Raw genomic sequence first — 288,358 nt, forward strand, 5'->3', positions numbered from 1 at the left:
TTTAAAAATAAAAAGAACCGAAACACTTGCCCTTCACCACAGATAGTTGGAGAAGCACTGGACTAGCGGGATTGTTAAAACTCAGATTCTTGATCTCCAGTCCTAGGGATTCTGATTCAGTGATTTGAGTGAGGTCCTGAATCTGCATTTCTAACAAGGTTCTACGTGGTGATGCTGCTGGTCAGGACCGCGCCTGACGTGGCAGGGATCTAGAGCAAACTAAATACAAGATGCTCCACGCTGTTTGTCACCAATGACTCACAAACCTGGACATTTTAATTTTGTGGTGCCAGAAGGTAACACCTTTTAGATATTTATATTTGGCACCTTCTGTGTTTTTTAGGAGAATGTGGGAGTTACCATTTGTCATGCTCAAAATGTTTCGCTCTTCAAGATTTTTCCATGTTATCCCCTTCTACCCTCTCAGAACTGGCATTATGGTGACATTCTCCTGAATTTTTAGAGCTTCCTCTTTTACTGTTTGAAAGCTTTGCCAATGTGTTAACAGCATACACATGCTGGGTCTCATAACCATAGCAGGCAATGCCTTCTGGAAATAGACAGGGATTATAACTGGCATCAGTACTGACCTGAATTTTAAGACATACTCGTAAAAGAAGGGAAAGGCTTGATCTCTGGTACTGGAAACTCACCGTGCCTACCATCCAAGCTGCTCAAGTAACCTTTGATGACTCACCTGAGTTTCTTTGTTGCAGCTTCTAGAACATCAGCCAATCCCAGTTCTCTTCAAAAATCAACCAAGCCTAGCACTTAGGAAATTAACTGCCTCTGAAGGCAGCAGTCACCTTCACTCCTGCTGTAAATATCTCGGACCAACAACCCCGAGCAGTTCCTGGGCCTCTTCAAGACTTCCATCAGCATCACTGCTATAGAAATGCAGGAGCTTTCTGCAAGGCAATTCCACTGCTAAGGCAATTATCACAGGGTGTGGCAGGCTTTTAGAGAGATTAAACTACCCTTTCTCCTGAAAGAAAACGATGAATTCTCAAATGGGACCCCTCTAATAATCCATTTGCTCAGCTACATTGTACTCCTACTGGCCAATTATCTAGTTCGATGCCCATTGTTTGAACAAATGTCTTAGAATTCTGGGAAAGATGTGCAAATTCGGAGAGCTGCTTGTACAGAAAAAGGGGTCAATGTCATCCTCAGAAGAAAATGTTCTCGAGAATCTGAGAGATTGAAAGCAAATCTGTAAAGAGAAAAGCTACTTAAAGTTCTGAAAGAGCATGCTTTAAATTCTGAGTATATCCCAGTTGTGGCAAATTTCTTTACTCTGATTTAGCTGCTAAGTGGCCATGTATGCACCTCTGTGCTTCCATCTCACCTGCAAAGTGGGGATAATGTTAGCACTACCCTAAAGGGTCGGGGTAAGGATTAAATGGATTAATAAATGTCAAGACTTAAAAAAAGTTCCTGGGACATAGGCAACGCCACATAACATTTCTCAGGGTCTCGCCGTTAGAAAGGGCTTTGGTGACTTGGTGCACTCTCACCCCAGCCCACCCCAGTCCACACCCGCTCCTGCTAACTCACATCCCCTAGCCTGAGTACCGATACTATATCCAGGGTGGTATACACTGGCAAAAGCATAGACCAGCTTCATCCAATAGAAATATAATGGGAGTCACACATGCAATGTTAATATTTTTTAATAGTAAAAAGGGGTAGAGCTAATTTTAATACTTAAAAATATAACCCAGCACACCCAAAATATTATTTTTTCAACATCGCATCAATATAAAAATGACTAATGAGATAGTTGATGTTCTTTTTTTCACAATAAGCCTCCAAAATGTGTCTACTTTTACACTTACAGCATATTCCAGTTTGAATGCTACATTCCCATTGAGAGTATTTGCTAAGTATTTAGGTTTCATAAAATTTACAGTTGAAAAAGTAGCTTTACTTCCCCGAGTTGTGACAAACATACTTGAAACTGTTCCAGTAACTGAAGGGAGTTTTCCAATCACTGAATTAAATATCAGTTTTTTAAATAAAATTATAAATTCAGTTCCTCGGTCACACCAGCCGTATTTCAAATGTTTAAGAGCTACATGTGGCCAGTGGGTACCCTTTCAGATAGCACAGGTGTGGCTTGAAAACACACAGGCCTGCCATGTCATGATACTGGCCCGGACAAGTTACATGACTTTTCTTAGCCCTAGCTTCCTAACTTAGTCATGAGTAAATTTACAGATTTACTCATTTACAATAGAAGAGAATATTTTCTCTTACAATAGAAAGAGAATTTATTCTCTTTAGTATTTTTTTAAATTTTATTTATTTATTCCTGAGAGACACAGAGAGAGAGGCAGAGACATAGGCAGAGGGAGAAGCAGGCTCCCTGCGAGGAGCCCGATGCAGGACTCGAAACCAGGACCCCGGGATCATGACCTGAGCCACAGGCAGATGCTCAACCACTGAGCCACCCAGGTGCCCCTCTCTTTAGTATTAAAGATAATATATTTAAAACACATAGCACAGTGGTGAATAGATTGTCATAGATCTCCAGTGAATAGGGACTATTTTTTCCTTGACATTTTATTAAGAAAAAACTGAAGCATCAGAGAAGCTGTAAATTATACTGTGAATCCCCACATACCCACTACCGAGATTCAATCATTGTTAACATTTGGTGATGTTGCTTTGTCACGTATCTATGAGAGAAGACATCCACTCTCTCCAGTTGACCTCAAACTTTCTAATTGATTAAGTTCCTTCCAGCTTATCTCTTAACTCAAGCAAAGGCCCCGCGGGCAAAGCATCCCAAGATGAGAACCGAAACTACCCCTTCAAGCAACAGGACTGCCAGATGCCCCCACGATGCCGCGTGATTGACCCCAAGGCAATGATCCACCTGACCTTCACTGCCCTGCTCCACTAATCACCAACCCCTGGCCCACGTTTTCCTTAATAACCCAGGAAGTATTTCCAGCACTTCGGAAGAACCACTAGTCTGCTATCTTCCTGGCCTTGGCCTCACTGAAACAAATCCCTCTCTTGCTTCACCACCGCTACTCTCTGCCTTTGGATTCCGTCAGCAGCAGGTGGTTGAACCTGGTCGGCCTAGGGCCCCCGAAGCCAGGTGCTCATGAGCCCAGTGCCGGGGCTCCACCTACATGTCCATTCATCAGTCCATCTGACTTTTGATGTATTTCAAAGTAAATGCAGACATCAGTATACTCCACCCCTACAAATACAGTGTGCGTATCATTAACTAAAATTCAATATTTGTCTCTCCTTTCTCCCTTCCATCCCTCCTTCCTGACTTCCTGTCTTCCTGTCTTATTTATTTCTAGGTAAAAATATACATAGTGAAATGCACAAATGTGAAACGAACCATAGGATGAATATTGACAATGCATATACCTGTGCAAACCAAACCTCTATCAAGATACAGAACATGTTTGGGGCGCCTGGGTGGCTCAGTAGGTTCAGCATCTGCCTTTGGCTCAGGTCATGATCTCAGGGTCCTGGGATCGAGCCCCACATTGGGCTCCCCGCTCAGCAGGGAGTCTGCTTCTCCCTCTCTCTCTGTCCCTGCTCATGTGTGCTCCCTCTAACTCTGTCTCTCAAATAAATAGTATTAAAAAAAAAAAGAAGAAGGAGATGTTCATTATCCCAGAAAGTCCCCTCACACCTCTTCCTCTCTGCTAATCCCAGCCCTGACTGTCCTGCTCCTCACCCCAGGCAGCCCTTGTTCTGGTCATCCTCAACAGATTAGTTTTGCCTAATCTAGAATTTCAGTCACATGCTATATAGTAGTTGTGTGTAAGGCTTCATTCATTTAGCATAATGTTTTTTTTTTTTAGCATAATGTTTTTGAGATTCATCCATGTTGTGTATTTACGCCTTTTTATTCTTGAGTACTAATTGTGGCTATTTTTAATCAAGAGAACTCTTTTTTTTTATTTTTATTTATTTATGATAGTCACAGAGAGAGAGGAGAGAGAGAGAGAGAGGCAGAGACACAGGCAGAGGGAAAAGCAGGCTCCATGCACTGGGAGCCCGACGTGGGATTCGATCCCGGGTCTCCAGGATCACGCCCTGGGCCAAAGGCAGGCGCCAAACCGCTGCACCACCCAGGGATCCCAATCAAAAGAACTCTTGACATGACCCCCTCCTCCAAGCAAACCATTCCATTCCTTTTTAACTCAAAAACAGGCTGCACCCTGTCAATCCAACATGGATCTCTCTAAGGCTTTCAGCTTTTGATGCTAGCTCAACCCCTTAGAATTAATGAAAGAAAGTCTTCTCATATGACATCCTTTAAAATTTATGGACACTTGGAAATTTCTTCTGAGCTTTCTATGGAGAAGGGAAAGCCATTCCAGGGGGAACCCCGGGTGGTGCAGCGGTTTGGCGCCTGCTTTTGGCCCAGGACACAATCCTGGAGACCCGGGATCGGATCCCACATCGGGCTCCCGGTGCATGGAGCCTGCTTCTCCCTCTGCCTATGTCTCTGCCTCTCTTTCTCTCTCTCTGTGACTATCATAATTAAATAAAAATTAAAAAAAAAAAAGAAAGAAAGCCATTCCAATTCCTTCAACTCCTCATACAATGGTGTTTGAGGTTCTTTTGACGTCCTGATCATTCTCCATGTTCACTGTCTTAGCACAATTTATATTTTAGGTGTATTGGTTTTCTTGTTTACTGAATCTCTCCTCTAATGAGCTGTAAGTTCCACTGGGCAGCATCATGCCTATTTTATGCACCTGGGTACACCCAGCACCTAGTTTAATGCCTGGTAATCAAAGGCCCTCAACAAATATTTTTGGAATGACTAAGTGAATACATAAAGAAAGAGCTCCCTTTTCAGCATGCTTAATTTTGTCTATGCATTAAGTATATACGGGACATAGGGCAGGTATCAGAGGGTGGTGTACACTGGAACTTGAGAAAAACACTAATTTCCAGAGACACACCTCAGAGAAGGTGACTGCCACGTGCACGGACTCCACTCCTGGCCAGAAGTATGACCTTGCGTGCCTGTCCCCAGCTCTTCTCCAGTGGGCTGACAGGAGAGCCTACACCAAAGTCTGAAACTTCCACTTGCAACCTAAAATCTGTCATTATTAGCCGGGCCCCTATTTTTATTTTCCCAGGGTCCTTAGGTCTCCAGAAATAAGCAGACACTGCACTCTTCCTCTCGCGGCCCCAGTCCAGATGTGTGAGATAATTTTTTTAAATATTGATTTGTTTGGCCATTCCAGTATTTTTCTTTCCCCCTTTCCAGCAGATAGACAGGACTTTGTGTTTAGTTCCTTGTTTTAGAGGAGTTTGTGATTCATAAAAGCAGAAATTTCCTTTAGACATCTTGACCCCTGGGCTGGGTTTTCCAGAAGCATTGGATTCCTGAAGGAATCATCCTGGGGGGTGGGAAGGAGGGGGAGTTGGAATGTTGCCAAGCGAAGCAGAGATAGTTTTCCCCAGACTGGAAAGGGTTGGGGTTGGTAGACCCCTTAAAGAGTGTGACCCACACCCAGCCCTCTCAGCACCCTGGAGGGAGGCAGCACCCGGAGGGAATGTACCCTGGAGAGCCTGCACTCCAACCATCTGGCTCCCAAGAGCAGTGCTGACACCAGATACCCAGCTTTGCAAGGAAGAAGCTGCAGAATTGCCCTCCTCGGGTGAGTCACCTAGCTTGGGACACCAGACGTCAGCGGTCAGTGTGATGTCTGAGTGAGAGAACCTTCTGACTGCTGTATAAACTTTCCGATTTGTTATAGGGCCCCAGAGAAAGAGAAGGAGGAAGAGAATTCCATCCTTACACCCTTCTCCACAATGACAAAGATTGGATTTCTTGCCATCGGGGAGCAATGGAGATTCAGGTACAGATTTGATTTGCTTTCGAAAAACAAAGAAAGACTGTACTTATTAAGCACTTGACATTGTGCATAAGATTTAGAAGGACAAAGGAGAGAGAAGAGAGGAATAAGAGGGAGAAATTATGCTACATCAAAGAGAAGAGAAAGGAAAAGAAGAGAGAAAATGAGGGGAAAGAAGGAAAAATACAGCAAGGGTTCACATGGTAGTCCGTATGCCATAGATCTCAATAATTATAAGATACAAAGCAAGTTAACGAACTGTTAAATAATACATATTTTATCCTCTTCCTTGACAAATAAATATTCACAAAGATAGAATGAAAACTCTGTTTAAAGCTATGGGGTTTTATATGACTGAAAGTCAACAAACACAAAGATGACTGGATTTAATTATATTGTGCATGTCTGAGTGTTTCTTTGATGGGCTAGCACTGTTTGATAAGTAATAAAATTACTCTCATTAAGTCACAAATATATTCCATAAAATTTGCTTTTCTTGCCTTTGTTTCAGCAAAACACTAATTATGTTATAATCAACACTTGCATATATTTGTATTCTATTGACAGCAATGCTAAAATAGACACATTTCTTGAAATATTATAGTTCTAAGGTAATTTTTTTATTATTAATTTCTATTTTGAAAAACATTCACTTTGCTAAAGCAGTAGTACCTGGAGTTGTTAACGGAATTCCCTTATACATCATGCTTAAGCATATTTGAACTGTGTATAATAGATTAATATTACTATGAAAATTACAAAATATTTCAATTTCAATATATAAATTGTCATGTCATGATTTTCACCATCTTTTAAAGCAATATCTAGAACCATGCAATAAGGTAAAGAAACACACTTCTCACATTGTGTCTACATCTACATCACGTCAGATTTAGTAGTAATTTGGATTATTTAATTTTAGAAAATGCTCCTCAGATTCCATGTGCTAGTGCTCTGAATATTGTGCTAATTTGTAAATACCTCTGGAACCACAAAGAGGAATGAGAAAGTGCATGTTCCGCTCTAATGGGAAATGATATTTGATCACATGAGACTCTATCACACTCATTCTATCAGAGAACAATGATTTGACAAGTTAATTAATTTGTCTTTTCTCTTACCCAAGTGCCTCTGCCATTCAAATCTTGTCACTAGCTCCAAAATAATGTTTCTGATGTATCAGGAGTACAGTATTTGGATGGAGTCACCTTTATTAATTTAGGGACAAAGGGCAAGGTTGGAGAAGTATTGCCCTGGAGCCTGAACAATGTTAGTTCTGAAGGTGGATGTGTAGGGTTATATCATCCCACCACTGAACATTGGATCCCAAGTGACAGAGGTCCCCACATGATCTTTAATTCATTTCTGTCTCTTTGTGACAAGGAGGGCTCTCTAAAGTGTGAGACCCCTCTTGTCTGGTGTAAGCACAGTACTGAGAAGGAGAAGGAGGAATGAAGAGAGGGAAGGAAACAAGAGAAAGAAAGGAAAAGAGGTGGGAAAGAATCTAAGGCTACCTCTCACATGCCCAAGAAATTAAAGCCTCTGACCCTTCACAGTCTCTTTCAAAAATACTCCTAAGTGCTAGAGCATCCAATGAAAAATCTTTGGCTCAACCTACATTCAAAGAACCTCTATAAACAAATGTATATAAATATGTAAATATGTACGCTATGTAATTTTTACAAATTACATGTAATTTAAATATTATATATTTTTCTTGTTTTTCTATAGCAAGAAAATTTTTTCTGCTTTCCACTGCTTTCCACTTCCTTCTAAGAATCTCTCCACTGGGCAGCCTGGTGGCTCAGCAATTTAGTACTGCCTTTAGCCCGGGGCATGATCCTGGAGACCTGGGATCGAGTACCGCATTGGGCTCCCTGCACGGAGCCTGCTTCTCCCTCTGCCTGTGTCTCTGCCTCTCTCTCTCTCTCTCTCTCTCTCTCTCTGTCTCTCATGAATAAATAAATAAAATCTTAAAAAAAAAAATCTCTCTGCTGATGGAGTTTGGGAGATGCAGATGTAGGATGATAGAGATAAAAAACATCATATATGGCATTATTGGTTGCCAGATTGAGGATTTCAGAGAACGGTAGGAATTTGTTTGGTAATTTTAGGGATTTATATGGAATTGACCATTTGCTGAAGAAGAAGGGTAAAATAGGCCATTGAAAATAAACATTGACCCTCTGTAATGTCCATTGATTCAAGAAAAAACCATTTTTAACACAGGTACACACAATCATGAACAGACACTTAGATAAAAGACTACTTATTTAAATTGGCTAGTTTTAAAAAAAAAAAACTTATTTATTGCATCTGTTTATTCATCTGTTTGTTCAAGATCTGGTGAAAGTGGGGCACCTGGGTGGCTCAGTTGGTTAAGCATCTGACTCTTGGCTTCGGCTCAGGTTATGATGTCCTAGATCATGGGATGGAGCCCTGCACTGGGCTCCTCACACAGCAGGGAGTCTGCTTGAAGATTCTCTCCCTCTGCCCCTCCCCCAATTCACGTACATGTTCTCTCTCTCCCTGCCCCCAAAAGTGAATACATCTTTAAAAATCTTAAAAAAAAAAAAAAAAAAAAAGGTCTGGTGAAAGTTTCTTCAAGAATCTGACCTGGTCCTCGGACCAACTTCTGGGATCCAGCACCCGCATGTGTCCTGCCACCTTGAGTGAGTGAAGCTTTTGCAAGATCTCCATGGAAAGGTGCTGCAGAGATATGACACCGCAGGACACATTGTGCACAGGCTGGTGACAGATGTATTACCAAACTGATAGAAGTGTGGAAATCACTGAATAGTATTCATTGCATCAGCTTCAAATCCTCCCTATGACAGGGGTCCTGAAACATCAAGGCATTAGGATGTTTGGGGCTTATTTAGACTTCAAGCATAAGAAAAACAGTAGTAAATCCATCTCAATTGAACCAGAGGCTAGGGAAGAAGAGAGACACACACACAGCGGCCGCTGTAAGAACTAGTGCCAGGTGGGCAGCACAAACTCTGGTGCTCTCAAGGGCCAAGGTGACAGCAGAATGACAACAATCCCAGGAGAATAAATAAGCACTTTTTGCTCACCCTGAAAATTGAAGGGCTCACACAGTGTTGACAAATGGCTTTAATCTCCTCTGTAAAGCAGGCCTGGTACCGAATTAGAGTATGTGGCTCTCAACAGAACTGCCAGGGAGTGGCTGGCCACTGAGTCCACTGCTCCTCTGTATGATGCAAAGACATAAGCTGGACCTCAGGCTACACGCCAAAGGCTCACTGGTCTCCTAGGATAATCAGGCTCTCAGTGCAACCCGCAGATGTGCTTTTCTCATGCGAGGAGAAGGTGAGGAAGCTGAACATGGGCTGTCAAGCTTGAGTTGTGTAGACTGATCACACCACTCTCTGGTTATAAACTATGGGCCTATCACTTCACTCCCCTGAAGCTCCATTTCCATTCGTTTAAGCTGGACTGATGCTGCCTATATAATTGTGTTACTAAGGAAAATTTTTAAAAATGTCAAAATACAGTAACCAATTGAGCAGATACTGTGACTTCTTTTCTTTTTTTTTAATTTAAATTCAATTTGCCAACATATAGTATAACACCCAATGCTCATCCCATCAAGTGCCCCCCTCAGTGCCTGTCACCCAGTCATCCCATCCCCCACCCTCCCTCCCCTTCTGCAACCTTTTGTTTCCCAGAGTTAGGAGCCTCTCATGGTTTGTCTCCCTCTCTGATTTTTCCCACTCAGTTCCCCTCTTTTCCTTATGGTCCCTTTCACTATTTCTTATATTCCCTGTATGAGTGACACCATATGATGATTGTCCTTCTCCGACTGACTTACTTCACTCAGCATAATACCCTCCAGTTCTATCCATGTCTAAGCAAATGATGGGTATTCGTCCTTTCTGATAGCTGAGTAATATTCCATTGTGTGTGTGTGTGTGTGTGTGTATATATATATATACCACATCTTCTTTATCTAGTCATCTGTCAAAGGACATCGTGGCTCTTTCCACAGTTTGGCTGTTGTAGACATTGCTGCTGAGAACATTGGGGTGCAGGTGTCCCAGCGTTTCACTACATCTGTATCTTTGTGACTGCTTTTCTAATGATATTATTTTCCTACCTGAATATGAGCATCCCATAATTCACCCCAAATTTCTGTAGGCCCATCATCTCACAAAATGGATACTGTCATGGAAAAATACGGAGGAGGAAGAGAATGCCTGTCCTCTGGGATGATGAATTGGTCGCCAAATAGCTAGTGGGGACAGCCCTGTGACACTCCAGAACTCCCAGGAACTCCCAGAACTCCCAACCCCAAAATCCTAACCCAAGGCTGAGAATTGTTGCTACAGGGAGCATCCCAAGTCTTCGATGAGCATTTTCAGAGAATGGCTATTTGCTGGGCCCCGATCCTCCTTCTGTCGCTAACATGCCAGCTCATGACAGCTGAGCTACCCCCTCAAATACACAGTAGCCGCCTTCACCCACATGCGAAAAATCAAATGGAAGCCCCCCCCCACCACAACCATGGCATGAACCAGATTCCTTCTATTTATAAGCAGCAGCCCAACAGGCAGGCTTCATTCTGTAACTTGCGGTTCTCAGCAAGCTGCACCAGAATAGAGATGTGTTCATACTTTCCAGTCACCCAGATTGCCACTTCAAAAAGAGAGTGATAGACAAATATGGTACAACCCGTTTATAACATTTTCCCATGTTTAACTTCCAAATCTGAGAGTCGTAAGCACAGTTGCCAAAAGCAATTTTTTCTAAATGCAATATTTTTTTTCTTGGTCTCTTAGTAAATGGTAAGTGAGGTTTTTTTTTTTTCCCCTACTGTTTCTTCTTAGAGGCCAAGAGTTTTTCACTCCCGGTCTGCAATACCCTGCCTGGGCTATCACCCAAATGGCTTTCACACTTAAAGTGAGAAAGAATTAAGTACTTCTGCAATTGAAAAAAATTGAAAATTGAAAAATGGTTCTGTCTGCCTTGGAGTCACAAAGCTCTCTTTACTGAACTATTGCTTTGAGGATCCAAAGCTAAGTGTTCCAGTGAGCCTACAATGGTGCCAAAAAAAGTACCTAGAGAATGAAGAAAATCCCATCATTGCTCCCTCCAGAGCACATCCAGGTGTATTCACCTCGTTTTACCCCCAGATGTTTGGGGAAGGGTATTTGCACAGCTCTTCTTTGGTTTTCCTACGAATGAGTCTAGTACAACCTCCAAAGCTCGCATCCTGGTATCATTTCCACACAGTAAGACCCCAAGCAGGCTGCTGACCACATTTTCAGTGAGTTGGGTATAAGGAGATCGCATCTGTGCTTCTAACATGAGGCTGAACTTAAAAAAAAAAAAAAAAAAAAAAGATTTTGTCTTATTTATTCATAAGAGACAGACAGGTAGAGACACAGACAGAGGGAGAAGCAGGCTCCCCCTGAGGAGCCTGAAGTAGGACTCGATCCCAGGACCCCGGGATCAGCCTCTGAACCACCCAGTTGCCCTGAGGCTGAACTTATTTTAACGACAGGAAAAAGCAGTTCCACGGATCTCCAACAAGGATCATTCCCTTTGGAGAGCTAAACAAGCCTCTTTGTATTTTAAAAGTATATATTATCCTGTAATCTGTGTGTATCTTTCACAAAGCAAGCTCGCCAAGGGGAACAAACATTTGAATTAATTGGCTTTAAACATCTTTAACTATTTCAGGATGCATTACTTATTGTAATGGTAACCTTATAAATTCTAGGCTTTATTTAGGGCCAACGGTAGGGCTGCAGAAGGTGGCCTACCAAATCTCCTGCCAGCTGGTAAGAAACTCCAGATTGCACTTTGTGACCGTGTTTTCTTTTCTAAAAAATTAACCGTAAATATTCAAGTCATCATTTCCTTTAAGTGTTTCCCCTTACGTAAGGTCTAAGCAAGCCTAATGGTGTTTTTCAAAAGCAATTTAAAAAATTCAACAGAGATCAATGAGGCCATTGAACGGTAAAAACAGTAGAGATCGGAGCTGTATTTGAAACTGAGAAAAGGACAGCCCTGAAAATCACAGAGTAGTTAGTTTAGTGTTCATACCCGGAAAATACTAGAACAAGCCATCAAAAAATCAATTTGCAAACAACCATACGATCACAGAATACTAGGTAATAATCAGCCTTGCTTTGTGAAGAACAGTCTTGTCAGGACCATCCAATTTCTGGGATCCCTGGGTGGCGCAGTGGTTTGGCGCCTGCCTTTGGCCCAGGGCGCGATCCTGGAGACCCGGGATCGAATCCCACGTGGGGCTCCCGGTGCATGGAGCCTGCTTCTCCCTCTGCCTGTGTCTCTGCCTCTCTCTCTCTCTCTGTGACTATCATAAATAAAAAAAATAAAAAATAAAAAAGGACCATCCAATTTCCTTCTAAAACAGTGACAGGCCCAGAAGATCGGAGGGATGAAATAGATGTAATAGAGCTTGAAGTTCACAAAGTTCTGGACTCCGGCTTCCATGATGCACCCATCGACAGCCGACTTCAGACCAGATGGGATGGGCTGTGCAGGTTGACTGAAGAGCACAGCTCTGAAGTGTTTCCACATTAAATGGGTGGTGGTGGCGTGGGGGGGGGGGGGGTGTTGGGCTGGGGATGCTTGACACGGGGTTGAGGGGCTCCGGACACTCCAGTAGGCTCGGCGGTCCCGAGCAGCCCTAGCACCTGTGCCATCGGCCCCTGCCTCCTGCGTGCGCCGGGGCAGGTCGGCTGCCGCTCGCGACTGGTCATGACTGTCTCAGGAGCCGGTGGTCAGAGGCCAGCCTAGTGGAGGAGAGTATCTCCCTCTCCTCTGAAGAGCCAGGTCCCCAAGGATGACATTAGGCAACAGACTGATACTGTTTGCAATTGATTCGGTTACAAATTACTTTGAAGATTTTATAAATACGCCAAAGTAATGGTAGACATTTTATTTAGGAGAAAATCAATCTACATAATAAACGCAAGCTTTAGGAAATGCAGAAAGGATGGTATATGCAATGCAGGGGTAAATGAAAAATGTACCATATCCTTAAAATATCTTTGGGGTAAAATTTTGAGGCCATATAAGGAGACTGCACATGGTTAATCAGGGTTTGAAAACTGTCCTGACTGTATACTAGTTCTACAACTTTGGGTAAATTACTTAACCTTTCTCAGACATTCATGTCCTTGGATATGAAACAGGCCCCCTAAGTCTTCCGGAGTTGAGATCAGAAATGAAATTTTTTTAAGCCCTTTAAAAAAAAAAAGATTATTTATTTATTTATTTATTTATTTATTTATTTGACAGAGTGAGCAGGAGTGCACAAGCAAGGGGAGCAGCAGAGGGAGAGGGAGAAGCAGATGCCCCGCTGAGCAGGGAGCATGACATGGGGCTTGATCCCAGGCCCCTAGGGGATCATGACCTGAGCTGAAGGGAGACCCTTAACAAACTGAGTCACCCAGATGCCTCCCAGAAATGAAATTTTATCGTATCATATATATTTGTGTGTGTGTGTGTGTGTGTGTGTGTGTGTATATATATATATGTCTTCATATGTACAATGTGTTTAGATACTCAGGTACATAGGTACTTTCTCCGGAGTTAGGCATACCGGACACATGTAATAGATATTAGTCCCTCACTTCCATTCACATGCTGGGAAGTCCACCTGAAGACAGTAACTTATAGTAGGACATTCGGTGATGCATGTATCAACTTCTTGTCTTCTACCATCAACCTGAAGTCACCAATGGCTCTCTGATGTTTACCTCATCCTCCACCCCCAGCTTCCATCCATTAGATACCACGCTTCATCTAATTTGTGCCTTATCACATGGAAGGACCCCAAATCCCCAGTGGATATCTATGGAGGTGCCTGCCTGGTCACTGTACCCCTCCCCTTTCTCCAAAGCTGCATGGCTATGACAGAAACTGCTGTGTGTTCTCATAATCTCACCATCTTGGCCATATCAACAATTGGGTACCTGCATCCATGCAGGCCAATCCTCAGGGCGCCTGGGTGGCTTAGTTGTTTAAGCACCCAACTCTTGATTTCAGCTCAGGTCATGATGTCAGGGTCGGGGGATGGAGCTCCAGGTCAAGCTCTACACTCAGCAGGGAGTCTGCTTGTGATTCTGTTTCCTCTCTCTGCCCCTCCCCCTGCGCGCTCTCTCTCTCTCTAAAATAAACAAATATTTGTTAGAAGCATATAGGCCAATCCTCATCACTTCAATTGATGATTCCATGGGTGAGCTTCTGAATGGACCCTCAGAGTCTTTCTGTAGAATTGGATTTGCCCTAGAACTCAGAGAATTCGAGATTAATGAACCTCTCCTTTGTTAGTAACATCCATTGGACCAATGAAGATGTTCCCCACCCCAGGAAAAATCCAGTCGTCCTAAAAATAAGAGAAGGCTCAGAGGAAAGGAAGGGATAGGACAAGACCTGTCAACATTCAAACTCTGATTTCAGGGCCATCTGGGTGGCTCAGTGGTTGAGCCTATGCCTTGGGCTCAGGGCATGATCCTGGGTCCTGGGATCCAGTCCCACATCAGGCTCCCAACAGGGAGCCTGCTTCTCCCTCTGCCTGTGTCTCTGCCTCTCTGTGTCTCTCATGAATAAATAAATAACATCTTTAAAAGAAAAAAAAAAAAAACTCAGATTCCAGTTGCTGCAGGCGCATCCCTGCCTTCTGTAACTCTCAGTTCTTCAAACTTGTGGATTCCCCTAGCCAATAGGTGCTCTGTTTTTGCTTATGCCTTTTCAAGTTGGGTTTCTGTCCCTTGTAACTAGATTTCAAAAAATACTGTAACTAAAATCCTTTTTAAAAAAAATCTTCTATTACACCCTCAGATGTTTACTTACACTGAAATCAGAGAAACTATATTTTTGAGTCAGGACTGATATACATTAGCAAGATGATGGAAGTACATTTCCAAAAAGTCTTTCAGTAAAGTTTTATATTAATTTCAACTCTCCTCCACAGTAGATGAGAATGTCTATTACTGACGCCTTCCTAACATTGGATTTAAAAAAAAAAATGTTTTGCCAGCTTGAAAGGTGAAAAAGGGTATCTTTCCTTTTTATTTGTTCAGTTATAAATTGTAATAATAACTATTTCTCATCTTTGCTGAAAATCCATTTGTGTCACTTGCCCAATTTTCTATTAGTACATTTTTTAAAAGATTTTTTTTAAGATTTTATTTATTTATTCGTGAGAGACACACAGAGAGAGGCAGAGACACAAGCAGAGGGAGAAGCAGGCTCTATGCAGGGAGCCAAATGTGGGACTCCATCCCAGGACCACACCCTGGGCTGAAGGCAGGTGCTAAACTGCTGAGCCACCCAGGGATCCCCCATTTTTTAAAAAATATTTTATTTATTTATTTGAAAGAGAGAGCATGACACACAAGCAGAGGGGGAGAGGCAGAGGAGAGGGAGAAGCAGACTCCCTGCTGAGCAGAGAGCTGGATGTGGGGCTGGATCCTGAGACCGAGATCATAACCTAAGCCAGAGGCAGATGCTTAACTGACTGAACCACCCAGGTGCCCCTATTAGTACATTTTCTAATTGATTTGTAAAAACATTATTTATATAGAAAAGTATTAAAACTTTGTCATATGTGTTGCAAATGTTTCATGCTATTTTGTTATTTGCATAGTTGCTTTTGCTCTTTTCTGTAAGAATGAGTTGAAAGTTAAATAAAGAACTATAATCCCCATTTCTTTGCTTTTTTATTTTAAAGATTTTATTTATTTATTCATGAGAGACAGAGCGAGAGAGAGAGAGACAGAGAGAGAGAGAGAGAAAGAGAGAGAGGCAGAGATACAGGCAGAGCGAGAAGCAGGCTCCATGCAGGGAGCCCGATGTGGGACTCGATCCCAATCCCGGGTTGCCAGGATCACACCCTGGGCTGAAGGCGGCACTAAACCGCTGAGCCACCCGGGCTGCCAATTCTGTTGGTTACAAACATCAAGTCCAGCCCCATGGGGGAGGGAGACTACACATGGGGGTGAAGACCAGGAGGCGGGATCATTGGCCATCATCCCTGAGGCTGTGAGGACAGCCCAGGTCAAACTTTTTTTACCTCTATTCCTCTACAAAGGGGTGCATATGTTCCCTTCTAGATCCGCCCAGGTTAATTCTGAAGATTCTGTCCAAGCCTCTCTTCCCCCCATACTACACACCATCCTTACACCCTTTCCTCCATTCCTATGGATCTTAGAACCACAAGTGTGGATATTGTTCTCTTGACTCCAGCCTCGTATTTTTGCTTTCCTGCAAGACCTCTTCGTATGTGTGTCCAATACTAAATGCCACTCTGCACTCCTCGCTTTGAACCTGCTCCTTTTCCCATCTCCAAGGATCATACCCGCACTCACCCAGCTGCCCAGGCTGGGAACCTGGGCCTAGAGTTTGACTGCTCTCCTGTCCTCCTCCATATCGTTGGGACTCCTGCTCTGTTTGGCTTTGCTCCTCCTCCTTCCAGGTCACTTGTAACAGAACATATACCAACCCTAGCTGCATGCGGTTGGGAGGTGGGGTCTAGGCTGGCCCCTTTAGATTTTCCCTCCTGAGACTTTGAATTCTGAGAGAATATACCTAATACATCAGAGACGACTGGACCCAATACATGTGATGGCAGCACTCTAGAAAAAAAATGGAAGACTGAAGAGTCAAAGCGCTGTTTCCTGGATCCCCAAGGAGCTTGCTCTTTGATTTTGTGATCCATCTTGATAGCTTTCTGAAAATTCCCATTTTTGCTCAAGTTGGTCAAAGACACTGTTTGTTACTTGCCCAGTATAACAGGAAAACAAACATGAAAACCTTCACCCAGCACACATGAAATCACCCAATCCTGGTCAAATCTATCAATGACATCTTCGAAGTCTCTAGAGCCCCTTCACATTGTCAGTCTCTCTGTTCAGGTCATGATTATCTCTCACTTTGGTAGCTCCTATATCTTCTGAGGTAGTCCCTGACTGCACTCCACTCTCTTTCTGGTCTGTTCTCTACGTGTGGTCCTTCCCAGATAAATACTTGGCAGTGCTACTCCTCTGCTGAAGATCTTTCATAGATCCTCATCACCTTGAGTACAAAGTGGTGAATGCTTACATGACTCAAAAGAGTCTTCATGATCTAACTGCCCTTGGTTTTTAAGCTAGGCCCACTGCACTCCAACCATCAGCCATGCCAAAGGGCTTCCAAGTTCCTTGAAATCTCCGTGTGTCACCCCTGGGCATTTCCACTTGTTTCTTCTGCATTGAGTGTTCATCCGTATGCATGACCAGTCCCTACATATCCCTCAGGTTTGGGCTTATCTGTCACTTCTTCTGGAATCCTGTGCTGATACTATCTTCTGGAATCCTACCCTGACCTTCCAAGTCTGGGCTGTGTTCCCTTCCATGTGGACCTAGAGGGTTCTGGACACCCCTAGCGTACTATCCATCCAACTATGTGGTAATCACATAGTGGCTTACATGAAGTCCTATTTCCTTCCTTTTTAAAAAAATTTTTTTTATTTATTTATGTATGATAGTCACAGAGAGAGAGAGAGAGGCAGAGACACAGGCAGAGGGAGAAGCAGGCTCCATGCACCGGGAGCCTGATGTGGGATTCGATCCCGGGTCTCCAGGATCGCACCCTGGGCCAAAGGCAGGTGCTAAACCGCTGCGCCACCCAGGGATCCCCTCCTATTTCCTTCCTAAGCTCCTTGAAGTCAGGGACCACCTCTCTTCTGTCCACTTCTGTATCTCCCATGCCCAGATCAGTGCCTTAAAACACAGAGGAGCTATGTAAGAAACATTTGTTGAATACATGAATGAATGAATATTTAAGTGTTCTCAAATTTGTTCCTAATCATCTACCAACTTATAGTAAAATCTAATCATCTTCCCAAGTCCCCATGATGGCAAATACATATGCAATGGGATTTTTATGACTCAGCTTCAGTAAGCTTTATGTTTTAAAGACGTTAATTTGAGCCACAAATGTACTGCTAAAAAACAGAAGCATCTCTTGTAAAAAGATACGTGGCAAAGAGAGTGGCCTCTGAATGAAAGAGGCAAAATTTCCCATCAATATCCCTTTAGTATTGGGAGCCGCACACATGTGATGGGGTGTGCATTTGCTTGGACATTAAGGTATGATCCTAGTGGAATAAAGCCCCAGTTTTCTTTTTAAAAAGTTTCCTCCAGGGGGATCCCCAGGTAGCTCAGTGGTTTGGCACCTGCCTTTGGCCCAGGGCATGATCTTGGAGTCCCAGGACTGAGTCCCACGTCAGGCTCCCTGCATGGAGCCTGCTTCTCCCTCTGCCTGTGTCTCTGCCTCTCTGTCTCTCTCTCTCTGTCTCTCATGAATAAATAAATAAAATCTTTTTAAAAAAAAGTTTCCTCCATCTGCATTATATAAAAAGTTGTACAAATATATTTTTTCAGCAGTTACCAAACCACTTGATTGATGCCATATTTTACACAGCAATTTTTAAAAAATATTTTATTTACTTATTCATGAGAGAGAGAGAGAGAGAGAAAGAGAGAGGCAGAGACACAGGCAGAGGGAGAAGCAGGCTCCACGCAGGGAGCCTGACGATGTGGGGACTCGATCCCGGGACTCCAGGATCATGCCCTGGGCTGAAGGTGGCGCTAAACCGCGGAGCCACCCAGGCTGCCCTCACAGCAATTTCTATATATATAAGTTAGTTAAATAATAGTCCTGACAGCAAATATCCCCTGGAAATGCTGTCTTATCTAACAGCATGAGGGAAGTTGGGTAAATGAGAGCGAGAGCTAACATATATCACTGCACCAGCCCCTGGCATTGTATATAATCATTATCTCCAAAGAGAGAAGTGAGTAGGGCATCCATGTCCAATTCCAGACATAGTGATACCTCCTTGGACTGTTGGACATTTCAGGAAAGATTTTTCAGGGACCGCAGATGAATAGGATTTGAGTTTTGCAACATCCCTAAAAGATGATCCTGAAAACACTTAAAACACTCCTAGCTGCCCCATTCTCCTCTAGGGAACCAATTATGCACTTGCCCAGATAGCTGTGCATCTCGCATGGACTCTCGCGGCCCTTGTTTTCACAGGAAAGTGATTCAGATAGTAACTTAACTGGTCCAGGTTCCGTGATGAGATCTTAATTAAAACTCTACAAAATCATCTCTTTGAATTCCCCAAGAATCCCTTTCTTGATGGTTGAGAGAATTGACCTTTTTACTACAGGTGTGTGATATGAAGCACTAAGAGAACGTAATCAAACTGTCTCCAAACTAGAACAATAGACCATAATGCCTATCTGGACCGAGAACAGCAGCTCCTAAGATTTCCAGCAACCCGTGTCCTTTGCCCCTCAGCTCAATCTATCCTGCAGCACAGCATCCCTGGTATCTCAGTATAATTGTAAAATGACTGTAAACAATTCTGCTTTAATCACCATTGTTGGGCCTTTATGGACTCAGGAATCAAAACACACACTGGTAATCAAAGAAAATCTTCCCACGTGGCCCATCCTTCAAACAAGACTATTGTGTCTACCATAAAGTGCTTTTCAAAAAGAAAAGAAACAAGGCAAAGAAAAAAAAAAGAAAGAAGAAAGAAAAGGAAAAACCCACAGTTTTATCAAGAGTAATACACAAGAGTAATATCAAAAGCAAAAAAAAAAGGTAACCACATTTAAAATTTGGAAGGGATTAGGACACTTCTGATCAGAAAATCTGACATATTTCTGATGCCACATGGTTTTTGCTGATGTTTTTGTTACTGCTAAAGTGTATTACTTTTAACCATGCCCTCATCTAAAAATCAGACTTTTAGTCACAAAGAAAATAGCATTGAACCAAGAAGCTACTTCTCAGAGCTAAGGTCAGTCAGTGTAGCAAGCCCAGCCTTATTTTTTGTTTGTTTTTTGTTGTTGTTTAAGAAAAAGTATGGGATTTTGCTTGGGCTTCATGAAAGTAATTAATTATCAGTAACTGATCTGAAGAAGGGATTCAGAGAGCACATAAGTGGCACCACCCACGGAACATTCTGGACAATCTTGATCCAGTCACTGACGTGCTGACAGTGGGCAGACATGAAGGACACTGGCTCTGGTGTCATTCAAGTCACTTAACCTCTGCGGACCTGATTTCTCATCCATAAAATGGGAATAACAGGTCCATAAATCTCTTATTTCCAATTCCAAGATGGAATATTTGAAGAATATACTAAATTTCGGTTTTTCTGTCTTTTTGTTTTTTTGTGATGTGTTTGGGGACAAAACTGTCCTGAACTGAGCTGTGGATGTTTTTGTTTTGTTTTTTAAATATTTTATTTATTTTTTCATGAGAAACAGAGAGAGGGGCAGAGACATAGACGGAGGGAGAAGCAGGCTCCTCACAGGGAGCCAGAGCAGGACTCAATCTCAGGACCGTGGGATCACGATCTGAGCCAAAGGCAGACGTTCAACCACTGAGCCACCCAGGCACCCCAAGAGCTGTGGATGTTTATACTCATGGAACTCCATGTATTATGGACACCCACATCTGGCCTAGAAATATGAACGTACTTGACTCCGGAGTGCTGCTGGGTGGGATGTTATATATGGTACATATAACATTTGACCTTATCAAAATCCAAAATCATGGGGATCCCTGGGTGGCTCAGTGGTTTAGCGCCTGCCTTTGGCCCAGGGCACGATCCTGGAGTCCCGGAATCCAGTCCCACATTGGGTTCCCGGCATGGAGCCTGCTTCTCTCTCCTCCTGTGTCTCTGCCTCTCTCCCTGTCTATCATAAATAAATAAATAAATAAATAAATAAATAAATAAATAAATAAATAAATAAATAAATAAACAAACAATCTTTTTAAAAAAAATCCAAAATCAATCTCTATTCTCAAATATATGCAAACCCAAGGATTTCAAATAAGTGTTAAGAATCTATCCCTTTACTTCATAGGGTTGTTATGCAGAGGAAAATGAGGTTATGGGACGCCAGGGTGGCTCAGCTGTTGAGCACCTGCCCCTGGCTCAGGGTGTGATCCACAGTCTCAGGATTGAGTCCCACATCAGGCTTCCTGCCTGGAGCCTGCTTCTCCCTCTGCCTACATCTCTGCCACTCTCTGTGTATCTTTCATGAATAAATAAAATCTTAAAAAAAAAAAGAAAAAAAAAAGAAAATGAGGTTATGTGAGGCCCTTGGCTGGCTGGTAGAGCATATAGCTTTTGATCTCAAGATTGTGAGTTTGAGTCACATGTTGGGTGTAGAGATTACTTAAATATAAAATATATTTAAAAAATAAATGTTTTAAAAAATGAGATTATGTGAGTAAACCATTTTGCATCATGGCTGGCATGTGGTAAGATACATCTCATTTCTTCTAGTTTTCAGTAATGAAAATACTAAAGAAAGCATTAGCTGTTATGCACAGCACAGCAAAATAATTGTTCTTTTGACTTCCTGCCATCAGGAAAGTTTATAGCATCTTTTGAAGGGAATTAAAGGCAACAGGGAGATTCAATATTTTTGGACATTTTTCTATCAGAAAGTTTCCTAAGTTTTGGCTCTTAAAGGAATAAACTTCAGTAATTTGGAAAATTAAACAACACGGACTTTTTTGTTTTCTGAAAACGCCGGCCGGCTGAGGTAAACCACGATACAATAAAATCATTCACGGCAAATGGGTGTTTTTTAAATTTTTAAAAAAATAAGCCTCGGTAGAGTGAGGTCAGTGAGGTGGAGGAAAAAGAAGTCTCTCGCTTGTATCCTACCGTCAATGACAATGGTGTCTATCCACGGACTGAAGTGCCTTTATGAGGGTTTGGGGGGCCAGGTAGGAGCCTGGGAAACCCCGGAGCAGCCCAAGGCTGAAGAGAGCCTTTCTGAGAAGGCAGGCTCCCACCCAGGGGACTGCCTGGCCCACGGGGGTCCTCGCAGCAGAATCAGAAGCAGCCCTGAACCCCCAGGAACTCAGCTATAGCCTATCTGGCTTTGGTTCTATCACAGAACCACACCACGTGCTACCTCTCCTCGCTGTGGCAATCCTTATCCATAAGCATGTGTCAAATCACCAAGTTGTAGATCTTCAACGTACACAATGTCATATGTCAATTATATCTCAATAAAGCAGGAGGGGGTAAGATAAACCTATATAAGCTCAAACACCAACTTGCCTTATCTTATTGGCCCCTGGAGCTCTGTGGTCAGGTTACAAGCTCACACATGAGTTCTACAAACCTAATAGTAGCCAGTATGGAGGACTCCATGAGGCTGCTCTCTGAAACTCATATGAAAACAACCCTGCAGCAAGCAAGCACATATTCAAGCAGACACAGAACGCCAGGAGGTGGAAATGCTGTCCGCCGACAGTCTGAAGGAGTTGTGCCCAAATTCATTTGGTACTCTTGGCTCCCAGGTGCCCACACAGGGGGATGTCAGCACAGCCACATGGGCCCAGACCACCCACCTCAGCCAAGCTCCTCCATGCAAAAGCACATTGGCCCCTGAGGGATTAGCACCACATCCTTCAACCTTTAGTCAGCTTGAGTCACCACTACAATTCTCAGTAGGGGCGCTTTATGCTTTATTTTTAAGGCCATAGCTCAAACAAGTGTCTGTGAACCAGAGCTTTTGTCCTCAGAGTAACCTACACAACCTGCTCATGCCCAGAAGGCTGTTATCGCTCCACAAGAACGTTGAGGCCTAAAGATGGATGTATGGTGCAGTTGACCGATCATCCGTGTAGAAACACTAATTTTGACTCCGCTATAAGACTCAAAATCACATTTCATTAAAAGTGATCATCTCCTCACAGAAAAACAAAAGGAGCTATCAATACCTGAAGGAGATTTAAGAACGAAGTTTAAACAATTGTTTCTTCAGCCACTCCAGATGCTTGTTTCTGTTCCCCTGGGAAAGACTAACAGGCTTCAGGGGAATGTGTTTTGTTCTCAGCAGCACCATGCTTTTCCGAGTTAGATGCATGATGCTGAAAGCGGACTTCATGGATGTTGAGGCAACTCTTGAGGCAAAGAGGCATCCGACTCAAGTTCTTCAAGTAACAGTAAGTTGTCCTCAGGACAACTCTGCTTGATGTATGGCGGTCCAGGGGTCTCACTCCATCCCTACAATGGTTCCTGCCAGTGCCTCTTTCCTGTCCCTGTGCTGCTGGCCCTAGGAGGAGGAAGGGCAAAGCTCGGCCTGATGGTTTCGAGCCCTCATGACCCCAAGGCCAGCAGCATTCTCTAAGATCCCACCACAACTCTTTCTCCTACTTTCCAGCCTCCTGGGAGAACAAAACGTCTAGCCTAACTCATACTTCCTGCCACATGACACAAGGTACAGCCTACCTAAATACTACCTCTGGTAGTATTTTTTTTGGAAGCAGCTGTGGAGGTAGCCAGTAGGTTGGGAAATGGCCTACTAGGCCTACCTATGAGGTCTCTGTGGAGAAATGCTGGACCACTAAATACTACTTGGGCATTAAACACCCAGAGTCTAAAAACGTACTGCCTAAATTCTCATAATCCAAATAGCTCGCAAATTCCTTCTGGTATGTGTTAACTTTGTGGGGCTCAAGTCAATTAAAGCATGACCTTTAGGTGATTTTAAGTTTTCTTCCAAAATAACATAAAGCTTGTTAGTTATGAATGTTCTCATCCAGTCAAGATGTCACTTTAATGGGGGAGGCAGTAAGATGCCCAGGATCACCAAGGTCATGGGGGCCATGCTTGGGGAAGCCTACTTAGCCACAAGCGGGCTCTCACCTTCTATGTACATTCCACAGTAGGTGCACATATTATAGGGACTCAAAAGATGATTCATGATTAAAGTCTCAAGAGGTTCTGTGATGCTGAAATCCTGAGCTAGCTAGCTTTTCAGAAACTGAGGGGCAGAGAGCAGCAAGGTGGATGTAACACCCCCAGATCTGCCACACTGGGCAGATGGCACAGAATCCCAACCCCCAAATCTGGAGCTTCGAGTTTCAGGTCAGTTTGTCCTCCTTGGGAGATCGATTGAGGACTTGGGTAAGGAATTTTCTTCTCTGATCTCATGTGTGCTTTTGTGCAAATTCAGTATTCTGGCACCTAGCCTGTCTGGACTGCTGTGAGACCAAACAGGACAATTCGTTGTAAAAACACTTTTACTCTTGATTTTCTTCTGGACTCAAGGCAACCCTGCAGGCACTCTCCTTCCCTGCAGGCCAAGCACCTAAGATCCCAGCACAGAATTTCCTTCCCTGGGAAGAGGTGAACCAGAGACCAGTTCCCCTGCTAATTCCTATCTGGGACCCAAAAGATTCTGTCACTTGCTGCCAAAAACCCAAACAAAACTAAAATAAGATGTTGACAGCAGTTTATGAATGAGAATTCCCACCATTATGATGATATCGTTGTTAAAAAAGTTAATGCTACATGAGAGCATGGTGCTCGTGTTACCAAAATAAGCCATTTCCACGATCAGTTCTGAATCAAAGTTGGAATTGAAAGGCAAATAAATACAATTAGCTCAGAAGAAGAGGATGGTTGTGAGCCGCTGCTGCTGCTGCTTCTACTGTCGAGGCGTGGCAGGACCCAAAGCTCACAGTTGAACGCCAGGCTCCAGGCTGCCCAGGAACTGGACAGCTACAGAAATGAGCCTCCAAGAATATCAAGGCATATCTCGGTATCTTTATAACTTTGTAACTTTTTAATGCTGGGCAAGGAATTCCAGTACAAATTTCCTTACAACTGCCAAAAATACCAAATGACAAATCCTTGAAGTCAGACATTTTGTTTCCGGGTTCTAGAGCTCTGCTGAGAGATCATCCAGATTGAGGATTCAGACTTCCCAGGGGACAGTTGAGGGGATCACTGCTGGTTTAGCCACTCGTGGGCACGATGTCTCTGCCCAGAACGCTGCCTTCTAACCGGGGGGCATCAATTTGCCCTGCTTTCAGCTGTAAGGTCCTAGAATTTTGTGGCTATGTGAGATGGTTTTATACTGAGTTTCTCAGTATCTCATGGCTACGAAATTCCTACCCCGTGTAAGTGTTACAGGGCTACAGTCAGTTTCAGCATACACCATCCAGGACAAGGCTAGACCTTTGGCAGCTGGTTGGACATGAAACCACCTTGCGAAGTAGTGGCCCAAGCGAGGTGTGTATCTGTAAAAACTTGAAAGATTTTGAGAGTCCGTTGCTCTATATTTTATCTGCCAATCTTAGGAAAGTCTTGACGGCTTCTTCAGTCTGAGTTTCTATTCCTTGTAGTTCCATGTGAGTCTGTCTTCCAGTCCCACACAACTATTCTTTCACTGGAGCCACGTTGTCTCTGGTGCCAGGTGATTCCTAGCTTTGTTGTTCTTCAGATTCTGAGAGACCATAGTTGGAGCAAAAGACTATGGTAAACCAAGTTATAATTCCAACATCAAGATTTTTGTGTAGATCTAGGTCTGAGATTATATCAAAGACATACAAATTTAATCTGATAAAACCTCAGCAATGAGCAGAAACTGATACCCATTAATTTAAAAAATCTAGGTCTATACACGCATTCATCTCAACTTTTAAACCCAGTGTAATGGCCAATGTTGGATCTCCCTTAAGAGACTTGACCACCAGGCACCAAAGGGGAATTCTACTTCCTGAAGGTAGGCACATTCTCCTTCTGGAGGTGAACACACGGGGCATGAGTGTCATATTCTTCGTACCAAAACAATTTTTTTTCTCTAAACCTCTATACTTTTAAAGACATTTCAGTAAGGATGCACAGAGTTAAGCATCCTTTAACATGGCACCTGATGTAGTAGCATTCACAGTACTCACATCTGAAGTGCTGCTTCCACCCCACTGACGCACAGGGATGAAACTTGGCCCGTAAATACTATTTCTTACAGCTGATCGCTGAGCACACTCCAGACCACTGTGGGACCCCCAACCCAACCCCACCCTTCTTTCTATCCAGTGGATCCTTAAAAATGACAGCTTTTCAAGTCTCAGGAACTTTAGTAAGCACCTCCTTATGCTCAATCTTCACACACCCTAGCAGCAGCAGCAGCCCGATAGGCTTCATGCTTTCAACGGCTCCACAGTATTACACTGGACATGTTTCCTAAACCCAAATGGCTAGAAATGGTTATGTGTGGGTTAATTCTAAAGCAGCACTGGTCCCATGGAACCTTCTGTGATGACGGAAGTGTTCTATAAATTTAAGTAGTCCAATACGGTAGCCATTAGCCACATGCAGCTACTGAGTTAGTGTGACCAATAAACTTCTTCGTGACAACTTTTTGATAAGACAGCACTTGTAAAAACCGAAGAGGCACTCAATAAATATTTGGTAGTAACCTATCCTCAAACCTCCATCTGCTCTCCCTTCTAGTTCTTGTCAAGTGAAAATAAAAACACAATGAAAGAGGCACTAATAATGAAGCCCATGTCATGACTTTAACACCAGTCTCCCTTGAATGAAACTAGTAGTTTTTAGTATATGGGAGCAGCACAGCCAAAGACAAAAAATAAACGAAAGCCAGCCAAAGAATTAGAAATAAGCTTACTAGAAGTTATTTATGTTTAATGCTTAAAAGTCTGAATGCACAAACAATCTACCATTATAGAAGTACGGTGGTCAATACGATGCATTAGAACTATGTACAATGCACAGTTTAGTATCAAAATCTTTCTACACTGTAGAGTTTTACGAAACTGTTAATGACATCAAACACTAAGCACTTAAGACACCATTTTTTTCTGCTACCACATTAGGAACGTCAATGGACAGTCCATTTCAACTTGCAGCATCCATCCGTTTCTAGTATGAAATTAAGTAATTTTCTACTTATACAATAAAGTTTATCTACACAGTTCTCTTGATTTTGATCCATAGCAGCAAAGGCACTGTACATCAGCAGATCCACAGACTTAAAAGATTTTTAAAGCATTCAAACAAAAATAATAATAATAAAAAAAAAAGGAGTCACATATCATAGTTGAACAGCAACAACAACAACATAAAAGATAACACAATGTTTCTGGCACAATGGCACAGCCTGTGTCCATTTTGGGGACATCCAACTAAGACAGGGAAAGAACCGGAGGTAAAGAAAGCAAGTTCTCATCTCAGGTGAGAGTCCATTCTTTCTGGTTTCAGAGGGAGGTCCTTGCAAATCTCCTCTGCTGTCCTTGTTTTGTAAAAGATTTGACTTGCACAGCAGGAGGAATCCTCCCCTGAATCTGTGCAGTTCCCAAAGAACATGCCAAAAAATAGCCCGTAATTTCTCGTAATGACAAAACTGCCCAAAGGTATACATCTCCCTTTGCAAAGAAACATGGCAAAAATATCCAGAAGGGATTAAGTTCTCTCTTTAGGCCAAATTTAATTTGTTCATCTGTCTATAATACAATAAAAAAAGGAATTAAAAACTTATTACAAAGACACTTGTCGACAAGTCAAAAAAGAAAAAAGAAAAAAGTCCAATTACTTTTATCAAATAGAATCTAAAGCTATAGATATATTGGTTAAAGTTGTCCAAATAGACTCAAATGAATATGACGTGGCCTGTCCTGTTCTAATTGTTCAAATCTTCAAACATTTAAAATAAGTAGAAAACAAAAAAATCTAACAACACAGCAACATATTGCTTCCATATGTAATTATACATTTCACATCTCTATACAGTCCTTAGTCTACATTTAATGACATTTTTCATCAATTATTTTAAACCTTCCTTTCCCCTCCTTTGCCAAAAAAAGGGGGGGAGGGGTATCAAATACAACGCATCTTCATTATCAATGCAGGAGCAGACAGCTTTATTCAGTCAAAGTTAGAAAGCCTTCTTTAAACAAAATAAATATATTACAGATATAATACATAATTAAAGAATTCGTCACTGTTAAGTATGGTTATTCCATGTTCTTCCAAGTAGAGAGCTGAAGATTTGGTATCACAGGTTCTTACCGAGTATTCACAATTCAACAGCAAGGAGGAAGTGGGGGTACTGAACTCTACAACTGTGATGAGCATTTGAAATCCTTGGTTTTAGATGCGGGGGGGTAAGAGAATGAGAGAACAAAGTGCTACAAGGAGAAGGGGTCCAGTTCACATGAAGATTTGTCCTTAATAAATAACTTCATAAACCGTGGCCTTCTTATCCCCAGAGCCAGTGACAATGTATTTGTCATCCACAGAGATGTCACAGCTAAGCACCGATGAGGATTCTTTGGACTAGGGAAGAAACAAACACAAATGTTAACTATGGCCAAGAAAACCCCATGAGGCGGGGCTGGAAGACACAGAGTGGAAACAAGCATTAATGAGTCCCGCTGTCCAAACAGGAGCAGCAAACTGGGCAAGATGGTCCAGGCACTTCCTGAAAATGGTGGGGCCACGGAAACTTCTAGGGACACCACACCACGCTGGGCCCTGGGCTCCTGCACTGGGGGCATCAGGAAGCAGGCAAGCCAGTTGCAAGCCAGTTGTATGAGCACCTGTGCTTTGAAGAAGCAAGGCCCAGTTTAGAATCCGATTCTTCAGACAGGTAAGAGCAGAGTGTCCTTAGCATGAAAAACCTTCAGCATTGGTCAGACAGCTTGGATGGAGGCAGAGCTGTGGAACACCAGACGAGTCACTTAACCTGCTGGAGCCTCCTGTGTTTCAAAGAGGCAAAGGCATCTTAGTTGCCTATCCCCTCAGAGAGCTGCCTCAGAGCTCAAGTGCAAAATGGCATCGAAAACACTCCATTTTTTGAAACTAGGAATGTAAAGAGATTTCTAATAGAAAGCCTAATTTCCTCCTGTGTGAAAAAAGAATGCAAATTTCCAAATGGGGAGGAATTCAAGGGTTAGAAAGAGAAATGTACCATACTTAATAGTTCTGGATTCCATATTCAACTATATTAACTCCAAGGGGTTCAATATCAACTTTGAACTAAACTGTGCCAAACAAACTCACCCCCACAGGCTGTTAACCAGAATTCTGAATGTTGAAAAAATAATAAATGACAACATGCAGATGCTAACCCACTACCAGTGTTTCTCAACCTGTTTTGACTGTAACCTGTAGTTAATCCATTCTACTTCACAACCCAGTATAAATGTGATATAACATGTATATTTACTATAAAAGATTCACTCTAAGATTTTTTTTTTTAAAGTCCTTGTTGGGACCATCTTGTGACCCATAATACAAAAAAACCCTCACAAAAAAACAAAAAATATTGTATTCAATTATAAACTTCATGACAGCAAGAATCAGCTATTTTTGTCCTATTATCTTGCACAGTATTTTCACTCAATATTAAATTTTTTTTTAAATAAATTTTTATTTATTTATGATAGTCACACAGAGAGAGAGAGAGGCAGAGACACAGGCAGAGGGAGAAGCAGGCTCCATGCACCGGGAGCCCGATGTGGGATTCGATCCTCGGTCTCCAGGATCGTGCCCTGGGCCAAAGGCAGGCGCCAAACCGCTGCGCCACCCAGGGATCCCTATTTTCACTCAATATATGTATTTTTGGATTCAAGGGCATTGATCTACTCCAGAACGGCATACTACTACTCTGTCAAGAAAACTGCAAATCTGTGGTTATTCCTTAAAAAATAAACCACACACCTAAAAAAAATAACTATCTTAAGTACAGGTTAAAAAAGAGGAGTCTTCTTTAACCTGCCTATGAAATTCTCACATTCCAGCCTGAGAGCACAGAGACTATGTGTGTGTGTTTATTGTATCTACATTTGGTCCTCCTACAATTTTACACACGACACAAAGTACCACTGAGTCAATAAGAATAAACAGTTCTGAAATTAATCAAGAGTTACTAAACTTTTCCACAACACTCTTTGGAAAAAACAATGAAATAACAATACTAAGAGTAATGAAGCAAAATGCTCAGATTTTTAAAATAAAAGCATTTTAAAGACATAAGACACATCACAGAAGACATAAAGTCTCTACCCTAACATATATATGGGACTGAGGCATGGAGAGCTGGCTCTTAGCTCTGGGCTCAAAGAGAAATGGAGCCCACCCCAGGCTCCATGGCTCCATGGCTCCACTGCTCGTGGCTGTGACACTAGCCTCCCTAAGGCAAGGTATTCTCTGTGTAACAGGTAGGACACCAGCCCCTACCTCCTAGGACACTCAGGAGCCTTACTCATTTGACAGAATGAACAGAGAATTTGGGCAAACCATCACCTCGCAGGGCACGCTATAAGTGATAGCTAAATAAGTGAAGTGTTACCTGGAATATACTGGCCCCATAAGGTGTTCTCCAGGCATTCAGAAGGTTGTCCTTTCCAGTGCTTACGAACCATTTGCCTACAGAAAGAGAGTTTTGAAAAAGGTTTTGTTTGTGTTACTTTGTCAGACACCTAAGATTTGCTTTACAGAGCACGAACTATTCACGGAAAACTCTTCTAGTTTGCAACAAAAGTTTCTTTTCACTGGAAAAATAAAGCTCCATCTCCTAGATTTAGTGAGTCATTTATACTTAACACTACAGTAAGTGGATTGGTACGTGGCATTAGAGGTGTAGGCATGGACATATGAGAACGAAATGTAATTCTGAAGAGGAACATATTACTAGACCAAAGGAGTGGAGTGAAAATGCATCAGCAGGAAGACTGAAGAAGCGATTCTAGCAGACAGGAAATGGACAGGAGGAGACTACTTACCACAATGGGCAAACTTGAGCGACAGTACACAGCTCTCATGGAGATGCAGCTGATATTTATCTGGCTTGGTGACATGTAGCACTTCCACGTTACTGTTCTCCATTCCCACTGCGAGCCACTCTCCCGTTGGGCAGTAGCCCAGAGAAAAGATCTAGGATGAAAACAGATGATAGTGTGCCTACAGAAGACATGCTTGCTTCCCTTAACTGGGAGGTACAATTTCTTCTGGGATACTACTCAAATTATGAAGGAAGTCAAAAGGATTTGAATTGTACAGGAAGAAATTACAGCCAAATAAGTGATCCCAAAGTAATGCAATATATCTCCACAATATAATTTAATCACTTACGTAAAATTCAAATATATACAGAGTAATGGTCTTTGGAATAAAACCCTAAACCCTAAAAGCTTGTAATAAAGGAGATTTTTTTAATCCTTTAAAAAGTATTACTGTAGTTTGACAGAAAAAAAATTCAATTTTCAGTTATCTAACCTAGAGTCAAAAGTGACTTGATCACACGGCAAATGAACTATCCCTTAAGTATACCATATATTCCACAAAACTGTGTCTTCTAAAACTTCCAGGCACAAGACCGTACCTGTGAGGTGAAGTCATGCTGCTGCAGCTGGCGCCCCTCACGCAGGTCCCAGGACCTGACCGTATTGTCCAGGCCGCCCGTCCAGAGCTTGGTGCCATCGTTAGAAATATCAATACAGCTGGCCCCATCTGTGTGGCCCTGGAATTGCCTAGAGATGTCAAATGGAGAGAAAGCCTTTGAAAAACTAGTTTTCCTATGAACTCAATTCAGAGTTCATTGGTGTGCCAATGTGGAAAAAAGTGTGGAACTTCCTTAAAAACTTAAAAAGTTGAATCATCACACAATCCAGTAATTCCACTACTGGTTTTCACCCAAAGAAAATGAAAACACTAACTTGAAAAGACGTATGCACCTTTATGTTCACTGTAGCATTATTTATAATAGCCAAGTGTCCATCGATAAATGGATAAAGAAGATATGGTGTATGTGTGTGTGTGTATACATATATGCACGTGCACGCATACACACACACACAGTGGAATATTACTCAGCCATTGAAAAGAATGAGTCCTTGTCATTCGTAACAACATAGATGGAGCTAGAGAGCATAACGCTAACGGAAATAAGTCAAAGAAAGATAAATACAATTTCACTCATCTGTAGAATTTAAGAAACAAATGAATAAACAAAGAAAAAAGACAAAAAACAGACTCCTACAGAGAACAAACTGATCACCAGAGGGGAAGCAGGTGGGAGATGGGTGAAACAGATGAAGGGGATTAAGAGCACACTTATGATAAGCACTGAGTAATGCATAGAATTGTTGAATCATTTTGCACACTTGAAACTAATATAACACTGAATGTTAATTATACCTCAATAAAAAAAATTTAGAATTCCTCAGGGATCAATTTCATCAAACATCTTATTCATAAATTTTACTTGGGTTTACTATGTTTTCTAATGATTCAAATAACAAAACACACATAATTCAGGTTTAACTGAGATGCCGAATTTCCTGCATTTTTTATTTTTGAACACTGAGGAAACACTTTTTGAACTACTCTTATACCAAAAAACGCCTGCTTTTAGCAATGGGAAAAAAAAAAATCTCCAATTGAAATAATAAAACTCACATAGCTACATGTATATGACATAATCAAAAACACATTTAAGATCTATTTTATCATTGTCATATGAAAGAAAGGGTTTAAGAGGATGTAAGGCATACTCTCCCTTCTACTAAAGCTATGGGGATGGACACGGGAACAGCAGAGCAAATTTTGCCAGTGCGCAACAATGCAACTGTAGCAGGCTGTGCAAGACCAAAAGGCCTGCTCTCAAGTAAGGCCTATGTATGTCTCAGCTGCCCCAGGAGCTGGTAGACAAAAGACATGGGCAGGGTGGTAGAGAAGAGATTAGAAGTAGTTCTTTATAAGGAGCCTTATCCAAGATGAAAAACAAAGTGATGTTTTTGGAATCATACATTGAGCTCAGTCCTGCAAAATATCTGACAGGTGGACAGCAGAGGCCTCTTCTCCTTATGTGTTCCCCTTGACTTGTGGCTAGGCTTGATTACAACCTTTTCACATCCTCCAGCAGGTCATACCTCTTGCTTCCTACTCTCTTGGGTGCTGACATCTGGAGACTCATTTTCAGGGCATTACCTATCAACACCAATTCCATACAATTTCACTTCTAAACAGACAACTTAGTGCATCCACCCATCCTTAAAGGTGGGATTACAGATAATATAGCCCATTTGAAAGTGAGCAGCTCAATTCCAGGGCCCATGGCAGGTGTTTAGTGATGAACGTGTGGGATACATGTGGCATGGAGGATGTTGCCCTGCACCATGAATCTTCTGAGTGTCTATCAACAATGATGGTTGGTTAGCAAGCACAGATGGCAAATTACAGATGTCTAATGAGCTCATGAGGTCATGGGAACATTATGTACATTAATTATGTAAAAATGACCTCATTTTTAAAAAACTTAAATTGGTGATGCTTAGGACAATATCCAAAAAAAGCAAAGAAAGAAAACAACTCCTCATTTGGTAAGTTCAAAAGTGCAGAAAAGATTTTACACTAGTAACTTGTTTCTAGCATCTTTAAAAGGAGCCTGTCCCCTAACCCTTTTTAGTAGGATAATTATTTTTCATCGTCTTAGACACACAGGGCTCTTTGGCCCAGAATGGTAAAATCTATTCCTCTCATGCCCTGATAAGGGATCTTGCTGACCCACCTCACCAGCGTCTGGTTATGCAGGTCCCAGACTGCGATGTTACCGTCACTGCAACACGAAAAGCAGACCTTGGAGTCAGGGCTGATGGCCAGGGCGTAGCAGGCAGGGGCCGAGGACGTCAGCTCTGCCTTGATGCGTGGGGTGGGAGCTGCCAGATCCCAGATGGACAGAGTACTGGCTTCCCCTCCCACTATGAGGGTGCGACCATCAGGGAGCAATCGGCAGGAACGGATGTAGTTATCCCTGTTCTGCAGAGACAAAAACCATCAAGAGATCACTCATGAGGAAAGGAAAACAGCATTAACATGAGAGCAGAAATCCATAAAAAGTATTGTGTTCCCTCCTGGTTTTAATGAGCCATTTTTACTTATGACAATGATAAAGTGGATTAATGCTAGAAAATTACATGAAATTAGGGAAGTACTTAAACTTGATCTACAAATTTAGTGCTGAGATATTTAATCTTAATTAGCATGAAAATGCAAAGATCTAGACCCAACTCCCACCACCACCAAATCACCCTGCTGCCTGAGTCATTTGCACACACAGAAATACACACACTAAGGCAGGAGCACATGCAGTCCTGGAGTAGCCATGCCTGGGAACCTGGATGGTGAAAGGTACTACTGCTGCCACCACGGTGCCAGAGGTTAGAGATCTGAAGTCTCTTTCTTTCTGCACAGAGGGCAGCAGCGGTTGGTCAAGCGGCATCAACTGGAGACAAAACTTGATCATGGACTGTTAGGGGTAGAGGGGGGAAAAACTGTCCTCCCAGCTTGCGCAGTTCTGGGAATGTTGTGTACATCAATTATGTTAAGCTGACCTAACATGGTGCTGCTGCAAAAATCCCACTGCTGGTCTAAGAAAGAATATCCAATGGAAGTTCCGTAAGCAGTGCAAGGACAACTGCCCAAGAGACAGCCAAGGGGGTATCCTAGTGTCTGCCCATGAAGCGTGACAGTACTCTGGTCTCATGATGTCACAGACTGAGTGTCAGGAGCACTCTCACGGAAAGCCTCCTGGGCTTTTGCTTTTCTTAAACTCCTTTATCAGACAGGCAAGTGAGCCTGTGCCCACATGCTGGGCAGGGTTTACAAAAGCTGCACGAGACACGCGGCACATGCCATCAAGAACTGGATAATGCTGCCTTGAGGAACTGAAAGATAGGCCTCCTCAGCGCTCGCTGTCTCCACATGAAAGGCCGCAAACCACCAAAGACAACTACCCAGTTGGGATCAACTCCATTTGCTGATTGTCCATCTAAGTCCCTCACTATCCCATCCTATTTTCTGGATGAAGGTGTAAACCCTGTTCATCCATGTTGACTCACCAGACAGTCAAGCTGAGAGACGGGGCTCTTGTTGCCGGGGTGGCTGATGTCCCAGACCTTGACGCAGCCCTTCCCGCCTGTGTACACGTGCCTCGTGGGGTTGCTGATGGTCACGGCGCACACCACCTCCCCGTGGTTCAGGGTGTTGATCTGGCGTGCGTGGCGGGGGATGCCGGGTCCGATGAGGGCGTCGGGGGGGAAGGGGACAGGCTGCATCTGACCGTCTGCGGTCACATGAAAGGAGTATGCTCTAAGGTAGTGGGGGAAGACAAAAAAATAGGTAAAGGGAAATGTAAAAAACGTCAGTTAACTGACCAGTGTAAGGACATAAAAAAAATAAAACATTTTTAGTGCTACACATGATTTGCAAATAAGTCAAATTTACCTGGTACAGTAGAAATAACATAATTTTCAGAGTCTCAGAGCCTCTCTGTACCTCAGTTCTCATCTTTAAAAGGGAGAGAAGGCTACCCATACTTCACAGAGAATTAAGTAAGATAGCCAACATTAGGTACCTACTCCTTCAGGGCACTCTGCAGACTTGCAATGCTTTCTACTTTGGGTGATTCAGAATCCTGTGATGAGATTTTTGCCTGTATATGAATTCACTCCAATCAAGTGATTTACTAATGGAGATCAAGAAGCCAAATTTAGCAGCTTTAAGAAGCTAAGAGTCTCTAGGTCTACAAGGTGAAATGACAGTTGTGCCCCTCCCTCAAAACACATTAAAAAACAAAGTCCTATCAGACTTGACAGTCACTAATTCAAGTCATTCCCAATAAAATTAGGACCTGAAAAGGCATACAGTGTGACTACCCCAAAGGCCCACCTATGAGTATTTAGCAGCTCCATCTCAAACTCATCTCCAGGAAAAACTCTATAGCTATGAAAACATTTGGTTCTAAAATGCAACTTAAGTTAGAACATTTCTTTCAACAGGTCTCTATTCTTAGGACACTGAAGTTAGGCTATGTGATGGGAGGGGGGGGCTGGGCCAGTCTTCTATCACAGGCAATAGCCCATTTTGCTGTGGCATGAAGCTTTGGAATGTACTCTGTTTATAGGAAAAAGTTTATACAAAGGGAAAGCATCTGTGGGTACACAACGGATTGGAGCTTGGACCTATCAGGGGAGTTTTAGAACCAATATAGTTTACGGTTCCTTAATGCAAAAATCTACAGGCTAGCCACGTTCATCAAAATTAAGCTCATTACTGAGGGGCCCTCATCATTCCCTCAGTGTCCCCAGAAAGGATGATGTAAGCATGCAGCAGTGGAAGATGTGCTGCCAGATAGTGGAAGGCTTTTTCTTTCTCTGCAAACAATGGAGAAAGGCACAGAACTGGGCTGTAGAAGAGAAGTAGTATGCCAGATTGCTGAGGGGGAAAGGAGGACGGGAAGCTAGGAAAACAAGACAGAAGACATTTTGGTTCAAACAACAGGACTGGAAACACACTGGATATGTGACCTGGGACAGAGGCACGGAGGAGGGCTTTAAGGCTTGGAACCCAGGTGCCTCAGGTAGACCATGATACATTACTGAAGTGAAAGGAAAGCATGACCGAAGGTACACATGCAAGAAAGTAAATGGTTTGGTTTTCTTCAATTTGAGGGCAGTTGGGAACCCAAACGACTCAACAGGAAGTTGAGTGCTGTGATTCAGGAAGAGAGGTTAGGTTAGAAAGGTAGTGTGCGCCTATCAACTAAGAAGTGACAGTTGAAGCTAAGGGAGCAGAAACGATGATCCTGTAGCAGATCATGCAGTGAGTACACTAGATGCAGGGGCCTGCTTCCATCTAAGGAACCTCCGGTGAGAGCAGTCAGAGACACAGACATTGAGAGAGACAATCAAGTGGAGAGATGGTGGAAGATAGTCTACCACCTGACAGCTTATTAACAGATTCAACCATTCAACACTTCTGGGATACTGCCTGTGTGCCAAGCACCATGCTAGCAGGACCAAGGTTACAATGGGAAGAAAAATCTCCTATCTCCTGAGGTTACAGCCTGTGGGAGTGGGGAGTGGGCAGCAGGTGAGTAGTGGGGCAGACTCATTAGTGAGATATTCACATAAATAAAAAGGTCAGATGGTCAATGCGATGGACAATGCACATGTCTGGTAGTGTGGGATTTGAGTGAGGACAATGGGGCTTCGATATAGAGAGGGAGATGGTGTGAGGGGGAGGGGTATAGCAAATATGGAGGCCAGAGCAAGACAAAATGTTTATTACCTATTTTTTCAGAAACTATTTACTAACTGCCTATTATGAGTCAGGTATTATCAGGTCCTGGACATTCAGGCGTGAACAAAGTAGACAAAGTCTCTATTCTCCTGAGCCAATATATAGAAGGGAAAGAAGATACCACATAAAAGTAGCTAAATAAGTATCCTCAGTTCCCCATCAGATTATCATGCGCGCGCACGCGCACACACACACACACACACACACACACACACACACGGTGTACAAGCCTGGGGGGGCATATGAGTGAAGACGGGAAGGAGGGATGCAGGCCCTTGCACACACTGAGGGGGGAATGTGGAATGTGCCAGGAGATGGAATGATGCAAAGTCCCTGAAGCAGAAGCAAATGAGAAGACTAGTGTGCACTCTGTGAATGGGGCAGGCTGAGGACAGAGGGAGGGCAGCAGTAAAAGGGACCTGGCAAGCTGTGAGGAGGAGCATGGATACTACCCTGGGTGGAATGGAAGTCACTGGAGACTTCTGGACAGAGAGTGATAGGATTCAGTTAAGTTTTAAAGTATCATTCTGACTGCTGGGTGAAGAATGGATTACAGGTGGCAGAATGGGAAAAGGAACACTAGACGGGAGGTCTGTGCAGTAACCTAGGGGAGAAGCCAGTGGCTGGGGATTGGGAGACAGTGAGACAGCTGGGAACAGATTTGCAGTTCAAAAGATCACTACTCGGGATCCCTGGGTGGCGCAGCGGTTTGGCGCCTGCCTTTGGCCCAGGGCGCGATCCTGGAGACCCGGGATCGAATCCCACGTCAGGCTCCCGGTGCATGGAGCCTGCTTCTCCCTCTGCTTATGTCTCTGCCTCTCTCTCTCTCTCTCTATGTGACTATCATAAATAAATAAAAATTAAAAAAAAAAATTAAAAAAAAAAAAAGATCACTACTCTGGTTGGCTGGAGGCAGAGAAGGCTGTGCTGAATGGACATGTGAATTCTGGAAGTGACACAGTGAGGGGCATTCATGAGATCTTTTTTGTGAGCCTGTTAAGTAGGTAAGTGAAGTCAAAAAGGACAGCTACAGTCGACATGGTCCAAACCCCAAGACAAGGTTACTGGGGGCCAACCTTATGAACACTGTAGTTGCATGGAATGATGGCAGGCTCTGAGGGGAGGAAGACCCTAAGCTAGTGTCAAATCTTTAATAAACTGGGGAAATCCCTCAACAAGGCAGAAGAGTAGGTAGACTCCAATGGTACAAGCCTCAAAGGGTCAGAGTTTTCACAAAAATATGAGAGTGTGGTTCTAGAAAAGACTGGGTAGGGTGTGTGTGTGTGTGTGACATAGCCTTTATGACCCCATCACTGCTCCTAAGGATTTCAGGATATGAAACAAATGAAGGGGCACCCCCTCATAGAGCCGCATGTGGAAGGGTCCCCCTTGGGAGAGTGCTAGGTGTCAATGAGGCAAAGCGGGGAAGGCAGTAATGCTTGCAGAGGAAGGCTGAGATTCTGAGGGATGATGATAGAGGAAAAGGCTAATTGATTTAGCAATTAAAGAGGTCATGAAGACTAAACCTTAAAGAGAAAAAAAAGGTTATTCCAAGTGTAGATGGTGTTATATATTCTTAATGGTAATTTACTTGAAGAAAAACCATCCCTTCTCTCTAGTATCACTAAATGGTTTCTAAGGAGCTTTGAGAATTTAAATAGTTAAGAAACCAGACACACGATTTCTCTCAAGGTTTTTGATAGGACATTCTTCAACTCAACCACAACCACTCTGTGAGCACCTACTATGTTCCTAGCACTCCTTTAACAAGAATGTCAAGAGCATTAAGGATATACGTGGCCCTGTTTGCTCTTATTACATGTCAGATACTCAAGACTGGAAAAAATAAAACTCCAGTACATTCTTATCAGATTTCAAGAAACTCTTTGATGAGTAGCTGGCAAAGTGTACTGGAATGTGTAATGAGAGCCAACCATTCTAGAAATCAGAGAAACCCAGGCTTGAACAATTATTCTTTTTCTATCCAATTAAATCCATTGATAAGGACCTCTTAGCCACATGCTTACACACAGACATCATGCTAAGAATACAAAATCGGGTAAGACATTGGCCTAGCAGCTTCCAATCTAGGAAGTGTGAGGAGTAAAGCACAGAAGTGCCCACAGTACCAGGTGAAAAACGTGAAGTATGAAGTTCTGCGGTGGTTCATAAAGAAGAGACAATGCTCATGTTTCAATAGGGACATGGTACTAGAGATGGGTTTTGCAGAATGGAGGGATCTTGCCAAAGAGGGAGGAGGATGGAAAAACAATTCCGGGGGGTGCAAATAGCAGAGAGCAAGGGCTCTAAAAGGATGGGGTGCAATGATGGAAATTCCTGGACTGGTTTTGATCCAAGGATTCATTTATTTAATAACGATCCCACGGTTAAGTGGTTGGAGAAGCTGGCCTGAGCACAGGCTGATCAGATCTATCAGGAATATATACATTCATACTCTACATACATACACACACACACACACACACACACACACACACACTGCTATCTATGTGCTAGAAAAGGGAGGGCCTGCAAGGCCAGCCTGAGAGCTCCACACACAGAATTCACAACAGGGTTTTTTGGAGGGAGAACAGGTAGGACATTATTGGGGCAACTGACAGAATACATGTTATCGCAAGGAATACAATGGGTAGGAGGAGTAAGAGACAATTATTTCAATAATCTAGATGCATGGTAATGGGGGACCTGAACTAGGCTAGGTCAAGGAAGACACACTAGAAATAATAGTGGATATAAAATTCTATAGGACTTAACGAAGGAGCTGTGAGGAAGGAGCCAATAATAAGAGAGTTTCTGAGCTTAGGAAACAAGAACCAGAATACCAATACTCCTGGTGGGCAATTTGCGAGGAAGACCTAGTCGGGGGACATTGTGATACGATAAATTTGAAGTGCAAGTAATACACACTCAAGTTGTCTGAGATGTCCAGCAAATAACTAGAAACGAAGGGCTGAAGGGGGAGGGTTCAGGGAACCAGAGAATACAGTGACCTGCGCTCTTCCAAAACACACGCACAAGCACCTATGTGCACAGCAGGAGAAAGCACTGAGTAGCTAAGAACAGCCCCCTAAGGAAGCTGGCAAAAAGAACAGAAGCAGCTTGGACTTCCCGAAAGGACAATACTTCAAACATCAAGGCATCTGCAAATCGCTCTTTTTAAAACATGTGCATTGAAGGTGCTATTTTATTTGAAGCCATCATGCTTCGATGAAAACTCAGCATATTTAGAGAAGGTCCTTGGCCGTCCCACCCTCATCACGTTTTCCATCTCTAAAAGGCCGAGTTCTGTAACGTGGCACTCATCTTTCCCATACTTTGCAACACCTCCAAAGTTTTCAATGTCTCACAAGATGGGACTAGACCTTGAATTCACAATAAAAGATCTGGCCAGGGTACTTTATAAAGTATGACAGAAAATCAGGTTCTAAGTCACATATGAACCCACTAGTAGGTCAGCCAGCCAATAAATAATTGTTAAGGGCTTACTGTGTATGTCTAACATCGTTCCTATTTTGAAAAATCCTGCTTTATAAAAACAGAACAGGGAAAAATTTCTGAATTGTGAGCAGCCTAAAATCAATAAACCTGAGATCTTCCTTCTGTCATGGCTGCATCCACATGCCATGTCTCATAATATAATTAGTACTATGGTTTAACTGAATAGTTTTGCACTATTTATAGATGTCTCATTTAAGTAGCAGGTGAGGATAAAAAGTCCATTTTGGGCTTATGTTGAAATTAAACTATATTGTCATTCTAATTACAAATTGAGTGGAACTCTTGCTAATTCACCAGAATAGACAAGAGGACCCAATGTGATTCATTCTGTAAAAATAATTACAACAGAGATGCACAACTGCTTTAAGTCTTTCTGGAGAAAGGTGGTACTTTGTGTGCGTGGTAGGGAAAGACTTTAGGTGATTTATTATATTTTACATTCTAGCACCAAAAAAAGAGTTTCTGTAGAAAAATACATACATGACAAAGTTTCACAATTCTGTATCTTAAGATTTCAAGAGCCACCTGTTATAATCATTTCTTCTGAGAAATCTAAAATAAAAATACAGTATCGCAAATGCATAAATGAATGTGAATTTACAGGTCTTGACACTTGTACAAAGACACACTAATGACAGGAACATGGAGTCTAATTTACTCAATCTAATTTTCTTGGGTCATTTCTACCCACTACAATATGTTCAATTATATAAGCAGCTGAAGAACTGATAATGTCCTGAGCCAACGCTAAACCAGAAATGATGCTCTGGTTGACTGAAAAGCCCCATGTATCAAACACGGTACCAAACATGTAACACATTACCTCGTCACCAGCTTGTCAGGGCGTGCCATCCCTGGTTTATAGATGAGCCAACTAAAGTTTACAAAGTTAAGAAACTGTTCAGTAGTTGTCAACTGGGAGAGTAAAAGTTCAAATTTAGATGTCACACTCTAGAACTCACTCTGTTGACCACACCATGCTCTCTTTGTGGGATTCCTAATGTCATTGGCCAACTGCATGAGATGTGGGTTCTATCAATCCCAGGAACAAAAATTTGCAACCATCTTCAAACCATCAATCTTCTCAAAAGGATCTCAATGATTCTATAATGCTAAGTATCAAGACTAGGAGAAGGAAGGGAATCTGGCTCGAGGCTCAGAAGAGCCTCCTGAATCAGACCAGCTCTAATTCAACAGTGGCTCAGACAGCCCAAACCTAAACCAAGACTGCCATTCTTCTTCATGGGCACCAAACACCCCTTCACTCCTTGTGGCCCCTGGGCAGTAGCTGAGATGAGAAGCACCAGCTCTTCTGTTCTAGTGGTTATACTACAGCTCTGGTACAACAGCTAGTTAACCAAGTGTTAACTATGCAGTACCTGAACACGGGATAATACCTTTTCCTTAAAAACAAAACAAGACAAAACAAAAAAGCCCTCTCCATCACCACAGGTTCTTATGGAACTCCTAGGTATTTGAGTTATTTGATCAATCCTATGACCTTGTTATTTAGTCACTGTTTGAAATAGACCAAACTTTCACCTTCAAATACATCAGAGTTCTTGGTCAACAAGACTAATAAGTCAGTCAACAACTATTTGCAGAACACACACAAGTACACAGAATTTTACGCTGAGGGGGATTTATACCTTCAATTCTCAGGGAACTCAAAGTCTGATTTGCCTTGCCTCCCTTATTATCAGTCAAATATTTACGAAGCAACTTGGCTATGGAGCCAGCATTGTGTTTGATACAACAGGGAAGCTTAGCATAGATCTGCACAGAAGTAAGCTACACAAGTTGTTACACATGGGAAACAACGCGGTGACAGCTAAGTGCCTGAGTGTATAGTAGTGAATAAACAAGCAATGGGAGATCAGAGAAGAGAGGGACTGGCTGGCTCACTTACGCACTCTCTCTCCCCACCTCTCTCACTCATTTAAAACATATATATTGTGAGCACCAATTATGAACCAGGTACCGTTCTAGGCACTGGAGCTACTTCTGCAACTGAAGAGCAAAGAGGTCTCTTCTGCTCTCATGGAGCTTACATTCAAGCAGGGAGAGGCAGATAATGGAACAGGTACAGACAAATACAAAAACATGCCGAAGGAAGAGAAGAACAATGATGGAGAGGGGTAGGGAGAGAAGGATGCTATTTTAGATAGGGCTGTCAGGGCAGAATGCTCTAGTAAGTGACATTGTAGTAGACACTTGAAGTGAGAAATAAGCCATAGAAGTACTACCACAGGAAGGTCCAGTAAAGAGCAAATGCCCCGAGGCAGGCCAGCCACCAAGGAGGTCTCTGGGAGAGGGGAATTAACTGCTAGGGAGGGTAAAGTGTTGGTAGCAGAGGGTGGGGAGAAAGCACCAGCCTGGGGAAGCAGCAGGTGTCTGGCATGTGTAGTGACAGGACACCAGTAGAAAGAGCCATGAGAATATATACGCATGACGAATAAGGCAGGGAGGGTCTGCAGGGATATTTCCCAAAGACAGGAGAGAGGAAGCAAGCCAGGATTTTAAGGGAAGAGCCGGTGTTATTTTACAGTCAAGTCTCTGCATCTGGGAAGATGAAGCCAGAGACAAGCGTGCATAGGTAATAAAAAGGTGCGCTGGACTGAAATGAAGGATGTGCAATGAGATACGGTGAGAGATTAGAATGTACAAGAAGAGACTGGAAAAACTGATGTGTGCGTTCTGCCTTCATAACTCAAGGGGGCTGTGAATACAGCCTCTCCAAATATCCAGCTCACAGGATGATAAGCCAAATGAGCAAGCCACCTTTTCCGCAAACACAATTGAACATAAGACCACACTTCTTTCTCTTCACAGCCTTTGAAGTTTGGCACGTCTTTTCCCAACATGCTCAAATTTTGAGCATCCAGGTTTGCACATAAAACGTTTCTTTCAAGGCAACAAAAGAATTCAGTAACAGACGTAGAGAAGACCTGACTGCTGGAGATGCCTCAGTAATTTGCATTTCCATATTAGAAGCTCAAGATTTTAAATTGAAAATACAAAACCCCACCTCATTACCTCTTTCCTTGTGCAAAGAGAAAATGGAAATTCTTTGCGAAGGAAAAAAGACAAAAACAAAATATGAGCCTGGGCAGCTTCCCCCCACTGCCTAGCAGTGCACAGCTGAAAGGGCCAGCAAGGGCTCAGGGCCTGGCACATGGTGAGCACGAGGTTCAGAGGTACTCACGGTTTTCCTCCCGGAATGCCTGTCAGGTTTGGAGGTATTGCTGGCACACGCATGTGATGGTGTGGATCAAATCCAACCTAAAATTTTCCCAAGCAAAATAACAGAAACAAACACCGTTACACTAACTTACCTCAGCCTACTCAATACCTCTCTAAATACTGGGAGAACACAGACTTTAAATTTAGAAATATACATACGAAAGTATCAACCGATGAAAAAATAGGATGTTTACAATTTTAGTGGTAACATCCTGGGGGGTGGAACATACATGAAAAAAATAACTTGTATAATTTTTTCAAGTTTATGATGGAAACAGGGTTCACTACATTCATTACTATTTGCTCTATTCTTGTAGGTTTAAAGTTAAAAGGAAACCTAAAATATCAAGGACATTTCCTCACCTTAGAAAAGGCAATGGATCTCACAGTATAACTGCATGTAGTTTAATTTGCAGATATGATGGGTCCCTACGTTCAAATACACGTCTGACCATCCCAGAAGCCATGGAATGGTTTGATTTCACGAAGACCCATGAACATACCACTGGTGATCTCCCGTAGGCGGCGGCAGCAGCAGCAGCGGCAGCGGCTGCACTCATCTGAGGGGAAATATTGTGCAGTCCTGCGTAGGCGGCGCCGGGGCTGGTCAGCTCGCCATTCATCCCAGCATGGGGCACGATCCCAAACGGGGTTGGATATGGACAAGGGACTGCCATCGGGGTCCTCAGGCTTGAGGCTACAGAGCAAAACAGAAGGAGAGAAGAGAAAAAACAAGAACACAGGAAATAATAAGGAAGTAAGACATTAAAATATACCTTTAAAAAACAGGATCCAGTGCTCAAATTCGCTTATTGTAATATGCTCAGGTTAAATAACTCTTAACAGACTTTTGATGTGGGTTATTACTACTCTTAAGGTATGGCACTATTTGCATTGCTTTACTTCTTTAAAAAAGTGCAGAAAACTCTTCTTACTAACCCAAAGGGTCGACTCCTGCTGGCTTTCCAGGCACAGGCCGCAATCCGGGGGTGGAGGTACTGCCTGGGGTGGGTGCATCAGTTCGCGGAGTAGGGGTATTGGACTTTGAAACAGGAGTAGTAGATTTTTCATTCTAATAAGAGATAGAAGAGAATACAGTGGCAATGAGAATACAGTTTTTACAATGATGTTAAACGTTTTTAAAAAGGCAAGTCAAAAGGAAAAGAGAAAGAAATGGAAAAGTTCCTCAGGTTGGGCCTTTAGTTTTAAAATTAAAAAGAACCAACCAACCAACCAACAAACAGATCCCTGAGAGCACAAAACCAACGTTCAGGTCAGGAGGGTATAAACTAAAGTAGAATCTACAGTAGAGAAGATGATTTCCAGGAAACTGGTATGAGTCAGACAGAGGCTGATAATCATGATGTCCTATGACCAAACACTTGCTGGTTGCTTTGATTTAAGGCTGCTTGAGCTGGGTTTCTGATGGACTGTTCATGTCACAAGAGGTTTCCTGGTTAACAGGTCCCATTAGAACAGATCCACGCCTAAATCATCACAGAGATCAGTAGAGAGGAGATGCCAATACAAGACCAGAAGGCCAAAAGAGAACAGAAAAAAAACCTAATGTACCTCTGTTCCAGACACATCCCCCTAATTTGCAGACAACCTAAGGAACTTTCTTTCCTTCAGTTGCAAATTCAGAAGACTATATGAAAACTGAATTTGTCTTTTTTTTTAATGTTATGTTACAAGGAAATAACTGGCGAAGAAAAAGGAAGACATACACACAAAAAATGCAATTAACTACACAGCCACAGAAGAAGGGGATATGGGGAGATTATCCTGACTTGCAAGCAGTTTCATTTTTGCATTTGTGATTTGTGGTGTGAGTCAAGGAAGACTTTTGTAAATGACAGATTACTTGTTAGACAGGAAGGGAAAATTATTGCAGTCATATATAGCTTGGTAATTCAAACAAAGCTAGCAACGAAATCACATCCCAGTCGAAAACTAAATTTACCATAAACCATAGGTGACAAAACCATCTCTGTAAGCCTGGTGTGTATTTCTTCATCTTTGCTGAGACACGTTTCGCTCAATTTCCCCATATCCCTCCCCTATCCTTGCAAAAAGACTCATAAAACAAACATCTATCACCAGTAAGTCAGTAAACCCATCCTGTTCCCAAAGTACTTTTGTCAATTAAGCTCGAATATTGAACATCTAAGTATATTTGGAATTAAGAGTCCTTGTAGAAAAATGTGAAAAATACCAAATTTACCAAATAATCAAAGCCAAGCATCTTGAAACAGGCCACGCTAAGAAAGAGGATGAAGAGCAGCTTACAAGGCTAAGTTCTTTGGATTTGGAGGAAGGGGTGCTGCTGGAGGACGCAATGGAGGCTGGGCTGATAGGGGCGTCTTTCTTGAGCAGGCGCGCCTTGTCCAGGCCGTTCTCTCTGGGGGAGTGTGCTGGACTCCCCCGAGGGGAAGATGGGTCCTACAGGGAAACAGCAAGGGCAGTAATGCAGCACAGCACACTCACAATGCTAGAATACTTGAGTGCGGAAAGCACAAAGAAGTGCAAAATGAATGCTCTGTAATCGATAATAAAAGATTCACCGAATTGCTAAAGAAAATATTTGGTAGAATGCAATATTTACAGCACAGCTAATCCTTGAAGGACATGGGTTAGATCTGTGCGGTTCCATTTATATGCAGATTTTTTTTATAAATATGCTACAGTACTGTAAATTGTATCTTCTCTGCCTTATGATCTTAGGAAGATCATGTTCTTTTCAACATGTTTTCTCTAGCTTTCTTTATTTTAAGAATACAGTAATACATATAACATACAAAATACCTGTTCCTGACTGTTAATGTTATCTGTAAGGCTTTAGGTCAAAAGTAGGCTGTTAGTAGTTAAGTTTTGGGGGAGTCGAAAGTTATATGTGGCAGCACAATGGGCATACTTGCTGAATCACTATGTTGTACACCTGAAACTAATGTAACATTGTGTGTCAATTATACTTAAAGAAGTGGGGGGGAGGGGGATTACATGAGGATTTTCAACTTTGTAGGAAGTTAGTGCCCTAAAACTGCCCTCCCTACCATTGTTCAAGGGTCAGCTGTACTTCTTCAAAAACAAAAATCAAAACCCTACAAATATACAGGTCACTTGTCAATGAGATCTGAAGGCTGACCACATATATCTGGTGTGCATTCATGGTGATAGCAAAACACACTTGTATTTTTATAGAAAAGAATAGCAATATAAAAAGGATCAATAATAAATACATAAATTTCAGGTAAATAAAAAGTGGGTCCCTTTGGAAACGGAGCGCACACATTCTGAATACTGTGTGGACACTAGTCATTGTTACAGTGGTAAGAGCAAGAAGCTGAACAAGCCATAAAACGTACCTCATTGGAAACGTCAACCACCAAATTGTCATCACTCTTCTCTCCATCGCTGTCCTGCATCAACAATTGACAAGCATTACCTCCTCCCCTAGCACATGCATGCATACACACGTACAAAGGCCAGATTTACCCCAGATAAATTCAGGTTAATTCCTCACCTCTTATAAAAATGAACTGCACCCAAGAGTGCTAAACACTTTACAATGTACTCTGTTCTTTAATCCTCATGATGATTTTTAAGGTAAGTAATATGATGATTCCACTTTACAGTTTAAAAAACTGAAGCTTATGGCTTGCTACTCCAAAGCTAGTGGAAGCTGGCACATCCAGGCTAAATCCAGCCTACTGTCAGGTGTGATGTGCGTTCTCTCAGTTTAAAAGACTGGGTAAGTAGCCAGCATTTTAAGATTGGGAGGTTTCACACGAAAATCCAAACTTTCAAAAAAAAAAAAAAGAAAATCCAAACTTTCTTTCTTTTTTTTTTTTTCTTGAGGCCTGCAGTCCTGCAGGGCACCACCACAGGGAGCAGAGCAGGCCCTGGCTGCATCCACCCCAGTCCCACCCAGCTGGCTTCCTTCACTCTATGACTTGAAGGGTCAGTCACTGAAGGGAAATAAGCTTCAACCCATGCTAGGGACACATCTGGATGCCTCTGCAAGTTATACTCTACTTGCTTTACCCCTCAGCGCAAATTCCTTTTAGACATTTTAACAGGCTAGGATTTTACATTTTCCTTAACATTTCTAGTTGACTGCAGGAAATTCAAGCACCTTGACATACAGAGAGGGAAGCAAATGCATCTCTAGAAACAGTACTATGAAAGCCCTACAATGTCTTCTATTGGCGGCCAGACAGAGCACTGTGCTCTGACTCATGTACACGTGCGTGCTGCCCTGCACACAGAGGCTGTAGCTAGCCAAGTGACACACAGTTCTACACACGGTCACTATTTTTTTTCTCCTCTGGTCTAATTCTAGTTGGTAATAGTCATAAAACGGCTGCTGATAAAAAGCAGAGTAAACTGGTTTCCCCCAAAGCAAAGATGAATGAACTTACGTAACGAGCTGCAATTTCCTTTTCTTCAGTTTTCTGCTTTTTGCTGTCAGAGGAGTAGTCTGTGGAGTTTCTGTGCTTCTCGGCACCTCGGAAACTGGCCGACGGGGATACCGAAGAGCTCTGTAATTCAAAAAGAAAGCAGGGTTGAGGAATGACCATCCACTTCACAGTGAGTTGTGCAGATCTAATGTCCCTTTTGTTCATTAGTGCGCACCTGTAAAATTGTTAGGAGGAGACAGGAGGGAACAGTGGAGGTGAAAGAAAGAGGCAAAGGAGGCTCAGCAGGAAACCAAGGGGAAACAGGGACAAGGGGATGAAGGGGGGAAAAAGGAACCAACAGGAAAGAAGAAATGAAGACAGGACGGAGGGAGCCAAGGAATAAAAAAGGAGGCAAAGAACAGCAAATTCAGAAGACAGAATGGGTCTGGTCCCAAGGAGATGTAGATTACACTGGGGCGGTAGCTTGAAAGCAGTGAGAAAGGAAGCAGATAGAAGAGAAAATGGAAGGAAAGAAAAGGTGAGCCCCTGCCCCCCTGGGGGCCCCAGTTTGCTGGGTGATGGGAAACCAGTAACTTAAGCCTGTACAAAGAATATATTAGAATCCATCTTGAGAAAAACTAGTAATTCTACAAAGAAAAAGGAAGAGAGGTACTCTTGAATTTAAACAACCCCAAAATGGTGATCATGTGACACAAAGGTCATATTTATGTAATTTTGCTAAGTCCCTTGTTTTAAGGTTATGAAAGTTGAAAGTCGCAAATAAAAATCACAAAAACAAAATGCCTGCAAAAATTCACTCTAGTCCTTTTCTGACTCCTACAGTTTTCATGAGCTGGCTCCTTTGTATCTCTGGAAACCCTAGAACTCCATTAGGGCCAGGCAACTGAGAAAGACAGTCACTCCTTCTTGGGATCACAGCTGGGAACGAACCATACAGGCAGGAGAGGTCTGTCATCTCTGCTCTTCCAGAGAGTTCCCAACTGGAGGAGGCCTACATGCTGAAAATAAACACTGAAGTACAGAAAAGGAGTCTGTCTACCACAGAAGCCAAGGTGATTACTACTGGGCACATTCAGACAGTACAAGAGCTTAAAATAACATGTAAAGAATCGTGAAGAAAGCATCAACGAAACCTGAAAGCAACCTTATGAACTGGCTAATGACTCCGTTCCAGACAGACCAAACAGGAGCCCACCTGCCAGTAAGGTGAGGTGTGGGGAGGTAGCAGGGCTGACCTGTGGAGGGTGGCTCATAAAGGCCAGAGAGGCCCAGTCCCTCTCAGCAGGGCACCAGCATGGGGCTCTGAGTGCTAAATTAACCCAGGCTGGGCAGTGGAAAGAACACCTGGGATATGGGAAAACAAGTTATAGGAAGAGCAAACAATCACCACCAGGATATCTTTGCCTTGCATCTAAATCAATTCAGGAAACTGTTCCGTAAAGCTCTTCCTCACTGATAACTGTACTCTTCTCATGGAAAATTAAGCCCTTGTACTTTTTTTCCTTTATCTTAGTCTGATGGTAATAATTAACATTTATGAAGATACACAACATTCACAACGGCTTTTAAATTAACTATGGGAGGCAGAGTGATAGCCAGAACTTTTGGCTCTCTATCCCCTTTCACTTCCACTGAACCTTAATGCCACATTTTCTTTTGTGGCTAAACTTTCGAAGCCCATTGTTAGAGGAAAACCAATAAACTTTTCTTTTTCCATGCTGGGTCTACATCGCTACCAAGACACCACCCCCTAGTGGTCACCTGTGGTGATGGCAACCCCACCACCAGCTCCAAAGGATGGAAGGAGGGGGTAGGAGTTTGGTGGCAGGGGAAGATGGGAAGGACAAAGGAGTTGGTTCCCATTGAAGGGCTGGGTACCTCCAAAGGCTTCCTTCCTGTACTATTCTCTCAGTCTTCAGTGAATACTCTAAGTCAGAGGCACCAAACCCTGTGGCTAACCCTACTCATTCGCCCTTAAGCTTAATGGCAGAAACGATGGCAGATGTCATTCAGTCAAGGCTAAAGACCGAAGCTGAACAATTTTTTAAATTGGACTGCTGCTTCATTTTCATGTATCCCAGTTGAGTTCCAATCCTCACTCCCAAGCCATCAGACATGGTTCAATGCTTCTGCTTTGCTTTCACACTGTGACCAGGTTTTTGTGACCATTACTGCATGGAAATCATCCTTGCAAACATCACCTGTGAGCCACTACCTACCATATTCGATGTCAGAACCCCATATCTAGTGTCCCCCTCTCCAGTCTCTCCTCCACATTTCTAGGGTTCGTATTTCCCAAAAGAGAGATTCGACCACTTCTCACTCTTCTTTAAAAACAACAAATGGTTTCTCACCGTCCTTAAGGAAAAAATGTCCAAATTTCTGAGCGTGGCCTTCTCTGCGAAGCCCTTCATCACTCCCCGCCCTCACCCACAGCCCTGGACTTAGAGCTCAGGGCTCTGTGCATTTTCCTTGCATCTGTAGCCTTTTTTTCCTGGCCTAGAAGAATTCCCATTTCCCCTCAGTATCTTTGTGTTGAAACCCATATTCTTAAGGACTGGATCTCATGTCACCTTTTAAAGCTCACGCAGATGCTGTCAAGCAGAATTAATCACTCAATTCCTCCTTGTTCCCTCAACACTTTGTTCACCCAGTGAGTAGAGCGCTCGCAATCGATATGTGGCTATTTGTTTACAAGGCCACTTCCCACTCCAGGCTGTGGGTTACCTGGGGTGGGGGCCCTCGGCACAGCGAGCAGCAGAGAACTGCCCAGTAATGTTTTTGAACATAAATGAGCAAACATCCCTTTGTACTCCTCAACCTTGACCAAAAATTCATATGATACACTCCCTTCCAGCAGACCACTAGGCTGAACAGCTACACAAGAAACCATTTGTTACAGTAATATCTGAGTAGTGCTGCCCTTCAGAAAGCACAGCCTAGGAGCTGTGCCTCTTTCTCACCTCTACTCCCTCACCTACTTCCACATGCCTTCATCCTACTCATTTGATATTTTACAAAAAGAAACCTGTATGTGTTTATCATTAACAACAATCTGAGCCCTGTGATTCTAAGATACTCTAATGAAAGTTATTTCCACTTTGTCCAAAAGGAAAAACTGATTTATGAACGACTGTAAGACACTTTCTCAAAAATTAACACTAAATGGTAACGCTTATTTATTTAAATCTTTATGCTTGCTTATTGATACACATGCACAAACAGCTTTACTTTTCTTAACTGGCTGTTTCTGGCTCTGTGGGCAGTATTTTATTTGTGAAATTTTATTGCAGACAGAGTTATATGTTGGAGTTTCCTGGGAGAATGATAAAGTAGTTAATTATCACTAGCATTTAAAGGTTAAGCTACACAATGGGCACTGGGGCAATCAGCAATGTTCTAATAACATAATTGCTCTGGAATCAAATTGGACTTGGCACAGACTCTCATCATGAATCTTACAAGTCCACCATTCTGCCACTGGAAGGCCACTTGGATTTTTTGCTGAGCATGTGAACAGGAGGAATTAAGTAAATCCTTTTAAAGACAAAGTCTGGTTTTACTAGAAAATATTTTTATTTCTGTCATTATTTTAAAAGCTTACCTACCTTAGGTATTTCCCTAGCTTACGCCACAGCAAACTTAACTGGACCTGCATCATGACTCTGTATAAATCTACAAACTTAGAAATATTTTCTCATTACAGTCTGACCATGTGACTATATCGGCAAAGTCATTAAGAATGGAGCGCCCTAACAATCAGAAGTGGTGACCAATCAAGAGAAGTCAAACGACCTCAAATGCAAATGTTTACTAAAAAGCTCTGTATCTTTAAAAATGAAACATATTATTGGGATAGTAGAAAGAACAAAGTAGATGTTTAATAAAAGAAAAGGATGAGGGCAAAAAAGGAAAGACTAGGGGACAGATAATAAAAATTTGAGTCTTATTATATGGAAATCCCAATTGCTTTGGAAGCAAAAGATAAGCTTTAAAGGAGTTACTCCTAACAATGCAAATCATATTTTATCTCCAAATGAGAAAATTCTAGATCCTAGTTTGAAATCCAACCAAGACTCTACTAAGGTTATTGACCAAGTCAGATGGAAAATGGACACCTCCGGCAATTGAAACAGATGGCTCTGCCCTTCACCTTCATTCCTCTGCCACCTCAAGATCAAAGATGACCATTATGACGAAGAGTTCTGTAAAGTATACCCCCGCCCCCTCAAAAAAACAAGAGGTAGTGTTGTTACAATTAGCTAATTTTAATAACAGGTAGCACAGATTTTACTAGCAGGCAACAGCATCTGTCTGGAGTCAGACTGCCTGTCTGGATTTGAGTCTAGTTTTCCACTTAATAGCTGTGTAGCCTTGGGGATATTGCTCAGTCTCAGTCTCTGTAGTCTGAGACAAGAACACCCCACCCACATCCTCCCTGAGCTGCTTTGAGGACCAGGTGAAAGAATCTCCATAAAGTAGAGTAAGGCACAGTCGCAGACAGGTAACTGAGCCCCTCTGCAACAGCACTCAGCACTGCACGCTATTTACTACAGAGCTAGTGTGGATTGTCTATTTTCAGCCTCACATAAGGACCATTCTCAGCATCTGTGTAGCACTACCCCTCAGCACCGATATACAGATGGTCCATAATGATAGGGTTTCAATAGGCTGCTATTAACCAAAACACATGTCCTTTCAACACAATAAGGTTTTGGTTCAATACTGCAGGCAGGACTATAAATACCACCTCTATATTGGACTTTTTAATTTGATTTCAAATGCACATCAAGCTAATTTTGCTTGCCATTCGTCTAAGTGCACTGTTCATATGTCCCCGCCCACTTAGGAGAGTCCAACGAGAAGGAAAGGTTGGACAACCATGATCAAAAACTCTAAAACTCATTTGTTATGGTCTGTTTGTTCATCAGCCTTCAAATACCCCATCTACTTGGTACCCAAGGGTAAATCCACTTTCAAACAGATAAAGGGGATAATGACAGGGCAAAAAGTACCACGAAAACTTGGCTAGGGTTTTGCCCCCACTTTACTACTGGTGTGCAGGCCTATTTTACTCTCAAAACCAGCCCCGTTTTAGAAGATAAATTATACTGCTAGTTGAACTGTAGTTCATTCAGTATAGGAATTAGTTTGGGTCAAGGACAATTCAAAGGGAGTCTGTTAATGGCATTGGGGGAAGGAAGGATGGAGAAGGCAGGCTCAAGGGGCCTGTTGACCCTTCACTGATGCCATAACTAAAGTCCTCAAGCATCATTTCCTCTGTAAGAACAACAACAGAGGACTAAAACAGAAATTAATACTTTTTGACTCTCTTGAAAGCAGAAAGGCCAAAGTACTGCGGGAACTCAGCAGGGACGCAGCCCCTCTCCTTCGTATGCAGAAGGACCTTCAGTAGGAGGAGCCCTACAATCATGAGTCACCCTAGGTCAGTATGTTCACTAACCCTCAAAGCATTTTAGAGTTATGAAACACTTTCAATAAGTTCTGAAGTAAAGTAACATCCTGAATAAACCTATATATGTCAAACATAGTACCATATCCCAGTGCATTTCTGATTGAAGTTTTATTGTACAGTATTACACAAAATGTTTGTATTTCCATACATACAGTTCTTCAGAGTTAATAAAACACTTTAACATTTGCTATTCCACCTATTTAAAAAACAACCAGCAGAGATGGGGAAAGTAATCCTCAATTGGGAAAAGTTAAAAAATAAAAATTATTTGGCTAAAATATACACATCTTACATACAGACTCATAACACATGCAAATTTAGGTAAATTAGTTTAAAAATTATAGCATGCCTATGGTGAAAAACCTGAATATGGTAGGGCTCTGAGCCAGTCACTGGTGTCAGTTTACTGCTCATTACAATAAGACTTTTTTAAAATAACCTGCTTGATTAAGGAAGTCATTAAAAACACAATCTGTATATAACCCTCACAGAACTTGCTTTTTCCAAATTAACATAAATCAAAATTCACCTTCAAAAATGACTGGGACTTTCTGAAGATCTGTCCTTGTTAAAATATAATCTCCATGTAAAGTAACAAGTCTGTTCTTAATAAATGTTTTACCTTCTACAGCATGTCATGAACAATACGTTCTTCAAAATGTTCTATTGTTGTTTTTGTCTTTTTGCTTTTCTCCTGGTAAGAGATACCTGGACCAAGATAAATTTCTCCGGCAGATAATCAAAACAAGAGGAACTAACAGAATAATGATGAAGTAGAGAGGCCATATCCACAACGGTGGACTGTGTGACCTTGGACAAGTTAATGAACTTCTCTAAGCTTCCAGTTCCCCAGTGGGCAAAATGAAGCTAACTGGAATACTTGCTGAGAAAGCTGCTACAAAGATGAAGGAGAGAGCTGTGACTCCTATGCTCATGTGAAACCACCACACAATCTCCGTCTACTCACAGGCCCTTTCAACAGGTTTTTACTGAATACCCACTGAAGTACAGTAATACAAAGATGAATGAAATCTACACCTTGCCCTCCAGAAGTCTCCATGAGTTAAAAATACTTAGAATACAAAAGTCCTACATATTTTTTTGCTTTGTGGAGTAAAATCTACAGCACTTCAATATTCAGCCATTCATGTTTTGTTTCCATGGCCTCAGCATTATGCATTACTTGGTCAGGATAAAATGCTATAATAATTTATAAAGTATCAATAAAATTGATTTTAAATTAGAACATTATCTTAATGTCCTCCTGGGGTTTCTTGACTGTTATTTCCTCTTCCTGGAATAAAAGCTGTTGGCTCCGCCCCAGAAATTTCATTAAATACAGTTACTTCAGCTGGCCAGCTGAGCTGCTGGAACACAATGCTTTGACATCAAAGATAACAGGTCTGATCCTTGTGCAGGCACCTTAGCTTCCCTCTCCTGATAGTCACTCTGCTTGTGGTCGGAACTGTGGGTCATGTGAGCAAGTAACTGGCAGAACAAGAAAGGACAGGTATATCCCCCCTTAGTACTGATGGAGAAGTGAGCCCTCAGAGAGTGTAGAGAAGTCCCATCTTTTAACCCAGCTAAGTACCCCAAAGCCACTGCATGCCCTTCAATCCAATGGACCTTCTCAAAGTTCACAAGACCTAACATCCCTACATGCATTTGTCCTCCACCAGGAATTCCCCTTCCCTCAGTAACAGAGACTCTATTAATCTTTTTTTTTTTTTTAAGATTTTATTTATTTATTCATGAGAGACACAGGCAGAGGGAGAAGCAGGCTCCATGCAGGGACCCCGATGTGGGACTCGATCCCGGGTCTCCAGGATCACAGCCTGGGCAGAAGGTAGCACCAAACCGCTGAGCCACCCAGGCTGCCCGAGACTCTATTAATCTTGTATGCACTTTGTAAAGTGAAGTCACATGCACCTGCCACCCTCTTCTGGGATTTTTTTTTTTTTTTTTTTTTTGGGTATAGCACCCATATAATAAATCCTACATCATTCATTCACCAACTACCTTATAATCAATGTTACTAAGTTTCACTAACAAGTAGGACATGTTTCCGGAGTTTGAACACCCTAAAAACAAAAGGGGGGAACTGGCAAAAATTTCCTTCACTAATTTTCTGGGAAGGTGAATTGACTTTTAGACTTATACTTGCACTGTGTTCTGTTGTTGAATCAAAATATCAACATACTTCTAACAGCTGCTTTGAAAGAAGCTGAAGTAGAGTAGCTGCTTGGAAGAAATAAGTGACTCAGCTTGAAGACTTGGCAAGCTCTATCTTAATGGACCAGATTCCTCATTTTAGTAACTATTAAAATTTATTGGTAAAGAAAGTCTTTTCATGTTGCTATTTTTTCCAGTAAACTGTTTTCATCTATTTGAAAGGCTAAACATTTTTTTCTTCCAAAGAATGTTAACTCCACAGAGCCTCATATATATTCTTACATATTATGTATGCAAATATAGTCTACAATATCGAGGGTAATTCAGCAGGAACACAGAAGGAAACAACAGTGTATCAATTTAAAGGTATGCTGCCTAACAGTTATGAGATGGCTAATGAGAAACTCCAGGTCTTCTTCATACCCCCTCAATATGGCAAAAACTGTTTTTCAGTGATCACTTGGCCGATTTGGTCTTAAAGTTCTTCATTATAACACAAAAGCTTGTGCTCTAGAACAGAACTAACAGAAATCTAACATGAGCCACATATGAATTTAAAATTTTTCTAGTTAGCCAGATTTTAAAATTGAAAAGAAACAGTACAATTAATTTTAGTCATATATTTATTTAAGCCACTGAATCTAAAAATATATCAACATACAATCAATATCAAAATTATTCGTGAGACATTTTACATGATTTTTTTTTTTTTTTAGTAGTTGGTCTTTAAAATCTGGCACGTATTTTGCATTTGCAGCACATCTAGATTTGGCCTGGCCACATTTCCAGGGCTTAATGGCCACATGTGGCTTGTGGCTACTACACTGGATGACACAGGCTTCAAAGAAGCTAAGGGCACAACAGGAATCACGCCCCTTAATACAAGCATCTGGCACTTTACAGAAGTACAGGCCTGACCTGGCTGCTGTCTACTTTCTCCAATCTGAGTTCAGAGTCTCTTTGTCAGGATGCTGGACACCGCGTACTCTCTTTCATCCCTCAGAGTAAGCCTCTGCCAAGAACTTGTCCCCAGCCTCTGAGTGGCTAGCAGTTTTCACCTTTTATGTCTGAGTTTAAATGCCACTTTCTCAGAAAGGTCTTGTCGGTGACATTATCCAAGAAGATCTCTCCTGGAAACACCTTATTTACTTCCTTCCTAGCATCTGTATCAAGGCCATTATTTTGATTATTTTCTTGTCTCTTCTACTTGACTAGAAGTTCCACAAAGGCAGAGACCATCCACTTGGTTTGGTGCTTCAATTACTGGCTGCTGAATATATGAGTGAATACAAAACTTGATCTGCTCACACATCAACACTTAAGCAAACATCTGACCTGCTCCCATGTTATTTTCATTATAGTGAGAGTAGAGGCTATGCAATCCTAAAAGGCGTGAGCTTGCCTTATTTCTTTGTATTCTCAGCACTCAGTATTAATGACTGCCAGAGTCAGAAGAACAGCTGCATTTGGGGAGTGTGGGTGGGGGCAGCAGCGAGTGCAGGCACACCAAAGGAAGAAGGCAGCCTTCAAAAGTCAAAAATTGTAATTTTGAAAGTGATACAGTGACAAGTCAATTTTCAGGACTATGCTGAAGAGACACTGAGCAGCAATAGTGCAAAAATTAAAACTGGAACATGGGTCAGAATGATGCCAGGTGGAAGCGAGGGTCAAAGGTGGTACCTTTGTTCTCCACTAGCAAAGGCACAGGCCCCCTCCCCCAAGGTCAGTGCCAGGATCTGACCTCTGGGTGGACACACAAGAAACATTTGTTGGTGCATAAATGTATCAAGGCCACCAATTTTTCTTATTCTAAAAGAGATAAATCTTCCACATAAGGGAGACATTTTTCAACTGGCTCTCCTTCATCTTTCATCATGTACTCATCACCTGTCTGTGACCAGGGAGAAACAAATCTTACTCAGGTCTGACCACTGGAAAGGCAGGATTTAAGTGAATGCTGCCTGACAGACCGACCACATGAAGAATGCAGGCATCAGCAGTTTTTCTGTGGCGGCTCATTTCGACAAGAATGATCCCTGGGGATCTCCTAGAAATGTTTATCTCCCAAGGAGGTATGTGGTAAAAAGGAGGAAAAAAATCCCTCATTACTCACATTTCTTTTTTTTCCCACCCTGGATAGTAAGTCACCACACACAGGTGAAGAAAGAAAAAGCCCAATGTAGAGCAGACAGAGATAATACCTGTTTGTTTTGGTTTTAAGAAAAGAGCTTTACAATGGCTGATTGTTAAGTCACAGAGGACAAATTTTTAGTATGTAAAGCAACATAAAGCATTAATATCAATCAATTTAACATAGTGACTTCAGTATACTGAGGAATGAAAACAAACAAGATGCAGATACTTAGAGACACAATTTTAAATCTTTCCAAAGAAATGATTTTGAACAGCAGCTTTCATTTGACAAGTAGTTGTAAAGATGTAGGGTTGACAAAATATAGAAAACACCGGAAGAACAAGTTGACTCACCAAGTGTGTGCCAAGCAAGATCAGTCTGGTCTAACCAAGAAAGAGCATTTCCACTAACCAGCAGTGAGATGTTAAAAGGGGAGTCAGTTCACTAATTCCCCGCCCCTGCCCTCCTCCGCCCCAGCCCTTCAATCATAGGTCAAAGAGCAAAATTATTAGGAACTACAGAACATGTCTCAGAGCTGTCTACTTGCCACCCCCAACAATTGTGAGTGCTGGTCTGTTGCTCTGCTTCTCTGGCCTTTCCTTTTTCTTTCTCTCACACCCCTTACCTGGCCCCTGTCCTGCCAACAACACCTCTGTCAATACTAAGCTTTGCTGGTGGCACTGTGGGCTAGAGAGGTTGCTGACCCTTATTCTAACATGTCCTTTCAGGTTAATTACTTTTGTATACTCAGTGTACCCAGTGACATTTAATCACTACAGTGCTACTCGGGTAAACAGGAATGAATGGAGCCAACTGCAATTTGGCATCCAGCTAAATGGGGCGGTAATAGCAGCATGCTGAAAATGGACTGGAAGAAAATACTCTCACTCACCACAGTGAGAAATGAGATGAATGCCAGTTGATCAATCACTCTTTTATTAAAAAGGAAGAACACTAGTCTGGTGGTATGTTTTTGCTATTTAATACTAAATATGGCTTGAAGGAATCCTGCACTTTGTAATGTTTGGGCAGTCTAGTAAGTGCTTGTTGATTGAATGGACGAAGATGAAAGTAATTCAATGTGTAGGTACAACTCTGTCTCTCTCTTCATATATGCACATGTGCATGTGCACACACACACACAGGCACATGCTTCCAGTCACAAGGCTGCCCTCTGCTAACAGCCAACAGTCTATCCTCTTGCTAGTCTTTTGGTTTCTAAGCATCCAGGGCACAGGAATTAGATGCAGAAGGTCCTACAACTTTGTATGTACACCAAAGCAACCAGTCCTGGATTAATCAAATGTCATGTCACAGACCTTGAGCCACTAAAAGTCTGCTAAAACATACAGCCAAGGACTTGCACTGGGAATGGAGAGTGGGTCAGAGAGGCCATTAGCAGCCCTGAGAGAGTCAGCCAGACCCAAGGGATACAGAGTGATTTTGTAGAAGTGCTTTCAATACTAGCTGGTGGATGAAAAAATGAGGCTTTACGACTCTTTCTAAAGAACAACAAAAGACTTTGCAAACACAGTCTCATGTAGTGATGCCAGTAAAATCCTACAACTTTTGCTGAATGCTACTTCTGTACTGGCGATGTTAGACACTGCAGACACAAAGCAAGTACAGCACCAGTTTTACAGCACCTCAGAGTTTGGAGGGAAGGGGATGGAATGAATAATCACAAGCTCTACAGTAAGAGTACTCTGGTTTCAAATCTCAGCTCCAGCACTTATTAGCTGTACAAGTTCGGCAAGTTAACCCCCTGTGGCCTCAATTTTCATACCTGTAAAATAAAGGTATCTGTCCTATGAGATTATCAGGAAGATTTAAATAAGATACCTACAGGAAGTGGCAGGCCCTTCTTTCATGCTTATTTCTGGAATATGCCCCAGAAGTCAAAGGCCAAGCCTTCGCCAGCAAGCCAATCAGGCAAGAGGACGCCCCAAGGGCTGCTGTACTGTCTCCTACTGGCCTGCCTTTGAAAGACGGTAATGGGCAGTTTCTCAGGTTCTGGGCAAAGGCTACTCTACTACATGTCCAGATTCAAATGTTTCAGACAGCAGATTCTCCAATTTGGGCATCTTCCTGCCCTGCTGGCTTAGTGCTCTCTTCAGAAGTTCTGCTCTTTCTCCTTATTTGCAGAATTCATGTCAAGCATATCTTCTGACCTGATGTTCAGTCGGGGTAACGGAATGAAGTCTAAACTTGTAACCCCAATTTCACTAGAGCTTGACAAATGACTCTAAAGTAAGTGAGGTATCAGGATTAATGGAGTGGGGGGGGGACACCCATGAATATCCTCATGAATATGGAATATTGTCAGTTACTGAACTAAATACCAACTCTGTGTCAGCCCCTCTGCTGGGCTGTAAGGCACTGGCTCAGTACACAGTATAAAGGGCAGATGAACACCCTGCCCTCAGAAAGCACAAAAATAAATTATTATTAATAAATTAATGAAAAACTAATCAGAGCAAGTGACAATCTGTTATAAAGGACATAAACAGGATGCTAAAACTGAGCCTACTGACAGCATGGCCAGGGACGACGGCCTCTTTAAAGCAATGACATTCAGGCTGACAGCAGCACCAAAGCTGGAGCCAACTATGTGAACAGCCAGGAGAAGAATGCTGCAGACAGAGGGAACAGCAAATGCACAGGCTCTGAAGGGGAGGAGCCCACAGTGACACTGGAGGTCCAGGAGGGCTAGGTGCATGGGTGGATAGTTTTAGGTGGAGGGAGGGGCCAGGCTGTGCAGGGCTCAGCAGGCCACAGTGAAGTCTGTTTTATTCTAAGCGCCACTGAAGGGAATGATGAGATGACACACGCTCTAAAAATCACTCAGGAGATCTTTGAAAAGTTGGGTTAGACGGGGCCACAGTTAGAGGTAAGACTTAAGTTAAGGCACTTAAAAACGGAAAAGACTATTCCTTAACTACCCTCCACCCTTGATAATTAAAAATAAAAACAAAAACCAAAAATAATAATCCTTTAATAAAAAAATAAAAAAATAAAAATAAAATAAAAATAAAAACAATACTCTTAAGTGCACAATATAAACTTTGCATTATGCTAAAATTAGAACAAAATTTTCCTTCAGATCATCAAAGCTGAGCTTGCATCACATCTGGTATCCCTACTTCTACTAACACAGTTAGCAGGGCTTAACTGGGCCTGCAGCTAAGACAGCTACAGAAGGGAAGCAAGAGTCCAGGGGAGACACTGGTGGCTCAGACTGGAGGGGATGCTGGAGAAGAGAAGGGGATGGATTTGAGAGAGATGGAGAGATAGAAGCTGGTGATTTACTTCATACAATGGAGTGTGTATTCATGTAATTAGAATGGAATCAAGTGTGTCAACATACTTCATTCTTCACTATGATATAGGTTTCTACTGGAAAAATAAAGGGCTCCTGTTCTTTCCTAGGTATCAACAAGAATGCTCTTAACCTTAAGGTGCTCGGCGACACATGTCTTTCCTAGGTATCAACAAGAATGCTCTTAACCTTAAGGTGCTCGGCGACACATGTGAATGGCATCCTCCTTCCAGATTTATGGGGAAGGGGGGAGGCGGGGAGTGCACACACACACACACAACTGATCTAATCAGCCAGAATTACATTTCCACAAAGTGGTATACTACATACTTGAGACAGATGCTAAAGCATAAATGCTGATCCTTACTCAAAGAAACTCAGAAAGAAGGAAGGTAAGACCTCTATCTGTGATGAATAGGAAACTCGGTTCTAAGAGCACAGGGGTACATTTCAGGGGAGATGGGATCTACCTACAGAGACTTCCTACAGGAGCGGGAGGCCAGGTACTGCATGGGAAGGACGAGTAAGCACTGCCTGGGGTCCAAACCTGGACAGAGGGGATACTGAGCATGGGGGAAGGCTACTCTAAGTCTGAGAGAAAGAGGAGGAGAGTAAAACACAGAGTAGCAAGGACCAAAAGGGGTCCTTTCTCTGGGAGAGGGTCACAGGATGAGATAAGCTGGTGGGGAACAAGTCAACAACTGGGCAGTGGTCCTCAACCCTGACTTCATGACAGACTCCCCCATGGAGCTTTAAACAATGATGATGATGATGATAGTAACAACACCAACACCATGCCACCTGTGCCCTGTCTTAGCCATGGAGTCAGGCTGAAGAGTGACCCTGGGCAATTTTATAAGTCCCCTAGTGACTCTAAAGTTGAGAACCTTGGACTTAAGGTATATTCAAATAATCAGCAGCCACTGTGACTGCTGTTAATTAGAACTCCTAATCAAATAAACCCCCTACCTATTCATACCAGGTCACCCCCAGCCCTTTCAGAAGGCACAATTTGCTCAAAGACAGCAATAGCATCCCAGACTTGATCTCCCTGTGGCTGTTCTCGCCAAGAGGACCCACATTTGACTGGTAAGAAATAACATATTTCAAAATCATAGTCTGGAGTTGGGAGAGAGAAAAAACTCCCATCACAATCATGTCATAAGGTGAGGATACATGCTCTTTACCCATTTCTGAACGCGTGAATGTGGTGTTCCTATGCATGACTCTACGATGCTGACAAAGTGATGTATTTTGAGTGCCATAATTAAAACAATAATCTCAATAAAGTGGGCATTATGAGATAATTGGCCAATCCTCAGGTATTAAGTAAACTGTGGTAAAAGCCAAGGATACTCATCACCAAGGTCAATTACAATAATTGCTTATCTGAATTACATTATGCATTGCAAACCCCGCTGAATTAAAAAAAAACAAAAAACAAAAAACAAAAACAAAAAGAATAAAAACTGATCTAACACATACAACAGAGAAATGACCTGAGGAGGAGTTCTTGTTCTCGTTGCTTGACTATTGGTCACTGAAGAATTCATACAATCAACTTTGTAGGGGCCCCACTTAACACCCTATCCCTTTAAACCATACCTGTTTCCTCAGTCTTGCAGTCTAAGTTCACTAAGGAAATATGTCTATCAGATGTTAGGTGGCTCAAAAGGGTAACATAGGAAAATGGAGTGGCTTTAAATTAATAATTAAAATTAGACAGTATAAGAGCAAAAAAAATTACTCCTTGAGTAATTTTCCCCCATCAGCATGTTACAAGAAGTCTTCACTGTCTTTTGCAGAGACTGAATCTCTCAGATACGCTGGGTTATAGCTTGTGGGATGGTATTTCACCCTCCACATGCCACTGCCAGCTTGCCTAGTAGATTAACACTCAGGCTCAAGTAACCAGTGATTAACCAGAAGAGTCAGGAAAAGCTTACAAGACCAGAAGAGAGAAAACAAAATGTTGACCTTCCTTCGGCTAATTGGAATGTGTTTGGCAATCTAAGAGTATAAAACTTTTTTAAGCTGTGATTAAACATCAAGACTTTGATGTTTTATACGGCATTCTTCCTCACTAATTAACTTCATTAGTGCAGTTAATTACTGGGGAAGAATATGGTATAAAACATCAAAGTCTTGATGTTTAGTGTCACCATCAGTTCAACTAAACAGTAATAAAGAAATAATTTCTTAAAGCGCATTTATGCATGCTCAGCACTTCTGTTTACAAGCTCAAATTGTATGATAGGAACATTTTTCAAAATATCCAAAGATGCTATCCACCATGCAATCCAACTGCACTGACAGCAACAACATACCATATAATGTAGTGTAATTAAGTGGCCAAGAACGCCACATAAAGCAAAAGAATTGAGACATTTAATCATAGTTATGAAGACGGTTATAAATCTACCATTACTGTAAGATGAAGGAATGGGGAAACCCAAGGCAAAAAGCCATACAAAGAACTATGTAACCTGAAGGCTGATGCTAATTATGCATTAGATAGTGGATTTAGCTTCAGTCTGAGAAAAGAAAATGGATCAAGCTATCAAACACAAAGTGCAGACAGTAGGTCCCCTCTAGCACTATCGGAGGGCACCGAGTATACTTTGCCCTTTCCGGTGGAACACATGAGCAGGAATGGTAAGAATACTGGAATGCCAAGACCAGCGTGGGCCTTCTCAACGTGAAGCGCACAACTACCAACCAGCTCTAACAAAGCTGGAAACTGATCATCTTTACCTGGGAGGGACCAGGGAGATTAACTGGTCCCTCGCTACTCCTGAGCACAGCCCACTGTCTAGCAGCGTTGAGACCGCCTCTAAGTGCTTGTTAGAAGTGCACCACCGAAGGCCCCACTCCATACCTACTGAATCCGAATCTGCAGTTAACCCATGTGTGCTTTTTTATGTTCATTAAATGTTTGACAAGCACCAGTCTACTTCAACCTCGTTCCTTTATATAGGAGAAACTCAAACCAACAGGGCAGCTATTGGAAGACTGGTCCTCTGATTTTAATAAGAGGCACAGGAAATGATGCCTGTGTGCTATCAAAAGAAACCAACCTGTATACAGAGCAACAAGGCATCATCGATAAAAGAGGACACAAAAGGAGTCAAGATAATGACAAAGGGGCCTACTTCATGAGGTCTGACAGATCTGGGTTCAAATCTACTTAGGCTAAGAAATCTGAAACATGTATGAAGTAGAAACTTATAAACTCTATAAATACATAAGATGAAAAGAATGTTAAAACATGTATTAAAAAAGAAACTCTCTAGAGAAGGAAAAGCTGTGAAGTCTCCACTTTGTTTTTTTGAAGGAAGATGGCAACACGAGAGAAAATGTGGCCTTGGTGGGGCCGCAGCCCAGGACTGCCAACTCTGAGCACTATGAATCGGGCTCCTGCACTGCTATACATAGCCAGACTCACTCACAAGGGAATGACAAGTAGGAGCAGCTCGTTACATCATCTGGGGCTACATCCAAAGGTCAATTAGGATTCTAGACAACAACAAAAAAAGGAACTTAGAACAAAAGGGCTACTTAGAAGCCACTAAGGCAATTTTGTCAGAACTCTTAGGTATGACGAATGTTTCTCTTTCCAGTGAAATGTGAGCTCCGTGAGGGCAGATATTTGTCTGTTTCACCACCATATCCCCATAGCCTAAGTAGAATGCTTGTATCTGGCTCACCGCTAAAGAGCAAAATTTTAAGAACATTTAACAAAGAACAGTTTTGTAGCTTATTATATGGAGATGCTCACCGTATTTAGCATCATCCAGCAATTGCAACGCTGCCTGATAGAACAAAACTGACAGTTAAACTGAACTCTTGGCAGTTACATTAGTTTCCTAGGGCTGTGGGACAAATTCCCACCAACCAGGAGGCTTAAAGCACAGAAACATATTCCCTCACGGCTTGGGAGGATAGAAGTCGTGGTCAAGATGTCAGCAGGGCCATGCTCCTGCTGAAGTCTCTAAGGAAGAATCCTTCTTTGCCTCTTCATCTTCTGGTGGTCGCTGGCAAACCTCAGCCTGCTTGGTTTGTAGCAGTATAACTCCAATCTCTGCTTGTGTTCACGTGGCCCTCTCCTCCCTTCTCCCGGTACATGTACTTCCCTGGAACACTGACCACATCGCTGAAATGTCTCGGGAACTATTCTATCTAGATGACTTTCTCACCATGTCCACATGGTCTCTGTGAAGGAAGAGGTGTTGGCTTTTTAAACAAATGTCGTCCCCCCCCCCGCCCCCTCCTTCCTTCTTTCAGGGTCTTGCTCATCTCTAACATCGAAAGTACTAAAGAATTCAACCTGTAGCACTCCTCTAAAGAACAATATTTATATTGTACAACGATGAACTTGACCCTCTAAAACATTCCCTTACTCAAGACCTTGAATGAGTGAGGGCAGCAACAGACAAGATGTGACAGACCCACAAAAACACTCTTCCTGCAAAGCATGGTCCTTTGAGATATAGCTACTAGGCTAAAGGTAAACTAAGAATATACAAGCTTTTTCCTTTAAAAAAAAAAACTTTTTAAAACATTAATGATATGCTTAAGTAATGTGACTGATATATAAACTTCCTCATGACTTGGAAGCCAGTATTTCAAATCAATAAATTCTCAATCTCTCAGACACTTTGGGCTTGAAAATACTTTTTGGGTAAGTAATAAGCAAACTCATTTTTAATTCAAGCCAAAAAAGCTACAAAACAGAAATCATGCTCTCTTACATTCTAACACTCTGCCAAGTAGTGTGATAACTGACATTCAGACATATGACCTTCTGTTCAATTCAAATGAGTTATCTTTAGATATTTTGTGACAACATTTCTTGTGATTTAAGTACCTCATAATAAAATCCATCTTTCATTTTGCTTTTGTTTAGGAAAGACTTGAATAATACCCCTACAACAGTGTTCTGGCAAACATTCTTAAATTATGTAATTCGCCAGGTTCAACTCTGCTGCTACAATCGCTTTCAAAGAAGATGGTTATAATACATTATCATTACAGCTATACAATCCAAGTTGAATTTTCCTTGGCTGAATTCCTAACATTTTAATGCTGAAATTGATCTGTTTTAAAAACATCATGTGAAGGGTTTTTAAATACCATACATGCCCAAGTTCTTTATTTTAAATGCTTTAGAAATGAGCTTGCATAAACAGAAAAAAAAATCTGTTCTCTAATCTAGCATTAAGCATATTTTAAAGAACAACAGGCATGTTTCCAAACAAACTACTGCAGTATACAAATTATCCAGCAGGGATGAGGATAACAATGCTTCTTATGTGGGTTTAGAACCTAGAGAAAGCTGACATTTCATCAAAGTTGTCTTGGAAACAATATTCTTTGTATTATTTAAAACACACAAGGTGCATATTTGGGCGTGGGCTATTTCTTATGAAGCAGTCAGATCGTGAGGCTGCCAAGGTTCTAGTACAGTGATGAGGAATGGGAGTGTGTAAGCACTGAAATTATGTAAGATGATCACAAGAACACAAGACTACCCTGACTCTCATGCCAGGCTATGCCCCAATTCCCACTTGGGAAGATATTCCTTTACCCCTAGACCATTGTGTAGACTGACACAGTAGTAGCCACAATTTTTCATACGTCCCTGTATCCACATTTGGTAGTGCTTTCTCATACTGATGCTCTGACCAAGAGGACAGTATTAAACTTGATGCAAAGAAAGACTCTCCTAAACTCTGCTGCTGCCAAAAAAAAAAAAAAAAGAAGAAGAAGAAGAACAACAACAACAACAACAACAACAAGCCTTGGCTAGCTTGCTGGATGGCTACAAGAGATACATGGGAGAAAGTCAGGTTATCTCAGCTGAAGATATTCTAGACCACCTACCTAACTTCCGACAAGATCAGCCCAGCGCAGGAAGACTTTTCTCAAAGCTAACACAGAGAGACTAAAGAGATATAACAAATAGTTTTCATTTTATACCACTAAGTTTTAGAAAAGATTATCACACAGCAATTGCTGATATAACCATTTAATTAAGTATAAGCACCATAAGAATATATGCCCCTTCCCCTCTTTAAGCTATAAAGAATAGATGAAAATAACAGAAGTTAAAAAGCAAGCCCATTCCTTTCTAATTCTCAGCCTTATCACTTCAAATATCTTAAGAAATGAATTAACATATGTATAAATGGTAAACTATTACAATCATTGCTTCACCAATACCAACTGACATTTGAAAATCAATATGTAATTTTCAAATCATTTCCACATATATCGTATTTGCCCTCTCCAAAACTTTGCTAGGATAGTATTATCACCACCATGTTAGTGATGAGCAAACAGAACTCTCAGGAGATTAAGGGACTGCTTGAGGTAGAGAGAAGTAAAGCTGGTATTGGAATATTAGGGCTTCTGACTCTAGACCTGAACTGATTTTCACTAATACTCTGACACAAAGTCAGAACACAACAAGGTCAGTGAGATTACTCACACTTGATCGATTCATGGAGTAAAAAGGCAAGATATAAAAAAAACTATATGTTGATGTATCTGAAATAATTTAGAAAAAATCAGAATGGCTCCCAGTATAAATCCTAAACTACACTGGTATTTCAGGATTACATAAGTTAAATATGTATTAAAACATCATTTCTTTAAAAAGCAATATTTTCCTAAGTTAATATTTTTAAAAATAATTTTCAGTATTCAAATTGTATATACAATTTTGTGAATCAAAGGAATTTTGAAGATAAAGGGACCAGAGTCATGATATCTCCATAAAACTAGTCAGGACAGGCACTGTCAAAGCTCTATAATTGGTTCTCTCTGTATCTGAATATTAAAACATTTCTCAATTTCATGTTTATGTTCATCTTAGTTCTACACCTCATCTTCATTTAAATTTCCTCCAGAGGAGATTTTAAAAAGGGAATAAAAAGCATCTTTTAGAGTTATCATTTCACACACACACACACACACACAATCACCTAAGCCCTCAGAAGAATGACCATGGAGTCAGGGGGTTCCTGAAAACAAAAAAATACAGGCAAAGAGAAGGAAAGGATTATCTGAAAGACAGGGAGTTAGGCTGGGAGTTAAATTAATGGTCAATATCAAAGATTGGTCAAGTTCTTCTGTAAAATGCTTGCTAGTAATCATTTTAGGCTTTGGGGACCATTTGAGGTCTCTGTCGCATATTCTTTATTTGGTCACAACCCTTTAAAAATATAAACTGATAAGGATGCCTGGGTGGCTCAGTAGGTTAAGCTTCTTTCTGCCTTTGGCTAGGGTCATGATCTCAGGGTCCTGGAATCAAGCCCCACATGGGGCTCCCTGCTCAGCAGGGAGTCTGTGTCTCTGTCTCTGCCCCTCCCCCCATCTGTGCATGCACACTCTCTATCAAATAAATAGTCTTTAAAAAATTTTTAAAAATAAAAATATAAATTTATAGCCTACATTCTTAGTTCATGGGTCACAAAAAAAGGAAAGGAAAAAGAAATATAAATTTGGCCATAGTTTGCCTACCTCTCATCTATACAATGCAAAAGAATATGATATATTCATATATTTTTTATAATCTAAAGAGTATCCACAATAAACATACCGAGTTTCCAGTATTCTCTCCTCAGGTTCCAAGAGAGGAGAGATGAGATCTGCATGGTAGGACCTGCTGCTCCTCTTGGGTCATCTCACCACTCTGAGATACCAGGCCCAAGCATTTTGATTTTCATTATTTTAAATGCAAGGGAAAGGTTGTAAGTTGTCATCTTAAGAACTTTAGTTATCACTCAACTCAGTCTGATGGCTTAACTTACTATGCCAGGGGCACTGGACAAGACATTGTGGGCTGACACATTTGAAGGAGAATGGGCTGAGTTGGCCAAACACTGTCTCTCCCCTCCGCTGGTTTATTCAAGAGTGTAATAAAGAAGGGACTGCTATGACAAAGGCACCCTGACAGCAATACAGGAATGTTCAAAGCCAGAAAGGACAAGGTCTTTGCCCTCAAAGCATTTTGTCCATGGAAAAGTTAGAGATAAGATAAGCATACAACTTCTGAGGCTGCACTTAGAGGCTGCATGTCAGGAAATCCTTTGGAGTAAGATGTGCTTTAAAATTCAGAATTTTGGGAGTATGATACACTAGGATTAACAGCCCAGAACCAAACATTAATATTTCTACAGACACTTCGGTTTTGTTACCAAATGAGATGTAAAAAAATACTTTGTTTTCAGAGAAATCTAGAGAAATACTAGATTTCAGGGTAGTGGATATGCAATTGCAGCAGATAAGGTAGTGGATAAAGATAAGATTAGGCCTGCCTAATCTCAGATGAGTCTGTAAACTTATCTTCCTCTTTCTTTGAAAATAAAGTTTTAATTTAAGAAAACCACAGAATATAGTCATTCCAGATCCAAACTCTAAACAATTGTCAACTTTCACTGCACAGAGTGGCCTTCTTTATGGTACCAGATCTTTACAAAGACAAAGGGTTACCAGAGATGCAAGTGAGGTGAGTTCAAGCTAATCAGGATTTTACTCTTAGTAACATTTTACGCATGCCCAAAAGTCATTAAAAAATCAGATTACAAAAATACATGAAATATTCCCTAGGAGATAGTTAAGGAAAGTATATAGCTTTCTCAATAAATTATCCATCTAATAACTAAATACCTGTGGCTATGTGGCTAGAAAAGTAATATGCTTTTAGAAGGGGTGTCACGGTAGCGTGGATATTTTATCTCCAATTCCCAAGAAACACACTCCCAACACCCAATAATATGAAAGCTAGAGATTTTACCCTCTTGGTATATGTGTCCCTGTCACTCTATGAGGAAAGAGCCCATGCCCAAATGACCTTTGCTTCTGCTATAGAACCCTGTAGGAAGCAAGCCCTTTGTCAAAACTTAAAAAAATCTATGAAAGTTATTTTCATTTGTAATTTGTACACCTAAACATGAAAAACAAACTACAGTGTTCATTGAACTGGCAGATGGCAGACTTCTGTTCACTGCACTGGACAGATTATATCCATGACTCTTTCTAATGCATCAATACATTATCTTCCCCAGACTGAATCTGATTTTTTAAACATAGACAACAAACTTAGAGAACTCCTGGTCCAACCACGTTGGTTTTAATACTTAAGTAAAAGCAGGTGGTGGGACTTGTCTGAGGTCCTATAACTATAGGAGCGGAAGCTAGAATAGAATGAGGTCTGCATGTGGTTTCTGAGTCAATGGAATGCTGCTGATAAACCAGGAGGTTTACCCCAGACGATGCATATAGATGAAAGCCTACACATTAGTTCTGGCTGTATTACATTAGGCTCATAAATTCAAGATTAAGAAACAAAGTTTCTAATTATCAAAGACACAGAACTGGATGAAGCTCATCCTCCCTGAACCCAAGCATCCTGTATCCTTGGTAATGCAGTGCACAATTTTTCTGCCTTATTTCATGTATTTCAGAATACAGTTAACATTTCTTGCTAATTTCTCTAACAAACCTAAGGACTTTATATAATATAAAATATTCTCTGAACTGGGGCATCAATTGCATCCTACTCACTACTACTTGCTTTGCTAACAAGTTTCTCTTCTGATACTCACTTTCGTATACAAACAGGCATTCAAAAGAAAAGAAAAGTTTTACTAAGATTACCTGATAAAGGTAATGTTTCATTAATCCTCCTCCCCAAGTTTCTGAGTTTGGTAAATGTATAGATCCTTTTACACTGTCCACTTCTGATTCTATAGGCAAGACAGTGCCCACCATTGGACTACATTAACACAGATGTGAAATTAATGACAATCTACAAAATTCAGAAAGTTTCATTGAGAGGATACCACATCTTAAAAGCTGGGGGACAGTACAGGCTCAGTGTAAGTTTATTTCCAGGAAAGAAAATAAGAAGTTAAATCTGGCACTGGTTATATATAAAATTCAAAATACACAAGTGTCTTACAAAAAGCTTAATGAAGAAATCAGGTTATCAGGACCTGTGATTATCAACTTAAAAATTGTTTTTGAAATTTCTACCGTGTCATTCTTGTTCCTGCTGTTATGATAGTCTAGTACTTACAGGTAATTAAAATTAACATCCTGATGGAAAAAGAATGGATGACCTAAAATGAGATAAGGCACAAAAAGCACATGTCCCACTAGTAAACTGGGGCTTTTGCACAATAAAGCACTGCTGTTAAATACTGAATAATCAAATTACTCCCAAATATTAAACAAAATTTATAATACCTCATTATATTTATAATATACCATAAATTCTAGGTTCTGAAGAACCCAAGCTGCCATGCAATCAGGTAGGAAAATAGGCTGAGAGAGAAAAGAGGGCACATCTAAGGTCAGGTAACAGGAGTCAATTCTCTGACTCCCAGTCCACTGCTTGCTCTACTATATCACCAGTTGGCTTTTTAAAATTTTTACATATTTTATTTAATTTTTTAAAAAGATTTTACTTATTTATTTGAGAGAGAGAGAGAGAGAGAGAGAGAGAGAGAACACGCACAGGCTCACAAGCACAAGTAGAAGAAGGGACAGAGAGGTAGAATCAGGCTCCCTGCTAAGCAGGGAGCTTGATACAAGGCTCTATACCAGAACCCTGAGGGAGCCTGATACAAGGCTCTATACCAGGACCCTAAGATCATGACCTGAGCTGAAGGCAGATGCTTAACTGACTGAGCCACCCGGGAGCCCTTCTACATATTTCATTTTAAGAAATAAAGTATTCTCAATGAGTTAGACTAAAATAGTTTCAGTAGTAACAAAAGTAGTCATTTATTTATCTGTTGTGCCCTTTGCTGGGAAAGACTTTTGGAAAGCAAAAACAGTAAGAATTCCATTAATTAGAGTCTCTAAAACAAACATCAGTGGCAATTAACAGGCCATCAAATATGGCAGTAGAATAAAATGAGCATAAAATAGCCTTTCTTTATTGCCACTTTACCAGGGCAACTCAGCTTTAAGCATCTTACTAGATGCCTGTGACCCAGTCAGATCAAAGTATCTGGTAGAGGATCCCAAGGCACATCTCTCTCTCCTCACTTCAGCTCCCTAATGTAAAGCTGAGAGCTGTGTTTAAAACAGAAATAGAATGACTAATCAGGGTGACATGGACAGTGCTTAGTGAATGAAAGAGGGATCCTAAAAATGATTAAATCTCCCCAGTCATAAATAGCTGTTAATGAGTATCCACTGTAGATTGACAGGATAACCTGATATCACACTTTACTTTCATTTTAAATAAATAAATGTAGAATGAATTGAGATTCCATTTCTATTTCTTAATTCTTTTCAAGTGGATTCACAAATTGGCACAAAAATGCTCCTGTTAAGCCACAGGCCCCAGTTTGGAATTCTGAAAGTACATCACATGTAGCCCTCAACATAATTCTTCATATTACACTAAAAAAACTGATACAGCACTGCAATTAAGCACTCATTCCCTTGTGACTCCTACCCAACTACTCCATTTGTTCTGTTTCAAGGTACCAAAGTCATCCGTTTTTTTTTTTGGAGATAGGAGAGGTAGCAACAGAAGGAAGGAATGGACTGGAAAGGAAAACTCCAAATAATCCAAAGGGACCTCTAAAGTTATGAAATACAAGTGGTCCCTCCTTAATCTGTGTCTTAAGTCTCCAAAAGTCAGCTGATAAAAACAAACAACAGCTAGAACACTGAAAATATGAGCATGTGTTCATCAATTAAGGAAAAAAAATAAGCATAAATGATTTTAAAATTACAAATTACTATAGACACTTACATTAGGATTTATTATCACTAAATGCAGCTAGTAGTTATATTTAAAAAAAGAAAAAAAAAGGCAAAACTACCTTTGCTTTTCCATGAAAGAAAAATGACAACAAACTACAAAACCCAAATTAGTGAATTCTATGACTATAAGACTATTCCTATTAACCTCCAACAAGTGGATGAGCCTAGAGTAAAACTCTATCAGATTTTTCATCTGCATAAATTTCAGTTAATCAGATAACAGATTTTGAGCTGTAAAAGGAGGAGGATACATCTGCTGGATATGAGACATTTATCAGAAAAATATACACAGGACTGTGTGATAACATTCCAAAATGCTGAGAAACAAAAATGGCCTCAAATCACCATTATTAAAAGCACATACCTTTCCCTAGTGAAGAATTTACACTCTTAAGGACCCATGATAGGTAAGCCGTGTAAAGTGAACACATTGCAACAGTATTACAGGTGCACAAAATCAGTATCTGTTTAGTTTGGATTTTTGCACACCTGACAGACAAGAAAGGAAGAAGCTCAGATACTATCATGGCTGTCTTCCTAAGTGGCAGGCACTTTGCTGGGTCTCCTCATATATGTCTCTAATCCTCACACATAAAATCCTATACCAATATGAGGTAGACCTAGATGAAATTTAAATTGACCCTTGTGTAGAGATGGAGACGATGGGCTCTGGACAGTAACCTGGTTCTCATCAGCTCATCAGACAGATTACATTCCAGGTGACCGTGGGCTAGTCTCTTAGTCTTTGTGTCGCACTTTCTTCAGCCTGTTAGGACTAAACCAAAGGCTGGCTGCAAGGTAAGGACCTAGCCAGCAAGAGTAGACACACCCTCAGTGCTGCTGCTGCTGCTGCTGATTATTATTATTATTATTATCATTATCATCTTCATCATCATCCAGGGTCACAAAGCTAGCAGGTGCAGAGCTGTCTCTAGAACCAATGAGAGTAGTTACAAAGCCTGTGCATTTCATCTATACTAAGCAGGCTTCTGGCAATTTTCATAAACATCGAGGAAAGCATCAGGCCACCTCCCACAACATGAAGGGAAGCCGGAGGCAGGAGTCATGTGAAGGGATGAGAGAAGATGTGGGCAATTAAGAGGAAGATTCCAGAGCAATGGGCCCAGGGACAGCCAGAGGCAAGAGCCACCAATCAGAACTGTCTGGTCTACAAAGCCATCTTTCTGAGGAAGGCATACACAGCCAGGTTGGAAGCAACTGCCATTGGGACTCAGAGGCAAAAACTGCTCACATGTGACAATGACCATTCACCATAACTGTATTTTGAGCCTATGTTTTGTTTCAGATTTACTACACTTGAGCGAGTTGTGACCTGTGGTTTTGGTGGCCGACAATGAGTAAAATAGGAATTATACTGCAACTTTTTTTTTTAGGAGAAGGTTGTAAAAAAAAAAAAAAAAAAAAAAAGGAGAAAGTTGTACATGAAAAATTTTCTAGAGACAAAAATAAATAACTAAAATATGCAAAGTAGGGCATCAGACAGAAACACTGCATTTGGGGTGAAATCCTCCCACAAAAGCAAATGCTTTGATGTAGACCTGCACGGAATTATTTGAAAGGAAAACTACACTTTAAAAACTCATACAGTATATTCTTAAGGTAAACAGACATTTTTGAAATCACTTATTACCAATTCACATATATGGATTCCAGGAGATATATCATGAAGGAAAAACCTCTAAGACGTAATCCACATTATTTTGCCTTAATGGAATTGGGTCATATTTGGTATTGTTTTAAGTAAGTGGACTATTGGTTGGGGTCTAGAAATTGTTTGGGTATAGGGATATTTTTGTTGTAATGATATTTGTTATAATCAGGATTTGATTTGTACATCTCCAGAAACAAATGTTGTGACAACCATAAAAAGAAAATTCAGGATCTCAGCCCAAAACAAAACTAGCTCTTTAAAAATTTCATTCCTCTTTGGATGCAAAGACTGTACAATTCTCTCTGATATTTATTCTGAATATTTCAGTGATGTATCCTGTGCATTTTTGAAAGCCAAAGGCATATAATTTATAGCAGGGTTTCTGAAACCGTGCCCTTTTCACTGGTTGCTGGCATTTAAAGCATGTTTTCACACATCTTGCAATGTTCTAAGACTATCCAAATTGATTGGAATTACATTTTTAAAGCATTTTTAATTGAGTCCCTGGGCTGAGAGTGTTCTACTCCCCACCTGCCCTCACTTGTCTGTAACAGAAGTCTAATTGTGGCTGTAGAAAGTTTCCACTTACTCGAGTCCTTCTTCACAGGGTTTTCTGAGCTAGAGTGTATTCCTTTTCCTTATCTTTTAAATAAAATAAATCTCTACAAAGAAACATAGTTGCGGGGTGCCTGGGTGGCTCAATCAGTTAAGCATCTGCCTTTGGCTCAGGTCATGATCTTCAGGGCCTGGGATTGGGCCCCACATCCCTGCATCGGGCTCCCTGTTCAGCAGGGAGCCTGCCTCTCTCTCCCTCTGTGCATGCTCTGTTTCTCAAATAAATAAATAAATCTCACCAAAAAAAGAAACATAACTGCTGTGCAGTTTTGATAACCACAGAAATGTGAAATCTTAATCAAATTTCAAACCTGAGCTAATAAGCACTCAAATGTGGCATTTCAGGTAGGAGAAAGTAAAAGGACAGACTCAAGAATTCTCAAGCACAGTTGATCCAATGGATTCTTGAGCCTTTGTGAAGAGAAGACTTCCCTAAAATCAAGGTTTGTTGATTGGTAAGAAGGGGACTGCCCCAAATATGGCCTAATGGTTCCCAGGTCCTCTGTTTCACAGAAAACAGATTACCCAGGAAGATGGCTCTAACCATCCAGATGAGATACTCTCTTCCCAAAGAATCATCTGAAAGACACCTTCTAAAGCTTTATGAGACTGGCTGTGCCCATGTGGGGAAGCTGAAATCCTATCTGCTCAGGTGCCCCTCACTGCCCATCAGCTTGCTGAGGGAGACCGGTCTATGCCAAAACTCCCCTATCTCTAAGGGCAAGTCTCCCCCCCCCCCCCCCCATGCCCAGGTGTTACACTGCTCTTCAGAATTCTGGCCCTTTTGTCATTCCTATTAAGTAAATATAGAATTTGGTTGAATCCTGGTATGACTCTTCGAGTACACTGAATTCACATTCTAGGTGCCTTCTCCCCACAGTGGGAAGGGTCTCTAATCTTTGTAAGCTCTGGAAGACAGCTATGTAGAGAGCACTCATCACTGAAAGGGTACACAACAAAAGATAAGCAAAAGAAGGTAAAATATTGTTTCTACGGTCTAAAAAGCACAGGCCACATGCAATCTTCTAGACGGACATTCTCAAGAAACTGAACTTGGTGAATCTAGTCTCTCTACTGAAGACACAGCAACCACATACACCACACTGAATCTTTCTCTTCTCGGCATTCACCTTTCGGAGAGCACTTCTCAAACAGTCCTGAGCCCCCCTGCTGCACCCAGGCCTGCCGTCATCCCCCAGCACCCCATCATCCCCCAGCACTCCGGATGCTGCAAAACTCCTGTTTCCCCCTCAGATGCACCCCCGCCAGGGCCCATACCAAGACTGACTCTCGTGGCCTCAGGAGATTGCTCTGTTAACTCAGCCTGAAGAACAGGAACTGCGAATAAATCAGTATTATAGTGCAGGGATGTGTGTTTCTTCCCCCAACAGCCAACCTTATTGACAGGGATTAGGTGTATGAGTAGTAAAATAATGAAAAGCAGCAAGAGTCTCTCCTGCTCGACAAGCATCTATTGGGTATACAGCCTCTCCCCACACAATTAGAGGAACGCAGGAATTGTTACAGTTTACAGCACTGGAGGGAGAAGTCCATTTCACAGATAATCTGACATGAAAATAAAAGAGGCTCTCTACAAACTGCCAGGTAAACTGCAGGACCAGGTCCTCAGGCCAGTCCTCCAAGGCCGGTGAAGCCAGCGGTCCCAGCAGCACACCGCCCTGCACAGCAGGCGGACAGCTTTTAAAAATGAGGATTCAAACTGACAGGAACCCACAAGGTTCTCCCCGTTCAGTCTCCAATTTCAGCTATTATGAGTGGCAAGTGGTTTTTGCTGGAAAATACATGAAAGTCACGCTCTCAGCTGAGGTTGAACTATCCCGAAACACGAAATCCCCTTTGGAATTAAATATGTGCTCAGATCAGCTAAAGTTAATTCTCAACCATCTGCACGTACGAGATCCATTTTGTAGATTTTTTGCAGCAAAATTTTAATCCCAGAATAATTTCCCCCACAGCCTAACACATTTCTAGCTTGCTGCTTTCTGCTGTCAGGCTGGTGTTTGCTTGTGGAATGCAAGTTGATTTAAATATTAAATCCCCAAAGAATAAATGAAACCAAGTTATTTTCAAATTATCCGTATTGTGCACTAAAAAAATATTAACAGTAAGATTCACTGGGCATTTACTAAGTGTTAGGCACCCCTGAAAATGTGCCTTTACTTCTCTGCCCCAACAACCCCCTCCTTGTCCCATTACAGTAACCAGAACAGAAAGAAGGAGGTTGCCCAAAGTCACAAGGTTGGTAAATGGAAGAAGGCAGTGTGTGAACCTAGGCCCTCTGACTCCAGACCTGAATGAAGTTTCTAACCAGTATCCCTAACATTGCTTTTCACCTGCAGGCTGGTTATAGAGTTCATGGTGTGTCACACGCACAGATGTGGTCAGTCCTAACACACACCCGCTTCCCAGCATGAAGAAATGTAGTTCAAAGAGTGTACAAAGAGCCACCTTGAGTCACCCTTTATGAGGATGTTAATTTTAGCTTTGAGAACACAGCAGACATTAATGAGGGGTGGGAAAGGAGGAGGAGGGAAGAAAGGCAGCGCTGTCTGTAAGACAGAGTCTCTTCCCAAATATGTTTTTGCCCCCGTAGCCCTGGCCACTGCCTGAGGGGTGCAGTGGACACATCTATTTGTCTTGGCCTAAGTCAATTTCTTTTGAACTCTGTCCTTTCACTGGTGAGCCTTTTATTGTCTTTTTGCCCAGGTCTCTTAAAATTCTGGAGTCATGCGGAGTCAAGTCTGTGGAGTCTAGGTCTCTTTTCTTCTTCCAGCTTGTTAAAGAGGACAAACTTCTTGCCTTATTGTCTTTTCGAGTTTTCTAACTTGCATGAAACCCCAGCACTCTCCCTTGAGGCCTAACCTCTGTGAACTAACCTGTGTCGGAGGCATCACCTGCTCCATCCCATGGATGCATTTATCCCCACTCAACACCAGTCCTTTCAGGGATTTGTTCCTTATGAATTTCACACGTAGGTCCCTGTGCTCAATCAGCTAGTATCGAAACCAGCAAAATATCACTTAGGAATTGCCACCTGGGGGGCATTCACTTTGCAGTTCTTTTTGGCAAACTGCAGAGCACTGTGACCGGATGCATACTATCAGTTCCCTTCACTCATAAAAGTTGCCTCCACTTCTCAAATGATTATTAGTCTCTAGGACCAGAGGTGCTGCAAAGATTAAATCTAACATTCCCACATTTAGCATAAACTTAGTTTGAACTCAAAACTCAGTAGAACTCAAATTTCTATTCTTTTTCACTCTAATTCCTTAGGAGCAGGTCATGTGAGGTCCTGGAACCAAAGAACAACCTAACGAAGGTCCAATCTATCCTTCTGGTCACTAGCTGGGGAAGGAAATCCAAAGGAGAACAGAACATGAAGAGGAAGCATCAGCCTCCTCGCCCCAACAGTGGGGGAAGCAGTACAACCAAAGATTTTAACTGAAGGTGCCCAAAGTGCTTTGGACCAAAATTAAAGACCAAACACACAAGGGCACGGCTTAATTTTTCTGACCAGTCACATACATTTCTAGTCAACGTTTCAATTAATCATATCACTGAATTGCACTGCTCCCAGGGCATCAGAACTTCCTAAACAGAGTTTCTATCTATCCTTGCTCATGTTTTATTTTATTTTTTCTTGCTCATGTTTTATAACATGAAGTGTTACTTCTCTGGCCACTTCTCTGGCCTTACTACGTATTTCAAATCCTTTACTCACCAGGGAAGGCAAATGCAGTGGCAGCCACCCACCAAACACATGGTGGTCAGGTCTGCTGGTTGGTGCTTTCAAACAACCCCCATACCCCTATTCAGGTGCAGTCTTTAGAAAAACCTTTCTCCCAAGCACACCACTACCTCCACTGGCTGACCTTCTGGGCACGGAAAAACACTCTGCAGCTTCTGAGGCCATACTCTGAGGGAACCTGCACTTCCAGATATTTTAAAGGGAGAAATATGCATACAATCCTCAGCCCGGAAGACTTTATATTTTGGTTTGGAAAATACACGCACAAATGAAGCCTGAGGAAGACCAAATGCAAGATGAAATCATCCAGCAGAAGGACAGTGGCTTCTCTAACACTCAATCATTCTCAGTCACACTATGTTGTCCAGTAACCTGCATTGATAATTCCTCATGAATAAAATGCCAGCATTATCATCGGCAGCTATGTTGTTGACATGCTTTTGCTATTTCACTCAAAATACCATTAATTTTCTGGCTTCACAACAGCTGAGCTACTCCCCATTTGAATATACAAAAGAGTATTTTGTTTAAAACAAATTAAAAGCGTTCCAGTAAATGACTTCCATTTTGCTAGCTATACTATTTTAGCATATACTGTTTGTCTTAATCCTCCCTACCTCATCGTCATGTCCGTCATCTCTGCAATCCAAAATACTTCCAGTATTAAAAATGCACCCCCCCCCCCCCCCCCCGCGCCAAGTTGGGAAGGGGGAAATCCAGAAACTGACAAACTGTGTTGCAGCATTCCTGACCAGCAAAACATCTGAAGGGCACAAGTCCAGTGTGGCTTTTTAAAGATTGTAAAACATGGTGGCCTCCTCAAATCTCTCACCCATGAGCCAAGGTACATAAACAGCAAACTATTTTCCAGTTTGGTATCTGGAAAGAAAACTATAAACGCGCGCACATGCGCACAATACACCTTCCATTTCACATCTAGATAAGTTCCCACAGCCCCGACATCCTCCATTTAAGTGGGAATGAAAACCTCTACTCCTGCCAAGCCCTCCTGGCATCTCACCACTTTATTTGTTCCCATTTGTATCTAATGCTTTTGTCAACAGTTCAACAAAAGTCAAAGCAAACAACCCACTGCAAACACTGGGGGTAACAGCAACAAGCATGAATCCTTCACAATTATCCAGCCCAGCTGCTCCAAAGCTCTTCCGGGCTGCTTTCATTTACAACAGTGTCAACAAAAGGCTGAAACCCAATAACTAGATGGGTCAATATGGCCACTGTATACCCTCTGGAGGAAGAAACGCCGTGCTCCTCCTTTGCTGCTTCAGCAAACATGTAGAATAATTCAGTTAGATGGACAAGTGCTTGTCTAATCATTTGTTATGTGAATTATTCAATGGCTTTCCACGCAAACTACTAAACAGGGCTCTTCAAACATTTCTGCGGCACTTCCAGCTGTCCGACTGCAGAAGCACAGAAAGGAACAAAAGCGGATGAGAACAGAAATCATGACCCGTGTTAGTTTCCAGTGATAATCTCTAGTCTAAGAAAGCCAAGTCTTTACAACTAATCCTTTTGGGTCTAACCTTGCCTGGCATTGTCACTCCAGGCCTAAGCTTTGCTTTGACCCAGACTGGGGGTGGGGCTGAGAGACAGCCACTTAACTCAGCCATTCAGGGCATCCTGCGACCTACCATGGCACTCCACCAGCTTTTACCTCATTCATCTTTCAAAGTCTCCCCCCTGCCTTTCATAACCACCGCCAACGGGTACAATATGCATTTATGATTTTTAATGGAGTATGTTAAAAGCATAATTAGAAAGGTATTAACAAGCTACAAAGCGTAGTTTATGAGTACCTGTTCCTAAAGACTGTATTTTAGAACATCAATGCTCTAACCTAATTTTGATAAAAATGTTGACGCTTATTTAACAAAGAATTACTCTGAGATGTAACCATCCCAAATCCCCACTTTCCTTTCTTTCCTCTTAAACACATGGCTTGTGAAATCCTACATAAATCCAACAGCCTGGCAAGAGGTAACTTTGGGGTCTGGGCCCTCATCCAGCTGAACCCCTTCCCTCCCTCAGGACTGAAAGGACATGGCCCCACATGCTCCCTGCCTCTAGGCCCTGAGCTGGGCACCAGATCCTGGCATTCTCAACCTTCATGCAGGGTTTACCAAAGTCTTCTTTCTGGAGCTCGCCAAAGGCAGACTAAGTCGTTGGTTTGAGCATACCTGGACCTGAGGCCAGCCAATGGGGTACAACAAAGCTTTGAAGTGAGAGCTAGGGAATCTACTATAAGAGCATGGGTGAGGGTCCACATGGTTCCAGCAATGAACTCCAAGGGGCCTGAGAATTTTAAATTCAATCCTGGTCTTTCAGATAATCATGACGGTTTATTTATTAACTGGATTTATAATGCTTAAATAATTAGATATATGGCATGAGGGCCTCCATTTGTACTCTTTACCAGGCCCCATGAATGTTAAGAGGTAGGCCCAACAGGAAGCTAGCATGTCGTTTTGGGAACCCCATCTTTTGAGGTCACTTCTACACCAAAACATTTGGTGTTTACAGATCCAGGTACAATCCACAACAGGATTGAAAGTATAGATTTCTATAAACACTTTTAAAACATAAAAAGTTAAACAGTTAAAAATAAAAGTCAAGGATCATGTTGTTTGCTGGGCTAGTCCATATAAGTAAGGATAAAATACCTGAATGCTAGAGAGATCTTTCCCCATCTAGATTATTTGTGTTCACTTTCCTTTTCCAGGCTTCAAATAGCCGGATTATAAAATTACTGTCTGCAACACACTTGGTCCAACACAGGTAAAGGAAATAGCAGATTCAAACTCATGTCTGCTCCCAATAGCCAGTGGGCTCACTGCCACTTATTACTTCACTGTAGAATTCTCACTTCTTACCAGTAAGAAATCTTTAGGTCTTGGCATAAAGAGGTGGGCTTCCAAAAAACAAATACTAGCCCAGGACATGAAAAACAACTCGAGAATTCTATTTCCTCCTTCAAGTCTTTAATAACCCCTGTAACTCTTATTTTCTGAGGCTAGCTTCCAGTATCAACAAGAAAGTTGGTAACTTTAAAAAATATTCCTGAAAAAAAGAAGAAAAGATCCTTGAAAGAAGACAATTTTGTCTGAACTGAAACGGGGCTATTTACTGGCAGAAGCAACAAAGAACATTTTTCTCTACAGAGAAACCACCTGAAAAGCAAGTTGAGGGGGTTCGAACACCCACAAGTGCAATGATAGGACATTTTAGCCTAGTCCAGTTGGTTTGCTGATGCCTACCAAACACTACCTGAATACGAGTAAAAAGACACACAGCACCATCAAGGCTGGGTGTCTGCAGAATGTAGCCACTGGCACGGCTGTCAGTGTTTGCTGAAGGTTCCAGGTTTGCACATCAGCCCTGGCAGCTTCCTGGGAAGACTGCCTCCAAAAAGCTGCCCTCCAATCATCAGAAACTAGTTTTCTATGCACATTTTAAAAGAATTTAGGACGACCTGGAAGCTCAGAGAAATGAAGAGGAACCATTCATTAATATATGTTATTCTACTATGTCATGAGTAGGCAGCAGATCTGTTTCATACTTTAATATGAAAACAATTTGAGGGAAAGGGTGATGTCTAATGTTTACCATGCACCCCCAAAGACCCAGTTCTGGCATATTTGTCCTCCAGCTGCTAAATCAATACCTACCAACTTTGAATATTTTATTTAGGGTGCATTGCTCAATTCTCAAACTCCTGTATCAACACCAACAGGTTTCAAAGTCAGGGACCATCAAAATAATAACCTGACATTAGCTGTCTAAAGAAAATCAGGAAAACTGCTCAGCCTCAGGGGTTGAGCTATGCCTTGTTAATTAATATCCAAAGGAAAACATACACATTGACTGTCCTTCCTACTTCAATAACCCTCAATATTAAAGACAACCAAGCAAATCATATATGGGCTAGCATGTTCCACGGACTCGGGTCTTAATACACTTATTAAAGCAATTCCTCACCCTATGTACTATATACACACAGACTACATCCAACATGGGACATCTCATGTGTAATATTCTTGCATTCCTCCCCATGGAGGAAAGAGGGTCGACCCATAAGGAAGAATGGAGGGAGACCAAAAAAGGGGAGAAGAAGAAAAAAGGAAGAGGAGAAGGGAATTGAAAATGACAAGGGTGAGCAAAACACTTCCCAAGTGAGCATCTGGCAGTGACAGGAGGAAGTGAGCAGAGTCTGCGGCATGGTGCTCCCATGGTCTGGAGGGAGGGCGTCAGCTTGAACACGGGAGGGACTGAAGACAATTCCGTCAGCAGTTGTGGAGTGACTTATCTAACCAAAGTATTCCTGGATGCCTCTTTTTTTTATTTTTCTATTAGAGGTCACTCGATTTTCCCAAGAGCAAAAATGTCAGCAGCTTAGTTTAAAATTTCCTAAGTAAGGACAGACTAGGTTACTGTCAGATTTTATTAGGAAAACAGATTCCTTCCAGCCTAAGGACCCAATTCAGGAACCTCCCTCTGACTAGCCCAAATATGGTTTGGTTATAATCCCCAGGCCAAACCTGGGCCTGAGCCTTGGGCTGGGGCAGGGTATGGGATAACTCGGAGACCTTTCAAGTCCTGATCACTGTGGTATAAACACAAGTGATTATTTTAATTTTCTCCAAAGATTATTTTTTCAGGGCAGCCCGATAAGCCCAATAATGCCCAGATTTACTAGAAAATTTTTTATTCATTTCCCCATGCACCAGAAAGTAAGCTAATAACATCCCACCGAGAGTGCTGTCAGGCCAAATCCCTCCACTGCCGAATGCACTACCAGGATAAATCTCCCTTCACTTGCCATTCCACCATCCACTTTAGGGCAAGACCCTGGGGACTGCTCCAGATTACCCCTCCACACACAGTGTCACAGGCACAAGCCCGAGTGGCCCAATCAGTGCCAAGAAAAGAACAAACTAAAAAAGATTAATTCACAGATGTTCATGCATTTCACATACACTGTGCCCCATGGTCCGTTGCTAGGGCAACGGGAGACCACCAGTGCGAGCTTTATTGGCTTTATGAAGTGCGTCTCGGGGACTATAGTCCGAGAAATGCTGCATAATAATAGTGTGGCTTTTCTGAAGCCTTGTTTTGTGCTGATCCACATTTAACCTTCCGAGTATTATAAAGAGGCATCATTATGCACGGCCTTCAAACCCTCCCACCACCACCACCAAACTGCCTCAACTTTCTATCTAGAGACATTAAAATGCATCTCCTGGGGGTCCGTCCATTTTAGGAAGATCCATGTTAAGCTCCTCCACCAGTTCCACTAGGGAAAAAAAAGACCTACAACCATTTAAAGATCACTGTATTAGTGCAGCTGACCACGTCAACAATTTGTGAGCAGTACAGAAGCTACTACAAAACCAAAACATACACATGCCCCGTATTTTCTATGCATGGAGAGGAACCTTGCTTTTGAATATCACAGTCAGTTTTAACCAGAAGGAACAGCAGAACCAGCAAGCCTTATCAGGTCAAAGTCTCTTCCTATCTAACAGAATTTCCTGTGATGATGGGAATGCTCCTTACCTGCACTGGTAGCGCAGCTATGGTGCCATACTAGGCCACTCAGCACATGAAGTGTGGCTAGTGCAACGGAGAAACTAGTTTTTAAATTTTTATTTCATCTTAACAAATTCAAATTTAAAATGTTTTACATGGCCAGCGGCTACTATATTCATGCAGTTTTAGAGGCTGACTACACCAAGGCAACTAGGTAGGTTTTAAAAAGTTCACAAAACGCTGTCTCTTCATGCTTCTGGTCTCTGTTTAATTAACACAAATATAACTCCAAGGAAATATACACAGAACCAGTATTCAGGGCTGGCTGTCTCTCACTGTGCTGGCTCCCAACAGTCCCTGGCCTCGGCCTAATCAGCCTGGTTCTTTGTCCAACAGGCCCAGGGATGAAGACTGACTCCCCCCTTCCCCTGACTTTCCCCTTCCCCCCTCCCCCTAACCTAACCCAGGGTGGGAGGTTAAAATCACAAATGTCACAACTCTCAGAGCAGTAGCACAGATCAAGTGTTAATCTAAAGGGAAGGGGTGGGTGAGGGGGAGAATACAGGCTGGCTGGGCGAGGGAGGATCTGGAATGAAGAGGAGAAAAATAAAGCCAGTGAATAGATCAATAGAAGCAACAGCTTACATTCAGATTCACAGGAGAAAGAACACACCGAGACAATCATTTCCTGGGAAAAGCTCGAGCCTAATGAGAATTTACTCTGCTCCTTTATGTGACAACCAGCCCTTTTGTGGCATGGGCTTCCTGACTGACAGGAACCCAGGGCCCCTTAATAGGATTTCCATATTATTTCCAACACCTGCCCAGAAGTTATTTGTTTACATTGAAGGAGGCAAGATTCTCAAATCAGACATCTGCTTCTAGTTCAGGCATATCTTAGGAAACCATCTAGAAAGCAGCTTTGTTACCATGGTGACATTTTTATTTTCCGCCTTTAGTTGGCTCAAAACATTAGCATTTCCAATTTTATTTTGTTGTTCAAAAGGCCAAATGTCGCTCAAGAAAACACAAGTTTAAAGAAAGATAAATGAAGAGAATACTCAAAAATTTCTAGAATTAAAATGACCATAATAAATGAAAATGAGGTGGTGTTATATTGCCTACTGGCCTCTCTCATTGGGTGGCATCACTAACCTGTTTACCTCCCCTCTCCCTTTCTCTTCTTCCCCTAGATTCTGAATACTCAGCAACTTGAAAAGTACCAATTTTGAAAGACAGATTCAAGAATCCTTAGGATGTGATACAATTAAATAATGAGTTCATTTCCATGAAAAAGAATTCCTCTTGCTCACCCTATCACGATACATCACAGAAAGCTCACTTACAACAATAATACTTAAGACATTTTAACTTCCACCCCACTGCAAATCAGGACCAGGGCGGAGGGGAGTGCGAAGGATAGGAAAGCATAAGCTTTTCTCGAACATTTAGACGTTGAGGAGGGATGGAATATTCAACAGCGAGGGAAGAAAGGGAGATTATGTGGGAGTGGGTTCCATGTAAGTGTATGCCTGTTTTCTGCTGGGTTGAAGCTCAACTACAGGCATCAGAGATCCCAGGGGTGGGGGGAGGGAAGGTGCTTAACCACCAACTATAACTACCACAAATAAATAGGAATCTAAATTACAATACTAGTAAGGGAAGCTTGAAATGTTTTTTAAAGTACTGTAATTTACTACATGCAGAAATAATTGAATTGGTTCAGAGTAATGAATCTGATAAAGTTAAGGTAATAGTACTTTGGTTCAATTTTTAGATTCAAAGTAAATCAACTAAGTATTCAACTCTAAGATTTAAAGTTTTGCTTTGACAGATCCAAGCAGCATTTGATCTTGAAACAGGATTTTGTTACTTTCAATTAATGGTAAGCTTATTTAAAAGAATCTAAAATTCTTGCAGAAGTACTACTCAACCCTCAGCACAATTCCTTTCTAGTACTCTTTCGTGAGACCCAAAGTGTGTTCAACCCTGTCCCAAGGTAGCTGCCATGGTAATAATTAGACAAGATTCCTCTTTACATTTGAAAGACAACCCTTGGGCAGCCCCGGTGGTGGTGCAGTGGTTTAACACCGACTGCAGCCTGGGGTGTGATCCTGGAGATCCAGGATCGAGTCCCAAGTCAGGCTCCCTGCATGGAGCCTGCTTCTCCCTCTGCCTGTGTCTCTGCGCCTCTCTCTCTGTGTCTCTCAATAAATAAATAAAATCTTAAAAAAAAAAAAGAAAAGAAAAGAAAGACAACCCTTATTAGTGATGCCTCCCCCACCCCCAGCATAGGGAGCCTATAACCTAAAAGATACATGAATTACTTCAAACCACCATAGAACAAGATATATATAAGTTGGATGCAGGTAAATGAAATGATTACCAGCAGAAATGATTCAAGAAAGTGAGAAGTAGGAGTATGCAGCTACCCTGGATGATCTTCTAATTTTGCCAGAGGAAGTTATAGGTAAGTGTTACTGGAAGAATACAAAAAAGATGGTGAACAATTCTTTGGAATAGTTCTTTTGAAAGAATTATCTACATTTTGAGAAACAAATGCCTTTGAAATTAAAGTGCCAGTTAAAATGTTTTGATAGAGGCACCTGAGTGACTCAGTGGTTGAGTGTCTGCCTTTGGCTCAGGTCTTGATCCCAGAACTGGGACCAAATCCTGAATCGGGCCCCCACAGGGAGTCTGCTTCTCCCTCTGCCTATGTCTCTACCTCTTTGTGGGTCTCTCATGAATAAATAAATAAAATCTTTAAAATAAATAAAACGTTTTGATAAATCCTGGGCCCTTCTAAAAAATTTTAAAATGTTAGATATTAACTTTACTGTGCAATAGTTTTCAAGAGATGAAATGCATCCTAATTAAGAAAAGTAGATACATTAAACATCAGGAGGAAAATGTTTGTCTAATAACTCAGAGGACTGGTTCATGGAGGAAAAGAAAGCACCCTTGCCAAAAATCAATTGGGAAGGCCAACCCCACCACCAACCCACCCCTGTTAATTACTATTTGTTCTGCCTGGGTGATCAGTGGTGGAGGAGGGCACAGCAAACAAGCACGTCTGCCCTAGTCACATCATTAATCCATTCATGCTTGCCACCTGAGGACCAGCTATGCCCTAAAGATATTTATTCATCTGTTCGAAAAAACAAATAATTACAACATATTTTCTGGAATTAGGGCACCTGTTACATTTCGCACAGCTTACATGCCTAGAGGCAGGTATCAATTAATACTGAACGAATTACTGCATCATAAACACATAGAACAAAAGTTCCTAGTTGTCCTTTGATCAGGTACTCTGAATAGTAAAATACACATTAGAAACAAATCCTACAAAGAACAACAACAAAAATAAAAGCAACAATGATGCTGAAACATTTAATTTCAAATTACCATCTTATTTTGGAAAACTGAAAAAGAGTTAAACACTGAATGCTTGAGGGCATACTTTAAAACATTAAACTATCCCTTTCCCCCCGAACCCCCCAAATGAAATACAATTACCAGTGTGTTTATTTAGCTAATAGTATGGCCAACTTTACTGATGAAACATACCCTGTGGTAGAAGATTCTTATTGTAAAATGCACTTATAGGATGGAAGTGAATTACATAGGAAAACATCTAATTCCAAATCCTTGAAAAAATACCTAGCATTATATACCCTTGCGATCCAGGGAAGTTAAAGTGACTTGCCGTTGACACAAAGCTCTTCTTACTAGAGGGAGGGAGGATTCCTAGCAGCGTCTGGATTTTCCTAATTCAATTACAATTCCCTTCTTAACTAATCTTTGATTTGTCTACCTAATGGTTCCACAAAGAAGATTAAGATTCTTGTCTTCAAGGAGCTAAAAGTTTAGTGGGAGAAAATTTTACTCTGTTGGGGCAAAGGGCATATTTAAGACACCACCCAAGGAAACAGATGTACTTAACATATTTTAAAAATCCTACTTAAAAATCTATTTTTTTAAAATTTTTTTATTTATTTATGATAGTCACACAGAGAGAGAGAGAGAGGCAGAGACATAGGCAGAGGGAGAAGCAGGGTCCATACACTGGGAGCCCGACGTGGGATTCGATCCCCGGGTCTCCAGGATCGCGCCCTGGGCCAAAGGCAGGCGCTAAACCGCTGCGCCACCCAGGGTTCCCTTAAAAATCTATTTTTAAAGGTCTGTCTTAAGCAATATTTATGTTTGGAAAGTGAAGTTCGATTTCAAAGACATCATAGTCTGTGTTTGAAGGTTAAAAGATACTAAGAGAATTCTATTTGTCAATGATCAGCATCATTTCTAGATATTTTACTCCCTTATTAATAAATTTCATTAAACTGTTCATCACTGGGCAGCCCCGGTGGCGCAGCGGTTTAGCACCGCCTGCAGCCCAGGGCATGATCCTGGAGACCCTCGATCGAGTCCCACGTCGGGCTCTCTGCATGGAGCCTGCTTCTCCCTCTGCCTGTGTCTCTGCCTCTCTCTCTCTGTCTCTATGAATAAATAAATAAAATCTTTAAAAAAAAAAAAACTGTTCATCACCAACACTACGTGCAAACCAAGGGGTCATTCTATCCATCTTCCCAGTGTAAGAAAAGACTTTTCCTCGTATGATTCAGCAGAAAGTATTTTTGTCACCACAAGGAAGCATAAAGAGACATCTAGAATATGGGCCAGTCTACAGAAGGACAGCCCAGGCTCTTCAACAAATGGCAGTGGCATAGGAAAATTTTTAAAAACGAAAGAGAACACTCAGATTAAAAGAGACTTGAGAGATATTATAACAAAATGAAATGGATCCTATTTGGGCCTCCATTTCAAGCAAACCAATTACTGGAAATCATCAAAGACGTTTGCTTATAGGCTGGATACTTAAGAAGCTATCAAGTAATTACTTTTATTGAGTGATTAAAGGCATTATAGTCACCAAAAAAAAAAAAAAGTCTCTTATTTAAAGAGATGTATTCATTTTACATCCTCAAGTACATAAAGGCAAAATGCATGCTATCTGGAGTCTGCTTTAAAATACTTTAGCAAAGAAATAAAGGAATAGATTAAAATGTGGCTAAAGGGAACCTGGGTGGCTCAGTGGTTGAGCGTCTGTCTGCCTTTGGCTCAGGTCATGATGCTGGGATCCTGGGACCAGTGCCCCATCAGGCTCCCTGCAGGGAACCTGCTTTTCCCTCTATGTCTCTGCCTCTCTCTGTGTGTGTCTCACGAATAAATATTAAAATAAAATAAAATGTGGCTAAAAATCGATAGCTCTTACACCTCAATGCTAAGTATAGGAATGATCTTTGCACTATGACTTCTACTTCTAAGTAGGTTTTAAATTTTTATTAACAAAGGATAAGACTAAGTCACACAAAAAGCTCTGTGATGTGGACAGGGCCTTAACACCTCTAATCCTTTCCTCGAGTCTGAAGGAAGGCTAAAGGTAGGCTAAGCATATGCCACCCACCTTTGCAGCTGAAATCTCAACTATGAGTTACACATGCAGCAAATGGGGCGTGAGCAGGAGCCCACCTTATTTTTCCCCTAGGTCAGAATGGGTAAGATGCAGTGTCCAAGTTACAGTCCTTAATAAGATAGCTTTTCTCAGGTTACTGATGACTGAGGGAAAAAATAGGACATAATGCAAGCCCTGATACAGTTTAGTTTGGTAGGGGAGTTTTTCTTTATTTTTTATTTTTTGTTTATACCCTTCTCTTTAATGTTTTATAGATTAAAAATCTAGTCTATTACTTTATGCCCTTTTCTTTCTATAACATGTCCTTCTAAAACTCTATGTAATGAAAATTAATCCCACCAAGCTTTCTCCCAAAAGGTAAAATTACAAACATTCGTATCTTAAGCAGGTGCATGGGGGTGGGGGGGGGGGAGGTGCTTAAAAACACAACTGCCTGAACCATTTGGTTATCCCCTCTTGTACTAGCCTTTCTTTCTCAAGTGGCTTCTTCTCCACTTTCTTCCACACAAGACACACCAAAGGGTTAAACATATAAAAGGCACATTCTTTTTGGACTGATACTCCTTTGAGACAGAAAAAACAAACAAAAACCAACCCCACCAGTCACACAAGATACCGGAACTGAACCTTAACCATCAAGTCTTTTTTTTTTTCTTTTAATATTTTTTAATTTAAAAAAAAAATTTTTTTTAACCATCAAGTCTTGATGTACAAAGTGAAGTGGCAAACAGAAGTAATCATTCTGTTAATTCAAGCTAAAAACCCACTTTCACCTTAACACCCAACTAATGAGGTAAAAGTGCTTTCTTGGCCTGAATCACACACTTCAGTTTTTACTAAAAACAGCCTTAGTCTAATTCTCCATTGATAAACCTCTTTGGCAACAGAAAATAATTGGAGACGAGAAGAAAAGCAACGTATGATGTTTTAGTCACCTGCACAGAATAAACACCAAAATACAGCTGAGGCAGAATGAACAGGCATTGCCTTAGATGTGACTAATGAACAGATCATTATGAAAACCCTTAAACAAAAACAAAGAATTCATATACGACAGGGAAGGGTGGATGACGCAGTATATACACTCATAGAAAAGCATTTAGCTTGAAAAGTAACTAAATGTAAGTTTAGAAAAATAAAGTGCACCATCCATACTTACACTAGCAAAAATTACAAAAATTATAAAGTATTGTACTTTCCACTGGTGTGGAAACAAAAACGGCATTTTTTAGATGGTACACTGTTTCTGGAGATTAATCTGACAGTGTATGAGTCACTAAAAATGATCATACTCTGATGATGAACACAGCATTTTGGGGAAGACGATCCAATGAAATAATAAAGTAAAAGTGCTACCACTATGTATGAAAAACGTACTTATTTTACAAATAAAATAGGCAAATCCTTCCCATGGCTGACTCAAGGGGGTTATTGCATTTGGGATCAAAAAAAACCCAAAAAACAAAAAACAAACAGGATATCTATTATACATTAAAAGGACGAACGAAGTAATAAAGTTTGCATAATAATATCAATTTGGAAGGGGCCATGGAGCTTATCAATAGTGATGGTGAATTTTGCTATTTCTTTTGAAGCTGGTCTTTATTTGGGTATCCATTATTTGTTAGAAGATATTAGAATTGTATAGACCTTTGGAAGTCATAATTTCTCAACCTCAAATTCCAGGGGAAGTTTTGGGTAATTTGGCCTTCACAGTTCTAAATCATAATCCTCACATCAGCCACTCCAATGAGAATGACCAGTGATGTGAGGAATCTCATGACTTCTCTTCATGAACTGGTATGACCACAATGAGGCAGCTCCTGGTAGCATGTGGAAATGACTGCTCTGTCCCCACTTTGGAACCAGCCAACCTATTTCAGCACTGGAAGGTTCTACTACCCCAGAAAATGTTTCCTTAATTTCGCTTATGTTGTTTCAAGGGATGAGAGAAATGGTACTAGATGTACCAGTAGATGGTGAGAAGGCCCCCAGTCAGGAGAGAGGGGTAAGAGCCTCATTTCAAGGAACCTCTTGAGACAGCTAAATTTGGGTCTTCCAACCTACCACTAAGGATAAGAGTGGATCATGGTCCACGTTTCTGGGGCTTAGTTTTAGTGGAGTTACCAGATAGCCAAATGACAAGCAGGTCCCCTGGATGTTTACCTCAACCGCCTAAAATACACACCATTCTGGTTTCTCATCCCCAAATAAATTGATTCTTGGGCTCCCAGAGTGCTTTCTCTTAGGTCCACATTTATATTCTCTACCCCTTGTTGAAAAACTTCAGATACAGGTCTGTAAATAAAAGGCTTAGGAATAAACTTGGCTACTGGAGCTATAGAAAACAAGATCAATAAAGCCAATAGCATGTGGGTTTAGTGGCCACAGAACTTCCAAGAAGAGAAAAGAAAAGGAAGAAAAAGGCCCAGGGCTTTAACAAGTGAATTCCTCTCATTTTACTTGACACCTAAAAAGGTAAAGGCACCTTAATTACCTGAATCTTTACAGTACGCTTAAATTACATTTTATGAGCTATTCTGAAATCTGCCCTGTTTAATAATCTGTAACGTCAAGAAAACATTTTAAAGTGTCTCTCACAATTAAACCCATCCACAACCTTGTATAAATCAAAATTTTGCTACCATATCAAAATGTTACACTGGGGCTGTATAACATAGCCCACATCCTCATTACATGCAACACTAATTACTACCAGCAGATTCAGAATTTTCTGCACATTAGAGGCTTTTAGAGGAGCTATAAAAAATTTCAGGCACCATTAATTTAAATTTGTATTGAAATTTCCTTTTGACAGATGGCCAAAAATTACTTATTATTTAGAGTACCAGAGCTGCCTGTTTGCACATTAGAAGAGGAAAGGGAAAAATTAAAAGCAAGAAGGAAATTTATGTCACGTTCATTACCTGTTAAATGTTAAGGAGCATTATCCTGCATGAATAAATTATTTCATACAAGCCTGACTCCAGCTGCAGGCAACTGGCATGCTCCGGCTGATAAAAACCATCTCAAGTCACACAGCAGACAATCATAAAAAGCCCCTCTTAACCAGGAGCCACTTAAGGGAGGATGAGGACGATCAATGGAACAAGCAACTAACTGCTTCTCTGAGCATCACAGAACACATTTACGAAAATTAGCAAACTTGTTTCACCTTGCAAAGCCGCAGCACAGCCCCAAACCTGACACAACTTCAAATCTTGAGAACTATACCCAACAGAAACATCTATTTATAGCTACCATTCCATAATAAATCAAGGCTAAATCACCCACCTCTATTTCTTTTTTGTTTTCCCCCTGGCTTCTAGCTATATAGACACTTACTCCCAGACTCATCCTGAATGATTATAGATGATTTCAAAATACACCCTGCTCTGGCATAAGGGAATATAAAATGTAATTGACACAAAAGTGTGCACTGGAGTATAAATATTTTCAGTCTTCTGAGAGTGGGGCAGGAGAGGGGAGGCTTTTGTTTAGTTCACTGGCCTGCCTAAAGGTATGTATTTATCATAAGAAGGCAGGGAATGTTTATATTATTGGCTCCAGAATAACTAGACAGGCTTTTCCAAGGGCTGCTATCAGTTAATCCTGGTCAGTGCATTTACTTACTACTTCCTAAGCACACCTGTGTGGAACACTTAGCTCAAAATTGCTTTTTTAAAAATCTGGGTATTGATATGCACATTACACAACAAAATACACAACTGTAAAAGCATAATTAAATAATTCAGTGTGTGCAGTTCCAATTGTAAATGTTGACATTTCTACGGGTGTACAGATGCCCTTTCAAACTACAAAGACTCTTGAAGGGTAAAATAGATACACTTAATTTTTATTTTCCATTATGTAAGGGTTTTGGAAAAAAGGGCAAGGAGTAAAGAGGCTTTCAAAGTGATAGCACAGATGGTTCCAGGGAAAGATTTTAGTATTCATACACTTCATACACAAAACTTCATTAAAAACTACAAGAAATGTAACTGCCTAAGTTCCAAGACAATTGTTGCTAAACACAAGGAAAGGAATCCACAGCATCTGTGCACTGGCCAATGCTTGAGAACTGCCTTGTCCTTCTAATCTTTACAAAATACAGCACATATAGATAGGCAATTATGCATAGCACAGTGGCATTTTACATTGTGCCTGGCTCAAAAGTGATCAAGCAGTTTTCATACTTTCCTCATTTCCTGCCATGGTAGGCTGTTTTTCTTGTTTGCTTACTCTATAAATTCAGGCATCCTTAGCACATCCCATTCTGGTATCACACAATCACATCCAAATCATTAGGCCCTAAATACTTTTCCTCTTTCCCTACAACTTGTCTATAAAGTGATACAGAGGCAGATAAAAGACATGCAAAACCTAAGAATAACTTGCTCTCCTGGAAAACAAGATGGTATTAAATAAATAAATAAATTTCCTTCTGGCAGAGAGGAATGCTTTTATACATTATCTTAGGGAGTTTTGTAGGATGGAACTGTTTTCTAAGACGAGATTAATGTGTATTTCTTATAAATCAATTTATCTACTTTTCATTTTTATCTTACAGCCATAGGCTAACTGGAGGGGGAGGGAAGGGTAGTTATTCTTCCTCACATAGCAAGACATAAAATACGCAATGTGAGCCAGATCTTCTGGAGTTCCATCTTGGTCTAAAACTCCAATTGTGACAGAAAAATGAGACCACTATTTTCAAAAATCTCAACCACTTAACTGAAAGTAGTCAAAAATACAGTTAACCATTTGGTAAAACCCACCAAATCATTCTGTAAATCTCAAAGAATCTGTCACTAGATTTATTCAAATCATTTAGAGACGGTTAAGCCATTCAATTCCTTCATCTGTGAATGTGAGTCCTACCTTGATGGAGTCTCTGTCTATAGGCAAAACAGCAGCAATACAGGTGGTGGGAAGAAGGAAAAAGAAAAGTACCAGTTAGTTTACATAAAATCATGTATTTATCAAACTTGATCTCTGCTAAATAATAAATGGCACAGATGTCATCTTTGCAGTAAAGTTAATTATTAATACTACTCAACCAGATCCACAAGGTGCCAATCTACCTTTGACACAATTTCAGAAACCAAAGCTGGAAATTCAGATTATTTATACTCCTTATCAACTTGTCCACTTATAAAAGTGTTCACAGTCATGTTTCAGCTCTGCGTCATAGCATTACTGTAACTGGATGGGAAATACTACAGTTTCCAACCTCAGAGATGGGAAATTCATGTTTGTGTGATAAAATCATTTACACAAGGTTATTATTCATGGTAATGACACTGAAACAAGAGGAGATATGAGGTTTTAATTATAACCACACCCTTCTAACCAATGAACCACCCATGTGCTAACTAAATTCCCACAAAAGAATGTGGGGAGAGACTTCTTCATTTGCTTTTCTGCCACTGGCTAATACAAATTATTAGTAAGCACCATATAAACATACGGTCACATCAAAATAACTCTGAACTCATCATATACTTTAAATGGAGGGAGGAAACCAATCTGGAGGGAGCACAACTGTCCTTCAAATCAATTACTTGCATAAACAATTGTGTCGTTCTTATAGGAAGAAATGAGTTAATTTCATGCTTCTAGACAGCCTGTGCGAGAGAGGTAGTTAAAGCCAACAGATTTCATTAATTTGGGCTGCACTCTCAATTACTAAGACTACTAAAATTGTTTTCTTACCTGAGAGATTTTTATTGCACCATATAGGCTGATCTGATTTATAACTAATAACTGACTCTGTCAAGTTATCAAGTGAGTCTTTATCAGTGAGTCCTTCCCCAAAACAGAATAGGTCAAAATCAGCCACTAATGCCACTTGCTATTTCAAACACAGAGCACTGTGGGATTGTATTACAGATTTAGTCTTGGGGATCAAAGGCAATAACTAGGAAACCAGACCCCTTGCCTTTGGGGACTGCATTCACTGTTGCCAACCACTAGAGGATCATTTGGGGGGAAAAAACGCTTCCAATAATTCATTTACCTTCCAGAGGAAATCCTTTGTGTACTCACTGGTTAAATTAAATCCAGAGACAGAATAAACAATGGTTATCCAGAACCTACCCTCCTTGGCAGGTAGGTAACAGCGGATTGACATCTTGAAAGAATCACTCACCTCTTTGGTGATCATTGTCATGGTGCTTCTTCTCATCTTTAATTGGAAGGTGGGACTGGCCTCCCAGGGCACTGGACAGGGCCAGAAGGCCAGCGCTGCTCCCGATGGGTGGAATGGCAGGGGGCTGAAGCCCCGAAGGGTGTGGGGTCAGAGGAACTGGCAGACCATGTCCATGTGATAAATGCTGGGCCTGGAGTTGTTGCTGCTGTGAGGAATTAGACAAAGATATTGAACTTGTTCCCTGTATCCGTGCCCCATCCCCCAGCCACCAAAAAGAAAAGAGGTGCAAATGATCAAGGAAAACTCAGCACCCACAAAGGACAAGATTTATCCTTCTATATAGATTTTTTTAGAAGGGGAGGGAGGGAGATGTAGAGGGGAGACATACTCTTTTTTTACTTAGATTTGGGGGTTTTGCACCATATTGTAAGGAACTTTAATTTTTACATAGTAAAGTTAGCTAAGTAACTTTTAATAGCTGAAACTCAGCTTTCTCCAACAAAATGTCTGTATTTTGTTCTCCAAAACATACGGCCTCGCTATCCTACATTTCTAATCAAAACATATACGTGACTAACTGTTAAAGTAGTTATGTTGAACAAAAAAAAAAAGCTGAAAATTGAGAAAATTAGTGTTAAACAGTTCTCCCAGAACCGCTGCACAGCATGCGGCGGGAGTTAATTTGAAAGAGAAAACCTGAATTAACAACCCAGAAAAGGAAACCGGTTGCAGCCACCGTTTTAAGCCCTTTAAGTGTCCTCAGCGGTACTTGAGCAAATTACTAAAGAAAATCTAATGTAGCAAGGCTGGGGTCCTCCTGTAGGCTTGCTCAATAATGCTGAAATAATTGGGCACTCTGTGCACGTTTAGTGATGCTCGAATGGAAAGCTAGAGGCCTGCCCTTGCACTCTTCTCCAGCGGCCGCCTCGCTGTTGTGACAGGTTTATCTGAGTGGGACTGTGATGCATGCACCAGTAACTGTGCTGACAAGAGTTTAAAGTCATTTTTACCAGCACACTGGCAACACATGGAGAAAGCCCTTGAGAGGCTGGAATGGGAGTGCTTGACCTCAGCAGAGGCCGCATCACGCTTGGCTACAGGAAAGGCTCTGGGCAGGCCCTGCAGCCTCCTCGGCCTCCTAGGAGTGGGGAGGTGGGAGGGGGAGGCAACAAGATGACAGGAAGTTTAATACCCTCACCCACCGGAACCCCCTTCTGCCGGAGACTCTGCCTAACCCTGTTCTAGGGGAACAAGTGCTGAGGAATTCTCAGACTAACTTTTGCAGTGATTACATTTTAATTAATGCTTCCAAGTCAGTCACTTGTCAGGTCTACCGTATGACAGCCAAACAGTTTTCTAGACTCTTTCCAGGTAGGACTGCGTATGCTGCTCCCTTCCACTGAGAAAAAGGATCCTGAAAGGCTTTTTTTTTTTCTTTTCAAGAAAATATTTCAAAGAAAAAAGTATTTTTTTCTTCTCCCCAAATGACTTTTATTTCCTTCCTCTTTTCACTCTATACGTCCTTCCTGTGTCTGACTATAAAAGTCAAAGTATAGCATTAATTAGCTCTTTTCTCCAATTGACCTACAACTATTTTCTGGCTACATGCACTTAAAATATAGTCAATAAAGTACTAACACCTTTAAAGCAAGTTTACATCAATAAAATGGACAAATTGGAGCAGTGATCCAGATATTGTACCAGCCCGTGCCCACCCTATAGTCCTGTGAAGCACTAACTGCAGGCTTCAAGACAGTGTATTGCTCCACCTGAGGAGCCAAAGTCATGCTCATAATTCTTTCTGTACTGTTACTTAGTGGTGACCAGGAAGTATGAGCACACCATCCTATTTCCTAAATGCGCAAAAAAAAAAAAAAATGTCTAGGAAGAAAACAAGGCCTTTAGGTAAATACATGGCAAATTTATTTCAGAACCTTTTCAACTGGAATCACCAGAAACTGTTTGAATTCCCTTTCTCTTCTAAATCTCCTAATACTTGATGTCTATGGGTCAGGCACATATCCACTTTGTACCTCAGATCAAAGTTCAATTGGAAAGCATTCATTAAGAGCCTGCAAATGTGTCTTCTTTTATCATCCTTCCCAGACTCTAAGCTCTGTGAGACTACATCTGACGCAAACCTGAGCTACCTGCAAGCACTGAGACTCAGAATACCTGGGCAATCCCAAAGTATGTGCATTTATTTTATTAGACATTAAAAAAAAAAAGCCTCAGCCAGAAGCATTTCCTTCGGTGATCCAGGTGTTTCACTTCCATTTTTCTTTCTCAGGACAAAAAAATAAGCACTCTCATCTTCATTTCTCTATGCAACCAGGAACATTTCAAAGGCAGGAAAAAAAAAAAAAAAAAAACCTGAGTCTGTTGCATATGCCATTCACAGTAGAGACTTCTGGAGAGCCTCACTATTCCACCTCCAAGTAGCTCTGGCACTACTAGCTTCTCCCATTCTCCTCTCTGGCCATCTTTCTGAGGCCGAGACCCTGCCCCACCTACACAGGCTGTGTCAGCTTTCCATTCCCTCTTTCTTTCAGTGCTGTTGATTCTGCAGTGCTCTTCCTCACCTTCAACTGTTCTGCCACTGATTCTGTCCTTCTGCCAGCCAGCTGGATACCAGCATCCCTAGGATTTTGTTTATGATGAATTGTCTAGTGAACGCCAAAAGAACGTAGCACTTTTTCAGGAGGGAAAAAACACTGTATTTTAATCACTTTGTGCGTCCTCCACTGCCCCCAACACAGTGCCCTGTACATAATTGGCATTTGATAAATGTTTGTTAAATTTAATTAAAATAACCTTCTTTTGCCCTCTTCAGCTACTGGCCTGTGTGTGTGTGTGTGTGTGTGTGTCCTTGACTTTGCACAGCCAAACTTCTCTAAAAACTAGTGCAAATCTGCTCTCTCCACTTCTTAGGAAGCCCCTTCTGTATACACACACACACACACACACACACACACACACACACATTCCCTCTTTCTTTAACTCTCTAAATCTGGATTCTGGGGATCCCTGGGTGGCTCAGCAGTTTGGAGCCTGCCTTTGGCCCAGGGCATGACCCTGGAGTCCCGGGATCAAGTCCCACATCGGGCTCCCTGCATGGATGGATCCTGCTTCTCTCTCTGCCTGTGTCACTGCCTCTGTCTCTTGTGAATAAATAAGTAAAATCTTTAAAAAAAAAAATCTAGATTCTGAGCCCCTTCTCCTGAAACTGGTGACCACACTGCAATTATTTCAAGACTTTACAGTTTTCTTCCTCTCTGACATACACACAGCCACAGACAGTACACTCTCCTTGCTGAGACTTCACTCTGCCTGCTTCAAAGAGGCCTCTCTTACTTGTCTGAATGCTCTGCTATTAGCTTTCCTTCTTGGTGTTTTCTTCTCCTGCTCACTAAAGAGGAACAGTCCTCAACCTTCTGCTCCCCTCAAATGCTCTGGTGGCCCTGGTCTAACTTCTTGCCAGACAGTTCTACTTGGCAGTCCAGCATTATTATTATGTGACAACAAAAATGTTTCATACAAATGCCCTAGGTAACTTCTGCTGGCCCAAGTTAATCGGCCACCATCAATTTGTCTTTCTTCTGTGCTCCCACATCCTGAATCACCAGAGTCTATCAGTTCCCAAATAATTCCTTATATTTCTACCACCACCATACCTATCAGACCCTTTAACATACATACGTTGATTAGAGTAAGCCTCCATTAGATCACTTGAATTCATCCTGCATCACCACTGGCATGTTGTTCCCCTCAATTCATGTCATCTCTTATCTCTTATAACCTCACCTTTACCTAAGTTGTAGTCATCCATCCCAGCTCACCTCATGTTCCACCTGTTCTGCAAAGGCCTCTCACACATCCCACACTTCTACGATTGCACAGGACTCCCTTGGTCTTTCACTGGCACTCCTGGCACCTAACTCACCACTATTTGATCATATGATCATACATTTAAAGATTCTGATAAATTAATTTCCACTGCCTATGTCTGCATGTATGTCAGAGAGAAAGAAATACAGGAGCAGAGTTCCTATATACCCTTTACCTGGCTTCCATTAAAGTTAGTATCTTACATAACCACAGAAATTACCAAAACTAAATACTAAGCTAGTGCATTATTTATCAAACTACAGACTTTATTCAGATTTCTTTAGTTTTTCCACTAATGCCATTTTTCTGTTCTAGGATGCCACCCTGAAGCTTTAATTTTTCACATGTTATTATACCAAAATTGAAAAGGCCCTTTCACGGATCTAAAGAATGGCGACACCCAAATAACAGTCAAGTTGGTGAGTGGAACATGCCTTGAACTTAGGAGAAAAAAGAATGAAAAAGGGCTTCCGTGAACCCATTTCATGAGTCAGACTATACATAGAAAATATCAAACAAAAAAAGCATACTAAGTAGAGAGCATCTGGTAGAAAGGGTAGTCTTTCTCAAGTGTTTAAAATATAAGATTATAAAATAAAAACGCAATTAATTGTCACCAAAAGATATATGACAAAAATGTGAGACATACAGGAATGATTTAGTACATTTTAAAATGTTTACATCTATGAAATACACCACTTTCATTATTAGGTGGTCATTTTTAAGTTTCTTTATAAGTTCACACTTAGAAACGATCCTAGAAGTAAGTGGCAGATGCACACTGATAATGACTCCTGATTAGTCAATAATACAAACGTGGAAGATGCCATCTTAATCTTCAAATAAAAGCAGTGAGTCACCATCAACTGAACTCCACCCTTTCCTCAATTAAAAATAAAATGGCTTCTATCAAATTTCAAATGACATTCAACAATTCAATACAAAGAAGAATCTCTGTCACGTCTTCTCATTAACAGAGGAAAACTCAAAAAGCAGATTCCCAGGGAGAAGACTCCAGTTTCACCAGATTTTATTCCAGAAGCTGAGAGTAGCATACCCTAATGGACTGCCCTGCAACACAAGCTGAAGATGCCCCATGGCATCTTCCTCTCTCTGGTTTCCACCCCATCCACGTTAATTACAGAGCAATTAACCTGCAAAGTTTACTACTTTATTACAGTCATGCCAAGAAATGTAAAACTTCTTGTTTCTTAAAGACAGAAGGAAAAGATATATATGTTAAGAGTACATAATTCAACACTGACTTGTTACTGAAATAATTTAAGACAAATCACCATCTAATTACAAACAAGTTAAAAATGACTTTATAAGAAAAAAAAAAGCCAAAAATAAAAAAGGGCACAGACCATAGTACCAATTAGACATTAAAATAAAATACACTCTGTAACCATAACTAAGAAAAAACCTATTGAGAAAGATACATATATTGGAAAAACTCTTCTCACTGAGCTCCCTAGGCTATTACTATCTTTGATTGCTTATTTAAAAAGGTGGGGAAAAAAAGAAAGAAAAGAAAACCCAAAACACTCTCTTATCTCTAACCACAATACAAAATAAAAATCATTTTTTTTGGTGGTTCCCCTGATGGGCCATTCAAGAGAATAAACATTAAAATGGAATGAACTTTAAACTTAGACAAGTAAGCATTCCATTAAGATAATTAATTTAATTTTGAAAAATAGCCAGTAATTACTTCTGAAAATATACAGCAATGAGGTGGTAGATATAGCCTCAATTCTGTTAATAGCCTTCTACTGGAGTTTCTGTAACAAAGAATTATTTCCCTGCAGTTTCTATTTTGGAACGAAGTGTAGAAAAGGACCCACAAGCAAATCAAGTTCACAGGAAATGTCTTGAAATGTTGTCCTTCTGCAAAAAGAGGAATTTTTTTTTTAATGATTTTATTTAATTATTTGAGAGAGAAAAAGCAGGAGTGAGGAGGGGGGCACAGGGAGAGGGAGGGAGCCTGATTCTGACTGGGGCTCAACCCCAGGACCCCAAGAGGACAAGCGGAGCCCAAGCAGACACAACTAACTCAGTCACCTGGGTGCCCCAAAGAGGAATTGTTTTTAATCAAATGTCCCCAACTCTGCTTGATCAACAAGACTTGAGAGGCCAATGATCAGCAGGAACAGAGTAAGTACAGTGCTTCAGTAAATACATATCCCTAGCAATTCTGGACAATTCCACCAGGAAACCAGGCAGAGATTTTCTTTTTTTTTTTTTCTTTTTTTTTCCCCTCCCCCCCAGGCAGAGATTTTCTTGACCACTATTCTCATTTCTACTATGCTATCAACCACAAAAAATTCCTAAAAAGGAAAAAAAAAAAAAAAAAGCATAATCTTTCTCAGAACAAGGATAATCCCAGTAGCAATAAGCACACTTAGTGTCATATCATGGTTTCTTTAAAAAAAAAAAAAAAGGGTGCATGGTGAGCCTGCTAGCTCTTGTGCCAGGGAGTAAGAAAGCTATCTAAACTAATGGGGAGGGGCAGCCCTGGTGGCTTAGCGGTTTAGCCCCGCCTTCAGCCCAGGGCCTGATCCTGGAGACCCGGGATCCAGTCCCACATCGTGCTCCCTGCATGGAGTCTGCTTCTCCCTCTGCCTGTGTCTCTGCATGTGTGTCTCTCTCTCTGTGTGTGTCTCTCATGAATAAATAAATAAAATCTTAAAAAAAAAAAAAAAAATACGGCAGCCCGGGTGGCTCAGAGGTTTAGTGCCACCTCTGGCCCAGGGCATGATCCTGAAGAATTGGGATGGAGTCCCAAGTCGGGCTCCCTACATGGAGCCTGCTTCTCCCTCTGCCTGTGTCTCTGCCTCTCTCTCTCTCTCTCACGAATAAATAAATAAAATCTTTAAAGTAAATAAATAAAATAAATAAATAAATAAATAAACTAACAGGGAATCACAAGCAGGACACCGACCCAACTAGAAAGGGTCATGACTGGCAGAACTTGAGACAATTTAAGCATCATAAAGAATAATAACTGTATTAGATTATAACACATTTTAAGAAAGAGTTTCCAGGAGTGGGGTCCATGGTACCCCAAGAAAATAGGTGGGGCTGTGGGGCATTCTGAGGTCAGGGAATAGGGAATGACTCCCAAATTCACAACATTCTTGCACCCACTGGCCAACATGGGTGTATGGAGCATCTGTGACTACAGCCAACCAGAAGATACCATGCTGAGAGAAGTAATGGGGGACCCAGTGACCTTGACTGAGGACCCAGGAAAGAGGAGACAACAGACTCTGAAATGGGGTAATAACCCCAGCAGACAGCCCAGGACTGGGCTGGTATCTATAATCTCTGAACTGTGAAGATGTCCTTCAGTAAAGACCCTGTCTGTGGGGGGGCTGGACTGAGTCTGAGAAAGGAGATACTGAATGGCACTCAGTGATGCACAATAATGAAGAGGCTATCAGAGCCACCAAGCTGGAATTATTACCATCTATGTAAGTAAGAGCCAGTCACTTAACATTTCTGGGGCTCAGTTTCTTCAAATAAAAAGTGGGAATAGTTTTAAAATCTATCCCAAGGGTGTTGGGAGAAATCTATGAGATTGTACTTATAAAACTCTTACCACAGTGCATGGTAAATAATAAACAATGAATAGTGACTGCTATCAATGGAAAAAGGTATCCAGAAGTCCGTCCATATAAACACACACACACACACACACACACACACATATACATACGTGGGTGTGCAGGGAGAGTTCTTCTTTACAGAGTATTAATTTAAAAGGGAAAAGAATGCAAAATGTACCACTTCACCGCTCCAAATGTATTAATAGCATCAACAGAGGCTAAAACCCATGGGTAAAAAGTTGTTGGGGATCAAGTGATTCATTGTCAAAGCATCACCCCACAGATTACTATGCTTCACCAACAATGGGATACAACTGTATACACAATAGCACCTCAGTACTATTCTTACTCAAAATATTTAACCTGAATCTAAACAGGAGGAAACAATCAGAAAAATCCAAGTAGTGAGACAAGCCACAAGACTGGTCTAGATTCTTCTCAAACACCAAAGTCATAAATAAAGTAATAGTATGGGGACTGTTCTACCCTAGAGAAGACTGCAGAGACATAGGCACAAAGATATCTGTGAATATGAGTTATCAATTGGGGGAAAACTGCTAGAAAGAAAAAGTGCTATCATAGACATTTTGTGAACTGGAGTGGGAGTGCAAACAATACACTGGATATGTGTTAACTGTATCATCCTTATATAAGAAAATACCCTGGTTCATAGAAGATGCATGCTGATGTATCATGAGGTACGCCGTCATCATGATGGCCTCTTGCTCTCAAAGATTTCAGCACACACACAGAAGACAAAATGTTAACTGGTGAGTCTAGGTGATGAGTACAGTGTTTATGTCACTATTCTTTCCACTTCTCTGTAGTTGTTGGGGTGGAGAAAATAGATATGCCCTGCTTTCTGGTCAGAAGACTGGGAGGTCTTGCCTTTTTTTTTTTTTTTTTTAAGATTTATTTATTTGAGAGAGCCACATGTGTACAGGAGTGGAGGAGGGGCAGAAGGAGAAGCAGATTCCTGGATGAGTTGGGAACCAGATGCCAGGCTCCACCTCAGGACCCTGAGACTGATCCGAGCAGAAGTCGGATGCTTAACTGACTGAGCCACCCAGGTGCCCTAGGAGTTCTTGCTTTTAACAAACACCTCTAGCAAAAGCAAGTGAATATATGGAAAGAAGTCAAGAATTAAAAGAACACAAGAACAAACTTTCAACCTAGGTTTATCTGTAACACATTCCAATGACTTAAAACAAGAATGAGATTTCCTCCAGTAGCAAGAACTGCATGTAGAAGAACCCAAAGAAAAAGATCACTGCAAGGACGTTTTTCATACTAACAACACAGATCTCTGTGCCCCTCAACATCCCTAAGCTGTTCTTTAAGGGGAAGATACATAACAAGCAAAAGAAGCAATCTAGTGACTCAATCCAGTGACTCCTGTGTCAAGGATTCAACTGTCTTAACTTACAGTTTAACTCACAAAGTGATAATGGCAAGAAAAGGTGAGGGAAAATGCCCCAAATCTGATTATTACATAGTTAACTTTCCCATCGGAGAAATTTTTCTGAATTGGTCCAAAGTTTACCAGGAAAAACAGAAATATAATTTCCTGGAAACTTGTTTACGTTTTAAAAAAAAATTTTTAGAGATTTTTAACAAATCTTACCAAAATCGATGCTTTTGTTTTAGTTAAGGTCACCAAGCTAGGGGATCTTGCTCAGAAAAGTTTTCTTCAGTTATTTCAGAGTACTTAAATCAAGCTGCGTTTAAAAGGCCATTGACTTTAGGTTCTTCAGTAATCCTGCAACTGACCATCAAAAGTAGAATGAATTTCAGATGATACTAAGATGAGCTCCGTCCAACATTTTGAGCAAAACTCATATGTGCTGTACATGTGTGTATCTACAGAGAATACACACATAAATGAAACAAAATTTTAACACTACCAAATAGTATGTGTAGCTTACTGTAGTTATTTTCTATTCTCTTCTACTTAATAAAAAATGTTGATTATAGCTCACTGAATTGATTTTACTGCACACTCATATGAGTCTGACTCACAATTCAAAAAACACTGAGCTAGTTGTGATATTGTGATTTATAAGAATTATACATTTGGTCTTTGTCCATTACTTCTAGCACAGAGAACCCATGAGATGTCCTAAGCAATAAGAGCAGCAAAGGTATCTTTTCTTATGCTAATGAGGTGACTTTAGGGGAGCTGGTTACTAGGAGAACCAACTATGTAATTAAAGGGTTAGAACTTTCAGCCCACTCTCTGATCTCAGGGGAGAAGAGGGGGCTAGAGACAGAGTCCCATCATCATCAGTGGCCAATGATTTAATCAATCATGCCAAAAAGCCTCCATAAAAACTCAAAGGACGGGATTGTGTAAGCTCCCTCACTGACGGAACACATGGGAAGAGCTGGAGAGAATGTGTACTAGGAGAGGGCAGGAAACTCCACACCCTTGCCCAATTCTTTGTCTTATGGATCTCTTCTATCTTCTGGTTTCTGAACTATATCCTTTTACAATACACGGCTAATCTAGTAAGCAAAATGTTTCTCTGAGTTCTGTGAGCTGCTGTAAGCAAATTAATGGAACCCAAGAAGGAACTGTCGGAAGCACAGGTGACAACTTGGACTTGCAACTGGCTTCTGAAGTGGAGGGTGGTGTGGTAGCGGTGGTAGGAAGGTGTCTGGAAGGGCTGAGGCAGGATGTTATCTCCATGGAGACAGTATCAGAATTTAGCTGAGTAATAAGACACCCAGCTGGTATTGGAGAATTGCTTGGTTGAGTGGGAACCCATCCCCCCTCAGCCTCCAGGAATGGGGTTCAGAATCTTCTAGGCTAACACTCCCACATGTGAGGCCCAAGGTTAGAGTCAGATTTTACCAGCATCAAGAATGAAGCACAAGCCCCCACCATCCAGTCCAGTGATGGTGCTCACTGTCCCATGGGAACCTTACTTAACTAGGGTGGTATAACTCTAAGAGATAAGCAAACCTTCATAAGAATCAAGAAAGACTGACAGCCCTTCTGGGGAAGTGAGTTTTAAACTAAGACCTGAAGGTTGAGGGTTGTCAGCACCTTGCAGAGAGCGGAGAGAAAGGAATGAGGAGCAGGCCCTGAAGTGACCAAGGAAGTTAAAGAAAATCTGGTGGGAGCCCAGTGAGCAAGAGAGTAGTAGGGTAGAACGTAAATATGGGGATCAGATTATGAACAGAAAGAACTTTATAGACTTTCACGTAAGAATAAGGAGAGCTTTAGGCTCTGGGGAGTGAGTTTTTTTGGTTTGGTTTTTGTCTTTCAAATTAAACTAAATTTTTACTTGGTCTTTGATGGGCATAAACTGGATTGTAATCATTTGCTGGCTATTATTTGTTGCCAGTATCTTTTCTCATTTATGGGGCTTGTCTTTCCATTTTCTTTAGGATATTTTTAATGAACAGATGTTTTTAATTTTAACTTGGTAATATTATCAATTTTTTTCTTATGGTTTGAGCTTCCTGTCACCCATTGAGAAATACTTTTCTACCCTAAGATAAAGATTCTTCTTGTTTTGTTTTTCTCTGAAAGTTTTAGTTCTGTCTTTAATACACTTTTTGGATCGACTTCCGCAAATGATAAGATAGGTAGAACCAATTTCATTTCTTCCGGAAGAATAACCAACTTCTCCCCCTCAGTAATACTTACTAATGGCTATCTCCCCCCTCCCCGCCCCACCACCCATTGATTTGCATGTCCCTCTAATGTATATGAATGGATATATATGAGTACTTACTAAATTGGTCTAAATAAAGACTAACCAATATTGTGACCTAGAGTATTAAATAATTTTAAAATGTTTAAAGTGCAGAATGTTTATGTGAAACTGTGAGAGTGGCCACAAAGAAAGGAGAGAGACCAGCTGGGAGGTAACACAGGGTCCCCAGTCAAAAACTAATGATGACTCAGAGTTGTGGCAAAGAGTGTAAGGAGTTAAGATAAGTTGAGGTGGCTCTGAAAAGGCATGGTTATGGAAGAAGACCATGAGAATAATGAAGGAATCCAGGATACCTTGTTAACATTCAGGCCCCTAGTAACTGGGTAGATGATTGTACTATTTACTCGGATGGAGCAGAGGAGGAATGGGGCTATACATACAATTCTGCTAAATACCTTATTTTTATAGAGCAGTTTTAGGTTCACAGAAGTTTTAACATCTTTAGAAGAGTCATGTCTAATGAAGACAAGCAGAATATAAAGAAAGAGTCCCACAAAACCCTACCAGACAAATAACAACTCCTGTAATGATTAGTCCCCCTAGCATTTTTTTCCAATGCATATATAAGCATTTTAAAACACCAATAACATCATGCTATCTTGTAGTTTAAAGTCCTTTTCCTATTTAGTGTGTTATCAAACATTTTCCCATATCCATAAGTAATGCTTTGACTATCACTTGTAATGGCTGGGTAGTATATACCATCATATAGGTATAGGAGAGTTCACTTAAGTGATCCTTTATTGTTTGGCTAAAATTTAGGTTGTTTCTCATTTTGATGTAAGTATGGCGTCGTCATGGTATTACAATACACCAGTTAAGATAGTTCCTTGACAAGTTATGAATACCCATATTAAAGTGGTCTAAATAACAGGTTTTTATTTCTCAGTTAACAAGTCCAAGGTTAGTCAGATGACCTGGCCATGTTGAGGTTTCACATCATCATCTCTCTGGCTCTCATGGCCCCTCTTATATCCCATTTCCACACCAAAATGGATGCCATAGCTCCAAGCATGAACTCATCCTCACACAACCATGTTCAAATACAGAAAGAGGGCAATTTTCTTTTTATGAGTCTTTCTGTTCAGGGGAAAAAAAAAAAAAAAAAAAAAGAGGGAGAGATCTCCTTATATCTCATGGATTTATGGATAGGCCCACAGCTTAGCTGTGAAGAATGCTGGACAGAGCACCTGGAGGGTCCACAGCAGGAGGTAGGCTCAGCCTGCAAGAAACAACCAACAAAACCTGCCTTGACCATCTATCTTTACTCACAGGCCAGACTGAGCTATTAGCTAAGAGACCCAAACTACCTCTGAGCTTTTAATACAAGTAGGCAGCGGCTTAAACTTCTCCTTGCAACAGTTCCTTCTCCCAGAGATTCATTTATGCAGAGATGTAGCTACAAATTGCTTATGATCAACCCAGAAAGACCCAGGGGGTGGGGGGGTGGAAATACATAACTGCCACTTTGCTTCAGAGCCACAGTGGCACCAGCTCTGCTGGTCACAGAAGATAAGCTAGGTATCTAGGTGCCTAAATAAATTATCCCCCTTTTATTAATAAATTTATCAAGGGAAAACAATTTGTGAAAATCACAAGGGACAGAAGAACTGTGGGGTTGCCTTAAAAGGGGTTTAAGAATATACCATTTTTGCCTCTGTGTCTCTCATGAATAAATAAAATCTAAAAACAAAACAAACAAAAAAAAGAATATACCATTTTTAGTTTTCCTTAAAAGGTTTATGTGTAGAGGTTAGTGCTAACTCTTGCTTATTAGGTCAACATGATAATTTCAGTGTGCAATTATTACTACATTCCACGAAGTAATTGTTATTCACAAGCAGAATGGACAAGATTTTCACCAGATGGAGAATGAAAGCAGAAAAAAAAAAAAAGTACACAGTTTATCGTAAGACAATGAAATAATTTCAAAAAGGACTCCCCCAGATATACTGGCAATCACCACAGATCCTTATTTATTTAGTGCCTTTTGACTGGCCACTGGCCCTCTAGTGTCCTCTTCTACCAGTATCCCCTTCCTCCACCACTGCTGCCTATAATTTTGCTTAACCTCACACCTCGCTTTCACTGGGTAACTGCTACCCTGGTGCTTGGATTGTGATTTAATATTAACATGATTTATCCATCTTTGGATCTACCACTCCCATGAAATCATGAGCACCAAAGAGGCAGGGACCAGTTTTTAATCATCATTGTGCCCCAGAACTATAAAGGGTGCTTGTATAAATAGGAAACTAATAAAGTGGAAAATATTTTGAAGGAATATTTACTTTTTTTTTTTTTTTAATACAACTATACGAAGGCAGCTGCTGGCTCCAGTTAATTCCTCTTAATATAAACAATATCCCAAGCAGCCATTATCATTAACTGTCAGTTAAAGCTTAAAAGTTTAACATGGCTAACTTGTTTTCCATAGTACCTATGATAAGTGCAGCTCATCCAAGTGCAGCTTTGGTTTTTTTTGTTTGTTTTTGTTTTTTAAACTATCGACAGTTGAAGGAACTCCCCCATCCCCTCGGCAATATTTAGAAACAAATTCAGCATAAACTCCTGGTCTCCAGTTTCTGGAACAACTGTCTAGCAATGTCTCCTTTTAATGCTATAGATAACTGTTTTCTAGCTGCATGTACTCCACCAGGTATTTTACTATTTCACATCAGGATCTGGCACAGTTCTACTCCCATAAAACACAGGCTCAACATTCTTGCGTTATAGGACCTTTTGTGAAACTAGGTCCAAAATTTCTTCTCTAGAAAATGTACATATCCCTTCCACCCACCCATAGTTTCATCAACATTTTGGGAAGCTAATGGACAGCCTAATACCCAAGCATGAAATCCAAGAAGATCCAAAGATGTAGGTTTAAAATACCACGAACCTAGGCTTAAAAGTTGTGTTTAGAACAACTTATGATTCTTACATATGAGAGTAAGTTACAACAGACCAGGAGAAACACAATATGAGTCAGGAGTAGCCAGATGATCTATGCAATAATAAGCTTCCGACCACTTAGGCAAACCAATTAGTATGTGCATCAGGCACACCCAATTTCCATTTCCCTCACTGAGCTCTGGGCACTAAACACTGGACACTCCTACAGTGGATCTTGGGATAAAGAGACTATTGATCCTCATATAAAAGAAGAAAGAACAGAGGGGAACAAATAAAGGACAAGTGTAATAAAATGGTTAAATGTGTGAGCTCTGAAGTTGGTCTAAGTCTGAACCCCAGTTCCACCACTTCCTCTGTGTGGCCTTTACCCCTTCAGAGCCCTGGTTTCACTTTCTGTAAAGTTGGGAGAATAATACTATCTTCCACACGGGGCTGATGTGAAGATTAAACGAGATAATGCATGTGAATTTTTAACACAGTGCTGACAAAACAAAAACACTTGCTATTTTTACTTACCTGTTTAGGGAGAAGAATATAAGCCCAGGGATGTAAATCTAGAGAAATAACTGTGACACAAAGGCCCTCTAGTTTTAAAATAAAAAACCCATAGTTATCAAAACAAAGAGGCTTAGTAATCATACTAGGTTAGAAAAGTGATAGTACTTTATTGGCTATCTACCCCAGCCATGCACCCTACAAGGTGAGAACTGTTAAATAAAATTCATAAGATCATACTACAATTGCCACTCAGGATTGTGGATTTTTTTTTTTACCAGGTCAAACTTCCTCTCAAAATTCTGTGCTGGGGGGCGGGGGGGGTGTGTGTGTGTCAAAATGCAAAAATAGCTCAAAATAAGAGTATTTGTTCATTTAACAGGTACTTATTAAATATAATAAATTACTATACATTTACTGAACAAATAGTTACCGAGGACTTACTGTACAAATATTTATCGAACACGATGAGTCTAGGCACCATGGCAGGCAAGTGAACAAGATCTCACTTGCTAGTGAAGGGAGTGTGATGCATTCACAAACAAATAAATGGTAAATGCTGTGAGAAAAGCAGAGCCGGTAAACTGGCCAGAGAATGAACTGGGTAAAAGAGCTACTAAAAAAAAAAAAAAAAAAGAGCTACTAAAGCCTGCTGGTCAGGGAAGTCCTTTCTCGGGAGGTATCGGAGAGGGACTTTAAGGAGCATTAGGAAAACCATGTCAGGCCTTCAGAAGAGCTGATGCACAGTCAAGAAGCAGCTTAGGGTGACCCACGGACAGAAGAAAAAGGCCAATGTGTGACTGTGGGTGAAATACAGTCAAATAAAGAGAATGAGTGGTATGTGAAGTCAGAGAGGTGGGCAGTCAGCTCATGAAGAAATCTGTAGGCCACAGTAAGATATTTAGACTTCATTTTAAGCAAAACTGGCAGCCCTCAGAGACAGGTTTTATTTTAATTTTTTTAAAGATTTTATTTATTTATTCATGAGAGACACAGAGAGAGAGAGGCAGAGACACAGGCAGAGGGAAAAGCAGGCTCCATGCAGGGAGCCCGATGTGGGACTCGATCCCAGGTCTCCAGGATCAGGCCCTGGGCTGAAGGCGGCGCTAAACCACTGGGCCACCCGGGCTGCCCCAGAGACAGGTTTTAAAAGCGGGGAGCAAGAGGATCCAAGTTGTATTTCAGAAGATCACTCTGGCTGCTGCGGGTAGGATAAAGCATCGAGAGACAAATGTGTTAACAAGAAGCCCTATCAGGAGGAAGCTGGAGGAGACCAGGGGAGGGAATACCTGGGACCAGGGGAAGACAAAAAATGTAGTCACTCTCGACAGAACAGTCTGGAGGAAGAAGAGATACCATTTTTGATAGCAGAGGTTTTTTTATTGAGCTTGGATTGTTTCCCTTCTTCTATCAGCCAGTCTCTAGGACATAAACAATGAAGACCCAAGTTCTCAGGGATACTGTAAAGAAGACAAGCAAGAACGGCAAAGAATAAGCACAAAATGGAATGGGGAATATCGATAATGAAAGCTACAGATATCAAGACGGTGTCATTGGCAAAAGAACAGACACCCAGTTTAACAGGACAGAACAAAGTTGAGAAGAGGACCCATATGTATGTATGTATATGTATATGTGTGTGTGTGTGTGTGTGTATATATATATATTAGCAGATCTTCAACAATGGTGCAAAGGCAATTCAATGGAAAAAAGAGTTATTTTAACAAATGTGTTGGTAAATTGAATCAAAGATCCATATGAAGAAAGAGATAGAGAAAGAAACCAGACCTATATCTCCTACCATAAGCAAAATTAATTCCAATTTGATCACAAGCCTAAACATACAACTTCTAGATGAACATCTTTGTGGTCTTGGGTAAGACAAAGATTACTGAGAGACAACACCAAAAGTTAAGATTCATGAAGAAAAAAATTCATAAATTTGATTTCCTCAGTGTTAAATATTTCTGCTCTTCAAAAGATACTATTAGCACTGGGTGTTATTCTGTATGTTGGTAAATTGAACACCAATAAAAAATAAATTATAAAAAAAGATACTATTAAAAAAAGATTAAAGCACAATTACATACTGGGACAAAAATATTTGCAAAATACATAAAGAACTTACATCCAGAGTATTTCTTTTAAAAAATTCCCAGAACTTCATAATAAAATAACCACCTCAAGGAAAAAGAGAGGCAAAGATATGAGCAGAAACTTCTCAAAGAAGATAGATGGCAAGTAAGCACAGCACTCAACAAGTCATTTAGCTGTTAATAGAAATGCAGAAAAGCAGGAGTAACACCATCCAACTATCAGAAATGGCTAATAGACTCCAAAAGTCTACAATTCCACATGCAGCTGAAGATATGGAACAAAGTTTCTCCCACAGAACGTGTTAGTTAGAGTAGAAAACTATGGAAAATATTAGGTCAGTTACATTCAAAATACACTAGCCATGTAACTTAGCAAGCCCACTTCCAGGTAATTACCCAGAAGAAAGGAAATCCTACTTTCACTTATAAAAACTTACACAAATCTGTATGTTAATATTTACTGGGACCTTGTTCACAATCACAAAAAACTATGGCTAACCTAAATGTCCCTGAAGGAGTAAACATAACCCAACCAGTCCATCCACACAAGAGAATATTGTTCAGCCATATAAGGAACCAGGGATAGAGACAAGCACATGGGACAAATCTCCAATGCATTACAGTAAAGGAAGATGAAAACTCAAAAGGCTATACAATGCATAATTCTGTGTATAGGACATTCTCAAAAAAAGGTTCTCTATGGGAGAAAAAACATCATAGGTAGGTGCCGAGGCTGGGGTAGGGAACAGAATTAATTACACACAACAAAGGAATTTAGGGAGGTGGGGCAAGAGAGAAATATTCTCTAACTCCACAGTGGTGGTAGTTTACATGACTATATTCGGCTGTCCAACTCCTAGGACTGTATGCTAGGAAGGGTCCACTTCAGTTTATATAAATTATACCTCGATAAATCTTTTTGAAATACACAGAATATCAATAATGAATATATACTGCTAGAATCCTAATTCCAAATATAAAAAATATAAATTCATAAATGTATGTAGCCTCATTTTTATTATGTTTTCTACTGTTTCTCTTTATTCTGTTGTCCCTGGAAACTAAAGTTTTATTAAAATTAAAATGTGTTAAAAATTGATTATGTGTAGTAAAATGCAACACCAGAAAGCCTGCAACTACCAAAACTTTAATGAAGATGATTCAAATGTAATTTGAAGATCATCTCAGAATACACTTTAGAAAATGTTTAAAAATATCATTCAAAGAGAACATAAAATGTGCCCCTTTAATATGAGTTGGTGAAGGTATTCAAATATTTGCTGAACGAATGAAGGAGTAGATGTAATCATTATTATTACCATTCGATAAAAGGTTCTAACCTTTTCACAAAGGTCCTTAGGAAAACACTTAAGATCACAAACGCATTTTTAGGTAGCAGATTCCCAAATGGATTTTCTAGGGAGCTCTGAGGAGGACACACATCAGTAGTCCTTTTTATCCTAAATCCTTAAACCCCTGAACTGTCTGTTTGGGGTAAGCCTGCCTCCTCCCTCTCTCTCAGCTTTGAAGGGCACAGGCAGAGGTAGACGTGTCTGGCTACCTGGAAGCTGTTGCTGCTGCTGCCGCTGCCACCACCACCGCCACCAACCATAGTGATGTTACTAGCAAGCCTTCAACAAAAGAATCAGAAAAAGGGATGCAAAACAGTAAAACAAAACAAACCACTAACCAATAAAAAGGGATAACAAAGTGTAAGTTTGCAAGCTACCTTGCAAACTTCACTCACCTTGAGTGAAACCTGCTCTTCTGTGTTAACTCTTCCACCCAGACCCCTGCGCCCCTACACAGGCTCAGCCTGCTGTGCTCTGGTATGAATGAAGTGTGGATTACAGATCTGGAAAACTCCTCATTCTCCTAAGTAGTGGAAGTGCAAAGCCCTCGGGCCTTTACCTAAATCAGATGCCTCCACCCAAACACATTCTGTAACTCTTGTCACAGGTTGTGCTGAGCTCTACCTTGAGCTATGGAAATATATGTATTAGCAGGAAGGAGGGAGAGAAGAGCTCCTTCCTCAAGAGAAAGAAAGAGAGTAGTACTTCAGGGTGACAGCAACAAAAGGAAAGGAAAAAGAAAGGAAAGAAGCTGACTAGCTTCTAGAAATTTCTCCTAGGAAAACTAGGTAACAGAAATTAACAGAGTATACACCATAAACAAATTAGAAGTCCTCTCCTTTCTCCAGGTTTCTGAGGGAGTTGTTGTGGAGACAGAGCTAAAACAAACAAACAAACAAAAAAAACATTACTTAAATATATGAATAGAGTCTTTGCTATGAGAGAAGGGAAATTACTGCCTCTTAGAGCCTCATCAAATTGTAGCACAAAGATTAGATTATGACTGCATCACTCAATAATGTAGCCCCCTGATCCACAGTAAATGAATCAGTTAAAAACAAAACAAAAAAAGGGTGAGGGGCAGGCATACCAACATTAAGATACAGAGGAATGCATAGACTTTTGATATAAAACTGCTTTGGCTTACGTGCAACCACGGGTTTATCATATTTGTGAGAGCAGGTGAGCCAAGCCAAACAACTGCAGAAAACCAGCCTCCTTTCCCCCAAGCCTTCCCCCCACAAGCTGTGTCCCTCATGCAGCCAGTGGCCGGGGCGTTTCATAAAGCCTTTAAACTCCAGGCACACTGCCTGGTAAAGACAATAACAAAGGTGGACTAACAATCTGATGAAAGACAAATCCACTTCAGAGCTTGTTTTTAAATTCATTCCATATAACAAACATTTAGAAAATGCCAACAGTAGTCAGTTGGGAGGAAAAAAAGAAAGGGAAGCTCGCCTATAAATTTATGGGAAAGCCATTTATTGAAAAAATAATGTAAAAGCTGAGCTGTTAAAGAAAAATGTTTTACGCACAGAACTCATGTCAGAAAAAAAAAAAAAAAAAAACGATTCCAGCCTCCGAGTACTACTGCCTACCTACACCAGAAATCCCGCTGGAAGAGCTTGGGGCCGATGAAGTAAAATCTGGGCTTTCCTAGTTCCTCCAAAGGTAGATAGACAGGGCCTTTGGCTATAGGTAATTTTAATAAATGATCCCAGGACAGGAGTGAGACCTAAGGAAAGCGAATCAGGGAAGAACGGAAATTCAAAACAAGGATGTAACCTTGAGTTGATGACTACCGTGGACAGCTAGCTGAAACTCCCTCCGGCCGGGACCCTCTGTGGACCCTCTGTGGAGCGATGCAGAAAGCACCTCCAAAGCACCTCCGTATTGCCCACCAAATACGGAGTCATGGGGGGGGGGGGGGGGGTCATGTCACTGACCATTTGCCTGTGGGTCCAGGATTACCCCATGGGGTAGGTGTAAAAACCTCCCTCTTTGTAGTGCTCAAGTATTTAGTGAAGGGGGGATTCCCCACCAAAAGCATTGGGAAATGCAAGAGCTTCACAGTGTGGCTGAAGGGAGGAGGTATCAAGCCTGGAGAAACACCATAGTTGTACTGGCAATGGCCAGAGAGAAAGGGGGGCGAGGGGAATGAGGGAACTGCGAGAATGCAGGCGCCCAGGAGGGACACCACTGCTTCAGCATCCTGGGGATACCTGTGCCCAAAGGAGGACAACAGGACAACTATTGCAAAATTCATAATACCTTCTCTAACAAGCCCTTTATAAGCAAATACAGAGGTAGGGTGAAAATGTGACTCTTGGATATTTAATATCTTTATGCTTTTGTTGCGAAAGTGAAGTATTTTTAATTGTATTTCAAATTTTGTGTTACTGGAAGCTGTGATATAACAGACAGGAAGGAACACACACTCACACACACACACGGTTTTTTTTAAATACCCACATACTTTTATCTTCCAGTTTTTCTGCCTAATGGCTAATTAGTTTAAAAAGACAACAAGAAAAATTACCACAGTGGCATATCTAAATCACTCTGGAACTTAAAATGGCAGTTATGAAATCTATAAGGGAAAAAGAGGGACATACGTTTTAAAACTGTCATACCGCAAGACCCTCTGCCAAAATGCCAATCTGAAATGTGTGTGTGTGTGTATGTGTGTGTGTGTATAATTTAAGGGCCAATCATATGACAAGGACAATAAAACAAAATGCTAAGAGTAAGAAAAAAACCCCAAAGGTATTGTCTTCCCTTTTTTAAACTAACTCAAACACACAGGATGGTAAAGGCAAAGTCATTTAAATCATTTCCTTAGTAATACAAGTAATATTTAAATAGATTTAATAGTGCTGCTCCAAACCAATGAATTATGGGTTTAAAACCTATTAAAATGTAATGTTTTTTTCCTGAGCTGAGAGGAGAGAGATTTAAATCCACTGAATTTTAATATTTCAGCTTGAGCTGCAGGAGGTAGAGAAAGTCCAAATGAACTATTCCATCAGCACCATTCAAGCATGAACATTTTAATCAGTTTTACTTCCTTGGAGTTCTCTAACACAGTTTACGCTGTCATTCTGAAAGCACTTAACACAGAGAGTGTGAAAAACCACCAAGGCTTGTTATTGCCTTCACAATTGATGGCAAATAATTTTGCAGACTTCCTATCATTAAAATGTCACTGCTAAAAATTGAGGTTCAGCATTTCTTGTGCTAACCTGCATTTCCCACAAACACCACAGCATACCTGTTCTTAAAGAATTTCTTTAAGGGTGTGTGTGTGTGTGTGTGTGTGTGCGCGCGCAGGTGCACGTTTTTTTTTTAATGCATATTTCTACCTTTTATTCCCCCCTCAAAGAGGTTAAAAGAAAAGAGTGCAGGGAAATCCAAAGGAACCCCACTTTCTATTTTTACAAGCCAAATATTTTATTTTCCAATGTTCATACTAACAAAACTTTTTTTCCCCCAATGGTGGCTTCTTTAGTGAAATTCTTATGAGGTTCCAAGCCAGTCTCCTTTATTAAGCATAACCACATTCACACAGCATGTGCTGATTATATAGTGTAATGGATTTAAAAAGCATTTTAAGATAGTCAGATGACTCAATTTAATAATACAGGAAATGAAAACATCATTTCTAATTAGATCATATTACTGATTTAAAACTACAATTTGTGTGCTGTTCCAACAGTGTGATCTCGCAGAGATTCTAATTTAAAAACACAGTGGCTAGTAGGACACATGACAAGATCAAACTAGATACATAACATTCCCTCAGCCCATTTAGGGGAACTCCGGGAAAGCTTCAAGGAAATGTGAGATATGAACAATGCAAAACAACACACAAAATTGACTGTAGAAAATAACACAGGAATTTCCTAGGTTTTTTTCCTTATAAATAAAAGATAAATGATATTTAACTTATTTCAATCTATCAACAATTTTAAACTGAACATGACCTGTGAAAGAAATCATTATAACTGTGTTTCATTCCATTAAACACAACTAGCTTATTGTCAAGAGAACAAGCCGCCTCTCCAGGTTTCGGGCTCACTTCAGCATTTTGCATTTAAACTGCATGGATCACTGGTTTGGCTCATTTACCAACGAAGGTAGAATAATATTGCAGAGTTAAAAAGGTGCTTCATCAGATTTCATTAAATCTAGGAACATTTGCACTTGTCTGGATGGTATGCATACATATAAAACAGATACATATGTAGTGATAAACAAATGAAGGTCTGTCTGCAGGGGCTTTAGATGGATCTTTGCAGTCTTGGGAGGAAATTTTTCATTCCCTCCATGGAGAAAGTCATTGCTGACCATATTCCCAAATCCAAGTACAAAAATCTAAAATTGGCCCCTCATCACTTTTCGGTAGCAAGTCAAAATGGCACTGCCTCCCAACACAGCCATGCTCAAGGGGACACAGGACAGCAGGTGCACAGAAAATTCCACAATGTTCCAACTCTGAAAACTAGGGACTGAAGGCATCACAGGGGCTGAAGCAAACAAAGACCACACACCACAGAGAAGAGCAACAGCAGGAATGCATCAAGTGAGTTTGTAATGGGGCTCCTCCTTCTCACATGGCTTTTGGCTCCCTAAAACTGCTGGGTGTGTTTTTCTATTTCTGCAATCTTCTTTTAAGAATAGTCAGATTATGTGACTGTGACTCCATTTCTGGCTCCGACACAAATAATCTGGAATCCCCACCAGATCCACAAACAGCACGTGCTGCTTTGATAGCATGCAGCTCTGACTTCTTCAAGTAAGTTTCTAGGTCACAAAATTAAATTTGCTATATTTGAATAATTAAATCCATATATACACAATATGTCTATCAGTAACTCGACTACAGTCCAATAAATCATCCTTTCCCTGAAAAAAGGCAATCTGCCATCCCATTCAAAGGTATGTAAAATGAAATAGATATGAAACAGCATTAAAAATATACTTGATGTGTGAAGGGAAGGGAACCTTGTTCTGAGTTTTAGATCTTCCCTCATATTTTGAGGCAACATCCAACATAAAACAATGGGTTTTTTATTTAGATTAATCTCTCCACTGTACAGACACAACTAATAAGACTCAAAAAAGAAACAAAACAGCCTTCTGTTTCCCAGAGAAAGAGCTGCCAACCATTCCTAAGGTAGAATGGCTACTTGCATTTTAGCAGTTCATAGGAACAATGAACACTAATAAGCCAGAATGACCCAGCACGCTCCTCTATCAGTTCTCCTCCTGCACACATTCTCTCCTTTCACAGCAGACAGTTGTATAGTGGGTGAGAAATGCAGGTGACCTTGGGGGGGGGGGGGGTTCTGCTGGCCAAAATACATCCCAATGGGAACGCAATGGGTGCTTCAGGCAAACACGACAGGACTATACATATATACCTAACTTTAAAATTAAAGCTTTTTCAACTTTTTAAAAAAATGTAACATGCTATTTTCTGGAGTTTTATGGAAAAAAAAAAAAAAAAAAAAAAACTACTTGTGAAACGTATTCATCTCTCATCTCTCCTCCATGCCCAGAGCGTAGAAAGGATACTACAGATGAGTCTACACAGCTGATTCTGATGCTGCCTTTTTTCCAAGGGCGCACTTCTGAGGAAATGAAGGGTGCCCCTTCCCATTTATGATGTCTTCCAATTTACTACCAGTATTTTCTCGTGGTCAGAGAGCCACAAAATAGAGCTCAAAATAGCCCATTAAAAAACAAGCCACAATCAGACTACTGCTCCACCACCACCGCCAGTCATTCCAGAGTTGTGATTTCCTTGTTAAAAGACAGAGGCATAATTGAAGCAATATCTTCACTTCAGATTGATTATCAGGCGACCCTTATCCGCATCTTCACTCAGCAATTTGAATTTTAATGAAAGTAAATGGAATAATTAGCATTTCAAAGTGTGTTTGATACACTGAGGGAAAAAAAGAGAAAAGACTTTTGTGTATAATCTATACACAAAAGAAAGTATTTGGGAGGGGGCAGAGAAAGGGAAGTATAGTTGTATTGTCTTCATTAGAATAATCTAAGAAACTGCTTGTACCAGCTGCATAAATAGAGATGTGATATGATATTGTGCTCTTTTCAGCTAAGATTTCTCACCTTTATTATACCTCACCTTATCTTATTACTTGCTACCTCAATCTGGGAGAACAAAAATCTAAGTGGAGTCGGAGGGATTGCCCAAACCCATGAATTCCAGCAGGATTTCTATGCAACATTAACACTATCATCACCAGGAAGAATTTTCTAACTGGGCCACTGATTTTGCCAGAAGGTACACCTTTCATCTATTATTCCTACTAGAAATGGACACTAGCCTTTAAGAACCACTCCTCACAGGGGAGGAAGAGTAGCTGCGAGATACAAAAATGTACATTTTATTTCGCCAAAAAACAGCATTAAGGTACTCTGTAGTTGCGGTAAGATCAAAGAAATCAGGTCATTTTAACATCAGGGCAATCTCCATCTTTTTTTCAGGCCTAGGCCAGCAACAGGAGCTGATTGCAAAGAAAAGAAATATTACGAAAAAGAACTATCTAGTCTCTTTAGGGGTGGATTTCTGGAAACATGTCAACTGGAAGTGGTGAGAACGTGATCCAAAGTTTCTGACGTAGCCATCCAATTTCACAGGAGACAGAAGGCAAAGTGCTGAATTTCACTTTGTGGTCCTCTATTGCCTTTTGCCCCTTTGATGTAACAAAATTTAAAAAGAGAGAGCAAGCGAGCTGATGACACACACTAAGATCAGAGCTAAAATGGAAAGGCCACGTACCCCAATGATGGCGTTCAGTTCGGCCATGGTCACCTGCTTGGCCCGTTCCACAGCCTGCACCACTTGTTGCTGGTGCTATAAATGAAGATCAGAAACAGAATACAATTATTTGCTTTCTAGTCAGTCAAGAACAGCTTTTCCTAACACGTCCTCTAACTTCAATTACATGCAAAACAGGATTTAGGGGTCTCCATATTTCAAATAAAAGCCCTGAGTGGTGGCTGACTAAATGTCTAGGGTATATTTGGGTCTCTGCTGCAGAGAAGTAACTGGGCATTGAACTATAACCCCATGAAGGATGCTCCCCTACAACTGGCAGAAGCAGCTTAAATTTTACTTGGATGTCAGTGGTGCTCTGTGGCCCAGCATCTTCCACTAATACTAACAAACACAATCCATCCCCCACCTGCTTTCTCTGTACCCCCTTTTCTCTGCCATCTACATAAAAATTCTGAAAATATTTCCTAGAAGTACTTATTTTTAAAATTTCTCCTGCTAGTTGTTACAGTAAGCACTAGAAGGCCATTTAGACTTAAATGTTTATTTTCTTCTGAAAATGTGGCAACTGTTCATGTTTTAATTCCTGTCATGAAGGAATTATGAAGGGCTGAGTATTTAAAAGAGATTAGAAATGCACAACTTTGACTAGCAGTAAAGTTTAAGGATGTTTCTTTTACACAATAGAAAACTAAAAGCTACAAGTTTCATGTATTTTTCTTTTGGAAAAACTAAGATGGACCGTTTAGGAACATCCCTCCCTCTATCCAGGATGCAGTTCTAAAGAGAATGACCAAGAAAGGAGTATAGGTAATTTGTGTAAATTAAAAAAAAAAAAAAAAAAAATGAAGTAGAGGCACGCCTTCACATCTGGACATATGTGAGAATGTACACAAGTACTCCCAAAATATAAATATTATTCTCAACTAAATACACTTGAACATTCTAGTTTCTACACTCTCGAAATTGGTCTAAAATAAGGTCTCCTTCGGACTTTTTTTCAACTAGGTTTGGTGAATGAAGAGCCAAAAAGACTGTACTATGAGACAGGTACTCCTCTGTGTGGCTAGGAAAAATCTTGTTTTGACTAATCCTAGTTGAGAAATGTAGCTAACTTTCTCCACTGATTTGAAGTGAATATGAAACTTTAGCTAGCATATTGCTTAATACACACAAAAAGCTAAGCCATCAATTAGATATGAAATTCCCCCTTGAGCTACGTGGTACTACACTACAAAACTTTCAAATACACACAGTTACTGTGATTAACTGGGGTGACCAATATTTCCACCTCCCAGATGTGTAGGGTTGGTGGGGGATGTGGAGGATGGAAAAGAAAACTGCTTTAGTTATCCACGTGTGGTATTTTCACCCATGATATCCTAATAGAAATGTGTATTTTGGGATCCCTGGGTGGAGCAGCGGTTTGGCGCCTGCCTTTGGCCCAGGGCGTGATCCTGGAGACCCGGGATCAAATCCCACGTCGGGCTCCCAGTGCATGGAGCCTGCTTCTCCCTCTGCCTGTGTCTCTGCCTCTCTCTCTCTGTGTGTGTGACTATCATAAATAAATAAATTAAAAATATTTAAAAAAAAGAAACAAATATGTATTTTGTGCCTCTAATCCAATGTAAAGAAAAACGTCAAATAGATCACTCCATTTTAAGCTTCTAATAAACTCTAGACATTAAACTAGATACCTTTGATTTTTTTTTAATTTTAAGAGTTTTCAAAACAAGGGCTTAAGAAACAATCCCAAAGTCTAGATATCTAGCAATCTCCCTCCATTCCCTTACTTTTTAATAAAATATTTGCCAAAGTGAAATAACTTCTTTCCTTCTGTGTTTGAAGCAAGTCAAAGTCCTAAAGATTTATAAAGACACTAGAAGAAACAGAGAGGCATGCTCAATAAAAATGACCAGTAACAGCAATTTCTCCTTAAAGCTACCCTAGCCAGTATGCTAACCTACTAGCACACAGTTCATGTTTAGATTTAAAGCAATTTCATTGTCCAAGTAGTGAAAAGGGACAGTACTTGGAGAGCGGAGAAAAAGACAACATGTAAGGATGACTCTGGGATTTTTCTACTACTCAAAGTAAGTATATGGACAGAAACTGTTAATGAGATTTTCCACCTTTTACTTTCCAACATTCAGCCATGGCTGCTCAAAACTTCAAGAAACTGAAAGCCTAAGGACCACATGAACACACATCCAACAATTGTATCATTCATTCCACTCATGCATCCATTCATTCAACAAAGGCCTTCTTAAGCTCTTACCGTGTCCAATTTCTATATGCTACTGAAATATTACATACTGTATTAGTGAAATATCATCTACCTTACATTAAGCATTCAAAGAATAGTTCCGTAAGACAGATATGCAGAAAATACACCTACCTAGGGCCTTTCTGCCATGAAGATTGTTCAACTCTTGCCTCATAAACTGGACTCCAACTGCCATGATGGGCAAAGATGCCTTAGGGCAGTGGGGATCTCTTTCTGGCTCAGCATTAAAATCAAGTGCATTTACTGAGAAAACCAGAAACACAGCAGTGAACCAGAACACTGACATCTGATGTTCCTATAGAAACTCTTGCTAAAAAGCTAAAATGACAATAGAAGTCATGATTCAGCTCCTTCGTTTCCTCTCCTGGCAGTGGCCATAGGCTAATACCACATCTGAACTCTACCTGTAGTTCAGGATTTTACTTCCCTATTTCTGCTTACAACTGTGAATCATCTGCTGTTTAAGGACCTTTTGAACAGAAGCTCCCTAAGGCAAAGAATGCCTCCTCCCAGTGTGCTCTGAAAGCACCAGAAACACCCGGACATTGCTCACTCAGCCACATCGTAACACTGTAAGCAGCACATCTCAGGAAAGAAGGAGCAAAGGATCACTAAAGAGAAAAAGGAACACTGGAGGAAGAACCCAAAATACTCATTAACTGACCCAAAGGTGGCATTTTTTTCCCATTTCCAATTTTAATAAATAAGCTCTCTGACTCAGAAAATACAGCAAGTTTTTCACATCTTCTTAGAACCCTGATGGTTTTCCCATTGCGTCTGCCATCTCTTCCCTTTTTCTTCCCCTTCCCCATCTGTTCCTCTCCTCCCACTCCACCCTGCATCTCATTTCCTCTCCCACTTCCTGCTTCTCTCCTCTGCCATCTCACCACATGTGGTGACAGCCACTCTAGACCCAATCTGCAAAAAGCAACAATCCTATAGCCCCTTATTGCTCAAGCTGCTCCCTCATATAGGGGCTTCCATTGGAACTTTTTCTACCAGTACCACCAAATAAAATGTACTAAGATTATCATCAATAAGCCTTAGGTGGGAGAGAGGGCCTCTAACTGGGATTTGGAAGAGAAAAAAAAAAAAAAAAAAAAAAGCCCAATAATTTATTTTTTAAAATAGCCTGAGTTATAATTAAAAAAAAAATCCTTAAAATAAAAACCTGTAATATGATTATGGTTGCACAACTCTGTAAATTTATTAAATATCATTGAATTCTACACTTAAGTGAATTTTATGATATATAAGTTGTATCAATTAAATACTGTGATTTAAGGACTACAATGATGGATGAAGGGGGAAATGCCACTAAAATGAAATTATATACAGTAAATCACTTGCCTACTTCCATCATAAAATTTGTTGCATTTGTTTAGGAAAAGTCTTGAGAATAACGTTTTCAACAAGAAAGAGACTGAAACAACAGAAGTCATCAGTCCAACAAAGCCTGCTAAGAAACAGACCGTTAACAAACCACAACACGTTGTACAACAGGTATTTAATGTATGTTTTGGGGAAGAGATGACAATGACCATACCTGCTGTGCCAATACTTTAGGGCATGGCAACAGACATAGTACTTCCAATGAAAAGAAAAAACCCCTACATTACAACTTAGAATTTTTCTTTAATACCTACCCCCCTTCCCTTACCTCCCTCATTGATAGGGGTTAGTAAAGGGGTAGTAGGGAGTTAAAGGCAGAGGTAGGAAAATGAAGTAGGATTTCTATAAACGAACAACATTAACATTCCTGACCTGTGAAATGAGAAAGCAAGCACTTGGAGTAATGGCCCCACTACTCCTCAGAGAACTCTCAGACACAGAGCATCATACACTCTACAGGAAAGCAGGATATAAAATGCTAGGGAGGTTCTAGGAAGGAGTGCCCAGCATACTTACTGGACCATCAGGAAAGGTTTTGTTTTCTTATTCATTCATTCAGTTACATATTAAGAACCTACTGTGCGCGCCAGGCAACTGGGGCGAGAACTAAGACGGACTCATGAACGAGACACTCAGTGAATGAATAATCCTCACAAGGTTCAAAGGCTCAGTAATTACAACCGGAGGATAATTTCCATGAAGAAAATTACAAGCTGTCATGCAATCACTTATGGGGGAGACACCTCATGAAATGTGGGGGCTGAGGGAACATTCCCTCTGGAAGCCGGCCCAATGGAGACATGAAGGATGTCCAAGAGTTCTGTGGATGAAGCAAGGAGAAAAGAATGCCAGGCAGAGAGAAAAGCTTGGGCAAGGTCCCTGGAGGAGAAAGGAGCTTGTCTGTCAAGGAAGAGAACAAACGTGTAGGGCTGCAGGAGAAGAATAGGGGAAGGGGAAAAGCTGTGAGAGATGGAACAAGGTTGGATTAAAAGCCTCCTTAGGCATGGCAAGACACACATGCAAAAACTTTAAAGGGGATGAAATATTCACAAAAAGGACAACATAGGCAAGTGCCTGAAGTCCTGTGGGTATAGCCAGGGCACACTCCATAGAAACATGTACTAGTGGAAGTGAAATCTGTAAGGCAGGAGGAGGCCAAATGCTGACAGGCTTTGCAAGACATGAAAACTTGGGACTTTATCCTGGTAAGACATTAAAAAAAAAAAAAAAAAAAAAAGAAAAAGAAAAAAATTTGATCGATTGAGAAAGAGGGGAGAGAAAGAAAGAGAGAGAGCACGCGCACATGAGCGGGAGGAGCAGAGGGAGAGGGACAATCTCAGGCAGACTCGTGCTTAGCGTGGAGTCTGATGAGGGACTTGATCTCACAACCCAAGCTGAAATCAAGAGTCAGATGCTAAACAGACTGCGCCACCCAGGTGCCCCTGGTAAGGCATTTTTTTTGTCAAAAATTTGAAAGCAGCCGAGTGCTATCAGTTCTGCATTTTAGTAAGATAAGACCTAGGGTGGTAAGAATACTAAAGAAGCTGGATGATAGGAAGGTGGACCAACAGGAGGAAGGACAGGTAGAAAGCTAATGCAATACTCTAGGGTGAAAGATAAACTTGAATTTGGACCAACTGCCCTTCCTGCTCACAGAACTCATTATCCACATGTACATAAAAAGCCACTCGCTCAGAACTGGTAAAGGCCTCTAGAAATCACGAGACCCCAATAGTAGTAGTGCCCAAGCACTGTAACAAACTGACCAACAAAAGACTCTCTACCTTTCCAAAAGCCTACTATAGATTTCTAAATGCTGCCCTGGCTGAGTGATTGGGATGGTAGTGTTGCAGTATCAACCACAGGCCAAAAGCCATTATTATATCCAGCAGATAAGTTTCCTCTGTCACACCCTACCCAAGTAGTCCGTAAGTCTCTGCTTGATCATATCTTCTGGAAGGGAACTCACTACCTCATAACAAACTTTTTCTATGTGGGGATAATGGCTCTAATACTAGTTAGAAATCTACCTCTCATAACTTCTTCCCACTAGACCCAGTCTTGCCTCTACGTTCTCCCCCACTGGCGCCCACTTCAATACATGAATATGGCATGTTTGTTTTTACTTTCTCAATTTCAGGTTAAACAATCCACAGGCCTCTGACTCTATGCCACTCATCCTCTGGCCACTCCTTGGTCATGCTCTAGGTGGCAAGACAGAATATTCTAGGGATGGCTAAGCAGGTCAAATCTGAGTGAAAGTGTCACTCCATGCCCAGTGAGTCAAGGTAAAATCCTACTGAGCCTTTTTTTAGCAATTCTACCAAGTGTACTGGTACAAATAAGCTTTAAATTCAAATCAGCCTTTCCTAACAGTATCCCAAGAAATGGTCAGTCCCACAAGAAATTAGGTATCACTTAAAACAAAACAAAACAAAACAAAAACCCCACTGGGCTTAATTTGGCTAACATCTGGTAAATGGCAGGTCTTCTCTGAGCTTCAAATCTCAGAGACTGAATATGTTTGCAGGGTTTTCCAAACAATTTTGGCTGTGGAACTTGGGATTAAAGCTTGGGAAGTGCTGCCTGAAGCTTTTTCCTACTGACCACTGAGCCTCACCTTCTTCTGTTTTCACCCACATGAGGACAGAGCATTCTTGCCTGATCTATCCAATATGCTCTCAAGTCCGTGCTTTCCAACAGAACTTTCTGCAGTGTTGGAAATGTTCTAAATCTTTGCTGACAATATGGCGGCCACTAGCCACATACAGGTGGGCACTGAGCACTTGAAATGGGGCTAATGTGTCACTGGGAAATTTAATTTGCAATTTTATTTGAGTCTGATTAATTTTAATTTAAATAGCCACAAATGGCTATGGCTACCATTTTAGATATCACAAGCTCTACTTCATCAAAGTATTTCAAAGCTTAGCTCCAGTAATAATACAGTCGCCACCTAACTGAAAGTCAAAGAAAAAATACGGTTTCTCAAATGCACTTTAATTTTTTGACACATAAGGGTTGGCACTGCTGCCTCTGAAAGCCTATACTGAAATCTGCAGAGACGTTCTCCCTCCTGTGAATCATCTACTTGCTGAGGGCAAGGAGGCCATAATGCCACCATAAGGATCTCACCAAATCTGCAACTGTCACCAAAATGCACATCACATGGATCAAGTCAATTGGCCAAACCATGAATGTGGGACAGAATTATGCTCCCTGGTGCCTCATTCAGTATTGCAAGAAAAAAAAACAGATTTTAAATGAAAGGTTGTCCAATGTGAGAATCAGAAAATGGACAAAATCCATTAAAGCCCCAAGGTAGGTGTATTAGTCATTCTAGGACATTCCTTATATATACAGCACTGTCATAACACATTACCAGCACTGACAAAATGGTCCTGACTGGAGTGCAGACATGTCCTGTGAAGGCTGCTGGCATTTAATGAACAATCTCTGAAGATGGTCTTACGGGTGTCACTGCATCCTTATCAGGGGATCTCTGGTGATTTCAGCCAAGCTCACCTACATCAAACCATGTTATCACAAGCCATTGGTTCCTTACAAAGTTAACAAGCAATAAGACGAGTTAACCTGGTGCCATTATGAGGCGAGAACACTGCCACCAGTGCATGTAACCACTGTATTTTGTTCATTTCCTCCCTCAGGCACAATATGAAAGTGACACATTTTTCAACTTCCACTTTACAATTATTCTATACATGCGAAATGTGGTTCAGAGCAATTCAGTTCCATATTAACCCAGGTACCAAAAACACAGCATTTAAGATACAATCATATCACAGAAGGAGTTTGTCTTCCATCAAATTAAAAGGACCAAATTTATGGTATGTCCAGGTATCATAGCTACTCTTGGAATGGAAGTGGAATTTATAAATAAACACGCATTATCACCATTATCTACTTGTGTATTCTTCTCTACTATTTAAATACAATGGAGAACATCCAAATAAATCTACAAAATTCTAGAGAAAAACACTATTTGGTTCTACTCATTAGTTAGGTTAACAGGGTAACGAAAACCAAGTTTTGAGTTAAAATTAAATGTGCACCAGAAAATATTCAAGTTGGAATACTCTCTTTTCTCTATGTAAATACAAGAATAAAAATAAAAGGCTTAGAAATTTCACTCTTAATTTCCCTTTTACAACCTAAAATTTCGAATGACCAGAGAACTATTGTTAAATGCGGTCAAAAGAAGCATTTAAATTCTTTATTTCATTTACTAAATCAGTATTTTCACATGCAATGAAAGAACAGTTACTGACTGGTAAGCCCAGGCCCCAAAGCAGGGGGCTCCGCCATCACTTGCCTTGGTTGTGAGAGGACAAGTCTATAGGGCTCCTCCACCAACTGTAAAGCAGTTCTGCTTCCACTTAAATAACTCAAAAAAGAAGTTTGTTTTTCTAGATAGCTTCATGGGCAAAACAGAGACCACATCTAGAACTGCTGCTCCTTCAGAGGTGAGCTCTACAGGTTGAACACCTTGAAGTGCTGTCACCATTTGGAGATTTGCTTGTTGGTTGGGGAGAGACAGGTGTTTGCTAAACTGGAAAATTAATTTTTGGAGCTAGAAGAGAATCACCCTTGGGGCTACCTAATATGCCTCACTGAGATTTTTAGCTGATTCACAGCCCTGGCTTCAGTTTTAATTTACACTTTTTTCCTCTATAAGAAGGACATAAGAGAGGAAGATAACCAATTCATTCTTCCAAAGGCAATGACTAAAAAGGGCAGGGAGGACTGGTCTCAGGTCTTCTCAAAAAAGAAACTCAAGAGCGTTGTGGCTACTGCTGCAGCAACCACTACCCCTACCCAATATCAAGAGGAGCTTACTGTGTGCTACACTGCACGTGTATAATCCCAAGTGATCCTCAAAGTAACTGTATGCATCCCATGCTATAACTAATGTACAGATGAGGAAACTGAGGCTTACAGAGGTGAACCACTTGCTAAAATGTCACCCAGCTTTACTTGGCTGAAGTAAGCCATGTAATTTGTAGCAGGGAGGCCAGGGCTTGACCCAGATCCAACTGTCATTATTCTGGCATTTCTTACTTATGGAATTGCCAATGGGGAGTTGATTATTTATAGCTCCTCCCCTGCAAAGGAGACCCAAAGCAGGAGATTTGATTGATACATTAAGATTTGCCTTTTAAAGAAGAAATCTGAGGGCAACAAATATAGATCAGTTTTACCCATTCCTAAAAGCCAAAAGAAAGTGGGAGAAAAAAACAGCTTAGACAGGTGAGGACTCACTCATGAGGTTTCTTTAAATTCTGGTATTAGGGATCCTATAAAAGTTTTAGAACTATATGTGAGGGATGCCTGGGTGGCTCAGTTGGTTAAGCGTCAGACTCATGATTTCAGGTCATGATCTCAGTCGTGAGATGGAGCCCTGCATCAGGCACCAGAGTGTGGAGCCTGCTTAAGATTCTCTCTCCCCCTCTCCTTCCGCCCCTCCCTCTTCTACTCGTGCCAATGTGGCAAGCTCGCATGCGCGCGCGCTCTCTCTCTCTCTAAACGAAACAAAACTATGTGATACTCACTTTAATGACAAAAGTTGGCAGTTATCTTTGTCTAATGCCTGGGACTTTGGAAGTTGTCATATATGAGTGCAACAAGCACATCATTAAAATATAAATTGGCTATAACTCTAAAAAATGTTTTTGTGAAATCTACCAAGAATATATTTTTTCCTATGATTGTTTCCGGCAATACATAGTCACACTTCAAATGCTTCTGAACTACAATTATACAACTTATTTCTTTAAAAAAAAACCCTGGCAGTTCAAAATAAATTTATTTAATAATTGTCACTCAGTATATTTTTAAATTTTAGAAAATGTGGTATACTAGCCCCAAGCAGCATTAAGCAGGTCATTAATAAGCACACGGGGACTAAATTAACAACGGACCTCTCAAAGCATGTGAATTCACCTCTCCTTATCAAACTCCCAAAAAAATCCCTCCCACCACTATCCTATACCTTATGTACCAGTCTTCAGGGAATGTTTTTCTTTTTTCTAAATACAATCATTTAATTTTTAAATAAAACATTTTAAAATAAATTCTAATGCCACAGCTGCCGTTTTGGCAGTGAGACTGTCACACAGAGAGCCGGTGTTAAAAGATCAGATTAAGAGCCTTCAGTCCTGGCACCGAGTGACGCTAGCAGCCATGCAAGAGTGATTTTCCATGCCTCTGAAGAGACAGGAAATAGAATTCATCTTCCTCTAATAACCTGCCTCCTCCCCTCCCTCCAGATTACGGTCCATCTGGCCTCAGGATAGAAGCGAAGAGTCTGATGCTCACAGAATGCCCAGGAGATGAAATGAGGTGGGCAATGCTCAGACACAAAACATCAGAGAGGCCTGGATTGGACAGGAAGAAACATGTCTATGGCCCACACATTAAAAGATAGACACACACACATTAAAAAATTGAAAAAAAGAAGAGCCAATTAGATCCAAAGTAAGCAGAAGAAAAGATATATACAGAATTAGCATTTAGAAAACCACGACACAGGTCAATCATTACACACAAATCAAGGATTTCAACTAAAATGCCAACAAATGTATTAGAGGAATAAACAGTAAGGGATGAGATCACAGGCTCTCTTCCTAGCCTCAGGCAGCGAAAAGAGCATTTCCCCGTGGCCTTACTGTGCGGGGTACAACTTCCTTAGCTAATTCATTCCAGTCCAGTCTTGTTCGGCACCACGACCATTACACATTCTCTTCCTACTGGGCTTGCTCATACAAACAATGTAACTCAGGTGGGAAAACAACCAATTTGTAAATCAGCTCTACCAACACCCCCAAGACCTCTTTCCACTTCTGCATATAACCCCACAGATCCTGCAAAAATGCCACGGGAGCTTTAAGCTACACCAGTGACTATAGACAGGGGTCTATGCCTGCAAATACCCGGTTATAGTTCAAATTCCTCCATCTACCTTGGGGTGTAACACCTCAGCATGGTTACAGCCCTGCGGGTTATGCGCACATTCTTCCCAAGCCTCTATCCCCATAAAGCAGAGCTGCTTCAACTAAGAAGAAACACACACTGGTCTGGATTGGCCATGCTTCCTAAAGAAATGCAAACAGGCCTTTCTACTCTCCCTCATCACTCTGCCCAATCTAGTCACAAGCAAATCCTGAGCAGAAATAGGCAAATAGAGATATAGCGAGTAGTGGTTTTGTGGTCATAGCTAAAGGGGGAGAAAGACAACTCATCTATTGTTATTTGTGGTCCAGAAGACCATTTGAATTCAGGATGTTAACTTAGGTCCATGGTTTGTGAATATGAGCACCTCAGTGGGATATGTATCTGACGAAAGGTACCCATGGTTACCGAGGTCTAACTCAGTTCAAACCAAATAAGAAGTCACATAGGAATCCACATTATCTACGAGGCACACCCCTGCTCAAATACTCGTTGCAGGCTAACATCATCAGCACATACCTAGGAAGGGCCAGGCAGATGGACAGCTCTCTTGGAGAGCAGTGCCATGGCACACCTAAAGAAGGGAAGGGGAGGAGGAAAGTAACTCAGTGCCTTCTAGCCTACGACACAATGCTCGATGGCTGAGACATGCAAATATTTCATTAGTTAGCTTCTTACCCTCTCACAGATGATCTTACCTAAGCAAGTGATGTATTCAGTAATTCAGAAGCAAAAATGATCTCTTTCTAGTGCTTTCACCTAAATTTTGTGACCGAAAGCAAGCGAGCAAACATAAGGGGAAAAAGCCATGAGGAAGCCACCACGCACTAGAAATGCACTTTCTCATTCCAACATGAGTGTGTCTGCGGACAGCACACGCTTCCACTGCTGCTGAGCAAGCAGCAGCAGGTGCACTACACAACAGGCCTCGGCAATGTGCGTGCAAAGTCAGTGGTACTCAGAGCCTGAGTCCAGAGTCCATACTGCATATCTTTTTCCAAGTGCAAGCACAATGGTAAGACTTCATCAGGTAGTAAGTAACTTTTTTAAAGCAGCTAGCCAAAAGTTACATTAGTTTGTAGTTAACTATGTAAAGCACTTTCTATGGAGGTGTCTTCTGCCAACTCTTAATGTCCAGGGACAAAAGTGTAGAGCGAACCCTTCTGGGCAGTATTTCAATCCACCCTATTAGATGCCATTGTGGAAAACAGTCATCATTCTGAGCAACACTACATTGTCCAAGGACAGCAAAATATTTAAACAATTGAATTTTGCTTCACACATTAGAAAATGTTCCGTTATATGAACACAATTAGATTCCACTGAATGTTAATAAGGTGTAGAAGTTGGAATGTGAACACTGTATCTTAGAAATGTGCCATACAAACACCAAGAGCCTGACAAGGCTAAAGAGTCAGTTCTATAATCCCTATTCTGCAAAACCACCAAAATGGCACCTTCTAGTCCAGCGCCTCAAACCAACTGCCTTACCTCTTGGGACAGGAAAGGAATGACTTGTGCACAGATAGCATTCAGCCTCTTGACAATCTCTGCCTGCATAAAAAAAAAAAAAAAAAAAAAGGAAAGGAAAGCAATAAAGAGAACAGTCAGCTGGTTACAAATTCCCGAAATATTAACAGGATGATATTAAAACACACTTTATATTCTGGCTGGCGTTATTTCCTAAGGAAGAGGAAAACTCTCATCAGCAAGCCCATTAAAAGGAGGCAGTGACAACAGTGCCACATTAATAGCACAATTTATTAACCAGCATTCATCTTAAAAAGTCAACCTGCAAGCACCAGGACAACATAAAAAGGAATTTAATTCTCATGACTGGAAATCAGTTTTCAAAAGCCTTCAACAGGACCCTTGTTCATTCTAATGTGGTTTTTCCTAAAACCTCAAGTTTTCAGGAGTTTTCATAGTAAAGATACGTTCTTCCCTCCATCTCAAATTCTTTCAGTTAGTAACTCATTGGAGTCTACATTTGTGGCCTTTGTTTCATAGGAATCCACATTATCTACAAGGCACACCCCTGCTCCCCCATTCTCCCAAAAGAATAGCACCCAACCAACCCCAAAAAAGTTGATTAACTCAGATCCTTAGTTCTACACTGTGGGGGAACAGAATATATTCTTCAATCATGAAAATTTCCAAATGTGTCCCACCATCATAAAATTTTCCTGTACTTAGCAGAAAGGGACCTGTATTTGCATGGAAACTAATCTTAGGAACATAACTTATTCTTGAACACCACACATGTGCAAAGCCCCAGCAACCAGATAAGAGATGGTTTATTCTCTAATATTTTTTTAAGTCTAGAAATTGCTTATCAATAGGATGCTATAATTAAGTTAAAAAAATTTTAAAAAGAAAGAAATGCTACCACACTAACTTTTCTCTGAAAATCTACCCAGAGCTTTGCTGATGTTCATCTTAATTTGTATTATCAGATGGCTCCTTATATCCTTCAGGGTGGGACATGTAAAATGCATGGTTTTTCTATACACATACATGCAAAGTAGCTTAGATTGTAAATGATAGGATGGGGTGAAGGACAGGCAAGAAGTGTTGAGAGGCAGAAAATGTAAAGCAATTACTATTCCTGAGACATTCTTAAAATAAATTCCATCCAGGGTCAGTTTCTCATTTTATAAGAGGACAAAAATGCTCTTTTTCTTGCTAAGTCATTACCAGAATGACAGCGACATTCTCCTTGTGCAATCTAGGTTTCCTTCTTTCATCAGCAACCCTTTTGACTTTGCGGCTATGCAATCTTTTAAATGCCAGCACCTTAAAAACTTTGCCAGCTAAGAGAAAACACAAATTCACCATAAAGGAAGTTTCAAACCTAAGCTTTCCCTCCTGGTCTGCATTCCTAACAGGAGGGACAAAAACGCAGCACCAATAACGCGGGAAATGAATAAGGCCCCAACTGTGCTGACCTGATTTAATTTACTGCACTGGCCCCATGGAGCATTTAGCCATCCTTTAAGAATGCTTAAACCACCATGAAAAGCTGCAATGGGAATCACCAAACCACTCTCCACCTGGACGGACATACCACAGTGGTTATGGGTGAAATTCCAGTGTGAGCTGAGAAAATAGAGTAGCAATCACCAGACCCAAAGCACTGCATCTCAAAGGCATTTGGTTGTTAAGCTTTTTGTAGGGAGAGGTGGAGGGGGAGAGAATAAAAGATAATGAGACACTTTGGGGCAGACCAAACTGATGATTCTAATGCTTAGAACCATCTGCCAAGCATATTTTCCTCATTATGTTGTTTACATAAATAAAATAGTCCCTTGCTAGGAGGGTTTAAAAATGTGTGGGCACATAAGAAAACTGAGTTCTTTAGTTTGCCTACATAATCTAGGCAATAAAAACTACTGTAAGGAAACTTACTCATCAGGCAAAATAAAGACCAAGAGTTATTTATTTGGCTACTTCAATTTTCGACCTAGGCTATTTAAGTCTGAGCAACTATGGGGGGTGGGGAGGGGATCTGCATTTTCTTAAAAATAAATGTCGAAAAGTCAACAAGTCGATTTATTCATGTATATTAACACACAATAACAGAAAAAAGGGGAGCATCCTGCAAACTTTTTCTTTATAGATCTTCTTTTGTTTAAAAGACTTCTTAATTTCTTTAAGTTGTCATGCCAATGGATTTTTCATGGTCAGGCTAATTGGAGGCAGGGGGGTGGGATGTGTGTGTGATTTCATAAAATTAAGCAGGTCATTCCTCACTTTGAAAGCTAAAGTTGCCTCGGAAACACTGCTGCTTCCATGGTCAACTAATTTTGCCTCTTTTGTCCCACAGGACCCAGCTTTAGGGAGGCATCATTTATTTACAGGCCTTTCCACTGGGCTTCAGTGATCAGCCAATAATACTGTGGACACACACTTCTAATGGCCTATGTTTTGAAACTGAGTCTAATCTAATGGCGTGGGGCCCAAACTCCTTTTCCAGCACAGCCATTAAAGGATGTAGGTTATTGCTGTTGTCACCATTGATATTTGTCATTGTAATGTAATTAGGGCCCTAAAATGATGCATTACAGCCCTTGGCACAGCTTCTATTAAAATCTTTTCTTCTGCTCACTGAACTGCGACCTGCTTTCTGATGAATAACAGACAGACAGCTTTAGGGTAAGGAGCAGATTCATCAAAGAAGTATTTTTCAGCTTTGGGGAAAGAGACGGGGGTAAAAAAGGCAACCTAGGAGTAAAAGCACTAGGGGAGGAAAAGCCACAATACACATTTGAATTTCATCTGACCACTTGAAATTCTGATTGCATCTGATGAATCTTGCTTAGACAATATATTCCCAGTCTTTGAATCACATGGTTAATCAGGGCTCTAATCTGCTATCCATCAGCCTATGCCAATGCTGTAGCTTCCAATCAAATTTATAGGTGATGTGGCTCATGCATCCCTGAGCAAGTACATTCACAGATAGCCCATTTACACAGGCCAAGATTCTGAAATGCTGCTGGTAGGGCTGCTGGATGTTACCATGGGATTCCTAGGTTTTGCGGACACTGCTAGACTATTGTCTTCAGATGCCCATGATGTTCCAAAATAGCATTCACACTCCCAATAAAAGAACAACTGTTCATGCCAAAACATAACAAAATAATGTTTTTACAGCCACAGTTTGTCGAATCCATTAACAATTTTTGATACTTCTATTATGTCTTCCTTTATCCATCAAGACAGTCATTTAAAAGTTTCACACATATTTTCCTACCCTCAATTCATTACCACTCGATTTCCTCCTCCTGTAATTTCCCACCTTATGCCACTCTCCAATAAAAAGAACCAATAAATGACCATCCCTACACACACACACACACAAACTGGGCAAATATTTTAGAAAAAGGCATTCTATGAAAACACGTTGGCTGTGCACTCAACACTTGGCATGTGAATGCTGACAGGCTAACTACCTCCAAAATGGAGATGGCCAGTGGCCTAGTGGCATGACCAGTTGGTAATGGAACAGAAAAAAACAGAAGGAAGCAGCTTTCATCCCTTTTTTTCTTCATACTCCAACTCAAGAACTGGTGGAAAATGTATTAACTACCTTGCATCACGGGAAAGCAACATCATGCATTGAAAAGAATACCACAATTCAATCATTAGATTAAAAAAGTAACAAATAATGAAGAACACAATATCAAATACATATTTTCTTTATCACTTATAACAAATTACATTAGTCATTTAAGACAAAAAAACTAGTTAAGCCTACACTTGAATTAAATTACATCCTCTCAAATAGTTGTAATATAACAAAAATCTAATTTTTATTTAGATTACTTCCGCCTATGATTTCCTTAAAAAATTAAACAAATTTTATTTTTATGACATAATAAACTTGAGAGAAATTACAGATAACTTTATTTTAGTAATCAAAGAGATGTATCAAAAGCAATTATTGGTTTAAAAAACATTTCTTGGGAGTTTTAGTCTCTCATGAAAATAGGAGCAACACTACTACACAGTATGGTTGAAATAAAACAGAATAACAAAACATTATTAGGAAACCATTTTAGCAGCCAACCAGAAAACAACAACAAAACACAAACAATTAGTTTCAGAAAAACATTCTTGAAGAATAACATTTCACAATTAATTTGCTTTCTACAGCAGTTTCTTTGCCAAAAATGTTTTTAAGAGACTATCTTATTAAGTGTTTACCAAGAACATACACTCACCAATTATATAAAACACTTTTAAAAAGTGAAGAGAAATTTCTTCTTATGCTATCTGAAATCTTTTTTTGAAGTACAAAGAAATCCTGCAACCCTCTCCTTCACCCTTCTTTTACTTCTAGGCCATCAAAGATTGTAATTTTTTATTTCAAACAGAAAATAAATTCTCTTCATTTGTTCATTGATCTGTTCCAAATTTTCTAAGAAATGATCTAAATTAAATTCTGAAACCGATCTTGCTTGTCCCTAGATTAAAAACTCAGAGGACTAATGAGAAATTCTTTCCGATTTACTAAAAATCCAGGCTAAACCGAAGGAAAAAAGTAGTATTATTTCTCTGAAAACTCAGTTTTTATCCTGTCATCAAAATTCAACTTTACAAAAGAGATAAGAATATGTAAAACTAATTATAATGGAAAAACTAATTTTTCTATTAAAAAAAGCAAAATTGGAATAAGGCATACAGATTTAGATCAGAGGTACTGTCAGCACTGCTGACAAGCTGGTAAACCAGAGGCCTACGTTTTATTTTAGTTCAGGTACTGATTTTGCACAAAATATTTTATATTGCTTAATAAAGCAATAAATGAAGCGATAACATTGTGAGAATCAATTTAATAAAACATCTATCAGTTTCCGTAAGGGACTGATACAAACTAATAAGACTTTTTTTTTTTTTTTTTTTACAAGTATTAAGACTTTTAAAAGCTCTCATCGGGCAGCCTGGGGGGCTCAGCGGTTTAGCGCCCCCTTCAGTCCAGGGCGTGATCCTGGAGATAGGGATCGAGTCCCATGTCGGGCTCCCTGCATGGAGCCTGCTCCCCCCCACTCCGCCTGTGTCTCCGCCTCTATCTCTCTCCCTCTCTCTGTCTCTTACGAATAAATAAAATCTTTTAAAAAAATTTTTTTTTAAATAAAAGCTCTCATCATCCCACTTCCTCTAACAACAGGTACTATCTAGTACTCAATTAGTCTTGAATGATATGAAAGTGCCAATATTCTACCAATTTTTAGTCCCCAAACAAACCCTGCCTCCCCTAGGGAGTTGAACTAAAGCAATGATTCTACAGGCAGTAATACCTCAAGGCAATGTCAATCTGCTTTGTGTTCTGAACTCATATCTACACTAATTTACTGAGTGCAAAGTATGCTATAAAGTACCTAGTATGCAATTCAGTTTATTGCATATACTAAAGTACACCATTTGTTTGTTCTAATGAGATATACAGGTGCTAGTGCAAGAATACACAGGGCAATGCCTTTCCTGAAGAGTATCATGGTTCCTACATTTCATGAAACTATTCCAATCTGTCACCAAAGTAAAGCTGTGTTTTACTGAAGCATTTTTGCCATGATTAGAAAAAAGTGCCTTTTCTTCTCATCTCTTGAGCTTTCTAAGATCTTTAAGGGAAATCCCATATAGTTGCCTATTATCCTTACTACACCTTCTGGGCTCCGGTTAGTGTTTAAATACTGCTCCAAATGTTGAGAGTGATATATTATCAAGGTTAAGAATGACGATCATTGTGCCAGACATCCAATTATTCCTACAAGGTCAAATCATTTCAGTTCTCAAGTCTGAAAAACACTGTAACCAATGTTATCATGATTATATTCAGCTCTACCAGGAGAGGGACAGGGAAAATGGGGAAAAAAGATGAGAGGGAAAAGTGGGATGTTAGAAGTAGGGAAAGAAAATGACTTTCTCTGGTGAGCTTAACTTCAGCTTTCATGGAACAAAGTGGAGCTGGTCAGAGAACCTGATTACTCTGAGTCCTAATACACCTAGGCAAATGCTCATTGCTTCAGGGCCAGTGTGTCACAGCAAGGCCTGCTAACTACTCTCTGGGCTCTGGTTATTGTGTTTAAATACTGCTCCAAATATGTGTTTAAATACTCTCTTTTCTCTCTCCTCTGGTCTCTGAATCAATCAATCAATCAATCAATCTCTCAAGCTGTTTTCACCTTACTCTTTCCTACTGACATAAAGTGTACTGGTGCCTTGGGATGCTGATTTACAATTAAGCATTTCCATACTTCGCAAAAGCAGAGGGGGCAAATATTCCTTATAACCACAGAAGGTGAAGATCATCTACCTTAATTTTTCCCAACATGATCTATGTGATTAAATTTTATGTGAGAAATACCGAAAGACAGGAACTTTGGATACTAGAATAAAACTAGTAAGACAAATCAAAACACTAATGGTCCTTACACTCTCATCAAGGATACATAACTCTAAGAAAAGTAATAAACTGCCCTTTTATAAACTAAGAGCTATGCTCTGTTTCTCAGTCTACCCTCTTACATTAGGCTACAGACTACTTTGTCTGTTTTCTTCTCTCCGTTTTCCAGAAAATCTACCTCTACATCCACATTCCTCAGCATTTCCTTTTCTCTCATCTTTTCAATTCTAGTACAGGCCTCTACTGGTTTCCCCTTCCTCCCTCTCAATCACATAAAATTTCAAGTCTTCGAAGTCATCACTGTCAAGATACCCTTCCATCCCCACAGACTGTTTTCTCACTCTGAAAAATAGCCAGTTCCTATCAAAACCAAAGTTGTGTTCCTCTGCTGCTTGAACTCATACTGCTCTGGCAAACACTGCCACTACCAATCAGGTCCAGGGAGAGCAGCCAAGTTGAGTTTGTGATCCCCACCTGGCCGAGAGCAGAAAAGTGGAAAAGCATCCAAAATTGGGGGGAAATAAAGCATGCAAGGTTGAGGGAGAGCTCCTGTGCCTAATCTTCCCGGGTCTCGCTGCCTTATTCATCTCTTTGGTTTCAGCCCATGGACATCTCAGACATCTTCACGCCCCATCCTCTGACTCCTCCCAGTCATTCTCTAGCCTGTTAGTTCTTTCTCCAAAATCATCTCACATGTTTTTGTTTACACGGATTAGAGTAGTGCTTCTCAAACTTCAATGTGCATACTGATCACCCAGGAGTCTTCTTAAAAATCTCAGCCTGGAGTGGGGCCTGACAATTTACACATCTACAAAACCCAGAGTGACAGAGGCACGATGGGTCTACAGATAGCACCCTAAATAGCATGGTTCTACAGAACACAGGCTCAGGGAAGGCGGAGATCTGTCTACAGCCCCCCAGTATGGTTAAGAAGACACTCAGAAATATCTGCTGAATGAACAGAAGCAACCACAGTTCAGTTAGGTGGATGGAATCTTCTAAAATCTTTTGTAAGCACACTAAAATTGTTTGGGAATAGAGCACTTCAACCTGAAAGAAATATCCATCTGGAAGACCTACTTGTACTCTGATTTGGTTTACCTTCCCAAGGTACACCTTTTCTGGCATTTAGGAAGCCATGCTGCTCAAAAAGAATAAGAAACCACAGTGGGCAAAAAAAGGAAATGCAAATTCACTCTGGACAATTCCTGACTGCTAAGTAAATCACTAAAACTTCTATTCTGAAACCTTGGCAGAAAATGTGTTTTAAAAGGTATTTTAGAAATAAATAAATAAATAAATAGTATTTTAGAATCATGATAAGGACGGTATCATTCAACCTCCTTCCTGAGATTACTCACGCCAGACTGCTGACCAGGACCTCACCAGGTCAAATTGGGGGATCTGTTAGAGACACAATGAGGGAGTACCTCATATGCTGAATCAAGGTAAATCTCCACAATAATTTCTCTGGAGTAAACCAGTGTGATAACTAACAGCCCAAGGAAGGGCCTTGCCAGAGCCATGCACTACCATCCATGTTCTCACAGGAATTAAAAAGAGCAGTTCCTTGTAATTTTGAAGTACAGCAGGTCACACACAAACTACCACACATGCAGGGCAGTTGACCCATGCCAACCGCACTGAGAACTTGGGACAGTCAGAGCCAGACTTCGGGAGCCACAGACACAGCTGCAGCATGAAGACTCCTACAAAGAACACGCCATTCCCTTCTAAACAAAGTCCAGAATTGCTGGGATCCATGTGTAGATTCAAATATGCAAATCCCCTTCCCATCTTCCCTGCCAAATCTGTTGGAATACTCTCTGTCAGGGAGGTTTTTCTATAGCCTATACTAATTCCCAAGGGGTTTTGTTTTTGTCCTTGGTGCAGTGTATCCCACACAAGAGTCCAACCATCACTCAATGATTCCTCACCCAAACGCTCTTATTGACTCACACAGGCCAGGCCGGGAGAAGCCACCTGTGAGGCACTGGTTAAAAAATTAAAAAAGAAAAAAGAAGTCCCACAGTCCCACACCACAGACTGAGGCCTCTCTATCAGAAAAATTGCATTATCTCTACAGTTTGGCTCAGATCTACTTTTTGTTTTTTCTTTTTAATACTTTACTAGATAGGTTGAGAAACTTACAAGAGTAAGAGACTACCACCATCCCCTTTTGTTCCTGTATTTCTAGTTACTGTTTAAATGTATTTCAAGCTGCTTTTAATTAAATTGTACAGGCAGTTTAAATATTTAAACATGTACCTCAGAAACAGCCAAAACCACAAATGTATGGCTGCCTTTCTGTCCATTCAACAAATATTTATGAAGCACGTACTATTTGTCAGGCTTACTTTAGGTGCTGATAGAGACACAGGGGTGAACAAGACAAAGGAGTCCCCGCTTTCACAGAGTTCACACTGCAGGGGAGGGAGACAGAGATGAGCACATAAGTACAAGCAGAGGAATTTCATGAAGTGCCAAAGAAGGTAAAATGGTGGTTGAGAGAAGCCTGAGGCAGGGTGTGGGTCTGATGTGGATTAGATGATTAAAGCAAGGAAATAAAGAACGGACTTAAAAGCTGAGATATGGCTGGAAGCAGCATTGCCCAAAGCAGCTTCTACAGGCCCTCTGCAGATGTCATTAACAGGTATTACACACGGAAAGAGCTCCCTGACCAGATGGCCTCACCGAGCTTAAACAGAGTTAAACAGGTTCCTCTGGTGTTGGACACCTCAGACCTTTCATGGAATAGCCTCAGTTACAAGTATTTAGAAAGGAGTGCAGAGAGTGCAGAAAATGCGGTACCAATCACCCTTGCATGCAGAACTCTTTCTTCTCCAAGCCCTTAGAGCAGATCACACTTTGAGGGTAATGCTGAGCTGGTCAATGGTTTCCAGGCCTGGCTTTACACCGGTATCACCCGTGGATCTTTCGCAAACACCAACGCCCAGGCCTCACCCCAGACCAAAGAACTCCCGCTCTTGGAGGGCAGAACCCAGGTTTCAGTATATTATTTTAAAGATCCCCAGATGATTCTAATGGTAGATTTGAAAACCATTAAAGCTAGAGCAGGACGTGTGCAATAAAAAAGGAGTGGAAAGTAAGGACAGAGAGGGCTCATGGGGTCAGCCTGTGAAAGGTCCTGAATGCTGCACAAAAGAGCTTGAACTGTATTTGCAAGGCAGCGAGGACCTATCAGGGACAATTCCTAGGAAAGCTATGATAAATCCCAGACAGGAGGTCAAGACATTCCAGTACATTTTGGCCCTCCACCCCGGCTTCTTGTCACTGAGTATATCTGAATGGCAGTGGGAGAGATTTATAACCACAAAACATACCACAAAAGGAAAGAATGGAGGATGAAAGATAACTTCAGAATAGGAACAATATGAAATCCCAGAGCACCACAAACTTAGGAAATTCAACAAGATGTTTTCAGATACCAGCTCATTCAGTCACTCCTACTCTAAGCTAGCAGCTATGGTGGGAACAGCAGTGAAGGCGGAACTGATCTGGACTCTCAAGTGTTTATAATCTAGCACAGGCAAAGACCAAATGGAAATGGAAATAAATACAGTAATCCATGTGGTGCCTAGGTGGTAGATGAAGAGCCCTAGAAATGAGGCTGAGGGTAGATGAAACCCCTTCTGGCTGAAGCCTTCACAGAGGTTTTGGGGAGAGAGCTACATGTGAGCCATATTAATTCCTCAGTTTTCAATAATGAGCTGTTATCGTGCCAGGCACTGTGTCATAGTCTGAGGAAAAGAATAACGAAAAAGACAGGATTTATAGAGCCCTTAATCTAGCAAATGAAACAGACACTGAAAAAATACAAAATGCATGGTATTTGAAAACACTTAACAGAGGACTCTGTTTCCCTGAGTAACTGAGGGGGAAGTGAGCCTTAGAGACAACAGAGATAGGGCAAGGAAAAGAGCAAGAAGATTCCAAAAAGGATCAGCCTGCGGCACCCCCATGGAGCATTCATATCTAACCAAATAGGACAAATGAAAGACGGCAACAGCAGGCCAAGATGAGGCTGGAGAGGCAGACCCACAACAGCCCAGAGTACTGGGATTACCTCCACCCAAGTTAGACCATGGTGAAAGTTATCTCAAAAATAGGAGACAGCTAAATGTGCCAATCATGATCATCATCATTGTCCTAACACATGCCGAGTTTCCCTGCATCAGATATTTCACTGAAGTGAAGAATGGTTCTAGGAGAATTACTCTGTCCTCATTTTACAGACAAAGCCAAAGAAGAACCACCTGGGTAAGTAATCCACCATGCTCAGATAGCTGGAGAGAAGTAAACAGATGCAAGAGTAACCAGGAGTAGATTCCAAAAGACCAGATGACTGACTGGGTGTGACTAATGAACAAGAAGGAAAGGCAATCATCACCTGCCTCCAGGTTTCTGGCTTTGGAAACCGGGTGGATGATTCTGGCATTTCCTGAGATAGAGATCACTGGACCATAAGCAGACTTATGGGGGATGATGTCATCTGGGGACACTAAAAGTTTAAGTACTTTTAAGACACTGATGGAAATGAAGACTCAGTTCCATACAACAATCTCAGAAGAGAGATCCAGGCTGTAGAAAAAAAACTGGGTATCTGTCTACTAAGCAGAGTAGACAAGGTCACCAAGGTAAAGGGTAAAATGAACAGAGAAGAGGAAAGAGCCATGATGGGAATACTGGCTGGATTTCTCAGAGCAGCGGAGGGCACCTAAAGAATGAGCCAACACAGAGACAGAAGTGTTCCCTGAACTCCACCCAAGCCCACATAAGGCTTGGTGACAGTGACAGTGAGGATAAGCAAAGGGGACACACTGCACAGGCAAAACCAGTAGCATGCTGTGACATCCTCAGATCTGGAAAATGAGAAGTCAGGGATCCATGATCCCAAAAGGTAAAGCCTGGGTATGGTGCTACCAATCATCAGGACAGAGAAGTCACAAGGTCAGTTTCAAGGTATGCTGTGGGAAACAAACATATAAGGCAAAGGGAAAAGGCTGAACTCAGATGTCAAAACATTCCAGAAAGCATACCAGATACTGTGTGCTTGACACAACCGTGCAGTGCCAAATCCCACAATGACTCTAATTATTAGTCCAGCTGAACCATGACTTTAAGCAAACCCCTAAGTGATCTGGGACTCCATTTCTACACCCACGAAATGGGAAGAATACTAGCTGACCCCTATCTGCTTGGCAGAAATATTTATGAGGATACATTTATGAATAAAATCCCTTAGGACTGTAGTTCTGAAAAAAAAAAAGGAATGTAGTTCTGTTCTAAGACAGAACTGAGATTAGATAGTGCTACAAATTGAGTAGCTGTATTGTTAGGTATCGATTCAAGCTTAGGCTCTTCCTGTCTCTCAATTAAGAAGGCAGCCCTCACTAATTTATACTACACCAGGGAAGGGCTGCAGATTTACAGGGGAGGGGAGGGCAGACTCATTGGCACAGTGATCACAGAGGACACTGCCTGCGAACTGACTGGGAAGAGGAGTGAGGTCACAAGCCCAGCCCCAGAAAATGTGCTGTCTCTCCACTTTCTTGCACTATGACCCAGAAAAGACATTCTAGTATTTATGTTTTGCTACTGGCAAAGGATCCCTCTTCCTCTTTTCTTGGTAAACAGATACTTGCCCTGGATGCAGTAAATTTTATATATAGTAGTAAAGAGTAAAGAAGAGCAGGCTGAGGGCAGAGGAGGAAAGGTGGAGGAGAAGTCAGGCTTAATTTCAAAGCTTCTTGTAATTTAAGACTACAGAAAACAGTTATGTGAGATTTATAAAAATGTGTTCTTTCCATCAGAGGTAGATGATGTAAAGGAAAAACAAAACTTCTAAGACAAGTTATTAAGAATTCAGAAGTACTCCAAAGAATTTAAACGAGTTTTGCGTTAACCAAAGTACAAACTGAAGTGACTCCGAACAGCTTCCCACTTGTGAATCTGTTGTCAACTACCTTGACTTAACTAATTTACACAGGTACCTACCACCTTGAACTTGATTTTACCTAGTTAGGTTAACTAACCTGCCTCTAAATTTACTTTCTTTTTACCTTTTTCTTTCAGGTTATACCTTCATTTTATGAACTTCTTTTTGTCTATTCTAATAAAACCATCCTGATAAACCCTCTGATTACATATTCTAAAGCAGTGCTACTGAAAAGAAGTCAATCCCCAAACTGTTACCCATAGACAAGAAGATAACCGTCTTGGGCCAGGATTTTTTTAAAGCTCTTATTTATTTATTCATGAGAGATACAGAGAGAGGCAGAGACCTAGGCAGAGGGAGAAGCAGGCTCCCTGGGGGAGCCCGATGTGGGATTTGACCCCAGGACCTGGATCACGCCCTGAGCCAAAGGCAGATGCTCAACCGCTAAGCCATCCAGGCACCCCTCGGGCCAGAATTAAATCAACTACTGTTCAGTTTGGCAAAGTGGGGTTTTTTTGTTCTTCAGTTTTGGGTTTTAACAATGAAGACACTGCAGTGAGGAAAGCAGCGTGTTGATATGCAGTCTGGTAGAAGCTCCTAGTTGTTAACGCACGCCCACCTATGGAGAACTGTTCACAGACCTGCGCCCATCCACATACCACACCGAGTACCGCTACTGTACAGCAACACTCCCACACAGCACACTGTTAATTTCTTATTGCCTGGGACTTTAGAAAAGGTGCTAAGTATATTCCTTCAAGGCAACAAAATTCTCCAACACAGCCCAATAAGTAGGGCATTCTCTGATCCCTGCCTGGTTTACATGGAGGGGCTAAGTGGCCACAGTCATACTTAACTGCTTAAGGGCAGGTGATGGCCTGAAAATCAGTTCTGCAAACATGCCAGACCTCAGTGGGGCCTTCCCACTGGATCCCGCTGCCTGCCCATCTAATGCCATGCTACAACAAGCTAAAATAAAGTACTACAATTATGAACAGTACTTTTTTATTTCCAAATGATAGGGCTAAAGAAGAGCCTGGCAAATGTTACTGCTCCAGGATGTTGGTGTTTCTTCCACAACCAAATACGCCTCAAAATTGGAGTTCTGCTTGCTTAAACTTATGTTCAGTAATTTTTTTGCAGAGAATGTGTTCACATGAGAAGTGAAGTGAAAATAAAATGTACTACTTAGTGATTTCTTTTGCTCATTTACCTAAAATACTGCTCAGGAATTAAGAGGTCAATATGGGTAGGGTAGCCAGTAGAGGATAAGAAAGGAGATGGAAGTATAAGCACCTGTTCCAGTGGGCTCTCAGTGAGAAGAAGTGGAAAGTGCCCCCTTTCCTGTAACAGTGCACCCACCCCACCAGCCATCAGTTGGCCTCCAGCCAGGCTATCTGAAACAAGGTGCTATTAAAACTACTTCACTTTGCTGAACTGTTCCAGAGATTCATGTCTGGAATCTTAAGCAAAGGCAGGCTGTGGAGATACCTCACTACCTATCAATCTTAACATCCTACATCAGGGGTGTCATTCCAGCAGCACATGGACTCCCTCATATACTATATAAACTACATCATAGAAATAAGTAATAACAAAGGAACACAAGAAATTTTCAAGATTCTTTGGTTCCTTGCTACTCAACAAATGGCGAGCAGTCCAGTAGCATCGGGCATTATGTTGCAGGCACCACTCCAACCCTGATGAAACGGAATGTGATTTTAACATGATCCCCAGTGATTTGTATCTACACTGCAGTTTGAGAAGCATTGCTTTAGTTCATGGGTTCTACACCCCGCTGCACTTCTGAATCACCCTGGAGCATTTAGGAAAATGCTGATGCCCAAGTCCCCAGATTCTAGAGCCTGGGAACTAGTAATTTATAAAACATATTGATCCAGACCTATCCCCTCATTTTCTAGATATGCATCAGAACTGAGACTCAGGAAAGGAATAATTTGCCAAGATCACAGGGAGTTATTGGCTATATTAAGAGCAGATCCTAAAAAAATATGTAGGATTGTCTTGCCCACCTGAGTATGTTTTTACATAAAGAAACCTAGAGTTACCAAGAAATCAAAATTAATTTTAGATATCTAAGGTTTCACTTTACTATATATATATACTCTTTTATGCTTTAAAAAGAAAGAAAACATACACATGTCTATTTTACATATTAACCTTTGAACCCTGACCAGTACTTTCGATGAAGGGTTAGGTAGACCTAATTTTCCATCAGCCACAGCACAACTGATGCAGACAGGGAGGCTTCAGCATTGGGCCTCTGCCTAGGTCAGCAGCCAGCTCAGAGTGACAGGACCATAGGTGATTCTTTTTCTTATTTTTAGAAAAAAAAAAAAAAAACACAAAGCACTTCATTTTTTTAAAAGATTTGATTTTATTCATAAGACACAGAGAGAGAGAGAGAGAGAGGGGCAGAAACACACAGGCAGAGGGAGAAGCAGGCTCCATGCAGGGAGCCCGATGTGGGACTCGATCCCAGGACCTCAGGATCACACCCTGGGCCGAAGGCAGGTGCTAAACCACTAAGCCACCCAGGGAGCCCCCACAAAGCACTTCAAATCCAATTTAACTTAAATTGAGAAGTCCAAAGACAAGGACAATCACTGTGCTCTGATCATAAAGGTTTCCAAAAGCAGAGAACCGGTACTGAGAACATCTGAGACAAAAAACTTCTGCCACAACTGCTGATCTTTCTGCTGGTGAATGATTATGTCATTACATTTAAATCACCCATAAATTAGCACTAGATACGTGGAGGTGTAGTGCGAGGTGTGGGTGGAGTGAAGGAAATTAAAAGCTGTGGTCAGACTTGAGAAGAAAAAAAAAAAAAAACAAAAAAAAAACAAACCCAGAAAGCAACGTATGTTTCTGACAGTTGAAAACAGACTGCATGACAGACAGCAAAACCACATTTCCGCATTTTTTTTTTTTTTTGGAATGGATCTGTGGTTTTATGCCACCGAGCAATATTTTGGTTTACCAAAATGTACTCTATGGCCTTTTTAATTTCATGTTTACTTAACTTTCCTTACTATCATTGCTGTTCTCACTCCACTACAGCTGTTTAAGACAAGTGTCTAAAAGAAGGGTAAGGTTAAAATATAAAATAGGTCACATTAGGAAAAAAAAAAATTAACCACATATATAATTTGCACTGACTAAAGCATCCACTGTAATTTCAGTATTTAGCTCATCCATTATGAACAATGTGGATAATTATTTCTCTTGAAATATAGTAGTTTCTTAAGACAATTACAGACACAGACTCATGTTCACACAGAATTTCTCAACACAAAAACGATATGGAATCATGACCTATCCACAGCTGTTGGCCAAATGATATAAAAATTAAAAAGAAACGGGAAAAAAAAGAATGACTCGAACAAAGTTTCCATAGTTGATGAATAATTGAGAAGATTCTGCACCTATTTTTAATGTTAAAAAAAACCTTAAGAAGGAAAAAGTCAAAAATCAGATAATTTGCAAACTCCCACTATTGTATCTATATAAAGGTAATGGCAGTAATCAAGCAAAAAACGATGAAAAGAAACACTCTCTCCCATACACTAACACAAAGGTCAAACACCTTCTTTAAAATGGTAAGTTCCTAAATCCACTGTCTGCTAAGAGCTGCCTGGCAAAGTCCATTGTGGCCTGGATAAAGAATAAAGACACAAATACAGGTCTTATGAAAAAGAATCCTTGAGGTTCTTGGCAGAAGTATAGATTTGGCAGGAGATGAAGGGAAGATAGGGAAATGAAGGAATGAAGGCAAGAGAAGCAACAAACTCACTTTTCTTTCCTCCTCTTCCTTTTACCACTTAGTCCTCCCTATGTGTCTCAGGCCCAGCATCATCAAGAGAAAGGTCCCCCTTCCGAGGTTTCCTTTTCTATCAGGTTTCCTTTTCTATCAGTGGTACCATAGTTCTGGCAGACTGCAGGGGTCAATGTCTTAGGAATTCTCTCCTATGCATTTACACACCCCTCATCCAATTGACTGCTAGGTCACTTGGGTTCCTCCTTTCAAGTCCCACATCCCTCCTCAATCCTGTCCCTCTCCAGCCCTTCCCTCTCCACTCAAGCGATTTCAGCCAACATTCACTGAACAGCTTCTATCAGGGCCCATGCTAGGTGCTGAGAATAAGGCAATTAGCAAAACAGACATGTCCTTACCCTGCCGTCTTCTTGCTTTCCTTCAATAGCCCACATTCTGTACTAGCATTCAAGGCCTTCTATAAATGATCCCAAACCTGCATTCTCCACCATGCTTTCCCCTATCCCAACCAAGCTGGGAATGCTAACCAGACCTGAATACTCACAGCCCTTTCCCATCTGTATGGCTTCCACTTGGAACCCAGTCCTTACTTCCTAAGTGACCCTCTCCTCTGGGGTCCTACTAACAGGTCTCCGCATCTATCTCAGGAATAGTATCCTCCAGCACTGACCCCCTCCCACCCCCCGTTCTTCTATGTCACAGTGTCATCCACACACAATGCCTTGTTTTGTTCATATTGCTCCAAAGGCCATAAAAAGACTAGAATCTCCACAGAGGCAAGCCTATTGCCTCTTTTAACTCCCTAGACCTCAAAGTGTGCCCTACACAGAGTGAGAGATCAATCAGCATTTGCCTTCCATCTAAGGTCTCCAGCACTACCTTCTCTTAACCAAGTAACTCTCAATGTAAGAAAAATAAAACCACCTCAGGAGGATTAAGCTCCTGTTCGAGTTTAAGTCTTCAGGTTATAATCTTCTTAACCTTTGCAGGTCCAGTTCTAGATATTTCGATTAGAGAAGCTAAATATTTCCATTTTAGATAATTTTGGGGGTGAGCCTCAAACAAATATGGCAAAAGCATGCCCCCAAACTGGAAAATCAAATACAGGCCTACCTTGTTTTACTGCACTTCACTTTATTGTGTTTTGCAGCTCCTGCATTTTTTTACAAGTTGAAAGTTGTGGCAATTCAACATCAAGAAAATTTGCCCCATTTTCCAACAGCATTTGCTCCTTTACCTCTCTGTGTCACATTCTGGGCATTCTCCTAATATCTAAAACTTTTTCATTATTATTTTATTTCTTACGGTGATCTATGATCAGTGATTATGACACGCTGAAAGCTTAGATGATGGCCAGCATTTCTTAGCAAGAGTGTTTTTCAATGTACGTGCATTGTTTTTCTTAGAATGCTACTATACACACTTAACAGACTTTAGTGTAAACATAATTTTTATATGCACTGGGAAACCAAAAAAATTCATCATCTGACTTGGCTTATTTCAGTATTTGCTTTATTGTGGTCTGGGACTGAACCCACCAATACCTCCCATGATATTCCTGAATCAAGGGAAAATATGGGATGCATAAATCTAAGCTGGGAAACTTGAATGAACACTATCTCACAACCCAAATGCAACAAATATCTTAACAGAATTTTTTCTGTATGCATCCAAAATTGATCCAAAATATCCTGAAATCTTGCTTAGCTTATAACAAAATCCTATCAGTTCTGCTTAGATCTGGTTAAAATAGTTCCAAACTATAAGCCATCTTCCTCGGCCAACCATATCAAACATTTGGAAACAAGCAGCCATTTTAAAAAACCAGGGTTTTGTACATAAATGCACCATACCTAACCCAGCCTCTCCTAAATCTGCCACCTCATAAATGTAAGGAAAGACTCACAAAGAAGTAGAGCTGCCAAACTGTCACCTCCACATTCCTGGAACCTACATAAAGGTAAAAGCTTAAGGGCATTCTAGAATTTTGCAGGACACAATTTCTCTATTAAGAAGCCCAAATAAGCATTTTGTCCTCCTCAGGTTAGCCAAAAAATATTCAAGGAAGTAACTGTGGAATTGCCACCATGTTTTTTATTGGCCACTTTAGGTTAACTGTAATATTTTTTGAGGTTAATCAACATAGATGTACTTAGAGTTAATAAGCTACACTCCAAAACAATTCTATGTCTCCAAAAAAATCAAAAGCCTTTAAAATAGGGAACCTCAGTTTCCTCATAGTCCCTGGGTGACGCAGCGGTTTAGCGCCTGCCTTTGGCCCAGGGCGCGATCCTGGAGACCCGGGATCGAATCCCACATCGGGCTCCCGGTGCATGGAGCCTGCTTTTCCCTCTGCCTGTGTCTCTGCCCCTCTCTCTCTCTCTCTCTCTCTCTCTCTCTGTGACTATCATAAATAAATTTTAAAAAAAAAATTTTTTTAAATAAAAAAGATTAAAAAAAAAAAGCCTTTAAAATAGTCACCCACATTCATAGCACAGCTCAACAGAATATTTGGAGGTTGTAGGGAGTAAGCCCAAGTAAGACTTAGGTTCATGGATCGGTGCCCATGCCTTCAAAACTAAAATAAACCCATATTCTAGACCCACAGGGTACTGAGAAAACTCAGGGTTCCATTTTGTTTATTACAATGTGACCAGGACTAGACAAAGACAAGTACAATGATGCACTTTGATCTCACCAAGAGACCAAGTGAAAAGACTAAAGGACTATTTTACAGCAAGATCTGCCCTGATCCCTCAAGTGGGGCAGATCAGGCCAAGGTGTCATGTTCAGATCTCAAGTGGTCCAGTCTATCATATACATCATGGTACTAGCCAGACAAGTGTCCAAGAGAATGGCTGAAATGACCAACAATGTTCAGCATGGACAAAGAATGATGAAGGACAAAACCATACCCTACAAAAGCACTAAGACTAATTCTGGGACCCTCAATGGGGCCAGGACAAATAGGCCTCACTTAAAGCCAAGAAATTTCCACTAGTCCTGTAGTCCCAATGAAAAAAAATCTCCCTTCTGAAAGAAAGAAAGAAAGAAAGAAAGAAAGAAAGAAAGAAAGAAAGAAAAAAAGAAAGAAAGAAAGAAAGAAAGAAAGAAAGAAAGAAAGAAAAAAAGAAAGAAAGAAAGAAAGAAAGAAAGAAAGAAAGAAAAGAAAAGAAAAGAAAAGAAAAGAAAAGAAAAGAAAAGAAAAGAGAAAAGAAAAGAAAAGAAAAGAAAAGAAAAGAAAAGAAAAGAAAAGAAAAGAAAAGAAAAGAAAAGAAAATAGATTACAGGAGACCAGGTAACATCCCCATTCAGAACTTGAAATAACCCACTACCAACGCTCCTCTGCTTATCATCACAAGAAACTCTGAAAAGGGATCCCTGGGTGGCACAGCGGTTTGGCGCCTGCCTATGGCCCAGGGCGCGATCCTGGAGACCCGGGATCGAATCCCACGTCGGGCTCCCAGTGCATGGAGCCTGCTTCTCCCTCTGCCTGTGTCTCTGCCTCTCTCTCTCTCTCTCTGTGTGACTATCATAAATAAATTAAAAAAAAAAAAAAAGAAAAGAAACTGAAAAGACAGGCATGGAATGACATAGTCCCTCAAACTGAATGAATTAACTAGAGAATCCAGGTATGAATAATTTGGCCTCTACACATTCCACACCAGTTGCATCTCTAAATTGTGGCAATCAGAAATACCCAGACACTGCCAAAAATGTCCTTGGGAGAAAGAAACTGCCCAGTTTGAGACCACTGCTCTAGAGAAGTAGTTCTCAAACTCTTTGATTTGGGTCTCAGTTTCCTCACTGGATCAATGCTTATGGACTCCTCTCCCACAGAAAAAGGCATAATTTTGCAAAGAATTTCAAGTGGATCATTTAAATCCTAGTCAAGGACCCCCATCCTATTCTTAGTCCCAAGGAGGGCAGTTTTTCAGTTCTCGGGATACTTCCACGTGGCTATAAAAGGTACTGTGCCAATTCTAGAGATTTCATATCAGAAGTACAAAAATATCCCCATAGGCCTGTGACCACCAGGCCAGGAGCCAGCAATGAAAATCTGCAATAAGGTGAACTGACTGGTTCACTAACCCAGTGCACCTGTTCATTTAAAAAAAAAAAAAAAAAAAAATGTATATATTTTTTTCAACCTGAGTAGCTAAACCAATTCAATGGTCTTATGCATGGCCCTGTAGCTTTGCTGAAAAACTACACCCAATCCATATTTCTACTCAATAGTTACACCAGTAAAAAGTCCTGAAGCAAACAAAAACAATAACAGAATTGTTTTGTGTATTAAAAACTGAATCTAGAGACCACAGGTATTTCTACTTGGTTTTTTTGTTTGTTTGTTTGTTTTAAAAAAAAAAAAAAAGCAAGAAAAGTGTTCTTTTCACTGCATATGGTTGAAGTAGAGCCACAGCCCATGGAGCAGATGCTACCTGGCAAAAAAAAGTGGCTTCCGTTAATAAGAAGATTGCTCCCCATCAACAGTTTTCAACAAGGCTAGGGAGCAAAGAGCTTGCTGATCTGAGAATTCAAAAGGCACTTTTCTGATACCAATACATACCCAAATGGAGACCCACTATTATTTGTAACACTTAAGCTCCCTGTGTACAGAACACAGCAGCAGACTAGTAACTAGGTACATCTTAAAAATAACAACAAAACAAAAAGAGCTTACCATATTAAAATGGTCACTTAGGAGGCAGGTATTGCCACTGGTTCAAGAACACGGACTCAGAAGCCTGACTGCCCAGGCTTGAATCCCCACTCGGCAACTTACTAGCTATAAAAACCCTGGGCAAATTTCTTAGCGGCTCTTTATGTTAGTTTCCTCATACACAATGAGGACAACCAGATCCTCTCCTCAAGGGCTACCAGTTAAATGAATACATCTGAAGCACTTACTGTATCACGTGGTACACAGTAGGTACTTAATAAATACTAACTTCTTACCAGCAAAATTTGTCAGACACACATATGGAAAACCCGTAACTCCATTTAGTCACTGATGAGCTCTTAGCCTAGAGAAGAATTTGTAAGATGTGGCCACAGCTGTGAAAGAAGCACACGGTTCCAGGTTGTAAAACACTGGCAACACTAGGATTTTTTTTTTTTTTTAGCTGTCTCCAATAGCCTAATACTGCTACCAGTAAGATTCATACACATACACACACACACACAGGAAATTTCCTCTTACATAAAATTGATTCTAAACCTTAACTTAAATGGCATGTCTCTAGTGTCAAGCAATGAAATTAAAAATGAACCTTTTGCTAATGCTGGTAATTTTTAAATCATATGATGTTAGAGCTAAAAGATAGCTTAAAAATAAATCATCTGGAGATGAATCCAATCCTAAATTTTAAAATAGCCTATCACCCACCAACTCAAAGACCTATGGCAGAACTACAAAGAGACACCTAACCTCTCACTGCCTATATGGGTCTTATCTGCTCATCAGAAAGCCGAGAGTCCTAAAAGGTCAAAAATAAAACTTATACATAGGTTGACACTCAAATATAGGAAAGGCAATGAAATGGAAAATGACATCTTTCCTTTAATTATTCCAGCATTCATGCATTTGTTTCTTCTACTGTGTTCCAGAAATTGTTTTAGACACTAGGAATGCAGAAGTAACAAAACACATTCTTCTTTTTTGGAGCTTATGCCTTAGAGTAAAGGAAACTGATCTCTACCATGTCCTTGATTCATCAACTCAAAACAGCCAAGATTAAACATTCCCTGCTTCTATTATTTGTTTATGATTAACTTATAAACCATGCCAGGAAGCTCAAACCTTCTCCCAAATAAAGGATCTCTGACGGGACAATGCAAGAAATCGAAGGACTGGAGATCTCAAACTCATCGAAAGACAGTTTTACAGGCATGCTTTACACCCTGAGTGTCCTGAGGTAAACCTCAGCTAAAGAAACTAACATCTACTATGGATTCCAGAGGGGGAATTAATCCCAGGAGCGAATTACATAATAGGTAACAAACTATTACATATACCCCTTAACACGTATATAGAAAATTATTGGATCCCAATTGTATGATTCAGTTTTCTAGTATATGCCAAAATAAAGGCGTAAAAACAGATCACCTTAAAGAAGCCCTGATATTATACATTTTTATATTACGTGTAATAGTAACATCATACAAATTAGTAAATTCTGAACCTTCCACTAATTAACTGTGGAACTTAATCACTTAACATCTGCATCTTATTTTATTCCTCCACCATGATAGGGAAAATGCCTTAGCAACAATAACAGATGAGAAAGCACCTTGTAAAATATAACGTACTATATAAACTTAAATACCCATTTGTACTCCTGGCTTCATTAGATTAGTTTTGGACTGAGAGCAAGCAAACATGCAAGCAAAAAACTTCTGAGAAGAGTTGTCTAAAGAGACTTTGCAAGACTAAAAAGAAGTGATAGTCTCAATTTCTAGTCAGTGGGTCAGAGAAAATAACAAAGCAAAACCAAAGGGTCATCTGAGACCAAGAGCTAAAAGGGATCTCGATGTTCATTTATACTCTAATTGAAGCTGAGAAAAGGATAGTCCTGAAAAGCTAAGGTACTTAGAAGTATCACACAGCTGGTCACTGGCAAGGCCAGAACTGGAATCGAAATCTCTGGATAGTCAAGTATTTGGGGGGAGAGTAGGGTATGTTGGTAATAGAGTATTTCAAACACAGCGTTTGGAATGTGACATAAATATCTATGACACCAATGACCAAAAACTGAGTCAAACCCAGGATCGATCTCATGAAGTTATTTGATTTCTGTATCTCAGTCTCCTCAATATACTATAATCTCATAAGGTTATTGTGAGATTAAGTGAAATATTACCTGTATGATAAGCTCTCTAAAATCACTAACTGTTATGATTACTCTTTCGGTAACACTATACCATCTCCACTAGAAAACACGAGGATATCTTTAAAGTTCCTTGTCCCCGAAAAGTACCAGACACTGGCATTTTTACTCATCTGGAAGGTAGTCAGCTAAGCGCACCACAGTGTAGTTAAGATCAGGTTCTCCCCACCTCATTCAAACCACACATGCGCAGACTTATTAATAGTAAAAGAATTCTTCAGATAAACACTGACTAGTGATATAGTGATGTTCAAACTGAATTTTCAATTCAGTTAGGACGCATTCATCTTTAAAAAGGCAGATTCAGGCAGCCTGGGTGGCTCAGTGGTTTAGCGCCGCCTTCTGCCCAGGGCCTGATCTTGGAGACCCAGGATCAAGTCCCACGTCAGGCTCACTGCATGGAGCCTGCTTCTCCCTCTGCCTGTGTCCCTGTGTCTCTGCGTCTCTCTCTGTCTCTCATGAATAAATAAAATCTTTAAAAATTAATATAAATAAATAAATAAATAGGGAGATTCCACATACTTAGAACCATATATTCTACTTTATCCTAACTTGCTCCCAAAAGGCACACCAAGTTCAGTCATTTTTGCTTCCATCTGTCACTTTTTCCCACAAACTTAAAGTAGGCACCACAGGCCTAACTAGGCTGGAGAACTCCATTTTTGTTATCCTGCAATCTAAATACTGGCCCTTAAAAATAATAAATCACACATATTCTTGGTTAGCTTGATCTGCATGTGAGTAGTCCCTCCTCACCACCTATTTCCTAGGCACCTCCCATGTGAGAGGCACAGCTCTCAGTACCAGGGATCCCACAGGAAACAAACCCCCTTGCCCCCATTAAGCTTTCACTCTAGTGATACAGGGGAGACTGGCACAAAACGACGTTGAATCTAGTCTAGTGTGCTTGCGGAGCATGCTTTAGGAGCTCAGGAAAAGCCAGTTTTATTAAGTACCTGGCTGAAAGTGGATCTAGGCCTCAGACTTTTGTCTATGGAGACTGAGCCTCCCTTCGGGCAGGGCCCAAGAACTGGAAGGGTAGAAGGGAAAAGGAAGAAAGCTCTGTACTCACATACAAGCACCCAGATCAGATCTCTAGCTCCAGAGGACACTGTAACACCCCCTGGACGGCCAACAGCATCCCCACGCTCCTCACGTTGCAGACAGCCAGGAACACCACAGGAACAAGCACACTCTTTGCTGTTTGGAAACAGCACGGTCAGTGAAGGGAGCCCTGGAAGGGAAGTCGAGAAACCGACTTCCTTTTCTGCCAATGATTCTTGCTATGCGACCTCAGGCACGTTCGCCGACCTGCATGAACCCTAGGCTCCCCGCCCGCATGCTGATCCTTCTGCACAGGGACACTGGGCTAGTCTCTTTAAGCCCTTAAGCCTCAGTGTCATCTGTTCAAGGAGGCCAGTGGAATGACACTGCTTGGCAAACTGTCGAGTACTCCAGTGACAGAAGCTATTTAAATAAATACACGGATCCAAAGCTCACTACTTGCTTTACAGGAACAGCAGGAAGATTAAGGAGAACATATAAAATGCCTTAAGCTCTCTGTAAAGAGAGGGTGTTACAGGGTACTAGTGCTCATAATTTTCACAATTACTATGCTTTCCAGTTGTGTTTTCTTGTATCTTCAAATTCCTTTAACGAAAATAATCCACAAACCTGGAGAAGCAGAAGACATAGTCAGAAAGTAACAGTATCCTAATTAGAATCCTAGTAAGTGGAATAAGCTTGCTAAGCAATCAGGACCCAAGTATCCCTCTCTCCCTCACTGCTCGCTGCCTGAGCTGCTGCAAGTGCCAGGCCACTGCAGGGACCTGAGGGGTACCCCGCCAGCCAGGCTATGGACAGAGCCCGAGTCCTGAGCCAGGAGGGCAGCCACCCTTTCATTCCACGGAACACAGAAGCTCCCTTCACAAATCCTGAAGGACCTCAAAAATAATGACAAAGTAGAAGACCCAATACCTAAGTGGTGTCTAGGAGTATTTCTCTTCTGCTTCTCTGACAATCCATTTAAGAAAATCCACACCTTGACCCTCATCCACATGCTGGCTAGAGCACAGGATACACAATGAAACTCTGAGGAAAGTTTTGGCCCAGTGGTAGAGAAATAGCAAGAGCTTGGCACAAACACGGAGTCAATCCCAATGAGAATAGAGAGGGTATATAGATTTGTGTTGACAAACGCTGGCTAAATCCCGCTTTATAGATACACAGCAACTACCACTGACAGCCGTTACTAAGACAAAGTCAAAACAACCCTGACTTTTGCTTTTGACTAAAACTTCTGAAGCGCTTCCCGCTTAAAGTAGAGCAATATTAATTTCATGAATTCTCTTTGCAGTACACTTAGCTTGGAACAAGTCAAGTCCTGAGCCTCAAAACTGGCATTATCAGTGCTAACAGTCAGCTGCCCACCCCCTTCTCCCCAAATATATGCTGTCTCCTGCTTTTCTCCAAAAGCCCAGCTCAAAAAAGTGATAGATAACCGAGCCACAAGATCACTAGATGCACCACCCTTGCTGGAGTTCTAAGGTTTTTATAAGGGAAGGTAGGTGTGAAAGGGAATCAAGAGAAGGTACCTTCTAAAAAATCACATCCCCTTCACTTGCCCCGATAGCATCAGATCTATTACTGCTGTCCTGAAGTGATAAACCAGACTATCCAGTCACATCAAAGGGAGTAAAAATGTCCTCATTAAACACACATGCACAAATAACTTCTAAGTGCACATTTTAAACATTTAATTCCCAATGGACTTTACCTATTCTATAACACAAAAAGAAAAAAAAAGTAAAATTCGAGAAGAGGAAAGGTAAAATGAAGAATGTTGAGAACAAAGGCCGCTGACAGCACTGTCTCCACTTCACTAGGGCTCCATCAGTGCCTGAAGACACAAGATAGTCCAACGGAGCTCAAAGGTATTCTTAGTCAGGATACAAAGAACTTTGCCCAGAAAAACAAAAAATAAAAACAATATCCAGTAGGGATTAAGGGGCAGTGAGAAGGAAATATCCCTTGTCTGAAAGCTGCACAGATGATCTTCTACCAGTAAAAGCAAAATATTTGCCTTCATTTAAAAGTTTGCGTTGTGTGTGATTTCCTGCATCTAAGAACCTCTTTCTGAACTACAAAGAGGCCACAAAACATCACATTTTCCCCTCCCTGTTTTCCCCTTCAAAAACCCACAATATGGTGATTAACAAACAGCCCCTTGTCTTCAGGCATAGTTTTAGAAGCCACAAGGAAAAGATAAAAGTTAAATGGAAGAGCAAGTCTGTAAACAAACGAGAAATGGGTTGCCCAGGGAGGAAGCAAACTCAGTCTCGATAAGCAGGCAGCTCTCCTCCCCCCATCTGTGAGAGACTCCAAGAAAGCGACCCTCATCCCGTCACACCCACTGAAAGCAAGCTGAAGGACACTCGAGGGATTCTGGGTACAAGCCCAAAGTTCAGTGACTTCAGGACAAACCCTCAGCCTATCCCAGCCTCTCAATGGCTATCCATTTCTGGAAGGAATAATCCAGGACAGACCTATCTCCCAAAGGACATCTTCCCAGGTAAATTCATCTGAAGTCCTGAATCCACTACCTAATAACTATATCACCTTGTGCAGATCTGATCCTGTTTAATCACCCTTTGATTGGACTTAATCCCTTTCTTAGGATCATTGTGAGAATTAAAGAATTTTGGCAGCGTGCCCAGAGAAGTGGTAAGCACATGCAGAAACATAATAAACATTCACTTCCACTGAGAGGAATTTCTAATTCCACTCAACCATCACTGCTTTAGGTGAACAATCTTCAGATACTCTATGAGACCTCAAGAAACAGAAAATTCAGAACTCGACGTGTGAGAAGAGAAAAAGGAGAAACCCACGCCACCCAGAAAACACTCCTACTTATGCACATTTCCTGACAGGTTAAATTTCCTCCTCACAGATCTGCTTCTCTTGACAGCATTTTACTGTGACAAGTAAAATGACAGCTCACTGGGCCCTGCCCAAGGCTCTGCCAACTTGGTATCAACTGTCCTAATGCTAGATCCTCTCAGAGTTTTGGGGAAAAAAAGCCATATACATCTATATTTACTAAATAGGACTACAGCTGGGTCCCTACCCCAAAATGTCCAGATCAGACAGGCTGGGATAAAGAACCACTACCAACTACCTCCATTTGGTTAATAGTAATTGTGAAGTACTACTGAAGGCCAAGTAATCCTACATTAGAAGAGGTGGCTTTAAGCCTCAGTGAAAAACACACAGAAAAGCACAGCAGCCCCCAGCCCCTCCCCTACCCAAGTACATGCTGGTCTTCTAATTGCATCTTGAGGGTTTTTGCCCAGTCATCAAAATTTCACTTGTAATCTCTTTGAGATATTCCAGTCCAGTGGTGACCACCCACTGTTCCCCGCCCTCTAGACTACTGCCTAGCATTTATACAGCAAAAGAAAGTTCTGTCAGTGACATTTTCATTGGTTTATTCCTTTCAGCAAGAACATCCCACCTTTGGTAATCGTTCACTTTCACTGCCATACAAGAGTTCAATCATTCATTTCTGAAAAATATAGTCACTGTGTGAGAATACCAGAGACATTCTCAAACACCTACTCCTGCACCTAATCCTCCAAAGCCAAGCACCTATAATCTAAGACGGGAAATGTGCAAGAAACTAGCAGTAGCTTTAAAAAATAAGTTTTCTTATGGGAAATCTGGTCAAAATGGAACTTTAAACAAATGGATTTCCAGTGCAAGCACTGTCCCCAAATAAATTTACAGCACCCTCAAACCAAACCCACTCAAGGCTGGAGTGTCATGTCAGTCATATATTACTTCAACCTCAATAAATCTCTTTTTACTCTTCAAATCCTAGGCTACTTTCTAAAATAGTTTGCTAAAAAGCACCAACCTAATTAACGACAGCTTCCTCCGCAACAGTGGACTTGATTTCACTTATTTACACATTAACTGCAGCCTCCTTTTGGCCAATCCAGTCTATTCTCTGTACCATGCCGAGCCTTTTATCTGCCCTGGACAGCATTTTCTCCAGCAGATGAAGTAGATGCCGATTGATTTGCTGTCGAGCATGGTAAATTAATAGCAACAAATTGCTGAGGGCCCGTCTCGCTGCTCCACCATGCTTCGGCAGTTTTGCTTTATTTGCTCCATGATGGGCAGCAGTCGGCCTCTTCAAGTCAATTTCTTCTTAACAACCTGCAATACTTTTCAATGGTGAAAATAGAGCTGTTCCTTGTAAGTCAGAAATCAATATCCTATTGCCCTTAGAAAATGCTAAACAAGCAGTATTGGCAATCCACTTGGTACTAGAGGGTATCAGATATAATGCAAATCCATACTGCTTCCCTCCTTGTAGTTATTACAGTTTGCTAAAAGGTTCCTAATGTCATTTATCATCATTTACCATCGACCAGAGAGGCTATGATTATGATATCCTATCAGCTGGCAAGGCCCTTTCATTTCTATTCAATTAATATTTTAGCAGCACTCAAATGGTTGTGGCCCAAGTCTTGTGATAAAATTTACATGGCTTAGAGTGAAACAGGAGTTCTCCTCTGATTAAAAAATAGTAATTATATATCTATACACACACATACACATACATACACATATATACACACGTGCATAAACACAGAGACATGTGTATATAAATGTGCAGTATTCACTTCACTTAGGTGAATTCTAAGTGAAGGTAGGTTCTAAGTGTTGTAGTTTCCAAAATTTTCTAAATCTAAAATTCAAATTCTAAGCTAAATTTTTTTCAAAAGCAAAAAAGACCTTCAGATTACAGAATACGGACTACGAGAAAGTCATGAGATGTTCTCAAAATGTGTAATATTCATCTCCATTTAGAGTTCCTATAGGTGGAATTCACACACCCACTGTTCCTAATCTACATCTGATATTCACTTTTTATAGTGTTAACTGCTGCTGTCAGATTAAATCAGGGAGGTCTTCTTTAATTACAGCATTACAGGTGAAGGATGGGAAGGAGCAGCATTTAGTAATGTTATCAACTGCATGCATCACCCTGTTCTGCCCATGGTCACTGACCCATTTAGAAGCCATCCTGTATTTATAAAGAGGAGTGATCAGCAAAAAAAAAAAAAAAAAAAAGGTAACAACCATGGCCAACTGTCCCATCTGGAAGAAAACAAAACAAAAAAAACAAAAACAGAAACCCCACACTTAGGGAAACCCTTAGGGAATAAAGGCCAACTTCTTTCATTTAAAAAAACTCCATTATGAAGACATCACAATAAAACACGTGTCATTTCTAACCATGTTCCATTTGTCAACTTCATGTTCACGCTGGAACGTTAAGACAGTGGTGAAGCATTAATTCACATTATGGCCTAGAACACTCCATTCTAACTTTTCTGGGGTTTTTTCCAGCTTCTGCTCAGCTCTATCGATCCTACTAAAGAGCACTGGAAATTAGATTCATATTTTATGCTCTAATTCCATGTCATGTCACCCAGTTCCCCTTTTTAAAAAAAAAATCAACTAATTCTACCAGACTAATGCTATTTACTCAGTTACCAAAATTTAAATTAATTATGTTCTCAAACATAATTGTTAAAAATTGGCAACATTATGCAGGCTTAATTAAGATTAAATCCAATTTACTAAATGTACTTTAATTGGTACTAATTACATTAGCTTTCATTTCAGAATGACAAATTCCCCATAGATTTCACTCTATAGTCCTCTATCAGAATCAACACAGGGTGACTGATGATGAACATCATACAGAAAGGGGGAGGGGCCATCGTACCAGACCCCCGCCCTGTTTTGTCACTGCTCTGTGCTTTTATCCTTTTATCAATTTGCTCAGTCACAGAGTCATGACTCCATCACAGCCATCATTTTCTGTTCCAATGAAAAATTTCTCTAAAAATAAATACTCTGTGGCTGGCAGCAGCCAAGAAGAACAGGAGCGTTAACCAAAAAATACACAAAGGTTTCAAATATCAGGGCCACCAATTACTAGGGTACTTCCAAGGACTCCGGGGACTCCTCCTCTTGAACCCTTCAGAGACACAAATCTAATAAGTGAATAAGCCTAACCCGATCTCGAGAACTAGGCCCAATTATGCCGCAGGGCAACTTCCCTGCATTATTGCCGCTTTCCATTACGAGGGTATCCAGCAAGTGCATCTGGAACAGAGGCCAAGAAGAACCAAGGCTGTCTGCCTAGGAAAACAAATAAAGACAGATATGCCTCTGTGCTTAAGGGGGGAAAGAAAGAAAATATAATAAGTAGGTGGTTTGCAGGGCTGTCTGTATTTCATAATGTGATAAACTGCCCTCAGGATTCTTGATATGATTGAATTTAAAAGCAAGGGAAAAAAAAAAGGGAAAATGTACTCCATTCTCAATTTTAAATGGATGGCATCTGAGGCCACCTGGACAAGAGGATGACAGAATTACAGAGGTATAAAATGTGTAAAATTAAGGGATCTCACACACTACCCACCCCACCCCAAAAGAAATACATACAATCAAATACAAGTTCTGTGCCTCTCAGACCTGCAAATGGTATAAAAGAGATCTGGAAACTAAGTGTTGTGGTAAATAAGATACAGGAGGAGAAATAAAAGAACATTAATCAACTGGTTCAATCTTTAAAAAAGACATCCAAGATAATTAACCTTGGATGGTGGGGGGAGGACAAAAAAAAAAAAAAAAAAAAAAAGACAACCGTACAAGATTCGGACCAAAAATGACATGTAATGAGCATAATTAACAAACAGTATCTCTCATGTAATTTATTCCTGTAAGGTTGAGCTAAGGGGAGTCCATACATAAGCTTGACAGATTCTGTTTAAGCAGTAGATATTTACATTACGAATCTACACAGCAGTGGCAAAGATGCCAAAACAAGAACTTAATTTTAACATACAGCAAGCTATTAGTATATTGACATAATTAAGTAGTGAGTGAAGTTTAAAAAAAAAAAAAAAAGGTAGCTGAAATAAAAAGTGCTCAGTGCAAGTAACTCATTTTTTTTTCCAACTTTCTGTTTTCAAATATGGTTTATCCGATGGCTTTTACTGTCCAACAGTCATCTCTGAAAGATCTATTATCTGTAAGCATTAAGTATATCCAGAAAGGAATCCCTAAGTAGTAAAAGCTTAATAATATGTGATCATTTTATACATTTTAAACTTAGAAAGTAATGACATCTACCATGAGTATAAATAAGAAATGAAAAGCATTAGGTTTTCCCTCATCTTTCCGAGCAGGTAAATACATACACACCTACCCTGAAATAGCTGAGGAGATAGACCTGAAGCACTTTCACTAGGATATCGCTAAAAATGAAATATTATTGCCAAGTAGTATTTTTTATATATACGCTACTTCTCTATGTAGGAAAATATAAACCAAACCATTTTATTCAGTTTCCTGAAGAAAAAAAAAAGGCTGTTTGAGTCATACCTTTCAACACTTTCTGACTTATCATAATCTTTCTTGTTTTGTTTTGTCTTTTTCTTTTTTTGGCTGAACTAGTTACTAGATTTGAAGACCCAGTGTTAAATCTTATCATACCCTCCGATCAGGCTCAATTTACACTGCAGGAATTGTGGAAGCACAGTTAAAAGTTCCTGGTAAGACCCAACTAAGTAGCCTCAGGGACTGGTACCAGGATTTTATTTTACATCAATTTCTTTTGTAGCTTCACAGATGTCGTGATCCTCCCAGCGCACCCTCTATCCATTCTTTCACACCAAGCCAAGGAAGGTTCCAGGCAATTTACAGTTCTTCTTTTTAATATTTTTTAAGAAAAGCACTCTCCTAGGACAAGTTTGCAATGCCCAAGATAGATCAAATAACCCTTTCGAAAAAATAAAAAACAAGACATTTTAAAAAAATTTAGCATCCTGCTTTTGAAAGTAGACAAAGTTTAATATGCATTCAGACATTTTAAGTCATATTTTTAAATTATTAAAATTAGAATAAAATGCAAAAAGGATGGGGAACCACATATGAAAAGATAGTATTCTCTCCAGTAATCTTTTAAAATACAGAAAGTCACAAAAACATGCAGAATAAAATTGCAAAACATACAATTTTCTTTCTAAAGTGCACAGTATTACGTCATTTCAAACGGTTATAAAGAAATAACTTACCTGCTTGTGCATTTCTATATTCAACCCATAGGACATCTCATAATACTGTCAAAGAAGGGAAAGCAATTAATTACGTGCCTTTCATCAGTCTCCCTAGTTTGTTCCAAATGCCCCAAAAGTATGTTTAAAGCAAACATAAAAGCCTCACCTAAAGCAAAATATCCATAATACCTATGCCGCTAAGGAGGAACACTTAGCTTAATAAACCAGCAGCTACCCTAAGACACAGAGTCTAAGAGAATAACTCACAAAACTAAGAAAATCAAGTTCACATGTAGCATTCTTAACATCTCCAGTTGTCTTTATACATCACAAGCAGATGAATCAAAAAGATCTGATGAAAATTTAGTACCATATGGATTCTAATTCCTAGGCACAGTGGACAAGCTTAATGACAAGCATCTTATACAAATACTGATGCTCTGAGAGATCTGTTCAGAAAGGTGGTGCTACTTCAGAGTTCCGTTTCTCATTTTTAGTGTAGCGCTCATGTTCATACATTGAAAGGAAAAAAGTCTTGATAGGAAATGAATGAGTTACTCTGGAGCCTTTATGAACAAGCATAAAAACATGCTTCGTAAGACTTCTGAAAAAGCAGATCTGATTTTTTTTTTTTTTAGGATGTGTAGTGTAACTGTCATTACAGAAATTCTGGCAGAACAAATCAGTTATACAGGAGACCGACAACACTCCTCAAACCAATGTAACACCACAGAAACTGAAAACACACAAAGCACATGCAAATACACACACACACTAGGAACATAAAAAGCAGAAAAATTTGAAACAGTGTCTGGTGTCTTTTGATAGCCATCATTCTCTAAAAGAAATGAAACACTACAATTTTCACTGTATACAGAAAAATTGGTTAAGATTGTTTGGAAAAAGGGCAATGAAACAACAAAGAAAACCACTAACGCAAAAACATTTTGCTTGTGACTAAACAAAACATAAACGAGGTTGGTCTCTTTCCCCCCCCCAATCTCTAAAAACAAAGCACAGAGGATTATACCCCACGCAGCTGAACTTTTCGAAAATTCAAATCAAAGCTGGTTGTCAGAGGCAAGTTATAACATCCTAGAATTACGAGGTTGCTAATGATCACATTCCCACAACCTCAACTACACTGGCACTGTGACTGCGATCTATCCTGCAGCCTCCAGCAATCTGAACATATTCCTGCTTTTGGTATCCTAAACTAATAGGCACTTTGAATCTGTGACACAGTTTTCTTACCATGACATAATGCCGCTGCATCTCGGTCTTCTCACTGGCGAGTTTCTCACATTCCAGCTTCAGGCTGTTCAAGACATAATGAAATCTAAGTATAATGCAGACCTTGACTTACATTCTTCAAATGTAAATACACATTCCCTCCCCTAAATCATCACCTACGAAAAGACCAAATCAACTGTCTTAAATAGCACCCTCATTATTGAAGGAGAGGTGGGAGAGAAAGGGGTGATTGGAACCAGCCTGGACTTGCCCTTTCAATGAGGATCAAATGTGGGGTTTTTGTTTAAGGGGAAAAAAAACCTCTAGCCAATTTAATTCTGGACCCACATCCAGAAATGAACATTTGCTAAATTCATTTAATGAAACCAGGGGAAAAAACAAACAAACAAACAAACAACAACAATGTCTACATACCTAAGCACAAATTTAGGTCCCCCAAAATGTGACAATGGAGTTTTTTTTCTTTAACGTTTGGGGAAGACATTAACGAAAATATGAATCAAGCGTGTCTTATGAATGATGTCTTATTTGTTCCCTCCAAAACAGAGGCAAGTTGAATACCACCACCCAGGGGCAAAGTGTGGATCGGGTTCAGTGGCTCGTTTTGGCTCTTGAATTTAAGAAATAAAAATTACACGTCGTTAAAAAGCCAGCAAAGAAAAATATTTCGAAGGCACTCTTAACGATCGCCTCTAAGAAGAAAACATTTTTTTCCAGCATAAAAGTAATGAAATCTCTCGCTGGCGACTTCCCAGGGCTCTCCGTTCATGGTATTTCAGTGGAATGGCAGAAAAAAAAGTGAGACGGAATCAAGCCCGGAGTAATAAAGAACCAAGGGAAGTCAAAGGGCCCCAGAATCTTCCCAACCTTCCATTCTCCTGGTCCCAATAAATCAATATCGAAAGTTTGGCCTCAGCATTTTCTAAGTCTCCCCAGTTTCGATTGTTCTGCCTCCTTTTTTATTTATTTACAGGAGAAGGGAGGAATGCTTAATTTCTTTACACCTGCCCGAGGAAAAGAGGCCTTGACTTGCCCTTTCTGCCCACAAGTAAAAATAATATCACCTTTGTGGCGGCCTAAAAAACTGGGGGTGGGGGGTGGGGGGGAGGAGACGAGAGCTAAGCAAACAGGAGGATCAGCTAGAGTCAATATCGTTACCTGTGGTACTGAGCCTGTAAAAACTGAAACTCTTCCTTAATCCGATCACAGGACTCGGAAATTGTGAATTTAAAGGGTTGAGCAGGCTGATGCGGTGCCTAAAGAACAACAATAAAATATTTAATTAGCCCACATCGCAGGCGAGGCAGGGAGATGGAGAAAACACACCACGCGGCGCCGGGGGGGGGGGGGGTCACCGCGCAGGCAGGCAAAGAGCGATTAAAACTCAGGTAGCGCCCCCCCCCCCCCCCCCCCGCCTCGCCGCGCAGCCCGGCAGCGGCTGGCCCCGGGCCCCCGCGTCCTGCGGCCCAGCCCGGACCCCGCGGGTTCGAGACCGCGCGCCGCGCCCACTCCCTCCCCACCCGGAATCGAAACTGGCCCGTCGGGGGGACTCGCGCCATGGCGTCCGGCCGCGGTCAGGTCGGGGACGCGCGGCCGCCACCCTGCGAGGCCGGCGGGCGGGCTCGCTCGCGCGTCCCCGGGGCCCGCGGCGCGAGGGGCCGGCGCCCCGCACTCCCGGAGCCGCGGCCGGACCCGCCGCGCCGCCGCCGAGGGCGCCCTCCCCGCCCCGGCGCGGAGTCGCGCCTCCTCCATCGCTCGCCCCCCCGCCCCCCGCCCCCCGCTCGGGGAGTCGCGGCGCGGGGCCGGCGAACGGCTCGGCGCGGCTTCCCGGGGCTTCAAAGACAACAATAAGAAAATGGCTACAACTCAATTGCCTCTCGACGCCCCCCCAGAGTGCCGCCGCGCCGGGTGCGGGGGACAACTCGGCGCGCGGGGGGCGACGCGGGGAGTCCCCGCGCCCGGCGAGCTCGCGCCCCGCCGCCCGCACTCACCGGGTGTCTGGTCTGCGGGTACATCTTGCTCAGGTCGCGAATCATCCAAACCGCTTTAGTTGGCTGCGCTGGGCAGAGGCGCGCGGCTCATTGGCTTTAAGGGCCCCGAGGAGGCGGCGGCGGCGGCGGCGGAGGCGGCGGCGGCGGAGGCGGCCGGCCGGGTCCGAGGGGCGGCTCGGGCGGTCCCGGCCCCCGCCGGGTCTCGCGTGACGCGGGCGGCAGGAACGCGCGGCGGCGGCGGCGGCGGCGGCGGCGGCTGGGTGCGGGCGGCCGGGCCGCTCGGCATTCCTCGCGGGCGTCACTGGCCCGCCGCGGGCATTGTCCGGCGCGCCTCTCCCGCGGCAACGCTCCGCCGTTCGCTCCGCCGAGGCGCGCCCGCCGAGCCCAGCGCCGCCGCCGCCGCCGCCGCCGCCGCCGCGCCGCTCCCCCGGGCCGGGAAAGTGCGAGCTCCGCGCACCAGCGCCCGCCGGCAGCGCCGCCCGCCCGCTCGCTCGTCCCACTCCAAACTTTTTTTTATTTGTCTTTTAATTGGTTGTTATTCCTCCGAATGAATGATCTCTCTCTTCTTTCCTAAAAGCAAACACAAACTCCTTTGGTTCGGAAGAGGTCTCGGCGGTGCTTTTTGGTTTCTCTGGAGATTTTTTCACTTCACAGCAACGATCTTTTAAAAGGCACCTTTTAGCTTCTTTTACCACATCTCATTTCCTTATTTTTCTTCCTTCCTGTTTTCTTGTCTTTTTTTTTTTTAACCCCAAATTGAAGGGGATTATAAAAATAAAAGAGTGAAACGCTTGCGGCTTTTTTTTTTTTAATTCTCTCTCCTTTCAAACTCTGCGAACACCACCTCAAAATAATATACAAGTGTGTGAGAGAGGGGGAAGAAAGCAGCCAACAGCCCAAACACCCGCTCAGAACAGCTCTAACAACACGCTCTGTGTAGGTGACTTCTTTGACCAAATTTAGCAGCAGCTAATCATTAACATTCTGATACATATTCACAACCGTCCGTGGAGGGACCGCGGAGCATCCCGGGAGATGTAGTCCACCCCAAGCGACCGCGGTCCAGGATTCGGCCAGATTGACTACAATCTCCGGCCCGCCACGCGACCGCTCTGGGGCGCTCTCCAAGCGCCCCGCCCACCCCCGCCGCGGGAGGCGTCTCCGGCAGCCAATCAGAGGCGGCTGAACATTAATCGCCGTTCTGTGTTACTGCCCATCATTTCACTGCTGACAAATGGCGAGCCAGGGGGGCGGAGCCGGCCGGGCTGGAGCCCACGTGGGGGCCGGGCGTCGTCCGCGGTTCGGACCAATGAACGGAACGGGATGGGGTTAGCGGAGGCGGAGCGGAGATGGCCCGCCCAAGGCGGAGCTTCGTCTTCGCCGACGTTCCTTAGCGCGAGCGTTCGAACCGGGGAAACATTTGTTCAGCTGTCAATCAAAGTAACGTGGGCCTGGGAGAAGCGGCGGCGGCGGCTGGTGGTGGTGGTGCTGCTGCTGCTGCTGCCGCCGCCGCCGCCACCGCCGCCGCCGCCGCCGCCGCTGCCCTGGCTGCATCCTCAGAACTGGGTGTTGGTGGCGGTCCGTGGTGGCGGCAAAATAAAGAGGGTGGAGGGGGCGGTAAGACTCGACGCTGGTCAGAAGGTCCTCTTCCGAGTCTCGTCTTCCCAGCCGCCCCCCGCTCCAACCCAAACACCCTCAGCCCCTTGCTCCTCGGCCGCGCCAGGAATGCGGACTAATTAGGGTCCAATGTCTCCTTAAAGAGACAAGCTCGGCCTTGTGTAACGCGCCGAAACCCCTGTTGAGACCAGAGAGGGAGGATCACGCCGATCCCACTCCGTTCGGTTCACATCAATTTTACGCGCCGCTGGAGCCGGCATAATTTTCCGTGTGAACGCAGACTCGGGCCCCTGTTCTTGTTTAGAGCGGGAGGCTGAGCTGCGAGACGCTCACCCGGGCAGGGAGCCCGGGGCGCGGGCGGGAGGGCGCCCCTCCGAACCCCGAGGGGGCTGTGATTGCCGTTTAGCCCGGACGCGGGGCCGGGTTCCCCGAGCAGCTGTGCGGGGAAGCACCCCAAGTCGCGCGGCTCGCGGGCCCCGGGGCGGAACCGCCGAGTCCCGAGGTGGGGCTGGAGGCCCGGGGGCAAGGGTCGCCCTCTTCCCAAGGAAACTTTGTGGAGGGGGTGCCCGCACCGCGCCCTAGGGCAGCGTCCACGAGGTACCAGTCGCAGACACGGGACAGGAAGCGCCCACGCGCCCCTGGGATGCTCCTTCCCCCCGGACCAGACGGGAGAAGACTGCCCCTTTTTTCCCTGTTCTTTCAAGTCAAGCCTGAACCGGGCCGGGCCTCGCGGATCACGAGAGAGGGCGGGTCGGCGACGTGGGGATAAGCCCCGGAAGAGTGGGGGGGATGCGGGGGCACAGGCAGGTGGGGGCGCATTTTTAGGGAACCGGCTAAAGAGGCGAGGACCGACTCGGTGGCGAGAAGGGGCGGCCCGAGGCCGACAGCGTCTTCCTCCTTAGTCCTCCTCCAGCTAGCTAGGGGTAGGGTGGGGTAGGGTGGGGTAGCTCCCTGGTTTACGGGGAGACGGTACGCGGCTGGTAGCCTTTCCTAGTGAGTGAGGCTCTAACCTTTGGGGGCGTGGAGGAATTCAGGAAAAGTCCAGGTGAGGGTTGACCAATATAAGGGTCCGTTTTAGATGTTCGTTTCTCGGTGTCGTTTGCCTACTCTAACTTGAGACATTGGCAGAGATGCTTCACCGTGAGTGCAAAACCGATCTTCTTGGTGACATCCCGAGCCTCAGTGGACAAACACGTTCTATGGGCTTCTCCCCGCGCGGGGCACCCTGGAGGGCCCGTGCAAAGGAAGGCTGTGATGGATGGTCTTCGCAATGTAAAAACTCCATCCCCAGATACTTTCAGCGATTTAATTCAGCAAATACGTTCTCCACCCTCAAAATAAGAGGTTGGAGAACTCTGTGGACAGTTTTCTGATCCTCCTCGGTCCCATGTGCCCAGTCCAAAATGAGATGTGCGGTAAGAACACATACACACGGATTTTGAAAAGTTAATAACCACCTCCCCCCAAAAAAGGAACATGAAATAGCTCAATAATTTATCATGATTACATGTTGAAATTCTAACGTTTTGAATGTAATTGTTTAAACAAAATATGTTACTAAAATTAATTTTTGTCTCTTTTTACTTTCTTAACCCAGATATTAGGAAGGTTTAAACTACTTGATGTAACTCACGTGTTTTCATTGCACAGCACTGTTTTTGAAACATTGCTAAGAACCAAAAATTAGAAGACTCGAGTGATACAGTTTCTACACTAGGATGGCTTATTTTCTAAGAACACCAGCAACAATCACGTTTTATTCTAGGGTTGGTTATTTGCTCCCAGTGGAGCTTTTCAATAGTTGGTTAAATCACCCACGGTGCCTCTGTAGGAAGTTCCATATTATCTGTTCTTGCCAGAATGTTAGCAAGTTCCATAAGAAAAGGAACTTGGTTATGTTCATAGCCACACTCCAGATGCTTAGAATGGTAACTGGCACATAGTTGGTGCTCAATAAATATGGCATTGATGGCATTAATGAGCAAACACTACGTTGTGTCCATGTAGAAAGCTTCTATACTCATTTGGGCCATATTTATTGAGATTCTATGCAGTTATTTCCCAGCACAGGGAATGAGAATCCTAATAATGGAACCTGAGCTATTCAGAGGGTCAGTAGACAAAGAGGAAACTGCTGTGTTAGGAAATATCAAATAACTCATGGCAGGGGCCTCTCTCCTAAAATCTTTGAATAGTTAGTGTCAACAGAAGAATGACAAGAAATCAGGATGTTTCTTTACTTTTTATTAAGTGCAGTTTTGAATACTGCCCTTGACTGTATTGCTCATTTTGCTCATTTGGCAGATCTACATGACAAAGAGAAAGATCTCCGAAAGATGCCAAAGGAAGCAACCCCTCTCCCCGAAGAACACAGAAAGTGGGTGGGGCGAATAGCTGCTTTTGTCTCGTCTGATCTCTGCTAGCGCTTCTCTCTCTCTTTTTAAGTTTATTTAATTGTTTGTTTGTTTGTTTTTGTGATTTCTACACCCAGCTTGGGGCCTGAACTCACCACCCAGAGGTCAAGAGTCACATGTTCTCCCAGCTGAGCCAGCCAGGCACCCCTGTGCTTCTCTGTTTGCACTTTTCACAAACTGCTGAGCCAAGCTGTGAAGTCACCTTGTCTTATCCCTACCACACAGTGGGGAGTTCCAGAACTTTTATGTGAGTGGGGCTCAGCAACAGCAGTCCTAGTGGAAGCTAGGCCTGGGGTTTCGATCTTAATGTGATATATGCAAAGCAAGCACATTATTTTTTCTTATATGTTATAAATTATGTATTCTTCCACCAGGTGTTTATTGAAAAAAATGTTTTGACCTAACATGTGCCAAGATAAGGGAATTTAGCAATAAATTACTGTTTTTGATTTATTGTCTCTGAGCTTCAAATTCATCCTCTTTGCTTGCTCTACAGAAATAGATCTGGGCCCTTTAAATAGTCTCCTTTGTCAACTGGTACCAAGGTTTTGTCAATAGAGGGAGCTGGGGAGACTTTACAAAAGGGGAGGGTTTTGCTTCCTGGTTCTGGTGTGCAAGCCAGGCAGATTACTACAGCACAAGTGGTAATCACTTGCACCCAGCAGCCAGTAGCTTCCTCCAGGACCCCCCCCCCCGCCCCGCCCTGTGCCTTTATGTAGTTTCAGAGCAGAGTGCCTCTGATGAGGCACTCCTCATACCCCCAGAGGATCGATTTCCAGTAAGTTCTGGAATGTGACTTTCTGGCAGGCTCCAGAATGCAGATTTCCATCAGGGTCCAGCTGTTCCAGCTGTGCCCTCTGGAGCAAGGTCTGGATTTCAACCATAGGGTATGTGTGGGTCACAGGGAGGCTCTTTCTTGTGTCCTCTATGTCAGCCCTAGAGGTAATAGCTGTTCCTTATATCTGCCATTTCTATATTCTTTAGGGTTCTCTTTATCTCTTACTTACCAATCCCTCTTTACTCCAATTTTCCTCTCACAATTAATAAGTCTTTATATTGAGCATCTCTTGCTCAAGTACTGTTGTCATTGGACTCAGACTGATGCAGTAAACCACATATGCAGAGTCTCTTCCCTTTGGGAGCTTGTATTCTATAGGAAGAGGAGGACAAACAGTTTAATAAGTAACAGCATAATATGAAGGTGGTGGTATGTGCTAGGAAGAGAAATAAAGCAAGTTGGGCAGATAGGAGTGACTGGAGTGGTAGAACTAGTTCAGATGGCAGTAGACTCCCAGAGGAGACAGGTACACAGACTGCCAAGAAAGAGCCAGCCATGGCAGAGATCACTAAGCAGCAAATTTCAGGTGGATACAAAGGACCCATCTGGGGAAGTGTTGGCGAATGTGAGGATTTTGAAAACACTGGTGTGCGTGCCAAGGTGAAAATAGTGTAAGATCAGGTCACAGCCTCATCCATGGTTCAAATCACAAGGATCTTTTGACATCTGATAAAAACATTTATTTGTCTTCTATTCTGAGTGTAATGGAAAGACATGTGGGAAGAAGAAGGATTTTACTAAGGAGGGAGTGACAGGACCGTTAAAAATATGAAACTGGTCTGGAAGTGCCCTTCTTCATACTTGGCCTAAGATTGAAAAACTATCCTTTTCCATATATTTTTTTAAGATTTTATTTATTTTTTTGTGAAAGACACAGAGAGAGAAAGACAGAGAGAGGCAGAGACACAGGCAGAGGGAGAAGCAGGCTCCATGCAGGGAGCCCGACGTAGGACTCCATCCCAGGTCTCCAGGATCACGCCCTGGGCCGAAGGCGGCGCTAAACTGCTGAGCCACCCGGCTGCCCTCCTTTTCCATATTAAAGAACGCCTATTACTTTTATTTGGGGCAGCTAATCTAGAATCACCCATCCCCTTGGCATTAGCACTGCCCACCCCTACTACTGAGAGATAGGTAAATTTTAATTTGAATAGAGGCCATTTAGGCAATTCAGAAATGTCAAGCTCTGCTTTGAATGTACAACTAGAACAGCGATAATCAGAGAATCAAGGACATGTAGATTCATATCTAGATCAGCAATTGCTGTGCGCCATAACTGACTCCTCACCAGCCTCCCATCTATGATAAGATGGGCATAACTGTATAGTATTCTCCTTAGTTGAAAAGATTTAGTATATCAATGTCAAAGAGAATGCCAAATTTCTGAACTTGCCTGGTGACACAGAACCTTACCTTTGCCAGCTGCTCTATGTTTAGTGGTAGGGATTGCCAAGCTATCTTTGTGTTGGGATGTCCCTTCTTAACTTCGTGGGTAAAAGGCGAATTGGCACCCATTGCTTTTCTGGGGAAGGGTGGCACTTGGCTTGGGAGTAGGGTAGACAAATGTGTCTAGGGACCAAGGAGGTTGTTGGGAGAGAAGAAGTCTTCTTATTGAAATGCTACATTGTTTGAACCTCTTCAGATGGTCCCTAATTAACTCTCCTGGCAAGAAGGAACTCTGAAACCTTTCTCTTCCCTCCCGTGGGTTGGAGCACAGACACGATGGGATGTAGGGGGTTGTCTAGAACTCACCATGAAGTCAACAGGAGAATGGACCAGTGACCTAGGTTCAGCATCAGTAGCTATGGATGCAGGGGGTATGTGTCTTTCTCATTCTGAAAGAAGTCTGGGCTAAAGATAGGAATCCCCTTTGGCTTACTCATGATAGCACTAATGAAGTGCTTTGGGGTGAATGGCTGTATGAGGATGATAAAGGTCTACAGAGGACCCCCTGTCTTCAATAGTTACACCTTATGTCAGCAATAGTTCCAACAGTCTAAGAGAGATCCTGAACGTCTAGTGAGCTTGAACAATTAACAATTGACAATTTGTCTTGAATATGTAAAAGTATCTGTGAATTTATACTCCAAGCTGATAGAGCAAACTATATTTAAGAAATACACTATTGAAAAGGACTCTCTTGGGGTGCGTGGGTGGCTCAGTTGGTTAAGCATCTGACTGTCACTCAGGTCATGATCTCAGGGTACTGGGATCAAGTTCCGCGTCACGTCAGACTCCTGCCTCAGTGGGGAGTCTGCTTGTCCCTCTGCCCCTATCTCTGTTCATACACTCTCTCACTCTCTCTGTCTCTCAAATAAATAAATAAAATATTTTTTTAAAATCACCCTCTTGGGGCACCTGGGTGGCTCAGCGGTTGAGTGTCTGCCTTTGGCTCAGGGCTTGATCCCAGATCCCAGGCCCAGGGATGGAGTCCCGCATCAGGCTCCCCGCAGGGAGCCTGCTTCTCCCTCTGCCTGTGTCTCTACCTCTCTCTCTGTGTCTCTCATGAGTAAATGAATAAAATCTTTAAAAAGAATGACCCTCTTCCTCAAGAAAAATTCACTTGATATTTACCTTCCTTGTATCTAGAAGGAAACTTTAAGAGATATTTCTATTTCATTCCCCAGCCTTAAAGCAGACAAGGTATCCCCCACTTTAAAGATTAATCAACTGAGGCTCAGAAAGTAGTTACTTGCCCCAAGTTATACAGTTTTTAAGTACAGAGCAGAGATCAAAACTTCTGTCTCCTTAGTTCATACCTGTCCAAACTCTGTTTTCCAAAGGTGGGTATTGAATTAAACTATGTGATTTAAGCATACCCCAACTCACCTGCCTGGTTTACTTCTTTTCAAGCAGAGATTTTATTGCTAAAATGGAGGTGGAGGGTGAACCAGGGAGATGGCTGTGTTGCAGCTGCCAGTGAACCAAACTTGAACCTGAGGCTTCCCATGGATGCATGAAGCAAATCTCATTCCTGCCTTTTCTCCAGGCCCCAACCTCAGATTCTCTTCAGGTTTGATATATACAATTCAAGAATGATGAACGATGTTCAGGCACCAGTCCTTTCACGCCAACTCAGCTGCTCCCACCATGCCTTCCCACAGGCCCCCACTCATGCTATCACAACCACCTGCAAGGCAGATATTCCAGGAGAAAAATTGGATTCACTTTCTCAAGTGGGTGGCATCGGAATAGGGTGGGTGTAGGAAAGTATAACTAGATACCATACTGCTTTATATGAGAAAATAATTTGTGAAAATCCAATATTCTTTTCATAGGAATCGGAGCTGGGTTCACAATCTACCATGATCTGTTCAACTTTGGTTAGTCCCTTTAACCTTTCTGACTTCAACCATATGGTGTCTCCTCCACAGAGAAGATAAATCTCTCCCCCACTGAATGCAAACATTTGCAGCCCCTAGAATGTTTTATTGTATAATTAGGGAGTTGTATGGATCATATGGAATGGAGTTTGATTCGGGATGGCCTGCTAAGCGTGATCACTTTTTTCACCCTCTTCTTTAATATTTCCAAAGAAATGAACTTCTGGAATGAATATTATTTGGAGGAAGTGGAAGCAGACATGTTTTGTTGAGCATTGATTAGTTGTCTTATAAAGTGATCGAAACTGTAAGGGTCTGTAATCTTAATGCTGGTTTGTTGGCTCCCACTGCTATAATTTAATTCAGGACTTGTCCTCAATATTATGGAACCCGGAACAATTCTGGTAAGTCACGTGACTTCCTTTAATAGAAAACCTTGTAAAATAGTGTGGAGGAGCCATCATTCATAGTGTAATATCTAGTCCGGCACACTACTACTTTTAGAAAAGACTATAATTCTGGGAAATTTTCATTCATGGAGACACCCTACACGTACACCTCCACTGCTTGGAACAAGATTTAAATGCTTTTATTGTGGGTTTTTATTAAATACGTCCACAAGAGAGACCAGAGGATACTTTGGTCTTCGAGTGTTTACATAGTGTGTCACATATTATGGTATCTGGTAATATGTAAATACGCAGAAATAAAGTATGGGAAGAATGGGTATTAAGACCCCCGTTTTACAGACTAGGAAACTGATGTTCAGAGAAACCAATGGCCTCTTGAAGATTATACAACTAGTAAGCAAATGAAAATCAAACTCAAGCTTTCAATTCCACTTCCTCCCACTCCATTAGGTCTGCCTTTTAATACCATAGTTTAATTATAAAGCATCATGCTCTACAAAGTGATTGCACATGCCTCTTCCTTCCTTACAAAGCCCTGTTAGGTAAGGGGAGCAGGTACCATGAGCACCTTACAAATGTGAAAACTGTAACTCCAAGAAAAGTAACTGGCCTGACTCACGTGTGTTAATATAGATGCATGCCAATTCCACCACCTAAATTGATGTGTGCAGCCATATATAATAGTTAATATCCTAAAAGGTATACACTTAGAAAATATATAGAAAGGTGTTATCCGTATAACCTGTGTATCAGCTCATTGGATGTCCTTGTCTGCCAACCTGCTGGATACCTTGCTCTTATAGCTTTCAACAGGAATGATTCACCACCAACCCACGTACAGTAGGAAATCCAGTATCCTCCGTAGCTCAGGGATTCTGGAGGGTCTCTGTTTCTCTTTACCATCACTGGCTGTGATCTCTTGTTTCTGATGAAAGCTTGATCTCTACTTCAGGCCTCCTGCTCATCTGTCCTTTCGGACATCCTCTTGTCTTCTGAAGTACCCTTGACAAGAGCTGTCTGTGATGAACACTTTTAGTGAAGGTTTGGGTGACAGAGGGAGTTAACAACTCAGTAGGGCAAACAAATGAAAGTAGAGTATTAACTATCCCTGCACCTTGGTTATCTCTACCCCCTTGACCTGCTCAATTGCATACACCACCCAACTATTGTTCAGTGTAGCAATCCTCCTTCACTCTTCCTGCCTCTATTCATAGGACAGGCACCATGATAGCCTGATGGGTATACCTTCCCCCAGTACCACTGTCACTGTGTAGCATTTTCATTGCAGAAGGGTGATTTCTGCATTTAATTTTTGCAACATCTATGTAAGAGAGACATGCAGAAATAACTCATTCTCCATTCTCGATTTGTAACCCAAATGGAGGCACATTTTAGAATACATCTAGTGAGAATTTAAAGAGAAATTAAGGCTTTTGAAAGGGAAGCCATGCCGGAAATAATCTTTTTTTTTTTTTTTTTTTTTTTTTTTTAAATTTTATTTATTTATGATAGTCACACACACAGAGAGAGAGGCAGAGAGAGAAGCAGGCTCCATGCACCGGGAGCCCGACGTGGGATTCGATCCCGGGTCTCCAGGATCCTGCCCTAGGCCAAAGGCAGGCGCTAAACCGCTGCGCCACCCAGGGATCCCCGGAAATAATCTTTTAATCTCTAGGAATGACGTTCATCAAGGATTTAAATAGCAGCATAGACTATTTTTCCTTTATAGGCTTATGAAATTTGGTACTTATGCTTTCTTGAAAAGAAACAGTTTGTTTTTAATTCACTGAAGGATGTTATATTCTTTGAAAATTTTAAGATATGTAATTAATCATGTGGAAAATGATTTATTATGATGGTAATTGTCACACATAAGTTTGGTTTAATAAGATATTGAAAATGTAAAATAAAGAATTGTCAAATATTTATTACAAATTGTATTTAGAAGCATTTCTATAACATTTAGATTGCTATGCAGCAATATTCTCCAACAATTTGCTCCAAAAACAGTAAACATGTGAATCACGTTGTAAGAAATCAACTCTAAGCTATAAAAACTCTGGATAATAATAACTGTACCGGCAAAAGGTATGCAACTGTACATTTTCTATCAGTTCTAGAGTAAAATGTTTACGATAGCCTAACACCACCATATTTAGCATGTAGCTTTTGAAAATTTGCTTTCTGTTGCATGAAGTATGTTAGTCACATATATTTTTGAATTATTTATGCAATGCTTAGGAAAATTTATAATCAAAGTTGCATCAAAGTAAGTTTAATTAAATTTTTATTATCTGTAAAGCTACTGCATGCACAACTAGGGCTTGACTAATTATTAAAACCAAATATATACAAAATCATAGCTTAGAGAGGAAGAATTGCCAAATAAAATACTAAAACTAGTCACTTCAATTGAAAATTTAAATAGTGACAAAAAAGGGATGTTTAATTCTGTTTTTAACATTATCAGTAACGAGATTTCTGGTGCTGGAAAGCTGCTGATTTCTCTTATGAACCTTGCCTCATGGCCTTCTGTATATCTTAGGAAGGCCCTGTATTCATTTCACAGCTGGGTTACATGTAACCAACCACTGGTTAGCATATTGTTTGAGAAGTCCCACCAAGTGTGCCAGACAATGTCACTTAAATGATCTAATACAATACCTTAAACTGCATCTCATCTTCATTTTAAAGGTGAGTCCACGGACTCTTGAGCAAATGCCTTCACTTGCATAAATTCACCCAAGCTGCATATTGCACAGAAAGATTTAAACTCAGGACTGTTTCTCTAGAAGGTTTTTTTCAGGTTTTTCAGTTGGTTTGTTTTTTGCTACTTCTGAACCACCCTTTTCTAGGTCAGGAAGGATTAAGACATTTTGATACAAAATATCTTTTGTTTTCAGGGGATAAGTTGTGGCTAATAATGCATTTTATATGTGTCTCTCCATCCTGAGTGCTCTTCCTTAGAATTTTGACTTGAACTCATGAGTCAACAAATGTTTGCTAAATTTATATTTCCTCCATTGAACAAGAGTCAATCCTAATTCATTTCAATTGTTTTGATGTTCCAATGAAGAATCAAATGACCCATTCTCTAAACCCATCTTTTTTTACTTCATTTTTTTTTTATTTTCAGCACAGGAATAATCACTAAAATTAGTGTTTAAAATAAAGAACTAGGAACCATGCTTAACTAACTATCCAAAGCCTGCTGTCAACATGTTACCCTGGGAATTTGGAAATATTTTAATTTTCAGGCATGATAACATGCAAAAAAAAATCCAGTCATAAAGGAAGTTATTATGACTAGCAGATACACACACACACACACACACACACACACACACGTCCATATGAGTATCAACAGTTGATTTCATACATAATTTCCTGCCTGTGGATGACGGTACTCAAATCTTCCTTTAATTTTAGAGGAAAACTGGTCACACTTAATATAGTTTAATTAGCTATATTTCTTATATTTAGACTAATAATCAGTGTCCTAATGTACTTGTTTTGATTAGATTAAAAATAAGTAAAGCAAGAACAAGGCATAGTACTGTTTGAGAAGATCTTTGACACATTTTATGTTAACTTTAATAAAGATCCTTTCTCAGCAAGGTTCATTTGAGTCTACTAAAAAAAAAAGCAAGAAAAAAGAAAAATAGAATATCATATTCATAACTTTTTTGCTAACACACCCAAATTTATGAGAGATGTAAATGTCAGAAAAATCAAAATTTCATATCAAAGTCGAGGACAGAAATAGCCAAATTCGAGTGTTTGTTTTCTGAAGCGCTGCTGAATACATTGTCCAGATTGTACCACGGAAGGCTGAAAGCAAAACACGGGTGGGTCTATCAAACAATCCCTGACTGTGTTTATAACAACTGAAGCTGTGCCTTTCATATCAGAGTCCCATCAGAAAGGGGAGGGGGAGGAAGAGATAAGCCCCTGAGTGAAATAGTAGCCTTTAACAACAACCAGTCGCTTCCTGCAATCAAAACCATGCTAGCATGTGGCTTGTTCAAATAAAAATTACTGGACTGGGGCCAAACAAGGGAAAAGTAATTGATAATGTGGTTGGGTTTTTTTCTTTTCTTTTTTTTTCCAGAAACTATCCATCCATCAAATGTGTCAGTCCTTCATAATACTTTATTTCCCTTCTGAACAAAGATCTTTAAAATTCATTGTGTGCACTTAAAAACAAAGTGTCCTTGTGCTGGTTTATAAAGATTCTCTTTTAGTTTGGGTTTGTTTTGTTATTTGATTACATTCCCTCCCATCCTGCCTTTTTTTTTTTTTTTTTTTTTTTCCAGATAGTTGCTGGAAATTTCTGCCATTCTTAAACAAAGCATCTTTGTGCTGTATCAGCTTGCATTTTCCTTGGATCTTATTTGGATGATGCCTTTTCACTGACTTCAGCACTGGAGTATTGTAGCCATAGCTTCAGTAAGTAGACTGTAACAAACAGATTCATGGGCCCTTTTTGTGTGTTGCATCCTATTAACCTGCTGGTGGGAAATGTTACACAGAGTTAGGTATAGGAGCTGTTACAAAGAGAATAAAAACCTGATGAGGAAATACTGGGTCATACTTGCAGCAAGAGAAAGCCATTAACCATTAGTGACGATTAAAAAACTTTTTTCCCCCCCACTTGAAGGATCCCTCCAATATATGGGAAGATTTTTTTTTTTTTTTAAAGATTTTATTTAGTTGAGAGAGCAAGACAGAGATGGAGAGAGAGGGAGAGAGGGAGAGAGCACCAGCTAAGCAGGGAGCCCGATGTGGGGCCCAATCCCAGGACCCCGGTATCATGACAGGAGCTGAAGGCAGAAGCTTAAGGCCTGAGCCACCCAAGGGCCCTATGGGAAGACCTTTTAACTAATATGTTTCATTTATGTTTTGGATCCTCAAGATCAATTTGCGAAAGTAATAATAGCTTAGCTCACCATCAGTATCCCAAAGAAATGTCTGTAATGTGAATTTCAGCAACATTCACTCACTTCTATTCTTGATGACTTTAATATTAAAGTGAAGTTTAGGGGGATTTAATGCTACACACACACATACACACACACACACACACACACACACACACACAATTTTGCCTCAGTGGTAAAGGTCTCACTTTGAAACCCACATTTAAAGAAATATGACAGTTCCCCTTAAATTATGTTTTAAATGGCAGTTATGTGATTAAAACATTGCAACCGGGGTGCCTGGGTGGCTCAGTCAGTTAAGCGTCTGCCTTCGGCACAGGTCATGATTCCCAGGTCCTTGGATAGAGCCTTGCATCCCTGCAAGGCTTCCCACCCCCCTTCTCCCTCTCTTCCTGATTGTGTAGGAGCTCTCTCTCATTCATTATCTCAAATAAATAAGTAAATCTTTTTAAAAAAATAAAACATTGCAACTGAAAATAGGAAAAATACAAAGAAAAGGTCTGTGTGATTCTGTAAGTTTTTACTTCATTCAGCTACCTGTTTATAAGTCAGTGCAATCATAGCATGATCTCTTTTGTATACTTCTAGTACTATCAACTGTTGGCCTGCCAATTGCTTTAGGTTTATATTTAGATTTTGTCACCACTGTTTTGGGGCAGGCTAGCCAGGAGAAAGGCCCTTCCAGATAGTTGTTCCTTGTGCAGCCAGCTAAGTCCTGGCCAGAGAAACTACTCCTATTACCTCACCAGGCTTCTCTATAAAGTTTCTTTTTAAAGAATGCCAGGAAGAAAAAACTTCAGTAGCTGCACAAAAGCCCTATATTACAAGTCCTGGCCCTGGAATTTTGATTTCTGCCTTCTCCAAAATAATATTAAAAAAAAAAAGTCATATTTATACAATATGACAATAACAGTTTTTTTTTAAGAGTTACATATGATTTGTAACTTTTCTTTTTAAACATTTATTTATTTGGGATCCCTGGGTGGCGCAGTGGTTTGGCGTCTGCCTTTGGCCCAGGGTGCGATCCTGGAGACCCGGGATCGAATCCCATATCGGGCTCCCGGTGCATGGAGCCTGCTTCTCCCTCTGTCTGTGTCTCTGCCTCTCTCTCTTTCTCTCTGTGTGACTATCATAAATAAATAAAAATTAAAAAAAATTAAAAAAAATTTATTTATTTGAGAGAGAGAGAAAAAGAGAGCCAGCAGAAGGAGAATCCTGAAGCCCACTCTCCTGCTTGGGTGGGAGGGGGGAGACCTACTTAGGGCTCGATCCCACGACCCTGAGATCATGACCTGAGCCAAAACCAAGAGTTGGCTGCTTAACCAACTGTACCACCCAGACACCCCAATAATTTCCATGTGTAAACTCTATTCCACCTATGAGATACCAATACTAGAATAGCAAAAAAAGAAGCAAATATTCACTCCTCATCCAAAGATTGCAACATGAAGAAACACAAAAGTGTCTAAGGCCTGGATTATTTTTTGTGGGAGAGATATTATCAATTTGGAAATGGCAAGGAAGTTAACTACTAAGTAAACATCCACCGTGGGGCCCCTGAAAACGAGGTCTCAGTTAGTTTTCTGTGGGAAATTGCCAAGAAAGTCAATGATACAAATTCTTCCTTCTAAGGTACTGCTATAAAGAAGGTTTGGGAATGAGTGCAAATATTTTCATTTTTTGTTTTTCTGCTATAATTAACTGTGTGTCAATTTTGCATTGTTCCATACTAGGCTTAATGGGGAGATAAAAATGAAATAGCATAATTTTTTGGTAATATTTTAATGTCCTTTGATTTTCCCCTGATCTTGTTTGTTTTGTTTTCCTTAACTGAACTCCTCCTCATCCTGCCACAGGCGTTTGAAAAGCTCACTTCCCAGAAGTTTTAGATTGTTAAAAAAGTCATTCATGATGGAAAAAAAAAAAAAAGCTGATATTCTGTTTCTGATATCGAAAAGAAGATTTTGCCACAAGTCAATGTAGGCTTGAAAGCCAGGCTTTGTTGAAACAGAAAGGACTTTCTAAATTCTTCATACCATTGTCTCAAGAGCTAAGCATGGCTGAATAGGTGAGTCCCTTCCATGGGAGGGGAATGGAAGCTAGGCAGTGAAGCTTACTGCCGTGAGGTAATGGAGAATGCAATGAGACAAAACAAAAAGCCCCCAACCTTATTCCTGTGGGCCTGAGGGATTGTGGAGAGAAGAAATGAGAGAGGAGGTTAGTAGTGGTCAAGTCATGACGCCATCTTTGTTGTTGGGCCAGTGTTCAATGGACAGGAGCATAGGTTACACACATAAATTATTCACTGATCATTCACATATTGTCACTGCATCTCTGAAATCAGGACATATCAGGATGTGTCACATCTTCCAAAGCACTGTTATTTCCTTTTTCAGCGGTATATAGAACGTTGGTATATCTTGAAGTCAATGCATTGCATATTCAAAGAAATGTTCTAAGTGGAAGGAAAAGGTGAAGAGAGGTATTTCTGTCTTCCTTTTCACTCGTGGCCCTGTGAGGACAGAACCTGGTAACCCACCCTCAGCAGCCGAGGCAGGCCATAGTGAAGTAAGCTCACAGATGCCCTGAAGTGAGGCAGAGGGCAGACCTCTTGAACTGGTGTTTGCTTCTCTGTGGCATGAATAAGACCCAAAGGAACCAGGGAGGAGCAGCCTGGGTGGCCTAGCGGTTTAGTGCGCAGCCTTCAGCCAAGGGTGTGATCCTGGAGTCGGGGGATCAAGTCCCACATTGGGCTCCCTGCATGGAGCCTGCTTCTCCCTCTGCCTGTGTCTCTGCCTCTCTCTCTCTGTGTCTCTCATGAATAAATAAATAAAATCTCAAAAAAAAAAAAAAAAAAAAAAAGAAAGAAAGAAAAAGAAAAAAGGAACCAGGGAGAGAAAGTCTGAGAAGTGAAGGAAGAGTTGGCCGGAAACTATCTAGAAGCAGGCCTGTCACTGTGTTAGAGGTAGTTATTGAGGACTGCCAACAGACTGGCTGGGATGGATTTTTTGGGAGTCCTCAGCTCCAACAAAGTAAATGTGGGACTAAGTCACCAGGGAAGTGGCCAGCTCCAGATCAAGATAGAGAAAACTATCCGCTGCTCCAGCTCACTGCTCCAGGGTGGGTTCACAGTAGAACTCCTGGAAGGAAAGCCACGAACCCTCTGTGGTCATTGATTGCCTGGAGAATTCCTTGCTAGCCCCTCTGTACAGATGTCATGAGGATCCAGGGTAGACTGCTGACCTGAGGCCCTTGTCACCCCACTACTTCTGCAAAGCCAAAGAAGCCCCAGGGCTTCCACCCACGTACGCAGACACCGTCTTGGGGAAAACAGGAAGAAGGAGCAGAAATCTGAAAGGTGGACCATTTCTTCCAAAATAGGCTGAGTGGTTAGGTAGACTAAATATAAAAATGAGTGAAGAAGGGGGATCCCTGGGTGGTGCAGTGGTTTGGCGCCTGCCTTTGGCCCAGGGCGCGGTCCTGGAGACCCGGGATCGAGTCCCACGTCAGGCTCCCGGTGCATGGAGCCTGCTTCTCCCTCTGCCTATGTCTCTGCCTCTCTCTCTCTCTGTGTGTGACTATCATAAATAAATAAAAATTAAAAAAAATTAGTGAAGAAGTTGAAATTTTCTGGGTTGTTAAATTTGTTTTTTGGGTGTTTTTCCTTTTTCCTTGCTGACCAGTTAGGCATTTATAAAAGATCAGTTAATGGAAAAATGAAAGAGGCTGTACTTCCCATCAATGTCTGATTTGTACTATGAGTGCACATGTGACTCCAGGACCCCAGAGGAATGAAGTCACTCCCCTCAAGAAGTCTAAAACGTAAAGAGTCATAATATGGGAACCTACATAAACATAACATGAGGGACCCAGTAACATAAGTGTTTATGAGAGATGGACCATCTTTCAATTATGCATAAATTAGCAAATTGTGATTCCAGGACCTGTACTATAATATTAATAGAGTTTTAATTGAACCAAAGGATACTGTCATCATTAACATTGTTTATACATCTTATTGTTACTGATCTTGATGAAGAAAGAAGCAAATCTTAGATTATAAGGGTGGATTATAAGGGTTTTAATAATAACGGTCAAATACACATGAAAACAGAAGTATCAGCATTGGAGCAGATTACTGTCTGCTTGTTGCTGGGCATTTTCCAGGAACAATACAAACTAGTTTAAGAGAAAACCTAGCAGATGTCTGGGACACACAGACAAGTGGGTCCGAGGCCATGACAATAGCACAAAATAACTTTAAGGTGAACAGAACCGGGAGGTGGTTCCTTCTGGGACGTGTCAGCTCATTGACCCACCCCAGGCATCTGAAGTCGCCACCTGTGTCCCAGCTCACAGCTGTGCTTCTGGGAGAGGCAGGCAGGGGCACCACGGTCACCCCTCTGGTCCTGGAGTTGGCTAGCAGGGCCTCTCTGCCCTCAGTGGGCTCTCACCAGCTGCTGGGAAATGCTTCCTGGGGCACCTGCGTTGTTCTTCCCTCAGCCCAGGACTCAGGAGTTCCATAGCTCTCCCACCACCCCAAAATGTGAGGGTGCTGGGTGAAGGGAGCAGCTACCCAGTGGATGGACCATTCTGTCACACTGAGCATCCTTTATAATGCAAATGAACCCCCCTTTAGAAAGCCAGGCCTATTGACTAAAGACCATTATCACGGTGAGAACAAATGAGAGGAAGCCGTTAAACATGCTCTTTCCCCCCTTTTGTGTTTATAGCTGCCCAGAAATGAACATCAATATTTAAATGTCTGAATTATCTCAGGCTTGTAAAAAACCAATTAGCTACTCCACAGGCCCAGTGTTTGGGGCCTCCGCAGGATGGAGGATGGGGCTGTTTAGTTCTTGCGGTCAGAGGCGGGGGAGCTCGAGGAGAGGTCAGAGTGGCAAGGGTCATTGCTGGGTTAGTAGGGTCTCCCGAGACCATCTGTCCGAAAGGGGCAGTTCAGGGTGGGGTCAGGAGTCCGCAGCAGCCCTTGTAAGGCTGTCAGGAAGGTTCCAGCAGGAATGTTGACAGCACGCGGCACTTGACCAGAATAGCTGTATTCCGAGAAACACGTCACAGATGGGTGCTTTGATTCTGGGCATTTTAGGGCCATCTCTGTCTCCAGGTAGAAACTCTGAAGAAATGCGTTCCTCTGAAGAAATGCGTCCCCTTCTCTAACCAGAGCTTCCATGTTTGTGTGTGAAAGTAAGGCCCCATCTTCAGACTTAGGACCTCCTCTGCAAGGACATCCCGCCTGGCCTGGCACAGAGGGAATGGGCCAGGGGGACTGAGACCTATGTGTATTAGACTTTTTGTTTTTTTTGGCAGACATCACTGGTTGTCTACCCAATATTTATTCACTCATGTCTTCTTTACTCACAGAACCTTTATCTGTTTGTGGCAACAAAAGGTCCAGAATCACATGGCATATATGATTTCCCAACCCCCAGGACCACAGGAGGGTGGTGGTGAAAGAGGTGTAAGCAGATTTTGGGACAATGGCTTCTGGGAGAGATTACCCCCCTCATCAAAGAGGACAGGCACTACAGGCATGGATGGCTCTTTCAGCTTTGAACTCAGACTGTCTGGAGCTGCACTGGGATCAGCATGTGGCTGATTACAGCACAGAGGTCAGAGGTCAGTTGGATTCCATACTTGCATTTCCTCAACAATTACTTATTTGAGCACCTGCTACATTTCAGGCTCAATGCAGAAGGCACTGACACTTGTCTGTAGTCCACATTCATTACTCTATCAGGTACGGCAACACCCACGGCTTGTTTGCAATAGATTTATTGCTACAAAAACATTAGACTATAAGATAAAATGGGGGAGGGGATTCATAGAAGATACTAGATAATGAGAGTTTCACTGGGAAACTGGAAACCGTGACTGGGAAAATGGACAGAAGACAAGGAGGGAAGCCGGGCATCAAGAGGCACAGCCATAGCCTTCCCCAGGAATGGTCAAGTCACAATCAAGCCATGGCCACCTTCAGAGCCTCCGCTAAGACCGTGACCCCATCTACCAGCGCTGCTGACTTCTGCCTATATTCGAGAGCCACTTTCTCAGGAGCAAGTGTCAGATTCTGCTGAGCTTCCTCCCCTGCACACTGGCAATTTCAGAAATGAATGGAAGCAGGATCCAATGCCCCCACTCTTGCTCTATTGTTTGTGGATAATTAGTGCTAGAATCACCCTCCCACAGAGGCCACACCCACAGTGCCTGAGGGCAACTCCCCAAATTGACTGGGACACTCTGGGAAGAAGGATCCATGTTAGGTAGCCAAAATAAAGAAGTATGTGACGGTAAAAATAATTTACATAGATTATTACACTTTCCAAAGTGGAAAACAGTAAACATAGCTTTCATACACCATTTTAAGGTTTTCAAAGTACATCTGATCTTCACAAGACTGAAGTAGGCAGAAGCAGCCTGAGCCGCGAAAAGATGAGATTGTTTTCATAGAATGTAAGGTGTTCGGTTATTATCTGACTTTTTATTTTAAAAGGTAAGAGATGCATAACTTTAAGTATGTGACAGTTTCAACGGGGGAATGACTTCAGCATATTTAGAGTGCAAACAAAATCTGTCGACAATGTTGATTTATATATACAAATGAACTCGTTTTCCGAAAAGTGAAGGTATTCTATCTGGGAGTTAAGGTGATTATTTTTCATATGAAACTCCTCTCACATTTTATCTCAAATGCTTATCAAGTTCTTGTATTCTTATCTTGTAAAGGCAAAGCCACATAGCAGACCTAATCTTACACTTAATTGGTGTAGAACAAGGATGGCAACAACATGACATATGTCCTGTTACTCTCCTATCACTTGACCTTCGCAGACATAGCTAATTAATCATGGCATTCTTTCTCATAGCGTCAAGGCATGGTCTCAGAATTCCTCTCAATGTAGCACTGAAAGTAGCCCCTACCAATCAATCAGAGCTGACAACCCTAGAAGAGCAGGATTCAAATTGGAGTTGTAGTAGTCCGAGATTTCTTTTGCTTGCCCAGAATAGTGATGTTCTGAGAAGAGCACACTTCTTCCTCTAGATAAGTCTTCCAAGCATGTGGTTCAAATCCTGGGCTTTTACACAGATTTGAAGCTTTTGGTTAAACTACAGCGTGTAGTCTCTTGGAATTCAACACCCGTCTCCATCAAGACTCAAGTTTTAGAGGATGTGGTAGAAAATGTCATGATAGTGGAGTGTGGGGCTTCCTCTTATGGTGCTCAGCATGGTGCCGCAAGAGAAAGACATGCTCTGACCATATTAAAGACAGAGCAGCAGGAGAACGAAATGGTTTTGCTAAGCGAATCCCTTTCTGTCCTCAGCAGTGGTCCTGTAACAGCCGAAAGTCTGGGATTTGTGCACTGGCAAATCGCAAAAGTCTATTTCTCAGCCTATGCTAAACTGGGAGACTGGTGAAAACCCAGGGGATTCGGGGAGTCTGATCACCCAGGCCACTCCCCAACTTAGCCGAAGTTAGGGGAGAAAATAGTTTTGCCTCCCTTCTCTACCCACCTTTCCCAACCACAAGGCAGAGGCAGAGATCTAACTCTTTAAACTAAGATCTAGGCAGATAGAGGCTAGGAGTTAAAAGTGATGGTGATGTTTAGGTCAAATATCAGGCTGGACCACAGTTCTGGCGCTGGTGACTGGGCAAATAGGATGTTGCCAGACAAATCTCAAATCTGGACACGGAAGCCAATGATTGCTTAAGCACCAAGGAAATCCTTACACTCCTAAGTGTATACCAATTGTAGGTGAGCTGGATGCTTGAGGTGTTCAAGTTCCCTAAACCTGTCTCCCTTCTTTTGGGGTTCCTGCTGAGGAAAATGGAGGAGGGAAATCACCCAGCTGGCAGACCCCGAGCTACCAGATTGGCCAATTAAAGAACTCAATATACTGCCAGGGAAATGATTCAACACATAGATGCCAATGAGAACTACTAAAGTCATCATTTATCTTGTTATGTCTAACCAGCAAGATATTTTTTTGGTGGAGAGCGGGTGCTGGAAACATTCTCCTGCCAAGGCCACACACATGCAATGCCCAAGGGCAATTCCCAAAGGAAATTGGAACACTCTGTGCAAGGATCAATAGTGTGATTCAATGCCAGGTAGCATTTGCCCCTGCATGTGGTTCCTCTATCCCCTATTTCTAAGTGGAAAGGTTTGATTAGCATTATCTTAATTTTCTGCCACCATTAAATATTAATATCAGAAAAGTCACATTTATACTTAATAATTAGGTACAGACATTACCCTGTGATATGGACATTCAGCTATTTGTGCTAAGGTGGGCTGAATACATCTGTGTTTGTATGTGAGATTATTGCATTTGTAAACTGATGGCTTTATGGTTATCTATCACCGTAAAAAAATCTGTTAACAGGCAACCACAAAATTCAGTGGCTCAAAACAACAGCCATTTTATTTAGCTCATGAGTGGGTTGGTTGGGCAGTTCTTCAGTCTTGGCAAGTCTCGACTGATTTTGGCTGAGCATACTCATGTGTCTGCGACTCAGCTGGTGGGTTGGCTAGGGGATGCCTGGTCTAAAATGTCCTCACCTACAATGATCTGGCTCTGCCTCCAAAGTCCGTCATCTTCCTTGCTATACTTGCTATAATGGCCTGGCTTGCTATGATGTTGGTGGCAGGTTCTAACATAGAGAACAAAAGCAAACAGGGCCTTTTTAAGCCTAGGATCAGAACTAACCCGCTGTCACTTCTGTCCTACTTTATTGGCCATAGCAAGACATAGGCCAGCCTGGGTTGAAAGGATGGGGGGAATCTGCCTATTGATGAAAGTTGCCACAAAGTTACATTGCAAAGAGTGCAGATAGAGGGCAAAGTGGGGAATTGGAGCCATTTTGCAATCAATCAAACAGAGGCTGTGGGGGAAATTATTTAAATAGAAGGAAGAAGGGATATGACAGAGCTAGGTGCCCAAGAGATGGACAGTGGTTAGTGAGTTATCTCTAAGATCTGGCCAGAAAGCAACCTTTTATTCTTTTACAAGCTTACTTCCTAGCTTCTAAGAAATGCTTATTTTAACCACAGGGCTTACTTAAGAGAATGCTGATATTTTCCTATTAACTCTGTTTCCTTGGGTATAGCAAGTAGGCAGAGGTGGACACCTGATCCAACCTAGGTTAATCAGAATACTCTCTACCCTGCCTTAATGCTTGACTTAGTTGTGGACAAGACCTAACTCAGGCTACTCAAAATGCTTCCACGGGTGTAAGAGTTGGGCACCCCTGAATCTAGGAACCTGTGACATCAGCCATGGCAACATGGACAAAGCAAGCCTGTGGTAGTGCAATTGATGTTTAGGGAGAAGCAGAGAAAAAAGGAGGAGACAAACTTGTTTGGGATATTCCAATTCCTGGTACAGTTACCCCTGATCCCTATCACACTCATCCTTCCTATGAGTTAGTTGGTTTGGGAAGGCAACTATTTCTATTTTCAAAAAAAAAAAAAAAAAAAAAAAAAAAACATTATTTCCAATGTGTAAATAAATCACATTGGAAGCTGGTCCATTACAACCAAAGTAATCTACCATAGGTATAACTTGGGAAATAGTTCTCTTGCCCGAAAACATCCTCTTACCCTCTTACGACTAAGAACTAGACAGAGTTGCCATTTTCTTTGCTAGCAGTTCATTTCTGGGATTAGGAAAGTGTATGAACTAGAATGAGCCATGCACTTTGACACCTCCATATGTGGCCCAAAAGGGCTTACCTTGCAGACCTGTTTTTACATTTCAATACTCAGCTCAATGTCACCCACATTTTAAGAAAGATTTTATTTATTTGAGAGAGAGAGAAAGAGAGAATATGAGTATGGGGGGAGGGACAAGAAAGAGGGAGAGAGAGAATCTCAAGCAGGCTCCACACTCAGTGCAGAACCCAACATGGAGCTTACTCTCACAACCCTGAGATCGCAACCTAAGCTGAAAACAAGAGTTGACGCCTAACTGATTGAGCCACCCAGGTGACCCTAATGTCACCCACATTTTAAAGCTTCTTTTCTGCCACTCCAAATTAGTGGTTGTTTACCATTTGGGCTCCCCAAATACTTCAGATAAATTTCTAGGATATCATTTGTATATCATATTCTATGCTTATAACTCTATATGTATCTCCCTAGTTAAATTATGATTACATTCTTTAGGCTAAATGTCATTCAAAAATCTTATTTACTTTTGCACTTTTGCTAATAAAAATGCAAGTCTTCTAAAGGTTAGTCTATTAAAACTTTAAGCCATTAATATCTTAGCTTGAATTCATTGATAAACATTATTTAAGAACACACTCATTCAACCATCAGTTCTAAATCTTGGCTGCACATTAGAATCACCTAGGGAGCTTTTTAAACATATTGATGTTTGAGCCTCACCCCAGTCCAATTAAATCCGAATTTCTGGGATAGGGGCCCAGGCATCAATATTTTTAATAGATTTCCAAGTGGTTTTAATACACAGCCAGGATTAAGAACTACTGCCCTATATGTGGTTTCTATCTGTTACAAAAAAGCTAAAGCCAAAGGAAAGATTCCATCTAGTTGGAAGGAAGCCTTCCTGAAAGTGATGACTTTTGAATTAAATCTTAATGGATCAGTAGAATTTCAGTAGAGAAACGTAAGGGAAGAAAATGGAAAGTGTGAAGATGAGGAGCACCAGTTAGGTATAGGAAAATGGTACGTGGTACCTCCAAGTTTATCAGCTGTATAGGAGTATAATGAGAGCATTCATTGACTATTTACTCTTGTGCTACACATTTTATATACCTTTCTCGATGAATCCTCCTGACTACCTTCTGAGGGAAGAATTATTTTGTGGATGAGAAGACTGAGGCATAGATAATTTAAACACTTGCCTAAGGTCACACCAGTAGCTGGTTGTGGATCTGGGACTTAAGCCCAGGTCTAGGTTGGTCTCCATGCCAATGCTTATAGCCCCGCTTTGGCACTGAAATCTGTTGGTTGCACTTGCACGTATTGGCAGCCACCTTGGTCCCCTGCCTCTGTTTTCTCCAGCTGAATCTAGTAATGTGCTTATGCACAGGTTCAGGACCATGGGACTTCTTGAATGAATATCAACAGGGTTAGTGCATTTGGTAGTGACCTGTGTGTCCCCTGCCAGGTGAGGTTTAACGTTGCCGCTCTCCAGGGTAAGTGCGGGTGGCCCAACCAAATGGCTGGTTGTCTGCCTGCAACCAGACAGAACCAACAGACTGTGGGGAAACTAGCCTTGCCCTTCAGCTATAGTGTCACTGTTACTCCTTTTGACGACCCAGATTTCCCAGAACGATGTCTCTGAAATATTTGTATTATGTCTCCAATTGTCCATATTTATTTCACTTGGGATTTTAAAAATGACCACAAGACACTGCTCCCAGACACCACACTGTCATCTCTGGAGCAGGCTCTCTGACCATTTCCCATCAAGTCCTATTTGTTCTTTCTCCCAGCTGTCCTCATGCTGCTAAGCCACATGCCTGAGCCAACCAACGTAAGGCAGAGACCAGATTATGCCTGGTAGGCTAAGCAATGAAAAGTCATTGTCAAATGTTATTTAATGGGAGAGCACTAGATCAAAAAGAAGATCAATAGCAAGATTTTTCTAGAACTAGAGGATGAGAATAAATGTGGATAAGAGATATATTATTTAGAACTCTCTTGTTGCATGTGACATGAAATCCAATTTAAACTCATTTAAGCAAAAAGGAAAGATAAATTAACTAATATTACTGAAAGATCAACACTCATATTTTTAGGCATGGTTTGATCTGGGGGCTCAAACACTATCAAGTATTGGTTTCTTGTTTTTTTCTCCAATACATTCATGGAATTCATTCTCTAATTCCATAGAGATGCCCTATAGCTCTAGGATTATATCATTGTTAGTGCTAGTCATCTAAGCAGAGAAGATTTTTGGTGGGGGATGTACCCTCTCAAGACTCTGAATTAATTATAAATGGATCAGCTTGGGTTTATGCCTATCTCTAAACTAATCCATGCACCCAGAGGGATGGAATTTTGATGATAGGGCAGGTCTGGTTCATGAGCCTACCTCTAAACCAATCAGGATAGCTAAGAAAATTGAGTGCTGGGTCGGGCAATCTATCTCAAACTACATGATCTGAGATTAGGGATGGAGTAGCTTCTCAAAGGAAATTTGAAGTACTGTAACCTGGAGAAGAGGGAGTAGATACCAAAGAGGCAAAGACAACAAATGGCCATAACAGGAAACTATTTCAGAAGTCCACGTCTGGTCCAGATAAAGTCTTCTGTAGCACAAACTTTGGTTTGGGGGACTTCTTTACGTTCTTTTTATTTTTTTTATTTTTTTTTTTATTTTTGTACAGAGAAATATTCTTTTCAAAAGCGTCTTTTGACTGAAGTAACTTTTCTGGTGCTGCTGTTAACTTGTTCCTCTTTTTAATTGATTTCCCCATTCAAGTCTCCCCTCTTGGCTCCTACTCACCCTTTCTTCCCTCCACCCCTCCCCACCCAGCCCCATCCCATCTGACCCATTTTGTTTCTTTTCTTTCTGTCCGTTTTTTGGATAAATGATCCTCTCCTCCCTGCCCCCTCCACCCCGCCCTCCCCTCGATTTAAATAGTCACTGCTACAAGTAACAAATGCACTGTGAAGATTCCAGTATTAATAAAGTTGTACTGTAATTTAAAAAAAAATGGCAGAGACACGAGCTATTACGGGACCATCTTCCACAGCCTTCAAGTCACACATCTGCAGTAGCACAGACTGGCACACAGCCACCAGGTAAATCAGATCAGTATGGAGCCAATAACTTCCTTTTCATCTCTATTTCTAAATATGCTTGAAGCTATGGGGCAGTCCAAGCTTTGGGAAATATACAGCAACTCCTTAGCCTTCCATCCTAATGGATATCATGGAAAACTGAATCCCACCATTAGCCTCCATATGTCATCTTCCATAACTATTTTAATTTCATCACCAACTTTTTTTGTCAAAGCTCTTGACAAGTCATTAAATCAACTTACTGAAGGGTTCCATTTTTACATATTTTTCAGGACTATCATCTGATAAATAGAAAAATGAACCAAGCAGTGCTGAGATAGAGAAGTATCAAGTCTCAATAATCTATACTTGTCTATTTATCCCTTGACATTCCAACGTAGAGTGAGAATTGTTGTTTATTTCTTATAATGTTTTCACATTTTGAGTATTGAAGCCTGTGGAGTAATATGAATAACCTTTGGATAACCCTTGGTTGTCCATATTTGGTTATCCATATTTGCTTTGGTCCATCAGAATGTTTTACAAAAGCAGCTTCACATATTAGTAAAGCTGTTCACATGGACAGATGCAATGTGGCCATATGCACATTTTACAATTTCATCACATTTCTCAGCATTTCATTGAACAAAGCTGATACGAGATAAGTTGGCAAAACCATCCTATTACAACTTTGTACATTGGACTTTCATACAGATTCAACAAAATGATCAAACTCAGCTCCAAAGCGTTCACAGCAGTCACTTAGGAAAGGGAGGGACAAACATTCCAGTTTAGATGGAAAAGTGTAGAACAGAACACTTGCAAATGGCAGGAGCCAGCAAATAGACCCACATCAGTGTAGAACCTTCCTCAGCTGACTTTGCCCCACTGCTCAGCCTGCCTCTGAGGTCTTGTCTTCTGTTTTTCCTCTACCTTTAGCAGTCTTGTGTTTGATTAGATTAGCTCTCAAGCAAAAGTTTTAAAGAACACCAATCATCTTTTCCAATATTAAAAAAAAAAGTGTATAATGCAATGTTTCTGAGAGAGAGAGTCTGGCTGCCTTTAAAATCCTAGTCATTTATTTCTGCTGATGTGGCTGGAAGAACTTAATGATCTTCCTTTAGCCTCAATTCTTCACTCATACAGTGTTAAAATAGAGATAATAAGAGCACCTACCTCATAGGTGCTGGGCACATAGTAAACATTCAGTAAGTGATAGCCATCATCGTCATCACCATCAGCATCATCCCATCACCACTAATTTGCATCTCTAACAAAAAAGGTATTGTTTTTTGGAGGTTAGAGTGGAGTTTGGAAGTCAAGAGAGCCTCAACGAGGAAATTATGGTGATTTATCAATTTTATCTACATAATATATATAAAAGCTGATTAGGAGAGATTTTTAAACAAAGGTCTGACGGAGGGATCCCTGGGTGGCGCAGCGGTTTGGCGCCTGCCTTTGGCCCAGGGCGCGATCCTGGAGACCCAGGATCGAATCCCACGTCGGGCTCCCGGTGCATGGAGCCTGCTTCTCCCTCTGCCTGTGTCTCTGCCTCTCTCTCTCTCTCTCTGTGACTATCATAAATAAATAAAAAATTAAAAAAAAAAAAAAAAAAAAAAAAAAAAAAAAGGTCTGACGGAGAGTCTTTTTGTTTTAAGACCCATTAGCTGTTGCTATTAATGCAAAGGAGAGCACAGGATGTCTTGGAACATTTTATTTTAGCCAAGCAAACACAGCGTGGGCACTCTCGCACATAAGGAGAAATAAACATGTTTATGCAATGCTCCAGGTTTTCAGAAATGCCTTTGGCCATATTTTTCTTCATTAGCATTAGCCTGAAGCACTTAGCACGAGCCCTCATGTGCCCCCTTGTGTAAATGCACAGCTCTGTTTCTGCACTGCTGTAGAGCCCCTGGTTCCACTTCTCTTCCACTTTTTCTCCAGATCCGACTTCCACACTTCTCTAGCCCGCCTCGGGCCTGGGAAGCTGCCGTGCACCCACTATCTCCCTTATCCTCTGGCTTTGGTTGGGGTGGATGATTAGGAGGCATCCACGGGAGCTGAGGAGGGCAGGAGGAATGGGAGGTTGGGGTGTCTATTTCCTGAGCCTCCCTGCTCCCTTCACAGCATCCTGCGCATTCGTTGTCTCCCTCCTTCAGAAGCTACTTCTCATTGGTAGCCCAAACTGGGGCCCTGTGACTACTTCATCCTTGTTCCTTCAGGCCCAGGGGTGATGACAGCTCTCTCTCTACTACCCCCCCATCCCCACCCCCGGACTGCCATAAGCCTTGCCTTCACCTTTGTAAATAGTCTATCAAACTTTCCTCAACTGTTCACTTTGGGTTTGCTATCTGTTTCCTGCTGAGTGTCTCCCCTGTTTCCCACGTATAGCTTAGATGTAGATGGACAGAAAGTTCTGATCAAGCAACATTTCTCCCACCAACATGTTAAACAATTAACAAAACAAATATCGTATTCTCCTCTCATTGACGTGACTACTACTGCTTCCACAGACCCATCAGCATGAACTGTTTATTTTAAATCACATAATGTCTACTGATAGTGGCAAAAATACAATATTAAGAGACATCAAAATAAAGAAAAATGCACTCATGATTTTATCATCCCACCTGCTGAAATTCTTTTATTTTCTTACTGTCTAATCTATAGGAGAGATATACTTTCTTTTATTCTTATTTCCCATGAAGTTATATCATGAGTTTCTCTCAGATTCTTACAGTGTTAAATGTTGCTTTTTAAATTATTTTTCCATTGAGAGCATGTGGTGTGCCTTCTTTGACATTTTTCCTCTCACTAGCGTGAAGGTTGCAAATTATTTTTATTTAGGCATTGCTATGAGATTTTATTATAGAACCAAATATGTTACTTTGGAAACAGGTTCAAAGAATTCATTATTAGACTCAGATCTCATAATTGGAAACAAATTCACACATATCAAATTCCTTAATTAGCACATGCCAAACTTTCTCTCGTTTTCATTGTTGGAAGTAACTTCAGTGATATTAAGTTTTTCTGCTCCTGTAAGCTCATCCCCTCATAACCTTTCTACCTGAGCTCACATGCCTTTATGTTTTGTTGAAAAAAATTCTGTTTAGACCTGTTAGAGTAGAACAGTAGACGAATTCCTGAAAAATAGGCCAGGGAAGTTCAAATTTGAGTTGGGAGGAAACAAAAGAAAGAAAAATATTCTTTTCTGGAGAGAAAAAAGTTTAGCCATCTTTAATCCAGAGCAGATAGATAACAACCTGGGACGATGAATCCCTTCTGCTCCGTTGAATCACGAACTATTTGTCGGCGTCTGTACTGAAGATCCCAACTCTGTGTTCAAACTTCTCAATTGGGAAGATGCTGAAAAAAAATAGAAATTAAAAAATAAAAAATAAATAAATTGGGAAGAGGCTGAAAAAAATAAAAATTAAAGATTAAAAATTTAAAAAATAAGTAAATAAATTGGGAAGAGGCTGTATGGTGAGATAGGCCCCTCAAACTGATACCCATCCATGTGTCTGGTTAGTAAAAAATCTGTTCCTAAATTCATCAGGTAATACTTAGGGAATTCTGAAATCACCTCTAAGTTGTCCAATATGAAGTTTGGACCATTTTTTCCCTAAATGTTAATAAAAACTCATTTGCAGTAACATATCCTTGACTACCGATTTCCTATATGTCTTAACACAATCATCGTGTGACTTTTCACTTTCCAGATCCCGTATTATCTAGATCCTTGGTACTCAAACATCGATCTGATATCACCTGGCAACTCAATAGACATACAGGGTATCAGGTCCTACACCAACATTCGGAGTCAAAACCTTACATATTATTTTACAAGATTCCCAGGTGTGCAATAAAGTTTAAGAAGCACCAACTACACTCACATTAGTCTAATAAATGAATAAATGTTTCTTATTTTCAGATGTTTGAATCATAGGTGCATAAAGGGATGTTAGAAACGATCTAGCCCTGCATTTCCCCTTGTGTATTCCATGGAACATTCATTTCCTAGAATGTCAATACAGGTTACGCTGAAAAAAATGTAGGAAATACTGCGGGTTAAATAATGCAAATAATTTTCTTTACCGCAGGATTTCTCGGAGTCTTTAATAAACTTATGTGCCTTGTGACTCTACAGGGAAGGAGGGGGGATAAGATTTAAACAGTGAGTGGATTGCAAACATATTTGAATACAGAGCATTATTTTCACCAGATAGAGCCACAGTGTGTACCCTGATACACTTTGAAAATACTTATCTAATCCAATCCCCTCATTTAACAGACTCCTATCCTTTATTTTTGTCATCTTATTTGGCAAAGATAAGATTTTGTCATCTTATTTGGCACTGACTAATTTCTTCCTGATTTTTCAACGGGGATGGGACTTCTGCTGTTATCAGTTAAGGCTATTAAAAAAAAAAAAAGACCTAAAATGTCATTTCTCACTCACATAAAAGTCCAGGGTTTTTGTGTGGTGGGAGAGTGGGTGGGTATCAAGAACCATGAATGTCTGAGATCTTACCCCACTCGCGAGCTTATGATTTAGCTAGCTTACCACAGAAGACAGAAGACACAGATTCTGGGTTGGGCACAAATGACTTGATATTCATGCCACAGGAAGCAGCATGAGCTTCACGTTGGTGTCATTTCTGCATGTCCAAGTCCCAGAAGAAGACACAGAGTGTCCAGTGTGAACACTGCACATAAAGTGCGTTTGAGTCAAAGCTAAGGATCCTTGAGCTTAGGGAACCTGCATCTTTTATAGTAATCTGCAAGCAAAACTGCCCTTTATTACCCACAGGAAGATACTACCTTTATCATGCTGGACAACAAAGAAAGCTGCCCTTTGCTTCGCTGGAAGACACTATCTCTATCTTCCAAGGCTATATTCACTTCCAAGGCTATATTCATGACATCCTTGAAAAGAGTCTGAAACAAAGAGCGCCAGTGCCTCTGCTCACAGGACATTCAGAAACATGAGAGACCCAAGGAGAATTGCCACCCAACATTTCTTAGGCGAGGGAGGGAGTAGGTGTTGTACTGCACGGAAGCTATTCAGAGATCCAGAGTGATGGTGACTCACCTGTTCAAAATGTGGTCTCCAAGGTTACTCTAGGGGATGGGAGGGGCCAGTCACCAACCCAGACAGCTGGAAGGACAAGGGTTTGGAGGAGAGAGCATGGGAGGCTTTAGGAGGCAAGCTTGAAAGCGGTGCACACCACTTCCTAATGTTTCATGTCTAGGACTTGGACACATGGCTGCACTTCACTGCAGCAGAAGCTGAGATATGTAGCCTATCTCTGAGCCCAGGAAGAAGGGGAGAGCAGGTTTTGGAGGACACCCAGAAGTCTCTTCCACATTGTCAATTTTGACAGGGATTTAGCTACAAGTTTCTCTGTTTTTATCTCAAGTGAAAACGAGCAAGCGTACACATACATCCCTGAGGGTGGGACTTTGTATTTCCAGCATCATAGAATTTTAGAATTTGAAGGGCCCTTAGAATCATTCATCCCAGCCACCCTTCCCTCTTCATTTTTAGGGGTGAAGAAGCTAAAAAAATGGAAAGTAAATGGTTTAGCCATATGACTTATTAAAATATAGCTAGCGAGCTAAGATTTTCAGATTTCTGTTCCATTGTCCTTTGACTTGTACCAAAATTTCAAGCTCGTAGCATCCTTTTGTATTTTAAATGATCATTCTCCAATTACCTAATTTTTATATTCAGAATTTTGATTATTGGGATTTCTAAAATCATGGAATTTCTACATGAACTATTCATGCATTTATTCAAGAAATATTCATTGAGAAACTAATAATACACTATATGCTAATTAATTGAATTTAAATTTTTTTAAAAAGGAAATATTTATTGAGCCCTATTGTGGGCAGACATTGTATTAGATACTGGGAATACAATTGTGTTGAGCCAGGCAGGGTCTCATTCTCACAGAGCTATTCTTGAAGTGCTATTCCATGATTTAGAATATGGGTGACTTTTTGGTATGAGACACATTACTACTAGTGTATGATATAAGCTGTTATGTACGGATTCCAAACAGCGTATACTTCTTATTGCCAGTTTAAATCAGAAAGCACAGACTTTATAGCTTTTAAGTTTCTTTACAATTAGTTTAGAGCAAGATTTCCTTTTGTATTTTATATAACAACTAACCTTTTAAAATAAGTCTTTTGCATTACTCCTATAACAAGTTATTATTACTTTGTTGTTGCCTTTGGGTTAACAGTTTTTATTATGTTAAAGACAGAGCTCTATTTCAAGTCTCAAAACAGATTGGAACATTTTTAACAGAAATTTCATTCACATGTTTTGATTTATCAAAGCATTTTATGTTTACTTAAAAAAAAATTTCTTTCTGTTCCCTAGAGAAGTCCATAATGTACTTGGTGCAAATTGAATGTCAGACATATAATGTAGTCAAATGACAGAATAAAATTCAAGAGAAACTGCTGAAGCTTTGCTCTTTAAAAGAAAAATCTATGTTTCTATGTTATATCATGTGTATGCATTATGGAAATATCTGAAAGATAAACAGCACCCCATGCACACAACTATTGTTTATGAACAAGTGTATATAATGCAGTTTATTGAAAAAGGGTTCAACTTAAAGTAATAGTGCATGAAATAAGCATAATGTGGCACGTTGCAAAGAGGTCTAGATTGTGAGCCTCAAGAAGCAGAAACTGATCATGATGGTGCTTAAAAGAAACTAATGATACAAGTATTTGTATAGCATTTTATGGTTGATAAAGCTTTTTTTTTTTTTTTCCATTTACCAGTAGCTAACATTTATTGAGCCCTTACCACGTGCCAGATGCGGTGATTTCATTTAATTCTTGTAACACCTCGTAAGGTAAGTATTTTCTTCCTCTTCAACACCCTACTTTGCAACCTCACTTTTTGGGTATTGATAAGGTCAGAATGACCTGATCAACTGATTGGCTGGGTCTGTAGGGTGAGCCTCTGCTCCTGCCTGTACACGACTCTCTCGTTCTGGGACTTGGACCCAGTATTGATTAGTTAGTGGGATGGATGAGGCAACCTAGACACACAATCATATTATTTTTCAATTTCTGTATCTTACCAGGGTCAATGGGACAATTTTTTTAAATTTATTTTTTATTGGAGTTCAATTTGCCAACATAGAGCATAACACCCAGTGCTCATCCCATCAAATGCCCCCCTCAGTGCTCGACACCCAGTCACACCCACCCCCTGCCCACCTCCCTTTCCACCACCCCTTGTTCGTTTCCCAGAGTTAGGAATCTCTCATGTTCTGTCTCCCTCTCTGATATTTCCCACTCATTTTCTCTCCTTTCCCCTTTATTCCCTTTCACTATTTTTTATATTCCCCAAATGAATGAGATCATATAATGTTTGTCCTTCTCTGATTGACTTACTTCACTCAGCATAAGAACCTCCAGTTCCATCCATGTCAAAGCAAATAGTGGGTATTTGTCATTTCTAATGGCTGAGGAATATTCCATTGTATACATAGACCACAGCTTCTTTATCCATTCATCTTTCGATGGACACCGAGGCTCCTTCCACAGTTTGGCTATTGTGGCCATTGCTGCTATAAACATCGGGGTGCAGGTGTCCTGGCATTTCACTGCATCTGTATCTTTGGGGTAAATTCCCAGCAGTGCAATTGCTGGGTCGTAGGGTAGCTCTATTTTTAACTCTTTGAGGAACCTCCACATAGTTTTCCAGAGTGGCTGCACCAGTTCACATTCCCACCAACAGTGCAGGAGGGTTCCCCTTTCTCCACATCCTCTCCAACATTTGTGGTTTCCTGTCTTGTTAATTTGCCCCATTCTCACTGGTGTGAGGTGGTATCTCATTGTGGTTTTGATTTGTATTTCTCTGATGGCAAGTGATGCAGAGCATTTTCTCATGTGCATGTTGGCCATGTCTAGGTCTTCTTTGGTGAAATTTCTGTTCATGTCTTTTGCCCATTTCATGTTTGGATTGTTTGTTTCTTTGCTGTTGAGTTTAATAAGTTCTTTATAGATCTTGGATACTAGTCCTTTATCTGATACATCATTTGCAAATATCTTCTCCCATTCTGTAGGTTGTCTTTGAGTTTTGTTGACTGTTTCTTTTGCTGTGCAAAAGCTTCTTATCTTGATGAAGTCCCAATAATTCATTTTTGCTTTTGTTTCTCTTGCCTTCGTGGATGTATCTTGCAAGAAGTTACTGTGGCCGAGTTCAAAAAGGGTGTTGCCTGTGTTCTCCTCTAGGATTTTCATGGAATCTTGTCTCACATTTAGATCTTTCATCCATTTTGAGTTTATCTTTGTGTATGGTGTAAGAGAATGGTCCAGTTTCATTCTTCTGCATGTGGATGTCCAATTTTCTCAATGGGACAATTAAATAGGGCCACCGTTCTTCCAAAGTTCTCAGGCATTCATGCTTAGATTTATTTTACAGATCTCACAAGATTGCTTTCTTAGTTTGTAGCTCCTTTTGACTTCACCCAGGTGCTGGTCCAGAGTCAGTATGTACCCCCACCCAGCCTGGTGCTCCTCCGGGCTGCCTATCTCCATGCCCAAGTCACAGCCACACACCTGCCACCTCCTGTTAACATGTCATTTTAAAACAGAGGGTAGGTTTTAGCTCTTGGCCAAATTACTTGACACCAGAGCCTGTCTTCCTGGAAAGTGACTCTAGTTCTATTTTGTTTATTTTTTGTGTGTGCTATGTTTACTTCCAAGTGTGTACACGCTGTCTGTTTTCTTGATTAGAATTATATAAAGATTGAGGTATTTAGTTTCCATTACATCTTTACTTTGTTTCTCCCCGCCCCCACCCCATCCTCATAATATTTTTAAATGTCGGCCTGATTTTCTTCACTTACATCCATTTATTTCTCAATTACCACCGGACCACCACTTATAAGTCTTTTTCCTTTGGTAAATACTATCATATTACATTGATACTAAGATGCATTTTTTTTCATATTTTCACATTTTGAAATTGGCATGCATCTCACAATGGTTGGCATCTTACAATTAATTGCAGCACTTTTAAAATTTCTTAGTGGAACACAGAATAATGGTGCATTTTAAACAATCTAAGTCTTAGGTTTGATAAAGTAAAGCTAATACAATCATAGCAAATGAAGATTCTGCAGTTTAACGAGGCCAGTTGACTTGCCCAAGTTCATGCACTGTGACAGGTGAAGCTGAGCAGGACTTGTCCTGAGCAAGCTAACCTTGAGCTTTTGCTTTGTGCTCTGTACTATGGGGTCGGAGAGGTGAGAGGTGAGTGTCTTGCCCAAGGGCACCGTGCTGCCATGGTGTAGAACATGAGTTCATCCAGAGCTCTTCCTTTCCAATGTAATACGCTACTTGGTCCTCTGACCTTGAAGATCACTTAAAATCTCTAGTCTTCTGTTATAATATCTTATATTCAGGAATGTAGCCTAGAAAAATCTTTAAGGTCCCTGCTACTTCTAATACTCTGATTTGAAATAGAACTAATTCTATTTTTTTTTAATTCTATTTTTTTAATTAAAAAAAATATCGTCTAAGTGCAGGTAATGTGAGCATGTGGTACAAAATATAAAAAGTAGCAAAGGAAATATAAGGAGAAATCACTTTTCCCTTCAATGCCCCAACCACTCAGTTCTATTCCTTAGAGGTAGACACCATTATGACTCTCTTGTGCACATTCCATATGCATGTGAAGTAAATATATATGCCATTTGCACATTATCAACCATGTGTTCACACTGATAACTCCAATCCTAACTTGACAAAACAGGACTCATTCTAGTTTTTTCTTTTTCCAAATTTTCACTCCCATCTTCCACATTATCTTCAATATATTTCCCATTTGATCAATTACCATGTAAATAAATGGTCTCTTGGGCCATCATCCCTCTGCTTTAGGGATGTCCTTGTCATCTTACTTAACTCTGACACCCTGTGTTAATCTGTTGCTTCTTCCCCATGTGGATGCCCTTCTCATCTAGACTGAGTTTTGACATCCCACACTGATAGTGTTGGCAGATAAAATATAGGACATCCAGTTATATTTGAATTTCAGATAAACAATCTTTTTTAAAGTATGAGTATATCCCAAATATTGCAAGGGATATATTGATATTAAAAGAAAACCATTCAGTATTTCACTGAAATTCAAACCCAACTAAGCTTCCTGTATTTTTATTTGCTAAATTTGGTAGCCTCACATACGGAGCCACCAAGCACGACCATCCCCCACTGTAGAACCCTCCTCACCTCACTGGAGTTGTGACATCTCTCCCTGGTCTGTCTCCCACTACCTGATACCTCTGAGGCTGATCTGTTGGGAAAGGAAGGGAGAAGAAATAAAGGGAAGAGAAAGGAGGAAAAAGAATGAGGGAAGAGAAAAAGAGACAAAAGAGAAGAAAAAGAATATATTAGACATTGAACATTTAAATTTATGAAAATAAAATTTTCAGTTTCCTACAGTGTGCAGTCTCATGATTTAAAAAGTAAAACTCACATTGACAAAAGTGCACCCAGCATCAAGGAATACTAAGCTGTATTAATCTTTGTTTTAAAGATTTATTTATTTATTTATTCATGAGAGAGAGTGACAGAGAGAGAGAGAGAGAGAGGCAGAGACACAGGCAGAGGGAGAAGCAGGCTCCATGCAGGGAGCCCGACGTGGGACTTGATCCTGGGTCTCCAGATCACACCCTGGGATGAAGGCAGATGCTCAACCACTGAGCCACCCAGGCATCCCTAAGCTGTATTAATCTTAAATAAATTAATACTAAATTACTGAGGTCAACAAGAACTATACCAATGAATTAGATTTGGAAGTTCAAGGATTATCATGTTCTGCTTTGTGCAAAATTAGGTGGGCAAAATTTATTGTTGGTGTTTACTATCTCTCTATTCAGGAGGAAAAAAAATCTCATGCAGAAAAAAAATCTCAGGGCAATTAGCCTTCTTTTGATTACTGCAGTAAGGGAACATATGCATTGTAAATAACAGAGAAGAAAAGAATTTATAAAATTCCTCAAGTAAGCCTTGCTACTTTATAGGTTGAATAGTACCTTTAAAAACAGCAGCAAGGAAATATTAGGTTACACTGTCTCTTTTGGCCAAAAGCAGCCATCTTGGCTTTTTACATATTACCTATAGACAAAATAATGAAATTCAAAGCACAGGTATATTCAAAGTCAATGCTTTCCCTGGGGGCTTGCTTTTTCTTTCTTTTTAGCTGAAAGTAGACTACGAGCAAGTGAAGATGCTCAAACAAACAATCTGAAGTCAGAAACAGGATTTGGCAGGACATCCATAGCATGCGGAAATATTTAAAAAGAAAGACTGGGCAAGACCTGCCTGCAGAGAGCACAGGGGGCAATTCCATATAAAACCACCCGGTTGCGGCTGTGCTAAGGGGTAATCATGCAAGCATAGGGAAGGCCCAAACTTACTGGAAAAGGCATGAAAGGCAAGATGTATGTGGGCAGATTGCAGACTTCCAGGCATTATGTTGTGTGTGGAACAGTTGGATGTTCATTTTGTACCTCTCTCAAAGAAAACGTTCCATGAGTAGTGGCAGCGGCAATAATTTGCTATCACCTCTTGGGCTAGAGTGAGGAACCACTACTTAAGGAGTTAAAACGATTTTTGGAGAAAAGGAAGTGCTCAGGCCTACAATATGTTCCTTTGCACACCACCCTCACACTTAAGAACTGTGTGCAATTAGGACCCTGATGGGAAAGAAATAGCTGGGAGCTCCATCTGTCCTGCTTAAGGCCTCGAGACAGCTGTGGGGGAAAAGGGAGGAGAGGTGGGAAAAACATGGCTTTAAAAAAAATTATTTATTTATTCATGAGAGACACAGAGACATAGGCAGAGGGAGAAGCAGGCTCCCGACACAGAACCCTGGGATCACGCCCTGAGCCGAAGGCAGATGCTCAATCACTGAGCCACCCACATGTCCCAATAGATGGGCTTTTGAACCAAGCACAACCTGGCTCCAAAGTTTTGTTTTCTACTTACTAGCTGACTTAGGGCAGAGGACAGGTTGCAAAGTCCTCCAGCAGTGGTTTCGTCTTCTGTTGAAACAATACCTCCGTGTCAGGTTATAGAGAGGAACGAGTGAAACAAAATAGGATGAGTGGGTCATCAAGTATGGTCTCGGACCAACAGCATCAGCCTCACATGGGATCTTGTCAGAATTGCAAATTATTGGCCCTACCCCAGACCTGGAGAATCAGAATGGCTGATTTTATGGTTTAATGAGCCCTCTAGGTGATTATAATGGTTTGAGAGCCACTGAAGAGGAAAAGCACCTGGTGTCCGTGTGCAAAAGTGGTAACAACCTTTAGAAGCATGCTCATTCTTCCTTTGCTGTCTACTCCTGCCTCCCCAACTCCCTCTACGGTTTCAGCAGCAGAAGAAATTCATGTTGCCTCTATCTTCTCTGTTATTAAGAGAGGAGGGCTGAGAACAAAACGTGGGGAGGGCTTGGGGCTGCCACAGTAAGACTCACCCCTTGGGGACCCCGACATTCACCCCCTGATGTCACCCCCTGATGCTTTGGAAGTCTCCAGGGCTCTGATCAGATGGCAACCCTTCTGGGTCCACATACCAACCAACCGACTCCTGTGAAAATCCAAAGGAGAGGAAAAAGAAGCCTGCAGGGAGACCTGTTCTCATCATTCAGTGGACCCTATCTGGATTTGTGACATTTCCTCCACCTCCAATCTATCCTTGTCACTGTAGCTAGATCATTTTCCTAAATAAAAAAATATCTGAGGCACCTGTGTGGCTCAGTTGGTTAAGCATCTGCCTTCGGCTCCAGTCATGATCCCAGGGTCCTGGGATGGAGCCCCACATTGGGCTGCTGCTCAGCAGGGGGTCTGTTCTTCCTCTCCGCCACCCCCCCCCCCCCCCGCTTGTGCTCTCTCTCTCCTTCTGTCAAATAAAGAAAATATTTTTAAAAAACATATGAGGGACACCTGGATGGCTCAGTGGTTGAGTGTCTGCCTTCGGCTCAGGTTGTGATCCTGGGTCTTGGGATGGAGTCCTGCTTCGGGCTCCCCACAGGGAGCCTGCTTCTCCCTCTGCCTATGTCTTTCTTTCTGTATCTCTCCTGAATAACTAAGTAAAATCTTAAAATATATATATCTGGGGCAGCCCCGGTGGCCCAGTGGTTTAGTGCCACCTTCAGCCCAGGGCGTGATCTGGAGACCCAGGATCGAGTCCCAAGTCGGGCTCCCTGCATGGAGCCTGCTTCTCCCTCTGCCTGTGTCTCTGCCTCTCTCTGTCTCTTGCTCTGTGTCTCTCATGAATAAATAAATAAAATCTTAAAAATCTATATATCTATATATCTATATATATCTGATCGTGTCACTCCTCTAGTAAAACCCTCCTGTAGCCTCTGTAAGATTTTGCTCTTAAGTTTAGACCAAACTCACTCATGTAACATGTAAGGCCCTTCCTAATCTGGCCCCAAAGGACATCCTCAGCCTCTTGTGTCTCTGGCTTCCTGTACACTCTCCTCTCTCTGTCCCTCCCCAAGTCTCCACAACATGTACAGGCACATGTGCACATGCTGGCCTTGGCCAAGTGGGAGAGCCAGTGGGGAGATGAGGCTTCCTGATGAATATTACCCTTGAGCTGCTCGTGAGAAACAGAAAATATTCCAGGTTAGGAGAATAGACAGGTGAAGCAGCATAGGAACTGCATGGCATCATTGGGGTTATTTCCAAAGTGTAATTTATGAGGGTTGGTGTGCAGACAGGTGAGGCTGGAAAAGCAGGCTCAGAGCAGTTCTTTAATGATGCGTTAAGACGCCCTACAAAGATCAATTTGCACACTCATATGCAAATTTCAACTCATGGCAGACCGGCAACTATTTAGATTAGATTACTTTTATTTAGGTCTTGGGTAAAAGTTGGCGTTATTATCTCATGAAACAGCTGAAGAAACTGAGACTCAGAGAAGGTAAATCCTTGACCCACTGATTGTTCACACTATAAAATACTGAGATAGGCATCCTGAGCCTTTAGGCTCCCAACCACTGCACCATTTTGCATCCAGGACTTTGCCTGGCCCTTTCAAAACCAGAGACTGACTTCACATTTGGACAAATCTCTAGACCCAAACCTTTTCACGGAGATCCTTCTTGATTTAGAGGAATTACTTTTTTTGACCTTAAGAGATTTATATCCTTGTAATTGGAGTTCTAATTGTGTGTTATTATTTATTCCTTAACCAGGCTGCCTAGGAATATTCTGGGATTTGCAGTATTATTTATTTTGGGGAATCTCCTTGATAAATTCTTGTTGGAGAGGCTCCTCTGACAGCTGGTTGACATATCCATAAAAGGCCATTTATGCAATTTGTTGGTTCTGTAAGTGTCAATTTACTAGAGTGGAAGTCTTTAGTGGCCTCCACTTATATTTGAAAAATTTTTATGAATGTATTTACTTCTGAATTCTTTCCCTTAAATATATGGTAAAAAACAACTTTGAAAATAATATTTCATTCTTGTAGAGATGGGTCATTGTTCTCCATCATTCAGGAGACTGTTGACATCTAAGGAAGTGCAACGAAATCTTAAAACGGGGAAAAAACCAGAGGAATCAGTGTGTCAAACTGACAACTGGACTTAATTGAAATCACCACGACACAGACAGTATTAATAGATACAGTATTAATAGCCACACTGAGGCTGATATATGATTTTAGTATAATATATAAAACTTTTAAGGGTTTCCTTTCCGTGTTGAGAAAAGTTTTATATATAACTTAAGAGAAGGGTTTTAATTATTTTATGCCTCCATTTAAAATTTGTCAATATTAAGATATATTTTACATAGGAAAAGAACTTAAACTAATTAATTTCAGCCTGCTAAATCTCTCAAATGTTTATATCCTTTGGAGGCAAAGACTATGGTTGTATTCTAGGACTAATGCAGAGCTTACTCTGTAGGAGCAAACCAAAAAGCATTTGTTGAAACAATGAGTGAAAATATTATTAAACCAGATCAGAGGCGCCTGGGTGCTCCAGTCAGTTTAAGCATCCGACCCTTGATTTCAGCTCAGATAATGATCTCAGAGTTGTGAGATCAAGCCCCATGTTGCTCTGCACTGGGTGTGGAGCCTGCTTAAGATCCTCTCCTCTTTCCCTCTGCCCCTGCCTCACTTGAACACACGTGCTTCTTCTCTCTGTGTCTCTCTCTAAACAAAACCAGATCAGTCAACCTTAAAATAGTTTTAGTACATATTTCATCATTTTGCACTATGTGTACTATGTATCCTGGAACATGCCTTCCATTTAAAATCAGTTAAAACAATTTCTACTTCTAGATAAAGTGGCACATATGAAAAATACTAAGTACTAAAATATTCACTGCAGCATAGGGCATAATAGCTTAAGATTGAAGCAATCTAAACATCCATCAATAGAAAACTAGTTACTTTGCTGCACTGGAATACTATGCAGCCATTTCAAAGAACCAGTATCTCTTTATATCATTAAGGGAAAACTGCAGAAGAGTGTTTTTATTTTGAAACAGAATCAAAGTTGTGGAAAGCTGGCAGAGATAATACAAAAAAACTTTTGTTCCCTGAATCTTTTGTAAGTTGCTGACATAATGCTCCATCACCTCTAAATATTTTAAGTATGTATTTTCAACAGAAGGGGACATTCTTCTCCATACTATTTATACAAACATCAAAACCAGGGCTTACCATCAGTATGTTCCCAACATCTAATCCTCAACCTCCTTCCCATTTTTGTTAATGGTCCTAATATTGTCCTTTGTTGCAAAAGGATCCAGTCCACAATCATGTGTTGCATTTGGCTGTCATGAAGTCATTGTTCTCATTCTGGAGCAATTCTTCTCCGTTTCTTCTTAATTTCTTGACCTTGATGCTTTTGATGATTGCAGACTGGTCCATTTGTAGAATATCCCTGATTTGGGCTTGCCTGATGTTTCCTCATGATTAGGTATAGGTTACACGCGTTGGGCAAGTTTGTTATTGCATTCTATCAAGTGGCACACGGTTTCAATTCATCTCACTACTGGTGATGTTCAGTTTCATTCCTTGATTTAGGTGATGCCTGACAGACTTCTCCGCTGCAAAGTCATTTCTCCCTTTGTAATTAGTAAACACTCATAAGGACAGAGCTAGGATTTGTATATATGTATTTACATCTATATGTATCGTGTAGTTTGGCATAGCCTAAACAAAGCATAGGGTTTTTTTTTTTTATTCTAAGATAACCTCCATTTACCCAAGAATGGAGACCCTGTTCTCTTTTCCTCTCCTTATATCAAGTATCTCAGAAATTAGTCCCCTCACCCTCATTCTTTCATTTTCTTGCCCTTGAATGAATATATCAAAGCAAGGGCACACAGTGAAACAATGGGTGGGATGTGAGGTATAATATACTCTCAACAGCTAAGAGAACCCTCACACTTGTCAGAATATACAATTTCCCAATATCCCACACATTTGTCACTACCCCTCCTGCTTCAAGCATATATTAGCTGTTAACCAACTAACAATCATTCCTAGTGCCCCTCTTTCTTGCTAAAAGAACCCTGTTTTGTTCAGGTAGACCATGCAAATCCCAGGATCTCTGGGAGCCTAGACTCCTAACCTGGGCCCTAGGGCTGATTGGTTTATACTAGCCAGGTAACCTTATTCCTCTTGGCCTGTGATTGGTCTGGGAATGGGCCTGGGGGTGTAATGGGAGGACCGGCAGGGAGGATTTTCCTTCCTGAATAATAATACAAAGCTGCTTGAGAGACAGGCTTTAGATAATACCTGGAAGCGCAATAGCCTTTTACAATGGCAAGGCGACAGCACGAGGATAAAAGCCAGCTTTCAAGAATGGAAGCATGAAAAAACAAGATCCAGGTCCCTGATTCATTGTTGAACTGCTGACTCAATGCCAGCAACCACCTACCTTGGGGGTTCTAGTTATAAGAGAAGAATAAAATGCCTATTTGTTTGAGTCTCTGTAAATCAGGTTTCTGTTATCTGCCAACTGTAGCCTTTCTAACTGAAACCCTGATTAAAGAACTCTGTTCTATAGTCCCAATCTCTGCTAAGAAAAGATCACTGCTAGTATTATATCCTTTGGTGCAAGATAGGAATGGGAGAATTTAGGGGAATGGGTAAGGGATCTCTTTAAAAAAGCAATGAAGTCAATGAAAGTACAGAGCAGTGTCTGTTACTTTTGTGTTTAAAAGAGGGTAAACCCTGTATTCATATATATATATATATATTTTTTTTTTTTGTACTTACATAAAGAAGTACCTGAAGGATACAGGTACACACAGCTGCATAACTAAGGGGCAAGGTAGGGAGGAACCAGGTGGGTTAGGGAATGATGTGGGAATTAGACAGTTAAACAAGAAGTAGAAGAATAAACTTACATTACAGAAAATTTGAAAATTGTGTTTACAAGAATTACTTTTTGATGAAATTCTACGTTGGTTCTCTTTATACCATTTACTGGCTGCGCAATGGTGGGCAAATCACTTAAGGTGGGCAAATCACTTACACTCTCAGGGGTCTAGTTTTTTTTCCTATCTGTGGGATGAGAAGTCAACAGTTTTCTGTTCTGACCTTTTTTTATTTCTAAAACCATACAATTCTATCAATTACATCATCATACACAAAGTTAAATTGCTACTTTAAGAATTTAAATTCTTCTAGTTAAATTATTCCAACTGGGCATTCTCATCTTTGCAGTCACTGGCAATGCATCTGGAGGCAGCCTGGGAATGGGTCAGAGTAAACAGTTCTGACTTTTTCTGATTGCTAAACATTAAAATTATTCATACTACTTAATGCTGCAAACTCCCTTCCCTTCTGCTGTCTGCCATTCCTGATCCTTTTATTTCGCTCTACTTTTCTTCTCCATAGCACTTATGTTTTCTAACATTTCCAATAATTAACCTATTAACTGCACACTGTGTTAATGATCTCTCTCCCCACACTATAAACTTGCTCACTGTATCTATTAACTACTTGGTACAGAGTGAGCACTCAACAGGTGTCTGCAGAAGAAGCAAATGCATGAAGTCATGGCAGTGTAGCAGATCCACCTACATGTCCGAACAAGCTTTTACTTATATTTGGGAAGAGCAGCATGAAAGATAGCAAATCATCAGTTTTCACATTTGGATGGCTAGACCAGAATTTTAATTTGTTTGTTTGTTCCTATTTCCTCTTTTATAATAGAAAGTTATGAAGTAAAAGTAAAGATTTTAAGAAATCAGTAATAGGAAGCAGATCTAGGGGTGCCTGGTTAGCTCAGTCAGTGAAGTGTCTGCCTTCGGCTCAGGTCTGGATCCCAGGACCCTGGGAATCCCTGCTCAGAGGGGAGCCTGCTTCTCCCTCTCCTTCTGCCACTCCCCCTGCTTGTGCCCTCTTGCCCTCTCTTGCTCTCTCTCTCTCAAATAAATAAATAATATCCTAAAAAAAAAAAAAAAAAAAAAAAAAAGGCAAGCAGATCTAATAGAGTGGTCTCTTCAGTGTTAGTGTCAACTCAAATGTCCTCAGCTGCCAAGAGTGTGTACCTCTGAGGATGAATCACTTTAGACTTTACTCCTAAGTAACAGAACTCAAGAGCTCCTGCCCCTCAAAGACCAAAACTCAGTCCTTCTGTTTCTTGGGTCTCTGTTCAGGCGTCCAAGAAGGATTGCCTCATGGGAAATACGCATCATCACCTGCCTGCTTCTCTACTCTGCTTGGTTGTACTTTGTACTCAGCCTGTCCTTGGTGGCTGAGTGCTGGGCTTTGATGCCATTTGGCTGCCGATGTCACCTTAGGCTGCCCAGCAGTGGTGCTGACCCATCCACTGCCTCGAGCATAATTACGGTCCCTGCTCTCCCCACCATCCTCAGGTAGTGCCTGTCCCCTGTAGGGTACCCCTCTTCAACTGCAATGGACATGGGAGAGAGCCACCCAGCAGAGTTGCACCAACCTTCAATTGCCTTTCTTTTGGTTTTGCATTTTAATCCTGTCTTTCTAGAGCAAAGAGACCTGTCTCACTGACTCTAGGTTAGGGTGGATTCCATAACAATGTCTCCCTTATATCTTGAACTACTGCTCCCTTTATTTCAGGCAGTTACTGAGGCTGTCTTCACTTATGAATCTCAATCAGTCTCTCTCTCTCAGACACATATACACACACTACAAATGGATGTGTGTTTGTGTAAACAAAGGGATTGGCAAATGCAAAGACTTTGAGTCTAGTATATGCTTAATGTCTTCATGGAACATTGAGGAGGGCAGTGTGGTGGGAGTGGAGTAAGTAATGAAGACAGTGTCAGGAATGGTGTCAGAAAGGTAATAGGGCAGCCTGGGTGGCTCAGCGGTTTAGTGCTGCCTCCAGCCCGGGGCCTGATCCTGGAGACCTGGGAGCTTCTCCCTCTGCCTGTGTCTCTGCCTCTCTCTCTCTGTCTCTCTCTGTCTCTGTCTCTCTCAAATAAATAAATAAATAAATAAATAAATAAATAAATTCTTAAAAAAAAGAAAGAAAGAAAGAAAGGTAATAGTGAGTCAAATCACGCAGACCCTGATGGCCATTGTACTGATTTCTGTGTGTGTGTGAAGCTTCTTCGTTGGTATCTACAATCTACCATAATCCTTCTGCCCCATGAGTGGGTCAGATGTTTTGTTTATATTTGAACTATAGCAGCAGACAGAATTAAAATTCTTTCCCATTCAACTTCTGGGTTCTAAGAAATTTAGAGAGTATAGTAAGTACATGCTGGTAAGGAGACCGGGAAGGGGAAGGCAACTCTTAATTCAACATGTTAGGGTGGAAGAGATATATGGACCTAGGTTTGGAGTGTGGATCCACATTTTATTGATTTTGTGACTTTTGGAAATTTATCTTTCTGGAAGTCAGCTTCTTCTTTTGTAAATGGGCATAATTTTTGATAGGATTATTTTAAAGATTAAATATGTCAATGTCATGGGAGACCCTTAAAGGAAGGTCTAAAAAACTTCTCAATGTTAGCACTTATAATCATCATCATTTTATCTCCCTCATTCTCTTTCACTCTCATCATTGCCATCACTACCACTACCACCATCACCATCACCTTTATCAATAGCACCACCACCACGACCACCACCATTTCATCATCACCACCATCGTCACCACCACTAACCACCACCTGCCTCACCAGCACCATCAGCATCAGCATCATCACCATCACTCCACTGTCATCATCACCATCATCATCCACCACTCTCACCTTCATTATCATCATCATCATCATCCTCACTACCACTACTACCATCATCATCTCATCATCACCACTGTTATCACCATTATAATGTTCTTCACCACCATTATTACCACCATCATCACCATCATCACCACCAATATCATCACTATCACCACAACCCATCATCATCATCATCTCATCACCATCATCATCATCACAACCACTATCATTATCACCATCATCATCATCATCACTACCACTATCATTATCATCACCACCAACACTGCCACCACCACCATCATCATCATCACCATTTTGAATCTAGCTGGACCTCAGTAACCCTAGATTTTTACCCAAACTCAATTACTTTATCTTTCCAACACAGCAAACACCTTAGTTAGCTTCTTTTTTTTTTTTTTTTAATTTTTATTTATTTACTTATGATAGTCACAGAGAGAGAGAGAGAGGCAGAGACACAGGCAGAGGGAGAAGCAGGCTTCATGCACCGGGAGCCTGATATGGGATTTGATCCCGGGTCTCCAGGATCGCGCCCTGGGCCAAAGGCAGGCGCCAAACTGCTGCGCCACCCAGGGATCCCTTAGTTAGCTTCTTTTGAGGGAGAAGTTTTTAATTTTAAACACAATTACTAATTGATCAAGAATTTGAAAACTTAGAATATGACACTGAGAAAGTATTGCTTATGGTAGTTTATAACAAATAAATATTGAGACTTACCAAGATTCCCTCTTTAAAAAAATCATCATACCTAAAAGATATTCATAAGCTTTAATCATAAAACTCAATACCTAGAATTAGAGAAATCATAGAAAAAACATGAAACTGGCTGTATTATGAAACTCCTAAGCTGAAAAGAATTACCTCAGATAATATTCCTCTCTTCTGCCTACCATCTAAAGACTCCTTCTTTAAGTCCAAACTCTAGGGGAAAGAAGATAATTTTTTAGGTGCCATGCCTCAAATTAAAATATGAGGTATTAACTAGGAATTTAAAAAATCTCTGTTTTCCTAGAGGGGGAAGATATGATATGTGGTCATACTGAGAACATTTATAAAACTTTAGATGCATATTTGGAAAGTAGCCTCACAGAGAAATATTGGAAAAGAATATCATCTACCAAAATGATTCTCTGAGAAACTAATCAATAAATTGAAATTGAGAAAAGGACATAAATTTGGAACCCACATTTTGACACCCATCTTCTAGGAGACAGAACTGGGTAAAATATACAACTGGTTTTCTTTGTTAAATTTTGATAGTTTAATACAACCCTGAATTATTTTTTGTAGATATTCTAGACCATCTTTTTTTTTTCTATGCCCAGCATGGACCCCAAGCCCAACCCATGGCTTGAACTCACAACCCTGAGATCAGACCTGAGTTGAAATCAGTTGGCATAACCATCTGAGCCACCCAGGTGTCCCTGGACTATTGCTTCTTGCATTTATGCGTGTGGATGTTTTGCTTTGTTTTTTAAAATCACGGTTTCATGTCCTTTTATTGGGAAATGAGGAGAATTAAGGTTTTTTCTTAACTTTTCATTTTGAAGTGATTTTAAAATTACAGAAAAGGTGCATTATAGTACAAAAATCTCTGGTATACCCTTCAACCAGGTTCTCAGTGATATTTTAGTAAATGTATTTTATCACTCTTTCTGACACACACACTATACATATATGTGCACATTACAACATATTTTTCTGAAATATTTGAGATTAAGTTTCAGGCATGTTACCCCACTACTCTTTAATACTTCAATGATATTTTCTAAAAATGAAGACACTCTTGTACATCATTGCAGGCAAACTTTTAAAATAGGGGAATTGACATTGTTAAAATATTACCTTCTAGTCCACAGATCCATTCAAATTTTGCCAATTCTCGAAACAACTTTCTTTATAAAGCACAAGACCTAATCTAAGATCACATGTTGTATTTATATTTCTTCTGTCTTCTTCAATCTGCAACAGTTCCTCTGTCTTTCCTTATCTTTCGTGACCTCGAAAACTTTGAAGTGTACAAATCAACTTTTGTAGAATGTCCCACAATCATGATTTATCAGGTGTTTTCTTGTGATTTATGCCTTTTTTTTTTTTTTTTTTTTTTTGGCGGAAGCATCATAGAAGTGAAGGGTGTTCTCAGTGCATCATTTCTGGAGACACATGATTTCCATTTGTCCTATTCTTGGTGCTATTAACTCTTATCATTTGTTTATTTGCTTTAGATAGTATTCTCTAGGTTTCTCCATTGTAAGATTACTTACTATGTGTTTTGTACCTATTAATTGATAAGTAAGTAATTTGTGGAGAAAATTTTGAGACTATGTAAATATCCTGCTCCTCATGAAATCTTCACTCACCAGTTTTAGCATCCTTTGATAAATCTTGCTGAATCAATTATTTCTACAATGGTTGGCAAATGGTGATCTTATAAATTCAACTTTTTTTTAAAGATTATATTTATTTATTTGAGAGAGAGAACACAAGTGGGGAAGATTGGCAGTGAGCCTGATGTGGGGCTCCGTTCCAGGACTCTGGAATCATGACCTCAGCTGAAGGCAGATGCTCAACCAAGTCACCCAGGCACCCCCTCGATTTTATATATATATATATATATCCATTATATATAATTGATTGATTGATTGATTACTTGACGGCATATATACTTGGAAGAGTCAGTCTGGAAATGTTCAATTAGTCAAGAAACAAGACATTATAGATTCACAAAGACACTCTTAAGAATCAATGGATATATATATATATATATATAAAATGGATATATATATATATAATGGATATATATATATTATATATATATATAAAATATATGGAATATATAATATATAATATATAATATATACATATATAAATATATAATCATATATATATGCCATTCTAGTGTAAGATAGATTTTCCTTTCACCATAAAAGTTAGATCAGCCAATTTATATCTATCTATCTATCTATCTATCTATCTATCACCTATCTACCTGTCTACCGTCTATATCAGGTTTGACTCAGATTCTTGTTTTATTCAATGTCTTACAACCCACTATTATTATTACATATCTCAATGATCAAATTGTCCCAGGCTTAGCCAGTGGAAGCCCCTTCAAGTTGGTTCCTATGTCCTTATGAGATAATTTTTTTGGACAATTTTTAATTTCCAGCAAAAAATAGTCCAGACTCATCTTGTTTCCCTCTCCTAGCCCTACATTCAGCCTTTCCCCTAGAACCCTTGGTTTCTTTTAAATCAGCAGAAGCTACTACTTAGGAGTCAAGATCTGAGTCCCTTGAATAGTGTTACCAGTGTGTCATTGCATCTAGGCTCTTTTTGCAGACACAGAACTAAGGAATGTGTGCCTGTATATACACAGCTACACATGGCCACATGCAGCTATACCTATTTCTATTTACATATATTGAAAAACCATGATTGCACACCAACACTTCTAATTCCAGTTTAGTACTACAGTGTTACTTCCAGCATTCCCTCTTTCTATATTTATAACTTCCTTCTTCAACATGAGAAATCTGCTTCCCATTATCCTCAGTTCATTTATTTATATATTTAATATCCCTAAATAGTCAATATTATGATGTGATAGTCTTTCCCCCAGCCCTTACCCTGATAACCAACTCTGCCTCCCCTGAATGCACCAACTGATTGCTCAGCTCCAACCAAAGGGAATGGGGGGAGGGTTGGATACTTTATACTTTCTGTATTATTAACACATTCCTAGAAAGAGAATAAAGGAAGAAAAGGCTGAAATGCCAATAAAAAAATGTTCAGATGCATCAAATATTAAACAAAATATGCTCCTTGATTTATGCTAGGCATGATATTTTCCTTGTTATATAGGCTTTGGTGCCAGTCCACACTTATATCTCCATGAGCATATAAATGGCAATTTAAACACATTTAAATTCATTCTAATAATTTTATAATCCAATTTTTCATGTATGAGTGATAGATGGGCTTGTTTGGGGCAAAACCTATGATTTCAGTGTTGTGATGGTGGGCAATGTAGGGCATCTCACTGCCTTCTAGAAATATGTAAGGACTGTCAACGTTGCCCACTTCTCCCTTCTTCTCTGAAGCAAATATTTTTATACCGTAAAGCTGAAACCTGAAATTCTATCCTTGAATTTTTTTTTCTCATTATAAAGCTATCTTTCCTTCTAAGCATGTGATGCGCTTAAGAATAGGAGGCATCTCCTTAGGACATTTCAAAATATCCTCCATGCATCTCTTTTATAATTGGCGTTGAGGTTCTCACTTAATAACAGTGTTTGCTGAGGATAGTAGAAGACTTAAGAAGAAAAAGCACTTTCACCTCTCTCCCTTCCCCTTTCTTCATTTTAGAGCGATGTTAACAGGGAAACAAAGATAGGATATAGAGACTTTGATGAATATAGGATTATATCACACACAAACAAATCTGCCAGGTAAATATTTTCTGGAGACCGTCTTCTTCCAAATCATTGTCCTAGTATGCCAAAAAGCTAAAGAACATTCAATGATATGATGACTGACGGCCTCTTAGTAAATGATCACTTTATGGAAGGTTTTATAAAATTCTGTTGACAAAATTTGTATTCATGTGTTCTTAGTCCTCAGCAGCAGAATAATTACATGGAAGTGGTTTCATCTTACAGTGTCATGATGTCTGTTTAACTATTATTAAGGATTTCAAGGAAATACAACAATGATCCTACACCCTCACATTCATTATTATTTTTCTAGTCAAGTCTTTTCAAATAAATTGAGTCCTCACAACAGGAATGACAGTTATTATGAGTTTGTTATTCTAAAAGTTTGATTTTTTGCATTATTTTTCCCCTAATATTCTGAGAACCTCTTATTTCTCTGAATTGGAAAATCTAGCTCTTGAGAATATATCAACGTGGTCAAAGAAATTTGTATAGGTAAGTATAAAGATAATGGTATAGTTTGGTCCTTGTCTGTTATGACATCTACAAATCATTATTTTGTTTCGATATTCAGGTACATGGAGAAATGCATATTGTAGAACTTTTCTAATTGAGAATCTCTCCAGAATAGATTAATCAGTATCCAAGAAAGACTTGGAGATCTTAAAACAGGCCTCCAGATTACAGATTGATTACTTGACGGCATATATACTTGGAAGAGTCAGTCTGGAAATGTTCAATTAGTCAAGAAACAAGACATTATAGATTCACAAAGACACTCTTAAGAATCAATGGAGGGGATTATATAGAAATAGTGTCAATAACTTTTATTTCACTTTCTTAACTTGCAATAATAATCCAATACATAAGTATATATATCTTTATAGTGTAACACACTTTTCACATACATTACTATGTATAAGTCTGCAAGAGCATATTTATAACATGAAAAGTCAGAACCTAAGAAAGGTTAAATTCAAACAGAAGGATTCTCAGAGTAAAACGATAATTTCCACTTGCAAATCTGGTGCAAATATAAATGTTTCCTGGGGTATAGCACATTGATCAAGGCTATAAGAATAGAAAAACAAACAAACCCAAAATAAACCCCCCAAAACCCCAACAACAAAAAACCCAACCCCCCAAAACCCTATCAATTTAATATAGTCTATAATTTTCTTCCTTCCTTCCCTCCTTCCTCTCTCTCTCTTTCTCTCTCTCAGTGGGGCACTTTTGTTGACTTCTAGTTTAGTTTCAAATACAGTGTAATGTAAGACTTTACAAAGGGAAATAATTTTTCTTAGTAATGACAGAGGACTGAAGTTAGTTTTTTTGGGGGACGGGTGTTTTTTGCCTGCTTATTTTGTTTTCTAATGGAGAAATGTTTCTTCCATAACTTATCTCTTATGCTCAGCAGTTTCATTACTTTTCTTTACCAATGAAAGTGAAAATCAGATTAAAATACAACGGAGATACTGTGCCATGATGCCCAGGGAGCAGGTGGAGACACGGAGTGATTGAATATTTTATGGAGTCAGGTCACTGACTCCATATCAAATATAATTATCTGGACAGTGGCTGAGTACTCCTGGTCCAGTTTACTGGGTGGGAGAGACCTGGAGGCCACATTTCAAGGAAAAGTTTGCAGAAGTTTAAAAGTGAGGAGTTGGTTCTATTTTTATTTCACTTAAGGATACCTGGTGTTCTATCCCTTGTGCTATAAACAAGAGACTACAGAATTTCCCAATTAAATAGAAAATGCTCAGGCTGGGTTTATGAGGTCCCAAATAATTGAGTGAGAACACTCCTTACCATGGATCTCGGCTCACAGTCACTCAAATATCCAGAATATTTTGTCCATAACGTGCTAAACACTGGGCTTTTAGGAATATTGGAGATGTTTGAATGCTTCAGTTTCTGGGCAGATGCTTTCATTTTGTGTCCAAAATTGAAGGTTAGTGGGGACCATTTTATCTATATCCTCTTAGGTAGCTTCATTTCATCTACAACTCATATTTCTTTTACTGATGTTAATTTAACTAAACAAGTGGTTCTCAAACACTTTGGTCTCTGGATCCCTTTATACTCCTAAAAGTGTTTGAAAACTCGAAAGAGCTCTTGCTTATGTGGGTTTTAACTATCAATACTAGAAATTAAAATTTGCAAGCTTAAATTTCTTTTTAAATTTTGTTTATTTATTCATGAGAGACACACAGAGAGAGGCAGAGACATAGGCAGAGAGAGAAGCAGGCCCCATGCAGGGAGCCCAACGTGGGACTCCATCCCGGGACTCCAGTATCACACCCTGGGCCAAAGGCAGGAGCTTAACTGCTAAGTCACCCAGACATCCCAAAACTTACAAGTTTTAAAAGCACTTCTTAAGTGATCACAAAGCTGTAATAATAAACCAATTACAGATGAAGGTAAATAACACATATTTTTATCAACATACTAATACTGTCCAAAATAAAAATGTTTAGTGAGGAAAGTGGCATTGTTATATGCTTTTTGTTGTTGTTGTTGTTCTTTGCAAATCTCTGCAACATCTGGTTTAATAAAAGGCAACCTCTTCATTCAGCCTATTATGACATCACATGTCAGGTAGCCTCCGGAAATCTCCACGTAATCTCATGAAATGCTAACAGTGATAGAGGCAAGATCATCTAAGTATTATGATCTTAGTATTACAGTATTGACCTTATGGCACCTCTGAAAGGGAGGAGCCTATCGGTCTCCAGACAACCCTTTGAGAACTGCTGAGATAAACAAACCTGAATAAAATTATGATCAAGTTAAGTGCCCTGGGTCAGAACTTAAGAAGGGTAGACACCGCTTCTCATTCTCCATAATTTCACCACCTGAGAGATTTTCCCTGACATTCTCTCTAAGTGAGTGTCCCCTACTGTCAATGTTCTGGAGCTTAGTATCCTGTTTTATTTCATTTGTTTGTTTTTCTTTTTTTTTTTTTTTTTTTTTTGTTTTTCTTTATAGAACTGATTCCAATTTGTAATTCTAAAATTTGCCTTTTTTCCCTTTTTATTAACCTATCTTCCTCCCTAGACTATAAACTTCTTGAGTTTTCCTGTCTTACCTACAGTTGTATTCCTCATGTTCAGTATTGTGCCTAACCCAGAGCTGGTATTGAATAATTATGCGCTAACTTAATCAAGGAGTAAATTAGTGGTAGTTTTGTTTTTCTCACTTTCCTTTTGGCTCTCAGTTCTTACACTGAGATGATCAGTGGACATAGGAGAATTGTAGTAAATACATTCTCATTCATTCAAACAATGTTTCTAGAGTGTCTCTTATGTGCTGGATAGAATAAAAAGAAGAGCAAAACACAGTACCTATCCCCAGCCATATCCCTGTATAATGGGGTATACTGGAGAGGAAATTTAAGTTGAACCCTTAATAGAAAATATAGTTTCTGGGATGCCTGAGTGGCTCAGTGATTGAGCATCTGCCTCTGGCTTAGGTCGTGATCCCAGGGTCCTGGGATTGAGTCCTGCATCAGGCTCCCCACAGGGCGCCTGCTTCTCTCTCTGCCTATGTCTCTGCCTCTCTCTCTCTGTGTCTCTCATGCAAAAATACATAAAATTTTTTTAAAAAAGGAAAATGTAGTTTCTGTCAGAAGAGAAGCAAGTCATAGCCTCAGAGGTGAATGGAAGCCTGGCATATTGAAGAAACTGCAAGGAAGTCAGTATGGTAGAGTCGTTCAAATTCAGGAAGGTTGCAGAGAGGAACTGGGGAGAAGAGTAAGATGTGAGGCCACCGAGGTACATAGAACCCAGGACCTCACAGGCCTTGGGTTCTGTATTAAGGAGTTTGGGCTTTATGCCAAAGGCAGACCATTGCATGGCTTCATCACAGCTATCAACAGGAGAGAGTCGCAGGCTCGCAGACATATCCTCAAATTACTGAGCCAGTGCCTCCAATCTATCCCCTACTGTGCAGATCCATAGCTGAGGAGGACTCAGAAAACTCTTAGCTGCATTTGCTCCGTGGTCTAAGCCTTAGTATTTTATAAGAGATACAGAACTGAATGCTAGTTTTCTAACTGAAAGAAGTTATTCTGCTTGACAAAATATCTGTAGAATGTCACTTAATGCTACCGATTCAGAAGTAGGTACTGATTATTTTACCAACATATATTTATAACTAACATAGAATTCTAAACAGAATTCTTGTAAATTAATTCCAGAAACATATAAATAATGGAAAGCAAATTAGAATTTTTCAGTAATACAAAATTGGCTTAACGTTTGAAACATCAATCGGTGAAATTCACTTCATTCATAGAATAAAGGAGAAAAAGAACATGATCATCTCAATAGATGTGTTAATAACATTTGATAAAAATCCAACATTGATTCATAAAAAAGCTCCATAAATTTGAAGTAGAAAAGAGCTTCCTTGGCCCGATAATAGGTATCTTCAAAAACATGCAACCAATAATCACTTAAGGTTAAAATATTAAAAGCTTTAATCCTGAGTTTAGGAAAAGCATAGATGTCCGTTATCATCTCTTTCATTCAACATTGCATGAGGAGTCCTAGTCAGTGAAAAAACAGAAAGTAGAAGGATTGAGAAGAGGAGGAAACCATCTTATTTGCAGATAATGTGATTGTGTACATAGAGAATCTAAAAAATCACGGTCAATAAGAAATTATTATACACCTATAGATTAGCAATAAATTGTTAGCTATCATCATTCTAAAGGTACATGTATAATAGCAAAAAATAAAATACCTAGGGATATATGTAACAAAGATGTACATAATTTCTGCAGACCACTAAAAAAATTCGTTGAGACCAAAATTTAAGTACCTAACTAATGAAGGTACATACCATTTTTAAAGATTATCAGATTCATTATCATTAAAATGTGAATTTTCCCCCAAATTACTTATTATTTCAATGAAATCACAATCAAAACCCCAGATATTTTTTTGTGGAAATTGACAACCTGATTCTAAAATTTATATGAAGTGCAAATGGCCAAAATTAGCAAAGATATTTTTGAAGAAGCATTAAGACGTCTTATATAAGGACACCTGGGTGGCTCAGCGGTTTGGCGCCTGCCTTCGGCCTAGGGTGTGTTCCTGGAGACCCAGGATCGAGTCCCATGTCAGGCTCCCTGTATGGAGCCTGCTTCTCTCTCTCTGCCTCTGTCTCTGCATCTCTCATGCATAAATAAATAAAATCTTTTAAAAAAAGAAGAGGTCTTATATAGGTATTTACTAAGACTACATTAACTAAAATAGTATTGACACAAAGATGAACAAAGAAAATCACTGGAAAGGATAGAGTCCAAACACAAATTCACATAAGTAGGATTTACAATGAATATGCCACTTCAATGCAACGTAAAACAAAGTTTTTTCAAAAAACAGTACTAAATCAATCTGATATCCCTATTAAAAGAGTAGATGAATCTTGATCCTTTACTCACACCATATACAAAAACCAATTCCACAAGCATCACAGAAACTAAAGGAACAAATTAAAATTGTATAGCTTCCTAAAAGACACAGAGGAGCTTTTTTGTTTTAATTCCTTGAGTTAGGCAGTTTTCTTTAATAGAATGCAAAGAATACTAGCCATAAAAGGAAAGACTGATTAATTGGACTGCATTACAACTCAGGATCTCAATTCACTAAGTGACATCATTCAGACAGTGAAAAGACTACAGAAAGAGTAGACAGAGATAATTGCTATTAATATATTTCCAAAACAACCTCTCCTCTCTCCTCTCTCTATCTTTATATGTGTTTGTATACACATACACATATGTTATTATTGAGCATACACATTGTACATATGCATTATATATATAAATTTATATATGCATATGTATGTGTTTAAATATATAAAACTGTGTACATCAATAAGAAAAATAGATATCACTTTATAAATGGGCAATAACTTGAAAAAGCATTTTATCAGAAAGGACCTCTAAATGATCAACGAACATATGGAAAGATGTTCAACACTGTTAGGTATTTGGGAAATGCAAAGAGAGCCACACTGAGGAAACACTACACGTTTGCGAGGAGGACTAAAATAAACTCAAACCAAAACCACTCCAGAATGTATCAAGTGTCTTATGTGTGTAGAGTAATGGGAACTCTCACACACTTGGGGAATGTCTGTGGCAATGCCTTCTAAAAATTAAAAATATGCTTCTCCTGTAACCCGAGAATTTCCCTCCTAGTTATATGCTCAACAGAAATATTATATATATGTGCACCAAAACATGTACAAGAATGTTCATAACAGCCCCAAGTTGGGAAGAAATCCAAATGTCCATAAAAATGAATGGATAAATACACTGTGATGTACTAGTACTATATAGCAATGAGAATGAATGAATCACAGCTACCTGCAACGATGTGGATGCATCCCACAGATAAAAGATTGAGTGAAAGAAGACAGACACAGATGAGTCTACACTATATAACGCATCTATAGGAAGTAAAACATAGGCAAACAGATCTTTGGTAATAGTTCCCAGATGTAGAGTCAGGAATGGGTAAGTAATGGGTAGAAGAAAGTTATGGGGGAGACTTCTGATTTGCTGGTAATGATTTGTATCAAGGCTGTGAGGTGGTTGTGTTTTTTGGTAAAGTTCATTACAATGCATATTTTAGATTTGTACACTTTATAGTATGTGTGCTACACTGCAGTAAAACAAAACAAAACAAATCTGTTGTTTCCTAACTAGAATGGAAGCATCCATTTGGGATTCCTGTTGTACTACTGACTTGCTAGTTTACTCTTTGTCCCAGAAATACTTTTACTAAATATGTAGATGGTGAATAATGTTAATTAATAGCTACTTTTCTTGTGACAGGGTAACTAGTACAGAAGAGAGCACTGGGATGCCAGGCTCTGTCAAAGACCGGTGGCAGACCATGAGATACTTGGCTCAGTTTGAATGATGTTTGTCAGGCAATTTGTTGATTCCCTCAAGTATCTAATTCTGCTGTTGCTTCTTGTTTAGCTGAACAACTTGGACTCATAATAGCTAATAATAAAATGTATTTGTAAAGGTGCCATAGGAGGGGAAACAGTGCAAGCAAGACTTTAGGAGGATTTTTAATATTCGTGGTTGATAATGGCTTGAGGTGCCTTCGAAGGATGGGCTTGTAGGATGAGGAAACAGGGGGTAAGGAGCAGCTCCTGACCAGGATGGTCAGGCCCTCAGACAGATAAACATTCCCGCAGACAGGGAGACAGACTACAGTGGTGTTGAAAGGTATGTGGTGACTTCAGAGAAGCTGAAGTGAATGGATAATCCATTCATTCATTCAACAAATATTTATTGAGTGTCTGCTCTGGAACAAGGACTATTTTAAGCACTGTTAATGATTAAGCAATCATTAGAGACCACATCCTCACGAGGAATATGGCATCATGAGCATGAAGGTACAGATTGACTTATTCCTATTTCCAGGAATGCAGTTTCTGTGCTGATGAGAATATGCCTACATTTACTTTTTTTTTTAAGTGTAGTCTTTTATTTGTAAACGTCATCTATTACCTGCTTGTACAGAACATATGGTAAGAGAGTCTTGATGGAGTCATCCACATTCTTACCCTGTCCCTTTACAGGCAACATGACACATTTGGAAGACATTTGGACAATAATAGTGACTATGAGTTATAGTAAAACGCATCAGCTTATATGTGACCTGTACTAATGCCAGCAGGGTACAGAACTTGCCTAGATAGCACAGAATGAATTATTTAACAATTCCATGTTTTTGGACTCAAATCTGTACATTTGAATTTGTTGTATTTTAAGCAGTAGACTTAATATCACTTATCCTGAAATTATAAGTCTCACTCTGATAGGCTGCCTTTAGCAAAGGATGTACACTCATGTATGGAAAATATATTTTAGAATAAATATATTTTAGACTATCTTTTAAACACACACATGTACACACACACATCATACTTAGTTGTTACCATATAAGCATATTGTGACAATATTGAGCGCACTACATACTCTGAAATATTTTCATTATGCCCGAGGTTCCAGAGATTTTAGAAGTAAAGCACAGGCTATGGATTTTCTTCCCCCATCACAATATTTAAAAAAAAAAAAAAAAGTGTGTGTGTAATAGATGTGCAGAAGCAACTCCCAACCAAAAGAATCAAAAACTAGCAATGACTAGTTCACTAGCTATACAGTCTTGACCAAGTGACTGGACCGTGCTCAATTAGGCTCAGAAAGACACCTCAGTTTCCTTTTAGATAAAATGGGGGTTTTGATAGCACTCAACTCACAGGGTTATTGGGAAATTTAAACGAGATAAGGTAGACAGAATTCCTGTCTCATAATATGCATTAAAAAAACTACTTTTAGGAGAAACTTATCTGCCAAATCGAATTATCTTAATACTGCCTGCTGATTTTATGTGTTTCTTCTTATTTAAGGCACTATTATGATAACATATTTCTAAAATGCTCTAGGACATTTTCACATTTTTTTCCAGGAGATGAAAGTTCCTGTTGTCACATAGGCACTCCTAGCCTGTATCATCTTGGGTGTGTCCGTGAGGTTTAAATGAAAAGAGGGGATATTTTGTGCTATGATATGATTTATTTAATCACCAGGTGAACTGATAAAATAGATTGAAGGATGTGGAGGCATTGTGAACTATAGTCAATCCAAATAGACAGCCCACTGATGTCTTTAGGGGTCAATCTCCTAGAAATTTTTAGGAGTCAGCTTTTTATTTTGAAAAAATTAACTATATGTTTCTGACTTAAGGTTCATAGTTGAGCATGTATGTAAAATTTAATCAGATCCTTTTTTTCTGGGGCTGAATTGTGTATCCCTAGTATTCCATCCCATCCCATGCTCTTCATCCATTTTGCATAGATCATCTGAATTATTGTATCTAAGATGAATATAATGAATGGGGGAGTAGAAGTCTATTTTTAAAATGAATTCTCCTAGAGCACCTGGGTGGTGCAATCGGTTGAGTGTCTGACTTTTGGTTTTAGCTTGGGTTTTTTTTTTTTTTAAGATTTTTTTTATTTATTCATGAGAGACACACAGAGAGAGAAAGAGGCAGAGACACAGGCAGAGGGAGAAGCAGGCTCCATGCAGGGAGTCGGACATGGGACTCGATCCTGGGTCTCCAGGATCACGCCCTGGCCTGAAGGTGGTGCTAAACTGCTGAGCCACCCGGGCTGCCCTAGCTTAGGGTTTTGATCTCAGGGTCATGATGTCAAGGTCTTGAGATCCAGCCCATGTCAGGCTCCACTGTCAGCACAGAGTCTGTTTGAGATTCTGTCTCCCTCTGCCCCTCCTGTTCTCTCTAAAATAAATAAATATGTCTTTAAAAAATAAAATGAATTCTCCTGAATTTATGCAAATACTTCTATGTATGTACTTTCTGTTCAGTCTTTTCAATTTAATTTCTCTGCTTTCCTTGGTTGTTGGTTGAAATATGGAAACATTACAGAATCTCTTATCCACTCAAAAGAATAAGGTGGGGGTTGGGCAATTTAATAACTTACTCCTGGCTCCTCTGAGAGTATTTCTATTCCAGTAAAAATACTGCCATTAGGTACTGTCTTAGTCAATTCAGGTTGCTATAACAAAAATACCAGAGACTGGGTAGTTTCAAGGACGAATATATATTTCTCATGGTTCTGTAGGCTTAGAAGTCTAAGATCAAGGTGAGGTAGATCTGATGTCTCCTGAGGACCACTTCCTGGCTTGTAGACAGCCACCTTCTTGCTGTGTCTTCACAAGGGAGAGGATGTGGGGGAGGGGTAGAGGTGAGAGGGAGGAGGGGAAGAAAGGGAGGACTCTCTTCTTATAAGGACACTAATGCCATCACGAGGGCCCCATCCTTCTGACCTAATTATCTCCCCAAGGTCCAATCTCCAAAAAGATCATATTAGGTACTTAAGCTTCAACATGTGAATTGTGGTGGGACACAAACATGCAGTCTGTAATAGGACTATTCTCATCCTCATTGCTTTCCTCAAGTTCCCACTTCCCTATAGCAAAAAAAAAATAAAAATAAAAATATTGGAGCCACCCCACCACAAATACCACCCAAAGGGCAACAATAAATGATAACACCGTTCTTAGCCATACCTGCTTGTTCTCTACTGTTCAATTCATTGGCAAGTAGGGAAAACTGGAGACACAGATAAATAAATTATGTTTGAAATAAAACTGGCTTCCGTCTAGCTAAGGTTTGTCAGATTTGGTATATTCTTTCTCTTGCTCTTACTCACTCAAGAGTTTTCTTTGCAGTCTGAAGATTACCATTCGAAATGCTCTCTGAGTGACGTAAAGTTGTCCCCCCTGGGATCCAAAGCAGCTTTGATGTTTGTCAGGGAAATGCTGGTGTGCTGGAGTTCTAGTACACGATGGCTGCCACAAAACGTGGACAACTCCAACTCCAGGTCACCTCAGCAAAAAACTCAGAGAGGAATTAAATACAAAGCAAACGCCTTTGGTAAGACAAAAAGCATTAGTATCTTTCTAAAAGGCTCCCCCGGAAGATTTTTTGACCCTTCTTCTTTAAGAAATATATAGGCATTAAATTCAGTTCTTATTTCAAACAAAACATTTATATGTCAATTGCAAGAAATATGTAGAAAAGTGCAGCTGAGTTTAATATCTTATTGAACAATGTGACAAGAATTTTTAAATGTACAAACTAACCACGGGATGACCTTTCAAAACTGAAATGCATAGGTGTGGATGACATTTTCTCACTCAGTTGCTTATTTTGAAATCTAAATTAAAGCACACACAGCACCAAATTAAATATCTCCTCCCCAGAGTGAATATCCCAATTATTTATAACTAAGCAACTTAAACATCCAGTAATCAACAAACATTAACATGTAAATACTTTGTTTTAATAAGCCATAAACATTAATAAGCACATGGCTGAAATTACTTCTGCTGAAATTATTCATCTGCAACCCGAAATATCACATAAGGGCTGGAGAGAAATAAAAACTGTTAAATTTGATTCTGAAAACATTCATGTGAGTTTGCAAAAATCCTCTTTATTTTCCAGTGGATTTTTTTTCAAGGTTTTTTTTTTTTTTTTCTCCCTCCCCCTGCTAGGAGACTTATAAAACTGAAATGTCAAGTGAGGGTTGCTTTATATCATGTTCTGTCAATCAAAGGAAGGGAGGCTTTATGCATCTGTTGCTAGTATATTGGCACTTTTTGAAGAGTGTTTCGGTGGGAGCGAGAATAAATAAAGATCCTTCAGGCACTTTCTCATTTATGGATGAGGAATCAAAGCAGTCTGAAACTTCATTTTCAGCCTGATACCCTGAAGATTGTTGGCTGATAATTCTGGATGGAACAGCTTATCTTGGCGGATTAGGGGGAACATGGCCTTCCTATTACTTCTGGCTTCAGCCTATTCAGCTGGGTAGACTTTGTCACACAGTATCTGGGCCTTTACATATGTCACTAATCTTATCTATATCTTTTCAGCTCTTTCTGTTGGAGCTGTGGTTGCCCGGCCTAAACCTCCCATTTCTTCATTACACCATCTGTATAGGCATTAGCCCTCACTAGTGGCCTTCCTACACCAATGCATTCAGTAATGGCAAGTTTTGCAGACGTGCCGTTTTCCTGAGCACTTTGGAGCAGGATTTTAGCCCAAATCTTGAGATGCTTGCATCAGTTATATTAAAAAGCTCCCTGCCTGTAGTCTCCAAACAAACTCATTTTTCCTCCTTTATCAGATCCCGTTAACTAAATGAAATAATCTGCACAATGTATTATCTTTGCCATCATGAAAGATAATGTGGACATTTCCCTCCTGTGCCTGCGTGTCTGTGCCAGGCTCGCACTTCCTTCCCACAGGCGTGAGACAGCCCTTCCTCCATGAAACCAACAGGTGAATTCCTTGTTTGTGCAACACATCAAGACGCCACAGGGATTTCATAATTGCCTCTGTCCTCAAGACGTCTCCAGTCTACTGGGGAAATGTGAATTTACCAAAATAACTAGAAGGCAAGGCAAAAACCATGCGTACCCCAGGAAGGTACATAAAGTGTCTGGGTAGTTCATAAAGGGATAAGGGAAAGGAAGAAGCTAAGAAGGCTGAGTGGAGGAGGTGGCATTTTTAAAAAAGGTGTGAACTGTTGCTATGGGGACCGGGGATTCTTCTAGTGTCTGTTTTTTCTGAATTTCTTTCAGAATGAGGAATAGAAGTCAAAAGTGGTAATGGAATTTGTGTCTCAGGCCAGAAGAGATCTATCTGTATCAAAGACTGCTCCTTGCCCATCAAATATCCATCCATTCTTCACTTTGCTCTCAAATTAGCCTCACATTCAGCTGAGCACACTTCTCCCCTGAATATAGACCATATTTGTCAGTCTCCCTCGCATCTATGTGTGACCATATGCTTGAGTTCTCATCAATGAGATGCAAGTGGAGGAAACGGTCTTTAAAGGCAGAGGGTGAGCCCTTTTTCTTCCCTCCTGCCCTTCTGGTTCTTGGAATGTGGATAAGAGGGCTGGCTCTCCAGCAGCCATTCAGAATGTGGAGGTAAACGCCAGACTTTAAGGATAATAGAGTGAAAAACTGAACGAAGCCTGGGTCTCTGACAGTGGAGACACCACACCAATCTTGCTTTGCTGATCTCCAGCCTGCTTTTATGCAGGAGAGAAGTAAACTTGCATCTTGTTTTAGGGATGATTTTTGTTTATTTTGGTGAATCCTAACAGCCAAGTGAATCCTAACCAATATAGTCTATACTCTTTGCTGAAATCCTATCTTATGAGCATATATCATGTAATGATACCTGAAAAAGTTTTTAGTTTCTCAACATAGCATGGAAATGTCATGATGCAATAGTCACAAAATATTTATTGAGTTCCTGCAATATTCAGGGCACTTTTCCAGGCAACAAGGACAAAACGATGATGGGTCCTGATCCCAGCCTTAGAAAACTTCGATTCTACTTAGGGGGCTTAAAACATTCTTGCTAAAGGAGAATTACTCATATACAGTTATTAAACACAAGTTCCGAAGGAGGGGTACAACCCACAGCCTCATAAGAGTTGAAAGGAGACAGAAAACACTTAAAGCTGGGTGGGTTGGGCTGTCAGATAAAATTTAGGATACCCAATTCAAATGTAATTTCAGGTTAAAAAAAGTAAATTTTTCTCAGTATAAACATATCCCAAATATCACATGGGACACGTTTATATTTTTAAAAAATTATTTCTTCTTTATCTGAAATTCTTCTTTATCTGAAATCCCAAATTGAAGCTAGAATTCTAAATTTCAACTGTCCAAACTACTTCATGGTCTATGCTTACACTACAAAATAATTTTTCTGAAATTCAGATTTAACCAGGCATCCCATATTGTTACTTGCCTAATCTGACACCCTTAAGTTACAAGCTTCTGTCTTCACAGGAGAGGTGGAAAGTAAGCTGAAGGATGACTACAATCATGGTGCACATAGTCCAGAGCCCAGGTCAGAGCATCAGAAAAACATGACCTTTCAGTGTCAGTTTTACTCAGAAAAATTAAAAAACAAAAAACAAAAAACCACCAAACTCACAAAATGTTAAATTTTATTCTCAATATTGAATACAATGCAAAATTTGCATGAATTTTAATACAAAGCAGGATTTCTCAACCTTGGCACTCTGGACATTTTGGACTGCATAATTCTTTGTTGTGGGGGACGGGCCTGTACACCATAGGGCATCTAGCAGCATCCCCAGCCTCTCACCGCTAGAAGCATGCTATTCCCAGTTGCAACAACCAAAAATATTTCCAGACTTTGCCAAATGTTTTCTGGGGGAGGAGGCTAAAGACACTTGGTTGAAAATCACTGGTATATGGCATGACACTTCCAAAACATTTTTGTGGCTGTGATGGATTATTTGGGGCTTTGTCCTCCTGACATCGATCACATGTATTCATTCACCTCATCACTGAGGTTCTCTTATGGACCAGTTTCAGATGGTGAGCGAGATAAGCATCTGACAGCTAGTTGGAGCCGGGATGTTACTTCTCTCTCTAATTTGTTAGCTTTTTTCCCTCTAATTTTCCAGACTGTAAACTCTGTGAGGCAAGCACAAATCATCTCTCCAAGCACCTAATGCCTATCACACAACAGGTGGTCTAGCCATGTGAACAGAATCATAGAATAAAAGTTTTTAGCCTATGTTTTGAGAATCCCAGGAATCCACGCGAGGGCGATGAGGCCGGAGAGGGGAGCGAGAGGCTTTTGACCTCCGGTAATAGGCTAAGCGGGGCAACATTGTCAATATCAGGGATACAAAGCGTTAATTTCAGCAGGGGGGCTTCAGCCTCAATCACCAAACACTGAGCACTTGCTGCTGGGCAGCAGCATCACCCACCCCCTTCTGCACTTCCATTTCTGCAAGATGATTTCTAGGGAGCACTGCTCCCTCTAAGCTGTAAGCCATGAAGCTGCACCGGCCCCAGTTACCACTGCTGGAGGCCTTTATCTGCAATCTGCCGCCCACTTGGCTTTCCTGGCAACACAGTCCCTAAAATGAAAGTAAGCTTCTAGGCCAGTACAGCATGCTGGTAAGAAAACAGCCAAGTTTTCCACTCCAGGGCTGTGTAACCAATTCCTCCATGAAGAATCCAAGAGAAAGGTGATGTTTCTAAGAAGTGTGAAAATCCATGAGGGTCTCAGGAGGTTAAGTGTCTGCCTTTGGCTCAGGTCATGATCCCAGGGTCCTGGGATAGTCTCCAAAGGGAGGAGGTGTCCTTGCTCAGCAGAGAATCTGCTTCTCCCTCTCCCTCTGCTCCCTCCATCCTGCTTGCTCTTTCTCAGATAAATAAATGAAATCTAAAAAAAAAAAAAAAAAAAAAAAAAGAAAAGAAAAGAAAAGAAAATCCATGAGAATTGGTGGAAAAAGATAAAACTGTGTGTGTGTGTGTGTACACTTACATATACTTACATGTAGGTCTGTTCACACACACACAAAGATAAGGTGCAGTCCTAGAGATTTTTCCTTAGACCTAGTTTGTCTAAGAGCTATTGCCATGAAGATGATGGACCTAGAGAGTGGAGTTTGCAGGCAGGAGATGTGAGTGAAAACAGTTCCTCTTGCTCAGGTGCTCTTCTTAACTCTTTCCTCTTCTGCTTCATTGTCAACTTTGTTCTTTCTGTGTCTATTCCTGCTGTGCATCCTTGCCCACAGCCCACATTTGCCCTCTCTCTTTCTTAGTGTAGACTCGGAGAATATTCTTGCTGGTCTGGGCCACTGCCGTCTTATATGCCTTAGCGCTTGCTGTCTTATATTCTCCAGCTGTGACACTGAGGCAGTTCCTCTATAGGTCTGGGTAGACCAAGCAGTACCTTTTTTTTTTTTTTTAAAGATTATTTATTTATTTGAGAGAGACACAGAGAGAGAGAGAGAGAGAACATGAGTGGGGGGACAGGCACAGGGAGAGGGAGAAGCAGAATCCCTGCCAAGCAAGGAGCCCAACCTTAATCTCAGAACCCTGGGACCATGACTCGAACCAAAGGCAGACTCTCAACTGACAGAGGCATGCAGGCACTCTAAGCAGCACCTTCTAAGAACCACTGAGACTAGGCAAGTCAAGAACCTGGCTGTCTTTAAGTCCTAGGCCCGCAGTAGGCATTGCTCTCAATTTTTCTAAACAGAGCTCCTCTAGCAACCTGTACAATTCAGCTGGAGTTGGCACTCTAGATAAAAGTCCTTTGTCATCCCTGCCTGAGGTAACAGGAAGTGGGATGGAGTGGGAAGGGTGGAAGAAATAACCAGGAATGGGAGGGGTGCGTGGAACAAGGGGGCTCAGCCCAGAGGCTAAGAGAGTGAAGCACATTGAAGGCTCTAGCTGTAGAGGAAGCAGATTTCAGAAATGTGTCTGTAAGTGAGCGTGTGTGACTCTTGCTATGAACTGTGCTGTGTGAGTACATGTGTCCTTACGTGTGGTGGAGATAAAACTATAAAAGGTTAGCAAAAGTAACATATATCGACATTGTTATAGATACTGGTTAATTAATAAAGACAAATTGTGAAACGTTGGCTTTGCCACAAAAGATGAATAACAGTTATAGCCATGCATATGACCTGCTTACTATCTCTGTCTTCCTCCCCATGCAGCATGACAAATACTGAGCATATTATTGATGGTGTAATAGATTAACTTTGTTGTACATTTTATTTGACGACAACACTGAACTCATACAACACAAAAATTAGGGGGAAAAAGGCATTTATAATTCTCTTTAGTTTGCTTAGTGACAAAACTTTGCTTCCCGTATTCACTGGGGTATTGCCATCTGTTCAGAGAACATGACCACTAATTCACAAGTTAGAAGAGAGTGTAACACTTTATGATAGATCTCTCACAGAACAAAGGAACAGAAGATGGAAACTTAATTTTCTGCAGTTGGACTCTAGCCTCTAGTTGTTGCTGGTGAAGTACCACCCATATTGTGAGCCCACCTCCACATTTTTACTGAAATTTCTTTCGAGTTTATTCAGATTTTCCCTGGCCCTTTCTCAGGGGGGCACGGATAACTTTCCTGGCTAACTCCCAGTGATGCAAAAAGACTGGATCTAGTCTTCCATTCCACTGAGTATGAAAAAAGATAAACAGGATCAGAAACTGAGAGAGGAGCAGGCATAGCTGCCAGGATGGCTTCAGTGCTTCCCCCAGGGAAGAGAAAGAGTTAAGATTGCACAACTCAGATTTAAGAACATTCCTTAAAAAAAAAACAACAAAAAACAAACAAAAAAAAACATTCCTTTCTTATGTCCATTTTTTCTTCTCCCTAATTCAGACTTGTCTTCCTTTACTGGAGGATATCAGAGTTAGGACTCTGTCTGCAGGCTCTGACACTTCCCTTTGATGAGTATTGTCAAAACCTACTGAAGTGCAGGCATGTGCTAAGCAGTGAGAGCACCCTAGTGAATAAGGTATGGTCCTGGCCCTCAGCAATCTGATGGTCGATTTAGAAAATAGATTTATTGATAGTTTCCATTGTACATGGTAAGTGGTAAGATAGAGGGCCATGTGGGGATACAGAAAGTTCATCCTACTTTAGCTTGGCTTCTAGCTCAATTTCCCATAAGCTGCTGCTTCTTTCATTGAGGTAGATCTTGTTAATGGCATTTCCAAGAGTCATCGTTGTATTTCCTCCTTGCTAATGGAATCCTAGTTTTATGCGAACCAATGTGATAGATGATTGCTAGGGACTGAATGTTTGTGTCTCACCTAAATTCATATGTCAAAGTTTAAATCCCCAATGTGATGAGTGGAGCCTTTGGGGGATTGATTAGGTCATGAGAGTGGAGCCCACATAAATTGAATTAGGGCCCTTATAAGAAGAGACACAGGAGAGATGATTGCTCTCTGCTCTCCATTATGTGAGGACACAGCAAAATGAACACTGTCTGTAAACCAAGAAAAGGGTTCTCAACAACACTGGATCGGTTGACCCCTTGATCTTGGACTTCCCTTGAACTGGGACAAATAAATTCCCACTTTTAAGCCCCCCAGTCTACAGTATTCTGTTAGAGCAGCCTGATGGCAAATGATGATTGACATAGGCCAACGAGGACAATTGCATTTTCCTTTTCAATGCAAAGATGTGGCCATGTGGCCCAATTTTAGCCACGGGTAGTCTGCCGAAGGGCTCCTATGAAAGCATTTGCTTTCAGACAAAGGAGATTGAAATGGGAGAGTTCTTGGTGAACAATCTTCCCCTTCTTTCATGCTGAGGCTGTGAGGACATGATGCTTGGGGCCATAGAAGCAATCTTAGGACTGTGAAGCATCAAGAATAAATGTAGAAATTCGACATGCTACGGACAGAGGAACGAAAGAATGGAAAGATGCTGGGTACCTGATGACATTGTTAAACTTCTGAGCAGACCCTGGAATCCCTCCATTCCTTATTAACTGTACCATATAACTGCTTGCTTTCCAACCCGATGTTAGCTTTTTTGGTTTCCTTGCAGCCCCAAAGCACTCTAAACGGACATAGTCTTGTAATCAATCCTCTTGCTAATAAACCTTAGTGACATTGTGTTGCCTAGCTGACATTATCAGGCTCAATGAGTCAGCCACTCCACGATTGTTCACTCAAGGCTCTGCAAAGGATATGCCCCATGGGTCCACTGCCTGTTTTTGGATGGCCTGTGAGTTAAACACAGTTTTTGCATTTTTAAAGGATTGAAATAAAAATCAAAACAAGAATAATTTTTGTGATATGCAACAATGATATAAACTTCAGCTGTCAGTGTCCATAAGTAAAGTTTTATGGGAATTCAGCCATGCTCATTATTTACATGTTGACCATGGCCGCTTGCATGCAGAGATATTTAAGAACAAACAGATGGGCTGAGAAGCCTAAGATATTTACTCACCGACCTTCGGCACAAGAAGTCTGTAGACCCCTGCTCTACGTCCTGAGTCCCACTCAAGTCAGTGTGACCTAGACTGTATTTTAGGGATGTCACTCTCTCCCCTCTTTTTGCCCATGACCATGTGGTTTCCTCCACTGAAAATTGCCCTTCCTCTGTTCTCTTGGAAACCTTCACATTGATTTATTGCTCCATTGAGTTGAAAAAAACCACTCTTACAAATATTAGTTTGATTGTTACAAAAGGTTCTTTGAGATGATAAGGCAGAGACTGTTATTATTTTATGGAGAGGGGACAGATGTCGGGGTGCAGTCTGATATCAAGGATGTTGGAGCTAGACTGACACCAAGTGAACGTTCAAAACTCCACTCGGTAGCTGCGTGGCTTCAGCTAAGTCACTTAATTTTTCAGAGCCTCAGATTTTCATTTATTGAATGTGGGCAAAAGACTTCACTCACTCTGTATTAAACTATTACATGGCCGGCCCAGGTTCCCAGCAGTAGAAAGAGCTAAGGCTAGAAGCTAGAAGTTTGGAATCTGGTTGATAATCTCGAGCTATGTACAAATTCCCGGTTGGCTTTGAGAAACAGCAGCAGGAAGATAAATACCTGCTCAAAGATGAATAGGAATACACCTCAGAATTGCAGTTTCTTAGACTGGCACTGATAGAGCAGTAAGGAGGCTACTTGCTTGCCTGGAAAAGTAGCCCCTTAAGATAAAGAGAGAAAGGGAGAGAGGGGAGAGAATCGTGTTCTCTTCCAACCGAAGTATCCATGCCCCAACCAAACATCAGTGGTCCTTAGTGGTTTTCAAAATGGTGTGCATACAAAACCCTCCAAGGCTTCCAACATTCCTTCTTATGTGGTTGTTCTACTTAAAAATACAGCAAAATAAAAGAGCTCACTCTTTTGCTGAACTCCTTGGCCCTGAGACCTCTTTCTTCTTGCCTAAACCACTTCTCTGTCAGCCGCTGGGTGTCTTCTAGCTCCTACAGCATATTTTGAAATTGCATATTTCAATCACCTATATGAGCTAACCGAAGCTGAGTAATGAGTGTCTGGAAGGTTTGCACAAGGTTATTAAAAGTTTCTTAATCTGCCACCAACTTCTCTTTTAATATTGTTTGTGGATTTCCTAAAGCACAGGAATAAATTCCCTTGACCCTCTTACTCATTAACTTGGAGAGTATGGCAGAAAATCAAAGGTACAAAGCTGTTAGGGTATTTGGTCCCTTTTAATAACCTCATGACTGTAGCACTGAACCGATAAGGCTATCGTGGCTGTTGATCAAAAAGGCAAGAAAAGGCAGTGAGAGCAGCAGACACATCATTATGCAAACAGTGGTTTTAAAACCATTGCCTCTCAATTCATTTCCCTAATAGTATCCTCTAATTAGGGGTCATTTTAATAAAAAAAAAATAAGAGAAAATGGCAGCTTTGAAATGTCTTTATCCTAGGGTCTTTGAGTTGACAACCTATTAGGTTGACAAGGGAGTTTTTACTTAAATTGTTTTTATCACGGGAGGAAAACAGGAAGAGGTGAATTTTAAGGCAAAAGAATAGGGTTCATTTGTACCACTTGTAAGTTGTGACCATTTGAACAGGTCATTTCGTTTCCTTGGGATTTGATTTTCTCATTTGTGAATGAAAACAACACCAAAATTACAAGTAGTAGCCACCTTTCTTTGAACACCAACCCTGTGCTTTACATCATTCAATCATTTCAATGAGACTAAGCCACTGTCCCCATTTTACAGGTGAGGAAAGTGACACTGAGGGAGGATAGCTGTGGTGTCTGAGTTTCTACCGCCAGTTAAGTGCTGGAGTCAAGATAAAAACCCCTGGGTCGGTCAGCCAGGGCTTTGGTGAGAATCTGGTGAGGAAAAAAAAACGTGTGCCTTTTCAAACCAAAATTACCAGCACATCCATGCTCTTTCAGAAGCACCCTCCAGAGGGGTTTGCCTAGAACGTTCAAAGAGAAAGTGGTTCAAAATTACATTTTAAACGCATTCACATTTTGGGGAAGTGAGAGAAGGGAGGTTTGTGTGTTCTTTTAAATGTGTAAGTAATAAAGAATAAATAGAACATGTCCTTTTGGTTTGTTTAGTTTTCAAATCATTCCAGCGCAATTTGCAGTAAAAACTGCTTTCATTTTGATGTGATCAAAGCAGTGCGTGATCCAATCAGGTCAACACTGCAACAAGCCAGAGCAATGCAAACATGCCTAAGCTCCCTGTTTACTAAAGATGTCCGTAGCAGATAATAACATGCTTGTCCCAGGATATTTAAATAAAAATAAATAAAAACCAAGGATACTAGCTTGAGGATGACTCTGAGGCAGGCACGCATCTGAAATGAGCAATTGTCATTTACCATCCTCCTTGTTTTCAATTATAGTTGAGAGTAGGGGCTGAAATTGAGTCTTCTTTTTTTCCCCTTCCCTCCTCTGGAATTTCTCTGCCTTTTCCCCCAAAGGGCAGTTTACTGCAGAGGAACCTAATTTTCTTTGAGTCGTGGAGGCCTTTTGTGGCCTTTGGAGAACACTCCTGCATATTAACAAAATGCTCTGGCTTCTCACGTGTCCATTTGGGTGTCAGCAGGGCAATAGGGCTCAGCCAAAAGGTTAAGCAGGCCACCAAGAGCTCAGCTGTAAGCATTTCATTTCTTATTCACACCAAATCCATTGGTTGCTGCCCTGGAATAGGGATAATGGTTGTAGTGTGTATGCTTGCCAAGGACAAACAATGCTGCCCTGTCAAGAATAAAAGTAAAAATTGACTTTTGGGAGACTGTATTATTTGGATATTTTAATCCAATTCTTGCAAGCCATGGCATTTTTGTTTTCTCACACAACCCTTTCAAAAACATTTTAATTCATAGACAGCCTGTAATCACGGGAGGTTTAGATCTAAAAAAGGCATGAATGATTGCTTAGAGCCAATGGATGGAAAAGACCAGGATAACGTCTAGCACGTAGTAGGTCCTCAATCAATGATCATTATTGCCATTACCCTTAAATCACCCTCTTCTATTTGCAGTGGAGGAAACAGACTGAGAGGTAAATAATTGACCAAGGCTAGAGAGTGACAATGGCAAAAGCCATTCGGATCTGTGTCTTTCATGTGGCCATCTCATTTCCTGCTTTATTTTTTACCTGTCAATCTTTTATTGTAAAATCGTTCATGGTAGACACCAGAAAAGAATCACTTTATGAATGAATTCCCTGGGAAAAATGAGTAAGAAGGCCTATCATTGATTCACATGTTTGATCACTGTAAATCCTTGCTATAAAGATACTCACCAGTGAGTACTTTTGAGATGTAAGAGAAAACAGTGGTTAAGGGCCCCAGGGTCTGGAGTCTGATCTGATTTGCAATACCACCAATTCCTGCTAACTTTGTGACCTCTGGTATAGTTGTTGAACCTCTCTCTGTCCCTGGTTTCTCTTCTGTAAAGTAGAAAAATCAAGACTATATTATGGAGTTGGGGAGAGCATTAAATGAGATACTACAAAAAGCAATTAACATAGCATCTGAAAAGTGGTAAAGTGCTAATCAACTGTAGGTGCTAATAATATCAGTTTGGTTGTTATTTTAGTCATTATTGTAGAATAACGTTCGGTGGGTTTTTCTCAGGATTTAGTCAGATAAGTGCCAAGAAACGGTGTGTCTCACCTATAACCTGGTTCAAGGCATCAGTTTACCCATGGCTATCAGAGTGTCTAGTTATCGGTAGGAAATATTTTCAAATGTGACCAAAGCAGTTGAACAAATGAAATTGAGAGGAATCAAGAGTATGTAATTTGCGAAGATAATGGGCGATGTGTATGCATTTAGAATTAGGAGGAGTTATCTTATTTCGGGACATTGAGATGGTGAGTACACAAATGATGTCTCTGTTACTTAAGACTCTATATAGTAAGGTTGTTTTTCTGTTTTTTCTTTTTTTAAAGGCAGTGTGGTGGAATTTACTGGTTCATGTACATGAGGAATCCAAGATTTAGGAACAACTGGATTTCAGTAATCAAATGATAGCATGAGGTTCTAGATTCTTTCTCTTCATTTCTCAGTTCATTATATTTTGTATGATGGTTTTTATTTCATGCATACTATTTATGGCAGCTTAGGCTCACAAACTCATAGCCCCAAGTCCAGCAGAAAAAAAGTGTCTATCTCCAGTTTCTTCCAGTAAAAATGTGGCATTGGTTTTGCTCTGATTGGGGCATGTGCCTACTGCTGATCCATTTATTGAGGCCTAGGGGAACTGAGGTTTTCATGGGCCAGGTATGGTGTTGGCCCACATGGACCAAAAGTGGAAGAATGGCTGTACTCTGAGGACAATGTAGGTTCTGTCCTGAAAAGATGTATTCTGGAGAGAGAAATAATATATGTCCATTCTAGTTTGGGACAGATAGACATATTAATGGGCATGTCTCAAAGGGTACCATGTCTACATATTTTATCTCCATTCAAAGCCATTCTTTCATCTTTAAACGAACTCTTCAATTTCTCTGCCTTGAGAATTTTGTCTTCTCAACTGTCACACTTTTAGTATCTACTGCTAAAACCACCATCAGTTCAACTGTTTGTTAGCAGAGCTAGTGTGAGGAGAGAAGAGCCACCGCTAGTTACTAAACCCAGCTGGCCAGTAAGCATCTCTATCTCATGTTGTTGGGAGTTTGAGGAAGCCCCCAAAATGTAATCTTTCCTGTGCAAGTTTAGAATGGACTAAGAGAGAGAGATTCAGGACTCAACCAGAAGGAGATTAAAATTTCCTCCTTTTAAAACTGGTTTTAGAGAGTGCAGATATATGGGCTTGCTATTACTCCCCTGAATTAAACATACATCCCCAAACTGCAGGTCTACACTGTGGACCCTATGAAATAGTGTAAACAGACAGAAATGTGTGTTCTTTGTAAGTACAAACAGAAAAAAAGAAACAGGGGCAGGGACTGGTTTAAGAATCCTCAACTACTAGGCAGTCCCTGTGGCTCAGCGGTTTAGCACCAACTTCAGCTCAGGGTGTAATCCTGGAGACCTGAGATCAAGTCCCACTTTAGGCTCCCTGCATGGAGCCTGCTTCTCCCTCTGCCTGTGTCTCTGCCTCTCTGTGTGTGTGTCTCTCATAAATAAAAAGTCTTAAAAAAAGAAAAGAATCCTCGACTACTAAACTTCACATTACTTTAACTCACCCTAGATCAGGGTTTCTCATACTTGACATGACTGACATTTTGGGCCAGAAAATTTTTTGCTGTAAGGATCTGTCCTGCATATCATAAGATGTTTAGGAGCATCGCTGGCTTCTGCCCATTAGATGCTGGTTGCATCCTTCCTACCCCATTGGTGACAAATGTCTCTAGACATTGCCATGCAAGGCAGTCACCCCTCGTGCAAACCACCACCCTAGAGTAAAAGGGAGACGTCAAAGGGTGTTATTTCATTAGAACTTCCATGTGGAGAAAAAAGTCCGGGGTAGGAGTGCATACAGTAATCTCATGAAATGAGTAAAACAAAGCAAAGCAAACCAAACCAACTTGCTTTGTTTCTCTGTGCAAAAATTATCCTCACCAAAAAGCTAACTTGGTGCTGACAAAGAAGTGAACAAATATAGGGAAGTGTTAAGCAAATATTTGTTGACTACACTTAGTATATGTCTGGCACTCTTAACAGATCTCAGGTTGTAGTGATTAAAAATAAGAGAGAGAAGAAGGAAGGAAAGAAAGAAGGGAGAGAAAGGGAAAGAAGAAAAGAGAGAAGAAGAAAAAAAGAAGCAATTAAAAATAAAGAAAAGGAAAAATGGGTTCTTGTATACAATTAGGAGTTTTAGGTAAATGAGTAAGTGCAGTATTTATTTGGCAGTGACATATGTAAATAAGATAAACAAGACTATCATAAACTCTATACAGAAACCAAGAAATTAGATTCATGAAACTGTTCAGAAAAAATGTGCCAGCTGCTGTCAGAATTACTAACTGAGCAAGATCTAAACTTCAAAGTTTGAAATAATGGTTAATTTGATTTGAGGATATGCCTGAGAAATGTATAACTCTCAAGAATGCCTGTATTAATATTTCTGAATTCACAAATTTGGGGATTCCAAAGGTCTCAGTCCGTATCCCTCATGAATGTCAAGTGTCTAATTATATATAATTACCACTGCCTTTTCATTAATTTATTATTTAGGTCTGCAAGACTGCTGTTATTTCTCCTTCACCTTTATTCATGTTGCTTTTTAATCAAGTTTCAAAGCATTTCACAAGATCACGTCTCATTAAAACCCAATAAAACTAGAAATCAGGAAAAAGACTAGGATAAAAGAGATACAATGTAATCCCAGTTGTCAACAATGCATTTTTTTTAAAGTCAGCAAATTACTCTGAGGTTTGCTCCTCCTAGCAACTTCTGAAGAAACTGGAAACACTAGTAAGAGGGAAGACTTTTGTTCTTTTAGGGAAAACATTGGTGTTGTCTTTCGACCTGCCACCTGAAGGAAAATGAATAACCAGGGCTTCCATTAGTTTTTATCTTTAATTTACAAGCTCTTAACACTCCGTTTTCTAGATCTTTTCACTCTTTGGGATGGATACTGTAGAGTTGGTAAAAATAATAATTATACCTCATATTTTCAATGTGGTATTAACTTTTCAAAGTACTTTTGTATCTATTTGAGCTTCTAGACACCCAGGGAAAGGTATTATTAGCTTTCTTTTGTATATGAGGAAATTGAAGCTCAGAGAGGTCTAAGAGCTGCTGAAGAGGTCACACAGCCAGCAAATGGCTCATAGCTCCCCAAGCCTGCTGCTTGCATCCATCATTTTTTTCAGTAAGCATTTGCAAGCACCTCAACCACTTTTGGTCTGCCATATTTAGGTTCTGTGGCAAGCCTCCATCATCCATGGCTTTGAGCTTTGGCTAAGTGATATATGGTAAAGGCCATGGTGAGAGGGCAATAGGTGAAATTAGGGGCTATCTAGAGATAGTTGATCAGAAGGAAACCTTTAGTGGGTATGCATTCATGCATTGAATCATTCCTTCCGTCAGTAAATATTTACTAAGCATACCTCGTGCATCAGCAACTTTCTAGGGATCTCCAATATTCTAGGGATCTTTAGCCTCTTTATAAACACCAGAAAATTAGCTCTGCCTACAAATCTAGGTGTGTGATAGTCAGAAGTAGGTAGCTCACTTTGCAGCTCATAAACTCAACAAGTCTCATAAGGCATATACTTCAGGAGATTAACCATATTCACACACCCAGCACAGTCTGGAACTATATTGCTGATTATACAGTGATACAATTAATTGATTGTTTTTTTTCAGCCATACTCAAATCCAAGAGCAGCGATCGTCCAAAGTATCATAACGGACTCTATGGAACGGTGTCATATTTGCAAAAAAAAAAAAAAAAAAAAATTTTAATATACCAGTGAAGCAACTGGCAAGTAAAGTTGGTAATATGTATTAAGGACCTTAAAAATATACCAACTTTTCCATTTATTTTATTTTGTTTTAGCTTCTGGGAATTTAACCTCAAAAAAATCTAAATACTGAAAAATCTATTTGCATATGATGTTAAATTCTTATTTAATTATTATAGTGAATAGTCTTACAACTTAGTAATCCAACAATAAGGTAATGATTAAAGCCATTGTTTTCCAAAGTGTGCTCTAGGGAACACCAATGTTGTGCAATGCTCCATGGTGAAAATGGTTCCATGTTTAATTAAGTTTGAAAAATGAGCACACTAAGCTCTTCTCCTGATGCTTCACAGTTCATAATAGTATACAGGAGATGTTATAAGGTAACATCTTTAACTTTTTCTTTTTTTTTTTTTAAAGATTTATTTATGTATTTAAGAGAGAGAGAGAGAGCAGGGGGAGGGGCAAAGGGAGGGGGACTTAAGCAGACTCTCTGACTAGCAGCAGAGCCCGTGACAGGGCTGGATCCCTGACCTGAACTGAAATCAAGAGTCAGACCCTTAACCGACTGAGCCACCCAGGTCTATACTTACTTTTCTCAAGTAGGCATATTCCAATTTATTTACTTCTGGATCTCAGTTTTTGAAATACTTATCTTAATATGGACTTAATGCCAAGTTAAGTAAATTATAATCCATTTGCAAATAATATGCAGCCATTAAATTGTATTTTTAAAAGAATAATAGAATGATGAAAATATTTTATGGAGAAAAGATAGGGCAGAAAATTTGTATATATATAAAATTTGTATCTCTATGAAATTTATATATAAATATGTGAGATTTCTATGAATGATTATAGTATAATGTAAAAATGCAAAGAATTAAAGAACCAGAGGGCAAAGGGCCACACATCAACATTCTTAAGGTGGTCACGGGATTATGTTTTAGGGACTTTTTGGTTCTCATTTTCCTTACTGTACAAATTTTTAGTAACATGGTTATGTTACTTTAATGATAAAAATTGTTTTAGACTCAGGAGTAAAGGAAAATATGCAGGTACAATAAATACCTTAGTCAATGTCAAAAATAGATTTTAGTGAAGTTAATATCTTCCAGGATGTGTGGAGAATAAGCAAGTCAGTAAACTAAAACTTTAATGCCCTTATAGGTATGATACATAATCTTGCTAATCCCTGAATTGTCAGCTGATTTCAACACATGAAATTTAGTATGACACATACGTAAAGTATAACCTACAAGTTCTAAGTTGAGCTGAATAGTAGTGTTTTATTTACTCCCACTTAAGGAGCTAATGTTCTAAGTGTTTATTTTATTCTCTCTTTTTCTCACCACCCCCAACCCCTTCTTGATTCATCTCTCCTCCACTTCTTACAGAACCAACAAGCATTTGTAACCAAATGCCTACACCTCTGCACTTCTATTAGGATCCACTTGACTGTACTTAACCCAGTTCCTTGGAAATGTGCAGTCTTTGTTTTAACTTTGCACATGCTAGGTACTTATAATAGAAAGAGACAGGAACCAAGATGTTTGCTTTTTCTAGTGAGAGAAAATAAAACAAGAAGACAATCCAAAGGAAGCCATAGTGAGATCACCAGTAGATAAACATTTCACAAGAGAAATGATAACCACTATTATGAGAAGCAAATGCAGCCTTTTTTTCTTGGCCATAGAACTTTAAAACAGTCTCTGAAAACATCCCGTTATCCCTCAGCTAGCAGACACACATCTTCCAATATTTGACAAATACCATCTTGAATCTTTTTTAGTGCAGGTGGTTCTAACTATGTCATGCTGTTACTCTCTTCCCAGTTAAAGTCGCATTTCTTTTTCAAATTCCTTCTGCACAGCAGAAGAGAACCTTAGCAGATGGATTAGGGTAAAGGAAACGGTACATAATGAATCACATTTGAAACCACAGCATGCAGATCAATATATAAATATATAGAGTCCTCCTCCTCTCTGCTTTCAGTGAATTTGAGTGTTTCATAGACTTAAGAGGCCAGAATCCTGCTTTGTGCTGAGAAAACTCACTGCAGCTGTAGGTCTCTCCTTCAGATTGACTTCATTACCCCCGCCCCCCACTATTGTGCCGGGGACAGAGCAGTATTGCCCAAGACCGGCCTTCAGAGCACTCACAGACACCAAGGCCAGAATTATCATCTGCTGGAACACCAGGGAAATTTTCCAATGATGCATTTGCTATATAGACTGAATGTGTTAATCACCTCCACTCCCCACACTCATACATTGAAACCTAATCTCCAGTGTGATAGTGTTGGGAGGTGGGGCCTATGGGAGGTGATTAGGTTATTGAGGGTGGAGCCCTCACGAATGGGATTCATGCCTTTATGAAAATAGAGACTCCAGAAACCCCTTCTACCATGTGAGGATGTAGCAAAAAGATGGCCATCTGTGAACTAGGAAGCAGGTCCTCTCCAAAATCTGGTCTTGGACTTTCAGCCCCTAGAACCATAAGAAATAAATCCCCACTGTTTATAAGTCACCTTGGTATTTTGTCACATATGTGGTCACATATGGCATTTTGTTCTAGAAACCCAAATAGACTAAGACAGTCTTACTTTCCCCTTTCACAGAGGGTATGACCGTGGGTGAGTTAAAGTGACTTGGCCCGAGTTGCAGAACATACTAGCAGTCTAAAGCCGAACTCCAGAATAGAAATTGCTCATTTGATGAAAATGAATTGCACTAAAGCATGTGGTCGGGGTTTTCTTCCCCTAAAGTTTTACTGTATGAAATCAATGCTTTTTTCTTTTCAGTTCAACCTTAAGTTAGCTGGCAGCTTTCCTTAATAACATAGCATGGAATAGCATAGAAGGCCAACCGTCAGGCACCTCACCACCTATGTTCTCAGCATCTTGTTACCTGATTAGAATTTTGACATATAGGATTTGAACACTAGGTGAGAGCACCATTACCGAGCCTTTGTGAGGTCTAATCTTGCATTTTAGTGTTAATAGGAGTAACTTTTAGGTGGGAGCAGCTGCTTAATGGGTCAATTTGTAGAATCCCACAGCTTTTGAAGTCAGCCAGTGGACTAGTGTTTTGGGGCAACTACCGTTTGCAAAATACTTTATTCTTAGTCCAACTGAGGAGGAAGATGTATGCATACATAGGAAAAAAACAAGGCTCTAGTGCAGTTTTAATGAAAGAATAAAAGGAATCCCAACAATTAACAATAATTTTGTGATAAGCTCTCTTCAGTTTTTAATTTTTAGGCTTTACAGTTAAATGGGTTCTGTTATCTTCTTTCCTTGATATCTTTGCATAGAAGTTTTATAACAACCTAAGAAGTTTTGCTATTCTTTTCTTTTCTTTTCTTTTCTTTTCTTTTCTTTTCTTTTCTTTTCTTTTCTTTCTTTTCTTTTCTTTTCTTTTCTTTCTTTCTTTTTTTGCATTTGGGAACAAAGCTTCTTAGAAAGTTAGAGTGTGATTTATGTCTAATTGCAACACACCAGACAATTTCCATTATGAGCTCTCGAGGACCTCTTTAAGTCAGGAATGAGGCAGAAACTTCTGTTTCTTTCCATCAAAAGTTACCAAACAGGCAAGGATGTTGAAGATGGTACACATGAGGAAAGTATTCCCTGTGACTAATAGTTTTGAAGAAACAATTTCTATGCCACAGTGGATAAAGTTGTGAGAAAGGCATGACTTCCAGGGTCAGTGGTAAACCTGAAGGTAATTCTTGCTGCATATGGTACCAATAACGAACAGAAAGACTGAAATGTGTCAGAGGTCAGGTTTTTGGATCACCGTTTAAAGAGCTGTGGGGTGGGGGTGGGGTTAAGATATCCCATTAGACAAGCTCCACCAATAGAGCATGTGCACATTGCGGCCTTACTCCCACACATAATGTCAAGACTAGACACAGAATGACTTAGTACTTCTTTTGTGAGCGTGCTCACAAATAATGCTAAGAAAATCTGAAACAGAAGTGGGTGGGCCCCCTATAATTTTATCAGACTTGTAGTCTCTGGCTCCCAGCTACCCCACCATTCAACTCCTTTATCTTACATTGTCAAGGGAGTAAAGCCCATCAAACCCAGCGTTTCTTTGCATGTCTGTATAACGGCCTCCTTTTATCATTTCTATCACCTTCACATTGCTTCCTTGTTGAAACCAGATGGGAGCATCTTGGCTAATGCCAGCAAACAAAATTGGTGGTAGTGATGGTGAGTCCTGAAAAAGGCCAGCAAGAGTTTTGACAATGGGTAAATTCTAGTAATTGGGATTATTTTTTAGGAACAGGAAAAAAAAAACCCTAGTTATTTCTAGAAATCATTTTCAGTATTTTCTGGGGTGAAGAGATGGTATGGAAGAGAGGCAATGAGAATGTAAAAGTCAAGTGACAGGATTGCTGTAAGATTCCTGCTTAAATTGGACCTCCAATTCTGGAGAGTAATATATTGGTAAATGGCTCTCTGATTGAAAAAAAAAAAGTTTAAACTTAAATGTACTTAAGTTGTACCTAACTCAAGGACCACAACAAATTCACCAACCAAACACTAGTTAATGCCACTAATAGTTTTTAGGAGTGTACAGGTAGAGTGGCATGTTAAAGTTTCACTAGGGGGGAAGTATAGAACACAAGACTTAACAGAATGGATTTTGAAGTCAGAAAATATCTGCAGTGGAATCCTATGGCCAGATTATTCACTGAATTTTTCTGAGACTGACTTAGTAGAGTGTTCTGGTAGGCAAAAGAAAGTAGTACCTACTTCACACATGAGGAAGAGCCAAAATGGCAAGTCAAGTCCCAGTTTATAGCATTTGTGATTTTCATGATGTAAATATTCTTACCATGGCTGATTTCAGGCTATGGATAGGACATCACTGAATGTGAAGTTGGGAAGAGATGTGCTGTATTATGCTATTACATCCTGTTTCCATCATACAGTTGCACTAGACACAGTTGACCTCAAGGGCGTAGAGAATAGTACAATTTAGTAAAATATACAGGAAGCAATGAGTTTTGAGTAATTGTTACCTTTCAAAATACATAATTGAGGGGCACCTAGGTGGTTCAGTTGGTTAAGCATCTGCCTTTAGCTCAGGTCATGATTCTCAGAGTCCTGGGATTGGGCTCCCTGCTCAGTGGGAGTCTGCTTGTACTTCTGCTCCTCCCGCTCACTCATACTCTCTCTCTCTCAAATAAATAAAATCTTTAAAAAAGTCAAATACATAATTGATCTACTTAAAAGTTTAAATACTTTGATTTTTAATAACAGCTGCGCTTGACAAGTTTATGAAAATTCTTGAAAAACTGACAACTGACTTCATGAGCCTGGAGTAAACTCCCATCTTCCTCCTGTTCTGGTTAAAAATGAATCTGCCTTTTTTTTTTTTTTTTTTTTTTTTTATGTGGTGGGATAGGGTGTCAAGGGGAGTATCACTGGACTTGACTTGTTAGACACAGACACTAGACATGTCAGACCCAGGTCACACGTGTTAATACTTGACACAATTAGCTTCATCTGTTTAAAAACAACAATCCCTTGAGCAGCCCAGGTGGCTCAGTAGTTTAGTGCGGCCTTCAGCCCAGGGTGTGATCCTGGAGAGCCGGGATCGAGTCCCATGTCGGACTCCTTGCAAGGAGCCTGCTTCTCCCTCTGCCTGTGTCTGCCTCTCTCTCTCTCTCTCTCTCTCTCATGAATGGATAAATAAAATCTTTAAACAAAACAACAATCCCAGTAATTCTCTCAAGCTGTCCCCAAATCTGACATCTGCCAAACCCTCCCCAGATGCCAGGAGTCAATAATTTATGAGGGATTAGGGATAAGGGTGAAGAAAGGTTTACTTGTTAATTATGATTGTGAAGACCACACACACCATGAACAGAAACATTATGTCCAAACGAGAGGATTTCCAGGTAGCCCTACTTGGAGATGAGTCAAGTCAACCAGAATTTCCTCTGTTCTATGTAGCTCTGCCTGGGGGCTTCCTATTTGCTTTAAAAAAAAAAAAATTATTTATTTATTCATGAGAGACACAGAGAGAGGCAGAGACACAGGCAGAGGGAGCAGGAGGCTCCCTGCAGGGACCCCAATGCAGGACTCCATCCCAGGACCCCGGGATCACGCCCTGGGCGAAAGGCAGACACTCAACCACTGAGCCACCCAGGCGTCCCCCTATTTGCTTTTTTCTAAGCGAAAGCCCATCATTGAAATGTCTTAACAAAAAAACCCTAGCTACTGTGACGTTCTTGGGAACCAGCAGTTGACAAAGGCATTACAGTACTGTGTCATGCAGGCTGTTAAAGAAATCCAGCCCTGGTGATAATGTGTATATTCATTCTGTGTAAATGATTAAGTTCAAAAAACCATACAATGAATCATGGTAGCAAGGCCAGACTTGCTTTGATTAACTACACTGGTATAATGAAACCCAACAGAGCAATCACTGAAACATTTAGCTCCAAATGTAAATCTTCTTGAACTCCGGGGGTGGGAGGGGCATGTTAGGCAATGAGAGACCGTGTAGAATACAGCCATGTTTCGTATAATGAAAGTAGAGGTGGTTGTAAAGAAAAGGGAATGTTTAAAAGTTGTTATGCTGTGTTTGGCAAGAATGAGTCATTTTAAAAGTGTCAATCACGATAATCCAACATATTTTTAATCTAAAGGTCAATAGAAGCAGTTTCTAAGGTGGTACAATAGTTATGCCAAATATGAAAGCAAGCAGTTTTAAGATGATTTCAAGTGTTAATACTGTACCATAATGTGTCTTGGAGAATTAATCTCAGCTCTAAATTGAAGAACATGGCTTGATCGAGGTAGAAGAATTCTTATTAAAAAAAAAAAAAAAATCTACCGAAGTAGCTGGTGACACAATCATCCTGACCCAAGTGCCCTGCAGAGTTCTGATAATTCAAATGTAGCTCAGTGAAGGCAATGTGGTGTCTTCTACGGAGGAGTAGTTATCTTTTTCTCTTGGGGGTAAATCATCCGCCGGTTCCAGTGTCTACAGAATGAAAACTCTTTCCTTCCAATAGCCGACAAGTCATTTTCTCAAAGGCAAGAGAAATGTATGCCTATGAGGCATGAAGCCAGTGCTCTCCGATGGAATGGCCAGAACCATTGGATCCCTGACTATTTTCAGTTTTGTTCTTGAACCTTGTCCCAATGCACCTTATATGTGCTTGGGTCATGTTGTACACTTAAGCATTAGAAATATTTCACGAAAGAAAATTCAAATTATGCTCTGTCTTTAAGGTTTATGGGAACGTGTGGTCTTCCTTATAGAGAAAGCGATTGCTACCCCGGCAGGATGGGGCTTTCATCTGGTGAGTTTCATATGTACAGGTTAAACATATGAGAGGTTTTATAAGGCTATAGAAATTATGTCAGAGAAAACCATCTATAAGAGGTCTGAGCCATATAAAAACCACTGGATACATTGAGTTTCATGATAAAGCTCTTTCCAAAGTTATTAGACCACATAATTCCATCTATGTTATCACAGGGGAACTTGGAACTGACCATTGCTGTAGATTATAGTAATAATTCTACATGCACACACTCAGGCTACCCCAAAGTGCTTCCAGAATTGGTTGTAAACCTAGCACTAGGATAGTCTCTCAAATCTGTTCTCATAAATCTAACCAATAATTGGTTTCTGTGACCACATGAATTAAAACCACCTTCATATTTAAAAATACCTGGCACAGGCACATGTACACAGATGTTAGTTACTTTTTCTTGTCACCTCTCAAGAGCAAATTTTGGATAATTTGTTCCCAGTTCATAGTTGTTAATGGAGCTTAAGTTGCATTTTCAGAATGCTTTTTGGTGGTTTGGTTAAAGGAAACAAAAGAATTCAAAGATGAAGAAACCATTCTATCACATTCTTTTTCCCAGAAACTTCTATGGAAGAAAATGACCATATTAAGATTATTATAATAAATGCCTTAGGAGATAGACATTTCGACCTTCTGGTACTTCTTGTTACTCCTCCTTTCCCCTTACTTCTTTCCTCCTTAGATTCTTTTATTTTTTAAATTTTTAAAAAAGATTTTATTTACTTATTCATGAGACACACACACACACAGAGAGAGAGAGAGAGAGAGGCAGACACAGGCAAAGGGAGAAGCAGGCTCCATGCAGGGAGCCCAACGCAGTCTCTCAATCCTGAGACTCCAGGAGCATGCCCTGGGCCAAAGGCAGGCGCTAAACCGCTGAGCCACCCAGGGATCCCCACCTCCTTAGATTCTTAAAATGTGTCATTTATCTTCAAAGTGTGAGACTCCCAACCATGATTCCAAGTAGCTGCATGCAAAATTCATCTAACAGTACTTGCATTATATGGTTGATGTGTAGTCACACAGCTTATTCTGTCCTTTTTTTTATTTTTAATTTTTTCTCCACTCAAAAGTAGCACATGCTAATACAAATATTGAACAATCAGAAACAGAGAAGAAAATTGATATATAACCTCACCTCGCAGAGAAAACTAATGTTAAAATTGGGTTGTATCTTTTTCTGGTGTTTCAAACATGCACACACATGTGCACACATTAAAAAAATTGGGATCACATTGTACAGTGTGTCCATAAAGTCTGAAATATAAGTGAAAAACATATCTATGCTAGTATCATTATTAATATTATGAGATTTGCTGACATTAGCAAAGACACGTTAATATTTTTTTTAAAGATTTTATTTATTTATTCATGAAAGACAGAGAGAGAGAGAGAGAGACAGGCAGAGGGTGAAGCAGGCTCCATGCAGGGAGCCCCATGTGGGACTCAATCCCGGGTCTCCAGGATCAGGCCCTGGGCTGAAGGCAGCGCTAAATTGCTGAGCCACCCAGGCTGTCCAAGATACGTTAATATTATTCCATTTTATTTTATTGCTCTTACAGATTAGAAATATCTTTGATGGCATTACATGTGTTTACTTAAGTTTCTATAATTTACAGACATCCTATATATGAATGGTGTATATATTGATATTTTTTTCCTGTGTCATAGCAAGTTCCAATCTTGGCATGACATTAAAGGTCCTCAGATTGATAATGGTGGTAAATGTAGAACTATTTATACCTGCCATGTGAGAAAGGGAGCATAGACTGTTTTTCTATTTTATATATATATATATATATATATATTTTTTTTTTTTTAATTGAAGTTCGATTTGCCAACATATAGTATAACACCCAGTGCTCATCCCATCAAGTGCCCCCCTCAGTGCCCATCACCCAGTCACCCCAACCCCCTGCCCACCTCCCTTTCCACTACATTTTGTTCATTTCCCAGAGTTAGAAGTCTCTCATGTTCCTTCACCCTCTCTAATTTTTCCCACTCATTTTCTCTCCTTTCCCCTATAATCCCTTTCACTATTTCTTATATTTCCCATATGAGTGAAACCATACAATGATTGTCCTTCTCCGATTGACTTACTTCACTCAGCATAATACCGTCCAGTTCCATCCACGTCGAAGCAAATGGTGGGTATTTGTCGTTTCCAATGGCTGAGTAATATTCCACTGTATACATAGACCACAGCTTCTTTATCCACTCATCTTTCAATGGACACCGAGGCTCCTTCCACAGTTTGGCTATCGTGGCCATTGCTGCTATAAACATCGGGGTGCAGGTGCCCCGGCGTTTCACTGCATCTGTATCTTTGGGGTAAATTCCCAGCAGTGCAATTGCTGGGTCATAGGGCAGGTCTATTTTTAACTCTGAGGAACCTCCACACAGTTTTCCAGAGTGGCTGCACCAGTTCACATTCCCACCAACAGTGCAAGAGCATTCTCCTTTCTCCATAGATTGTTTTTCTAAATAGCCAATTCCCAAATTTCTGTAGATTTGTTTATCCATTTTGGGTTTACTGACCACAGTAGAGAAATATATTTGGGGAAAATCCAAGGACTGGAGACATTTAAAAGTAGCATATTTCCTTAAATCCTTTACCTTTCCCAAATACAGCTGATTGTAGACAATTCCACAGGACAGGGAAGGAGGTAGGGAAACAAGTGTTTGCCTTGGCCTTGGCAGTCTGATAGTCAGACGTGGCTATCGAGGAGAGCAAAAGGAAAGAGGCCACATAACCAATCTTGACAAGGGCCTCCCTCAGTTATATTGACTTTCACAAAACGTGCCTGCCCTCTCATGTGAATGAAGTTATTAAAATTAAAATTAATTCCAGGCTCTCCTAAAACAGCTGTAAGACAAGGCCAGCCTGCATCACTTTCTGAGTAAAGCCTTCATTTTTCCAAAGAAAGCTTCAAAAACTCCATTGATTAGAGCGATTACTGACTTACAGCATGTGTACTGCAGAGCTGTATCGGTCCCGATGTTCCTCTCGTCTAGATATTTCTCTCTCAGAAAAATGTTCTGATTCTCTTAGAGGCTGCAGTGGCAATTATAATCTTCGTGCACGGTTTCCATTTGGCCTGGCTCGTAAGCATTACAAAACCGGTATTGGGGAAAATCTTTAGCATGAAATGGATTCAAATGTTTGGCGCTATCCTAATTGGGTGAACTGTCAATTTTATATAGCCTTCCCATCATCGCCGAAGAGAAAGCTAGGTTTCTATATAATATGAGCCCTTTCCCATCTATTGTTCAAGAGCCCAAAGGCTAAGACAGAAGTTTTAATGGTTTTAACAGGCTGAAAGTAGAAGTTTCTTGTCTACAAGCTGATCGTCTGAAATGTGAACAAGTACAAACTTGACCCTGGCCCCTTGGTAGCATGGAAAGAGGGAATTTTTACAAGTGTTTTGAAATCACACATATAAGAACATATAAGAACTTTCTGTTTTATTTGCATGATTTGAAACAGATATGGTATTTTTGAATTATATCTCAATTTATATTCTGTGGCGGGTAAGTGTCTGTCACTTCAGCTCAGGAACCTGTGTACCTTCAGAGAGCATGGAGGACAGATGTCACCCTGCAACTGCTGACCTGAGAGGGGAGGGAGGGACGTAGGGCAGGTGCACAGACAGGGTCCCACCGTGCCTGGGCCATCTAGCTTTATTAGTCCTGTGTGCCCTTGAAGAGGAAGGAGACGCTGGATCAAAAAGTCAGGGGCTTCTGTGCTCTAGCAAAGGAATCCTCCATGAGAGGCCAGGGATGGACAGAATCAGGGGAAAGAGAAGCATTCTGGAAGACTGACCAGCTATCCCAAAGAGGCTGAGTCAAAATCTGCGGTATTTTGGACCAGATTTTAAACAGCTTGTCTTTCTTCCCCTTACTACCCATGAAGATCATAGCAGCTTTAGGGAATAAAGGATCTCTGTTTTCTCTGCACATCTGTGTTTAGCATGAATATTCTCACAATTTCAGGACACTTTCTTTCAAGTGAAGTATGGGGAAGCTTTTTGGCTTCCTCCAAAAAAGTTTGTCTTTCTCTCTTCTCATTATTCCCGGCACTTAAGATCACCCTCCTCCTCCCTCACCTACTGTCCAGCTACTTTTCCTTTTATCAGTTGAGTCCCACCTGTTACATTAGCTCTATTTAGGGCCTTTCTCTGACCCACATTCCCCTCACTAGTTTGAGCGTGTGGAATCTCCTTATTCAGGTTCGCTTAATGCTGTAAATTCTAATTTATCCATTAGCATTGGAGGTATTCATTTGAAGGTGTTCCTTCCCAGAGATTCAAGTGATCCCCTGGCAGGAGGAACCAGGATGTGAGCCTCACTTCCCCATCAGCAGGGGGTCAAGCATAAAGGAGATTCCCAAATGGGTACACCAATGAGCAGGTGATGAATGCATGGATGTTAGAGAAGTTAATCATGCTTTCTTGCATGTTATATTTGTTGGTGCGAATGACATTCTTCCTCTATCACAGTTTAATAGGTAAGAAGACATAGCTTGAGCAATAGCTGTCAAGCCAAAGAGGATATGAATAATCTGACACTTTTTTAAAGAAAAGATTGTATTTCTTTATTTGAGAGTGAAAGACAGAGAGAGTGTGGGTGAGAAGGAGAGGGAGAGAAAATCTGAAGCAGATTCTGCACTGAGCACAGAGCCCAATGTGGGGCTCTATCCCACAACTGCGAGATCATGACCTGAGCTGAAACTAAGAGTTGGACACTTAACTGACTGAGTCACCCAGACGCCCCAGAATAGTCTGACACAATCTGTGCTGTTCTTCGGACTCTGAACACCTGTCCTGTGTTCAAAGGAATAAAGAGGGTTTTATGAGCACAGTGAATAAGTCTGTGCTATGCTCAAATAATCCCAAAGTTTCATTTTACCTACTAAATCCCCTCATCATTTTTTTTTATTTTTTTTATGATAGTCACACACACAGAGAGAGAGAGGCAGAGACACAGGCAGAGGGAGAAGCAGGCTCCATGCACCAGGAGCCTGACGTGGGATTCGATCCCGGGTCTCCAGGATAGTGCCCTGGGCCAAAGGCAGGCGCTAAACCGCTGCGCCACCCAGGGATCCCATTTTTTTTTTTAAAGTATCCTTAGACTTCTTATTGATCAGACCAATGAGAAAAGAAAGAGGGGGAAAAGGATAAACAGCAACTGAGTATGATTCAGGACAAGTCTATGTCTCATTCATGCCTTGGGACAATCTTGAGAAAGGAGAATTTTTAAACTTCTTTCAATAAGCTTGTTTTCCTTTGATCTTATTATCATCCCTATGTCACCAAGAACTAAATAGGATCAGAGAGGTTAAGTAACTCAACATCACCAGAGAATGAAAAAAGGGACCCAGGTCTCCTAATGCCCAGTGCAGTTTTCTTTCCACCGGACAGTGTTTCCTGAGACTAGAAGCATCATAGTAACTGAGACTTGGTTATACAACCTTTAAAATATAAAAGTCCTCAGCTCCTCCGCTGTTGTGCTGGTAGATACTTGAACAAACTGCTTCGCTGGGTTGCAAAGCCACTGAAGTACCTCAAACAAAAATGAGTTGGTCGCGAGCACTCTGCTTTGGAGAAAACACATCTATACAACTTCCTTCTTGCCTTGGTGACAGTTTTCATCTCCAGCAATTTCACAGGTTCGATCACTTACTTGAATCTGTTGCATAAGTAACCAAAAAAAAAAAAAAAAAGTCTCTCTATTCTCAACGCTCATCAATTTGTGCTGGTGAAAGTGCTCCTTGCAAAGCAGATGGTCCCTGAGCAGACAGTGAGGTGAGGGTTAGTTTCAGTTCTCTGGAGAAGGAAGATTGCACAGGGACTGTATTTTAGGTGGGGGGCTGTCGTGGGAGAGAACCCTCTACCACGGGAAAGAGTGGGCCCTCTCACTTCACTGGCTGATCTAAATAGAAATTGTGTTGTGACGTTGACAGCCTAAACTAGAGCAAAAGGACAACCAGTGCCAGATTTCCTTTATAGATTTTTAAAATTTTTGGACAAAAATACACATTGCAAGCAGGCAACACTCATCCTGAGAGGGCTAGCACCCTCCAGGGGGCACGAATACTTCACCATTATGAGTCTAATAGAGACATCTACTGGCTGAGTCCTATGCTTTTGGACCAGGCTCTGTGGGACCCTGTGAGTGACCAACCCCTCCCCTCTGACAGCTCATGAATGATAATCATGATCGTTGTATTTGTTCATAGAGAATTACTAGTTGCATATATGGCGTTCACGCAAAGGTTGAAAAACTCACAGAGACCTGGATGGCTGGGGTTAGTAAAGGCCCAGTCATGTGAAGGCTGACTTCTACAATTCTTTACCACATCTGACCAAGGAATGGTAAAGGTGTTTCAGCTCCCCTATCTGCACAAATAGAATCACAAGTTCGAATCTGAGCATAGAGCATCATGAACAATTGTTTTCCTGCCTTAGAGGACCCACTTTCTGCCTCCGAGGTCTAGCAGAGTGCGAGCAGAGAAGGTGTGTAAAACATGAAGTCCAAAGACATAATGCTGCATAGTTCCTGGTGCCTCAGTGGCGATCTATTTCCATTTTAAGCACCAATTTATGGGGCAAATTTAAGATGCTGATGGATCTGCACTGGGGGAGAAACAGTTCCCATGAGCAGAACTCCCCAGACAACGTTGACACTGCTCTGCTGTGTGTCTGACTGCTCCTGCACGGCCTCTGGTGAGATCAGGCCAATATCTGCACTGCTAGGCCCGGACCCCTATTAATCAGCATGAACGAGTCTCCTGATCTTTACTGGGAGGGAGGGATCCTGAATGGGAGGACTAAACACAGGCAAACAAATTCAATAACTAAACCCTCACAGCCAAGACATAAGCAAATATAAATCCCACTTGTGTTATTATAATGCCTACCAACCTAATTGAGAACACATTTATTTTAAGCTAAATAAATTACTGCTACAATTATATAACCTTGAGGTCACCTCCTTTAGGAGATGGCCAGCACTTGTATTAACTATTCCACACTTTACTGTAAGTGGCCTGAGCCAATCAATGCCAGATAAATGCTGTTAAAATATGCATTTAATTAACTCAGTCCTTCATTTATTTGCTATTTTAGCCTAGGGATGAAGAAGAACAGGAAGTTAAATTGTGTGTGTTCTCAAACAAGACTTCAGAATGAAGAGTTTTTTTTCCTTCCCAAAGCACTCTCTTCCTTGTTAATCTGGCCAAGAGAGCATTCCTCAGACTTTAACAGAATGTTGTACATTCATCTGACGAGTGGGGCTTTGCCTGTGCCAGTGATAACCCCACACTAAGGGAAGTAACCCCTTCCATTTCCCTTCAAGAGATGGGTGTACCAAATGTCTTTTTTTAGCTGATGGTTTGATCCCTCTTGGACTGTGAGTGATTATTATAGAATGTTTCCGATCACAGGGATGCAAGGGCAATGACATCACTAACTTAGGGATTCAGGCGTTACTTAATCATTTTCAAGATACAGAGATGTTTACAGTTGGGTTTTGGAATGTTCGGCCCCTGCCCTCATCCCAGGTGTTATGCAGAAAACTCATAGCAGAACTTATCTAGTAGGCAATATGCTTTTTACTGATGTCTTCTTTGGGTTTTGCTTCTGCTGTTTTAGGCACATTATTATTCACAGAATACTCATCTGCTTCCCCCTGCACAGCCCAGATGTGCTAGTCAAAACCATGTGGTGTTGGGCTGTGAACAGCCGTGATGTGTGTTACCTCAGGCTGAAGCACTTAAGAGCTGATGAACAACCTTCTACCTCTCTCTTTCTGTTCCATGATGATCCCAAAAGTTGTGAAATGGCAGAGATTGAAAATAAAAGGCTCACAGTTCGCTGAGTCACTGTGGGGAGGAGAGCTGCTTTGAGGGGGACTCTGACTTACAGCACATTCTGAGTGAGCAAGAAAGAAGCCTTGTCTTATTAAACCACTGAGATTTCCAGGTTTGTTTATCACAGCATAATCTAGCCTATGCTGACAAATATAATTGGCTTCTATGGTGATAAACAAATCCATAATCTGTAGTACTAAGTAACCACCTAAACTGTAGTCATTTGGATCTAATTTGCATGAATATTAATTCTCTTAAACAAGAAAGGAAAATAATGATATGCCACAGACTTTATACCTTCAGAATAAGCCACTTGTTCATTAATTTTTAATGAGAAACATTCATTATTATGAATTCCTTGACAAGACTTTGATTTTTTGGGGTAAATGATGACCATAATTAAGCTCCTCATAATGAACACAGCAATTTTTAAACAGTACAATTTATATAATGTTTCTCCTCTGGGAGGCTCAGTTTTCTTAATAAAAAGCAACAGTGGATATATGGGTAAGTTTTCATAATGCATGAGGGTTTGGAGTCATTATTATGTTCTTCACTACTCTCATTGGTTCATTCATTGTTACGATACATATCCTCTCTGCACTTTTTGTGCAGAACTTCAAGACTGAATTTCAAAATAGGAAAATTTAACTAATAAAATGCTGGGTTACTGCAACATAATTTTTTCCCCCTACAGGGCCTTCTTGTTATCATGGGCATAATAGCTTCATTTATCTATATAGTTTAAAATCTTTTATTCTGTCATTCAATTAGACAACACACAAATGTATTTGCGCCTACCCTAAAGTCAATCATTAATTAAAATACTAAAACTATTTTTCGGTAGCATTTGATATCAGGGGAAGAAAAGGATAAGAACAGAAATCTGTTTGCTCCATTAGGAAATCCCTAATGGTTTGCATATTACTCTAGATTGCAGCAGAAAAAGTTTGCTAGATGATGCTTGTCTACATAAAATAAACTTTCCGTAGTTCCTTACCATGATATTCTGGAAACTATTAACACCACTGCTTTGCTCATCTCATCTGTAGCAAAAACAAATAGGAACAGACAAGTTTAAAGGTAAAGAGGCCCAAACTGGGCAGATCCAGGCTGACCTCTAACTCAATGTCCCCCTTTTGTCCTACCCTACAGGTCAGATGTCAACTAGCATTGGAATCCCAATGCAAAATTATTGTTTTCATTGCTGTTTCTTCTAGGTAAAGCATGGTCCCCTTTGAGAACTTTTACTAGCTGACTTCTTCCCTGCTCTGCAACTACCTCCATCTACCCTAACTTGCATCCTGATGCTCCTCAGCCTATTCTGTTTTTTCCCATAGTACTTTTCACTTTCTAAAATACTATATACTTACTATATTTGCCAGCTATTGTCACTACCACACTAGAAGTCCTGAAAGAGCAATGATTTTTGTATACCTCTGATTTATTGATATAAAGATCGGCACATAGAAGGTATTCAGTAAATATCTTCAAGTAAATCAATGAGTAAATGAATAAATTAAAGTTTCCCTGGTCCAGTAAAAATAAAACACTCTAAGCCTTATTTTCTTAATGCCTTTTTCCCTTTCCAAATCCCATTTTGCCTCTGGCTGTCTTGTCCAGGAGTTTCATTCATTCTTGAATTGCCCTTGTCAGCTATCAAACATGGCTGACCTGCTCCACAATTCTCAATCTCTTAGACCCTGATCAATGTCTTCCTTTCTTGGCATGGTATCTCTCTGGGTAGAATATCAAGGCAATTTTCTTTTTCTTTTCTTTATTTTTTTTTTAAGATTTTATTTATTTATTCATGAGAGACACAGAGAGAGAGAGAGAGAGGGAGGGAGCCCAATGTGGGACTTGATCCCAGGACCCCAGGATCATGACCTGAGCTGAAGGCAGATACTCAACCACTGAACCACCCAGGTGCCTCAACCAAGGTAATTTTCTATTCATATTCCCTGTCGAGAAACGGTGAGGTCTTATGATGGATTTTGGTGAACGTTACAAATTTTAGCTGAGATTATTTAAAAACTAATCTTAAAGTTACTTTAAAAAGATTTTGTTTTGTAAAAGTAACGCATGCACAGGGTGATTTAGAAAAGAAGAAAATGGAATCACCCATAACTCTGCTATGGGATAAATCCACAGTTAATAATTTAAATTACATTATCTATCATTTTTCTTATAACTGAACTGACTACTTAAGTTAAAACCAACCAGTTAATTCACAAAAACAGAGTTCAAGTGACCACATTTTATAAAGTCCTCCAAAGCTTACAAGGGGATACAATAAGAAAAGGAATAAAAATAGAATGCTGGGAATTAGGAAAAAGAGTGTTTCATAAACGAGGGGCAGACTTGCTGAGTTCTCTGACCCCAAGTCACTGTGACACAATTTGAACTTGTTCATATACAGAGCTGGTATCCACAAAAAGGGCTTTGTAGGGAAATGATTTTCCAGAAAGTAAGGAGGATCTAAATATAGGGCAAATTAATTACACTATTCAGTGGTGCTAGAATGACAGACTACATTCATCCCCCTTTATCTGTAGGGGATATGTTCCCAGAGCCTCAGTAGATGCCAGTGGAGACCATGGATGGTATGAAACCCCATATATATTTTGTTTTTCCCTTACATAATACCCACACTAAAATTTAATTCATAAACTAGGCACCGTAAGAGATTAACAATAACTAAAAATAAAGTAGAACAATTGTTACAATATATTGCACTAAACAATATGTGAATGTGGCCTCTTTCTCAAGATATCTTATTGTACTATTCTTACCCTTCTTCTTGTGATGATGTGAGAGGAAAAAAAATGCCTACATATTGAGTGTGGTTAGAAGAAGTCAGGTGAATGTGACATAGAGTTAGGCTACTACTTACCCTCCAAAGATGTCAGAAGGAGGCTCATCTGTTTTCCAACTCCAGTTGACCACAGGAATTTGAAGCTGTAGAAAGCAAAACCAAAAATAAGAGAAGGGGTACACTGCTGTATTCTAGTTTCCCAAGGACTTAGGAGTTTTTTGGGAGGATGGTTCTTCAGTGCTAAAATTGAGACAGCCCCAAGTAAACTGAAACAAGTTGGTTACCTGGGGAGGCATCTGAGGAAAATATATATGTTTGTATGAAAGGCCTGCCTTACATAATTACTTAGTATTTGGTCAGTAGAAGTGTAATTAGGAAGTCCTTTTTGATTGCAACACTTAAATAAGCTTCAATAAAATGATCACAGAAGGAAGGTAAAACAGGGAGCATTCATCAAAACTAAAAAAACAAAAAACAAAAAAAAAAAACCCCTAAATCAAAAGTCAGGTGGGCTGAAGCTGATGTCAAGAGAGTGGAAGCATCTTCATTTCACTCAACTGTAGGAAATCAGTGCTTATCAATGTCTTTGCATCTGCCAGGCAGAGTCTGCAATAAGGAAAAATGCAATTCAAGTGATTTGGGTTAACTGAGAAGTAGAAAAAAGACCCCTTTCCTACAGACCCTGACTGGAACATAATGGTCAGCTGTGCCATGCAAAACAGGCTTCAGATGGAGTCAATCTTAAGTCTATTAGAAAAAAGAAAGAAAGATGGTATATTTGCTCCTCAAATTACTGAAACGACTATGTTGTCTCTGAGCGATGTGTAATAGGAAGAGCAAAAAGGTAAAATTGTGAGCACTCAGAATGCCCCATTTGTGTTTGTTTACTAATTTTCATCAGGAAAGTGGTTGTCAGAATGTTCTACCCATGAAAACAAATTAAGAACAATTTAGAGGAGTGCTGGTGTGCCTCAGTTGGTTAAGCGTCTGCCTTTGGCTCAGATCATGAACTCAGGGACCTAGGATTGAGACCCACTTTGGGCTCTATGCTCAGTGAGGAGTCTGCTTCTCCCTCTCTCTCTGAGTTCTCGCTCTTAAATAAATAAGTAAGTAAGTAAATAAATAAATAAATAAATACGTAAATAAATAAATTTTAAAAAGAACAACTTAGAAATCCTCTGGCTCTTGAGAGAATGATAGAATTAAAAATTGGAATTTAAATTAAGAGATTTTTCAAAAGTCAAAATTCAAGGGTTAAAAGAAAACATTATGGAGTTATAACACTGTCTTTACCAAAGTCTTTATAAAATGGATGAGGTTTTTGAAATAATCTAAACATTAGTTTTATGTTAGATATTCCCAAGGTGCTAAATAGATGCCTTTTTAAGGAAATAGGTACTTGTGTTAAGGAAGTGGTAAAACAAGATGAGCTTTAACAGAAGCACATATCTACTGTAGGAATTCTCTAGAGCTATCACAGTTACACTAATAACTCACTATCAGTAAAATACAAATGAGGGGGCACCTGGTGGCTCAGTCTGTTAAGCATCTGCCTCCAGCTCAGGCCATGATCCTGGGGTCTTGGGATCAAGCCTCATGTGGGGCTCACTGCTCAGTGGGGAGTCTGCTTTGCCTTCTCCCTTTACCCCTCCCTCCTGCTTGCTCTCTTTCTCTCTCTCTCAAATAAATTAATAAAACCTTTTTTAAAAATACAAATAAGAACTTATACATAACAAATAGACTAAAATCAGAGATTCCCTAACCTTACTTGAATTCAAAATACCAGTTTCCCTCTTAAGTAATTATAACTCATATTTGAGTATCACTTTCAAATTTATTTTCCCAACCACAGTGATTTAGGTGTTAAGATTATTCCCATTTCACACACAAGGACTGAGGCTGAAGATATTTGTGGCTTATTCAAACTTTCACCTAGCTCAGGGACGAGGATTGCACTCAGGTCCTTTGGCTGTAGATGTTATCCTATAAATGTAAAACAAACTCTCAGTGTAATCTAATGATCTTCTGACTATTAAAGAGACAGCACCCTTTCCAAGATGCCCTTTGCTTTACATTAGTAGGTGTAGAAAGTCTACATCACTCATGTCAGCAATTGCAATGGCCAGAGACTTATTACCACTTTCATCTTAAGACTCTCATGAAACCTCAGGGGTTGAGGCTGAAAAATCAGTGCCAGATGGCTTTAGGATAAATATTCCTGAAAATTCTGCTACTGTCAAGTCACCCCAATGGAAATGTCCTTGATGCTGATAAAGATGGAGATAACATAGGCAGGCCATCTGTCCTAGCCACATGGCTTTTAATAAGGAAAATCTCTGAGGGTACAATGAAAGAAGACTAGATACAGGCGGGGGAGCATCTAGGAGACATTCTTGTGTGTCTGCTGGTCATTAGCTAATTATGAATGCAGAAAATTAAGACAAGTTTCCAAAAGTTGTCCCATTTGGAGAGATTAGCTACTATCACTGAACATGGAGAAAAATGGTTGATTAAAAAATCACTTTTGTTGACAAATCTGCTTCAAAGAAGTTCAATAAGCATCATCATAATTCTTTTACCAGCATGTATTACTTCACTTTTTCCCCAAATCTATTTGAGGTGGCTTTTAGCAAAAGATATAAATGAGAAAAATTGGACTAGAAAGACAACACCTGAACATGGTCAGAAATGATCATTGAAGGCAGCCGGTATATTGCAACCAACTGGTACAGAATTGTGATTATGACAGCAAATTTTTAAATCAGATTAGGGGCATTACAAACATTTCAGACTTTCTTTTTTTAAATATTTTATTTCTTTTTTCATGAGAGACACAGAGAGAGAGAGGCAGAGACACAGGAAGAGGGAGAAGCAGGCTCCATGCAGGGAGCCCAATGTGGGACTCGATCCTGGGACTCCAGGATCACACCCTGAGCCAAAGGCAGACACTCAACTGCTGAACCACCCAGGCATCCCCATTTCAGACTTTCTTATAATCAAGAAAATGCCTAATAATGTGATATTAGGAAATTTAAAATCATTTGTTTTCTCTTTGATAGTGACATGAAATCCACACATGACTTCTTTCTGTGGGCTTCGGCATTGTAATCACACTTTGGCAGCCTGGAAACCAGATTTTCAGGAAAACATGTAAGGTAATGAACATTCTTAGCCGGTGGAATCTTCCTGGAAGCACACATCAGTGAGAGATGATTGTCATAGGTACCCCAATGATGTGCATTCACTGATGCATTTTGGCAGGGTCAGAAATGTCAAGGCTAAAGGAAAATTTGTTTAGGGCTCTTGTACTTTTTTGCTTTAAAATAGAATGACAGTTTCTTGATATATGATTCCAAGAAGCAGAGCCACTGATAGCCGCCTCTTCTATATGCCTTAGAACCATCATTTCAATGAAGAATCTAAGTTTCAGGTTGGAATTTATGTTCAATTGCTTAGTGGTGGTATTTCTCAGTAGCTGTTCAATCTCTGTTGTTGTCCAGCCTTTCGGTAATAGAATACCTCCATGTCATCATCGTCAGAAGGTGTGCTGGGGCATCAATAATCAACCACAGTGTCAACTCCAAGACTTCCTACTTGAGCCGATGTTCAACTTTGTCAGTTAATGGTGACCTTAGTGTTGTGGTACTTTTTTCATGGTATCTCTATGCCAAAAGAAATACTTAGGTAATAGTTGTTTATTAAGTCCTTAGGTCCAAACAATATGTATTTGTGTCCTAATAAACCAATAACCATCTGAAACAAATAGTACACATATATTGAATGACAAAAAATACTACTTTTATTTTATTCTTAGGTAACCACAATTATTTACTAAGAAGACAGGTGCACCTACTGTACACCTCACAGCTTCTTAAACTTGGAATCACATACTGTCATGCTCAAAATTTCTTGGTCCACATGATTTTGGCATAGTACTTGCTTTATACCATAGTACCTGCTAAATATCCAGCTACATAAAGATATGGCGCCATCAAAGAAATGTAGTGGAATTTCACGTTGACAAAATATCAACTCCCTGGAACTACTAGTCTGTATGGTTCCAAATTTCTTGTGACCAAATATTGTCATGCCCCCTCAACAATTTAAATTTTCCGTGGTGCCCTCTGAGCTCACTGCAACATGCTCAGTCGCCTTGGTGGGGAGGTGGGGAGCTGCGGTTCCACAGAGTTGTTGTGACAAGATGTGTGAGCAAAATGATAATATTACTGAGCCATTGCACTCAAGAGACTGATCAAATTAAAAGCAGAAGCCATGGTGAGCATCTTCTCGGAAGTCACAGCTTGAATGGATTAAAGAGGGAACATGGGCATTGTGGACAGCTTGGCTTGTAAACCAGGGGAATGGTTTTTGTTCTCAACAAAAAGAAATGAAACTATAAAAAACATTGTTTGCTGCTGGCCTGGCTTTCTGGAGGGCTAGGTGAGGAATATTTTTGAGGTGGATTAGACACTTTAAGATCTAAATGCATCATCTGAACTTTCTAAATCGCTCATTGGGAAGCTCGAATCATACATTCTCCTTCTCTTTATATTTTTCTTTGCATTTTATCTCAATCTCTTCAGGTGGGTATTCTGTACAAATCATGATAGTCGGTTGCAACTCTTTAAAACTTTGGCCTTCTATACATGCCAGTCAAATGAGCCTTACCTTAGGCTGTGCCACAGTTTAAGTGCTTTCTGAACGAAAGATTCAGCAGAAAAAAAAAGTTTCAGCAGCAATCCGCACTAGTGTTGAAGAAGATCAAAACAAAAAATTGAATTACTGAAGTCTAGACATTCAGGGAAATCATATACTAATGAGACCTCATCATTTCTACGTTTCACTCTGTTCAAATTTGCTAAAGAGCTTTGGGGCAAGCAATCAATCGAGGAAAACAAGACCTTAGCAATGATTAACACCTGAGCTGGTTTTTCATTAAAAAAATTCATGATAACATGTTATTCACGAAGGTTTGCTGGGTCACAGATATGTGTCGGAACACAGAGTATTGTGTTCTGATGGAATTTAAATTTTGCCCTGGCCAAGCTGCCAATTAACCTCATGGTTGTAGGTCAAAGCCATCTTGCTTCCCTGGACCTTCCTCCCAGGACTGACATGTACAAGGGTGGATGTGGGTTTGAGTTTCAGCACTGAATATTCGAAGAACTTCCCTGCAAAAGAATATTTTGATTTCTTTTGAAGAGGAAAACATAAATTTCATTGACCCAGCCAGTCAAATAGGTGAATTAAAGAAAGAGAGCATTGCTGCTGAGTTTTTTTTTTTTTTAATTTGTGGTAAATACAAACAAACCATAAACAAAATTTACCATCTTAACCACTGATAAGCGTAGATCTCAGTAATGTTAAGTATATTCACATGGTTGTGTAACCAGTCTCCAGAACTCCTCCATTTTGCAAAACTGAAACCCTATATCCATTAAACAATAACTCCCCTCCCACCAACCCTGGCAACTACCTTTCTACTTTGTGTCTCTATGATTTCAACCACTCTTAATACCTTGTATAAACAGAATCATACAGTATTTGTCTTTTTGTGATTGGCTAATATCACTTAGCATGTCTTTGAGTTTCATCCAAGTTGTTGCATATTGCAGGATTTACTTCCCTTTAAAGGCTAAATAACATTTTATTGCATGTATATGCCACATTTTGTTTATTCAGTCATCTGTCTGTGGACACTTTGGTTGCTTCTACCTTTTGGCTATTATGAATAGTGCTGTTACGAATGTAGATGTAACCACTCCTGAGTTATAAAGGAGAGGAATGCATATTTATTTTCCCAGAGCCCCAAGGAAATGACAGTACTGTCAATACCCTTCTGATTTCATCTAGAGAGTTTCCAGAGGTAAGGGAAGTAGGTCACCAGGGTGCTTAAACTTCATTCTGGGGGACCGAAGGGAGGATTATTTGAAATATCATTTCCAGATGTGTCTTGGGGCTAAAATGTATTTCCTTCTGTTTTATTACCAGTCATTACAGGAGACAACAGAGAAAGAGAAAAACAACATTATGTCTTCCGAAATGTGAAAGGTCTTTGCCATTGGACAGTTTTAATGTGAACTTGAATCTCCATACACAAGTCTCATTTTTAATTAGTTACAGATCCAAACCTTTGTGAAAAGATATTCTCTAAGGGATTTCAAAATTTTAGCCCCTCATTATAATTACATCTGTCCCACTTCAAAAGTGTTACACCAAAGGATATTAATATCTGTGAAAATTTATATCTGAGTCAAGTCTGACCTTTTTTAAGTGATAGGCTCAGAACTTTTCAAGGAAGCCTTTTTTTTTTCCTTTTTCCTTTTTTTGTGAAAGGAAGTCACCCTTTAAACCAGATTAAGGCTCCTCCTGAGTCTTGGTGTTCAATCACTAATTAAATACATAAAGTGTATATTTTTGACTTAGAAGCAGCAAAATATTGCCTGATAGCTCAAGCTACTTCTGTACTTCCCATATTTGCATTTTGTTTGTTTGTTTTTATACATTCTGCTACCTCAAGCACTTTTTCTGTGCGAGTTATATAAAGCTCTGTTGAGTGCATCTAGAAAATCTTTTAATGAAGAAAGGCTTTCAACATCACTGACAATTTTTTTTTATTATATTCACATATAAAATTTTTGGAGAAATGTCATCAGGGGGATCCATTCCAAATTAGATGTGCACTTTGAAATAGGAGAAACAAGTTCTGCTAGAATAAGAAAATAAATCACTCAGAATTATAATTTCCATTTTCCTCTATCTGATAAATATAGGTGTAGAAGGCCCATGTATGCATTACCCCAGGTAAAATGCCATACTTACGGCTGTTAGATCAGCACTTTCCATAGGAATGCCATGTGAGCCATACACATCATTTCAATTTTTCTAGTAGCCACATTAAAAAGTAAAAGGAAATAGGTGAAATTTATTTTTGAAATGTATTTTCTTTAACCAATATATCCAAAATTATCATTTCCAGAAGTAATCAGAATAAAAGTTGCTTAAGGGGAATATCATCCTTTTGGTGTTACAGCTTTGGTTATATATCTCAATTTGGACTATCCATATTTCGAGGCTCAATAGTCACATGTGACTAACGGCCAATATACTGGACAGCACGCATTATATTAGATGGCTATTTTCATTTGAACTTTCTACCTTTCGTAATAGCTTATGGACATTTATATTTACATTTGCATTCTAAATGTTCTAAACTTTAAAAAAGCCCAATCTTCAGACATTGATGAGTATCTCTATCCCACCCACAATATCCTTACAAAGCAATTCTTAGAGATTTCCTATGAGTGAGAGCATCTGGTTTATTTCAAACGATTGAATTAATGGAAATGTAATTCTCAAACAACTTTAAAAGAGCAACACAAACCCCACGTAAGCCAAAAAACACCTGTATATCCTTACGGTAAAGGGATCTGATTGGAATTCAAACCTCAGTCCTCCTGGGTAATAAAATAGAGAAGAGGTGAAAAGTGAGTCAGGATAACATACCATCTGGAATACCTATACTCAGATATTTTAACACGGCACTTATTTTATTTAGATCACATTTAGAGATTTTCTGATGTCCAACGTGTAAAAGATATACCACTATCTTCCCTTGGATTCCAGGATTAAACACACACACACACATTCACTAGTTTAAAGCTGAACAACATAAATGTAAACTTGCATGTAATAATTACTTTTGGGCTTTTTGTACAGAGGAGGATTGAATGGTAAAAGCTGGATCTCATACATTTTCTATTTAGGCTTCCTTGATTTTACAAATGAAGGAGCAGGAAATACTGACTCGCTTGCAGATGACTGCATACCTAGTTAACACCTAGGCTCCAATCTTTTCGTTTTAATAGAGCTAGTGCTTCCTCTTCCCTGCCTTATGCTTCCATCACCTATCTTTTCCTAGTTCTGGCTTTCTTTGGGTGTCATAGTAAGTGCCAAGCCCACTGGATAGTGATCACAACAACCTGGATGATTTTAGGCTTGGTGATTTTCCCAGTTTGTCTCATAACAACTAAGCATTTGTCTAGTCACAACTGGCAAGTCTTGATGTCTTTGAAGACATCCCAAATATGTTCTAATTTGTCTACTCCTATTTCTACCAGACATACTCTAGGGATGGTAAGTAATCAACAAACCCTGCTGTGGGACTTTGGGAGAAAAAAAACCACAAGAAGAGAATTCCTAAATGAGATAAACATAGAGTTGTAAAAATGCTTGGTACACTGAAGAAAAGACAGAGTTCAGTGCCTCTGGACCATTGAGTCTGTGTCAAGGAGTGGTGACAAAATGGCCAGGGGAGGTAGAAGGGTCACTTTTTGAATGGTCTTGACTGCTGGGCTGGCTACTGAGTTTGCTCTGTAGACAATGGGAAACCAACCATTGATCTGTGTGTGTGTGTGTGTGCACCTGCACATATGCATGTGCATGAACAAGTGTATGTTTTAAGCAGTATGGTGGCATGTTTGGTCTGTGTTCTAGAAAGACAGTTGAGTTAACAATATAGCAGAGGGATTTAAAATAGAAAGGCCAGCTGAGAAATGGTTTCAGTGGACGGTGGGAGAGCTAATTCAGATATTAATTGGTTATAATAATATCTAACATTCATTGAGACTTGTATGCATTGTCTCATTTAAATCTCATCACAGCCATGCAAGGAAAATTGTGCTACTATTCCCATTTTACAGTTAGGAATTAGAGACGTTAAGTAACTTGTTCAAGGATAGGTGACTCATCTATATTAGTTGTGTCTAAGCATTCCTTTAAAATCATGTATCAAAGACAGCCTGGGTGGCTCAGCGGTTTAGTGCCTCCTTCAGCCCAGGGTGTGATCCTGGAGTCCCGGGATCGAGTCCCACGTCAGGCTCCCTGCATGGAGCCTGCTTCTCCCTCTGCCGTGTCTTTGCCCCTCTCTCTCTCTTTCTCTGTGTCTCTCATGAGTATATAAATAAAATCTTTTAAAAAAATAAAAAAAAATCATGTATCGAATAACTGAAGAAGCTTTGAGCATTCCTTCCCAAGATATGTATTTTAATTTATACATATGCATTACTGTCTATCCATGTATTAAATATAAATAAAGCATATTATTTTTATTACAGCCAAGTGGACTATTTGGTATACTTGCTGGGTTGTAGTCACCCCACTCTGGAGACCATTGTTCTTTATAATTGAATTTGAATGTCATTAGACATTGTATAAGCCTTAAGTCGATGACAGATCTCCTACTTCTCAGACCTGCTGCTTCACAAATTGATGCTAACTTTTTGGCTCCTGAAGGCACCTGAGTTTGAGACCCTATATTAAATCTCCCCATCAAGCTAAACAGGACTATAATCCCACCACATATAATCCTTGATTTCTTTGTTCATTTTTTACTTATTCTTACAGAAATATCTTTAAATGATTGAGTTTAAAATTTCTTCTAGACATAATTTAGTTCACCCAACTTACACAAATGAAAAAAATAAGGCACAGAGGAATATAACAAAATAACTACTGAAATTAGAGGTAGAGCTTGTTAGAGACTCAGGATTAGACCTCAAATTTTTAATGCTCAGTATTTTCCTTTTAGATACATAGGCTACCTTGCTGTTGGCTTAGTATGTAAATTTCTTGAGTGTCCAGATAGCATTTTACTTGCTTGTTAATGTGACTGGCTGTAAAAATGTTTAGTAAATTTTATATGAATATGATAATAATTTAGGATAATAGTTTTGACTCTGGTTTCATTAGAATCACTTGGGGGAAACGTTTAAAACAGAGTAAAGCCCAGGCTCTTGCTTGCAGAGGTTCTTTTTAAATCATTCTGTGATGGCTCATCAGACATTCGTATTTTTAAAAAGCTACTTAGGTCATTCTAATGTGTAGCTAAGGTTCAGATCTCTGATTAAGAACTATCCTGATTTAATGCCTGTCTTAGAGCAATTAGGAGACATACATGGTTGTTAATATTAGGCCTGAAATTTGTTATGAAATTGTTTTTAAGCTATAAGCTATATCATAGATATATAAGATAGATAAGATAGATAATTTGAGAAATCCAATTCAAAGGATTGATTTAATAGACGTATATTTAATCTTCCACTTTCTAAACAAAGAACACAAATGTAGTTTTGAAATGACTGAGGAATATATAAAAATTATCATATTCTAGTCTTTGAAAACAATAAAAATATAAATCACTTGGTATAAATCCAAGAAACACTATGTGGCACCTGCAATGAAGACAACCAAAAAACTTTCCTGATGAATATAAAAAAGGAGTCTGATAAAAGAAACATCTCCTGCTCCTGGGTGGAAATGTTTAGTATTTCGCATTATCAATAGTCTCCAGTTTAAGAATGGAATTCCAATCAAAATGACTTTTTTGGACTTTTTTGATGTTTCCCTAATTGGGAATTGATTTTAAGGTTAATATAGGGAAGTAAATAAGAACACCAAAGATATTTGCATATAGAAGACAAGAATTGCAGTTGTTAAAAAGCACTTACATCATTAATTCAAAGAGTAGGTACTATGTAAGAACAAACAGATCCATGGTACTGAAAATATATAGAAATATATATATATTTCTATATATATATTGTATATATATATATATATATATATATATATATATATATATATACAAAATTTAAATGTAAGAATTTAGTGTATTTAAACGGTACCATTTCAAGTCTGGAGAGAAATGAAACTTATTTAATACCAATTTTTAAGAGATTAATTTAACAATTTGGAAAGCAATTATATCTCTATTTGGCAAGTTACACCAAAACAAGTTCCATGGAGATATTAGACAATCAGAGAAAGTAGCAGTGACAATCTAATACTGGTAAGAATATAGGCATTTCTAAGCACAAAAGGAAAAGTAGAAAATAATTTTGGGTGTGTAAAATAGAAAAAGTTCCATAAATACCAAACACACCATAAATGAAATTAAGAACTATAGGCAAACTATGAAAAACTTTTGCAACCAGATGTCAGAGGATATAGAAAGAGTTTTTATGAATCAGTGGGTAGAAGACACACATTTCAACAGGCAGATGGGCAAAAGACAATCAATCTGCAATTCTCACAGGTAACATTCTAGTGGGTGAGTTAAAATTCAAAACATGTAAAGGATATATACCTCATTGGTAATCAATATAGTAATCAAAACTGAAAAATAAATTAACAACTAAACACTATGTGTATCACATGCCCAATTATTTAAAATAAATTAAAATGTTTATTGTAGAGAGAATTGAAGTTAAAAAGGGCACTCTTGTAATTCCTGTGATTGAGAGGATTCATTTGTATAATCCTCATGAAGAGCAATTCAGCAATATGAATAAAAAATTTAACAGTATTCTTTGATCTAGAAATTCTACTTCTAGCAATCTATGTCAAAGAAAAATCAGAGATGAATCAAAATTATATTTTTTACAAGTAAAAATTATACTCATTACAATGCTATTCCTAATAGCAAGTGTGAGAAAAAATGTCAACAAATCAGGGAATAATTACATAAATTATGGTAAGCCCTAGTAAAGAATAATTTTTAGGAATGTAAAATCAAGAATCTTATCCAAATATAAAATGAACACATGTAAAAGATTTTATTCTACTCATTAATTAATGAGGAAACTAGTAAAAGTTTAAGACTGACTCAAAGAGCTTTTGAGGAATTAATATTTACTAACAATTTAATAAATGAATATAGTATGATATGCTGATTTAGTTATAAAACTAGTTAATATCCTACAAGGAAATATATCCTAAATTATGGAGCTGTATTTCCTCTTGAAAAGAAAATATTTGTTTTGCAATTGGAAAAAAAAGTCTATAGGTTAACATGTGACTTCAGTAAATTTAAACTATTTATTAAATAGTACAGTTTATTCTTACAGTCTTTGGGAGGATTTGCCTTATTTAACACTGAAAGTATGTGCCATATTTTTGCAGTATTTCCAATTTTTTGTATTTCTTTAACAAGCCACATATAGAAGACTAGAAACCATTAAAATTTGTCGACAAATATTTAGGCACATGGAAAAGTACTGATGCTATTTTGGTAAAAGGGAAAAAAAGAGAAAGTAAAGGATCATGGAGAGTTTAATCCCAGATTTAAAAAACAATAGGCAAAAAATTTGTAAAATATGCACAGAGAAAAACATGAACCAAGTTCATCAGAATGTTAATAGTGGGCCTTCTGGTTTCAGCTCTGATATGTAAAGAGTTTAGAAGTCATCACTCCTTCTTAGAACAAGAAAAAGCTGACAAACTGGCCCAGCCAAGAGCTGGAGGTTGTAATTAAAATTGCAGGTCAAATCACTACCCTGAAATCTGGAGAGAAAGGCAAATCCAGAGTCACAGTTGACCTTTGCTTGCCTGGAACAGGTGCCTCTGGAGCTCTAAACTGGTAATTTTGACAAACTGCTGGAGGCTGAGTGTGAACTAATTTAAGAAAGAGAAACTCCTGTGGGGGCCATGGTCTTGGGGGCTCCCCACACTTTAGAGTTTTGCTTGCAGAAAATCCACCAGATTCTCGCAGTGAATGGAAAAATGATCTACCTTGTGGCTCTGGTGAGAGTGGGGAAGACTAGCCACTGTGAAATACACCCACCGAGTTCTCCATGTGAAAGGCCTCTTCTCCTCGGCAAAGGGTTTTACCAGAGCTCTATTCCAGCTGGGAGAAGAAATTTCCTGCCATTGTATCCCCTCTAGACTTCCAACCTAATCTAAACTAGGATGAAACACAAAAGCTACTCCACTGGAAAAGTACTTGTAAAGGTCACGGACCAGAGACAGGGACTCACTAAGAAACAGATTGAATCATAAGATTATAGGACCTGTCCCCTCTCTCACACCTTACCACGACACCATTGGCCTCCAGAATAGTAACAGTGGGTTGTAGCTCAAAGACCCTTGAGTGCACTCATGTGTTAAGGGCTCTACTGCAAAAAGTAGTAGAGAAAATGAAAAGGAAAATATGAATAGAGACTTTAGTTAATAATCATATAGTTTCTTAATTACAACAAATACATTATAGTAATGTAAGATTATATAATGAGAAAGACGGAGTGTAGGGTATGTGGGAACTCTCAATATCATCTTTTTATGATTTTTCTGTAAAACTAAACTATTTTAAAATAATGAGTTTAGGGATCCCTGGGTAGCGCAGCGGTTTGGCGCCTGCCTTTGGCCCAGGGCGCGATCCTGGAGACCCGGGATCGAATCCCATGTCGGGCTCCCGGTGCATGGAGCCTGCTTCTCCCTCTCCCTCTGCCTGTGTCTCTGCCTCTCTCTCTATGTGTGACTTTCATAAATAAATAAATAAATAAAAATTTAAAAAAAATAATGAGTTTATTTTAAAATATTAAAATTGGTTTTCTTTGGGTGGTGGTATTTCTTTGGGAGGTAGTAATTTGTTTTATTTTTATTTTTTATTTTTTTAAAGCTTTTATTCATTCATTCATTCATTCCTGAGAGACACACAGAGAGAGGCAGAGACATAGGCAGAAGGAGAAGCAGGCTCCCTGTGTGGAGCCTGATGTAGAACTGGTCCCAGGACTGGGGGATCAAGACCTGAGCCAAAGGCAGGTGCTCAACCACTGTTCCATCCAGGTGCCCCCTGGGTAGTAGTATTTAAATTTTTTTTTCTCTCTGTATTTTTGAGTGTTCTGCTTGTTTATAAGGAATGTGTATTACTTCTGAAGTAAAAGAAAATGTATTCTATTATTTTAAATTACGTACTTTACATACTATGTCAAAAAATAAACTATTTTCAGATTGTTTCATATATACATTTTCTTTTTCTCCAGTTACATGGTAGGCTTCCTGAGGGTAAGAATAATAGTCCTTTCTCTCTCTTCTTCCAGCATCCCACCCCCATAATATCTATGTTAGTGCTTTACTCGTAGTCCTAGATCAATACATATTTGTTAAATGACACTAGCTGTACTGATCTGAATTTTTGTTAGGCTGAAAAATTACCAGTTTGATATTTTTATTCAGCTTTATTTTTAAATATTTTATTTATTTATTTAACACAGAATGAGAGAGACAGAGCACAAGCAGGAGGAATAGCAGGCAGAGGGAGAAGGAGAAGCAGGCTCCCGGCAGGAGCAGGGAGCCCGATGTGTGGCTCGATCCCAAGACTCTGGGATCATGACCTGAGCTGAAGGCAGATGCTTAACTGACTGAGCCATCCAGATGCCTCTTTTGTTCAGTTTTGATGTGATCAACTGTATGATCAAAATAGGCATGAAGAAATGAGTCAATAAAACACTAAATTAACAAGGTCAACATGGCTAATTACTGGATGCCTTAGACCTTGATTTGTTTGAAGATTGGTGTCTAATTGTCGGAGGGTTTGTATCAACGCCAATTGATTTGGCCAAGTTGAACTATATAGGGAGTTATGTCAAAAATTGTAAAGGAAGTCCCCAAATAAAACTACTGGTTTAGGAAAAGCTAGCTTTATAGCCTTTGGAGAAGTCAATCCGATAGTGGGCACTGAAAGGATTAATTCAGTATAAATCAACTTTTCACCAAGAGCATAATTTTCAGGAACTTGCCTTTGGGGCTGAGTCCTTTTTACCCCAGTCTCAGCGCTAACTTCTTTGTCCCCTTTGTGATGACAGAAAGTTTGTACAAAACACTTCTGGCCATGTTTCTGTTAAGTGAGCATGCCAAACCAAACTTGAGTCACAGTTGTCTTTATTTTATGAAGATTTAAAGCCAGCATTGCCCTCACACCCTTCATCCATATATTCAAGAAAGATGGCAGCCAACAGCAGGAGGCCCCAACAGAGCAAGGCCACCCAAATTTCTGCCTGCTGCTAAGGAGTGGTGAGAACACACTTAAAAAAAATCCTTCAAGATTTACTTCACACCCAGGAGCATAATGGGAAATGGCTCAGGGTTCAGGGTTGAGCTTTGTGTGTGGATATGTAAAGTAGCATGCAGCCTTTCTGCCCCAGAAATGACCCTTCTGGACCATCCCTTTATTGGTAGAAAAAAAACGCAGGGAGAGCTGTGTTATAGGCACATGTTGGTGAGGCTTGGATAATTGCTTGCACCTGCCTAACAAAGACATTCTTAAATATTCCCTAGGTGTTCTAGAGAGTTCGAACTGTGTTTCCTCGGCTGCCTTTGCACCCTGAAACTTGGCATTTGAAAATAATAGTTGCTAATGTTTTGAGTGTCTTTTTCTTTATTGTAGGGGTTTTAGTTTTAGTAGAACTAAAATTCAGTTGGTTGAGATAAAACTCCCTCATCTCCACTCGTCTCAACTGATGACCAAAGGAAACTGACCAAATGTCTTTCCTTTCATGTTATATATACTGATATAATCTGAGCATACAAGGCAATTTGCTGTCAGAAAACAGTATAAATAATGTGTGCCATACTTGAATCACTCCTTACACAAAACCCTTTGTCGCCACACCCCTGTGTTCAGCTCGCTACAATATTCTTGGCTTTGACTGCCACACAACTGGGCTCATTTTGAGTAGTACGCCTTACTGTTAATTTCCTCCCCCATTCTGTTTTGGAATTAACTTGTTAAATTAATCTCATCTTCATTTATTTTACAGTGTCTTCATGTTTAAATGCTGATTTTATGAACATCTGTTTCCACCACTGTTGCAAACCCATTACTTTTATGAGCTATACATATTTTAAAGAGATTTACTGCTGACCTTTGTTGGTGAATTGAATGTTTTTGTTGTCAGTAACATATCTGTAATTGATGCCATTGTTACTGCCACCCAGATAGTGGTTTCAAATGAGAGATGTTTGGGGGAATCTTTTTACTTAAACACATTAAATCAGACAGGCATCACTTTAAAATTGTGTGGCTTCGGAAAAGTAGAAGCGTGTTAAATCTTGCAGCACAAGGGAAAGGTAAACAGCCACTCAATTTTCCTCTACTTTGAAACAGTTTTAAAGTTGTGTATTTGCTAAAAGTGATTTTTTTTCTTCCCAGGACTTGTCATTTAATACTACAATTGGGGAAACTGCATTACTACTTATATAACTGCTATGTGACTGTCGATAAATCCATCAATCAAAGTACGATGAATTGTTCATTCAGCTTTCCATCCCTTAGAAAAAAATATTGTTTTTCAGAGTCCAAGGGTAGGGTGAAACACTACCTAAGCATTCAACCTCCAGTCTCTGGGGAGACCTTTTGAATTCTCTCTGTGTGTCGGGGATCTAGTAAAAAGTGAAAGAAATTTTGTCTCTAACAGCAAGCTGACAAAAGTGGGAGGATGTTCAAAATCACTCCAAGTATGTAGGCTGAGTCTCGCCTTCATCCTGGAGAAGGTAATCAGAATTGGATAGCCTACTGGAACCGGATGGAAAAGCCATACCCGTAAAGATGACAAGTTTATTCTCAAATCCCTTCTATAGAAAATTTGCTTCTGTTTGTTTATGACTATTTCTGTTCTGTTCACAGTGATGTATTCCCAATTCTGGTATCAGAAGAATTTGGTTTACCTAACAAATTATCTACAATTGTGTGTCATACTGTCTCTGTAAATCAGAAATAAATATCTAAACTCTGATGGATAATGCATTTTTTTGTTTCTATCTGTGATTCTTTAAGTCTTAGATAATGAAAGAGTGATTAGCATATGATAGGCTGCTAATTGTCTTTTCAAGACATTACATTATGAAATAATGTTATTAAAGTTCAAAAGGACACAATAGTGATGTAAAATTGTAGAAATTATATATTTAAATTAATTTTTTCATACTAATAAAATACTGTCTTGTTACTTTTCATAATTCAAAACATAAAATGATATTTTTATACTTTCAAGCACAGGAAATATTGTAAATCACAGTTATGATATCTATGTTATATGTCTTTTACCATTTGCATTATCTGATAAGAAAAAAAAAAGAATGCATTGCTCTTGCCTTTTTATCATCAAATTGCTCTCCTTTTTATCCACTTCCTTGTTATAAAAATAGTACATACCTATTGTAGAAATCTTGGAAGATACAGAAAAATAGCAGAAATAAATCAAAATTTTCTGCCATAAAGTGTAATTACTTCAAACATTCAAAAATAATACCTTTTGAATACGGTTTTGTATCTCAATTTTATCACCAACTAGTATAACATCTCCTACATTATCGTAAACTTTACAAAAAAACATGTTTTTATACTTGTACATTTTCCATCAGAGACTTTTGTAATACCATATTTAATTATTCATTAAAAATTATTTGTCTAATTTTGTACATATAGGTTGTTTCTGATTTTTTAAAACATCACAAATAATATTGTAATAAATATTTTTGCATGTAAATCTCTTGGCACATAGCTAAAATTTCCTTCTGGATAAATTTGTGAAATAATTTATGGGGCGATATGTTAATTTTGCCATAAGTGATGTATATATTTGAAAGTCTCAAAATCTCCCATGAAAAAAAGACATACTTCCTGATTTATAGTCCTGTAGCAGAGTATGAGAATCATTTTACATGCTCATTTGTGCTGACTGGCTATTGGGTCTTCAAAAAAAACAAAACAAAACAAAACAAAATTCAAACTTTGATAGATGAAACATATTTCATTATTATCTTAATTTGCATTTTAAAAATTCTTGAGATTTAGATTTTTAAAAATTGATATTTACCATTACTATGCTTCTTTTGAGATTTGCTGTTTATTTCTTCAGTCCATTTTTCTATGAGTTGTTTATTTCTTATTGAATTATAAGAGCTCTTTGTATATTAAGGATACCAGCCAATAATATTTATGTGGCAAGCATTTTTTCTATTTGTTGCTTGTCTTTCTGTGTATAAAACATATAGAAGTTAATTTTTATGTCACCAAATCTATTTCTTTTTTCTCTAATCTGCTTTAGCAGCCTTCTGGCATTCAGAGATGATTTAATTATTTTATGATTTTTTTTTCTTATATAAATGTTTATCAGAAATTTACTTTGGGGTATGGGTGAAGTGAAGATTTTACTTAATTTTTTTCCATACAGTGAACTAATTTTTCCTGGTCAATTCGTCTAGTACTCTGCCCTCATTATTTCATCTTTACCAAGTACATTATTCATACACATCCCAGGGTCTTTTGGGGCTTCTCCCTGCTGCTTTATTGACTATTCTTATTGCCTTTTAATAGTCATCACATTATAATATAATACATTTGTTAGAATAGGTTGAATAAATCCCCCCCCATCCTTGAGATGCTCCCAAAGTACCTAATATGACAGTATTATCCAACATGAAAAATATCACATTCTTTAATGAAAAATTTTCTTTCTTTAGCAGTAAGATGTACTCATTTTTGAATTTCACCTCTGAAATGGAGATCTGTCTTCCAATCAGTGTTAGCAAAAAGCAGTCATACAATAGTCACTAATACATGCACTTACTTGGTCTTTGCTATTCATATTGCTCTCACTTCAATTACATTTTGTGCATTGCTGATATTAACACATGTTGAATTTATACAATTTAAGATGTCCTCAAGATTATACCGTGTTCATTAAAAAGAAGTTACTGTATATGCAGAAGACATGAAAACTAATCAAAAGGCAGATTTGTTGTTGGAAGAGAGACTTAAATTTCATTTTATTTAGCAAGAGAAACACCTATGCACTTTATCTGACCTAAGCAAAGCGGATACTTTTCAGTAGATGAAGCAATTACTAAGATCCAAGAAAAGGATTGCTTATCATGCACTCAATACAACTAAAGACAGGAAAAGTTGCCAAATCCTTTGGAATAGATGAAAGAAAATTCAAAGCAATGAGGAACATAGGTGACTGGGTCATGCATTGTGTGGAACTACTTTTTAAGGCATCACACATTATCAGAATCTTCTTCCTGACTTTGAACAGAAGCTACTTACCTTCCAGCACCATATCTGGTTGAATAAAATAGCATTGGTATCAAAACTTGCATAGTAGGTATAAGTGACTTAGAAGAAAATATTAGAACTAACAGTGCAGCACTTTTGAAAAATTCTGAGTTATCAATTCTCTTTAAGTCACTGGGGATGATATGACAAAATTTCTGTCTAAATTGTATTAAAATGTAATTGCCAGCATTGATTGGTACAACATAAAATAATGATGCATCTTATGATGAACACATGGTGTTTTAGATTAGATGTAAAACAGTAGCTGCCATAATTTTCTTCTTTGGCAATTTATTGCACACACAGGGGAACCTGCCTTTGCCTATGAACAGAGTTGAAGTCCCAACAAGTATAGTATTAATAAAGTTCTTGAAGGACATACACTCAACTTCTACATAGAAAACCACTATCTCTCTTAGTAACCCTGAGAACGTGAAAGTGGTTCTTCTAAATCTAACTCATATCTAGGGCTTGACTTGCCAAGTTACTTTCACTTACAGTAATTTTTTAGACAGCCCCCAGGTCGTTTGGGACAATTTGTGTGTCCACCTTTGCATGACTCCTATTTATACTTTCTAACAGGACCTTCAGTCTCCTGGTACTCAAAATGACTTCTCTTCTGTGAAGCCTTCTCAGAATTATCAGAAAATGGATGGCTTCTACTCTCTTACCCTGAGATGAGTTTGAATTTGAGAGTCTACTTCCTCATTTGTGTACTTAACGTAGATTCCAAAAACAAATTTTATCTCACTTGTTCTACCTTTACCAATCTCTCTCGTGCTTGTTGCTAAGAGCTTTGGACAACTGTCCCCTGTTTGGTGGTTGGTATTCTCTTGTTGCCAGGGACCTCCTCCATGTGACTGTCTTCCTAGATCTTTCTGGGTTTTCTTTTATTCCCTTTTCTGTATTATCTGGTACTTTTGGCATTCTTAAGAAAGTGTCAAATGGCTCCTTTACCTTTTGCCTTTTTCCACCCCATCTTCCTTTGTACTAAATTTGCAATCTCTGGAACATGGTCATTACCCGAATGCCAAATGTAGGTCAATTGATGTTGCTGTGAAAAGCACTATAAAAGGGAAGTGTGTAGCTTCTTTGTGCTTATTACAGAGAAAAGACAAGATATACAATGCTGCTTGAGAAAAAAAAGGTAGCTGTGTGCTTTAGCTCTTACTAGGTAGTATCACTCCAAAAATTGTTAAGAAAATAAAAGTTTAATAAATTGTACACACAGTGTGTTCAACATACTATAACGTAATTTAAAATAATCCTCTTTTTCTACTACCTTGTGATACCAGCTTTACCTTATACGTGATTCTTATACCTGTCATGCTGTCATGTATTCTGTATTATAATTTTATCTCTTCTGAAATCCTAAACCCTGTGTTATAAGGCACAGAATCAGGAATTACTTTAGGGTAGGAAGAGTCTTGCTTCTTTAGAGGTTTGGTCGTTTAAAAATATATCCATAATGCTTTTGACAATTCTCCCAATGTAATGTGGAGCCGGCTTCTTTCTCCCTGGAGTGAAGGCTGGGCATAGTGACATGCTTCTAGCAAATAGAATGTGGCAGAAATAATGGTACATGACTTCTGAGAATACGTCATAAAAGGCGCTGCATCTTTCACCTTGCTCTCTCTCTCTCTTTTTCTTCATCACCCTTGGCTTTTTTGTGAGTGCCCAGGCAGCCTGGGAAGAAGTTCGGGTGAGAAGGAACTAAAGAGTCTTACCAATCACTGGGGTGGAACTGAGGCTTCTTGCCAATGACCTTGTGGGTGACCATAGTAAAGGAGATCTCCTAGCCTTGGTTAAGCTTTCACATGATTTCAGCCCCAGCTGACATCTGCAACCTCAAAAAGATCCCTGCTAAGAATGTCCAGCTAAACCTTTTACAAATTCCTGACCCACAGAAACTGTAACATAATCAACATTTGTTGTTTTAAACTGTTAAGTTTTGGAGTAATTGCAATGGAGAATTCAGTGGAAACAGACGATTGTAGCCAAGGTACATCATACCTCCACCCCATTTGCTGGGGGAAATAGCTTCAGAAATAGCTTCAGCCCCAGAGAGAAGTCCTCTGGAATGACATTAGCTACAGTCTACCCTGGCCCCACTACTTTATTGGTCCTATTTCCAACGTCTTCCCTTTATCATTTGGTGATGGTGGTGGTGGTAGTAATGGAGTAGCCTCATGCTCCCTAGTCACCATATGGAAGAAGTAAGATTTTTCTGTTCTATTCCAAGAGTCACACTCTAAAGGTTCTGGGTAGCGATTATCCATACTGAAAGATGAAGATTTCAAGACACAGAGTACATGAGACTAATATAAACTGTTATGCAACACTGGTAGAACTATAGTTAGATTTTTGGGATTTGTCATTTGAACTATCTACTTTGAGCTAGGGACCCAAATTGATGGATACACACTATCAGTAACAATATTTAGGTATAGGAATAAATCCATGATAAAAAAAAAGGAAGGAAAAATGAACTAGCAGTTATTAAGGACCCACTATATTCCAGGTATTGGGCTAGGCAAAGTTAATACACCGAAAAGGAAGGTTGCCATAGTTACTATAATTGCTCTACCTTCTAATGCAGGGCTCGATCCCAGGACTCTCAGATCATGACCTGAGCTGAAGGCAGACATTTAACAGAATGAGCCACTCAGGTGCCCCTAACATATTTTACTTTTATGGGCAGCTCCTACTCGCATCTATCATGACCCCTGATTCTATTCTACCTGTTTTAGCCCCCAAGGTCTTTTTAAAAAAATTTATTTATTATTTTTTTCCTCAAGGCCTTGTTAACTGACACCATGTGAGGTTTTCTGGTCACTGATGGAAAGCGACATACTTTTAAAAAGTGATATTGCAATGAAGAAGAAATAGATCACTGGTAAAAATACAAAATAAATGGCCCCTGTGCAAGTTTATTAATTTTCAAATATGCTTATCACACTCCTGCAAATATTCTCTCTGATTTTGGGATGGCTTATCACTCAAGTGACTATAGTTCTTTCTTTACCTGCAATTACAATGTTCAGTGGGTAGTCAGATTCAGTTAGGAATCTGTGGTCCAAACAGCCATATTTTAGGTACAGGAAACATAAATGAGTATTTTTTCACACTTGATAATAGTTAATTCAAATCAAAATATTTTACCACAAAAGACAAAATTGTTAATGTAAAAGAGCACGTTCCTAAAAGAAATACAAATATTCAGATCTGCTCTGAGATACTGCGAAGCCTAACCCTGGTTTATCCCTGAGCTTGACTTGACTGTTTTTTCAACTTGTGTTTATATAAAGTGGAATTCCATGTCCCTTTGGTGTATGTATACGGTCAAGGATTTGGGGCTTTGCTGTCTTTCAAATGAAAGCTATGCCTGCATTCTGTAAATCAAAGGCAAAGCCTTAGTTTTCTTTTTCAACCTTGCTACTTAACAAACTTACTTTAAAGCAAAGGCTATGCATGTTATTAGTGAGACAGAATAAAAGAAACAAGTTGCCAAGTGTTTTCAACATCTCCCCCTGCCTTCCACAAACCATCTTGGAAAGCAGGGAGAGGAATTTTTTTGCTTGGTCTGTAAGTTCTTAGGCGTTCTTTCACTCTACAGATGTTCGTAAAGGAGGAAAAGGGGACTTACAAAACCTCAGAGTGGTTAAAATGAGCCACATATTAATGAGGCTGCACCAGACACAGATCATTCAGGATGCAAGAGATGCTCGCCCAGCTAGACTGACAGGGATCTGGGGGAGGAGCAGGGACTTTGGAGCAGCTGCCACATGTGGAAGGAGTCCATAGGATTAGAAAGAGAGTATTTCCAAAGTTTTTCTGGATGTTCTCCCTTAGGCGCTTTGAATGAATGGCGGCAATAAGAATTTACATTGTTTTTCAATTACTTTGAAATCTGGACTAATGCTCCCTTAACATGAAATTATGTACACAAGGGGTCATGAGATGGCTAGGCTTTGTATGGATGATACATTTGTGTGTGTGTGTGTGTGTGTGTGTGTGTGTGAAGGAAGGAGAGAATGGACTCTTCTTCTTTAAATATCTTAGACCTATTTATGATGTTTTCCTTAGCAACAACAAGCTATATAATACACAGTAGGCTCTTCAAATTTGTTAAGATAAAAACTCAAGAAGTAGCCAATGAAACATAATGTGTACGTGTAAGGGAATGGCAAAGGTCACCCTTCTGAAGTGACTCCATTTGACTTTTCTCTTCTACCACGTTCCGGGACCCCTACTTCATCCCCATCTGCCTCTAGTGGTTAGTCCAGGGCTTCGTGTTTGATAATGTTATTCTGTTTTCCCTATCAGTGGCATTTCTAACTACCTCTTAATTCTGATAAACTTTGGTTTGGAGACATGTTACTGAGTTCTAGCTTCCTCACAGCTGATCTTAGCCAGTTTTTCTGTTCCATCACTGTGTGGTAGGCCTCATGGACCCCCTTGGAATATATTTCTGTTCTATTTCTAAGCAGCCTTTCAAAAATGCTTGTGGTAAAATGCAGCAAAGACAGTACTTATTTTTACTAGAAATGCAATCTAGTAAGATTTACTCAGAATGTTTTATGTGGAACAACAAATAAGCAGGGCTTTACAGGACCTAAAATAGAGATGCACAGTGTTGTCATTCAATCTTTTTTTAAAAGTCAAAATATCAATGAACAAGGAATCTGATATATAGTTGAGTATTAAGTGAAGAGCTAATGCCTGTCATTTCTCAGAAGGCTTAGTTGACTATTGGCTTAGGACCAAACTTCCCATTGTAATCATATAAATTTGGTACTTGCACAATAAATATGGCCAAGTGACTAAGTTATGACAAAAAGATCAAAGAAAGAATTTATTTTGTTAACATAAGGTATCTATGAAGCTAAGATAAATACCTAGTAAAAAGCACTATTCATTGATAAGAATTCAATTGTGAGAGCTCAATCTTTCATTAAGAGGCAGACTGAAATAATAGTTGAGCTTTTCTTAAGAAAATTTCTACCAAAAATTGAGAAGGAATGCACACACGTATATTTCATAACTGTTTTTTATGGAATTTCATTAAGTTTATGAGAAACATCACAATATATGATTAAAAATGTCATGGAAACAAGCATCAGTTATATAATTTCAGAAACTCTTGTCAGGATATTTCATGTGTGGGGTGGGGATTGCTGATGGAAGATATTTTCCTGATATTTTGACTGCATTTATGGGAAAGATGACTGTTCAAACTTTCTCTTCAACTTCTTCATTATAAATAACTTCCTACTTGGTTTTTAAAGATTTTAAGTTGGAGTAATTAAAATATAGTAAATGAGCCCCTGATGAATACATGCACACATGTAATTTAATTCATTAAGACCCACAAAAATTCCAGTAGAAACAAAATTTCATTCACCTCCCCCCCCCTTCTCTCTCTGCATCCCCAAGTCACTATAAGAAGAGTTTTCAAGTAGTTCCTGGCTAGAATGAAAATTTAGGATATCTCATACTTTTAGATGAAAGAGATAAGAGTGTGAGAGATTGTGTGAGTGTGAGAGAGGGCAAGGTTGAGTTGGGGGAGCGGTAAGAGAGAGAGAGAAAAGAGAGGGAAACGGAATAATGGAGTCAACTTTCAATTACCTGGGCTAATGGAGTGTGGATAAAACAAAATGGCATACAATCAGCCAATCAGCCTGAGGGTTTTTTTTTTTTTTTTCTCACCAGCACAAAATTTCTTTCTTTCACAGATAAAAAACACAGATTAGAAGAGAGGTAGGCCCAAGAAGTAATCTGGAGAAAAGATTTCTAGGCTGGTGGTCAAAACTCAGATGTGTTCCTTAGTTTTGTTTTGTTTTTATCTGACCCCTTTAAACATTGCTACATAAACTTTCTTCCTTTAGCAAAAAAGAAAATACCAAGTTCTCCTTCAACCTTATTCCCATGATACATTCACGCATCTTCCCCGTCTCCACCAACTATAAT

The 288,358-nt window shown here is 40.4% G+C and overlaps 1 protein-coding gene across 12 annotated transcripts; it reads right to left on the reverse strand.

The window, feature by feature from the left end:
• Positions 1 to 26,346: 26,346 nt before the first annotated feature.
• Positions 26,347 to 168,818, reverse strand: LOC112644677 (transducin-like enhancer protein 4). Of its 12 annotated transcripts, none has more exons than XM_049116487.1 (20): positions 168,626 to 168,818; positions 167,793 to 167,890; positions 166,635 to 166,698; positions 165,399 to 165,443; positions 133,169 to 133,231; positions 121,033 to 121,107; positions 96,142 to 96,343; positions 94,872 to 94,888; positions 48,021 to 48,140; positions 46,965 to 47,018; positions 45,889 to 46,041; positions 44,539 to 44,671; positions 44,103 to 44,296; positions 43,562 to 43,638; positions 34,596 to 34,845; positions 33,266 to 33,513; positions 31,079 to 31,226; positions 30,480 to 30,630; positions 30,047 to 30,123; positions 26,347 to 28,029 (listed from the first exon to the last, which is right to left on the reverse strand). In XM_049116487.1, exons 1-20 carry the CDS (start codon positions 168,668 to 168,670, stop codon positions 27,922 to 27,924), a joined length of 2,322 nt encoding a protein of 773 aa, XP_048972444.1. In that variant the 5' UTR covers positions 168,671 to 168,818; the 3' UTR covers positions 26,347 to 27,921. The 12 variants fall into 12 exon arrangements, with proteins under 12 accessions (XP_048972444.1, XP_025279040.3, XP_048972452.1 ...); XM_025423255.3 differs by having other exon boundaries at positions 96,142 to 96,346; XM_049116495.1 differs by lacking the exon at positions 168,626 to 168,818 and adding an exon at positions 168,155 to 168,208.
• Between the last annotated feature and the right edge of the window lie 119,540 nt (positions 168,819 to 288,358).

The sequence above is a fragment of the Canis lupus genome, chromosome 1 (genome assembly GCF_003254725.2).
Source record: "Canis lupus dingo isolate Sandy chromosome 1, ASM325472v2, whole genome shotgun sequence".
In the NCBI taxonomy this organism is placed as follows: Eukaryota; Metazoa; Chordata; class Mammalia; order Carnivora; family Canidae; genus Canis; species Canis lupus.

Bases quoted from the DNA above. Each gene is read 5' to 3' on its own strand.
- LOC112644677 (XM_025423255.3), bottom strand. From the start codon at position 168,670: ATGATTCGCGACCTGAGCAAGATGTACCCGCAGACCAGACACCCG. The intron at 121,108-133,168 runs GTAAGGCAGTTG...CTTCATTTATAG, and splicing joins TTCCTTTCCTGTCCCAAGAG to CACCAGCAACAAGTGGTGCA. The intron at 30,124-30,479 runs GTAAGTAGTCTC...CTCTTTCTGTAG, and splicing joins GCTCAAGTTTGCCCATTGTG to GCAAATGGTTCGTAAGCACT.